The sequence below is a fragment of the Schistocerca nitens genome, chromosome 9 (assembly GCF_023898315.1).
Source record: "Schistocerca nitens isolate TAMUIC-IGC-003100 chromosome 9, iqSchNite1.1, whole genome shotgun sequence".
Taxonomy (NCBI): domain Eukaryota; kingdom Metazoa; phylum Arthropoda; class Insecta; order Orthoptera; family Acrididae; genus Schistocerca; species Schistocerca nitens.
In genome coordinates, this window is record NC_064622.1 from 374,730,637 (window position 1) to 375,018,994 (window position 288,358).

At 43.2% G+C, this 288,358-nt stretch overlaps 1 protein-coding gene across 1 annotated transcript; it reads right to left on the reverse strand.

Annotated features, from left to right (window-relative positions):
- Window positions 1-326: 326 nt before the first annotated feature.
- Window positions 327-131,792, reverse strand: LOC126204247 (putative ammonium transporter sll0108). Its single transcript, XM_049938640.1, has 8 exons — window positions 131,697-131,792; window positions 82,663-82,795; window positions 74,643-74,878; window positions 63,650-63,850; window positions 57,460-57,559; window positions 32,248-32,432; window positions 17,618-17,818; window positions 327-539 (listed from the first exon to the last, which is right to left on the reverse strand). The coding sequence occupies exons 1-8, from the start codon at window positions 131,790-131,792 to the stop codon at window positions 327-329; spliced, it is 1,365 nt and encodes a 454-aa protein (XP_049794597.1).
- Window positions 131,793-288,358: the final 156,566 nt, after the last annotated feature.

Sequence of the window (288,358 nt, forward strand, 5' to 3'; positions counted from 1 at the left end):
TCTTGTACTTCGTACATTTATTTAGTCACGAGTTGGAAAAGATATAACAAATATGGCAACAAAAATTGGTTCTGACACATGTGCATTCCCACTACTTGCAGCTGGCGTATCTAATGACATTTTAGCATTTAACTGCTCTTGTCATAACAGAGTGCACATTTTAGTTAATTATCTACATAAATGGCGTTCAATGTGTATCACTTTTACAGTGACCAAGAATAACGCTGCAGTCCTATCTGTAGGAATTCCACATTCTGACAGCATACTGCTCAAGGAACAACTGCTGAATGCTTAGGAAAAGAGACATCTACACAGAGGAGACATTGCTACTGAGCTGCGGTGTTCGGCTCTTGGACAGGTTCGCCTCGGTCCCTGGGCGGTGGGAGACCGGGCCTCAGCTCGGTGCCCTCCTCCATCGGCAGCAGCCGCGAGCAGAACGGCGAAATCGACCGCCGGCTTATCTCCTCCAGCCGCATCAGCAGTGTTTTCGCTCGTCTGTGGTCCGCCTCCTCCCACGACGTCCTCAGCAGCCCCAGCACCTGTGCGCATTGCAATTACTAAGACTCTGGTTTCCCTCGTGACACTTTCTGCGACGGATAAGCATTCATTTTTGTTATTCAAGGCTGGGTCAATAAGGACAGGGTTACTATGTACATTCATTCTTTTTCAAAGGTCTATATTTTCCAAAGCATAACAGGCAGTCAAATGAAAACCGAACACCGGTTGCAACTGGACCGTGGAATGGTTACATTCAAAAGTAGTCACCATACGCGTTAAGACATCTGTCCCACTGGGAGACGAGGCAATCGATCCCGGTTTCGTACAACGCTGACAGATCCACTTCTGCACCGACTCTTGCACTTTCTCGTCAGACTGAAACCGACGTCCACACACGTTATTATTCATGTCACCAAAGATACACTACTGGTTATTAAAATTGCTACACCAACAAGAAATGCAGATGATAAACGGGTATTCATTGGACAAATATATTATACTAGAACTGACATGTGATTACACTTTCACGCAATTTGGGTGCATAGATCCTGAGAAATCAGTACCCAGAAAAACAACCTCTGGCCGTAATAACGACCTAGATACGCCTGGGCATTGAGTCAAACAGAGCTTGGATAGCGTATACAGGTATAGCTGCCCATGCAGCTTCAACACGATACCACAGTTCATCAAGAGTAGTGACTGGCGTATTGCGACGAGCCAGTTGCTCGGTCACCATTGACCAGACGTTTTGAATTGGTGAGAGATCTGGAGAATGTGCTGGCCAGGGCAGCAGTCGAACATTTTCTGTATTCAGAAAGCCCCGTAGAGGACCTGCAACATGTGGTCGTGCATTATCCCGCTGGAATGTAGGGTTTCGCAGGGATCGAATGAAGGGTAGAGCCACGAGTCGTAACACATCTGAAATGTAACGTCCACTTTCAAAGTGCCTTCAATGGGAACAAGAGGTGAGCGAGACGTGTAACCAATGGCACCCCCATACCATCACGCCGGGTGATACGCCAGTATGGCGATGCTGATTACACGCTTCCAATGTGCGTTCACCACGATGTCGCCAAACATGGATGCGACCATCATGATGCTGTAAACAGAACCTGGATTCATCCAAAAAAATGACGTTTTGCCATTCGTGCACCCAGGTTCGTCGTTGAGTACACCATCGCAGGCGCTCCTGTCTGTGATGCAGCGTCGAGGGTAACCGCAGCCATGGTCTCCGAGCTGATAGTCTATGCTGCTGCAAACGTCGTCGAAGTGTTCGATGGCTCAGGGATCGAGACGTGGCTGCACGATCCGTTACAGCCATGCGGATAAGATGCCTGTCATCTCTACTGCTAGTGATAACGAGGCCGTTCGGATCCAGCACGGCGCTCCGTATTACCTTCCTGAACCCACCGATTCCATATTCTGCTAACAGTCATTGGATCTCGACCAACGCGAGCAGCAACGTCGCGATACGATAAACCGCAATCGCGATAGGCTACAATCCGACCTTTATCAAAGTCGGAAACGTGGTGGTACGCATTTCTCCTCCTTACACGAGGCATCACAACGACGCTTCACCAGGCAACGCCGGTCAACTGCTGTTTGTGTATGAGAAATCGGTTGAAAGCTTTCCTCATGTCAGCACGTTGTAGGTGTCACCACCGGCGCCAGCCTTGTGTAAACGCTCTGAAAAGCTAATCATTTGCATATCACAGCATCTTCTTCCTGTCGGTTAAATTTCGCGTCTGTAGCACATCATCTTCGTGGTGTAGCAATTTTAATGGCCAGTAGTGTATGAAAAACACATCGTGAAAGGCAGGCCTCTATATGAAGGATGTTGCTGTGGTTCCCAACCAAATCTGTGAAACCGATTGGCACTAGGTAAATAATAATCTGGTACCTCCGTTCCGCCTCAGTTACACGTTAGAAAACGTTCGCATACTTTCACTTACGGATAACAACACACAGGGACAGCTGCGTGCACATATACCGTCCCATGAGGAGAGAGAGTGAAGGGCGAGGGGGGGGGGGGCATGGGGTAATAAAATGTCATCAGGAAGGGCATCTGGCCACCTCCTAACACTAACGCTGCCAAATGCTGTAATAACCCTGCCGACGCCATACGAGTAGGGACACAGACAAATCAAGAGAGAAGAATTTAATCTTTTGTGAGCTGAAAATAGACACACCCTATTCTAATCGACCACCGTCCCATTCAACTTGTGTTTTCCTCTACAAATATATGTGCTATCGATAGAAATCACCAATTCTTCGATTTGTCGGAAACAGTTACGTTGCTGACCTGATACGTGTCAGTAAAATTTCCTTACTTTCGAGTGTTCTTACGATTACACCAAATTAGAAAGGGGGTTTCATAATTGTCCGCCCCGATAGCTGAGTGGTCAGCGTGACGGATTTCCGTCCTACGGGACCGGGCTCGATTCCCGGCAGGGTCGGAGATTTTCTCCGCTCAGGGACTGGGTGTTCTGTTGTTTTCATCATCATCTCATCCCCATCCGGCGCGAAGGTCTCCCAATGTGGTGTCGAACGTACTAACACCTGCACCAAGGCGGCCTTACCTGCCACGCATGGGTCCTCTCGGCCAATGACGCCAAACGCTCATTTCCATAATTATTTTTGTTACATGATAATTTAACGTTAATTGAATAACAGATTATCCCGTTTTTTTGTAATTTAAAAAAGTCAAAGAATTGTTTGACGTAAAACTTTAATATTTGCAAATGATAGCCTAAATGTCGAATGCAGAACCGATTGACATGCACAGAATGAAAAGTTGTTGGCAAGTATGGCGGCCGACCATTTTTTTTTTACTTTGGGGAGCACTTGTTCAGTGAAATGTTCAGCAAACGCACCGTCAATGAGAACAGAAAGCTAAGTGACGTGCGTTTCGTTCATGTGGCAGAGCATAACAGCTATATTTAAATTTTGTGTTTCGACTACAACTACGTCTCGTGTTGCTGCTCATAGTGCACGCTTCTCCACGATCCTACGTTCAGAAACCATCAAAGGAGGAAAGCTTGTGATATGGCAACATTGTACGGACCACAGGTATGGGTTTATTACCTCACGGCACCTACTGCACCAGTATGTGTGTGGGCCAGTGTGTACGTGGTAGTGATCGAACAGTACTGCAGCTTCACCGCGTGATAATGCGAGAGAAGCTGATAAAAAAAAAGTTTCAGCCTTTCTATACACACAGATAATGTCAAAATCGTTCGTAGATATCAATGAATACACAGAGGGTGATCAGAAACAGTGTGAAAAACTTGTTGCAGTGTTGATTGTGCTGAGAAATAATTGTTAAGAAAAAATTCTATATGTTGCGCCGTTTCCGAGTTAATTAGCTTTCAAGTTAGCCAATCAGGCCATTACACAGGAAAAAAATTCAAGCCGTGCGCCAGACAAAATTAGCGTCAGTTCTTTTCATAGCGCAGATGACGGGACTCGATACTGCTCAGTCTTTAACTGAAGTTCGATTCTTACTACCATCATCCGTCCAATTTTTGTATCACTATTGTATTCAGTTTCAGAATACCAAACGAAGAACACGTTTGGCGACGCCGCTGCGGCGGGCCGCTGGAGTTTGTGCGCGTTGGCCTGAATGGCTAACTTCAATGACAGTTAACGCGTAAACGGCGCAACCCATCGAATTTTTTTCTTAACAATTATTTCCCAGCACTACCTACCCTGCAACATCCTTAAGGGGAGTTGGAATGCCGGAAAATGGAAAAAATTCACATTTTCAGTTTTTAACCTTATAACTTAATTTGAAATTTTCTGCTTAAAATGGTGCAAAATTTGTTAAGAAATTCCAATTGGAAGTATTTTTATTTAATTTTTCAAAATTACATGTGCGCCCAGCAAAGTTACCCATCTTGTGATTTGTACACATTTAAATCTTCGCATTTCCGAAAACATTACATATAGAAGGCTGTGGATTTCACTCTTCAGTTGTAGAATCTTTGATCCTTCCATAGGTACCATTGTTTTTACGACTAGCTGTGTTTATTGTTCAGTTTTTGATCTGTGAGTGTTTGTTTTGAGCCTCGAGTTTAGTTTGTCGCTCATTTGGAGTTTGTTATCTGTCTTGTTTTGACTTTCAGTGGTGAGTGCGTAGTTTCTACGATGCCTAGGAGTGCATCATTATTTAAAAAGCGAAAGTTTCGCGGTAATAGATTTACAAATAACGTTTGTTCAAGTGATTCTGCTTCAGCACCTGTTGATGCTGGTGAAAGTTCTGACGTTTGTACAGCTGAGATGTGTGAAGGAGACACGCCCACCAGTGCATCAAAAAAGAAGTTATCAAACTGTGCAAGTGAAATTACAGATGAAGCTTCTAATGAACAATATGTTTTAGTCGACTTTCCTGTTTTTACTGAGTTTATGAAGAAATGTTTGTGTTGTAATCTTTGTGGAGGTTCTTTTGATATGAACATAACAAAATCTATAGGACTTTCCTGCAAAATTGCTATAGTTTGTGCCAGTTGTGAAAATGAGACCTGTTTTTGGAGCTCTAAAACATGCAGTAGCAATTTGTTTGAGAGTAATATCAGGCTAATGTATGCAATGAGAGCAATTGGTAAAGGACATACTGCTGCTCAAACATTTTGTGCCATAATGAATCTTCCACCTCCACCTGCTAAAATTGACAATTACACTGAAGTGATAGGAGATGCTGTTCAGTCTGTAGCAGATTTATCAATGAAAGCTGCTGCCAGTGAAGCAAAATATATAAATGAAGGAAACCCAGATATCCCTGTTGCTTTTGATGGAACCTGGCAGAAAAGGGGTCACACATCCAAAAATGCTGTTGCTACTGTTACTAGTGTGGACAGCGGTAAAGTTTTGGACTATGAAGTGCTCACTAAACATTGTTACCATTGTGCATCTGGTAAGATAGAAGCAGCTCACATATGTAGCAAGAATTATGAAGGTACGAGTGGAGGCATGGAGGCTGCCGCTGCTGTGAAAATGTTTAGCAGATCAGAAAAAGAACGGGGAGTATTTTACACAAAATTCCTTGGAGATGGGGACTCCAAGGCATACAAAAGTGTTACAGAATCCATGCCATATGTCAATAAGACAATAACTAAACTAGAATGTGTCGGTCATGTTCAGAAACGAATGGGCACTCGTCTAAGGAAACTGAAACAGAATCTGAAGGACAAAATTTTGTCAGATGGTAAAACCATTAGAGGTCGCCTGTCAGATAAAATTATAAATGAATTACAACAATACTATGGTATGGCAATAAGAAATAATGCAAATAATTTGCAGGAAATGAGACAAGCTGTATGGGCCACATATTTACATCGATCATCAACTGATGATAATCCTCAACATTTTGCTTGTCCAGATGGTCCTCAGTCATGGTGCAATTATAGAAAATCTCAAGCTACTGGGGATCCTTATCACCATAAAAATTATATTCCATTGGCTGTTATGGAAGTAATTAAACCAATATATAGAGACTTGGGGCATCCTGATCTTCTGCGAAAATGTCTTCATGGTTGTACCCAGAATCAAAACGAGTCGTTCAACAACCTCATTTGGACTCGTGTACCTAAGAATGTATTTGTTGGGATAAAAACATTGAAATGGGGAGTCAGTGATGCTGTTATTTCATTCAATGATGGTCATATGGGTAGGCTAAAGGTCATGGCAAGGCTCGGCATTGCTCCTGGTATCAACACCATCAGAGGTCTTCAGCTTCTGGACAGCGTGCGAGTAAGGAAGGCTCAGTATGCAGCTGAATTTAATACAAAAAAAGCAAGGGCAGCAAGGAGAAGAAAGCTTCTAGGTGAAGAAGAAGAACTAGAAGATGACCCTGATTACTCTGCTGGACACTTTTGATAATAGAATAAAAGGTATTTGTGAATTTTCATAATAAATTACTTTAATCGCATTTTCTGGCATTTGACATTTTTAGTGTTACATGTACCTTTATCTCATAAACCACTCAACCAACAACATTCAAATTTTCAGAAATGCTGCAAAACAGTTCAAAGAGGCCACTGAACTAGAATCATGACAAGAACTGGCTTATTCTCTGAACTAGGGAAGTTTATGTTATACTTTTTCCAATAAAAAATGGCTTAATGGTAAAAAATTCATAAATACTATACCAACAAAAAGAAAACATTGGTTCTAGTTCAGTGGGCTCACAATATATGCTGAAAACCTCTGCCAGAATTTCAAAGTTCTGAAGATAATAGTTCCAAAGAAAAAGGTACACAAAGTTAGCAAATTTAACATTGGCGAGATAGGGCATTCCAACTCCCCTTAAACGTTCTGCAGAGTGGTTCTGACCACCCTGTATAATTAGCAAGCTCAACAAATAATGTACCATGAACTTATTAAAACCAGATTTTAATCCTTTTCTCCTTCACCCTTCCAGTTCTTGCGTTTAATAGTTAAGGCTTTAAATAAACTTCTTTTTTAATTATATTGGGTTCAAAAATTTCTTCAGTCTTTGGAAACCAACAAGTCATTGTTTTGTGATTTCTAAATCAGTCTTAGTTGGCTCTAGTAGTGAAAAAATTATCTTCTCAGTACCTTTCATACCCCCGTTGCTGACACGTAAACAAAAATAAAGTGATTGTATCTGAATAGCTATAAAAGTACACTACTGGCCATTAAAATTGTTACACCACGAAGATGACGTGCTACAGACGCGAAATTTAACAGACAGGAAGAAGATGCTGTGATATGCAAATGATTAGCTTCTCAGAGCATTCACAAAAGGTTGGCACCGGTGGCGACACCTACAACGTGCTGACATGAGGAAAGTTTCCAACCGATTTCTCATACACACACAGCAGTTGACCGGCGTTGCCTGGTGAAACGTTGTGATGCCTCGTGTAAGGAGGAGAAATGCGTACCGTCACGTTTCCGACTTTGATAAAGGTCAGATTGCAGCCTATCGCGACTGCGGTTTTTCGTATCGCGACATTGCTGCTCGCGTTGATCGAGATCCAATGACTGTTAACAGAATATGGAATCGGTGGGTTGAGGAGGGTAATACGGAACCCCGTGCTGGGTCCCAACGGTCTCGTATCACTAGCAGTCGAGATGACAGGCATCTTATCTGCATGGCTGTAACGGATCGTGCAGCCACGTCTCGATCCCTGTGTCAACAGATGGGGACGTTTGCAAGACAACAACCATCTGCACGAACAGTTCGACGACGTTTGCAGCAGCATAGACTATCAGCTCGGAGACCATGGCTGTGGTTACCCTTGACGCTGCATCACAGACAGGAGCGCCTGAGATGGTGTACTCAACGACGAACCTGGGTGCATGAATGGCAAAACGTCATTTTTTGGGATGAATCGAGGTTCTCTTTACAGCATCATGATGGTCGCATCCATGTTTGGCGACATCGCGGTGAACGCACATTGGAAGCGTGTATTCGTCATCGCCATACTGGCGTTATCACCCGACGTGATGGCATGGGGTGCCATTGGTTACACGTCTTGGTCACCTCTTGTTTGCACTGACGGCACTTTGAACAGTGGACGTTACATGTCAGATGTGTTACAACCCGTGGCTCTACCCTTGAATTGGTACCTGCGAAACCCTACATTTCATAAGGGTTAATGCACTACCGCATGTTGCAGGTCTTCTACGGGCCTTTCTGGACACGGAAAATGTTCGACTGCTGCCCTGGCCAGCACATTCTTCAGATCTCTTACCAATTGAAAACTCCAGGTCAATGGTGGTCGAGCAACTGGCTCGTCACAATACGGCAGTCACTACTCTTAATGAACTGTGGTATCGTGTTGAAGCAGCATGGGCAGCTGTACCTGTACACGCCATCCAAGCTCTGTTTGACTCAATGCTCAGGCGTATCAATGCCGTTATTACGGCCGGAGGTGGTTGTTCTGGGTACTGATTTCTCAGGATCTATGGACCCAAACTGCGTGAAAATGTAATCACATGTCAGTTCTAATATAATATATTTGTCCAATGAATACCCGTTTATCATCTGCATTTCTTCTTGGTGTAGCAATTTTAATGGCCAGTAGTGTATATTATTATTAGGACTGAAACAGAGATTGAGTGTTCTTTTCCAAGTTTACCGCTTCCTGCAGCTGTATACTTTTGGTTATTTTCCTAGCGATGCTCATCTATATTTGTATATATACAGGGTGTCCCAGCTATCTTGTCCACCCAAAATATCTCTGGAACAATAACAGCTATTCGAAAACGACTTTCACCGGTGTCAATGTAGGGCTGGGGCCCATGAGTGTACATATTTGGAAACATTTTTAACGAAAGTATATGTGTTTTTTAACACAAACTTATGTTTTTTTAAAATGGACCTCCTATATTTTTTCTGCAGCAATCCATAGCATGACAAAGCACATACACAATGGCGTTTATTGCATCGCAATATTCCCATTATATCCCGAGATATTGAGACGCGAAGTTGACGCTTGAAACACCCGACATGCGCTGCTAGCGCACGACCTGAGGCTCAGGCGTGAACCCCATGCTGCCTGTAATCGCGATGTGATTGACATGTGTAATCACACCTCCATACTTGTCAAGAGGTCCGAAACAACGGTAAAACTTTTAGTCCACTTGCTCGTTTCACTAAAACCATCAACATGAATTTTACTATTACGAGTAAATGATTAACTGTCACTTGCGCTAGATCTACAGTAAAGTAAAGTTTTAACGTTGAACGGCATTACGTTTTTAGTAACGGATTAACGATAAGCGAAGTTAACTTTGTGACTAACGTTGCGGTACACAGATATGTTACAGAACCGCATCACCCCTAGCCTATGGGATAAATACCTGCTGGAATGTACGACGTTAATTCAGGATGGCAGCAGATCGTATTATTCGTTTCGGACCTCTAGATAAGTATGGAAGTACGGAAGTGTGAATACGCATGTCAATCACATCGCGATTACGGGCAGCATGGGGTTCACGCCTGAGCCTCAGGACGTGCGCTAGCAGCGCATGTCGGATGTTTCAAGCGTCAACTTCGCGTCTTAATATCTCGGGATGTAATGGGAATATTGCGATGCAATCAACGCCAATGTGTATGTGCTTTGTCATGCTATGGATTGCTGCAGAAAAAATATAGGAGGTCCATCTAAAAAACATAAGTTTGTGTTAAAAAACACATATGCTTTCGTTAAAAATGTTTCCAAATATGTACACTCATGGGCCCCAGCCCTACATTGATACCGGTGAAAGTCGTTTTCCAATAGCTGTTATTGTTCCAGAGATATTTTGGGTGGACAAGATAGCTGGGACACCCTGTATATTTGCATTTGCAGCTGTATTTAGTGGTACAAACAGGAATAATAATTGTTTCCATACTAAATGCGCGGGAGCTCCGAGTTGGCCAATCAGATGAGCTGTTTACAGGTTATTATTGGCTCTATCTCTAAGTCATCACCATTTCACGGTAACGAGGCTGTTGCTCGGGGACGCTCGCCTTTGTTTTCTTTATTGTGATTTCAGTTCCCCACAGAGTGCAGCCTTTCGTTCGCTGCAGCACTAGAAGTTGCGAGCTGATCGCCTCGGAGGCCTTTTACTGCCGAGAAAAATCCCCATACTCAATTTGATAGCAGGCTGAGGGAGCTGGGCCGCCCTGTAGGGTCTGGAACGAGGAAAATTTCCAGTCTTGGACTGAACACAGGTCCTGCTGTGCCTGAGTCTAGCACTCATGTTGGCGTAGAATTCTAATGTTTTTTTAAAACTTCTTACAAGACATTATAGTGCGATTAAATATAGTCAGAGCTAAAACTATGGCACTATTATGGTTTGATGATGATGCTGGCGGTGCTTGAAAATGTTCATAATAATGATGAAAGTGGAATGATGAGAGTGACTATGAGATCTTGGGCATCTACAAGTATCGACGAAAAATCGTTGGGATGGAGAAAAAGGGAGACAACAAGGATGATTTGAGGTGGAGTGTTGTGACGACTGGTAAGAAGTAATGTCTTGGGACGGATTTCATGGTTAGTCAGTGGGACTTCGTTGAAGTCTCAGTATGAGAGTATGGATGATGTATGAAAGTGAATGGAAGATAGGATATAGATTAATGGCGCAGCATAGTACCTGGATTGGTAGTAGTATTTGCATGTCGCTTAGTGGCCAAGGGCAAGTTTTTCCAGTTAGGTTCCACTTCAGTAGTTACCTGGATTGCTCATCATTGTGCGGGATACCAATCCTATTTTTCAACATAATCTCTGTTCGATGCGGCAGCCTTATTCCACCTTACTGGTGGGGGGTCCTGTATGCCTGCATGGTTTTACTATACCGGTCAGCGTCGCAGCCGTCTTGCAGCTTCAATAACCTCCCCAACATCCCCGGAGTTCATCTTTCACTGCAGCGTGTGACATCTATTTTCGACTTATTTTGTACCTGTATCGATATTTCTATGTCAATTTCTGGTGTTGCTTATGCACAGTGTTGTATATATCGTGGAAATACTTTGACTATGTATACATATTTCAGTTATGTGAAGTTTTGAATGATGTTGTTCAGCGGTGCTTGTGAATTTAAATAATTACTGGAATGATTGTTATATAATGTACTGTAAATGACTTAGTCGGTAGTCAGGGAACGTAGGGTTGAATGTAAAAGATGTGGGGAAGCCCCGCAGCTACGGAAGTAGCCTGACGGAGTGGTAAAGGTGTGCCGGCCGAAGTGGCCGTGCGGTTAAAGGCGCTGCAGTCTGGAACCGCAAGACCGCTACGGTCGCAGGTTCGAATCCTGCCTCGGGCATGGATGTTTGTGATGTCCTTAGGTTAGTTAGGTTTAACTAGTTCTAAGTTCTAGGGGACTAATGACCTCAGAAGTTGAGTCCCATAGTGCTCAGAGCCATTTGAACCATTTTTTTGGTAAAGGTGTGGTTGGCGCGCAAGTGGTAACTGGTCCTTTGTAACGGGTAAGGAGTTTGTGTTGAGCAGTGCTGTGGTTAACACTTCGCTAGCAGCAGCGTATCATTATGGCTCATATTCTTGGAGTTTTTAGGCCAGAAGAGCTTAAGAGTAGTATATATGGGCCTCGGATGCTGTATTTGGTGATAAAATTGTCACAGCATGATTTTTAGCCCTGTAAAAATACAATTCCGACGCCAAGATGATCAGTAATAGGGCGAGGACAATAGTACTGCCATGACTGCATCGGGGCCAAGTTAACAGCCACTGAAGATTGTCACCAGTACCACCAGTCTTCCAGTCAATTGTTTGTATTTGGTACTCTGTAAATGGATCAGGAATTTGTGGAATTTAGTTGGTTTTAATAATAATCGTGGTGTTACTAAAAACTCTATCTTACACCAGTGATTATCCCAAATCGCAAACCTGGACAGGAATACTGTCCTAGTGAATTTAATTGCGATTGTCCTAGTTTATTATGGAAAGACCTATCTGGCAGCAGTAAAAATAATTGTGATTGCTTTTTAATGTGTGGAGTTATAGTGTTTAAAGTTCAGTTTTATAGTTTGAGAAATACTCCACTTCGAGTGCAATTTTAAATCAATCTGCAGCTATTTTCTCAAACAGTTTGCCTTACTTCAAAAGCTGCCTGAAAATAGTAAAGTTCATCTGAAATGAAAAAGATTATTAATTGTTGCACTTATGCACTTTGATCAGAATTACGAAGTTTTATCAGAGTCCATTTCGTGAGAAAGTGTTTGAACTTGAATTTAATGTTGTCCGCAGCTCGTGGTCGTGCGGTAGCGTTCTCGCTTCTCACGCCCGGGTTCCCGGGTTCGATTCCCGGCGTGGTTAGGGATTTTCTCTGTCTCGTGATGACTGGGTGTTGTGTGGTGTCCTTAGGTTAGTTAGGTTTAAGTAGTTCTAAGTTCTAGGGGACTGATGACCATAGATGTTAAGTCCCATAGTGCTCAGAGCCATTTGAACCATTTTTGAATTTAATGTTGTGTTGGCATTTGCAGAGCCAACTATACTCTGACAAGGGAACCTCCCCATCGCACCCCCCTCAGATTTAGTTATAAGTTGGCACAGAGATAGGCCTTGAAAAACTGAACACAGATAAATCGAGAAAACAGGAAGAAGTTGTGTGGAACTATGAAAAAAATAAGCAAAATATACAAACTGAGTAGTCCATGCACAAGCTAGGCAACATCAAGGAGTGTCAGCTTACGAGCGCCGTGGTCCCGTGGTTAGCGTGAGCAGCTGCGGAACGAGAGGTCCTTGGTTCAAATCTTCCCTCGGGTGAAAACTTTAATTTTTTATTTTCAGATAATTATCAAAGTTCAGGCACTCACACATAATCAACTTCGCTCTCCAAAATTCCAGGACATGTTCAGATTTGCTTGGACATATGCAGGATTTGACGGTCTACGCACGGAAACATTTGAAAACATAAAAAACATATGTTTTGACAGAGCACAGGGAAGACTGTGCGACTGTGAAACTGTTGCATTCATTTGTTGCAGTTTATGTGACAAACTCTTATGTTTTCATCACTTTTTTGGGAGTGATTATCACACCCACAAGAAAACCTAAATCGGGCAAAGTACAAGAATCTTTTTACCCATTCGCCAAGTGTGCAAGTTAGGTGGGTCGACAACATATTCCTGTCATGTGACGCACATGCCTTCACCAGTGTCGTAAAGAATATATCAGACGTGTTTTCCTGTGGAGGAATCGGTTGACCTATGACCTTGCGATCAAATGTTTTCGGTTCCTATTGGAGAGGCACGTCCTTTCGTCTACTAATCGCACGGTTTTGGGGTGCGGTCGCAAAACAAAGACACTAAACTTATTACAGTGAACAGAGACGTCAATGAATGAACGGACCGATCGTAACTTTGCGAAAATAAAGAAAGTAAAATTTTCACTCGAGGGAGGACTCGAACCAAGGACCTCTCGTTCCGCAGTTGCTCACTCTAACCACGGGACCACGGCGCTCTTCAGCTTACCTTGTCCTTGATGTTGCCTATCTTGGACATGGACTACTCAGTTTGTATATTTTGCTTATTTTTTCATAGTTCCACACAACTTCTTCCGGTTTTCTCGATTGATCTGTCTTTAGTTTTTCAAGGCCTATCCACTGTGTCAATTTATAACTAAATCTGAGGGGGGGTGCGATGGGGAGGTTCCCTTATGAGTAGGCTAAAAGACTGCTTCTCAAACCACATTTGTTATTTAAATAGTTGTAGTTGTTATGCTTTGCTTAATTCATAGTTAATGATAAAGAATACTTATCATTTCTCATATATACTGGTGTAGTTTTGTTAATGAGCATGGTTCTCCAAACCATGAAAGTTTAAGGGTCCTCATGTACTAGGCTAGCCAGTTAATGAAGCAATGCAAAGGCTCCTCCAGAGCCAGTGTAGTTAGATTTGCATTCTGTTTAATTGCTTAAAACCGAGTTTAGGAAAGTAATATTTACTGTGTTACCTACTCTAATGCAAGTTGGTTAATGCACAGGCACAGAGACCCTGTACTGGGGAATGATGTTACAGATTATGATCATTAACAGACTCCCTCTGATTTAAATCCGAATCATTTCAGCTTTTGGCTGTTCAGTATTGCTACTAGCTTCGTGTGCGTTGGTGATTGGTTCCATAAACTGTTGAATCTAGTTCATTTAAGGTACGTGATGTTGAGACATCTGTTACTGTTTGCTATCTCATTGGCCATTTGTTTGTCTGATTTTCAAGTTAGTAGTACATTTATCTGCATGGTTAGGTTACTGTGTTGTAGCGTGAATGGGTATAAAGAAAGAGTTTAGTGTGTGTGACAAGGAAGGCTAGGCTAGCCTCAGCACTTCCTTCTGCTTTATTACGTTTCTCGACGCAAGAATGCCTAATTAGGCTGGCGACCGATATTAATATGTAATGTTACAACTTGGTTTTGTGCTGAGAGAATGTCTATTCCTGACCAACGTGTTTACTGTTGTTATACTCTGCTGGAGTGTTTCAGAAACGAATCCCAGTTTGATTGTTCTGTTTCCAGTAGGTAATCTCACGGTCAACTTTCTCAAAAAGTCCTCACAGAGGTATAACGTTAGCATCGATTGTCGTTTAAGATAAGCGGTGTTACCGTTACAAGCGAACAGATAGAAGTGGGTAGGTGCGAGTTCTGGGCTCTAGGGCAGATGAGGATGATCAGTCCAATGAAGTTTCGTCAGGGCCACTCGGATGTGCAGATTTGTGAGAGGTCATGTGTTGTCTTGGAGAAAGAGAAGTTCGTCTGCATTTTTATGCCGACGAACACGCTGAAGTTCTTTCTTTAATTTACTGAGGGTATCACTTCAGAGTTGCACCATGAGGCAGGACATCAAACAACCCCTCAGAGTCCCAGAAGACTGTCGCCACGATTTTAGCTGCTGAGAGTGTGTCTTTGAACTTCGTCTTCTGAGGAATGATCTATGTATTGCCATTTTGTTGAAGTGATGAACCCATAGTTCATCGCCTGTGACTATGTTGGATACAACGTTATCACGATGGGCCTTGTAACACACACGCAATTCCATACAGATGGTCCATCGTTGCTCTTTATGGTCTTCTGTTAAGCGGCGAGGAACCAAGCGGGCACACACTTTTGAGCACCCCGACTGATGGACGAATGTGTCAGCAGTGTCAATAGAGATGTCCACTTCAGTAGCGAGGTCTTTGATTGTGATCCGTTGATCACCTCGAATGAGAGTGTCCACACGTTTCAACATTGCGGGAACCACAGCTGTGTGCGGCCGCCCGACACACGGGAGTTCGGACAGGCTTGAGCGACTTTGTTGGCGATGATGAGAGACGCCTCGCCCGACGACTCACCACGCTTTTGTTCACTGCTACTTTCCCGTAGACATTGTGCAAGTTACTCTGAATGCTTGTGATGCTGTAGTTTGCCGCCAAAATGCCCTCAGTGATATCTCTGCTTGGAGTGTGAGCCGTGCCGGCTCGTATCGATTGATCGATCGGGTCGGAATGGTGTGATCTTTGGGGCTCGGCCGTTTGACGTGGCTTTTGGCCTAGACGGGCGTGTGGCGCTAGAGAGGGACAGCCGGAGAGCCGCGCGGCGCGTGAGATTCGGAGGTGAGCGTGGTTGAGCAGGCCGGGGCACGACGCAGAGGTTGTGGTGTGTTGGACACGTTTGCAAGACCGAACCTGGCTTGTAGTGTGGGAACTGGACTCGGCCACATTACCGGAATCGAGTCGTGCGGCCGTGATTTGTATCTGTAAAGGATATCACAAAAGATTTGGTGAGAATTGCTTGTCATGGTTTTGGTGCGCATATTGTACTGATCCTTGCTTCCCAAGTATCAGCACCATGACCGGAAACTGTTGTCTTGCCAATCAAAAGGTCCCATCTATTTAGTGCTGTTTAAGTAAACACGTGTTATTGTGTTTGGTTAAAGGTCTATCTGGATTTTGTGATGTGATACAGTCCGAGCAAGCGAGGTGTATTAATTGGTACTGTTGCTGTTCGGAGTGACGGACGGCATAAGCCAGTATGGTGAAGCTGTAATATTTTTCCTGGTACAGTGAGCTGTGTGGACGTTGTTATAGTTGGTTCAAAGCACAGGCTTAACATTGAATCTGTACGTTCTGTGTTATCTAATTGCATTACGTTGTTCACGCGTAAACAATGAAATGGTATCCTTAGTGGACTGCTTAAGTTTATCAGTATCCTGTTAAGGGGTAATTCAAATGAGCTCCCTAGTTTCAGTGAGCATATCTTAACCTACCAGTGTAGTTTAAATTTCTAAGCTGACTTGGTATTACGCTATTCGCCCTCGTCCTTTAAGGTTACGTCAAGGGCATTAGTTATTGATTCACCCTTGACCATTTTATTTCAATGTTCGTGAAACAGGCTATCATTTTATACATCGTAGTTATTTTACGTTTGAGGAATTAATGATGTTTGCCGTTTTCTGCCCCCCCCCCCCCCCCCCGCTTTCTATGAAATTGTATAGTAGCACGGGCTCTAACACATTTTTTCTGTGTGTTATAGTGTACTGTGTGCGGCAGCCTGTCCAGCTCGCCCGCTTGCTGTGGGTTCCGGGTCTAGCCGCCTCCAGTGGGCCCCCCTTCTGCTACTTGAATTAGCCCGTGCCTATGTAACGTCACCTGTTTTGAAAATGTGTCACGAAGGGGCGTATCTGTTTCTATTTTATTTTGTGTTAAAAAAAATTGTGATATCCATAACTGGTTAAGTTTTATCTCATTACTGTAATCTCCTTTTGATAGCTTTACTGCGAGTCACTTAATGCATGTTTAAAGATTAATGTTGTTTGAATAGGGTAGTTGCCCGTGCTTGTAAGAATTTTTACTAACTTACCTTATCACAAAAATTTTAAAGATAAAATTTTATTTTGCCAAAGAAAGTTTAATAAAAGTGTTGTTGTTATAAACTATGAATGTTGCTTATGTGGCCCGGCCCTCCCGCTCAACAGCAATTGGCTGATTAGGGTGAACTGACGACCACAGAGTGCACCTCCGTTGCAGGCGCCATTTTGAAGACCACAAATAGGGCCGCCGCCCACCTGAACTTTATGAAACTGTACCGGCCGAAGTGGCAATATTGCGCCATATTCCACAACAGTTTCGCATTTTTTTCAACCGAAATTGGCCGAGAAAAAAGTGTTGTGTTACTTACTGAACACCACCCCACTCCCCCGTACATTACTGTGTTAGTGAGAGGGATAGGTTGCCTGTAGATCAGAGGTGTCCAACCTTTTAGCTTACCTGTGACAGAATGGAAGAAGACAAGCATTTGAAGGCCGCACATAATGTACTTAACACTAACAATAACCGCTGAGGAAAACATACATTTCTTGGGCCATATTGATACTTGCTTTAGGCCTAATGCAGCCCACAGGCCGCAGGTTGGACACCCCCGCGCCGGCCGAAGTGGCCGAGCGGTTCTAGGCGCTACAGTCTGGAACCGCGCCACCGCTACGGTCGCAGGTTCGAATCCTGCCTCGGGCATGGATGTGTGTGATGTCCTTAGGTTAGTTAGGTTTAAGTAGTTCTAAGTTCCAGGGGACTGATGACCTGAGAAGTTAACTCCCATAGTGCTCAGAGCCATTTGAAGCATTTGACACCTCTGCTGTAGACGGAGAGGTGGAAACGCCGCCCGCTTGCTGGCGCTACCTTTATGAGGACGCAGATGACGAGCGCCCCGAAGAAGGCGGCGGCGGTGAGGACGAGCACTCCACCGATCTGGGCGCCCATCCCGCGCAGCACTGGCAAGGCGCCATTCAGCTGGCGGCGGACGGCAGCGTCTGGCACCAGCAGCGGCACCAACACCGGGCCCAGCACGCCGCCCACCAGGTGCGCCGGCAGGCTGCACGTCTGCACAGCACACGGCGAGGCGGCTCACCCGCAGTGGTCGGACAAGATAACGGCATCTAGTACAGAATGCAAGGAGTGGTGCTGAACTATTCAAGCAATGGAGTAAATCACGATAAGAGACCCTCAGGTGTCCACTCCTGTTCCACAAACTACATCTGATCCAGAGTATGTCTCATACCCTTACGTACTGTGGTTTGGCTTGGTTGTTTTGGGGAGGAGACCAGACAGAGAGGTCATAGGTCTCATCGGGCCGCGCGGGATTAGCCGAGCGGTCTGATGCGCTGCAGTCATGCACTGTGCGGCTGGTCCCGGCGGAGGTACGAGTCCTCCCTCGGGCATGGGTGTGTGTGTGTGTGTTTGTCATTAGGATAATTTAGGTTAAGTGGTGTGTAAGCTTAGGGACTGATGACCTTAGCAGTTAAGTCGCATTAGATTTCACACACATTTGAACATTTTTTGGTCTCATCGGATTAGGGACGGACAGGGAAGGATGTCGACCGCGCCCTTTCAAAGGAACCAGCGTACTGTGGAATTGTTCACTAGATGTCATGAGAGGTAGACCCACCAGCATAAAGGAAGACGGGGAGTATTGTGTTATCGGTACAGAAGCAGTAACCAGAAAATGAGCCGCGCAGGAGAGCTCAGTAACTTTGAACGTGGGCTTGTCATCCATCAGGGACATTTTAATCCTTCTAAAGCAGCCCAATTTGCCTGTTTGTGATGAGTCTGTTAAGTGGAAAAGCAAAGTTACACCCACAGCTAAAGCAATGCCAGACAGAATTCATGTACTGAGGGACAAAGATCGTCGAGTAGTGCGGATGGTGGTTGTAAAAATTCGAGCGAAATCAGTGGAAGGAAAACCTCGTCAGTTCCAAAGTACTACGACAAGTCCAGCTAGCACAATGACTCTGCATAGGGAGTTAAGAAGAATGGGATTCAATGGAAGAGTAATTTCTAATAAGCCAGACACACTATGTGATCAAAAGTATCCGGACAACCCCGTTTTTCATATTAAGTGCATTGTGCTGACACCTACTGCCACGTACTCCATATCAGTGACCTCAGTAGTCTTTAGACATCGTGGGAGAGCAGAATGGGGCGCTCTGCGGAGCTCACGGACTTGGAACGTGATCAGGTGATTGGGTGTCACTCGTGTCATACGTCTGTACGCGAGATTTCCACACTCCTAATCATCCCTAGGTCCCCTGTTTCCGATGTGATACTGAAGTGGAAACGTGAAGGGACACGTACAGCACAAAAGCGTACAGGCTGACCTCGTCTGTTGACTGACAGTTGATGAGGGTCGCAATGTGTATTAGACAGACATCTATCCAGACCATCACACAGGAATTCCAAACTGCATCAGGATCCACTGCAAGTACTATGACACTTAGGCGGGAGGTGAGAAAACTTGGATATCTTGGTCGAGTGGCTGCTCATAAGCCACACATCAAGCCGGTAAATGTCAAAAGAGGCCTCGCTTGGTGTAAGGAGAGTAAACATTGAACGATTGGACAGTGGAGAAACGTTGTGTGGCGTGACGAATCACGGTACACAATGTTGCGATCCGATGGCAGTGTGTGAATATGGCGAATCCTCGGTGAGCATCATCGGCCAACGTGTGCAGTGCCAATAGTAAAATTCAGAGGAAGTGGTGTTATGATGTGGTCGTCTTTTTAATGGAGGGAGCTTGCACCCCCTTGATTTTTTGTGTGGCAGTAACACAGCACTGGCCTACATTGATATTTGAAGTACTTGCTTGTTTCCCACTGGTGAAGAGCAATTCAGGGATGGCGATTGCATCTTTCAACACGACCGAGCACCTGTTCATAATGCACGGCCTATGGCGGAGTGGTTACTCGACAATAACATCCCTGTAATGGACTGGCCTGCACAGAGACCTGACCAGAATCCTATAGAACACCTTTGGGTTATTTTGGAACGCCGACTTCACCGACCGACATCGATACCTCTCCTCAGTGCAGCACACCGTGAAGAATGGGCTGCCATTCCCCAAGCAACCTTCCAGCACCTGACTGAACGTACGCCTACGAGAGTGGAAGGTGTCATCAGAGCTAAAGGTGGTCCAACACCATATTGAATTCCAGTATTACCGATGGAGGGCGCCAAGAACTTGTAAGTGATTTTCAGCCAGGTGTCCGGATACTTTTGATTGCATAGTGTATCTCTGTAGTCTTTGTTAAGCGACAGTTGAGGTGGTCGAAAGGGTGACGTCACTGGGCAGTGGATGACTGGAGACGAGTGATTTGGAATGTTGAACCAATCTATATCTTGTGGCCATCCAATGGAAGGATTTAGGTTTGGCGCATGTCTAGAGAATGTCGCCTATCATCATGTGGAGTGTCAGCTTTGAAGTATGGAGAGTCTGATGTAATGATATGGGGATGTTTTTCTTGGTTGGGGTATTGACCCGTTATTGCACTTCAGGAAACATTAAATGATTAAATGCGCAAGGATATGATAAAATTCTGCAGCATTGTGTACTCTGTGCAGCAGAGTAACAGTTTCAGGACGATTATTGTTTGTATCAGTATGGCAATGCACACCGTCATATAGCAGCATGAGTGACCAATGGTTTGTGGACAGTAACATTCTTGAAACGGACTGGCCTGCACAGAGTCTTGACCTGGACCCAGTGGATTACTTTGGGACGAGTTAGAAAGTCGACTTAACTCCAGACCCTAGCGTCTAACATAACTACCTTCTCTGGTTTCGACTTTTGAGGAAGGATGAGTTGCCTTTCCTCCACGGACATTCAGACGCCTCACTGAAAGTATCTAAGGCAGAGTTCAAGCCGCCATAAAAGTGAAGAGTAGACACATGTCATACTAATGTCCACTAACAGGTGTCTGCATAATTTCGATCAGATGGTGTGTATGGGATGACTCAGCTCAGCTGTTCACGTTCGGTATTTCCCAAACAGATTAAGATATCGTAATTCTGCTTTCATACAAATCAACCATTATATGTCTTCACAAACCAGTTATGTCTCTCTTTGCAGCTGTACTAGCGACATGACCCAAATTTGCATGTGTACCATATAGTATATACTTTATTTGCGGGCCATTGTGTAGAGTTATGAATGAAATCCAGAGAACAACGTCAAGTAACTGAACATAACCACTGTCATATATCTTAAGCTATGCAAGCAGCAGTCGCCAGGAATGTTTTAGGTGTGAATCTTATGAGTCTCATATTGAATTGGAGTGACATCTCATGGCAATGATAGGAGCATATTATGATGTAGGTAATATCTTTACAACCGCAGTATGTTTATAACGTATTGTATGAGAATCGTGGGGCATGTATGTGTGCGTGATTCAGTATGTACCGAAGGCTGGCTAATACGTCACAAAGGGAAAAAAAGAGTAAAAACATACATGATCTACATGTTCAGCTCATGTTACAGGACTCCTCATGTGAAATTTAACACACACTGATGCATTGTTGAGACTCTTTGTCACAATTCTTTGTTGTGGACTCTTGATGACACACCCTTTTGCTGTGCCATGTAAAGAACTGTAAAGAACTTTCGAAGTAAAATAGAAAGCTGAAAGTTGAGTCACCTGTTGAGCTGCTGAAAGAATTTACTGTATGAAAACAAAGCAAAGTTGGTTAAGATGCTGAAGCAGTTTTTCGGAAAATGTCTAACTTGGAAATAAATAAATAAATAAATAAATAAATATATATATATATATATATATATATATATATATATATATATATAAATATAATAAAACACCAGATATTTTGGATTCGCTTTTTTATCGCTGTGCAACTGTTCTCCAACGATCGCAGGGAAGAAATTAGTTAAAATATATGATTTTTTTTTTCAAATTGTATGTCTCACATCACAGCCTGATGATAAGATGGTTATCTTTTCATTATTGGCCATCAAAGTTGGGTAATTCACAGCCTATTGTTTGAAAAATCTACAGTGAATTACGAATGCGAATTGCAACTTCCAATCCGAGGGAAGAAGAAATTAGCAATCTAAAACTGCCATCCTATTGCTAAATTAGTTCCTCAACCACCTATAGAAGCTTTGCGAAATCTTCTGTATTCATCCGCAAAAGATTTCTGAACAGTCCAAATAACATGGACAAATTGTTATTTCTGAATCCCATTCGAGAACATTGTACCCAAATCTTTATGAGCTTTAAAGGCCCTAAATCTCTTTCTTGCCACTGAAGATTCGTTTACCAGACTCGAATTTGAATGTGTCCAAACACAAAATATCTGAATACGCAGATGCACAGGTACACTGAGCGCGCTGCGCCGAACACGTTCTGCCTATTGTCGGTATATGAAATGAAGTCATGCTGGACAGAACTATGGATCCAAGAAGTTCCGCTATTCACCGCTAGATGGCAATGGTATCGTTTTCACAGCATCGGTGGACTACTACTTCCCCCAATTTGCTATGAAGTATTGATTTAGTGAAGTGTTCCAGTAAAAACTTTCGCTCTCTGGGATTAGTTTCATTGAGTGTTCCAGTGGACTCTTGAATTTTTTGGCTTAGACAAGTAACTGTGTGAAGTTTTTGTGATATCGGTACTAGATGTTGTTTTAGTAGTCTGAATAGAATTAATATTCGCACAAACTAAGTTAACACTCAGCTGTGGCACCGATTGTCAATTTTGTTTGTGCGAAATTCGAGATCACTATTGTTAGTTCTTTAAATCGTTCTACAGTAGGAACTGAAATGTGATGTAGATGTTTAGTTTTTTCAGTAATTGTCAACATTTTATCTTGAGTGAGAAGTGTGGGCTTTATTGCAGGTTTGTGAGTAGGGCGTTACGGTGTGAGATTTGTTCAAAGTATCTTCATTGGTGGGAAAGCAGTGGGGAAGACAGTGGGCATCCTAGCGAGTTCCTCTCCTGGAAATGCAGAATTTTTAACAGAAATAAGTTAATACGGGAGCAGGAACATAAGATCTGTGCACTTCAGGTGCAGTTACCAAACGTAGAGATGGAATTAGATGGGAGAGGAGGGCGCTGGGGAATGGGAACTGGCCACTGGTAAGAAGGCTGCTAGGAGGAGAAGATTTTCAGACAGTTATACTTTGCTTATCACCAATAGATTTGACCAGTTGTCGCAGTTTAGTGAGAGGAGCCGCTTGTAGCTGCATGTGTAGGAAACATGTAGCAGACCTTAGTAGTTTAGAGGCCTAAGACAGTTGCAGTTTCAAATTGAAGAAGGTTCTGCTATTGGGTAGTTTACATGGCAGAGGTATAGACCAGCAGTTGCAGAAAGTGTTGGGGAGCGAGTACCAGGTCACCAGCATTGTGAAGCCTAGTGCAGGGTTGGCTCAAGTGACTATCATCTTAGGGGAGTTATGCAGGAATTTTACGAAAGAGGTAATTTTGGGTGGAGCTGAGAATAGTCTTGATAGGGATGGTGAGTATGGTGTAGGTGGTAATCTGGAAAAGATAGCTACTCTGGTGTTAGAGCTGCACCTTTTTTAGACTGAAGTCAGCTGATAGGTATACCTGTTTAAAAGAGGTCTCTCTAACATTGGAACAACCTTCAAAGAAGGTCTCCTATCCAAGGAGTGAAAGAATTAGCACATTTCATCAAAACATAAGAGGTATTAGAGATGAAATTAGTGAACTGCTTATAGATGTTGACTCTGTATTATAGGTATATCAGATTGATTGGCACCCTGGTTGTTCAATGTGCTTTAGAACACATAATGACGGAGTGATACAAGACTAACCCAAAGAACATCCAAATTGGAAGACTCAAAGACAACATAAGTTTAAATTGTCTAGGATTTGCTGGTGACGTTGCTCTCTTGTCCAACAGTATTTAGGAAACCAAGTAACAAGTTATCTCAATACAGGAAATAGCACAGAAAATTGGTCTTGGAATATACTTTGAAACAACAGTCATCATGTTAACTGACCCACCACTCATAAACAAAATTGCCATAGGAAACCAAGAAATGAAAACTGAAGAAAAATTTAAATATCTGGGAGAAATCATAACATTTAACCTCAATGAAAAGCCAACATGGTATACCAGAATAAACAAATTGACTAGAGCACAATATATCACCAAGAACACCTACAACAAAAAGAGCCTGTCAATAGCATCAAAATTAAAGCACTGCAAAACAGTCACTCAACCAGAATTGACATACGCATGTGAAACCATCTTCAAAACAACTAACACTGCACAAATAGACAAAATACTCTTAATAGAGAAAAGAATCATCAGAACATGCATCAACTAATCATACCAGAAAGATGGACACTGGAGAGTAGCTACAAATGAAACATCTACAAGGAAATAGAACCGGTAATGAGTACAATCAGGAAGAAACGCATTTCATTTTTCGGACATCTAATCAGAACTCAAGAGAACAGGATCATCAAGAGAATAATAGAAAAATTGTGGAATACTAAGTGCAACATTAAGTCGATTACAGAAATCAAGGGCGATATGGATGAGCTACAGATTACAGTGGAAGACCTAAGAAACAAAACTGACAAAATCAGGAAACTCACAGACAAACAAACCAGACTGCAAACAAGAATCAACAAACAGACAATAGGAAGGATGATTTCCGGTGAAGAAAGAAGGATAAGGTCTGAGAGAATGAAGAACTACTGGGCTGACAGGAAACTGAAAAATTCTTTGTATAAAGTTGTCTAGAGTGGTCCAATGAAGGCCATAAAATGTAAATAATAATAATAATAATAATAGTCATATCAGAGCACCACTTAAATAATACGACAGTTCCGAGTACACCTTTACGCTCCATGAGCGCGGCAAATTCCGCCCTCGGAATCTGAAGAGCCAACTGTCTGGTAAGTTCCTCAGTAAATAATTTTTATTGCAATAAAAGTATGGAACAAAATACATCAATAGCGATAACAAGGCTAACAAAAACAGAAAATGTCATACAAAAGCTAATTCACAAAGTATTCGTCCACTCACGTTTTTTGACTTTTAAGGCAGGAAGACATTGTTTAAATTTAAAAAAATAATATTTAATGGTATTTTCCCTCTGCACTTATTACTGCTTGGTCCTTTTAAGTTCGCTGCCATAGAGGTTGGAAATTTGTCTCATTCATCTTAAAGACTTTGTTTTAAGACCTTCTTGTTAGATAATTTGTCTTTTTATGACGTTCCCTTCCATCACTTTCCATGGATGTTAATGGGATTAATATATAAGGTGGGGTGTTGAGTAGTTTCGGTGTATTGTACAGGAGGCAGATTGTCGTATTTCCAGCCGGTCAGATGCAATTTCACCAGAGACCTAATTTTTCGGCGTTATCTTTTAGATTTTTCTTTGAGATGTTGATATACAGGGCGTAAATTTTAAGTTGACAAACCAGAATAACTCGAAATATAAGCTTCACACGAAAAAATGTGTAGAATCTAAAGTTGATTATTTTCGAGGGGGACATCTGCTGGTACTAAAATTAGCCCGCCACCCGAGCCCCCTGGGGGTGGGGCGGGAGACAATTTTAAAATTTCAAATGGGAACCCCCATTTCTTTTTTGCAGAATCAGATTCCACATAAAAAAACTATTTACATTTTGTCTTAAACATTTGTTTTGATTCCTGGTAGTTGGCGCTGTAATTCAAGAAAATCCATGTTCTCAGTTTTGCATGGGAAATGGTTACGGATAAAAAAAAATACTTATTTACTTCATAAATTCTGATTCGCTAAAACTAAAACTCTCCCTGTATCCCCAGAGGGTGGGGTTTGAGAGAGAGGAATTAGAGTTTTACAAATGTTGACCACGAAACAAACCAAACTTATTCGAATCGGCGGACAAAATTAATATTTGGGTCAACATTTGTAAAACTCTAATTCCTCTCTCAAATCTCACCCTATTATGGGAGTGGGAGAGTTTTAGTTTCAGCGAATAAAAATTTATGAAGTTAGTATTTTTTATTTATCAGTATTCATTTTCCATGCAAAAATGAGAACATGGATTTTCTTGAATTACAGCGCCAACTATCAAGAATCAAAACAAATGTTTAAGACAAAATTTACGTAATTTATGTAGAATCTGATTCTGCAATAAAAAATTGGGGTTCCCATTTGAAATTTTAAAGTTGCCTCCCTCCCTACCCCCAGGAGGCTTGGGTCGAGGGGCTAATTTTAGCACTATCAGATGTCCCCCTCGAAAATAATAAATTTTGGATTCTACACATTTTTCCTGTGAAGATTATTTTTCGAGTTACTCAGGTTTGTCAACTTAAAATTTACACCCTCTATATTTCATGATCCATTTTACACTCTCTAAAATGAAGTTTTCCAACACCTGCAGCACTCGTATAGCACACATCGGAGAACCCTCACTGTGTTTTCCAATGGGCAAAGGTTTTGCCGCGTCATGTCCATTTTGTTTATGCCACACCATTCACCTGCCATCCGACCTGAATATTTACTTTAATCAGGAAATTTAAAGCTATTCCTGTAGTCTCCTCTCTTGAAAGCGTGCTCCTGGACTAAGTGAAAACGTTTCTTCCAATTCTGTGCACTAACCCAATAACCCAAAATTTCTTGCCAGCTACCCGACCAATATATCCGAACTTCTAGCAGGTATTGCTGACTGTTTTGGCACATAACTATTTGTTCCTCGACTCTAGCTCCCCACCCAACTGAGGAGAACTGATTTTAGCATTTTTCTTTATTTCCCTCACGATGAACCACAAGTCTGCATAGGTCAATGAGCGAGGGCGGTTCGTGGCTGGTTTCTCAATGTTTTGATTACGCAGAAACAGTCTGTGATCGACTAATGCGTTGATCTATGTTTCCCGACTACTTTAGCACTCTCGAAAGAGGATCTGCACTGATTATGCAAGCGTAGAATAAGTTTCGTTTCAGTTAGGATCGTCTCGCTACCCTTACGTCCCATGTTGCAAACTGCATTGCCAAGGAGCCGCTCAAAACGACAACAAATGGCAGACTGTGGTGCGGACGGTTGAAGCTAGAGTGTGCCCTGGGTCAGAATTGAAGTTTAGTCCCTGGTTGCCAATTTTAGGTATATTCATGTGATGGACGAATAGTTTATGAAACAGCTTTTTTACATGTTCTATTTTGTTAATCTTTTTATCGTTCGAATGCTTATTGTTCTCTTTTTTCAATAAAAATAATTTACTGAGGTACTTTCCACGTGACTAGCTTTTCAGATTTTTTATTGGCTTCTTTCTACGTGCCCCTGACTTGCTTTTTCTTTTTAATATAAAGCTCGACGAATACTTTTTGGACTCACTCTAGGTACACTGGTGGGGTGATGAGCCGAAAGAGGCCTGAGAGCGTATCTGCTGCAGCAATCCTAGATACCAGGGACCATCCGAGCCGGGATCATCCGAGATTTACGTGCAAAACGAGTTCTCTTTCTGTACCAATTAATTAATACAAGCCACTTTTAACACAATATCTGCTAGGGGATGTCTGAGCTTCATTAGAGCTTCTTTATTATTGTTGCACTGCGCAGTAAAAACTAATTGCAATGAGAAACAAATGATGGTGAATACGCTACAGACCAAGTACAAATACTTCCGATATCTAACGAACGAAGTTTGTTAGTGATTCTTGCTGGTATCCAGCAAGTCAGTCAGTGTAAATCGTTTGTCAGTTGTGCTTTTGGTTGTGATTATTCCATGAAATTAAATGTATCAGCTTCAGTAATTGTGTAATAGTTCAGGGTGTTTATAAATAAACGCACTGTAATGGCGTCTCGGACTATTATTTAATGTACATTTTCTACCCGAACGTCTAATAATAGCCACATAATCAGAGTTTTCACAGCTCCAAACTTTACCAATGCTTTATAACATCTGCTATGAGCAGCGATACTGACGAGAACGCTGCGCAGAACAGGAGGTAATCCAAGTGCGGTTTACTTTTTCTTTTGTAATCTCGGGTGAAAAGGAAAAATGAGTTTGGCTGTACATCTCTTGTGTGGCCTTCTACAGACTCCTGGCTACTTTGAGAAAGGTGTACGGAGATATGGTGTATGAAGGAGTCTTGCAATGCGTTCAAAAAGCTTGCCGACCCGAGGTATCAGTGGAAACAACGGAACTGTGTAAGGTCATTTCAGACGATTTATTAGCTGCCAATATGGACAAATGCTGAATGTGCCACTGTAATCCGAGATAAAGCAGGAAAGCAGTTAGTGGAAACATGTGGATTCGCGACCGTCGAAAAAGGCTAAAATGCTTTCATAACTGGGGAAGACTATGCTGAGTGTTTTTGGACTGTGGTTCTAACATGTTATACACGGTCCAGTTCCACTAATGTGACCACCTGTCAGAAGCCTGAACAACCACCGTTTGCAGCATGGACGTGCAGGAAGAGAGTCAGTGACGTTCTCGAAGTTACCGACAGTGATGTGGAGAATTTCTGACTCTATGGCTGTGGCCAGCTGCGCTAAGTTTCTCGACTGAGGATTCATTGCGCGAACAGCCCGATCGAAGTGATCGCACAGATTCTCAACTGGGTTTAAATCTAGGGAGTCTGGTGGCCAGGTGGGTATGTTAAACTCATGCAGCTGCTCTTCCCACTCTGCATGCACGCCGGAGCTGTGTGACACATTGTATTGTCCTGGTGGTAGATGCCATTGTGCCGAGGAAGAAACAAACTGCACGTAGGGTTGGACATGGTCCCAGAGGATAAGCAAATACTTCTGTTGATACACTGTGCCTTGCAGAATGACAAGATCATCCAGGGAATGCCACGAAAACATTCTCTAGACCACAATGCTACGTTCTCCAGCTTGGACCCTTCCGACGACTGTCGCAGGACTGTTCACGCCAAAGGCCATGCGTCTGATGGAGCTTCATACGTGATCGTCTGAAAACACCAACTGTTGCCGCTCAGTGAATGCCCAGTTGCTGTATTGGTGTGTAAATTACAGCCTCCTTCGAAGAATGACAGTCATCATGGGTGCATGAACCTGGTGCCTGCTGCAGAGGTCCATATGCAGAAATGTTCGCTGACCGGTCGTTAAAGAGACACTGTTGGTAGCCTCTTGGTTCATCTGGGCAGTCGGCTGCTCAACAGTTGCACGTTTTTTCGCCTATGCACGTCTCCACAGCCGTAGTTCAGCCCTCCTATCTATGGCTGCAGGTGCACCATAGTTGCCTCGGTGCCAGTTTCAGATACTCCCATTTCGCCATGCATGATATACTTTAACCACGGTGGCACATGAAGAGTTTACAAAGTTAGCCCTTTCAGAAATGCTTCCAGCCTTGACCCGGAAGCCTATGATCATGCCTCTTTGGGCCTCAGATAAAGCTCTCTGTTTTCACATTATGATAGTTACTGCATTGTATTCTGCATCCCCCAACAAGATTTATAGCGGCTGATCAAAAAGTCAGTATAAATTTGAAAACTGAATAAATCACGGAATAATGTAGATAGGGAGGTACAGCCGGCCGCTGGTGGCCGAGCGGTTCTGGCGCTACAGTCTGGAACCGCGCGACCGCTACGGTCGCAGGTTCGAATCCTGCCTTGGGCATGGATGTGTGTGTTGTCCTTAGGTTAGTTAGGTTTAAGTAGTTCTACGTTCTAGGGGACTTATGACCTCAGCAGTTGAGTCCCATAGTGCTCAGAGCCATTTGAACCATAGGGAGGTACAAATTGACACACATGCTTGGAATGACATTGGGTTTTATTAAAACCAAAAAATACAAAAGTTCAAAAAATGTCCGACAGATGGCGCTTCATCTGATCAGAATAGCAATAATTAGCATAACAAAGTAAGACAAAGCAAAGATGATGTTCTTTACAGGAAATGCTCAATATGTCCACCAGCATTCCTCAACAATAGCTGTAGTCGAGGAATAATGCTGTGACAGCACTGTAAAGAATGTTCGGAGTTATGGTGAGGCATTGGCGTCGGATGTTGTCTTTCAGCATCCCTAGAGATGTCGGTCGATCACGACGAACTTGCGACTTCAGGTAACCCCAAAGCCAATAATCGCACGGACTGAGGTCTGGGGACCTGGGAGGCCAAGCATGACGAAAGTGGCGGCTGAGCACACGATCATCACCAAACGACGCGCGCAAGAGATCTTTCACGCCTCTAGCAATATGGGGTGTTTATTTTTTTGGTTCTAATAAAACCCCATGTCATTCCAAGCATGTGTGTCAATTTTTACATCTACATTATTCCGTGGTTTATTAAGTTTTCAAGTTTATACTGACTTTTAGATCACACGGCGGCACATGAAAAGTTAAAAAAGTAAGCCTTTTCAGAAATGCTTCAAGCCTTAACCTGAAAGCCTATGATCATGCCTCTTTGGACCTCAGATAAATCTCTCTGTTTTCACTTTATGATAGCTACTGCATTGTATTCTGCATCCCCCAACAATATTTATATATCCTCCACCGCTGGTACTGCCGCCTGTCGTCTGTGAGTGGTTATTGCACGTTGACATCGAACATAGGCGGTGGTCGCATTAATGTGATTAATGTGACTGGACTCTGTTTTTCTGAGGTACTGGACTGTGTTTTTCTAAGGCACAAACTGTCACAGGAGCATACTACCGAAATCTCCTTAGTGAGAGGAGAGGCTGTCAGCAAGGAGCATCACGAGAAGCTGTTCAAGACGGTGTTTTCACTCTATAACAGTGGTTCCCAACAGGTGGTCCGCGGACCCCCAGGGGTCCGCGAGCTATGCCAGAGGGGTCCGCAAGATGCTATTAGAATAAAAAATGTATTAAATATATTTCGTACGATACAGATTTTTTGTTTTGGTCGCTTCCTGCATGAGCAGAGCTTAAGGAGACACTAATTAACTTTTCTACTTTAAAACAATTCTTTGAGTCATCAGAGGAGAGTTTGCCTGACCAGATCAAGATCAATGTAGCCGAGCATCTACGCAGGCTAGCCACCACTTTTATAGAGTATTTCCCTGAACCTGACCCTGACGACAGATGGATTCGAAATTCCTTCAGCTGTGAAGAAATGGACAAAATCCAACGCCTCACTGAAGAAGAGCAAGATCAACTTGTGGATCTGTTCAGCTGTGGTTCAAATGGCTCTAAGCACTATGGGACTTAACATCTATGGTCATCAGTCCCCTAGAACTTAGAACTACTTAAACCAAACTAACCTAAGGACATCACACAACACCCAGTCATCACGAGGCAGAGAAAATCACTGACCCCGCCGGGAATCGAACCCGGGAACCCGGGTGTGGGAAGCGAGAACGCTACCGCACGACCACGAGCTGCGGACAGCTGTGGTACGATGACAAAAATTTTCATCGGTGATAAAATTACAGACTTCTGGGCATCAGCACGCAAGGACTACAAGAAACTTGGAGATAAGGCAATGACAAAGTTCCTTCCATTCGCAACCACATATCGGTGTCAGCAAGCATTGTCTTCCATGTGTTTCATGAAAAATAATTATAGGAATCGGTTCGACATGCGGTCGGATTTCAGAGTGAAAGTTTCAAGTTTGGAACCTAATATTTCAGAAATAATGGACTCAAAGGTCAGACTGAACTCATGTCATTAAGAACTGAAAATTAAAACTAACTGTATACTTATGGAGTACTCTGTTGTAACTGTATTTTTTCAAATAAATAATACCTTGTATGAAATTAGTGTTTTCTTATTTTTCACAAATGTCTACTCAATGCAATGTCAAGTGTAGTACACTTGAAATACCAATACACTCAGTTTTAATTTTTCCTGTCATTTTCAGTTCATACTCAATTTTTAATTTTTGAAGGAGTTTGTTATACTAAACACCCAGATTTGAAGACAAAGATTTTGAGCAATAATCAAAAACTTAACAATAACAATGATGGCTAAATTGAGAAAGTTTTAAGCTCAGTATTTTTTCAATAATAAATATGTCAATGTTTTTCCTAAGTACCAAAAATAGAAAACGTATAAAAAGACTCTTAATTCGGCTTTTTTATGTACTTGATACTGTGATATGACAAGGTACCAATCATGCTCGATGAGGGGGTCCTCGAGAAAATTTTGTTGGGAACCCCTGCTCTATAACAATGTCCCAGCTCAGTCTGCTCAGTGTACAACCACATATGCCGCTTCACTGTCCTGTCAAATTTTGTCTCATTTGCCGTATACTACTGACATGGTATCCGGTGAGATCTTCCTCTATCTTTGGACGAAGAAACCAGTGTGTGGCAGGTACCTGCATAATGATGACAAGGCTATTTTGGACGTGTGACAATTATCTGAAAAGTAAAATCGTACACTTCTACAATCGAGGTGGCCTACAAGTCGCCCGCTGTTGGGTGAACTGCGTTGCTTTGAAGATTAATAAGTGGAGGACTAACAGTATTATCAGGATTCATTATCGCAGCTTGTAATTTCATTGTACTTTATGAGTACCGGTACTCTTGGTACACTTGCAGGAGTGCGCCACCTCTGTCAGAGTACTCTGAGAGACTGACCGTGTCCTCGATCGCAGTGCGGTCCCAGGGGCGACAGACGAACCCGAGCAGCGCACCTGCTGAGGCGCCGGCGGCCACCGCCAGGGGTGGTGAGTAGTCGTGAGGGGCGGCCGCCATGGACACCACTCCGGCCACGCCGCCCTGGCCCGCGTGCAGCATCAGCACGTCCCTGCTGCGGTTGTGGCCTGCGGAAGCACAACAGTCAGGCTCTCTAGAGTGCGCCTAAAACACTGAACGGTCAGCTTGTGGTAGTTAAGGTGCAGTCTGACAGCTTAAGCCGTATCTTAACAACCGTGTTAACAGTTAATGTCAGTACGACCACTACATTAAGAGGACTAAAGTAGTGGTATATCTCCTACTGCTGTATCAGACCTCGTTTTGTACCGAACGAGGTGGAGCAGTGGTTAGCACACTGGACTCCCATACGGGAGGACGACTGATCAAACCTGCGTCTGGCCATCCTGATTAGGGTTTTCCGTGATTTCCCTAAATCGTGTCAGGGAAATGCTGGGATTGTTCGTCTGAAAGAGCACGGCCGGCTTTCTTTCTCATCCTTCCCTAATCTGTGGAACCGATAACTTCAATGTTTGGACCCCTCCCCTGAATCAACCAACCAGGCAACCAATCTCCTTTTGCATTGCATTGTGCAGGAACTCGACGTGGCATGGACTCAACATGTCGTTGAAAGTCTCCTGCTGAAATACTGAGCTATGCTGCCACTGTAGCTGTCCATAATTTCGAAAGTGTTGCTGGTGCAGAAATTTTTCCACGAACTGATCTCTCGATTATGTCACATAATTGTTCGATGGGATTCATGTCGGGCAAAATCGGTCGGGCAATATGGGTGGCCAATGCATTTGCTCGAATTCTGCAGAATGATCTTCAACCTAATTGTGAACAACTGTCTCCCAGTGACATGGAGCGTAGTCATTTACAAAAATTTCAGCGTTGTTTGAGAAAATAAATTCCATGAATGGCTGCAAATTGTCTCCATATAGCCGAACATAACCATTTCCAATCAATGATCGGTTCACTTTGATCAGAGGACCCAGTCTATTCCACTTAAACACAAACTACACCATAATGGAGCCACCACCACCCTGCACATTGCCTTGTTGACAACTATGGTTCCGTGGGACCTGCACCATACAGGTACCAGTGTACCATCAGCTCTTACCAACCGAAATCGGGACTCATCTGATCAGTTATCTAGGGTCCAATCAGTATGGTGACAAAGCCAAGGAGAAGGGCTGCAGGCGAATCATGCTGTTAGGAAAGCCACTTGCGTCGGTCTTCTGCTGCCATAGCTCATTAACGCCAAATTTCGCCCCACTGTCCTAATCGATAAGCTCGTCGCACGTCTCACATTGATTTCTGCAGTTATTTCATGCAGCGTTGCTTGTCTGTTAGCACTGACAACTCACGCCAATGCTCTCGGTCGTTAAGTGTACATGCACATCACTGTCCTAAGACTTTTGTCACTGGCAGACAGCTGTGTAGTTTTACAAAAAAGGTTTAGTTGCTTGAAATTAATCAAGATTTATAAGAAAAATTTAATTACAGATTTAAAGGAAAATTTTTTGTACGAATTTTCGTAGGTAAATGAAGAGTGTGAAATGGTCAAACACAGTGTCAAACTGACTACTGTGAGGTCTAACAACATGAGCAGCTGCTACAGTGTCAATGTTTTTCACATTGAAAAAAAGTAAAATTTCAGCATTAGTTGGAACTCATTTGCTTTCTTGTGACATGTATATTCTTAGTAAATACTGAATAGTGATCAATATTTCAAAATATTATATTTGCTGGTTTATGAATAAAAAGTGAAAATAAAAATGAATTTGTAAAATCATTTATCTCAACCATCATTCTAACATGCATCAAATGTTTCTCTAATCTGTTTCCTTTCTTACTTTTAAGGAAATTATTTCACAATACATGTAAACGATATTTCAAGTTTTTATTTTCATTTATTTGAATCTGGTATTTATTAATAGATGTAAATGTAGATCAACAAACACTAAATCTTCATTTTTTATAATGAAGATACAATTTTTTATTTTTATTGCTTATCACAATGAAAATGTTGGTATTCATAATGAATTAAGTGTGGTATAAGAATGCAAAATGCAAAGTGAAAAATGAAATACTCTTTGATATGTGAGACTGAGTGGTATTACTGGTATTGTGCAGTCTGATAAATTGTATCCCTTTTACCATTTTTCGTATTTTACTGAACTCTAATATACATTATTTAAGTGTAATATAAATAATCTATAGTCTGTTCTCTCAGAAACATATACTGAAAGTCTCAAAAATAAATTTTCTACAATCTAAAAGATGTATTGTGATAGGTGGAGAGATGCAAAGTGGTACAGCTTACAAGTAGGTCTTCTGAATTGTACCACTTGTACTATTAAGTGCACCACAAAGGTCTTTCTCATCTTCAACAAGAAATATAGAATTCTCGTATGACCATTATTTATTTTAATTTTAAGATATCAGTAAACGAATTTGAGCCATTAATATATATTCTTTATCTAAACTGTTGCTTTTAGACTCACACTGGACAATTGCAACATCAGCTACTCACTCACCTTTGCAGCTGTTTTAATAAAATACTTTTTTCTTTGCCCTTACTTTCGCCCACCAGGTATGGAATGATACACAAAATTTGAAGAACTGAATCATTTACTCCTTCTGGTCAACAATGGCTTCAAGGCGCATTGCCAATTTTTGTTAGACCTAGTCCTCCTGTGAGGACTACTGTTCTCAGCAGCAGATAATGATGTTCTGCTTCTTATTATTATTTTTTTTGAAGTTGGTATAGAGCAGATATTTTGTGGACCTACTAACATTCCCTTGCTACAGGTCTGTTTTGTGGGAGTTGAAGAATTGAAGAGTGCATAATTTCGTTTGGTCTGTCTTGCTTTTCTTGGGAGTTCTTGTCTCTTCACTCATTTATTTTTCCTCATTTCTAAACTCTGAGTATGGACTGGATTTAGTAACCACAAAGTCCGAATCAGGAATAATGTGTGATCCAATTGCCAGATTTCAGCGTTGGAGAACCCACTGATAGTGTTTTGTATGGTTGCTGCCCTGTTGTATGACTCTCATAAGAGCTGAACAGTCCTTGTCTGAGTAATATTGCTGTTAGGGTTTCTGAGAAGCTATTCGTCTGCTGCTTGGTTGTAACAAGCTTTGAGTGGTTTTAAAAATGCGACGTCTAATGGCTGTAGCCTATGTGGTGTGTGGAGGTAGGCAAATCATTATAATACCATTATCTCTAGCTATAGTAACAGCAGGTAACATATATACATCACGTATTAGATCACATCAGTATTGTTAAATCATGTGTAGTGAACATTATTCTAAAATGTACCAGTACAATATATAAGAAAAGTGGTGGTGCAATTTATAGGATGACACCATACAATTTAAGCTTAATTTTTGCTGCACAGAGGCTAGGGTGACTTTAAATATTCCTGTCCTAAATTATCACTGAAGATGTACAATTTATATGTTATGTAAATTATAAATAGAATTCACATATCATCAAGTGTATAAATGCGTATCTTGACGAATTAATATTTACTTCCTCAGAGCATTTAATAAATTTGAACTAATGCACAGCAAAATTATCAATAGTCACTTGAACTGGTCACATACAACCACTAGTTACAATGTGAAACAATTGAAAAGGCAGTACAATAATATGACTTCCCCCTAATATAATTTTTTCATTTTACAACAAGATCTACATTCTTTTAATAATAATAAATAATCCACAGCAAAATTATACAGATAATTTTCAGAAGAGGTGGTAAACTCACACAAAAAGACACTCTAGACCTTCAAAATAAACCACTAGATGTGGTACCAAAATACAAATATCTCCGAGTTACTTTACAAACAACACTGACCTCATCAATACTTATGTGAAAGGAAGATCAAAAGCATCAATAAAAGCAATTTACAAAATTCAGCAGCATAAGATAACTCTCAACAAAAACTGCAGTGTCACTGTTTAAGATGGCCACAGCACCAACAGCAACTTACAGTATCCACATAAAGTGGGACAAAGTAAAAGCCACTGATCATGTGACATTAGAGAAAGGTAAACACCACCATATTGAACGAATCCTGGGCATTGGGAAGCCAGTGCCTCCAAGACTGGTTTACATGTTAATGTAAGAAACCTCCTTCATAGAAGATATCAGACTGCAGATTCTGTTGCTAAACACCAAGGCCTCCAAAAGTACATGAAAAATATTTATAGAAAAACACAACTCTATCTGGAATGATTCTTACTCAACTAGCACCATAATGGCAGAGGAATGGAAACAGATAAACTACAAACTCTGAAATGTAGTAACATGATATGCAACACATGATTTTCACAAGATCTGTCAAAATAAGAAAGCTGACCAGTCAAATGAAGACTGCATGTGTGAACTGTTTAATGATCTCTGTAAAAGATATGATGCAAAAAATTGCATAAAAAGAACAATGTGAATAATAAAACTAGGACTAGAGTAGTACTGTAAATCAGCTTGTATTTGCATTTATGTTTGTTATGTACCTGCACACTGTGATTATTTTCATTAGTAATAATAATAGAATGGTCACTGATATTTCCGTTTCTTATAGTTCATACTTTCTAAACAAAATATGAAAATAAAGAACAATTTGGCAAAAACCTGTTAACTATTATGTGAATAAGAAATAAAATAGAGTGGATTGACATGTGACATGTGTCATTATCTCTACATGATTTTGAGTGTCATTCTAAATTGCATCAAATGTTTCTCTAATCTGTTTTATTTACTACTTTTAGGCAAATCTTTTCACAAACGTTTGATCAATTTTTTTTTAAATTTTAAATTTTTCTCTTACTTAAATTCAATACCTAATAACAACCAAAATGGTAACTAACAAACACTGAATCTTTATTTTTTAATAAAAAACAATTACTTGTTTTGATTGCTTCTCATATGAAAATGCAAGAATTCACAGTGCATCAAAATCTGGTACAAAATGAAAAACCACCAGGTGGAAAATGAAGTACTTTGTGGAAAATGAAATAGAGACTGATTAGTATTACTGACATGTACAATTTTTTCATCTAATAATAAGGAATATTGCGTAGCTGCATCACATTTTAATATGTTTCCATACAACCAATAATTACAGCTAAATAGAATGTTGCTTTTATTATTGAAGTAAGTTTTAATGTTTGATAAGTAATGTTACCAGTTGGTAATATATTTAGAATTTGAACAGTAGTAACAAGAAAATTCTAAACAGTATATTTGTGATCACAAGACCCATATGCTAGGTACTTTTCTTTATAACTATCCATCACTCATTTTGCTGTTATACAATGAATCACAATGCTGTACGAATGTTGATGCAAGTAATTGATTAATAAAGAAAAGGATAATACCAGAATACATTTTATATCCGCTAGAATATTTTTAAACAACTTTAATTGATTCAAATTCTTACAGAACATTTTGTCTATGCTATGCTGAAACACTGTTTGATCTGCTTTCATATGTAAATAACAGAAATTAAACAGCAGCGCTGCAACACTTGTCACTTAATACATGTTTCTTTCTTAGTATAAAAACTTCATGCAGTACTGGCTATTTAGATAATTAGCTACAAATGCTGTAACATCACTCAGAAATCTCCTGGTCTTCAAAATCGATTTTTGTTTTTAGATTGCGCCTTACAATTATACAAAGAGTGCCAGTCTGTAATTTCCCATTATATGCCTACAACATAGGTCTTTTTGTGTATGCCAATAACAACACTTAAAATAGTTTACTGAAAAACAGAAAAAAGTGCCTGAGGATACAAAATAATGCAGCCACTTCCTTTGAATTTATGCAAGACACACATCAACTATTTGTTCCCATTCAACAGTCATTTAAGGCAGCTGACAGTCAATACTTTCTACATGTATAACGTGAAGTACTACACAGCTAAAACATATCTTTACCATGAGGGGAAATCATTAGAGGCCCAATGGTCTGAGACCTTTCCTTTTTTATCACATACATAATGACAGTCCATTGCAAGTAAATGAACTGCATCTGGTGTAGGAGACTGTGGGAGTTGGACAAAAATTATGACTTTAGAATACTTCGTACCCTGACTGACAGTCCACATTTAGAAGTCAGGAGATTACTTTCCAATCAGTGGTTATATTTCCTTCGTTGTGACAGAGACATCTGCCTTTTAAAACACTCATAAACCATCTGCCTCTAGTATTCCCCTAACTAATTTGTCAACTCATCATCCTCACAGCACCTTCTTTTCTGCTCACTCCACACTTTAATTGAATCGGTTCACACTGAAAGGGGCTCGCTCCAGTAGAATGATATTCTAGTAATAGTGCAGTTGAGACTGTTGAGTAAAAGGGGGAAAAAACAGAGTTTAATTCTCTTAAAATGTTTCTTAAGTCTTAAAAAACTGTCCCACATGCTTAATATTGTAATATCATAAATCAGTCAGCTGTCACAATTTAATTAATTTGCATATCAATTTGATACCATAGTGCACCAGTACGGCCATTGCCCTACTACCGTCGTGTGCTATATCACTGAAGAGCTGTCTTTCTCTTTTAAATCATAAGATCTGCTAAAACTCTGTTGCCTGCATTGTGTGATTTCTCGGTTTTCTGTGGTTTGTGTTTACGTAATACTGTCCTAGAAGAATTCGACCAGGCACAAAAGTGCAATCTGAGACAGGAAAAAGCGACACAAGGCGAAGGAACTGTCTGAATGGGACGAAAATCTGTAAATGTCATGTACATGTACAGACAAACAAATGATTACAGTTTCAGGAGAAACGGATGATTTATTCAAGAGAAAGTGCTTCACAAACTGAGGAAGTCAATAACACATTGGTCCATCTCTGGCCCTTATGCAAGCAATTATTAGGCTTTGGCCTTGATTGATAGACTTCGAATCACATTGCTGTCTGTGGCGTCACGAGAGACATCCACAGTCTGGAGTCTCACTGAATGGCGTAGACAGCAGTGGGATATCAGCATGACTGTCGCCCACCATATGACCCGAGAACTAGGAGTGCTGGTCCGGGGAACCATTTCTTTTCATAGCAGGACCCTTTGGTTCTGATCTGAGGCACACTTACAGCACAGTGGTATGTCGACTATATTCTACACCACGTTTTGTTGCCCTCCATGGCGAGCCATCCTGGGCTTACATTTCAGGAAGATAATGACCCCGTGTACACAGTGACAGTTCTGGTACTTGTATTAGTCTTCGCACCTGCCAACCATACGTTGGCCAGCAAGATCGTCTGATCTCTCCCCATTTGGGTATGTTTGGGGGATTATGGGCCTGGCCCTTCAACCAGCTCGGGATTTTGACGATCTTGTGAGACAGGGGCCAGTTCCAGGCATTCCTCCTCACATTTTATTCTATTTACGTACTGAATTTGCATACGAGACGCTCTTGCATCGTTTACTTCAAATGGATCAAATGGCTCTGAGCACTGTGGGACTCAACATCTGTGGTCATAAGTCCCCTAGAACTTAGAACTACTTAAACCTAACTAACCTAAGGACATCACACACATCCATGCCCGAGGCAGGATTCGAACCTGCGGCCGTAGCAGTCGCGCGGTTCATGACTGAGCGCCTAGAACCGCTAGACCACCGCGGCCGGCGCATCGTTTACTGTCGGATTCGATTGTATTTGCCGACTTTCTACCTGTATTCCCTGTTGATTTCAGGAATGGCTACGTGGTGGCGTGTAGCAATATACGTAACCCACCCCTTTAATATTTCATTCTTGTTGTAGTTTTTCCATTAAATGCAACTGATCTTTATTGGGGAACTACTTTTCGCTTGGGCGAAGACAGGAGGAACTTTCATACGTTCTGTAAGAAATACCAGACACTTAGTGCAGGTCTCACTCTTGTGGATCGCATGAACAGTCGGTGGCGCTTTTGCAGGGATTATCCACCTGGCTCAGCTTCCGCCGACAATGAATGGCAGAACGGAAGATTGGTGTCCTCAGTAGCATAATGGGGTGAGAACTCTGCTTTGTTAGTAAACTTGAGGTGGAGTCCTGAGCTGTCCACTTTCTGTTATACTGCTGAGTGTGGACATTTCCTCAAGCAAAGTACACTACTGACCATTAAAACTGCTACACCACGAAGATGACGTGCTACAGACGCGAAATTTAACCGACAGGAAGAAGATGCTATGATGTGCAAATGATGGGCTTTTCAGAGCATTCACACAAGGTTCGCGCCGGTGGCGACCCCTACAACGTGCTCACGTGAGGACAGTTTCCAGCCGATTTCTCATACACAAACAGCAGTTGACCAGCGTTGCCTGGTGAAACGTTACTGTGATGCCTCGTGTAAGGAGGAGAAATGCGTACCATCACGTTTCCGACTTTGATAAAGGTCGGATTGTAGCCTATCGCGATTGTGGTTTATCGTATCGCGACATCGCTGCTCGCGATGGTCGGGATCCAATGACTGTTAGCAGAATATGGAATCGGTGGGTTCACGAGGGTAATACGGAACGCCGTGCTGGATACCAACGGCATCGTATCACTAGCAGTCGAGATGACAGGCATCTTATCTGCATGGCTGTAACGGATCGTGCAGCCACTTCTCGATCCCTGAGTCAACAGATGGGGACGGTTGCAAGACAACAACCATTTGCACGAACAGTTGGACGACGTTTGCAGCAGCATGGACTATCAGCTCAGAGACCATGACTGTGGTTACCCTTGACGCTGCATCACAGGCAGGAGCGCCTGCGATGGTGTACTCAACGACGAACCTGGGTGCACGAATGGTAAAACGTCATTTTTTCGGATAAATCCAGGTTCTGTTTACAGCATCATGATGGTCGCATCAGTGTTTGGCGAAATCGCGGTGAACGCACATTGGAAGCGTGTATTCGTCATCGCCATAATGGCGTATCACCCGGCGTGATGGTACGGGTTGCCATTGGTTACACGTCTCGGTCACATCTTGTTCGCATTGACGGCACTTTGAACAGTGGACGTTACATTTCAGATGTGTTACGACTCGTGGCTCTACCCTTAATTCCATCCCTGCGTAACCCTACATTTCAGCAGGATAATGCACGACCGCATGTTGAAGGTCCTGTACGGGTTTTTCTGGATACAGAAAATGTTCGACTTCTGCCCTGGTCAGTACGTTCTCGAGATCTCTCACCAATTGGAAACGTCTGGTCAATGGTGGCCGAGCAACTGGCTCGTCACAATACACCTGTCACTACTCTTGATGAACTGTGGTATCGTGTTGAAGCTGCATGGGCAGCCATCCAAGCTCTGTTTGACTCAATGCCGTTATTACGGCCAGAGGTGGTTGTTCTGGGTACTGATTTCTCAGGATTTATGCACCCAAATTGCGTGAAAATGCAATCACATGTCCGTTCTAGTATAATATATTTGTCCAATGAATATCCGTTTATCATCTGCATTTCTTCTTGGTGTAGCAATTTTAATGGCCAGTAGTGTATGTAGCCACTTGTGTGTCTGCAGATTTCCAAAATTCACCATTCCCCTTGGGAATGGAGTGCGAAGCCAAATTCACAGAATTTCCAACAAACAACGTGGGAACGGGGCGACACTCGTCTCCTTTTTACATATAAACGTATCTCATTGGCGGATACATTTTAACTTTATGGAGGGAGCTGGGAAACAGACTCCCAGATCCCTGATTGGAGGAGCACTTGGGCCCTTTCTGAGATTAGCTAGAAAAGATTGTGCTGTGTGCCTCTCCGATGTCTGAAGGAAGGTTACCAAAATTCGGTCAGGCATTCGTTTCTATACGCATATTGTAATTCGAATTTCCACTTGGTGATACTAGTATGGACTCCACATTCATACATGTTTTTCTTGTCTCCTGTTCCCTGCCAAGTGTCTGAAGTTTGATTAATAGCGAAGTTAATGAGATTTGAGTTTCGCAACCACATCGTAGCGGCTCAGCCCAGCTACAGCAGCGGTCGCAGTTCGGCGTACCCCGATTTGTTGCAACCACCTCAGCGGCTTTAACAGTAAGAATGCTTTTGCAATGCGACTTTGCAAATCACGATATATCAAGGAATGAGGAGTTCATTCCAGGTTTCTTATTTCTTAGTTTTCGTGTTCCACGCGCTGCACGCATAGATATACGGGCTTTTTAACAATGTAATTCTCGCTTCAAAGAAGATTTCCTTTTCGAAACTACTCAAGTTTTGTTTTTTAATCGAGTTAAGTCATTGGAGCTCACCCGTATGGTGATGTTTCTTTGTGTTTCATCGTTTATTCGCGGATATGTTGTGTTCTGTGTTCGAATTCGCACCTTTTTGTATAATTTCTGGTTTAACAATCACAGTTTAAAGCGTACTTCGTGTCCTTGCGCGGTAGGGGAATTTTCAAGTAACCTATTAGCTTCAGGAGGTAATATTTCATTTCATATGATATGGGCTGATACCCAAGGAGCACCTGATGAGCAAGAGATGTTCACAGCACACCCGGCTTCTGGTAATCTGACGCGCCAATTGGACAGAACTCGGCACGACATCCATCAGGAGGACATTCAACAACTGTATCAATCAATGACAAGCCAAATAACCGCGTGCATGAGGGCCAGATGTGGACCAATGCGTTATTGACTTCCTCAGTTTGTGAAGCACTTTCTCTTGAATAAATCATTCATTTTTTGATACTGTAATCATTTATTCTTCTGTAGATGTGCGTCACATCTACTAGTTTCCGTCCCATTCTGATTAATTCTTCGTTGTGCGTCGGTTTTTTTTTCATTAGGGGGTATTTACAGATTCTTGGAGTCAGCTTTGGAATGTGTTTTACTAAGATAAGAAATCTAAAGCTCTTTTTGAAAGAGAAGTCAAATAATCTTACTGTTGAAGTACTTCCATTTTCGGAGGATATATGTGACCAGATGGATATTCCTGCGGAAAAAATAAAACTACGAGGAAGAAGAGAAGGCTGGAGAGAAGGCTGCAGACGAGACGCTGACTTTGCAGCAGGAAGTGAAAAGGTCAATGGTAAAGCGCATCGACATTTACAAGACAAGCTATATACATTACAAAACCATGGAACGTACATCAGATCGTTTTGTTACATCGGAGACCAGCAATCTGATTAAAACCTCAGAAACGGAGCTTCCGCCAGCTGATGTTCAGTTGACAAGTATGACGAGATTTCTAATGATGATATACTTGCAGAAATTTCATGCCTAAGAAGATTTCTGCAAGATGCGAAAATTCCAAATGAAGAGTCTCTTGGTTGGAAATCTTTAAGCTACTTACAGTTCGTGGCTGAATATAAATTTCCGGAATCTGTTTACAGCCTCAACTTGAAGGCAAGTTTTTGTAACTGAAATGAATTAAAAATTATCACAGGTCCACTATGAGTCAAGTACTGCTCTCCAGTTTGGCAGTTTTTTCATTCGAAGACGGTGTAGATGCAGCTAAGGATCCTGTTGAGGCCGTTTCGGAATTTGCAGCAGAAAAAGCTGGAAAGGAAAGATTCTATCTTAAATGTTAAAGTCACCTACCATTATCTTTCATTATTTGTGCTGCTTCATTAATAATCAATAAAACTATGTTGTTTACAGAAATGCGTGTTGAATATTTGCTTCCAGTCATAAAAGCTGTTTACAAAATAGTTACGTTATACTTTGTTTACTTAACCACTTGTATAAAAAAATGCCTCCTCAAATGAAATTTCTTGGTGTGTGTGTGTGTGTGTGTGTGTGTGTGTGTGTGTATGAGTGTAGGGGGCGGGGGCACAAGTTCAAACTCCACACCGGGAGTCAAACAGCTATGCCACAGACTCCTCGTCGCTGCAAATCGTGGAGCTCCGCCGACCCGACATTTGATGGCCTCATCCTCTGTGCCCAGCAAATAGTGTTACATACATCAAGCGTAGGTGCTCCGTACATTTCACTCAAAACGTTTGTCAATATTCCCTGCAGCTCCTTTCCCTGTAGTGGAAAATTCAACGACGCTGCGTCCCTTGTAACGTACATCGCTTACAGGCGCCAGTTTAGAGCACAGTTGCGAGTAGACTATCTGTGGGAGGAACCGAATTATTTAAAATGATGTCATACTGTTTTTAGGTATTACTGTTTTTATTTTACTGCTGCAATTTCGGCAATTGTGCCGTTTTCAAGCATAAGTGTCAAAAATCTTCTACTTGAAAATCTCGCAAATTCCGAAATTGCAGTTGTACAATTCAAACAGTAACAGATAAAAGCAATATGACACAATTTAATATATATATATATATATATATATATATATATATATATATATATACTTCCTGAGTGTGTGAAGTTAAGCATTGTCGGGCTTGAATAGGTCTTGCATGATGTCCGTCATGCCAGTTGAGGAGGTACTTGACTGAGAATTTTGCTCGCACGCTCAGAAACTCTAAACTGCGGCGGAACAAGTAACGGAAGAGCCAACGGTACTGACAGACCTCAGCCGATAAGGGGCATGGAGGGGAATGTAGTCAGCACACCGGTCTCCCTACCGTTGTCAGTTTTCGTGACCGGAGCCGCTACTTCTCAGTCAAGTACCTCCTCAACTGGCATGACGGACATCATGCAAGACCTATTCAAGCCCGACAAAGCTTAACTTCACACACTCAGGAAACTTCAAAGATTCATACCTCACGTTTTTCATTCGCAACATTGTTGTCAGAAGAAAAAAAATGTGGGTCTTTGCTTTGTGGACGATTTTAGTATTAACGTCCATGGTGAGCTTTTGGAACTGTCGAGTGTTACAATTTTTGGTTTCCAGGAGCATGTTCTAGCACGCGACTGCTTACACTTGTTCAAAAACCTCGCCCAACTGAAGCAGCGGACGAAATGTTCAGCTGTGTCAGGCAATTACAGATGACCTCTTTAGCCACATGATCGCCATGGGCGACTTCTGGGTTTACCAATAGACAAATGAGCAATGTAAGTAGCAAAACGATGTGGATTCTCGAGAGCCGAAGGAACAAAGACCCAACCCGACATGGGGCTAGGTGATGCTGAGTTGCGAGTGTGTTTTGGGACTGCCATGGTGTGGAGTTATGCTCTTATGGGGAATACTACCAAAATCTCGTGATAAAGTCTGTCGTGAAGCAGCATTGCGGGAAGCTGTCATGGGAAATGCTGCTTTCACATAACAGCGCTCCACATACAGGACACAGTCGCACGTGACACTTCATTGTGCTATAAATTTTTCTATCATTTCCCCATATTCTACAGAGACAGTGCCAAGCTAGTTCGTCCTCTGTTCTCCGACGAAGAACCCATTGCATGTTCGGCATTTCCGGAACGACGACGAGGTGATATTCGAGATGAAACATTTTCTGAACAGCATAAATTGCAGACGTCTGCACTCAAGACTCTGACAACTCATCCAGCCTTCGAGAAAATGTTCCACAACGAAAAGGGTCGTGCAGAGTGGAGCACTGTAAGCACATACTGTCGAGAGGGAAAGCGAATAAACTTAGCACGCGGCCGTGTCTGTGATAGCCGCTTGCGTAGCCATGCGGTAGAATGATCATGCGTATAGGCCACAGAATTACGTTGAGCGCAGGCTCCCCTGTTCCGTAGACATCGTGCTGTGTTGTCATGTATCTAATCATCACGTATCCTTAAGCAGCTGTTATACGGGCCGTTAGAGCCGCTTGCGTAGGCGCATAATAGAATGAACATGCGCATAGGCTGCAGAATTGCGGTGAGTGCAGGCTCCCCTGTTCCGTAGACATCGCACTGTGTTGTCATGCAGCTAATCATCACGTATCCTTAAGCAGCCATTACATGGGCCGTTACAGCCGCTTGCGTAGGCACACAACAGAATGAACATGCGCATAGGCCGCACAATTGCGGTGAGGGCAGGCTCCCCTGTTCCGTAGACATCGCGCTGTGTTGTCATGTATCTAATCATCACGTATCCTTAAGCAGCTGTTATACGGGCCGTTACAGCCGCTTGCGTAGGCGTACAATAGAATGAACATGTGCATAGGCTGCAGAATTGCGGTGAGTGCAGGTTGGTTGGTTGGTTGGTTTTTGGGGAAGGAGACCAGACAGCGTGGTCATCAGTCTCATCGGATTAGGGAAGGATGGGGAAGGAAGTCGGCCGTGCCCTTTCAGAGGAACCATCCCGGTATTTGCATGGAGTGCGGTGAGTGCAGGCTCCCCTGTTCTATAGACATCGTGTTGTGTTGTCATGCAGCTAATCATCACGTATCCTTAAGCAGCCATTACATGGGCCGTTACAGCCGCTTGCATGGGAGCACAACAGAATGAACATGCGCATAGGCCGCACAATTGCGGTGAGCGCAGGCTCCCCTTTTCCGTAGAGATCGCACTGTGTTGTCATGTATCTAATCATGACGTATCCTTAAGAAGCTGTTACACGGGCCGTTACAGCCACTTGCGTAGGCGCACAATAGAATGAACATGCGCATAGGCTGCAGAATTACGGTGAGCGCAGGCTCCCCTGTTCCGTAGACATCGCACTGTGTTGTCATGTATCTAATCATCACGTATCCTTAAGCAGCTGTTACACGGGCCGTTACAGCTGATTGCGTAGGCGCAGAATAGAATGAACATGCGCATAGGCTGCAGAATTGTGGTGAGTGCAGGCTCCACTGTTCTGTAGACATCGTGCTGTGTTGTCATGCAGCTAATCATCACGTATCCTTAAGCAGCTGTTACACGTGCCGTTACAGCTGATTGCGTAGGCGCAGAATAGAATGAACATGCGCATAGGCTGCAGAATTGTGGTGAGTGCAGGCTCCACTGTTCTGTAGACATCGTGCTGTGTTGTCATGCAGCTAATCATCACGTATCCTTAAGCAGCCATTACATGGGCCATTACAGCCGCTTGCGTAGGCGCACAACAGAATGAACATGCGCATAGGCCGCACAATTGCGGTGAGCGCAGGCTCCCCTGTTCCGTAGAGATCACACTGTGTTGTCATGTATCTAATCATCACGTATCCTTAAGCAGCTGTTACACGTGCCGTTACAGCTGATTGCGTAGGCACAGAATAGAATGAACATGCGCATAGGCTGCAGAATTGTGGTGAGTGCAGGCTCCACTGTTCTGTAGACATCGTGCTGTGTTGTCATGCAGCTAATCATCACGTATCCTTAAGCAGCCATTACATGGGCCATTACAGCCGCTTGCGTAGGCGCACAACAGAATGAACATGCGCATAGGCCGCACAATTGCGGTGAGCGCAGGCTCCCCTGTTCCGTAGAGATCGCACTGTGTTGTCATGTATCTAATCATCACGTATCCTTAAGCAGCTGTTACACGGGCCGTTACAGCCGCTTGCGTAGGCGCACAATAGAATGAACATGCGCATAGGCCACAGAATTGCGGTGAGTGCAGGCTCCACTGTTCTGTAGACATCGTGCTGTGTTGTCATGCAGCTAATCATCACGTATCCTTAAGCAGCTATTACATGGGCCGTTACAGCCTCTTGCGTAGGCGTACAACAGAATGAACATGCGCATAGGCTGCACAATTGCGGTGAGCGCAGGCTCCCCTGTTCCGTAGACATCGCACTGTGTTGTCATGTATCTAATCATCACGTATCCTTAAGCAGCTGTTACACGGGCCGTTACAGCCGCTTGTGTAGGCGCACAATAGAATGAACATGCGCATAGGCTGCAGAATTGTGGTGAGTGCAGGCTCCACTGTTCTGTAGACATCGTGCTGTGTTGTCATGCAGCTAATCATCACGTATCCTTAAGTAGCCATTACATGGGCCATTACAGCCGCTTGCGTAGGCGCACAACAGAATGAACATGCGCATAGGCCGCACAATTGCGGTGAGCGCAGGCTCCCCTGTTCCGTAGAGATCGCACTGTGTTGTCATGTATCTAATCATCACGTATCCTTAAGCAGCTGTTACACGGGCCGTTACAGCCGCTTGCGTAGGCGCACAATAGAATGAACATGCGCATAGGCCACAGAATTGCGGTGAGTGCAGGCTCCACTGTTCTGTAGACATCGTGCTGTGTTGTCATGCAGCTAATCATCACGTATCCTTAAGCAGCTATTACATGGGCCGTTACAGCCTCTTGCGTAGGCGTACAACAGAATGAACATGCGCATAGGCTGCACAATTGCGGTGAGCGCAGGCTCCCCTGTTCCGTAGACATCGCACTGTGTTGTCATGTATCTAATCATCACGTATCCTTAAGCAGCTGTTACACGGGCCGTTACAGCCGCTTGTGTAGGCGCACAATAGAATGAACATGCGCATAGGCTGCAGAATTAGGGTGAGCGCAGGCTCCCCTGTTCCGTAGACATCACACTGTGTTGACATGTATCTAATCATCACATATCCTTAAGCAGCTGTTATACGGGCCGTTACAGCCGCTTGCGTAGGCGCACAATAGAATGAACATGTGCATAGGCTGCAGAATTGCGGTGAGTGCAGGCTCCCCTGTTCTGTAGACATCGTGTTGTGTTGTCATGCAGCTAATCGTCACGTATCCTTAAGCAGCCATTACATGGGCCGTTACAGCCGCTTGCATAGGCGCACAACAGAATGAACATGCGCATAGGCCGCACAATTGCGGTGAGCGCTGGCTCCCCTGTTCCGAAGAGATCACACTGTGTTGTCATGTATCTAATCATCACGTATCCTTAAGCAGCTGTTACACGGGCCGTTTCAGCCGCTTGCCTATGTGCGCAATAGAATGAACATGCGCATAGGCTGCAGAATTAGGGTGAGCGCAGGCTCCCCTGTTCCGTAGACATCGCACTGTGTTGTCATGTATCTAATCATCACGTATCCTTAAGCAGCTGTTACACGGGCCGTTACAGCCGCTTGTGTAGGCGCACAATAGAATGAACATGCGCATAGGCTGCAGAATTGTGGTGAGTGCAGGCTCCACTGTTCCGTAGACATCGTGCTGTGTTGTCATGCAGCTAATCATCACGTATCCTTAAGCAGCCATTACATGGGCCATTACAGCCGCTTGCGTAGGCGCACAACAGAATGAACATGCGCATAGGCCGCACAATTGCGATGAGCGCAGGCTTCCCTGTTCCGTAGAGATCGCACTGTGTTGTCATGTATCTAATCATCACGTATCCTTAAGCAGCTGTTACACGGGCCGTTACAGCCGCTTGCGTAGGCGCACAATAGAATGAACATGCGCATAGGCCACAGAATTGCGGTGAGCGCAGGCTCCCCTTTTCCGTAGAGATCACACTGTGTTGTCATGTATCTAATCATGACGTATCCTTAAGCAGCTGTTACACGGGCCGTTACAGCCACTTAAGTAGGCGCATAATAGAATGAACATGCGCATAGGCTGCAGAATTACGGTGAGCGCAGGCTCCCCTGTTCCGTAGACATCGCACTGTGTTGTCATGTATCTAATCATCACGTATCCTTAAGCAGCTGTTACACGTGCCGTTACAGCTGATTGCGTAGGCGCAGAATAGAATGAACATGCGCATAGGCTGCAGAATTGTGGTGAGTGCAGGCTCCACTGTTCTGTAGACATCGTGCTGTGTTGTCATGCAGCTAATCATCACGTATCCTTAAGCAGCCATTACATGGGCCATTACAGCCGCTTGCGTAGGCGCACAACAGAATGAACATGCGCATAGGCCGCACAATTGCGGTGAGCGCAGGCTCCCCTGTTCCGTAGAGATCACACTGTGTTGTCATGTATCTAATCATCACGTATCCTTAAGCAGCTGTTACACGTGCCGTTACAGCTGATTGCGTAGGCACAGAATAGAATGAACATGCGCATAGGCTGCAGAATTGTGGTGAGTGCAGGCTCCACTGTTCTGTAGACATCGTGCTGTGTTGTCATGCAGCTAATCATCACGTATCCTTAAGCAGCCATTACATGGGCCATTACAGCCGCTTGCGTAGGCGCACAACAGAATGAACATGCGCATAGGCCGCACAATTGCGGTGAGCGCAGGCTCCCCTGTTCCGTAGAGATCGCACTGTGTTGTCATGTATCTAATCATCACGTATCCTTAAGCAGCTGTTACACGGGCCGTTACAGCCGCTTGCGTAGGCGCACAATAGAATGAACATGCGCATAGGCCACAGAATTGCGGTGAGTGCAGGCTCCACTGTTCTGTAGACATCGTGCTGTGTTGTCATGCAGCTAATCATCACGTATCCTTAAGCAGCTATTACATGGGCCGTTACAGCCTCTTGCGTAGGCGTACAACAGAATGAACATGCGCATAGGCTGCACAATTGCGGTGAGCGCAGGCTCCCCTGTTCCGTAGACATCGCACTGTGTTGTCATGTATCTAATCATCACGTATCCTTAAGCAGCTGTTACACGGGCCGTTACAGCCGCTTGTGTAGGCGCACAATAGAATGAACATGCGCATAGGCTGCAGAATTGTGGTGAGTGCAGGCTCCACTGTTCTGTAGACATCGTGCTGTGTTGTCATGCAGCTAATCATCACGTATCCTTAAGCAGCCATTACATGGGCCGTTACAGCCTCTTGCGTAGGCGTACAACAGAATGAACATGCGCATAGGCTGCACAATTGCGGTGAGCGCAGGCTCCCCTGTTCCGTAGACATCGCACTGTGTTGACATGTATCTAATCATCACATATCCTTAAGCAGCTGTTATACGGGCCGTTATAGCCGCTTGCGTAGGCGCACAATAGAATGAACATGTGCATAGGCTGCAGAATTGCGGTGAGTGCAGGCTCCCCTGTTCTGTAGACATCGTGTTGTGTTGTCATGCAGCTAATCGTCACGTATCCTTAAGCAGCCATTACATGGGCCGTTACAGCCGCTTGCATAGGCGCACAACAGAATGAACATGCGCATAGGCCGCACAATTGCGGTGAGCGCTGGCTCCCCTATTCCGTAGAGATCGCACTGTGTTGACATGTATCTAATCATCACGTATCCTTAAGCAGCTGTTACACGGGCCGTTACAGCCGCTTGCGTATGCGCGCAATAGAATGAACATGCGCATAGGCTGCAGAATTAGGGTGAGCGCAGGCTCCCCTGTTCCGTAGACATCGCACTGTGTTGTCATGTATCTAATCATCACGTATCCTTAAGCAGCTGTTATACGGGCCGTTACAGCCGCTTGTGTAGGCGCACAATAGAATGAACATGCGCATAGGCTGCAGAATTGCGGTGAGCGCAGGCTCCCCTGTTCCGTAGAGATCGCACTGTGTTGTCATGTATCTAATCATCATGTATCCTTAAGCAGCCATTACATGTGCCGTTAGAGCCGCTTGAGGAGGCGCACAACAGAATGAACACGCGCATAGGCCGCACAACTGCGGTGAGCACAGGCTCCGCTGTTCCGTAGAGATTGCACTGTGTTGTCATGTATCTAATCATCACGTATCCTTAAGCAGTTGTTACACGGGCCGTTACAGCCGCTTGCGTAGGCGCAGAATAGAATGAACATGCGCATAGGCTGCAGAATTAGGGTGAGCGCAGGCTCCCCTGTTCCGTAGACATCGCACTGTGTTGTCATGTATCTAATCATCACGTATCCTTAAGCAGCTGTTATACGGGCCGTTACAGCCGCTTGTGTAGGCGCACAATAGAATGAACATGCGCATAGGCTGCAGAATTGCGGTGAGCGCAGGCTCCCCTGTTCCGTAGAGATCGCACTGTGTTGTCATGTATCTAATCATCATGTATCCTTAAGCAGCCATTACATGTGCCGTTAGAGCCGCTTGAGGAGGCGCACAACAGAATGAACACGCGCATAGGCCGCACAACTGCGGTGAGCACAGGCTCCGCTGTTCCGTAGAGATTGCACTGTGTTGTCATGTATCTAATCATCACGTATCTTTAAGCAGCCATTACATGGGACGTTACAGCCGCTTGCATAGGCGCACAATAGAATGAACATGCGCATAGGCCGCACAATTGCAGTGAGCGCTGGCTCCACTGTTCCGGAGAGATCGCACTGTGTTGTCATGTATCTAATCATCACGTATCCTTAAGCAGCTGTTACACGGGCCGTTACAGCCGCTTGTGTAGGCGCACAATAGAATGAACATGCGCATAGGCCACAGAATTGCAGTGAGTGCAGGCTTCCCTGTTCCGTAGAGATCGCACTGTGTTGTCATGTATCTAATCATTACGTATCCTTAAGCAGCTGTTATACGGGCCGTAACAGCCGCTTGCGTAGGCGCACAATAGAATGAACATGCACATAGGCCGCAGAATTGCGGTGAGCGCAGGCCCCCCTGTCCCGTAGGTATCGTGCTGCGTTGTCAGGCAGCTAATCATCACGTATCCTTAAGCAGCTGTTACACGGGCCGTTACAGCCGCTTGTGTAGGCGCACAATAGAATGAACATGCGCATAGGCCGCAGAATTGTGGTGAGCGCAGGCTCCCCTGTTGCGTAGACATCGCACTGTGTTGTCATGTAGCGAATCTCACGTATCCTTAAGCAGTTGTTACACAGGTTGTTACAGCCGCTTGCGTAGGCGTACAATAGAATGAAAATGCGCATAGGCCGCAGAATTGTGGTGAGCACAGGCTGCCCTGTTCTGTAGACATCGCGCTGTGTTGTCATGTAGCTAATCATCACGCATCCTTAAGTTGCCGTTACACGGGCCGTGGTATTCAACATGAAACGCGCTGACTGGACCTCCATCGTACTGCTGAACGCTCAGAAACGACTGGCCTTGTCCGTACGGTACGAGTGCTTCAAAGGGTTACACACTATTGAAGAGCGTGTCTGTAAGCTTTATGTGGCTCGCAAATCACACAGTTTGTTTAGAAAATGGGCAGGTGTAAAAGCAGAACATTAGCCCTATTAAAGTGCACATTTGCTCGCTTGTCCATATGCTAGTCATGTTTCCCTGTCTGTAGTATACACAAATAAAAGCTGCAATCACTGTGAACATGTTATAAGGTTAGCAGGAATGCTCCACGTCTGGTCCGTAAGGACTTTTAACACTTCTTATTAATTATTATCTATTCGTCGATAATGTAATCCTCAAAACTTCGAAGACAGATGAACTGGCTTATCAAAAGTGCATGTCGTCTGATGTTATCTAAGTACAACTTTAAAACGAAAGTTTTCTCCACATAACTGAAATATTCGTAGATTGCCTGGATCTTCATGAAGTGTGTGGTTTACAGTGAAATGATCGGTTCTAGGTTTTAAACATTTATTCTTCCGTTCGTAACAGCTGATCAAATCCATCATGACACGTGGCAAAGAGGCCGAGTTGTACAGTATGTCTTCGTAAAACAACTGACTGGTTCACAAATCAACAAACATACTTTTTTCACAACTTTAAATCTTAGCGAAATAATATTCAAGTAACTAACACAGGTTACACTTCGAGATATCAGCTCAAACTGCCCGTCCCAGCAGCCTCGATGCTTCCCTATTTATATATTATAAATAATGGATGGTCATTTGGACCATTATTACTAAATAATGACAACATATTTTTAATCGTATTTCCAATTAAAAGTTCCAAAGGTAAGATGTTATGATTATACAGAGTAATACGTCTAAAATTACAGAATTGAATAATATGTGAAATTTATAATGTAAAAATGTTTTTAAATGTGAAAATTCCATCTAAATATGAGTACAATAATGAACTTCAAAAAATTAATTAATACACGCTAATTACACAACGACTCACATTCCTAACAATAATTGAAACTAAGAGGGTAAAACGAAACAGGTTTTGATTGACAGAATTTATAACAGATGCCTAGACTTTTATAATTAGGCGTATATTTGGTTACAACAATACGAGTTTAATTAATAAAGTCATTAAGACGGGATGTTCTTTACTGCTTTCATTTTAAATTTACGTTTTGCAATATGTACCTTCATTTGCAAGCGAAAGAATAACTTCTTGAATGAGTAAACTACATTGGTAAAAGTCCAATTATTTGAATAATTACAGTTGGTGATTAATAACGTATATTTTATTCCTACCATTTTCACTAATTCAAGTCTTTCCCATTACTGCAATGAATGCCACAGTTTGTTAAAATACATGGTCGTTTGTTTTATTTTGTAATAGTGTCTGCTAATTAGTCTCCAATTTAGTGTCATTTTTATGAAGTTCATGAATCACCACAACACCAATCATTTTAAAGTGAGGTATTGTACTACACGATGTCAGGGAATCGAAGTTTTCATTAAGTCTTTGTATATTAGGTATATTACAACTTCAGCTTGTAAAAGTTCCATTACGAATAACGCGACAAAAATTTACAATAGTCTTCCACATAAGATAAAATTTATTTAATCATTTTTACTTTTTATCCCAAGGACATTCTTACTTCATCACTGCTTCTGTTCATTAGCAGAATCTTTGCAATATGTGAAATACAAAACTTGAAACTATGTGCTAAATATCTTACTGCAAATAGTGCAATCTTTCTTATAGATGAAGCCAATAGAACAAACTGACTCCTCAGAGAGAGCGCACTTATATTTACATAACATCTGGTATTACAGCATATACCTCTACTGAATTAATAAGGAAGTCTCAGAACGTATTAGAAAACATGAAGGTGAGTACAAAAATATTTGTATTCGGCGAGATGCTTACCCGCCATATAGCACACAGCACACTGCTGCTTTGTGTCTCTACGCATTACGCTACACTGCACTTTCGTCAGATACTTCCCTGTTTTATATACTACCCATCTTCTGAAGGCTGTAATCGCACATATAACTGACAGTTAATTATACCAAATAGTACCAAGAACAGAGGCTTTTCGATGGATCTTCAGCGTGCTGTTGCCTTGAAATGGCATACTTTCATAACATGCAAGCTACGATCCGAAATTCTTAGCCAACAATATGATGTTTCCCGTCATTCTGTTACAACAACTTGTACCTAGAACGACGAGTTTTCGAGAGATCCTCAATGTGATGGTGCTTTGCATACGACTTACAGTCATAGGACGTAAGTTACAATATAAAATTTACTAAGTAAGGGTTTCAACTAAAACCCAATGTAAAGTATTTCGACTGTCCGCCGCTCGTGGGCTTGCGGTAGCGTTCTCGCTTCCCGGGCACGGGGTACCGGTTCCGATTCCCGGGAATTTATTCTTTCATCATCATTTCATCCGCATTCACTCGCAAGTCGCCGTAGTGGCGTTAAAGAACTTGTGGAGCGGCGGCCGAAACGCCCCGCGAGGGGTCTCCCGGCCACCACTGAAAAGATACGTAGGCACATGTGAGCTAGGTGGCGCTCTTCCATCTCATTGGCCTGCGTTCAGCTGCGCATTTAGAATATCTGACAAGCTTGATATTACTCTGCACGTTCGGAAAAGCACATCAACGTGCATTTTACACGTTATGCCCTCTGAAACTTGACACGCTCAACGTTGACGTTCGAATTCGCGATTCGTATGTTGACGGATTTAGCACCGTGGAAAGGGCCACATGGCTGTTACGCCACACTTGACGGGTGCTCGTCCCTTGAAAGCGAATGAGAGAGAATCGCGTGATTAGCGAGTGATACGGAAGGACTGCCGCTCACTCACGAGGAGAACCCGGCAAGTGCCATAACCCCATGTCCCCGAAAGCTGTCTCAGTGAAAGAGGAGCAAAAATAAGCGAACACGTGTCTCGGCTTCTCCGTATGTACTTGACCGTTTCTGAGGAAATGACCGCCAAGCTTTCAACAAAGATGCCTTGAATGTGCGACCGCGACACGCTCAACCCAGCTGGTAATTAGCGTCTTCTCACTTTTGTGTCCCATGTTCGAAAGCCGAGTATTGCTTTTATTTATTTTATTTTAATCTTTTCATTTATTTACCCATGTCCAGAAAAAGTTACTAAGCGAATGTTCCTTATCAAGTTAGAGGCTACAAGGGCGTTGTATTAACTGTAAAATTACAACTGGGTTTGACAATAACTATCATACATTTACTAAATAACATATGTGTGTACGGTAATTTCAAGTGTAACAATATTTTTAAATTCTCATTTTCTTACATTTCATTCTTATATCAATTCTTAGTTCTTATATTATATTCTTGTTTACTCTTGAGTAAAATTTGGTGCATTCTCTTAGAAAATACCAATCGTAGAGTCATTCGAAACATAGAAATTCCGAACAACACGAGCATTGTGCGAAGGAGGGTTTGTCACAGCGACATTTCTTTGTGTGAATCTCGCTCGGGAAAGAAAAGTCGTCAACACTGCTGAAGATTTCACGCGTTGGCAATAATTTCACGGAAAACCACGCACAAGGCATCATTTTTCCGAAATCTGTCCCTCACAGTTGATTATGAATCAAAACACACTACATGGATTTCACTGAAAGTAATTTCAAATGGTTCAAATGGCTCTGAGCTCTATGGGACTTAACTGCTGAGGTCATCAGTCCCCTAGAACTTAGAACTACTTCAGCCTAACTAACCTAAGGACATCACACACATCCATGCCCGAGGCAGGATCCGAACCTGCGACCGTTGCGATCGCGCAGTTCCAGACTGTAGCGCCTAGAACCGCTCGGCCACTCCGGCCGGCAAAGTAATTTCAAATAATCTTTCCATTCATTTATGTTTCTTTTTGTTTGTTTTTTCAAATTCTTCCACCAGGCACACAATTAGTAGACGAATAAGGACAACTTTATTTCAATACATGTAGGAAAATATTAGGGTAGTAGTCTTCTGCGGATATCGATAAATAAGTGAATAACGAAAGTAAAAATAATAATCGGATTTAGAACACGGGGCACAAAAGCGTGAAGCCATGATGGTTGCCACTATGGCGGTGCTTCAGTTGGACTGCTGTCGATAAAAGACTCATAAATTACCTGGAAAACTTTGACCGCCGTTTTATCAGAAATAGTCGAATATCTACTGCTCAACTGAGACATTTGCTCAGTTGTTTTGACCCCTCTGCTACTTAGCGAAGTTTCTAGGAAATGGGATTATGGCTCTTTCTACGTTTCCCTCGTCAGTTTTTTTAGGTGTATGCAGTACTCTTATGTAGCGGAGAACACACACCATCAGCAAGTTTCATAGTGGAGTTTGATTTTTTTTTAGGTTGATTATTAAAACTTTATGATAGTCCCACATATTTGGGCAAGAAACGAAATACAAGAATCTTTGGTCGTCGTCTAGTTTAGGACGCCATCAGTAGGACTGTGTGTGTGTGTTGTGGTGGTGATAGCGGTGTGAGGGTTGTCGCACCTGAGAAGAGTCTGGAGACCAGGCAGCAGGTGAGCACTCCTCCGGCGTACGCAGCCAAGCAGTTGACCGCCGCCTGTGACTTCCGGGTGCTGACGTCCTCCTGGGAACAGCGTCGGCACCATCAGCGAGGGAAACCGCCTCAGCCAGCACAGCAAATCCCTGTCAGCAGCGTAACGACTAGACTCGCCAGCGTAAGCACACACCGCTGGCCATTAAATCTGCAAAAGCAGAAAGGATGTAAATAACGAAAATTTACTTCTTCGTCTACATCTAAATATATATTGCGAAAGCATATACATACAGTGCATGGTAGAATGTACCTTTCTCACAGCTAGCTATTACTTATACTTCCACTCTCAAATGGAGCGAAGGAAAAATGACTATCTAGAGGGTGAGTCTGCAAAATGGGGACAAACTACAGGGAATGACTTCTGAGAGAAAAAGGAAGAAACATGATCATACGGACATATGACCAGAAATGAGTTCCAAGGGAGGCTTGACCACTTGAAGGTGGAGATAAAAAGATAGTGTAGGTTTCAGTGACTGAAAGCACGCATGAGAACACACCAGGCAACAGGGAATGTCCTGTCTGTATAGGATTTTAGCTCCCTACTCAAAAGGGCAGTAATGTTGTCCATTACAACTGCCACCATTCAAACCACTAACCACGTGCAGAGGCCTTATTACCTACGGACTTGCCTCTGCGGCAACCCTATATCATAAACACCATGCATGCCCTCCTCATGCGGAGCCAAAGGGCCGTCAGAGCTCTACGCCACCAAGGAAAGAGGGACGCCAATGACATCAGGCCTTCCGTCAGCATCGTAGGACGACTATGCAGCATGCAGTGTGGGATCGAATCTCTCTAATTTTACATTCATGGCCTTTTCAGGAGATGTATCGGGTGATCAAAAAGTCACTATATATTTGAAAACTTAATAAAGCACGGAATAATGTAAGTGGAGAGGTAAAAATTAACACACACGCTTGGAATGACATGGGGTTTTATTGGAAAAAAAAAGCACGCCATATTGCTAGACGCATGAAAGATCTCTTGTGCGCGTCGTTTGGTGATGATCGTGTGCTCAGCCGCCACTTTCGTCATGCTTGGCTTCCCAGGTCCCCAGACCTCAGTCCGTGCGATTATTGGCTTTGGGGTTACCTGAACTCGCAAGTGTATCGTGGTCGACCGACATCCCTAGGGATGCTGAAAGACAACATCTGACGCCAATGCCTCACCATAACTCCGGACATGCTTTACAGTGCTGTTTACAACATTATTCCTCGACTACAGCTATTGTTGAGGAATGCTGGTGGGCATATTGAGCATTTCCTGTAAAGAACATCATCTTTGCTTTGTCTTACTTTGTTACGCTAATTATTGCTATTCTGCTCAGATGAAGCGCCATCTGTCGGACATTTTTTGAACGTTTGTATTTTTTTGGTTCTAATAAAACCCCATGTCACTCCAAGCATGTGTGTCAATTTGTACCTCTCTATCTACATTATTCCGTGATTTATTCAGTTTTCAAATTTATACTGACTTTTTGATCACCCAGTACTACGTAAGAGGAAGTAATACATACATCAAAAATAGTTTTGCAACGCCTCAGTTCCGACAGTTCCGGAACCTGTACAGAAAACTGGAATAGAGATCAACATAAACATCATTTCCGCCCTTTTCATTGCTCATGAAAACCACATATTGCATGTTGTACCGTACCACCATACAGCGAAACCTTCAGAGGTGGTGCGGATGCACACATATTGCCCGAACTCTTACGGGACTTGGTAAGAATGTCTTCCACGAGTAAGTAGTGTGTTGGGTAGGGACACTAAGAACGTAGTGTGTGGACATATAAGGTGAGAATGTGGGCCGGCCGCGGTGGTCTCGCGGTTCTAGGCGCGCAGTCCGGAACCGCGCGACTGCTACGGTCGCAGGTTCGAATCCTGACTCGGGCATGGATGTGTGTGATGTCCTTAGGTTAGTTAGGTTTAACTAGTTCTAAGTTCTAGGGAACTGATGACCTAAGATGTTAAGTCCCATAGTACTCAGAGTCATTTGAACCATTTGAGAATGTGGGTCTGGCGGGAGGCGTGCGCGAGATAGTCCCCGCAGTTGGTTGGTTGGTTTGGGGAAGGAGACCAGACAGCGAGGTCATCGGTCTCATCGGATTAGGGAAGGACGGGGAAGGAAGTCGGCCGTGCCCTTTGAAAGGAACCATCCCGGCATTTGCCTGGAGCGATTTAGGGAAATCACGGAAAACCTAAATCAGGATGGCCGGACGCGGGATAGTCCCCGCAGTCCCACTATCCTATGTGCCCTCAAAGGCTCGGACGGATAAAGCGTCTGCCCTGTAAGCAGGAGATCCTGGGTTCGGGTCCCGGTCGGATCCCCCGTTTTCACCTGTCTCCGTTGATATATATCAACGCTCGTCAGCAGCTGAAGGTATTAATATAGAATTCTAATTTCGTTCTAGAGAGCTATATTTATGAAATAAAACATATATGGAAATCAGAATTTCAGAAAGGCATCTACCTAGACAGGAACATTCTTTTAAATAATTTACTATATGCTGATTATGCAGTGATCCTAGCAGATAAGGAAGACGACCTTCAGAAAGGAAACTACTTGCTATTTCTAGCATTATTTTTTCGTGGTGTCGGTATCGCTATGTGTTGAGCTTTAGTAAAGACATCTTTGACTAACGGTGGAAAATTTCGTGAGCTATATTCTTATCGATATGCTACTGTATTTTTTTGATAGTTATAAATTACAATTAACATCTACTTGTAAGTTAAATATTTTTCCATAATACATACAGTTAAAAGTAATTTGCTATCCTGTGATCAAATATACACTTTTAACAATATACTGACCAGTTTTAGATGTGGTGGGTATGTAGGTTATGAATCTTAACTAATTTTTTATTTGGTGATGTATTTAGTACACATGAAACACTTGTACACAGTACACAGTGAAACAGTGTGGACTTATGGATGCTGTGAAATTAATGCCTAAAACAATGTATCAAGTTGCAGAATGTGTTGGTGAAATTTTTCTTTAAACTTTCTTAAGGCAATGACACCAACAAATGTAGCCTCTGTGTTTAGAAAAGTAGAAGTTATCAATTCAGTGTCAACATCTTTGAGGAGCCGAATTTCCTTGTGGCTGCAGTTCCGAACAACTAGATGACGCTGTAAATTCTGATGGTGTGCCCAATGCAGCAGAATCCCTCCAAATGCTTTAGAAAATAATATGTAACATGATGACAGAGCCAGTTGCAGTTTGTACACCGATAACAGTAGCACCATCGAATCATATATATCACTGAAGGAGTTTCACGGTTTATCAGCAGCTCCTCCTAAATAAACAACTGGACACTCAAAGGGAGGAGCATCATATTGACTGCAACACCAATGAATGTGGCTACTGGAAAAAATCTATAAGGAAAAGGATAAAACTAGAAGAAAAGAAAAAGAAATGTGATGAGAGCCAACAACCAGAAAACTAAGGAGCTTAAAAGTAAAAGAGCTTCAAGTGAAAGTGATGAAGAAAGCCATAAAAGTTAGGTATCATCTGACGAATCAGAGGAGAGTTCATCACTAGATATTTTTAAATTTTCCGGTATCTTGTGACTGGTAGCTATATTTTAACAAAATTTTCAGGCGATTTATTTTTAGTAGCTGAAGTGTTTAAGTCAGTACATGGTGAGCTTCAAGTGAAAGTGACGAATCAGAGGAGAGTTCATCAATAGATATTTTAAAATTTTACAGGATCTTGTAACTAGTAGTTATATTTTAACAAAATTTCCAGGTTCAAATGGTTCAAATGGCTCTGAGCACTATGGGACTTAACATCTGTGGTCATCAGTCCCCTAGAACTTAGAACTACGTAAACCTAACTAACCTAAGGACATCACACACATCCATGCCCGAGGCAGGATTAGAACCTGCGACCGTAGCGGTCACGCGGTTTCAGACTGAAGCGCCTAGAGCCGCACGGCCACACCGGCCGGCAAATTTCCAGGTGATTTATTTTTAGTAGCTGAAGTGTTTAAGTCAGTAGATGATGATGACGAATATGAGCTCACATTCCTTTGGAAAAAAAAGGTTTGTATTTCGAGAAGTAGAAGATATAGCTTGTGTATCACGTAATGATGCTGCGATGATTCTGCCTCTAGCAGTCTATGACTGTGAGGAGAGTGTAAAAATATGTTGTGTGTGCAATCTACCGGGTGATCAAAAAGTAAGTATAAATTTGAAAACTTAATAAACCACGGAATAATGTAGATAGAGAGGTAAAAATTGACACACATGCTTGGAATGACATGGGGTTTTAGTAGAACAAAATGTCCGACAGATGGCGCTGGACAGCAAAACGTCAGTGACTGCGCATGACAATCGTGTATAAAAGGAGGTGTAATGAGAGAGAAAATCAGATGCGCCAGCAGTCGCAGCATGTTGAGGTTACCTGAAAAGGCGCTTTTAGTGAAGCTGTATTATCAGAATGGGATATGTGCTAGTTCAGCGTTACGATCCTATCGCCACAGGAAGGGGATTCCAACGGGTAAAGGTCCGTTGACAAATGCAGCAGTGTCGAGAATGATTTCCAAGTTCGAAGCCACGGGTTGTTTAGATGATAGATCCCGTAGTGGCCGTCCGAGCACAAGGCGTAATGCTGCTGAGAAAGTTGGGGAAGAAATGGAGATAGTAGCGGGTTCGTCTATGCACGGGGAAGTCAGCATTCGTGCAGTCGCACGTCGCACCGGCATTCCATACACTATTGTTTGGTTGGCACTGAAGCATACCCTCCGATGCTATCCGTACAAAATCCATCGGCATCATGAACTGTTACCAGGCGGTTTAGTGAAGCGGAGGACATTTGCGGTGTGGGTGCTTCAAAAGATGCCGGAAGATGACGATTGGTTGAGCAACGTGTTGTGGACCGACGGAGCTCATTTCACGCTCCGAGGGTCTGTCAACGCCCACAACTGCAGAATTTGGGCTACCGAAAATCCTAGAACTGTCGTGGAAACTCCATTGCACGACGAGAAAGTCACGGTATGGGTTGGATTTACTACATCTACCGTTATCGGGCCTTTTTTCTTCGAGGAAATGCGTGATTCTGGTTTAGTAACTGCTACCGTGACGGGTGAGGGGTACGCCGATATGTTACAGAATCGCATCATCTCCAGCCTGGCTGATAAACACCTGCTGGAACGTACGATGTTTATGCAGGATGGCGCTCCACCCCATATAGCTAAACGCGTGAAAGATCTCTTGCGCGCGTCGTTTGGTGATGATCGTGTGCTCAGCCGCCACTTTCATCATGCTTGGCCTCCCAGGTCCCCAGACCTCAATCCGTGCGATTATTGGCTTTGGGGTTACCTGAAGTCGCAAGTGTATCGTGATCGACCGACATCTGTAGGGATGCTGAAAGACAACATCCGACGCCAATGCCTCACCATAACTCCGGACATGCTTTATAGTTCTGTTCGCAACATTATTCCTCGACTGCAGCTATTGTTGAGGAATGATGGTGGACATATTGAGCACTTCCTGTAAAAAACATCATCTTTGCTTTGTCTTACTTTGTTATGCTAACTATTGCTATTCTGATCAGATGAAGCGCCATCTGTCGGACATTTCTTGAACTTTTGTATTTTTTTGGTTCTAATAAAACCTCATGTCATTCCAAGCATGTGTGTCAATTTGTACCTCTTTATCTACATTATTCCGTGATTTATTGTTTTCAAATTTATACTGACTTTTTGATCATCCGGTATTTTGGTGTAGGCTTGATGGTCAGTGAGCAAAACTTGTTGACTCTTAATGTCTACAATTGTATTTATCGAATGTATTAATATTTAATGTGTCATTCAAGCTATTCAAGTATAACGATATAAAAAAGTCATATCTATTTCACTGTGCATTATACAAGTTACACAGTGAAACATTTGCAGCATCTTTCTTTTCAAATTGTATGTTAATGTATTAATTAGTGGCCATATTGTTTTTGTTTTCTTCCATAACGTGGGCAACGAACTGTCCTTTTAAATAAACTTCAGACAGCTGTAAGAACTAATTTCTTCAAAGTTATCAAAAACATAATTTTTGTTTCACTGTATATTCCCCTACTACGTGTGCTATGTGAATGAGACGCCCCTGGCTTGCTGGGCTGCCTTACGTATCGGTGCGGGCGCGCGTGGCAGCAGAGGGCGGCCGCCCCTATGGCGATCAGCACGAGCCCGGCGGCGGCGGCGGCGGGGTCTCCCGCGACCACGGACCTGGGGTCCAGCTCCTTCAGCTTCATCACCCGCCGCCCCAGCACCAGCAGGATCGCGAAGGCGGCCACGGCGCCCACCGCGTGCACCACGCAGCTGCCGCCCTGCAAACGCCGTGTCACCACCCTCACCGACACACCTACTCGAACAACACCTCACCTTTAACGCATAAAATCGCGATTCTCACTGCTATGAAAACTCGGTGTCTGGCTGGACAGGAAACTACTCTGGGGGGACCACATTCAACACGTGACCAACAAAGCAAACGCGGGGCTAAAACAACTCTACCCTATGCTTAACAGGCGTAGCACACTGAAACGAGGGTGTCTAGGTCCATGTACATGAATAAATGATGACTAATTGAAGCCCTCTGCTGCCGACAGGTGTTGTTGATATACCTCGATGTGGACAGCTGAAAATGTGTGCCCCGACCGGGACTCGAACCCGGGATCTCCTGCTTACATGGCAGACGTACAGGTTGCCCAAACTCTTACGGGAATCGCCAAAGCGTGCGCGAGTAATGAGTGAATGGGCAAATGTCTATAAGGTACATTACATATGTAGAATTGTGGACAGTTGGGAATGTGAGTCTCACGGGAGGCGTGCAAGGGATAAGTCCCTGCATTTGCGCTATTCATCTGTGTCCTCGGTGGCTCAGATGGATAGAGCGTCTGCCATGTAAGCAGGAGATCCCGGGTTCGAGTCCCAGTCGGGGCACACATTTTCAGCTGTCCACATCGAGGTATATCAACAACACCTGTCGGCAGCTGAGGGCTTCAGTTGGTCATCATTTATTCCAGGGAAAAGCTGCACGGTCATCAACAGTTGGTGTGGGCGTGGAGGGGCCCCATCCTTTGCGTGCTATGAAAACTGCTAGACGTGTCGCAAAAAACTTGAGCCGTGAACAGAAACGCATTTTCGACCATAGTGCAGGGAAAGTTCATTCTTTTGGTCAGAAAGGAGGGCTGCCTAAAGCCGTCGGCACACGGACCGTGCATTCGAACGATGAGCGTTGAGTGTGTCGAGTTTCTGACGTCATAGTGTGGATAAAGCACGTTGCGTACTCTATCTCTTGGACGTGAATTTTTGGCAGCATTAGCGGAAGCGGAAAAAAACCTACAGTTATTTCCAACAGGGTCGAGCAGCTGCCCATACAGCCGACCGAACCTTGGAGCACATTTACACAATGTTCACTCCTGACAGTTCTCAGCAGAGGTCAGTCTGGTCGCGGCATTAGCCGGCCACCCTGGTTACCTGATCTGTCAGTGTGCGATTACTTTGTGTGGGGAGCCCTCAAGTCTAATGTGTATCGTAACAACCCTCATAGTCTTCAAAAACTACGGCAAAACATTGCGGATAAGACTGCACCGTTTCCAGCAGTCCAGCTTCGATCCGCCTTCAGTAACTGGCTGACCAGGGCAAATAGTTCCAAGAGATGAATTGGGGTCATTTTGAACATGTGCTATAATCAGGGTAGTACTGTAGTTTCTTTCCTCTGCTGTGTTTCTTTGTACCCTGGAACTCTGTCCTCCGGCTACTTTTATTTGCCCCACCCTGTGTAAATGCCGTTTCTAAGCACCAGCAAATTGAGAATATCTCGGAAACACGGCCATATTAAAATGATTTGTTGTAATAAAATGAGAGAAAACGTGACATTGGTGGCTAAAGTATTACAGTAACTTCAGTATTATAAAAAGTATGCTGTTTCAAGGCATCATAAACGCTTTGTTATTGGTAAAACTCATTATAATTAAGCGAAAGTCGATAACATATCTACCCCTTATAGCTTTCAGTAAATTCTAAGGTACAAAGCGTGGTTGTAACTTAATCACGATCGATGTAGTGTAATGACTAAAGATGCGGAACTGCAAGGTAACAGGTGATGCATTACTGGGGCCAAACATTTTTTTATTAACCATCGCGTCTTCTAAATGATTGTGACGCTTTCTAATTAGTTTAATAGAAGTGTCTCCTATAATATTCGACGTTGTGTAAGTATAAGTGCGCTCTTTCTGAGGAGTGTTTGCTCGATTGTCTTAATCTACAAGACAGTTTGCAACACTTGCAGTAAAATGTTTTGTAATTTCTTGTTCAAAGTTTAGTACTTTGCATGTTGTAAGGATTTTGCTGCTGAATAGGAACAGTGATGAAGCAAGAATGATCTTAGGATTTTACTAAAAATTGAGAATGATTAAATAATTTTTATGTTACTTTGGAGAACTACTGTAAATTTGTATCCCACTGTCTATAACGGGACATTTATAAGCCGATGTCCTTATTGAACGTATATGGCACTTCCTTTTTGGCTTATAATACATCCATGAATGTTGAAGTAACTATTTATGTGTAGTACAGACACAACAACATGACTAGCACATGGACAAGAGAGGAAATGTTCGTTTTAATAGGGCTATCGTAGGAATTTTACGCCCGTTCATTTTGTAAACAGTGTGATATGCGAGCCAGAAACAAACGACAACTGCCACTGGTGCGCGCTGCGATCGCGCGTAGGAGGTTCACGTTCACAACCGTATGCACAGGTCGCATCGCTTCTAAGCATTCAGCAGCGCGTTAAACTCTGCACGCTCTACGTTAGCGTCAGAAAACAAGGTCCGTGTACGGATGCCTTAAGTTCACTGCTGTTTGGCGACCTGCGCGCTTCGACCGTCCTCGTTGCTATCTCTTTCCTCTGTAGCACGGCACTGCAATCTTCATGTACCGTACTTGCAACGGAAGTTGTTCACAACAGGCACATTTCGTTATATGCGGTGCCATTAGGTTTATGTCGGAAAAGTAAAACGAGGAAGCAAATATCTTATTGAAAAATATCCTTGAGAGGATAGGAGAAACCGCTAGCTATGTTTTTGTGGTCTTCAGTCCTGAGACTGGTTTGATGCAACTCTCCATGCTACTCTATCCTGTGCAAGTTTCTTCATCTCCCAGTACCTACTGCAACCTACATACTTCTGAATCTGCTTAGTGTATTCATCTCTTGGTCTCCCTCTACGATTTTTACCCTCCACGCTGCCCTCCAATGCTGAATTTGTGATCCCTTGATGCCTCAGAACATGTCCTACCAACCGCTAGCTATAACAATCGGTAAATAAAGAGAATAAAGGAGTAAGGAATCATACGAGATCGTGTTGGAGAATAATGCCTCCGAATTTTTCCTCTGAGAACTCTTAAGGCTCTTTAAATAAAAGAAACGTTGTTAACATTCTACATCTTTGTTCTTCATTTTTGTATACTTGCAGTGCTCTGCCGCTAGAGGGCTCCGAGCTGTAGTGTGTAACGTGACGGTGTAATACGAGTGCTGTAATTGAGTTTCGAATTCAAAGAGTTCGTCCACATTTGGAACACGGTCTCGTTCATCATGACGTTGCCAGACCACACATGAACGCCGCGGTGTCTGGAACAATTCGATGTCTGGGGTTCACCGTCATAAATCACCGTCCATGCAGTTGTAACTTGGTCCCATCCGATTTTGGTCTGTTTCCAAAATTTAAAGAACAGCTTTGAGGACTTCATTATGATATTGATGAAACGGTGCAAGCAAAGCTGAGATTGTGGTTCTGTCAAGAAAGTCAAGCACTGACTGTTTCAACAAACTGATCTTTCGATGGGAGAAATGTGTTCGTCGTCAGGGTGACTATATGTTGAAGAACAAATATGTGGATATGAAGAACAAATATGTGGTTTGAAGAACAAATTTTTATAACATTTGTTTTGTTTAAAAAGTATTAAGATTTTTGACATAAAATGTTCGGTGTTGCTTTTCACCACGCCCTGATAGTTCCCATGAGTTTCACTACCTTAAGAAACTGAAAGAGGAGGAGAAGAAAATTTCATATTTAACTAATATTGACAAACAGGTTGTCAGGGGACTGATACTATTTCCACATAATACACCTCCCCAATTTTACGTTGCCAGTATCGCACTGAGTGAAGTCATTCACAACACTACGCTTTTTGCCCTTTTCTTTGTTTTGTTTTGTGAGATTTCTTTCTGGCAGCACGTGATTGGGCGTGTTCTGCTTTGGTGGATTCTGTGTTTATACGACTATTCTTTTCGATACTTTGAGAAACTACTCACTTTCCACGAGTATTTTTAGCAAATTATTGGCCATACAGCCATAAATTATTAATGCGATCGTTTCCAGACTAACTATGCAAGGTGTGTGTATCTCTGTAGGCTTCAGCCGTCGAGCTGCACCTCCTCTACCCCACAGTGGCCGTTGACAACGAAAGCCCAGGCCACTACCGCACTCCCTTCCCCTAACACCCTGTCTGTACAGCACGGGTGAAGTTATTCTGTGCGAGCTCTACAATTTGATAGCTGAAGCAACACTAGAACTCCAAGCAGTGAGAAAGCAGACCACATATTAAAATCTCATACGAACCAGAAAATATTTTTTTTCATAATTTTTTATGCTATTTACAAAATAGTCGTCATATTTTCGGCTACTTAGTGTTGGTCTAGTATTGAAAGACATGAATGATAACAAATTAACCATAGGTGAAGCTAAAAGTCATGGATCAAATGACGTAAGCCACATTCTCATTAAGAAAGAAATACTTGTGAAGCTGAATCTAATAGTAACCTACTCCGACACGGATTGTGAAAAATACAACTTTATTATCGTTCCATGATATATGAGGTAGTTCCAGTTAATAGCAGAAATGTGTTGAAAGGTTCATTATAATAGGGTGATTACATTGCAGTAGATGTAAATGCAATGATCTCAAGAATTACTTTGTTACTGTAAAAGCAAGATGTCATAAGATAAAATTGTTGAACCAAATCACGTTCAGCAAGTCTAATACAATAACTAAGTTCCTTCGTAAAATTATTCTAACGGTTACGATAAAGAGATATGTAAAAATGAAATTACAATGACAAAGAAAGTATGTGTGTAGAAAGACAAACGTCATTATAAAAGTTGTGAGCGGTAAAGTGAGAATGACATAAAACAGTACTCTTGCCAAACTAATGGAATTCAGGTACACACATCAAAAGACGTTTTGCGTCACCTCGGTTCCAAGAGTTTCGGACCCTGTACAGAGAACTGGAATAGATATCAAAATAAACATGTCGGTCATTTTTATTGCTCATGAAAACCACATATTGCGCGTTGTACCACCATACAGCGAGACCCTCAGAGGTGGTCCAGATTTCTGTACACACCGGTACCTCTAATACCCAGTAGCACGTCCCCCTGCACTGATGCATGCCTGTATTTGTCGTGACATACTATCCACAAGTTCATCAAGGCACTGTTGCTCCAGACTGTCCCAATCCTCACAAGCGATTCGGCATAGATCCCTTAGAGTTGTTGGTAGGTCACGTCGTCCATAAACGTCGTCCTTTAAAATCTATCCCAGCATGTTCGATAGGGTTCATGTCTGGAGAACATGCTGGCCACTCTAGTCGAACGATGTCGTTATCCTGAAGGAAGTCATTCATAAGATGTGCACGGTGGGGGTGAGGAATGCCTGGCCAATACGCTGCCGCTATGGTTGCCTTATCGGTCAGAGGATGGCATTCACGTATAGTACAGCCATTACAGCGCTTCCATGACCACCAGTAGCGTTCGTCGTCCCCACATAATGCCACCCTAAAACACCAGGGAACCTCCACCTTGCTGCACTCGTTGGACAGTGTGTCTAAGGCGTTCAGCCTGATCGGGTTGCTGCCAAACACGTCTCCGACGATTGTCTGGTTGAAGGCATATGCGACACTCATCGGTGAAGAGAACGTGATGCCAATGCTGAGCGGTCCATTCGGCATATTGTTGGACCCATCTGTACCGTGCTGCATGGTGTCGTGGTTGCCAAGTTGGACCTCGCCATCGACGTCGGGAATGAATCTGCGCATCATGCAGCCAAAGTTTGAGTCGTAACACGACGTCCTGTGGCTGTGCGAAAAGCATTATTCAACATGGTGGCGATGCTGTCAGGGTTCCTCCGAGCCATAATCCGTAGGTAGCGTCATCCACTGCAGTTGTAGCCCTTGGGCGGCCTGAGCCAGACACGTCATCGACAGTTCCTGTCTCTCTGTATCTCCTCCATGTCCAAACAACATCGCTTTGGTTCACTCCGTAACGCTGGACACTTCCCTTGTTAAGAGCCCTTCCTGGCATAAAGTAACAATGCGGAAGCGATCGAACCGCGCTATTGACCGTCTAGGCATGGTTGAACTACAGACATCACGAGCCATGTACCTCCTTCCTGGTGGAATGACTGGAACTGATCGGCTGTCGGATCCCATCCGTCTAATAGGTGCTGCTCATGCATGGTTATTTACATCTTTGGGCGGGTTTAGTGACATCTCTGAACAGTCAAAGGGACTGTGTCTGTGATACAATACCACAGTCAACATCTATCTCCATGAGTTCTGGGAACCAGGGTGATGCAAACCTTTTTTTAATGTGTGTAGAAAAATACAGAACCCATTTCATTCTGTGATTGTCAGTGGCTCGAAGTGCGTGTCAAGACAATAATGAGATGATACCTTTAATGGCATAAAATCATATGTTTAAACGAAGGAAGTAACACCAGAGTGTCACAATAAGAGCGACGTAACTATTGTGATGAATGCTTATGTTGTTATATGTTAAAAAGCAGGAGAAACGTGTCGACAATGTCATAAGTAACATATGTCATATTGAACACAAATGATATAGACAAAAATGCACCTCCGAATTGTCTGTTTCTGAGGTAGTGGATGAACGGGAAGTTTGGTTTCGTGGCTAATCGAACAGCTAAAATTTTGGTCACCAACTAAGGTCGCATCGGAAGAGATCTGACGATATGGTGGATGAGTAGTTGAAGTGTTCTTGGCATAACGTGGAGCTCTGAAGAAACATTCGTGACCGTTGATTTGCTTTGAACGAAGAGATGGATACCTGGGTAGAAACATGGTTCCATAGGCAACCGCAAACATTTTTCCATGAAGGTATTGACTGTTGTGTATACCTGTGGATAAATGCATCAACATTTAAGGGGTATAATTTTCAAATGATAAACAGTTTACTTACTTTTTTCTATCTGTCCTGTTTTCACTTGATTGCCTTTTATATTAGACTGCGACGACACTTCTAGGTCGGAGATTATATTTCTAGTTGATCTTCGTTTCCACCACTTAACTTATATCTATAAAAAGGACGTGTTTATGTACATTGTACATATATTTGGAGCATTTGGAAGACTAAACTGGTCGAGCGTGACGTACCGTGACGATACCCAACTATAACAGCAAGTGCACGTGCTGCCTGAAGGCTTTCCATACGCAGTGGGCTAAGTGGCACGATCGGTCGCTAGCAGTCATTGAATCTACTACTGTACTGGCTGTGGAAGGGTGTAGGGCCCACCTTGTTTAACTGTGGCCGATGTAAGGAACTAGTGAACTCGATGAACATCTTTCTGAACATATGACCACAACATTTATGTGTTCTCGGAAACACGCCTGTGGCTGCGTGAGTTGCTTGGCTCCTTGTTTCAGCAAGCTTAGCCGAGGTTCATTGCAGATATTGTGTGCCGTCCTTGTGTGACAGCAAATCCGAGAACTGGAATATTCTGCAGTCTTGTTTACCGCTTAAGGTTTCACGAGTGACATTACTTATTTTAATGTTTAAAAACCATTTAATTTTTCTGACTTATGTCATGAATTCTATTGACTAACGTTGTCACATCCCTACCCAAGATTTTAAGATTGTGTTGTTGATGTTCTGAGATCTGAGGGTCTTTGCTAGCCAATCACTTTAATTTAACCTTCTTTATGGCTTTCACAAAGTTCTTGGATCATTATATGCAACAACTTGTCCAATTTAAACTGGAGATAACATCTAGATCTACATCATACTCCGCAAGCCACATAATGGTGTGCGGAGGAGGGTACTGTCGGTACCACTATCTGATCCCTCCAACCCTGTACCAATTCTTTTTCTTAACCTGATTTAAGCTCAATTTCTTCTTTTTATTGGTTTAATTGTTACATTGTAAAATCTTCTAGTGTTTCTGGCGATTTGTATTTTGTTAAAATAGCTCTGGTTCTCATGAAGAATCTAATCTAACAGGGCTTTTGTAGACGTTCTGTCATGGTTAGTGGCTGCGTGAATTTAGACGGAAGTTATGTAGAGCGTCACCTCCAGTACTGAAACTGGCGCTGACTTCTTGGTTATTGTAAATGAGCTGGCTGGTTCTTTCGCCAGCTTTGTTCTTTTGTATATTTTTGAGTTATTTGTGTTATTTTGTTGTTCAACAAATTAGTGCAGTCCTGGCCTAAGTGAGTGCTAATTTCAGTCTTTATGTGAATGATGTTTATTTACTCGCCTTGTGCTTCCGGTCCCACTCTTCGCTCCCTATTATTCAGTAGGAACACTATAACAAAAATTTGGAGGAAGCGCTTACTTTGATTCAAAAAGGAGTTCATTATATATAATATCAATAATTGGGAGCAACCTTTAAACAGTTTAGCTATTAAGAAACTACAGTTTAAGAGAAGCCTGTGGGTTTTAGTAAACGTCAATTACGACTACCACATCGACGAAATGGTTGGCCGTATTATACGCAGAACATACACTATGTGATCAAAAGTATCCGGACACCTGGATGAAAATGACTTACAAGTTCGTGACGCCCTCCATCGGTAATGCTGGAATTCAATATTGTGTTGGCCCACCCTTAGTCTTGATGACAGCTTCCACTTTCGCAGGCATACGTTCAATCAGGTGCTGGAAGGTTTCTTGGGGAACGACAGTCCACTCTTCACGGAGTGCTGCGCTGAGGAGAGGTATAGATGTCGGCCGGTGAGGCCTGGCGCGAAGTCGGCGTTCGAAAACATCCCAAAGGTGTTCTGTAGGATTCAGGTCAGGACACCGTGCAGGCCAGCCCATTACAGGGATGTTATTGTCGTGTAACCACTCCGTCATATGCCGTGCATTCTGAACAGGTGGTCGATCGTATTGAAAGATGCAATCGCTATCCGCGAATTGCTCTTCAACAGTGGGAAGCAAGAAGGTGCTTAAAATATCAATGTAGGCCTGTACTGTGGTAGTGCCACGCAAAACAATAGGGAATGGAAGCCCCCTCCAAGAAAACATGACCACACCATAGCACCACAGCCTCCGAATTTTGCTGTTGGTACTACGTATGCTGCCAGATGACTTTCATCGAGCATTCACCATACCCACACTCTGCCATCGGATCGCGACATTGTGTTTCCGTGATTCGTCACTCCACACAACGTTTTTTCACTGTTCAATCGTCCAATTTTTGCGCTCCTTACACCAAGCGAGGCGTTCTTTCACATTTACCTGCGTGACGTGCGGCTTATGAGCAGCTGCTCGACCATGAAATCCAAGTTTTCTCACCTCTCGCCTAACTGTCATAGCACTTGCAGAGGATCCTGATGCAGTTTGGAATTCATGTGTGATGGTCTGGATAGATGTCTGCCTATTACACATCACGACGCTGTTCAACTGTCGGCGGTCTCTGTTAGTCAACAGAGGTCGGCCTATACGCTTATGTGATTACCATAGCATCGGTCCATTAAAAACGGCCTTTCGGACGAGGATGTGCAGCAGGCAGTTACGGAATTCTGCACACAACAGGACACCGAGTTTTACCAGACAGGTACCGCCAACCCAGTGCGTTGGTGGGATAATTGCCTCAATGCTCACGGCAGTTTTGCCTGATCGGTTGGTTCAAATGTCTCTGAGCACTATGGGACTCAACTGCTGTGGTTATCAGTCCCCTAGAACTTAGAACTACTTAAACCTAACTAACCTAAGGACATCACACACATCCATGCCCGAGGCAGGATTCGAACCTGCGACCGTAGCAGTCGCACGGTTCCGGACTGCGCGCCTAGAACCGCGAGACCACCGCGGCCGGCTGCCTGATCGGCATAGCGACTCTATACTATGTGGCTTTCGGACGGAAACTTTTTGATTGTCCCTTATACACATGATATAGATATCCTTTAGTTCCCTGTATTCTAATCTGTAGCCTTCAGAATTTCAAAGGGTCTATTCCGGTCAACATCGTCAAACGCTTTCTCTAAATCTAGAAATGCTATAAACGTAAATTTGTCCTTATTTAACCGATTTTCTAAGATCAGTTACAGGCTCAGTATCCCTTGGCGTGTCCCTTCTCTCCTCCACAATCTAAACTAATCTTCTACAGTCTGGAACCACGCGACCGCTACGGTCGCAGTTTCGAATCCTGCCTCGGGCATGGATGTGTGTGATGTCCTTAGGTCAGTTAGGTTTAAATAGTTCTGAGTTCTAGGGGACTGATGACCTCAGAAGTTAAGTCCCATAGTGCTCAGAGCCATTTGAACCATAAACTAATCTTCCACGAAATCGACTCCTATTAGTTTTGCGTGCCCCTGTAAATAATTTGCGACAATATTCTGTAACCAAGATATGTTAAACTGATAGTTCGGCGATATTCACACCTATCAGCACGTGCCTTCTTTGGTATTGGGATTATTATGTTCTTCTTGTAGTCTGAGGGTATTTCTGTTATGCCAGATGAGAGCATATTCGAAAGCTGATAACTGCCAGGAGAGTGATGTGCTGACCCCTCCATATTCATATCCAGTTACCGGTGGTCAGTCGGTACCGTCGGGCCTTTCGAGACAGATTCGGATGGAGTTGTAGTTTTAGATGTGACACTATTAATGGGTAACTGCAATCAGATGGTGGACCCGTACCTTGCAGAGGTGATAGTCGGATTTTCTGTGATGGTTTCCTCCAAGTGCGTGTGTGGAGGGCTCCTTTTATTTGTTAAAGAAAAGGTTCTCGAGAACTCGTCGGACTCTAGAATTTTTTCGTTCTCCGTTCTTGGACTGCCCAGTATTGAAGCAACGAGTGGCAGGCTGGGGAGGCGTACCTGGTCCACGAAGTGGAAGGTGTGCGTGGCGAGCCAGCCCTGCGGCGCCCAGACCCAGTGGAGCAGCATCGGCGTCAGCACGCCCGCCAGCAACATCGCCCCCAGAGCCGCCCCCGCCAGCGGCAGCCGGCCCGCCGCCCCCGCCGTGAAGATGGCGCTCACCATCAACACCGCCCCCAGGCCGCGCAGCGCCGTACCCACTTCTTGCGTCTCCAGCACCACTGCGGGATCCCAGCCTGGAACAGTGTGTCTGATTTCACGTCTCACCACGTTAGGGACGATGACAGATCTACGGAAAACAGACGTTTTTAGATTGACTAGTATATCACTGCAAGTGGTGGCAGACAAACGGCACATACGTCATTCTCCTTGGGACTGTGTGCCATGTCAGTTCGGGCGCCATGTCTTTATCCTAAATGCTGAGTCTGTCCTTGCTGCACGGCGAATATTTCGTTACTTTAATCGTACAGCTCCAAGTTCCCTTATGACCCTACAGTGGGTTACAGACTTCACAGCAGGAAATGATTACGAAAAAGCCACCAATCCTGATAAATATGCGAGAGCACCTGAAAACATCGACTTTGTAAGAAAAATAACCATCAGGATCCGAAATGGCCCGCGCGTCAATATGAGCGCTGTCTCGCATGAACGGTGGGTCTGTGACAAATGGTTCAAATGGCTCTGAGCACTATGGGACTCAACTGCTGAGGTTATTAGTCCCCTAGAACTTAGAACTAGTTAAACCTAACTAACCTAAGGTCATCACACACATCCATGCCCGAGGCAGGATTCGAACCTGCGACCGTTGCGGTCTCGCGGTTCCAGACTGCAGCGCCAGAACCGCGCGGCCACTTCGGCCGGCAGGTCTGTGACGATACTGTAACGTTAGGATTTAAAATTCCATCCATATGAAATATTGGTGGTTCAACAGATCAAAGAGGGTCTTCCAACAACGAGGAGACTTGATTGTTCGCACGCAAGTCATCTCTGAAGATGTTCAAAATGTAATAGTTTTTATGAGCAATGAAGCACTTTTTCACATAAATAGGTCAGTTAACAAACAGAAACATCGTTTTTGCCCTTGAAGACTTTGCATAGTTTATGAAAGACCTCTTCCCTAGCCACACGTGATTGTCAATGTAACCGATGTTTTCTTTTATTTTGTTTTTGAGGTAAACGGCTTAATAGTGATAATGAACTCCGAACATCATTGGTGGTTATACATGGACGTCTGAAGGACATTGTAATACGAAGATACAGCCTGCCGGTGTGGCCGTGCGGTTCTAGGCGCTTCAGTTTGGAACCGCGTGACCGCTACGGTCGCAGGTTCGAATCCTGCCTCGGGCATGGATGTGTGTGATGTTCTTAGGTTAGTTAGGTTTAAGTAGTTCTAAGTTCTAGGGGACTGATGACCTCAGATGTTGAGTCCCATAGTGCTCAGAGCCATTTGAACGAAGATACAGACACTCTATAAACACGGACATTGCACCAAAAATGGCTCTGAGCACTATGGGACTCAACTGCTGAGGTCATTAGTCCCCTAGAACTTAGAACTAGTTAAACCTAACTAACCTAAGGACATCACAAACATCCAAGCCCGAGGCAGGATTCGAACCTGCGACCGTAGCGGTCCTGCGGTTCCAGACTGCAGCGCCTTTAACCGCACGGCCACTTCGGCCGGCGGACATTGCACCCATCAGAAATGTGACCTTACCTCGACGAGCTAAAATTGAAAGTTCTTCATTTATATTTTCTGATTATATAGCCGAGTGAAACAGAATGCACTGTCTCTTTGCTATTCTCTATCATTTCAACAGTGACTCACAATATTCTAGCGCAACACAATCTGACTGCTCAAAAAAAATGATAACCTGACTTCAAATAATTAATACAAAAGAATGGCCCTGAAATAGAAGAAATCCTAACAATAACCCATAAATAACATAAGTCACTTATCTCACAAAAATCTTCATTACACGAACTACAGCAATGCCACAGCCACCAATACTGCCAGCTAAATAAAAGATTCTAACTACTGAAGGCTGTAACTACTGATAGTCATGTGGTTAGCAAAGGAAAGATTTTGTTGCAGAGCAAACAATGTATTTACCTAAATAATGTGGTAACCAGATCAAAAATTATACACTCGTCCATGAAATCCAGTTCCAAAAATTATATGATCATCGACAAATTACATTTCCATGAATGACGCACGTCCAGATCGTCTGCTCCCACTAACACATCAAACCTCTAACCTCCATCACCGCTGGCTACTCACTCCCAGCCTCCATCACTACTGGCTGTTCACCTCCAACTTCCGTCACTGCTGACTGTTAACTTCAAACTGCTAGTCCGACTAGCCACAGAGTCTCTTACAGAGTGTGCACAGTGCTGTCAGAGTTATTAATGCAGGGCGCTACATGGTGCTGCCAACATACAAACACATAAACAGGCTACTTACAAGCTGACGATGGAATATTTATATCTCCCTGCGCGGTAATCACGAAATGTGTTAGCGTAAGTGTTGTGAATTCCGTGACATATGGAAGTTAAGGTCGGTCCTGAAGGAGTGCTCGGGTAGCCGAAGTTTTTAAGCCGACCGCCCGCGATAAGCCAGAAATCCGGGTTCAAGTCGTGGTCCGTCAAAAACTTTCATTTTTCACAAAACAGCTGACATCAATTAAGATTAGGAACATGTGGATCCCGAATCCATTTCACAATGAATTTCGAACGTTCCGCACACATGCTAAAAACGTTCTTTCATACAAGGTATACTTAATTTCAGAAGGAAGGTACAACTATGCACACTCTAAAATCAGTCATGGAAGGTGTGATGAAAATTTTTCGTGGACGCTTCATTTCACATTTAGATGACGTACCACGACCACTAAAATCACCAGACATGTCCGCTTTTGACTTTCTTTGTGAGGGTATTCGAAAGAATGTGTCTGTGTTAACAAACCCCAAACTTTAATGAAGCTGAAGCTGTTATTAAAGAAGAGTGTCCCGAGTTACGAGTAACCTCTGGCAGTGTGTTGAAACTGTATTCGAGAGAATAGCCACCACTTGGATGACATAATCTTTCGTAGGTAGCCATCGCAACCGAATAGAAGATGTTAACCTTTGATTATGTGTAGATAAAAGAGTTCTGCTTAAAGATTAATATACTACTATTCATTTGAAAACTGTCTGTTTTTCATAAATCACCCTGCAAAAATTCGGGGAAGTATACAATTCGCTATTCGAATTAAAATGAGCTTAATTTCGTTAATTATTGTTATTTATCAATAACTTTATTTTTTACACTTATTGAGAAAAAAAGTTATTTGTACTATTGACCATTAAAGTTAGAGCACTATGAAGGCAGCATGCAACAGATAGCATACACTACGGCGAAAAACACAAAGAAAAGAAGAGATCTACTGCCATCTAACAGTCATGGAAAGGTTCTAGGTCAGCAGTGAGAGGCAAAGTTAGGTTCGGAGCGTCAGGTTACTATTTTTGTGAAACCAAGGCAACATAAAACTTAGGACAAATATGTAAAGATCAACAATAAAAATATGAAATGCATTTTCATAAATTCTTTTACCAAGGAAGATCCGGGATTTATGGAATCAATGGTTTTAAGAAGCAGCTGAAGTCAATAAATTTGATCAAAGCCCTTTGGACCGATGGAATCCCTGTCTGCAGATAAGTTAGGCCCTTCTCATTACTATTATGCACCATAGTATCCTCGAACAAAACAGGTGTACCCTTGTTGGTTGAAGAAAACCACATGTCACGTCGGTCTACAAGAAAGGTAGGATAAGTGATCCACTAAACTACCGTCCAGCATAATTGATAGTAATGTGTCCTAGAATCTCAGAACATATTCTGAGCTGAAACTTAATAATAACTCGAACAGAATGACTTTCTCTATGTCAAGCAACGTGGCTTCCAGAGTCCTTACAGCTTACTCTTTCTTCCCATGACTTTCGGAAAGCCAAGAATGCAAACACTATGCCTTGACTTCCGAAAAAGTGCTACACCAACTCTTAAAATAAAAAAAAAACTGTACAAATATCCAGCAGGGTCTTTATAAAACTTGAAGTGAAAAGATTAGCACTTTGCTTCAAATATTCAGAAACATAAATCTGGGAACTTTACAAAGCACGGAAAATTTTGATACATTGAGTACAATATCAGTAAGTCAGAAATGGAGTTAGTTAACTCGGTCTGATATTTGAATACAACAGTCTGTGGGGATATGAAACGGAATGATCATGTGGGTCAAAATCAACATCAATTGGCAAATTTCGGTTAGTTAGTAGGCTGCAGGAAAGTGTAATCAGTCTACAGAGAAGATTGCTTGTCAAAAAATCTGTGATCCATACTAGAATATTACATAGGTGTGTGAAAAATATATCAAACAGTACTAACAAGGGATACTAAACGTATTTAAAGAATAAAAAAACGGCAGTACAAAAGGTTGTTGGCTTTTTTGGTGTCACGGAACGACTATAAACGTGGGGCAGACGCTTGAAACTTGACGTCACCTTTCCATCGATAGCCTACAGCCATAGTTTCAGGAACAGAACTAAGTAAGGAAATTTTTAATATATCTCACAGCACTCCAGTGGGGAACAAGGAAACAAGAGTAAAACGTCATCCTGCCCGCTTTCGATGCGCGAATGTACCGGGAAGTAACCGTCATATGTGGTCGGATAGGAAGAACCCTCCACCACTATATTGATAGCGGTTTGCACTGTGTGGATATAGATGTTGCTCACCAGCACTGCAAATCATTTTATTTGCTGTTTTTGAGCTGACTGTTATTACATTATGCGTTATGGGATGGAGAATTGTAGGACTCCCCTTGATAGGGCAGGGGTGCACCACACAAAGGAAGCAGCTACCCAGGCAGCAGAGTACTTGCGGAGCGTACGTGTTTTTTTTATGCTGGGTTGTACTTTGAGGCCTTCTGACGTACGCTCATACATCCCGAACAAAGTAAAGTGTAAAAAAAATTAATCTTAAGTTGTCGAAGCATTCGTAACAAAGTTCCTGAATTTACTACACACCAGGATAGTTGTCGTGGTCAAATTATTCTCGGAACCGGGAGAATTCGAAAGCTATTAAATATTTAACAAGGAATGGAACCGTTATCAGTAAGACGGATTAGTCGCAACAGGAGAGGCAGTGTTTTCTGCATTCGACAAAAATATTGTGACTATCGAGGTCGAAATTGAGTCTGACTGTGAAGTTATCTGGACGCATGCAACATGTCTAGGTGAACTCTAGCTAATTACCTGGTGTTTTTTACCGACCATCCGATTACACTTTGACAATTCTACAACCATTTAGAGAAAGTCTACGCTCAGTAGCACGGATATACTCAGATCATTCAGTACTACCTGGAGGCCACCTACCGAATATAGACTGGGACGTCTATGAATTCATTTCAGGTGGTACTGACAGACAGTCTTGCGAAGTACCTTCGAAAACTGTCCTCAGTAGTTACTTCGACAGCCCACATGCAGTGGAAATATTTTAGATCTTGTAGCTACAAACTGGCCTGATCTTTCGACGGTGTCGATACAGAGAGAGCCATTAATGATTATGATGTCCTCATTGCGACTATAGTTACTGAAGTTAATATACCTTTAAGAGGGCCAGCAGCGTATTTTTGCTAGAAAGAGTAGACCAGGAGTTGTTAACATGCCACTTAGAAAATGAATGGGCATCATTTAGTTCCAGTATGATGGACGTAGAGTAATTTCGGTCAAAAATATGTGCCGAATTAAGGTGGTTTAAGGGCCCACCGTAGTTTTATAACAAAATTCGGAAATAGCTGAGGAAGCAGAGAGTGTTGCACTCCCGGTTAAAAAAAATAATGCGCAAAAGGCGATAGACAAAAGTTAGTAGAAATTCGTGCGTATGTAAAAAGATCGATGCTTGAAGCATACAAAAACTATCACCATCATGCCTTAGCAAAAAGAACCGAGATCCTGAGAAAATTCTGGTCCTACGTAAAATCGCTGACCGGGCAAAATGCTTCTATCCAATCACTCGTTGACCAATCTGGTGTGGCAATAGAAGACACGAAAAGGCAAGAAAACGTTCACACATGGGTATCGTAGAAACATACCATCGTTTCACTATCGCACAGACTTCCGCATGCACCATTTACAACAGGCGTCCCTGGCACAGAGAATCTAATGAAAGGATCGCCAAGTCCGAGTAGAATCCCCGTGCGGTCTTACAAAGAGTACTCTACGGCAATTAACTTGTATATATCGCGAATCTCTCGACCAGTGCAAAGTTGCAAGCTACTGGAAAAAAGCGCACGTGAGATCGGTAAAAGAAAACGGACCAGCAAACGTACTGCATAATATCCTAAACATTGGTTTGTTGCAGAATTCTGGAACATAACTCAGTCTTTCCTTGAGACGGAAAAGCTTCTCTCCACAAATCAGCACGGATTTAGAGAGAATCGCTCATACGAAACTCAGCTTGTCCTTTCCTTTCATGATATCCTACGAACCATGGACAAAGGCCAGCAGGCAGATCCGATACTCCTAGACTTCCGAAAAGCGTTTGTCACGGCGACCCACTGCAAACTGTTGACGAAGGTACGAGTAAACGCAACTGGTTCCTAGATATGAGATCGGCTCGAAGATTTCTTAAATAACAGAACGCAGTACGTTGTCCGCGATGGCGAGTGTTCACCTGGGACAAGGGTACAGTCAGGAGTGACCTAGGGAAGTACGATAGGACCGTTTTTTTCTATATACATAAATGATCTGGCGGACAGGATGCGGAGCAAAATGCGATTGTTTACATATAATGCTGTGATGTAGGGTGGGAGGTTTATTGGCCAGACTATAAAGCGAAAGTGGCATGTTTGTGGGGCATTCAAATGTGACAGTCTTACGACGTTGGACTGAATGGAAACCAGAGAGCAGGCATTCCCGTCTGACCGCCGTAAGGATGGTCGCCATACTGGTGCAGCTGAGCGCGTTGTAACCCGTTCACAGCTACATCTGCATTCAGAAAACAAGTGATGGACCTCACGCAAAAATCTCTGTCATCCTTCACCATTCATCAGAGACTAGCGGCAGCTGCACTAGGAAACTACTGTCGCATGCTTAGGATGCCGTTAACGCCACAACATAAACGGCTGTGTCTGGAGTTTTTCGTGGTCAGGAAGCACGGAGTGCTGGTGAATGAAGTCGCATTCTGTTCAACGATTAATCGCGGTTCTCCATTACCCTGGATGACCATCGTCGGTGAATATGGCGGCAACCTGGGGATTGTCTCATTCCTTCAGTGGTTTGGTGAGGCACAGCAGTGATACTCCTTGGAGTCATAGTGCCATTATATTTAGCTTCAACTCGAGGCCGGTTGTGGTTGAGGGAACTGTGACGGCACAATGGTATGCCATGCACATCCTGCCTTACCTCTCGTGTGGCAGTGTCATGGATGCCATTTTTCAACAGAACAATGCTTGTTGACACATACCACGTGCCTCTATAAACTGCCTGCATGATGCTGAGGTATGCTCGTGGCCAGCAAGATCCACAGACCAGTTCCCAATACAATGTATGTGGGACATGTTCGGTCGTCAAATCCATCTTAGTGCCGATATGCAGCATATCAAGAACCGTTACAACTACTGTGTGCCATCTTGGCCCAGGAGAGTAAACAATGGCTTTATGACACCCTACGGAACTGCACGCATACAGGCCAGAGATGATGCAACGTCATAATGGTTAGTGTGATTATACTGCCAAGTTCTTTGCAAATTTGACAACTGAAATGATAATACATACCCTCGCAACTGTGAAATTTCAGTTCTTTTTCTAGTTCCGTCCTGGGTGGTTCACTTTTTCTTTGTTGGGGTGTATAAATGGCTGCATATCTAAGTTCAAACAGTCTTCAAGTTGCTGACAGGTTTATCTTTTACCTTAGATTACGACTAGCTGAATAGCATCTATCTGCATCTCCTGAGAATTAGTTGTAGTGAACAACACGCTCATACCTATTACATGGTGCACGTCCTTCCCGAAAGCAATGGTGTAGCCCAGCACGCAGAAGGTGGCGATGGCAGCCGACATGTCCACCGCGTTCTGCAGCATCAGGTGCTGCACGTCGTGCGCTGGTACCCAGCTTGCCTGTGAACAGAAGCACCGCTCCATCAGCGGTTACTGTGTTTAGACTTTTGCCAGAGCACCACACACACAAGAAGAAGTGACACAACCTTGCAAGGCAGGCACGTTAGCTGGCGCCGACGATCCGACCTGAACTGCCCACACTGCCTCACGCAAAGCGCTGATAATGAGGCGGCTGTTGTTCACCACTAGCACCTCACTACGTGTTTCGCACGTACACTGCGCACGTTACTCTTATCACGCCTGTCACCCCTCTGACAGCAGACATCTCGTGGAGCTACCGTGTCTCATCGGCATCACCTGCGTCAGGAATTAGGCCTACCAAAGTATTTCAAACTCCAGAATTCATTCACTGCTGGCCTTCAAATCTGGACTCCATAGTACGCATTCTACAGGAGCTTCTAGCCCACTACTTAACCCTTTATGCATGGGATCTTTAGGGTGATATGTAAGCAGGAGATCCCGGGTTCGAGTCCCGGTCGGGGCACACATTTTCAACATGTCCACAGTGAAGTATATCAACGCCTGTTTGCAGCTAGGGTGTCTATTTAAATATCATTTCATTTCTAGCAAAGCTGCATGGTCATCCACTGTATGTGTTCTTTCGGGAACAGATACTGCCGTCATATATAATGATATTTCATGATTTTATCATTCAAGCTAAGTACATTGATGAGCCAATTATTATGACCACCATCCACTGCGAGGTTGTATGCCCCATTGTGGCGCTGAGGGCACGTGACGCGGTAAGAGAAGTTTATGAACGGAGCAGAGACAAAAGGCGAATCATTCTAGCGACGATAAGCGGTGCAAATGCGGAAATCCGTCGACTTAAGCGACTTTGACGAATGCTAGATTGTTATGGCCCAGTGCCGGTGAGGGAGCATCTCGGAAACGGCACAGCTGGTCGGCTGTTCGCGTGCTACTGTCGCGAGGATCTGTGGGTAGTGCTTGAAGAATATTGAAACCACGAGTAGACGACAAGAAGTGGGACGTCCATACCTCATCACAGGGCATAGGTGTCGGAGGCGTGCCCACTCTCTGAAGTAGGATAGGCGGCGGCGATCAGTGGCAGATCTGACAACAGGAAACAGTGCTGGCGCAGGCACAAGTGTTTTGGAGGACACCGTTCAGCGTATAGTGTTGAACATCGTGTACCGCAGCAGAGGACCCCTGCTTACCACCACGTTGACCCAACAACATTTTCAGTCGGTGTTACAGTGGACACGGCATCGTTGAGATTGGACGGCGGATCAATGGAGTCGCGTCACCTGGCCGCATGAATCTCTTTTATTGTTAAACCAAGTCGATGACGATGGTGTCCAGATACGCCGTCATCCAGGCAAACCGCTGCTTGAAACACGCAGCGCGCCATGACGCAGACAGATGGGAATGGAATTATTTTATGGAGGATATGCAATTGGGCTTACATGAGACCTGCGGTAGTAATCGAAGGCATCATGACAGCTGTGGACTACGTGAACATTATCAGGGATCACCTGTAACCCCTTTTGCTTGATGTCTTCCCCAACAGCGATGGCATCTTCCAGCAGGATAACTGTCCGTGTCACAAGGCCAGAATCGTGCTGGAATGGTTTGAGGAGCATGATAGGGAACTCACGTTGACGTCTTGGCTATCAAATTAGGCTTATCTGAAACCGACGAAACACGACTGAGACGCTATCGGACGCTAGCTCCACAACCACAAACCAACCGCCCGTAAATTACGGGAATTTTGTGATCTGTGCGTAGGAATCTGGTGCCACAAACCCTTGAAAACCTGTCAAGTACTTGTCGAATCCATGGCACTCAGAAGCACTGCTGAATTGCGTTTCAGAGGTGGTCATAATATTTTGAGTCATCACTGTATGTTAAGCGGGTATATCTTCATTATATATCCAGTCTTTCCTCGTTGTAACTATAATCGATGGTGAACACCACATTTCTGAGGTCAGATGATACTCTTTACTTTTTAACAGTTTTTATTAGGTCGCTATCTTGTCTGTGTGTTTGGCACAAATTTTGCAATTGACTTAACTCAGAAATGGACAGCAGTGCAATACTAAGTCACTTACTGGTCTGTCTGATCCACCTAGCTCCCATAGTGGTGGAATGGGAAGGGTTGGCAACGACGACAAATATCATAGAACGTATCACGTCGTTGTATAACTAGGAGCTGCATTACATGCTAAAAGACAAGCCCTTGCCGCATTAAGTCCCGTCAGTTCACTGTATGGATTAGGAATAGAGCAGCTCGATTACCTAAAACTCACTGGTGGGGCACAGTGAAATGAAGATGCAATGAAAAAAATGGAACGAATGCGACAACTGAAACTTCTAACATCATAAGTAACTAATAGATTTCAAATTGATAATCAAGAAGGACCTGGAATTAATTTACTTTAATATTGAAATAAAAAACTTATTATGAATCGTATAAAATTAATTTGGCTTGCTATTTTATTTCATTTCTATAGGAAAATAACAATTAAACTGATTGATATATTATTGGTAGGTAAGTACAACACTATTCTATTGCATATACGATCAGCTGAAAATCCACTGAAAAATTTCACACACACATACACACACACACACACACACACAGGACTAAAAAACAGAAAATAATTATTTAAATGAAGTATATTTTTAATACAATATATTCTTAAATCAGCTGAAACGTATAAAAATTTCTCCTTGTCCCGATTGCTAGCCCCCATACAGATAGTTCTAAAAATTGGCGTTTATGAGATTTAAATAGTTACGAAAAACTTTTAATGTCTATAATGAAAACCGTGTGGCGCATGGACGCATAACTGATGCACGGATAGTTCATTTTCTAACTATTATCTATTGCAAATTGTTGAGGCTTTCGTCGCCACTTGTTGACAAACTGCTTGTTGGCTTCTGTCTCGGGTTCTACGGACGTCGATAGTTGTACTGTGTCTCTACAGGGGCCGGCCGAAGTGGCCGTGCGGTTAAAGGCGCTGCAGTCTGGAACCGCAAGACCGCTACGGTCGCAGGTTCGAATCCTGCCTCGGGCATGGATGTTTGTGATGTCCTTAGGTTAGTTAGGTTTAACTAGTTCTAAGTTCTAGGGGACTAATGACCTCAGCAGTTGAGTCCCATAGTGCTCAGAGCCATTTCTCTACAGGGAAGAGATTTGCAGATTGTACCGATGCCTTGACCAACGACGGAAGAAGAAAGCGCGACTGATGTCCTCTCTTGCTTTTCTGTCGCGGTGCCTATACCGCCTATGTTCCGCCGCCCAAGCACATCGTATCTACAACAGAATGGAACGAGCTCTTCTTCGTGAGTGAATACATGCAACTCGGAGATATTTGGAAAGATCGGATGAGGAACTTTTGGACATTTTCTATCAAGTAAGTAGCAGAATGCATCGAGACGACTGGACAAGATCAACATCATCATTCACAGGAGCACGCAGAACGAACACGAACGCTGCATTGAGCGACAAAAGAAAAAGTTTGCAAGATGCCGGAAGCAGATTAACAAGGCGATTTACGACCTGTCACGCGCAGTGGTCAACCTCATTGAAAGGCAATTGACCAACGAGGAACAATCTGTTCTTCAGAAAGCAGGGAATTTCGCTATCATCCCGAGAACAATGCCTATGAAGGACATCATTGCTGACACCTAAGCGGACATTCGGACCCTTCCTTGTGAAAAAGCTGAGGAAATAAGCACTGAAACAGCCAAGATACTGCGCTGAGAAAAACCATCAGATTTCAACCTGAAGAAAGAAGAGGTACAAGCTATGAAGAGTCTTAACGACGGCAAGAGTGTATTGGTACTGCCTGCCGAAAGGGAAATGCGACCTTCGAAAGGAAGACCGAAGATTATGAGCTGAAGATCTGGGACCATTAGATCCGAAAACGCACCAAAAACTAACTGCAGATCCGGCGCAGCGGAATACGAATCGGTCAATTAAGGCCTCTTCTCTCTCGGCGGACATACAGAAGAACCTGTGCAACACAGAAGCCCTACCACTTCGGTTGTATGGATTTCCAAAGATCCATAAGAATAATGTTCCATTAAGACCGATTATTAGCGCTCCTGGTTCACTGACGTTTAAAATGGCGAAATACTCGGCCTCTCTGCTCCAACCGTACATGGGGAAGACTGAAACATACATAAAAAAACTCAGGACATTTCATTGAGAAGCTGAAGAAACTAAAACTTGGATCGAACGACATCCTGGCCAGCTTTGACGTTGTTTCTTTGTTTACGTAAGTGCAAAAATGGTTCAAATGGCTTTCAGCACTATTGGACTTAACATCTGAGGTCATCAGTCCCCTAGACTTAGAACTAATTAAACCGAACTTACCTAAGGACATCACACAAATCCATACTCGAAGCAGGAATCGAACCTGCGACCATGGCAGCAGCGCGGTTCCGGATTGAAGCGCCTAGAACCGCTCGGCCACAGCGGCCGGCACGTAAGTGCAACTCAGCGACTTTCTGGAGCATATCGGTTCCATTTTCCCGCAAGACATCACCAAGCTCTTTCATGCATGTCACACCACGAGCTATTACACCTTGAATGGTCACTTCTGCAAGCAGCTGGAAGGCGTCACCATGAGTAGTCCTCTTAGTCCAGTGCCGACCAACGTCTTCATGGAACATATCGAAACACAGGCACTGGACTTGGCGCCTTGTAAACCCAAGGTATGGTACAGATACGTCGTTGATAACTTCGTTGTGTGGAGCCATGGTGAGGAATAGCTGGGTGACTTCCTACGACACTTGAACAGCCTCCATGCCGACATAAAATTTACCATGAAAGTAGAAAAGAACAAGCAGCTACTCTTTCTAGATGTGCTGATCACAAGGGATGGTGAAAACCTGATACGCAGCACGTATCGAAAACCAGTACACACAAACCGACACCTGCACTAACTGTCAAATCACCACCCGCGCCAGAAAAGAGGCATGATTAACACGCTCGCAACTGGAGCAAGGCCAATATGTGAGCCGCAGCACCTCAGACGCAATGTGCAACAGCTGGAAAGCATTCTGCTGAGCGATGGGTCCTCCACCAGTTACATAAGAACGGACTCAAACACTCGGCGTCGTAACATATCGGAAAAAGAAATGTCGAGTACGGCCTTTCTGCTGTACATTCCCAGAGTGACGGACAGAATTGGCCGTATATTGCGCAAATACGACTTAAAGACATTATTAGCCGACAAAGAAAATCAAAGAGTATCTCAAATCGGGAAAGGGGAAAAGGGACCCACTTGCCATGTCGGGAATATACCGGATGCCATGCGCACGCGGAAGAGCTTATGCTGGAATGACTGAACGGTCAATCAACACCAGGATCACAGAGAATAAGCGGCATTGCAGGTTGGAGCAGGTGGAGAAATCGGCGGTGGCAGAGCACTCGCTATGTGAGGCCGGCCACATAGTGAATTTCACCGACACGGAAGATCTGGCTTTAGAGAAGAGCTATCACACCCGCTTGTACAAGGAAGCTGTAAAATACGTAAACATGACGATAGCTTCAACAAGAAAGAAGAAAGCCTCAAGGCGAATGGAGCCTGGATTCCCGTGCTGCAGCGAACGATCGCTGCAGGTTGCAAGAGGAGAACCGTACGGGAACAGGAAACGACCACGGAAGAGCCCTTGGATGAAGGCGCGCCAGGTATATAAGAGGGTTGGAACTTAAATAGTGGCAACTATAAGGTGTAAAAACAGGTACTTTGATTTTAGGCAAGGCCGTTATAAGCCATTGTGGTACAATTATTAGAAACTCAATAAAATAACCTCACATGTCATACCTCAGGAGAACCGTACGGGAACAGGAAACGACCACGGAAGAGCCCTTGGATGAAGACGTGCCAGGTATATAAGAGGTTTGGAACTTAAATAAAGGCAACTATTTATTCACAACCGATACAAAAGAGTTACATGTTTGCATCTTCGAAGTAGTCACCAGCGTTGTGTAGAAGCCGTTGCCAGCGATGTGGAAGGCGTAGTATACCGTTGGCAGAGCCTGTTCTGTTGATGGTGCGAACGGAGCGGTCTACTGCTTGTCCGAATCTCTGGAACAGATGTGAAGCGAATGCCACGAAGTGGTTCCTTCATCTTCGGAATCAAATCAAAGTCACAAGAACTTAAGTCCCGGGAGTATGGTGGACGGTAAAGTACTTCCCACTCCCATCGACAGAACAGAGGAGCCACAGCTTGCGCTGTATGCGAACGCGCATTGTCGTGCAAAATGATGGATGGGTTGCGCAGAAAGTGTCACCGCATCTTTCGCAAAGCTGGTCGCAGGGGATGCTCCAAAAAGGAACAGTAATACTGTGCACTGACGGTCTGCTGTGGAAGAACGTAAAGTGTTAGGATAACACCATTACAGTCGTACACGAGAATCACCGTAACTTTCGACTGTTCCATTCGCACCATGAACAGAACAGGCTCTGCTAACGGTATACTACGCCTTGCACATCGCTGGCAACGGGTTCTACACAACGCTGGTGATTACTTTGAAGGACAGTAACAGGTGCAAACATGTAACTCTTTTGTATTGGTTGTGAATAGCCACTACTGAAATTCCAAGCCTCGTTTAATCTGTGGCCGCGGGATCGGCTGCAGTTTCGACAATGCCAGACACTCATGCTGGCGAAACGTCAGAAAAATTATTATCTGTTGTTTATATAGATAGTGTCTGTTCTTTAGAACATGTCGCGGTCGCTTTAATCACTTCGACTATCCGGAGCACGCTCCCTGTCCATCCCAAATCCGCACTTGTCACACGCTACAGACGTAGTGTCCCATCTCTATTATCCTCACTGCACGCATCCTCACCAGATTCCCGGAAAAGGTGGAACTAAGAGACCATCCGCACTGAAGGTATCATTGCTTGCCGTCAAGATGCATCTATTTATATATGTATTGTCTGTTCTTTATCATACAGCGCCATACGTTTATATATACACGGTGAGCACAAAGGGTTGACCTGATTATAACAATTTTTATAGAATAACCATTTGACATAATAATTTACATTTGATGCCGTTACATAGGTTAGTGTTAATAGGTTTTTTTTAAGCCCCCTTACGTTAGTAAACCTCAACGTGTGCTCCCTTGGTAGCTAGGAGAATGTCGAGGTGGTATTCCAGTTCCCGCCAGGTGTTTCGTAACATGTGTTCTGTCACAGTACCCACAGCAGCCTGTAACCTAGCCTTCAGTTCGTCGTCATCAGCAACTGGTGTGACGAAGACTCTGTCCTTGATATAGCCCCAGAAAAAAAATTCAAGGGGCGTAATGTCCGGATCGATGGATTGGAAGGAACGGTCTAACACCCTGGGCATCCTGCTCTCCAGACGGTACGCTCCTTGACTTTTTTCCTGGGGCTATATCAAGGACAGAGTCTTCGTCACACCAGTTGCTGACGTCGACAAACTGAAGGCTAGGTTACAGGCTGCTGTGGGTACTGTGACAGAACACGTGTCACGGAACACTTGAAGGGAACTGGAATACTACCTCGACATTCTCCGAGCTACCAAGGGAGCACATATTGAGGTTTACTAACGTAAGTGGTCTTAAAAAACTGGTAACACTAACCGATGTAACTGTATCAAATGTAACTTATTATGTCAAACGGTTATTCTGTTATAAATTTTTATAATCACGCCAAGTCTTTGTGCTCACCCTGTATTTGGTATCCAAAGTCCTGCACTCCCTACCACCAATTTTGTTGTCACTCATTGTCATACAGAAAACGTATTGCAAATGTGACAATGTAATTCTCTGACTAAGAAATTATTTACGGAGTTGTGAACTGTTTAGAGATACACATGTAAGGCGACAGACAACAGGTGTCGGAAATAATGTTGCAAACGCCTGTCAGTTTTGTGCAGGATAAACACAATAAATATACAAACCACACAATATATTTTTGGACATGAATTTTCTGTTACTATTTGCAGGAATAAAGTTACTAGTGATTGTGCCTACATCTACGTACATACTTCTCAAGCTACCATATGGTGCGTGGCGGACGGTACCCGGTAGCACTACTATCCATTTCTTTTTCTATTCCGCTCGGAAATATAGCGAGGGAAAAACGGTAGTCTCTATGCCTCTCTCATACTTGTGATCCTTGACCGAAATATATGTTGGCGGGAGAAGAATCGTTTCGCAGTCAGATTCAAATGCTGATTCTCATAATGTTTGCAAAGTGTTCCTCGATAAGAACGTCGCATTCCCTCTAGGGTTTCCCGTCTGAGTTTCCAAAGGATCTCCATAATACTTGGATGTTGACGAACAAATCCAGCACCCCGTCCCTGAACTGCCTCGATGTCTTCCTTTAATCCGACGACCTGGTACGGGTCCCAAGCACTGACGCAGTACTCAAGAATAGCTGGCACTAGTATTCTGTACGCGTTCTCCCTTAGAGTTGAACCACACTGTCCTAAAATTCTCGCAATAAACCGAAGTTGACCATTCACCATCGCTACAACTGGCGTTACGAGCTCGTTACATGCATATCGCTTTGCAACGTTAAGCCTGGACATTTCATCAACGTGACTCTGGAAAGCAATACTAACGCTGTATTCGAGTATTAGGGGTTCGTTTTTCGTACTCATTAGCGTTACCTTTAATTATACGAGATTTAGAGATAGCTGCCATTCATGACATCAACTAGAAATTGTGTCTTGTATCCCCATACAGTCTCTCAACGACGGCATCTCATCGTGTTCCGCAGCATCATCCAAAACACGGCAGATTGCTGCTCAGTTTGTCCGCCACGTCAGTTATGTACATGGAGAATGAGAGAGGTTCTATCACACTTCCCTGGAGCACTTATGACTGTACTATTGTGTCTGATGAACCATCGCCGTAGAAGACAATTTACTGGGTTCTATTACTTAAGAACTCTTCGAGTAACTCACATATCTGGTAGAACCTATTCCGTATGCTCGTACCTTCGTTAACAGTCTGCATTGGGGTACCGTATCAAATACTTTCGGAAATCTAGGAATGCGGAAGCAGCCTGTTATCCTTCATCCATGATTCGCAGAATATCATATGAGAAAAGGGCAAGGTGAGTTTCGCAGGAGCGATGGTTTCTAAAAACGTGCTGATTTGTGGACATAAGCTCTTCTGTTTCAAGGAAAATCGTTATATTGGAACTGAGAATATGTTCAAGAATTCTGAAGCAAAGTGATTTTAAGGATATTGGTCTGGAAGTGGTGGGTCCGTTCTTTTATCCTTCTTGCATACAGGAGTCAGCTGCACTTTTCTCCAGTTGGGAATTTGTGCTGGGTGACAGATTCGCGGTAAATGCAAGCTAAGAAAAGGGCCAATGCAACAGACTACTCGCTGTAAAACTGAATTGAGATATCATCGTGATGTGGTGACTTATTTGTTTTCAACTCTTTCGGCTACTTCTCTACGCTAAGGACGATTATTACCTTACGCTCCAAACGGGAGTCTGTGCGACGGTCAAACGTCGGTATGTATGTACGATCGTCTTGTATGAAAGATTTCTTAAGTCCGAATTTTAAAACTTTAGCTTTCTTTTTGGGGTAGAGTTGGATTTTATTAAATAAAGATGTTCTGACTTTTATTGATGACTACAATAGTATTACCTCTCGTCTTCGTGGAACTCGACAGCAGAGTTGTTCTACGTCGCAAAAAAAGATGTGGTTTCAGTGCTACTGGTTCATTTCTGCGCTTCAGATCTTCACCAGCAGGAAACGCCATGGGTTCACACATTGGTCGCAGCGGTACGCAAGACGACAGAAATAACTTGACTCGTACTTACACGAACGGCCCGTGTTCGTCAAATACTAACAAACAGTTAAGCGCCCGCTGCTTCGCTCATGTGGACAGTACGACCTGCAGAGATTTTTTTCTTTTCATTTAATCGTATTGTTATGTTGTTCACAAACTGGAACAGTTACTAAGCTTTTCACTCTAATCAAGGTCATACAAACATGATCTTTTCCAAAATATACTTCAGACCAAAAAGAGTTTCTGATAGATGGAGTCCGAAGATACCCTAACAAATATTTCTTTATATCTAACCGAGAAGTGAAATAAGAATTTTCATAAATTTAGCTTTAAAATTCTTTTATGTAGCAAAATATTTTCTTAAAAATTTTCATCACCTATTGCAGTCTCTTAGGGTTTGAATTTCCAGAAACACGTATTTCTTTTATTCCTAACCGAGAAGTCAAATACTGGTTGTCATAGATGTAGCCTTAAAAATCCTTTAGTAGTTCTTTAGTTATTATTTACTTTCAAACAGACTTTCACCCACTATTTTACTCCGTTCATGGGTGAATTTGCAAAAATGGTGAAACATGTATTTTTTTATTTTCTAACTGAAAAACCAAATACCATTTTTCGTAGCTACAGCTTCAAAAATTCCTTAATAACGACATACTTTCAGCAAGCCTTTCATCCCCCATTCACTCTCTTAGGAGAGGAATTTCGGACTGTCCTTTCCTAAACGATGCCTCAGTATAAGATCCACATCCTCTCCAAACTTCCAGTTTCTATACTTAGTGGTTTGGCCTGGGCGATGATGCGTTAATGAATCCCTGTGACCATATTTCGCCCCCTTAGGAGTTGAATTTCAGAAGCAATGAGACACATATTTTTTCATCCCTAACCGAGAAGCCGAACATCGGTTTTCAAAGATTTAGCTTTAAAAATGCTTTCGCAATGAAATCTTTTCATAAAATGTTTCACCCCTATTTCACTCGCTTAAAGACTGAATTCCCAAAAGCAGTGACATGCGTATGCATTATTTGTAACAGACAAGCTAAATACAAATTTTAATGCTTGCACAATGAAATAGTTCCATAAAAACTTCCATCCCCCGTTTCACTTCCATACATGGCTACACTCCATACAAATACTTTTAGAAACGACTTCCTGACATTTAAATCTATACTTGATGTTAACAAATTTCTCTTCTTCAGAAACGCTTTCCTTACCATTGCCAGTCTACATTTTATATCCTCTCTACTTCGACCATCATCAGTTATTTTGCTCACCAAATAGAAAAACTCATTTACTACTTTAAGTGTCTCATTTCCTAATCTAATTCCCTCAGCATCACCCGACTTAATTCGACTACATTCCATTATCCTCGTTTTGCTTTTGTTGATGTTAATCTTATATCCTCCTTTCAGGACACTGTCCATTCCGTTCAACTGCTCTTCCAAGTCCTTTGCTGTCTCTGACAGAATTACAATGTCATCGGCAAACCTCAAAGCTTTTATTTCTTCTCCATGGATTTTAATACCTACTCCACATTTTTCTTTTGTTTCCTTTATTGCTTGCTCAGTATACAGATTGAATAACATCGGGGAGAGGCTACAACCCTGTCTCACTCCCTTCCCAATCACTGCTTCCCTTTCATGTCCCTCGACTCTTATAACTGCCATCTGGTTTCTGTACAAATTGTAAATAGCCTTTCGCTCCCTGTATTTTACCCCTGCCACCTTTAGAATTTGAAAGAGAGTATTCCAGTCAACATTGTCAAAAGCTTTCTCTAAGTCTACAAATGCTAGAAACGTAGGTTTGCCTTTCCTTAATCTTTCTTCTAAGATAAGTCGTAAGGTTAGTATTGCCTCACGTGTTCCAACATTTCTACGGAATCCAAACTGATCTTCCCCGAGGTCGACTTCTACCAGTTTTTCCATTCGTCTGTAAATAATTCGTGTTAGTATTTTGCAGCTGTGACTTATTAAACTGATAGTTCGGTAATTTTCACATCTGTCAACACCTGCTTTCTTTGGGATTGGAATTATTATATTCTTCTTGAAGTCTGTGGGTATTTCGCCTGTCTCGTACATCTTGCTCACCATATGGTAGAGCTTTGTCAGGACTGGCTCTCCCAAAGCCGTCAGTTGTTGTAATGGAATGTTGTCTACTCCCGGGGACTTGTTTCGACTCAGGTCTTTCAGTGCTCTGTCAAACTCTTCACGCAGTATCGTATCTTCCATTTCATCTTCATCTACATCCTCTTCCATTTCCATAATATTGTCCTCAAGTACATCGCCCTTGTATAGAGCCTCTATATACCCCTTCCACCTTTCTGCTTTCCCCTCTTTGCTTAGAACTGGGTTTCCATCTGAGCTCTTGATATTCATACAAGTGACTCTCTTTTCTCCATAGGTCTCTTTAATTTTCCTGTAGGCTGTATCTATCTTACCCCTAATGAGATAAGCCTCTACATCCTTACATTTGTCCTCTAGCCATACCTGCTTAGCCATTTTGCACTTCCTATCGATCTCATTTTTGAGACGTTTGTATTCCTTTTTGCCTGCTTCATTTACTGCATTTTTATATTTTCTCCTTTCATCAATTAAATTCAATATTTCTTCTGTTACCCAAGGATTTCTATTAGCCCTGGTCTTTTTACCTACTTGATCGTCTGCTGCCTTCACTACTTCATCCCTCAGAGCTACCCATTCTTCATCTACTGTATTTCTTTCCCCCATTCCTGTCAATTGTTCCCTTAAGCTCTCCCTGAAACTCTCTACAACCTCTGGTTCTTTCAGTTTATCCAGGTCCCATCTCCTTAAATTCCCACCTTTGTGCAGTTTCTTCAGTTTCAATCTGCAGTTCATAACCAATAGATTGTGGTCAGAATCCACATCTGCCCCTGGAAATGCCTTACAATTTAAAACCTGGTTCCTAAATCTCTGTCTTACCATTATATAATCTATCTGATACCTTTTAGTATCTCCAGGATTCTTCCAGGTATACAACCTTCTTTTATGATTCTTGAACCAAGTCTTAGCTATGATTAAGTTATGCTCTGTGCAAAATTCTACAAGGCGGCTTCCTCTTTCATTTCTTCCCCCCAATCCATATTCACCTACTATGTTTCCTTCTCTCCCTTTTCCTACTGAGGAACTCCAGTCACCCATGACTACTAAATTTTCTTCTCCCTTCACTACCTGAATAATTTCTTTTATGTCGTCATACATTTCATCAATTTCTTCATCATCTGCAGAGCTAGTTGGCATATAAACGTGTACTACTGTAGTAGGCATGGGCTTTGTGTCTATCTTGGCCACAATAATGCGTTCACTATGCTGTTTGTAGTAGCTTACCCGCACTCCTATTTGTTTATTCATTATTAAACCTACTCCTGCATTACCCCTATTTGATTTTGTATTTATAACCCTGTAATCACCTGACCAAAAGTCTTGTTCCTCCTGCCACCGAACTTCACTAATTCCCATTATATATAACTTTAACCTATACATTTCCCTTTTTAAATTTTCTAACCTACCTGCCCGATTAAGGGATCTGACATTCCACGCTCCGATCCGTAGAATGCCAGTTTTATTTCTCCTGATAACGACGTCCTCTTGAGTAGTCCCCGCCCGGAGATCCGAATAGGGGACTATTTTACCTCCGGAATATTTTACCCAAGAGGACGCCATCATCATTTAACCATACAGTAAAGCTGCATGCCCTCGGGAAAAATTACGGCTGTAGTTTCCCCTTACTTTCAGCTGTTCGCAGTACCACAACAGCAAGGCCGTTTTGGTTACAAGGCCAGATCAGTCAATCATCCAGACTGTTGCCCCTGGAACTACTGAGAACGCTGCTGCCCCTCTTCAGGAACGACACGTTTTCTGGCCTCTCAACAGATACCCCTCCGTTGTGGTTGCACCTACAGTACGGCTATCTGTATCGTTGAGGCACGCAAGCCTCCCCACCAACGGGAAGGTCCATGGTTCTTGGGGAGGGGGGGGGGGGGAATTTCTATCTGAGAAGACAAATTTAAATTTTCATAGATTTAGCTTAAAAAATGCTTTCATAATAAAATATTTTCATAAAAAATCTCAACCCCTATTTCAACCCCTTGGGCGTTCAATTTCCACAAACAATGAAACACGTATTTTTTATCTGTAACCAAAAAGTGAAACACCGATGTTGATAGCTGTAGCTTTAAAAATAATTTAGTAGTTCTTTAATGATGATATATTTTCAAATAGAGGTTTCACCTACTAATTCACCCCCATTGGGTTAAAGTTCCAAAAATGCTGAAGCACTCGCTTCTTTATTTCTGCACTAGAACCACTTTTCGTAGGTCTAGATTGAAAATTGTCTTAATAGCGATAACTTTGCAAAAGAACCCTTCGTCCGCTATTTCACTCTCTTAGGGTTGGAATTTCGAAAGATACCTCCTTAAACGACGCGTACAGCATAAGATGTACATCTTTTCCAGATTTCAAGTTTCTATCTTTAGCGGTTTGGGCTGGGCGATGATGGGTCAGTCAGACGGACATCGCCTTTTATATGTAGAGATTACTGTGCTTACAATGCATGTTCCTTGCCACTCGCTTATATTATTTGTAGCTAGTTTACATTGAATATGGATTGTTTTAGTTTGGTTTCGCAGTGCAAAACTAATTAAACACGTAGAGAAATCAGTTTAAAATTAATTTCAAGATCACGAATTTATTGCTGTCAGAATTTAGCTCCGTCGTGGAGTTAAGACGAGGTACTGACAGGGGACAGGGAACAGGATCTTTACCACCCTCTGCACCAAACGGTGTTAGATTTTTACAAACACCTTTGAGCATGAGACCTAATGAGATGTAAAAAAAAAAAAGAGAAAGGGAGAGAGAGAGAGAGAGAGAGAGAGAGACACCGCTCGCTCCCGAGATCAGTAAAACTGTTACATGGTGTCTAACAGTGGCAGCAGTCTATAAATGATGCGGTTAATAAAGCTCTTCAGATGATTCAAAATTCGACTCCGTAATATGCAGTTACGCCCATGATTAATACAGCGGGTGCATTCGATAATCTCCCAGCGTCTCTGCAAGATTATTGTAGTGGACGTAGCGTCCAGTGGCTTGCGGTGCGGAACAAGATAAGCAGTAAAAATTACTACAACGTGTCATAAGTTTTACTGTTTGGGTTGTGCTCAAGACTCCATAAGTGGTCCACTGTTCTGGGATCTTATTACTGAGAACCAATTGCATCTGTTAGATACGGCAGATACTGTTGAAGATGTTGTTGCATTGGCTAATTACACTGAAGTAGTAGTGGCTATGCACCCAAGGACAAGACTTGTGGAAAAGACGAATTACTTGTTTGTTAAATGCAGTTGTGGTGCACAATCAACAAACTTGCTATAGCTGTTCCTAAAACCACCTATACACTTCTGAAGGAACAACTTTCTCTCTCCACAAATGTGTCTGTGAATCTTGAAGAATCCATATAAAACGCAGCACTGTTGGCCGGTATCTAAGCACTCTTATAGGCGAGAAAAGAAACTCTCTAGAGCATGTCAAACTGTTTTTCAGAAGGCTGCCGTTGATGATACTGCTGACTGTAAATTACCGTTGCATGTGGTGCAGTCATATCAAGAAGCTAAGGTAAACGCTGGTCTGGGCTTCGTTGCCAGCTGCCAGCAACTGGGCACATCGCCTTCAACTGGAGAGCTACAAAACAGTACTGCTCGAATTCAGCAGAGCTTACTGCTGAGGCTGAATGGCATCTTTCGCAGTGCATCTGAGGAGAGTTTACTGGTGATTATCACGAAATGTCCGCTTGACAGTTTGGTACGTCACAAGGTAGTGTTGTATAGGTTGGTGTGTGAGCAGTATTATTATCTGTGCGAGATCACGGGGGCTCATTTTACTGATAAAAGACACTTAGGCGCATGGAAGTTAGATGAATGGCAGTCTGAAAAATGTTCTAATGTGTGTGAAATCTTATGGGACTTAACTGCTAAGGTCATCAGTCCCTAAGCTTACACACTACTTAACCTAAATTATCCTAAGGACAAACACACACACCCATGCCCGAGGGAGGTCTCGAACCTTCGCCAGGACCAGCCGCACAGTCCATGACTGCAACGCCCTAGACCGCTCGGCTAATCCCGAGCGGCTGGCAGTCTGATTGAGGTTCTAGAAGCACTACAAGGCGGATATACAGCGTGTCGCCCAACATTAGGAATAGGCTCAAATAACGCGACTGTGCTCGTACTCGAGATATGGTATACCTAATAACACCTCATGGTCCATATCGCAATAATTTGTGTCGAATGGGATGCAGTAACGCAGCAGTGAATGTGGGGAAGAAGATTCCTCTGATTACGTCGTGTTCTGTTGCTCCCTTTTCGAAGTAGAGAGAGAATGCAGACGATTAGATTGCGATCTGAAAGCGAGCAAAACTTATGGACTGCGCCACCGCAATTGCTCAACTCTCAGTCTATAAGATATCAAAACAACGTCAAAATACCACCAGAAGCACAAGAAGTGTTTCCACCATTATAGAGTATGATGGGTACAAAGAAATATAATGAAGAGAAACTTTATAATGCAATGCACGTACCAATGTGAGCAATGTAGAACAGTGTTGCAGCAATAGTTCTAGGAGTACGTATAGTTGTAGTTAGCTGGTAAACCTCGAGTTCTTTTGAGGCTGCAGGTTACAGATCTAGTAATAAGAACGGGGAATTATTCACATGGAACTTTAGTTAACTCCTTTAATTTCATTTTGTTACCCTTTTACTGCACGGTATTTGCAATACTCATTATTATTTCTGTATTAGCATCAACAATGATTTCTATTAAAATAATTTATAGATATATCCATATTATAAACATGTATGTACGTATGTTCTACACCTTCTCCTAAACTAATGGGCCGATTTCAACCAAACTTTGTACACGTATCACTTATTGCCTGGAAAGAATCACTGTGAGTCTAATATCCACCTGCCTATAAAAAAGGGGAAAGGGGGCGGGGGGTGGGTGAGAAAGGAGTATAGCCCATGCCTCGCAAATACCGAGACTTTTATTCATCCAGTATTTGAGAATGGAAGGACTTAGTGAATTGAAACAAACTTTTCATATAATTTCAAACCTTCACGAAGCTTTTCTTACTGACAACTCCGTAAAAAAATGAAAGGAAGTATATCGCTTATTATATTTCGCTGTTCATGCAGCAATAAAACTGCTAAATCAGGCGTGACGTTTTAATTTATTACTTCTTGACGACTAATTGTATTCGCGAGACATTTTCAGACAGTATTCACATATACCAATAGACGTACCTGCAAAATTATATCATTGTACGACACACATATCAGGAAGTATGACTCACAAACACTGATATGCGTGAAAAACTGTCGCATCATGCACGACGTTTAAATTTATTAGTTCTTTTCCACTAACTCCATTCGCAACACATTTCGCAGACAGTTTCCATATATTCCGCTGAATGTACCTACAAAATTGATATTCCGTACGACGCAAAGTTTGGGAGTTATGGCATTATAAACATTGAGCTGCGTGAAAACGAAACTATGAGACGAAATTACCTAGCAATGAAGATGAACTACAAATACGTTTTAAGTATGTTAATTATGTGAGAAATAAATGTGAGACTTGCATGTACCTAAACCCCTTGGTCGCTTTCAACTGAACTTGGTACGCATGTTAATTACAGTCTGGAAAGAAATACTGTGGGGGTAGGAACCAGCAATCTCCTGTTCGGATAGGGATGATATCGTAGAGGGAGAAGGGGGTAAGAGGACGGGAACAGACATAGAGGGGGAAGGTGCAGATTGACACATACAAGTGGGAGGAGGAGATGGACGGTGACAGGGAAGAGGTGGAGATGGACAAGGAGAGGAGGGTGTTGGAGATGGACAAGGAAGGAAAAGAGGAACAGATGGCTATAGAGAAGGGGAAGGAGGAAGTGGACAGAGAGAGGCGGAATGAAGATATAGGCTAATAGAAGATTGAAATCAATATATACTGGGCAACGCTGGGTACTCAGCTAGTTGTAATGTAAAACACTGGATGCAGACGATGAGTGTTGAATGTATAGGATCTGTTTAGAGGTTCCAGATAGCAAGTGTAAAATTCATTGCAATAAATTGAACTGAAATGAAAGGTGGAACCTCACTCTGCTGTGGGATTCAAGGTCAGAGGACGAGACACAAGGGTACGGCTGGGCAACATTCAGCTCGCAAATACTGGAAGGGATCTCCACAGCGAGCTATTGTCGACTTCATAAAAGACCTGCGTTGCAGGACGTATCAGATATTAAACTGAAAACAGACTTTTTGATGCTGAGTTAATATTTATGGAGTGGGAAGGGTAATGCCAGCCGGACATTGCTTATGTCCCTTAAATTATTGTTAACTTACATGAAAGTGATGCTTGCTCAAAATGTTTGTAGCTGTATTTGAGAAAAAGTTGAGGGATATTTCCCTATCTGTATTCTGAAAGTTGCTGTATGGTTACATATAGACTGGGGAACGAAAAACAGAATGCGTAATAGGTAGAAAATTAAATGGGAACACGAAAAATTTCGAACATAAAAATTTGGTGCCTTATTATTATAAAAATTTCGTAATCATACTGATCATTCTTATTACTGCAGTTGCGTATATTTATATAAAAGCTTATGTGTATAAATGTATTTCCACTTAATTTATTATTAATAAATTGTAATGTAGGGAGCGTCGTGGAACACAGGACGAAATGTCAGTTTCAATTATTGTTAATTTTCATGTATGAGGTAGAGCTATCAACACACGACAGACCTTTTACTATTACGAAAGTTCGTGTCAAGTGACACTTTACAGTCTAGTTGAAATTCAAATAATGAGTAGTCTGAAGACAAGTGCACATAATGGTATGATAACATATTTAAATATTTTCACTTGTTGTTTAATAAATTCGCGTACAGACGTCGTTCTTCAACAACCGGAGCTCGAAACAAATGTAATTGTCGAACGGTATTCATATACTTAGTACACGTTAAATTTGAGTTCAATGTATTCTGAGAATTAAATTCGAATGAATTTGTAGGACATACAAAAATACTCACAAACTTGCTCGAAATGGGACTGGACCACACGACCCTCAAATTCCGCGACAGCAACGCTAGCCAGAGACACGAAGATCGCTTACCTTAAATACGGCCACTTCCCTTTAGCACTATGCTTTGGCTAGAGACATTTTAAAGTCTGAGGAGAGTCCAGACACCGTATTTCTTTTGTTAATTAGTGAATTATACGCGTATTTCGTTGATCACATTAGTGAAAATTCGCTAAGATGTGGAACACAGCGTATTTACAAATATACATTTTTTCAGTGAAAATATGGGTACAGGCCAATGATTTACGTAACTAGATTTTTACTTTTATTTTAATCTACAACAAAATTTAATAAACGCGATTCAATCACAAATACTACAAATTTAGAAAATCATCTGTGTGGATGGAGGACTTGTCATATCAACTACAGTAGTCAGCAAAATATAATGCCATAAAAATTTTCTTCTCACTTGCGAAATAGTGGCATCATCATTCACTACCTTGTTAGGTCACTACTATTGTTAACAGATATGAAAATTGTTTAAGAAATAATTTCCACATTTCGTCTAAATCGAACAATGACGACTGCTGCGATAATAAATCGAGAATTGACACAACTTTTTTCTTGTCCCACTCATGTCCTGTTCGAGTTAGCATAACGTCCCTAATGTTCTCGACGTCGACGGGTCGACAAGACTTTTTTCTTCTTTGTCTTGAGAGTGATGTAGCTGTGACTGTGAGCGTGCTAATACTGCTGTGTTTACTACATTACGTTGCTGTTAATGTTCCGCTGATGTCAAGGTTATCAGAGACCAAACAAGCTCAAATTTTGATGTGACTGATCATTTGTTGCTGCTGCGGAAGTTTTAACGGTATGGTGCAAGAGGCGTGCCAAATCAGTGGATTAAATCATATTTGGACCACCTCAGATAATTGACGTAAAGTACACGGAAGGAAATCAACTCCATTAACACCTTTCAGAACCGTGTGGACCAAGCCACGGTGGTCCACAGGTCTCAATTTCTTTGTTTGGTATACATTTTCACGTTGGGGATTCAGAAACAGTACTGTTTGCAGATGAAACCTGTCTACTGACTGAAGGAAATAAAGAAGAAGATCTTACTGCATCTTCAAAAGGTATTACGAAAAAAGTACCCGCACGGTATACCAAAAACAAGCTAATAGTTAAAGTCAAGAAACCAGTTCTAATGAACTTCCAAATAGATCAAAACAAAAATGCACCGCAACCAATAATATGCAGGGATAACCAAAACATTAGTGCTCTTATTGAAACTAAATTTCTTAGGATTCATGTTCAAAAACATCTTGAATGAAACTCTCACATCACTTTCTTAAATTCACAGCTAGCAAAACTGAGATTTATGGAAGGACCAATTTGAAATAACACTAGTGCAGAAACAATTATTACTATACTTCGTTCGTGTACATTCATCACTAAAATACGGTATAATTTTCTAGGGAAATATGCACCAGACCAAAAACGTTCTCGGCAAACAATTACAAGAATAATGAAACAAGCAAGCAGCTGTGCGAATCTTTTTTTTAAAGAACTAAAAATTTCACCCCTTCCCCGAATTTATATTTTGGAAATAGTTGTGCTGTGTCAAAAAAAGTATACTGAAAAGAGGACGACATTTTCCTGAAAACAAATCTGTCTACGATTACAGCGCCAAGTCAGATTGTGACATACATGTTAGTCGTTGTAACACTTCATTACGCCAAGAAGTACATCAAAATGGATCTGAGCACTATGCGACTTAACTTCTGAGGTCATCAGTCGCCTAGAACTTAGAACTAATTAAACCTAACCAACCTAAGAACATCACACACATCCATGCCCGAGGCAGGATTCGAACCTGCGACCGTAGCGGTCATTCGGCTCCAGACTGTAGCGCCCAGAACCGCCGGCCACTCCTGCCGGCGAAGTATATCATGCAGGAAAAAAAACTATCCAAGACATTATCAAGGCGTATAACATCACTTCCTGAACCGTAAAACTTCAAAAAATCTGTCTACCTTCTGCAAAACTATTTTTATTTGCTTTCGCAGTATCTCACATATGAAAATATTTAACTCACACTTTTAATTGTTGAAATAAGTTCTAAGATTAAGGTATATAGTGGCATTAGTAATTATTCACTGTATGTATCTTATTTGTTATAGAAATTTAAATGACATGTTTGATGATTGTAAAACCAACAGCTAAAATGAATTTTCTGCCCAATAACTTGTGTACAATATTTGTTCTATACAGGAGATTTATACGGAACATAAATGAACAAATTACATTGCACAAAGACGTCGGAGGAAATCGGTGGAAGCCTAATCAAAGCCGGCCGGAGTGGCCGAGCGGTTCTAGGAGCTACAGTCTGGAACCGCGCGACCGCTACGGTCGCGGGTTCGAATCCTGCCTCGGGCATGGATGTGTGTGATGTCCTTAGGTTAGTTCGGTTTAAGTTGTTCTAAGTTCCAGGGGACTGATGACCTCAGAAGTTAAGTCCCATAGTGCTCAGAGCCATTTGAACCATTTTGAACCTGATCAAAGAAACCACTCTAATATTAATTCAAATGAATTAAGGGGACTGGGAAAATTAGATCGAGAGCCCAAATGCTAACTTGAATTTCATTCCTCCTGCATACATGTCTAGTACATTAGCTCATGACGAGTCGTGGCTCGATCAATGCCTTTATTATCATTACTATTATTAGTGACCATGTACGAATAGCTTGAACTTTTATTTGAATTATAATACTGTTTTTAGTGTTAGCCTAATGAAGGATCCCAAGTTAGACGTCAGAGAGGGCGTAAAATAAATGGTTAAATGAAATGCTTAACCATACAAACTGAAACATCTATTTTAAACAAAATGAAAGATGCTACAGAAATTCATTTGTGTGGGAACAAAAAATAATCAAGAAAATACAAGGAAGGAACACAGGGACTAGGAGCTAATTAGGGCCTTTAAAAGTATATCAGCATTTATGCGGACCTTAAAAGACTCAGGTTAAAATTCTATGTGCATATTGAAAAAATGAAACCAATCATATCAACAAGACATGTTGTGGATTTTTATGAGAACTTAAAATACAGACAATAAAACGGATCTGAGCAGTTAAAGAAGTGCTGAAGGTAGTAGGGCTAACATAATTTTTTTAGCCACACGTAAAACCCAAGAGGACTGCAATATATTGGGCTGATGATAGGACAAACGGTCCATTGGGAGTAAATGAAATATGAAAACAAGCAGGGCTTAAAGAAAACTTTGAAATGCCTTTTTATTAAGGCTCAAAAAGGGTCATTATATATGGAATAATAATAACAATGTTCGTCGATTTCAAAAAGGTCCTTGATTCTGTTGACAGACAAACTATAGACAAAGTAATCCGAGAATTTGGTCGAAAGTCTAAATTAGCAAATATAGTGAATGAAACTCTTACCGATGTAGTATCTAAAGTGAAAATTATGCGAGGAATAGCTCATCCCTTCGAAATAGACACTGATGTGTGGTAAGGTAATGGAATTTCTGCAGAAACAACAAAATTTCCTTCACACATTAAAAATGCACCGAAATTTCTGTAAACGGATACTGGTCAAATTGAAAAGTTAAAAAAATTTAAATATTTTTGGCAGATAAGCCAAGAAATTTTTTTGGATAAAACTGCTAAAGGGGGAACGATACATAAAACAGAAAGTGCTTAGGGTATAACTGAAGACCTTCACAACAAAAAAAAGTCAATCTAAAAATGTGAATGCCAGAATGTTTATATTCAAGCAAATGTCTAGTATTAAACTATATGTTAGAAAAATTAGAAATATCAGGAAAGTGAAACATTGGGAAAATATTAGACTCAAGGAAAACTATGGAAGGCTGGTAATTATATAGTAATGATGAAATTTTTCGAAAAATGAAAAAAAGAAAATACATCAGACTGAAGACTGGTACTTTCTTGCACTTTTATATCGAATGAGAGACAACATATTAACCAAAAACATCTTAAAATATTTGTGTGATAAGAAGTCAACAACAAATAGGATCCATGAAGTAAAAAAAACGATTTACAAACAAATAAAATAAAAGCTGAGAAAACAACCGACAGAGAAGGGTTTATGCAGAAATTATTGAATGTAAAATGATACCAAGGTAGGTGAGTGGAGAAAACTCAAGTGGTCAGAAGGCAAAAGAAAAAAACATAGTGTCCAGATGAAAGAGACCTGAAAGAAAAGAAGAGAACAGTGAATAAGGAATTTAAATTAGTTGTGGTATTTAGTTGGCCCACCCGAGAAGAAAAAATAACAACAATAATAATAGTAATAATAACAATAACCTTTAACAAGAGTGAAATATGTAAATCTACCTTTTACGCAAGCAGTTTAGTCTGCATTTCAGTTTCTCGATACATTCTCTGGATCACACACACACACACACACACACACACACACACACACAAACACCAAAGACGCACAAATATATAGTGAATAATCGTATGTACAAACCAACATATATGAAGGCATGAACAGTGCATGTAAAAATTAGTGATCCTTGACATATAATTTTCACGCAATCAACAAACTGAAAAATGTCGTTGTGCTCATAACATACAGTGATGAGTTTTAAAGGATAAAATAACATTTGTACAAATGAGCATATACTAACTAAATCTAAAACCGTTATGATTACACTGCACAGTATGCAGGGCTATCTCTTCGATAAACCTTTGTCCAAGCATCATTACTTACCTCAACCAGGTAAAACCCAATTCTCATTACCAAAATGCATATCGCCAGCAATAAAGTAGAACTTTGGTCAGAATCTCTCACGACCTGTGTTTCGCTCTGACTGTAGGTATCGTGGTACAAGTCCCCCGGATCGTCGAACACACCCGCCATTGAAGATATCAACGATTCAGTGGTGTGAGCAAAACAGTTGAGAAACGCAGAGCGATAAACTGGCGGCAATATCAGCTGTAATTTTCTCTAAGAGTCTATAAGAGCTGGTTAAAAACAGTCAGCAGGCAGTATCAAGCTCGAGACGTATGTGATCCTCATGAGTTACAGAATGAAAGGTATTATTTTGAAAGATATCGCGCCTTGTTTTCATCACTCACATACGTATCATATTCTTTCAACAGATGTTGCTTTTCAGATAAAATTGTTCGCTGCAACAAATTAATATTTTCGTACTATGACCAATTTTTATAGCTTACTCTGTTCAACATAAATAGGACAAATTATTTTCCTCGTCCTATGGTTTTCAGTTTTAACTACAGCTGCACCCAATTTGGCGTTAGGTGATTTATGCGCTATTCGGAGTGAATCCTTCATAGCCAAAGAAAACAAATGTCGCCATCAAACGTGATGCACAGCTGGTAGCGTGGAAAATTCAAATAATTAAGCAGTACGATTTATGGATATAGATGATTACTTATTTGTTTGGCGTTTGACGTTGCGCACCATACAGCCATCAATTGCGCAGTGAAAAAATAGATTGCAAGAGATATTGATAACAGTTTTTTCCGAGCTTACACACGTGACTGTCACAATTAATTTACAAGGAATATCAGCAATTTAAGACGTGTGATGCAAATTACACAAGAGATCGATAATAACCAGAAATCACATATTTAGAGTAGTTTAATAAATGTAGGAGTATATCTAAGATATGTATCTAAAGCTAATTGTTACGGCTAAAACTATGAAAATAAAATACAACAAACGAATTTCTATAGAGATTTCAGTCCATTATATAAGCGCGTCAATGGAGAATGCTTTTGCAAAAATTACCTTGTCTTAGGTGCAAGATGATGGACACAAAGTTGCAGTTCATTATTCGGGGTACAGTCTGTTCTTGCTCATCACAAAGACGATCTGTCTTTCGAGAGCTTGTCCCTAGTCGTATTTACTCTTGTTCGACGGTGGTTCAGGGATTTCCATGTGGTACGCTCTTTTTCTATCCGACAGGTAACGTCTAACTTTCTCTTTAAAGAAGTGCAGCTGTCTCACTGTCCACTTCCTCATTCTGGCTGTTGGACGATAATTTATTTGTCAAGAGGCTTCTTCTCTATCTCTTTTACTGTGGCTAGGGACCATGTAGTGGATACGATACATTGCAGCTGAGTTCGATTACTTCCTCTTATTCAACATTCATTCGTGCTATGGTGGTAATATTTCAGATAATGTTTACTGGTTGTCTTCTGGCTTTAAGTAGGCCACTTGGTATTGATTAGGATTCATCTACTGTGATGTGCAGCTGTGTTGCCTGCGGTGAACGATGCCTGAAGAAATGGACATTTCCTGTTGCTGGAAAGGAAAGGACAAGATACATAGACATTAAGCATTGCCTCATGCTCTCCACTTTTCGGGAAGAAAAATTGAGGCTTAACATTCCGTCGGCGACGAGGCCATTTTGAAATGAAGCACTACCTCAGACTGATGAGGTACGAGTAAGGAAATCGCTCATGTCTTTTTCAAAGAAACCAGCCCAGCATTTTTCTAAATTTTCAAGAAACTTTGGACTTACCTTAAAGTTGTTCGTGCACTAACCTCACAGGAGACCTGCGGAGATAACAAGGAGGGAAGCAATAAAGCAAACAATCAGGAAGTGTAAAATTCAGCTTCAGGAATGGAATGGCGACTGCCATCTCAAAATATTTTAAGCCTTTTCGTCTTTTTGAACGATACGCATCAAATGTTCAAATATGTGTGAATTCCTAGAGGACAAAACTGCTGAGGTTATCGGTCCCTAGACTTACACACTACTTAAACTACCTTATGCTAGGAACAACGCACACACCCGTGCCCGAGGGAGGACTCCAACCTCTAGCGTGAGTCGCCGCGCAATCCCTGACATGGCGCCCTAAACCGCGCGGCCACTCCGCACGGCCGATATGCATACAATCGTATTTGGGGAGAAAACAAATATAAGAAATAACAAGGCTACATACAAAAATGTTTATTACGCTACATGTTAAATACATACAGCTACACACACAAAGAATTTACTTTAGTTCAGAACATTCTCAATATGCCGGTCTATACAGGCCGTGCAAAGAACAGAGTCGGATATCGTCGATTCACAACAGGCGATTCGTTTCTGCAAATTCACTGTGGTGGCTTAAGTCAAGGGATAGCTACTTAAGCACATATACAGATGGCGGTAGTATCGCGTATACAAGGTATAAAAGGGCAGTGCATTGACGGAGCTGTCATTGGCGGAGCTGTCGTTGGCGCTCAGATGATTCATGTGGAAAGGTTTACGATGTGATTGCGGCCGCATGAGGGGAATTAAAACACTTTTAACGCGGGATGATAGTTGGAACTAGGCGCATTGGACATTCCGTACCGGAAATCGTTAGGGGAGTACAATATTCCGAGGTCCACAGCGTCAAGAGTGTGCCGAGGAAACCAAACTTCAGGCATAACCTCTCACCATGGATAACGCAGTGGCCGACGTCCTTCACCTAACGACCGAGAGCATTGGCGTTTGCGTAGAGTTGTCAGTGCTAACAGACAAGCAACACTGCGTGACGTAACAGCAGAAATTGATGTGGGATGTATGAAGAACGTGTCCGTTAGTATAGTGCGGCGAAATTTGGCGTTCATGGGCTGTGACAGCAGACGACCGACGCAAATATCTTTACTGACAGCACGACATTGCCTCTTCTGGTGTAGTGACGATATCGGTTGGATTCTAGACGACTGGGAAACCGTGGCTTGGTCAGATGAGTCCCCATTTCAGCTGATAAGGGCTGATGGTAAGTCTCGACTGTGGCGCAGACCCCAAGAAGCCATGGACCCAAGATGTCAACAAGGCACTGTGCAAGCTGGTAGTGGCAACTTGGAGTTGACTGGGTCTTCTGGTCCAACTGAACCGATCATTGACTGGAAATACTTATGCTCGGCTACTTGGAGACCATTTTCAACCATTCGTGGGCGTCATGTTTCCAAAGTTCATGCACAAAACCTCGTCTTAGTCGACTTCAGCTACAGTATTTACTAGAATAAGGAATATCAGGACTAACTGCAGAGGAGGAGCGATGATACTTGCTGATATAATTGTTTCATAGCACGTATTATCACACAAAAGTACAAGTTACAGCACTTGCTATTCATACACATATTTACAGATTCACATAGTGCCTCGAAATGCTGGATGGAACTTGGAGGAATATCCTTATCCAGACGCATCTACCATATATTACGTGATGTGGCATTAAATCTCATAACATTATATAGCGGTATGAAATAACAGGTGACTGTGAAAACAATTGCCAGGACCTTCAAGAATTGTGGAACTCAACGACGTAAAGTCGTCGATAATAAGTTATCTTCTACTTATATTAGCCTTACGGCAGTGGACATGACGATGAGTTCCTCGGATTTGCCTGCTTAACCCAGTAAGCAATTTTAAATCACACAGACGGACAAAATCATCACCCAGTTGAGATCAAACTGGAAATGACAGCTACTTCGGGCAACAAGCGAGAGAGTAATGGGAAATGCAGAAGGAAAGAGGCAAAAAGGGACGAGTATTAAGTTACTATTATAGTGACAGTTCAAGTAGCTTGTCATGGTGCAGCACATTCAGAAGAGAAAGAAGAAATACATCATCACTTGGCACATCGTAGTAACTTAACTATTGCCACTAAAGTTAGATAGCAGAGACGATTCGGGGTGAGATAAGGATCTTGGGAAATGGTGAGGGGGTGGGGTTTCCCCTGGGTGATCTTGATCAGGTCCCAGTGGTTCACAGTAGAAGGAGGACAGGGAGTCTGGGGGGGTGGGGGGGGGGTGATCTGAAATATAAGATGATCAAGTGTGTAAACTGACACATGATGTGTAGTCGGACGCCAGACGTGATAGGATAATTATGTCAGCCTGAACCAGGTCTGATATTGTACTCACTAAAATTTCTAGTAGGTGGAGGAGATTTGAGACCCTGGGACATAGGGACCAAGAAATTAATAATATTAAAAAGATGGAAGAGTCACCCACTGTGAGACAAAATAATTGACCATAATAGCTAATAATAACTTTACATACAAGAGCAAGGCCATTATAAGGTAAATGTAACGCATAGAATAGCACTAAACAGTACCAATAATAATTCCGTGTGGATCAACGGTGTGGTGCAAGTCTTTAACTGGATGCAACTTCAGCGACTTGCGTGTTCCTAACGTACTCCAGTTATTTTATTGGCCAAGGACCAGGTACAGTTCAACGCGGAATTCGAGTCACATGTCGTTCCTGGTGAATCTTCATATTGTTGAGATGTGAAGGCTAGACTAAAGGCAGACTGAAGTGTTCATTCGATACCGTGACCTTTCAGTTGCCAATCACGTGCCGTACCATTAGACCACAATTCCACGTACCTGCAGTTCACCTAAAGGGATCGGCAAACCCCCAGACACTGAAGCATCATAGGGTTGCATATGTACAAAGCGTTGTTTCCTCGGACTGCATCGATCACAAGACAGATGACAGATGGCAGGACAAGCGCCACCAGAGTCTCTGTGCCAGCGACCTATTTCCTCCGCCGTGTCATTTGTGTGGAAATGGATTGGCACGAATTCATCCACGCTCTGCCTATATAGGGTGGCTCAAGCCAACGCGTCGACCATCTACAACCAACCCATCCCTCTGACTAAGACAATGAATTATTTGGGACAAACTCTTGACAGAAAATTAACAGGGGACGCACATCTCCTTGCCATCCAACACTAAGTCCGAAACCGACTAAAACTACTAACAGGTCGCATCTGGGGTCTACATCTTTCTACAATTATCCTCACGTACAAATCCCTCATCCACCCCTTCCTATCCTACGATAATGTTGTTTGGATGCCTGCCTCGCCTAAATGCTATGAGGCCATTGAAATCCTGAAAATACATGCACTCTGCCTCGTCTTCTGCATTCGCCTGCCTTCCCTAACTCGCATCCTGTACCAGCTCATCCGCTTCCCACATTCTCTTCTCTTCCTAAAGCACTTTCGGATCTGATCCACAAATCGCAAAATCCGATCCCAGCACCCAGTGGCCCACCCAGCAGTCACCAATCCAGGCGCCCTGCTGCGCCACTACATCCACATTCCACCTTCCATGCACTTCCATGCTTCATTCATCCTTTCCCACCAGAATTTAAAAAACTCCCACTCCCAAATGATGAAATGCGTCCCGGGAAATACCCCTCTTTCCAGTCTGAAATGTTCAAATTGTGTGAGTTATTAAGGGATCAAACTGCAGAGGTCATCGGTCCCTGGACTTAAACACTACTTGAACTAACTTAAACTAACCTATGCTAAGAACAACACACACACCCCTGCCCGAGGGAGGACTCGAACCTCCGGCGGGAGGGGCTGCGCAGTCAGTGACATGGCGCCTCTAGCCGCACGGCCACTCCGCGCGGCTTCCAATCCGAATCACGACACTCCAGTCGCTACCTTCGGTTCTGCAGGACCCCATAATCATACTCATCATCGCACCTTCATCAGGACAACTTTTTCGTGTGTCACCTCACCATTACACCATGAGATAATACCGGTTCAAAAGTTATTGTATTTTGTAATATAAAATCGTCAAAAAAGTTTTAAAAACCATCGGTATTTTCATCTATGTGTATTTTACAAATCCTCGTTTGTTGCCATTTATTTTTATGTAAAGGTCGTCACTATCATCCACCAATGTATTTTACAAAGTCATCTGTTATTATCACCTTTTATATGTTTTATCCAGTCTTAAATACAGTTTTTCTAACCTTTGGCAGTTTTTCTGCACTGCAAGCCGTCCCCGTTGTGAGCGACTGAAATAACATTAAAGGAAAGAAAGAAAAGCATGTCGTCGCTTCGCTCCAATGTAGCTCTAGCCCAATTCATGCGTCGGCTCTTAGCAGCGGGACCTACGACTTTCCAGCGACATCCCGAGGCATACCTGTCGGCCAATATGTCGAAAGCTCAACCTCCGCAGGGGTTATCAGTGGCATAATCTTCAGGCTCCTTTGCATTTATTTACTTTGTATTCCAGACGAATGCCTTTTAGTGTCTGAGAAGTTGTATTATTTTTTATCTACGAGAGTTTTTCTTTGTTATTAAATCTCTCTACTGTGGTCGTGATAAACGCACGTTCTTGTTAACACATGTCTTATTAATTCTTATCAAGCATCTCCTCGTGGGACATATAGTAACCTTCGTCTACTTCACCGACTAGAGGATATGAAGGATCCCCGTCTCTTCTTGTTTGCAGTCTAGGTTGTTGCCTATCTCACCCACTGTCCAATATCCTGCTGTGCCTCGTATATTCCACTCGTCTTTCTAGGCAGTCTTCTTCCTTCCATATCTGAACCCTTGCCTTCACTACTGTGGGCCCTCTGGACATACCCAAACATCTTCAACTGTTACTCTTTGCTAGTCTCTTCCCGCGGCTTCGCATATAAAAATTTTCCGAATGACTGTTTTTGAGGATCTCTCCCTCCTACACTTACGGTCTATTTCAAGCAGGTATCTGGTCTCCTCCTGCTTGAATCTGGACTTTTAATTCACAGGTTCACTGTCTAAGATACGCAGTCATAGATCAATATCAACTTGTTATCTATACACAGCAAACTTGATCCTTTCGAAACGTTTCTCTCTTCTTGAAGAATTGATGTCTGACTCCATTAAACAGACGGCGTGTTGTCGCTCCTGTTAATATAATTTCTTCTTCGCCTTTCCATCAGCGCATGTGATAAAGCACAAGTACAGTGTGTCCACAAGGTCTCGCTACCATTTCATAAATCACAGTTAAAAAACTATTAGAGACAGAGCATCGCGATTTGCTGTAAAGCATTTAGCATCACTCAAAGTTTTTTTTTCTGTTACGTCAGAATTAAAATTTTTCCCTCGCACGTCGCACATAGATGGTTCAAATGGCTCTGAGCACTATGGGACTTAATTTCTCAGGTCATCAGTCCCCTAGAACTTAGAACTACTTACATCCAATTAAGCTAAGGACATCACACACATTCATACCCGAGGTAGGATTCGAACCTTCGACCGTAGCGGTTTCGCGGTTCCAGACTGTAACGCCTAGAACCGCACGGCCATTCCGGCCGGCTCGCACATAGAACATCAAGGTAGTATTCGACGTCTGCCCAAGTACTGGTTCTGATTGTTTCATTGATTCGTGCCGAAGGGTAGCAACGTCATTTACTGGTGTTGTATACACGAGATTCATGAGTAAGTCCGTAAAAGAAGTCTAATGGTGTGATATCGGGGGAGCGCGGAGGCCATGCTAATCATCAACATCTCAGGAAATGTATGAAGATGGTATCTGTTCTTTCGGACATCTCCGAAAGGACACATACCATGTTCATATAGTTAAGGCTATCCGGCCATTGACCTTCTTCTTCTGTGCAGGATGCACACGCATTGCCCTAACTCTTACGGGACTCGGTAAGATTGTCTGCCGCGAATAATGAGTGTAATGGGCAGGGGCACTACGACTGTAGTGCGTGGACATTAAGTTGGGAATGTGGGTCTCACGGGGAGCGTGCAAGGGACAAATCCCTGCAGTCGCATTATCCTCTGTCCCCTCGCTGACTCAGATGGATAGAGCGTCTGCCATGTAAGCAGGAGAGCCCGGTTTCGAGTCCCGGTAGGGGCACGCATTTTGAACTGTCCCAGTTGATGTATATCAACGCCTGTCGACAGCTTGAGGTGTCGATTTAATTATCATTTCATTCTCAGGAAATGTGTCGTTCAGCACATTCCGCACGTTAAAACTACAGTGTCGAGAGTGGGTGTGCACCATCATGCTGGAAGATGATGGACGGCTGCATTCTTCGATTTGTGGTAGCAGTTACTGTTTTGACATGCCGGTAGCAGGCACAGTTCGAGCATGCCAAAGTAAGCATTTCCCGATATGACTTTCTTTGGGCAGAACTAAGGGACCATCCTTCTATCATGCATTAGGCCACACAAAACTTTAAGCTTCGGGCTATCACGGATGTTTTTACGTGTGTTGCGTGGGTTTCCGGAGTAACAAATCCCAATCTTGTGGCGGCTAACACGCCCAGAAAGATGGAACGTTACTTCATCTGAAAACAAGCACGTTTCAGGTAGTCACTGTCACTATCCATGGAGGCCAGCATGGAGCATGTATGCTGCAGAGGGCGATCGTTAGGCTACAAAGCCTGGAACATTTGCCCTTCGCACGAAAAGAGGCATAACCGTTTATGTAACACTTTATGGACACTACAAACAATCCTGTCGGAGGAACATCCGTAACTGAGCGTTATACCAGAGGTTGAAAATACCGCTACAGCTGTAAGGTTCTTTTTATTTAGCGCATGACAGGCTTCGGTCTCTTATACGCCCAACTTCAGTGTCGTATCATGGTGCTGTGATCCCGAGCGCCGCGGCGGACGTGTCCAAGACGCGGTGTGCTGCCAACGAGCGCAGAGCATGGACAGTTTATGGACACGTGATCTTGCTTCTTCCAGTTCGCGTGATTCATGACGAATTGACCTCTGGGGGTAGCGTTGAAATGCTTCTAGCACTCTATGAATACTTTCTTGAGTCACAGGAGGACGTCCACTTCGAGGAAGAACTTTGACACTATCTTTCCTTTATAAAGAGTTGGAACCACCACATTATTCTTGTTTTTGTAGGCGTTGCCCGCGCATTCTGGCGTTGACACATCCGCATTACCGTTGTCAGATATTTCGATTTTGCATATCGAATGACACATTGCGCCTTATCCTGCTTTGTCGCCATTTTGATACACTGCAAGTCAAATTTGCAACAAAAGATAAAGGAGAAAGAGCCCTGAGAGCTGTTAAATGCCTTACAACAAACCACAAATCTATGTCTCTAATAATTTCCGAGTCATGATTTTTGAAATGATAGGGGGAGTTTATGGACGGCCTGTACTTACGTTTGAAAACGTATTCTAGCGGCTTATCGTCAACTGTGACGTTATATTGTTCTTCCCCTGCATTTATAGACAGACTAAGAGGAAAACTGCTTCGAAGTCACGGTTTTCCACAGCTTAAGTGGATGAAAAGCTGTTAGTCTAAATTGTAATAATTTCCCTATGTATCGTTTTCCTCATTTTCATGGAAGACACAAACGGAGCAATCCTTACTTTAAACGTGACGGCGAAGAAAATGGGAGAAACAAGTCGTGCTTTGTTCGCAGGTAGGTTGTATGGAAACCTTCAACCGGTTCTTACATCAGTCAGTGAGATATAATCGATCTATGTAACATTACCGTCCTCTGTGAAAGTGAGAAAGAATTACAGGATCTACTGAATAAAATGAACACTGTACTGAGAGTAAACCAAAGAAAGACATAAGTATGAAGGAGCAGCAGATATGAATTAGCGGCAAACTTAACGTCGACAAAAAGCAGCCGAGGAGAAGAAATTCTGTTACTTTGGGCATGAAATAACGCATGGTGGACGGATGAAGGAAGATATAAGAAGCAAACTCGTCGAAAGACGTCTGACTACTATCAGATATAGTGAACGTTGCTTTCGTCTGTCCTCGAAGATTCCGTAGCGCGGGGGAGGTCACAGTCGCGCTCGTGGCCGAAATCCAAGCACTCTTGTGCGAAATGCGGTGTACGAGACCGATGACGCGAAGTGCTCCTCTCCGGTTTAGTCGGAAACGTTTGTTAGCGGACCCGGATTAACGGAGTGCATTGTTACATTACCAAATCAATATAAATAAGGATCGCCAGTCCCGTTTTAAACTACGAGATACGGATGAATTTCGTAACTCAGAAGTCAATAATGAAAAGCACTGTAGGTACCTAATTGTTTTTAAGAGAGTTTCAGAGATCCGAGAACTGAAGTGGAAAGATTCACCACTGACAGTCCAAGAAATCACCTTCAACTCGTTACTGGCCGTCGCTGTTGATAATTACCCTACCAACAAACAGGTATACGGTTCAAAGTCAATAGGGAAAAGGTCGCTCAGAAATATCATTTTCAGGGTCGCAAACACGTAAATGAAAGTTATTGCGGTATTGAATAACCCTAGCCAGTTCCGCCACTTTTAATCTAACCACTACTTCCTGCTAGCTAATATCTCCATGTTTCCTCGAAGTTCTTGTCTTAACAAAAGAGTCCGCAATCATTAACCCTCAACACTCTCATAGAACAACAGGAAAAAGCCTAAACAAAAGTCGACGCTCGCGTACGGGAACACACTTCGGATTCTCCCAGTTTTCCGTGTTTCACTAAGCCATTTCGTTGGTCACTAAGGATCGCAGTCTTCTGATAAACATAATGAAGACACCATCTCCACCCCAGAGGACCCACAACTTTTCCACTCCGTGAGCACTACCTGCAGACTTCTCGATTTCCCAGCGGCTCCAGTTAATTGCTTAAAATATACACTTTTCACTCAATCAGCAATCACGAGCAGAAGGCAGGCATTGCCATAGGCCATTCCCCTGTTCCTGCTTTCAGCGCTCCTGTAATGTGCTGCACTCTGGCAGGACATTAAGTAGCCTTCCTGAAACAGCCATCGTGGGGGAAAGTAGTCTCCCTATAAACCAGTCGGCTCCAAACGGCACCAGTTAAAAAAAAAAATTAGCGAAACTCTAGCCTCTCTCCTTCAGGCCGAACAAAATTCCTCTTCGCACTGCCACCTGAAATTTAATGAGGCGCTTAGAATACCGAACCGGGGCTGGAACACCAGGGCAGCTGAGAAATGTGTGTTAAAATAAGCATTAACAAGAGAAAGAAATTTCTGAATACAGCATTGTACGGAACTGAATCGTGGGCTCTAGTAAATGTGGAGCAAAGAAGAAGAGAAGAATTCCAAATGTGATTTTACGGATGGATGCTGAAAATTAAGTGTACTTGCAACATAAGAAATGAGCAGGTTTTGCTGTAGAATTGACGAGAAAAGGAATTTATGGAAGACACAAAATACAAGATGGACAGGACGTCAGAACATATATTGAGATATCAGGGAATAACCTACATGGTATTAAAGGGTACCGCAGAGGGCAAAAACTGTAGTATAAGAGTGAGAATGGAATACATCCAACAAGACATTGAAGACACTGGGTGTAAATGATACTCTAGGATGAAGAGTGAAAGGGAAATGGTGGTCTGTGGCATAAAATCACCCAGAAGAGTAAGGGAAAAATAACCAAATGATATAAAAATCATATACCAGTACCAATGACAAAAATATAAAATTTTTCAGGTAAATTTTGTGCTGTCTTGTAACGTCGTAGCAAACTTTTCAAACACTGAGAGACGGATAAACCAGTACTCTGGCCCTAACAATGTGTTCCCAAAAGGGAACTTCTAAGTTACCATTCCATTTTTAGCGTGTCTTGGGTGCCTCTTCTGCGTTCTTGTTTGGTGGTCCCGGTGGTGGATGTCAAGACGTTCTAAGACAAAGAGCAAAACATGAGATGCACACGTAGGGTCTAATAACATTTTTTACTTAACTTGAATAACAGCTAGTCCAGTGCGCAAATCAGTGCGAGTCCATGAGATAGGCCAGTTCGATATCTACAATAATAACAGAGGCTGAATGACAACAACACTTCGACCAGAGAGGTAGAACTGAACAAATGGACTAGATTTTGGTGTGGCGTCTTCTCGTCGGCTCCGTGATGGCGCGCCGCGTGGACTGAGGAGGGTGTGCCTCACCAGGATCCGGCCACAGATCTGCGGTGCAGACACGTGGCTACTGTCAGCTTCCAGACGTGGACTGGCGCAGCGTGGTAACGATAGTGCAAGATACCATATTCTTCCCCCCCTCCCCCGCCATTCCCACAAAACTCGTCGCGGTCGTTGTGTACTGCTGTTGCCGGAGACGACGGCAGGGGAAAGTCTGGTCGCAGGTACCACTGAGGAGACCGTAGCAGGAACTTCAGCAGATGAAAAGCTGTCACCTGCACACCGATGTTCGTCTTGTAGCTGGAAATATTCCCCGATAAACCAGCCATAGGGTGCGCAGCCATGCCCAGGGAAGAAGTGCAATGGCTACTGGAGGATCCATACCGGTCCACTGGAAGGGGATAGGGCGAAGGTGGCCTACATCGAGCGGCTAGGTCTGCTGGCGCTGCTGAAACCGAGACAGCACTTTGTCGATGTCAACTCGATCTCCGTCTGGCGCAGGCAGCGCGGGATCCAAGGGAGGTGAAGGCTGCCGAGGCTTGCTAGTGCTCCTGGACACCGAAGCTGCAAATGAAAATCCTGCAGTAGGATCATAAACGAAGGTGATTCTGATGGTGCTTCTGTTGCTTGGTGGTACCCTGTACAGCACACAAAGAGTGGCCCAAGACTTTGGTGATAACGTGTCATTCCCAGCACTTGCCTGCACTAACTCTGAAAAAGGCCAAATCATTCGCATTAAACTTAGAGCGCTGTGGAGGATGCAGCAGCTGAAGCAGTGCCGTATGTCAACGTCCAAGCAGGAGTTCGGTTGTGATTTGCCATTGCGTGGCCGGGAACAGTAGCACAAGAGGAAGAGCACTAATGCTTGATTTCGTGTATGGAAGGCTTGTAACCTGTTGCTTGAAAGTTGTGATGAAGTGCTCCACTTCACCATTAGACTGGGAGTGTAACATTGCAGTCGTGACATGTTTGATGCCACCGGCATCACGAAACTGCTGAGATTCTGTCAATGTGAACTGGGGTCCCTTGTCTGAAACCAACACTTCAGGTAAGTCTTCGATGCAAAAGGTTGATGTCAGAGTCTTGAAGTGTGTTGTGGTGAAATGCAGGGTTGCTATGAATGGGAACTTGCTAAAGGTGGTTACCACAATAAGCCAACAGGAATTCCAATAGGGACCCACAAAGTCGATATGCAAACGGTGCCTGGGGGCGCTAGGCTTGGGTCAATCAAAATATTTTTCTGTAGTGCAGCCTGATGCTCCACACGTGCCAGACGTTGTGAAGTTAATACACTCATGCTCAAAAATTAAGGATGATGCTGATACATGGTAAAACAACGCTCTGGTGGGCGGTTTGTGGGTTCAAATCACCTCGGGGTATGGCCATGCGGTGCATTTGACCTGCGGTCGTCGCACGGTGGCGCTGGCAGATACGCAGAGGTGTGTTGGTGCATGTCAGAGTACGGTGCAGCGAGTAAGTGTGCAGACGTTTTTAGACGTGCTAATGGTGACTGTGTGTTGAAAATGGCTCAAAGAACACATATTCGTGACTTTATGAGGGGTAGAATACTAGGGCGACTGGAGGCCGGTCCAACACACCAGGTCGTAGCACGGGCCCTCCGTGTGCCATAAAGTGTGGTATCAACATTATGGCAACGATTTCAGCAGACGGAAAACGTGTCCAGGGGCTACAGTACGGGACGTCCACAGTGTACAACATCACAAGAAGACCGATATCTCACCATCAGTGCCGCAGACGGCCACGAAGTACTGCAGGTAGCCTTGCTCGGGACCTTACCGCAGCCACTGGAACAGTTGTCTCCAGACACACAGGGTACAGACGACTGAAAAGACATATTCGCCCGGAGACCTGCAAGGTGCATTCCACTGACCCCTGGTCACAGGAGAGCCCGTAAAGCCTGGTATCAAGAACACAGTACATGGTCATTGGAACAGTGGTCCCAGGTTATGTTCACGGACGGGTCCAGGTATAGTCTGAACAGTGATTCTCACCGGGTTTTCATCTGGCGTGAACCAGGAACCAGATAACAACCCATTAATGTCCTTGAAAGGGACCTGTATGGAGGTCGTGGTTTGATGGTGTGAGGTGGGATTCTGATTAGTTCACGTACTCCCCTGCATGTCTTTGACAGAGGAACTGTATCAGGTCAGGTGCATCGGGACGTCAGTTTGCACCAGTACATCCGCCTTTTCAGGGGTGCAGTGGGTCCCACCTTCCTCCTGATGGATGATAACGCACGGCCGCAACGAGCTGCCACTGTGGAGGAGTACCTTGAAACAGAAGATAGCAGGTGAATGGAGTGGCCTGCCTGTTCTCCAGACCTAAACCCCATCGAGCACGTCTGGGATGCTCTCGGTTGACGTATCGCTGCACGTCTTCAAACCACTAGGACACTTCGGGATCTCTGACAGGCACTGGTGTAAAAATGGGAGTCTATACCCCAGCAGCTGCTCGACCACATGATCCAGAGTATACCAACCCGTTGTGCGGCCTTGTACGTGCGCATGGTGATCATATCCCATATTGATGTCGGGGTACATGCGCAGGAAACAGTATAGTTTTGTAGCACATGTGTTTCGGGATGGTTTTCTCAACTTATCACCAATACCGTGGACTTGGGGATCTGTGTCGTGTGTGTTACTTATGTGCTTATGCTATTAGCGCCAGTTTTGTGTAGTATCACGTTGTGTGGCACCAAATTCTGCAATTATCCTTAACTTATGAGCATGAGTGTAGTTCCATTTGAGCGGCCATGCTGAACCATATGAAATGGCGTCAAACTAGCTGCTGAGTGGATACAATGCCCCCACGACCGTGATGAAGAAGGCAAAGAATTTCAATATGAAACAAACGTGTGCTCAAGATGTCATATGTAAGTGGATGAAACTCTGCTGCGTTGTGCCAAACTGCAAAATAATGGCGTTCAACTGAATCGCTAATCTGTTTAATTGAACGTCGCCAACCAGTGCGGAGGTACTGCAATAGAATCTTGAGATTGGGGTCTACAGCCGTTACCTGAGCAGCCTGTCAGTGAGCGATGGGAAAACCATCAAATGTTTCATTGTTCTGACATCAATATGAAATCGGGTGTCTTCTGAGGTGCCCAGTGCCGAATAAGTGCCAATTGGATGGCAAGAGAAAGTAGCCACATAAGAATGCTTAGCCTTCATCTTGTACACAGTTTCGTACCGATAATTAGAGAGGAGCAGAGACCAAGGCTGCAAGTTTTACGCCGTGAGTGGAGAGATTGGCTTCAAGGGCTCAAAAAATGTGAGAGGTAGTGGTCTGTCACCAAGCAGTAAGTATTGATGGATTTGGGTTCTCCGTATACTATAGCATGAGCTTCCTTCTCAATCTGTGACTAGTTGCACAGTGGTTTATTTAAGAGTTTGGATGTGAAGGCAACAGGCCTGTCCAATGATCTAACTCTGTGTGAGAGAACAGCGCCAATCCCTTAAAAATACGTACAACTGCAGACACGACTGTTTTAGTGGGAAAAAAATGTACCAAACAGCGATCTGCCAATAAAACATATTTCAGTTCCGGAATTGCGACTTGATACTTCGTAGTCCATTCAAATGGAACGTTCTTTCGTTGAAGACAATGCAACGGAGCTGCAATCTGCATAGCATTTGTAATGAATTGAATGTAATAAGTTACTTTACCCAACAGAGCTTGGAGTTCGCTTATGTTCCTAGGAGCTGGGGGACCCAGATGCAGTTAAGTATGACTGCAAGGGGTGGATACAGTGACTGTTGATAATGTGTCCAAAGTATTCAATCTCAGCCTGGTAGAAGGAGCACTTGGCTTTATTACATTTTAACCCAGTGTCTGAGAACACCTGAAACAATTTCCTGATATTGGCAAGGTATTTAGCGATTGGCAAAATATTAATATTGTAGAATAATGGGTATGTAAAATGCAAATGGCATCAGTAAAGTTATAAAATGAAGTGAGGGCTATAGAGAGCGGGGAAAGAAGACAACGAAGGGGAGAGGGAGGGGTAGTGGCAAGATTTACTAAGGGTTTAAGAAGAGATTGTCATACACTAAAAGTACAAAAAGTCGATTCTAACAACTATTTTTCTGTGTACTACCTTTTGAAATTTTAGTATAAGATCATTTCTTGTTAAACCAACAGCATCCCTGTCAGTACTTCTCCCTTCCCCTCCCTTACCTTCTTTCCTCGCCTTCAATCTTTCCCATTCCATTTTTATCATTTTACTATTTTATGCCGTTTACATTTTACATACCCACTGTTTTACACTAGTAATATTTTAATGAAAATTTTTACGTAATTAAACTTTCTATAATGGGAGATCATTCTTGTTAAACTCATGGCATCTCCACCACTCTCCCTCCCTGCTCCGTTTCCCCTCCCCCAACCACCTTTACTCCATTTCCCCTTCCTTCTCCCTCTCTTTTTCCCCTTTCGCTCTCCCATATCCGCTACCTCCACCAGATACCTCTTGAAAACACTCATCGTCGATACAAAACACAGTACTCCGATACTAAGTTTCCAATAGACAATACGGATTACTGATACTGTTACTTAGGTTAATTATACATTTTTGTATAATTCTTTCTTATACTTATTGTAAAATGCTAGATGGTACATATTTAGTAAGATTTTAGATCTGGAGACGATTCAGAGTAATCGAAACACGCCATGTAATTAAAAGTGTGCAACTGAGACTGAACAATAATTCAGAATTACTTTAAATATCAATAGAGTTGCCGCTTGTCTTGAGACGAATATGTCTGCTAAGGTGATGACATATTAATTACCTGGTGTAAATAAATGGAAGTGAGGGGCCTGTAACAGGTAGTCTTCTAGTCGTGTACGTAAAGTCCAAAACACGAGACAGTTGAAGGAAAGGGGAACGACAGTTTGTGTCAAATAGCGAGCAGTTACGGTGCACTGTGATAGTGTTCTTCATTACAACATGGCTCGGAAACAACATCTGCGCCGGCCGGTGTGGCCGTGCGGTTAAAGGCGCTTCAGTCTGGAACCGCGTGACCGCTACGGTCGCAGGTTCGAATCCTGCCTCGGGCATGGATGTGTGTGATGTCCTTAGGTTAGTTAGGTTTAATTAGTTCTAAGTTCTAGGCGACTGATGACCTCAGAAGTTAAGTCGCATAGTGCTCAGAGCCATTTTTTTGAACAACATCTGCATAATTTCACACTAGGAAGCATCATTGTGAAGATGGAAAAAGGACAAATGTGACGAGTATAATCAAGGAGTTTGGTACTGATAACAGTATTATATAACGAACATGGGGAAAGTTCCGAAGCACAGGCACTGCTGCTCAAGACGAAGGAGATGGTCAGCCACGGTCAGCTACAGAATCAAGTGACCGCTACATTGTGCAAGAGGCAAGATGAAGGGTGCAACCACATTTAACAGGACTCAAGGCACACAATCTCACACTCCACAGCGGCACGGTGGCTGCGTGGGGTTGGTCTCTTGGCCCGATGACTAGTATGTTGGCGTTCTGTTGACACCAGAACGTTAGTGGCTGCATCTTTGATGGCGCGAAGAGCGTAGGTTCTGGACCAAAGAGGAGTCTTCTCAAATGAGAGCAGATTCATTCTGAGTAGTGGTTATGGACGTATCCTCATAGGGCGAGAGGTGGGAATACGTAATGCACCCAGAAACAGTGTCGAACATGAGCGTTTCTGTGATCCAAATCTTACCGTGTGGGGCGTGATGCTTGGGCGTACTGATCCGCAAATCTTTGAATACGGTACACTTAACAGTGTTATTGTGACGCTGATCTCCTTATCCAGGTGCGTCTTTTCATGGATGCATTCTGCCCTAATTTCATTTTTATGGATGACAATGCGCTACCGCATCGAACAGTGCAGCTTGAGGAGCTCTTGGAAAGGGAGGATAGTGGGCGAATGGACTGGCCTGCCCATTCACCCGACTTAAATCCCATAGAAACTATGAGTGATGCGTTGGTGGACTTAAATTATATATACACTCCTGGAAATGGAAAACAGAACACATTGACATCGGTGTGTCAGACCCACCATACTTGCTCCGGACACTGCGAGAGGGCTGTACAAGCAATGATCACACGCACGGCACAGCGGACACACCAGGAACCGCGGTGTTGGCCGTCGAATGGCGCTAGCTGCGCAGCATTTGTGCACCGCCGCCGTCAGTGTCAGCCAGTTTGCCGTGGCATACGGAGCTCCATCGCAGTCTTTAACACTGGTAGCATGCCGCGACAGCGTGGACGTGAACCGTATGTGCAGTTGACGGACTTTGAGCGAGGGCGTATAGTGGGCATGCGGGAGGCCGGGTGGACGTACCGCCGAATTGCTCAACACGTGGGGCGTGAGGTCTCCACAGTACATCGATGTTGTCGCCAGTGGTCGGCGGAAGGTGCACGTGCCCGTCGACCTGGGACCGGACCGCAGCGACGCACGGATGCACGCCAAGACCGTAGGATCCTACGCAGTGCCGTAGGGGACAGCACCGCCACTTCCCAGCAAATTAGGGACACTGTTGCTCCTGGGGTATCGACGAGGACCATTCGCAACCGTCTCCATGAAGCTGGGCTACGGTCCCGCACACCGTTAGGCCGTCTTCCGCTCACGCCCCAACATCGTGCAGCCCGCCTCCAGTGGTGTCGCGACAGGCGTGAATGGAGGGACGAATGGAGACGTGTCGTCTTCAGCGATGAGAGTCGCTTCTGCCTTGGTGCCAATGATGGTCGTATGCGTGTTTGGCGCCGTGCAGGTGAGCGCCACAATCAGGACTGCATACGACCGAGGCACACAGGGCCAACACCCGGCATCATGGTGTGGGGAGCGATCTCCTACACTGGCCGTACACCACTGGTGATCGTCGAGGGGACACTGAATAGTGCACGGTACATCCAAACCGTCATCGAACCCATCGTTCTACCATTCCTAGACCGGCAAGGGAACTTGCTGTTCCAACAGGACAATGCACGTCCGCATGTATCCCGTGCCACCCAACGTGCTCTAGAAGGTGTAAGTCAACTACCCTGGCCAGCAAGATCTCCGGATCTGTCCCCCATTGAGCATGTTTGGGACTGGATGAAGCGTCGTCTCACGCGGTCTGCACGTCCAGCACGAACGCTGGTCCAACTGAGGCGCCAGGTGGAAATGGCATGGCAAGCCGTTCCACAGGACTACATCCAGCATCTCTACGATCGTCTCCATGGGAGAATAGCAGCCTGCATTGCTGCGAAAGGTGGATATACACTGTACTAGTGCCGACATTGTGCATGCTCTGTTGCCTGTGTCTATGTGCCTGTGGTTGTGTCAGTGTGATCATGTGATGTATCTGACCCCAGGAATGTGTCAATAAAGTTTCCCCTTCCTGGGACAATGAATTCACGGTGTTCTTATTTCAATTTCCAGGAGTGTAGTATGGGCGAGATGCGTTGCGGAGACGTATCGAAGCACTTCCTCATGAACCAACGATCAACCAGCTGTTGTGAACCACGGTAATGGTGGAATGAAGCGCAGAACCACGTCAACTCCTTAGAATCCTTGTGGCCAGCGTAGGAGCACGTTGAGGAGAAGGCATTGCCGTCCGTGATGATTATACACCGTATTAAGAAACACGTCCCACATTTTGTAATGTGAAGAAGATTACCATGAATCACGATGACCTAAGTGTAATTATTACCTTCGAACAAAAGTATCATTTGTGCACTTCTCATTCGGTATTTCTTTCAGTTAGCTTCTCTACTGCACACTTAGTTGACAAAAATCTTGGGATGCCTCCTAATATCTTGTCGAACCTACTTTTGCCAGGCGTAGTGCAACAAGTCACTGTGGCATGGACTAAACAAGTTGTTGGAAGTACCCTGCATAAATATGGAGCCAAGCTGCTTCTATAGCCGTCCATAATTGCGAAAGTGTTGCCAGTGCAGGATTTTACGCACGAACTGACCTCTCAGTTATGTCCCATAAATGTTCGATGGGATTGTTGTTGGGCGATCTGGATGGCCAAGTCATTCGTTCGACAAACCAAACGCGAACAATTGTGGCCCGGTGACATGGCGTATAGTCAACCATAAAAATTCCATCATTGTTTTGGAATATGAAGTCTATGAATGCCTGCAGATGGACTCCCGGCAGCCGAACATAACCCATTCCAGTAGATAATCAGTTGAGTTGGACCAGAGGACCCAGTCAAGTCCATGTAAACACAACGCACCACCAGCTTGCACAGTTCCTTGACGAGAAATTGGGTCCAGGGCTTCGTGGAGTCTTCCCCACACTCGAACTCTACCATCAACTCTCATCAACTGAAATTGGAACTCATCTGACCAGGCCATGATTTTCAGGTCGTATATGGTCACGAGCCCAGGAGAGCCGCCGCAGGCGATGTCGTGCTGTTAGCAAAGGCAATAGCGTCGGTCGTTTGCTGCCCTAGCTCATTAACGAAAAAATTCGCCTCTCTGTTCTAGCGGGTACATTCGTCGTATATCCCATATTGATTTCTGAGGTTATTTCATGCAATGTCGCTTGTTTGCTAGCATTGACAATTCTACGTAAACGCCTCCGATCTCGGTCCCTAAGTGACGGCCGTTCGTGGTGAGGGGTAATGTCTGAAATTTGATATTCTCGGCACACTCTTGATACTGAGTTTCTCGGAATATTGAATCCCCTAACGATTACCGAAATGGAATGTCCCCTGCATCTATCTGCCACTACTCTACCGCGTTCACAGACTGTTAATTCCTGTCGTGCAGCCATAACCGCGTCGTAAACCTTTTCACATGAACCAACAGAGTACAAATGACATTCCTCTGCATTATCAGTCTTGGTAAAAGTCAGTCGTTTGTCTAGCCGAAGGCCTAGGTGGACTACTGACTCGCTCCGCTCGTTGTTTTTGTAGGCTAAGAAAAACGCCTTCTTGAGGGGATTAGTTTTCTAGTGAACATGATAGCTATTGTTTTGTCTGGATTTATTTTAATTTTCCAGATTTTGCACTAATGGACGATTTCATCTAGGCGATATTGTTGCTTTCTGGTGATGAAGTGTAGGCAGCTACTACTTTTTATAAACAGCAGTGTCGTCAACATACAAAGGTAGTTCGTTTCCTTGCCGGTTCTGGCACATAATTTCTATTGGCCGAAATACTAAATGTCTTTTTCCAAAGCTGTTTCACAGAGGAAGACTGCACTGTAGTTCCTTCTCTAGATTTTCGCACAGATGACAAAATGGTAGATATCGAAATAGACGACAGAGGGATAGAGAAACAATTAAAATCGCTCAAAAGAGGAAAGGCTGCTGGCCCTGATGGGATACCAGTTCGATTTTACACAGAGTACGCGAAGGAACTTGCCCCCCTTCTTGCAGCGGTGTACCGTAGGTCTCTAGAAGAGCGTAACGTTCCAAAGGATTGGAAAATGGCACAGGTCATCCCCGTTTTCAATAAGGGACGTCGAACAGAACTGTAGACCTATATCTCTAACGTCGATCAGTTGTAGAATTTTGGAACACGTATTATGTTCGAGTATAATGACTTTTCTGGAGACTAGAAATCTACTTTGTAGGAATCAGCATGGGTTTCGAAAAAGACGGCCGTGTGAAACCCAGCTCGCGCTATTCGTCCACGAGACTCAGAGGACCATAGACACCGGTTCACAGGTAGATGCCGTGTAGGACCATAGACACCGGTTCACAGGTAGATGCCGTGTTTCTTCACTTCCACAAGGCGTTCGATACAATTCCCCACAGTCGTTTAATGAACGAAGTAAGAGCATATGGACTGTCAGACCAATTGTGTGATTGGATTGAGGAGTTTCTAGATAACAGAACGCAGCATGTCATTCTCAATGGAGAGAAGTCTTCCGAAGTAAGAGTGATTTCAGGTGTGCCGCAGGGGAGTGTCGTAGGACCGTTGCTATTCACAATATACATAAATGACCTTGTGGATAACATCGGAAGTTCACTAAGGCTTTTTACGGATGATGCTGTGGTATATCGAGAGGCTGTAACAATGGAAAATTGTATTGAAATGCAGGAGGATCTGCAGCGAATTGACGCATGGTGCAGGGAGTGGCCATTGAATCTTAGTGTAGACAAGTGTCATGTGCTGCGAATACATAGAAAGATAGATCCCTTATCATTTAGCTACAAAATAGCAGGTCAGCAACTGGAAGCAGTTAATTCCATAAATTATCTGGGAGTACGCATTAGGAGTGATTTAAAATGGAATGATCATATAAAGTTGATCGTCGGTAAAGCAGATGCCAGACAGATTCATCGGAAGAATCCTAAGGAAGTGCAATCCGAAAACAAAGGAAGTAGGTTACAGTACGCTTGTTCGCCCACTGCTTGAATACTGCTCAGCAGTGTGGGATCCGTACCAGATAGGGTTGATAGAAGAGATAGTGAAGATTCAACGGAGAGCAGCGCGCTTCGTTACAGGATCATTTAGTAATCGCGAAAGCGTACGGAGATGATAGATAAACTCCAGTGGAAGACTCTGCAGGAGAGACGCTCAGTAGCTCGGTACGGGCTTTTGTTAAAGTTTCGAGAACATACCTTCACTGAAGAGTCAAGCAGTATATTGCTCCCTCCTACGTATATCTCGCGAAGAGACCATGAGGATAAAATCAGAGAGATTAGAGCCCGCACAGATGCATACCGACAATCCTTCTTTCCACGAACAATACGAGACTGGAATAGAAGGGAGAACCGATAGAGGTACTCAGGGTACCCTCCGCCACATACCGTCAGGTGGCTTGCGGAGTATGGATGTAGATGTAGATATAGTATTGGGCTCAGAGCTGAGCCCTGCTGGATCCCGACCACAGCATCCCTGATCATACTAACATCTTTGTCGCTCCTAGCGGAGTATTTTCTCCCCGCCAGGAACTAGTCAGTCATGTGTATCATGTTTTCTGGAATAGCTAACTGGGATAATTTGTAAGTTAAACCATCGTGCCAGTCTTTATCGATCGCTTACTCGGTGTCGAGAAGTGCTGCTCCTGTGCTGGTTTCCTTTTCCTTGCCCTGCATTTTTGTCCCGCCAGGTGCAGGGATTGATGAATGGTGCTATGTTCAGGACCGAAGCCAAACTGCTCAGGGGTGATAATGTTGTCACTTCGGAATTTGGTAAGGCCTCTGTGGATAAGATGCTTCAGTGCTTTCTGTAGGTAGGACAGGAGTGAAATAGATCTGCAGCTTCGGGGAGGGATGGGAGTTTTATTGGGTTTGTTTGGCGTTACAATCTGAGCACTTTTCAGGTAGTTGGGAAGTAGTTTAGGGAGAGGCGCTGGTCATATACAGGGTGGTCCATTGATAGTGATCGGGCCAAATATCTCACGAAATAAGCATCAAACGAAAAACTACAAAAAACGAAACTCGTCTAGCTGGAAGGGAGAAACCAGATGGCGCTATGGTTGGCCCGCTAGATGGCGCTGCCATACGTCAAACGGATATGAACTGCGTTTTTTTAAGTAGGAACCCCCATTTTTTATTACACATTCGTGTAGTACTAAAGAAATATGAATGTTTTAGTTGGACCACTTTTTTCACTTTGTGATAGATGACGCTGTAATAGTCACAAACGTATAAGTACGTGGTATCATGTAACATTCCGCCAGTGCGGACGGTATTTGCTTCGTGATACATTACCCGTGTTAAAATGGACCGTTTATCAATTGCGCAAAAGGTCGATATCGTGTTGATGTATGGCTACTGTGATCAAAATGCCCAACGAGTGTGTGCTATGTATGCGGCTCGGTATCCTGGACGACATCATCCAAGTGTCCGGACCGTTCGCCGGATAGTTACGTTATTTATAAACAGGAAGTGTTCAGCCACATGTAAAACGTCAACCACGATGTGCAACAAATGATGATGCCCAAGTAGATGTTTAGCTGCTGTCGCGGCTAATCCGCACATCAGCAGCAGACAAATTGACCGAATCGATTGCACCCGTACTATATTTCTATGCACCAGGAATTGCATGGCGACAACTTTGAACGTCGTGTACAGTTCTGCCACTGGTCACAAGAGAAATTACGGGACGACAGATTTTTTCCATGCGTTCTATCTAGCGACGAAGCGTCATTCACCAACAGCGGTAACGTAAACCGGCATAAATGCACTACGGGGCAACGGAAAATCCACGATGGCTGCGACAAGTGGAACATCAGTGACTTTGGCGGGTTAATGTATGGTGTAGCATTATGGGGGGACGAATAATTGGCCCTCATTTTATCGATGGCAATCTAAATGGTGCAATGTATGCTGATTTCGTACGTAATGTTCTACGATGTTACTACAAGATGTTTCACTGCATGACAGAATGGCGATGTACTTCCAACATGATGGATATCCGGCACATAGCTCGCATGCGGTGGAAGCGGTACTGTATAGCATATTTCATGACAGGTGGATTGGTCGGCGAAGCACCATACCATGGCCCGCACGTTCACCGGATGTGACGTCCCCGGATTTATTTCTGTGGGGAAAGTTGAAGGATATTTGCTATCGTCATCCACCGACAACACCTGACAACATGCGTCAGCGCACTGTCAATGCATGTCCGAACATTACGGAAGGCGAACTACTCGCTGTTGAGAAGAATGTCGTTACACGTATTGCCAAATGCATTGAAGTTGACAGACATCATTTTGAGAATTTATTGCATTAATATAGTATTTACAGGTAATCACGCTGTAACTTCGTGTGTTCTCAGAAATGATAAGTTCACAAAGGTACATGTATCACATTGGAACAACCGGAATAAAATGTTCAAACGTACCTACGTTCTGTATTTTAATACCTACCTGTCACCAACTGTTCGCCTAAAATTGTGAGCCATATGTTTGTGACTATTACAGCGCCATCTATCACAAAGCGAAAAAAGTGGTTCAACTAAAACATTCATATTTCTTTACGTACTACACGATATCCGTTTGACCTATGGCAGCACAATCTAGCGGGCCAACCATAGCGCCATCTGGTTTCCCCGTTCAAGCTAGACAAGTTTCGTTGTTTGGAGTTTTTTTCGTTTGACGCTTATTTCGTGAGATATTTGGCCCGATCACGATCAATGGACCACCTTGTATAGAGGTGAGGTACGTTATTAGGGAAGAGGGAAGGTGTTTTAAGTAAGGGACACGGACATTGTCAAGGTCAGGGGATTTGTTGTTCCCTAGTCGTCTGATGAAGGCACACAAAACGCGATCCGAGACTGGTGTAAATTCTGTCTCTGGCCTCTCTTGCCTCTACTGAGCCACTGGTCTGACTATTATTTCTTCCTGCCTATCACTCTCATCATCCTCGATTATGTGAATACGGACTCGATGTCACCAGTACTTCTGCCTTCACCACATCTTTATATAGTAATCCATTTCTCCTTAGCGTGGCCTGTCTACCCTGAGAGAAGCCTTCATAATCTTCTCTACTTGGTTCATGCCCTTCTCGGCATCCCTGAGTTTTTCTTCCCAGCTGAGACCTCTGTGTGCCCACATCTCGTGGTCGTGCGGTAGCGTTCTCGCTTCCCACGCCCGGGTTCCCGGGTTCGATTCCCGGCGGGGTCAGGGATTTTCTCTGCCTCGTGATGGCTGGGTGTTGTGTGATGTCCTTAGGTTAGTTAGGTTTAAGTAGTTGTAAGTTCTAGGGGACTGATGACCATGGATGTTAAGTCCCATAGTGCTCAGAGCCATTTGAACCATTCTTTTGAGACCTCTGTGCTCTTGTAACTTCCTCTCTACCTGGGCTTCTTGCTGCCTAAACAGACGACTACCGGCGGGATCGTGAAATGTCTGCCAATCCCTTCTCACGCTCCACTTTGTGACTTCGTCAATGCATCGGCCTTTTATACTTTGAGTACGCGATGCTGCCGCCATCTGTATATGTGCTTAGCGCTGTACCATGACTTTTTGTCATCTCAGAGAACTGTAGCAATTCTTCCTATGAATGGGTCAAGTTTCATCGAGCAGTGTTACCTGCCGGCAACACGTCATGCGAAAGGTACTTTTGTTTTCAAGTTCTGCACACCGGTTTATGTAACAGCGCGGGGTCGTGGCGATCAGAGCAGCAACAGAGGACGGAGTTGAGGCCGCTGTTTCCCGGGAGACGACGTTGGCAGTTGGCAGTGGCAGCATGGCCGCCTGCGCCAGTCTGCGCTGGCCGCTGGCTGTGTTCGGCGTGCTGGGAGCTGTGAGTACCAAATCCTATGTACCACCTCTCTCCCTCCCTCTCTCCCTGCTCTCTCTCTCTCTGCTCTCGTCCTGCGCATGCGCTCAGCTCCGGCTTGATTATACTTCCTCGAGACATTAGAAGAGCGGAAATGCCAAACGTTTGATGTGCCATTTTTTCGCAAAACGCTTTTTCAGTGCTACTGTGTTCTCGGTACTGTTTCTCACGTCCATAGGCTTGTTTGAAGTGCTAACCCATGGGGAAATTGAATCGAACGTTCATTTCTAAATGGCGCATGGTCTATGTTCTACGCAGTGCTTCCCAGTGGGGTTACAAGTCATGTCAGGATCTCCTCCATTTAGCCAGGGATGGTTCGAAGAGAGGCGACAGGGCACTGGGTTTTGAGCTGCGATAGAGATTTTATGAAGAAAGGTAAGCAAGTCATTTTTCCGGAATATTTACGCAAGTTTGTGGAGTCCAATAAAACTATAAACCCATTTCATGCAATTCCAATGCATACAACTGACTTCTTTGATTTTAAAGATGATGTTGAAACATTGTTCACATTGCAAGTGTATAAGATATCCGAATGTAGTATGATCAAAGTGTCTCATACTCATCCACCTCAAATACCCACTAAAAATTCTCAACCTGATATTAAAGAACGGATTAATATCACTGTGTTCAAAATAGGGAAGACCATGACTGATGTATGGCCGTACCATACTTCATATCGAAGATCTGCCAAGTTTAGCAGTTGCGAAACAGAAAGCCCTAGGCGATGTTGGCATTTCTTCCTCAGCAGCACATGGAGTTTTACAGTAAACATTGCAACATCTGACACAAGGAATAGAGTTGTGTAAGAAACAGATATCAATACGCACAGACTTCTTTCTTGTATTTGCTTCTGTTATGTCTTGTAAAATGGTAGAAAGATATGGGAAATGGTTCTTGTTGGCTGCAGTTCTATTAGTTAAAACGCTCTTATTATATTTCTGTACCTCTATTATAATAGATAAGACTTAGTGCTTCAATATAAATGACACTTATTAATTGGTACTTACAACCAGCCAGTTCTCTGGTATGAAACTTAGAAAGTTCTTAATAAGCTATCTATTTTCTAATTTGTCTCACTACTTTTCGCAATGATGGAGTGAGCAGCATAATTTTATGATATCAGAATTCACTCTCAATTTCGTAGATGCAAGTAAGTCATGTACAGAAAGAGATACCGTGTTTCTTTGTTTCTTCTGATAAATGTAAGATTTGGCACTTAGAACGTTCGACATTTCCACTCTTCATTTGGTCTTGCGTATCTACTTCAAAATATCTGATGTGTAAGTTTGTTTGCAAGCTCTTCATCGATTCTCATTTTACCTTTAATGTAGTTGGTCTATTTCAGTTGCTACTGCAGCAGCGCTAGGATGAGCATAATCTTTCTCTGATGACGAAAATTTATTTCTAAGGAATTATGCTAGATACAACTAAATGGTTTGCTTCAAACGATAGCTTAACTCCTGAAGTTTTTCATGGATACACTTACACGTACTTATACGCTTTCTTGTGAATGGTAACCCATACACTTCTGAATGTGCACGCTGCACCTTAATTGCAGAAACTGGTACACCGCCACACTGAAGGTTATTTGTTCACCGGTTCTTGGATGAAACCTTTGCGCACAGATGGGTCTATAGAGACGGTCTGATATCATGGTCACCACGTCCACCAGATATAATCCCTCTCGAATTTTTTCTCGTGGGGTTATATTAAGGATAGAGTGTCCAGGCCACCAGTTTCTGTGTGCAAGCTCTGACGGCACGAATATAAGATGATGTAGAGGCGGTAATAGAAGAGGTGTTGGCAAAGACACAGAGAGAATGGAACCCAGTACCTTGTCTTCGACAACGAGTGTTTTCCCGAGGCTAGGATATGGTCAGGAGTGCCCCATGGCAGTGTGATAGGACCGCTACTATTTTCTATAAACATAAATGACCTGGAGGACAGGGTTAGCAGAAATCTGCAGTAGTTTGCTAATGAATCCTGTGGTGTACTGGAAGTGTCGAAGTTGAGAGACTGTAGGAGGATAATAGATGATTTAGACAAAATTTCTAGTTGGTGTGATGAATGGCAGCTAGCTCTAAATGTAGAAAAATGTTATTAATGTAGGAAAAATAAACGCAGGTTCTTCGGATACAGTATTAGTAGCGTCCAGCTTGACACAGTCAAATCGTTTAAATATCTGGGAGTATTGTCACGTTGCAAAGCGATATGAAACGGAACGAGCGTCTCAGGATTGTGACGGGGAAGTGAATGATCGTCTTTGGTTTATTGGGAGAATTTTGGGAAAGTGTAGTTCATCTGTAAAGGGGATCATATACAGGGTGAGTCACCTAACGTTACCGCTGGATATATTTCGTAAACCACATCAAATACTGATGAACCGATTCCACAGACCGAACGTGAGAAGAGGGGCTAGTGTAATTGTTTAATACAAACCATACAAAAATGCACGGAAGTATGTTTTTTAACACAAACCTACGTTTTTTTAATTGGAACCACGTTAGTTTTGTTAGCACATCTGAACATATAAACAAATACGTAATCAGTACCGTTTGTTGCATTGTAAAATGTTAATTACATCCGGAGATATTGTAACCTAAAGTTGACGCTCGAAACCTCCGACGTTCAGTTGCGTGTTGTAACAAACACGGGCCACATTCGGCGAGCAGCATCTGCAGGGACATGTTTACGGTGACGACCGTGTTTACGAGTGTGGCTGTAGTGCACTGTTGTGGTTTGGTCTAGCTGTCGCAGTGCCCGCATGTAGCGCTTGCTGCTATTGTTATTCTGCATTCGTCTCCGTACGCAGACTAACTGTAGTACACCGAGTTACCAGACGTCTGTGATAGTGTCGTGTTGTAGGAACTGTGACCATGGTGTATTCGAACTCTGAAAAGGCGGAGATGATACTCATCTATGGCGAGTGTCGACGAAATGCAGCTGAAGCCTGCAGGGTGTATGCAGAACGGTACCCGGACAGAGAGCATCCAACGTGCCGCACATTGCAAAACATCTACCGCCAACTGTATGCAACAGGCATGGTCGTAGCACGCAAACGGGTCCGTAACAGGCCCGTCACAGGAGAAGCGGGTGCAGTTGGTGTGTTAGCTGCTGTTGCCATGAACCCACACATGAGTACATGGGACATTGCGAGAGCCGGTGGACTGAGTCAAAGTAGTGTCATGCGCATACTACATTGTCACCGCTTTCACCCGTTTCATGTGTCGCTACATCAGCAATGACATGGTGATGACTTTAATCATCGATTGCAATTCTGTCAATGGGCATTAACAGAGAATGCGTTGCAGTTCTATCTGTTTACCGATGAAGCAGGTTTCACAAACCACGGGGCAGTGAATCTACGGCACATGCACTACTGGTCCGTGGACAATCCTCGCTGGCTCAGGCAGCTGCAACATACATCGCGTTTCTACAGAATGATCTGCCAACGTTGCTCGAAAATGTCCCACTGGAAACGACGCGTCGACGTATGTGGTATCAGCATGATGGTGCACCTGCACATTCCGCAATTAACACCAGGCAGACCCTTGACTGGATGTCCGACGGGCGTTTCATAGGACGTGGAGGACGCATAAATTGGCCAGCCCGTTCTCCTGATCTTACACCTCTGGACTTCTTTCTGTGGGATACGTTAAAGGAGAATGTGTACCGTGATGTGCCTACAACCCCAGAGGATATGAAACAACGTATTGTGGTAGCCTGCGGCGACATTACACCAGATGTACTGCGGCGTGTGCGACATTCATTACGCCAGAGATTGCAATTGTGTGCAGCAAATGATGGCCACCACATTGAACATCTATTGGCCTGACATATCGGGACACACTCTATTCCACTCCGTAATTGAAAACGGAAACCACGTGTGTACGTGTACCTCACCCCTCATGGTAATGTACATGTGCGTCAGTGAAAAAGACCAATAAAAAGGTGTTAACATGTGGACGTAATGTGCTGTTCCAGTCTCTTCTGTACCTAAGGTCCATCACCGTTCCCTTTAGATCCCTACGTAATTCGGTGCTCTCCGATACACACGATTGAACAGCGGAGGAGTGATACTCAAGCGTCAACTTTAGGTTACAATATCTCCGGATGTAATTAACATTTTACAATGCAACAAACGGCAATGATTACGTATTTGTTTATATGTTCAGATGTGCTAACAAAACTAACGGGGTTCCATTTAAAAAAACGTAGGTTTGTGTTAAAAAACATACTTCCGTGCATTTTTTTATGGTTTGTACTAACCAATTACACTAGCCCCTCTCCTCACGTTCGGTCTGCGGAATCGATTCGTCAGTATTTGATGTGGTTTACGAGATATATCCAGCGGTAATGTTAGGTGACTCACCCTGTATACGACGCTAGTGCGATCTGTTCCTGAGAACTGTTCGAGTTGCGATCCATACCAGGTCGGACAAAAGGAAGCCGTTATAGCAAATCAGAGGCAGGCTCCTAGATTTGTTACCCACAGTTTCGAACAACGTCGAAGTATTACGAAGGATGCTTCGAGAACTCAAATGGGAATCGCTTGACATAAGCGGTGTTCTTTTCGAGGAAGGCTATTGAGAAATATAGAAAACCGGCATTTGAAGCTGCCGCCTACACATATTTCACGTAAGAACCACGAAGGCAATGGAATTTAGGGCTCAAACGAAGGCACATAGACAGTAGTTTTTCTCTAGTTCTATTTGCGAGTGGAACAGAAAGGAAATGACTAGTAGTGGTACAGGATACCCTCCACCACGCACTGTACGTGGCTTGTCGGTTGTTTATGTAGGTGTAGACGTTTAGAGACAATAGCTTAGACGTTCCACGACAACAAAGGCATGGACACCCTCTTTCGTTTTGACTTTAGGGTACCTTTGGTAAAAATTCTAGATTTTAGACCTTCATTAACAACTATGACAATGTAAAGAAATGATGAGAGGTGAAACAACTATTAGTATCCATTATTTCTATTGGAAAACAAAGATTTAGAAAAAGCTTTTAAAATTGAACTTAAAAAGAGAGGGTGCAAATACGGGCATCCACAAAAAGGTGCAAAAAATCTTTTGAAATATTTTAATGAAATGGGTTAAAACAATACAAAATGGTAGACTAGTCTACAAAAAACAACTTTCGTACATTTATGCACGAAATTATTAACAGTAATCGCCAACGTAAGTACCTCCTTCAGCACCAGCACAATCTACATGTGCCCACATTTGGCACATAACACATTTAATGCACTGCTCTCCTCTCTTGTCTTGAGAGAACTTTTCATCACAAAAGATGCATCTTGTATCGCTCAAGTCTGGTGTATCCCCATCGTTCACATCAAGGTCATTATCCCTGTCCACAAAGTGAGGGCTGCAGAAACCTGAAGAGTCCGATGATGAATCAGAGAGTTTTGTAGAACAAATTTTCTCTTTTTGAAAGCCTTTGTATATTGCAACTCTGTCCGCAGGGCGGTCTCTAACCCCAGGGAATATCAACGACCTCTTCTGGACAGTACTTTTGCCAAGCGACTTTGTCAACTGATCTTTGTACGTCGTTCCAGTGATGTGGCAGGCGTATTCTGCATTTCGTCTCCAGGTTGTGGTTCTCTTCTTAATGTTGGGGACAGGACATACGTTTAATGGTGAAACTGCATTTGTTGAAGTCCCTGAAGAACTTTCCGGTGTTTCAGTGGCTTCATCAACTGGCATAGCTAGAGCTTGATGTGACTGTACATTAGGGTAACTCGAAGAAGAAGCAGATGATGTCAATGGTCCACAGATAGCAAGTAGAGGTGCATGTGATTCAGAAACATTGGGTCTATGTTCCACTGTGGAGCAAGTTTTTCCTGCAACCAAATCAGCAGCTACGAAATCGGCTTCGGTGAAGATGTAACTGTTAATAGGGTATAACCCAGTTACTTTGACTCCGCTTATTGCTATCTCAGCTGATTTGGTACGAAGGTAAGCTTGGCCAAAAAGTTCCATAACATCGTAAAGTGTGAGAGGACCCCCACTCTGGTGCAACCATACCCTCGCTGTCTCGTTGTAGTACGTTTTCAGAGGTCCCATGAATGTCTTATGTAGAGGCTGGAGTTTGTGGATGTAATGTGGAGGAAGTGAGCTGATAGTTACGTGGTGTTCTTTCGCCAAGTCAATCACACATGGATTTCGAACGGGGCTATAATGCCCATCTAAGATGAGGAGAACACGCCTTTGTTCAGTCGGAAATGTTTTCTCAATGAAGTGAACTAACGTTCAGTGAACAAATTGTTTTGAACCCGTCATGAAGGATGGACTCTACCAACTGCACCAGGGTGGCAGCTTCTCATTAGAGTTTGGGACATGTTGGTTCTAGGTAAATCTATCACTGGTGGGACATAATGTCCCGAAGTGCTCCTGCATGTGATAACTGTGATTGTAGCCCTTCTTTTTGGAGACGTTAGAGCTACAATTTGTTTCTTCCCTTTCATCCCTATCACTTTTGGAATTTCGCTTTGAACAATGGACAAGCCCGTCTCGTCCACTTTATAACTCGGTCAGCTGGATATGAGTGTTCGTTGAAAGTGACTTCCAATAAATCAAAGAAAACCATCGCATTTTATTTATTGAAGCCTAAGGCTCTGGCATATGAAGTTTCACAATGTTATACATTTGAAGGAGATCAAATTTTTACCAGATAAGCATGTCATGATGACTGAGGTACTAGACCTATTTAATTCCACCTATTATGAATATTACAAGGATAAAAATATCAAATCTTACATTTTTATTTTTATAGTTTTTTCCTAACAAAAATGTTATTTTTTCTATAACTTAGTTGATTCTGCAATAAAACTTAGGTCTACTGCGTACGTATGGACTGTCGAAAGTTACAGAAAAAAATTAGAGCAATGTTTTATAAACTTTAGGAAATATTTGTACCTGAATTCTGAAAAGTACAACTTATGGGAAACTGCGAATGAAGATATGAGTCCAATTAAACTGTGCCTCAGAACATTCCTGTAGCACAGTCTTCATCCTGCAGCATTTCTTCATCTTCACGCTTCCTCTTGGCATTTCTTTTAACACTCCTTGCTTTTTTGGTAACTTGAAGAGCAAATCTTTCAGCTTCATGCACCCATTATCTGTCACATGCAAGCAATTGATCTTCCATATTAGAGCCACATTTTATGCCTAAATTTCTCAGGACTTCCAACCTTCCTATCACTCCATCACTGAAACATATCACTGCATCTAGTACAACAACTTTTAATGTATCTAGTCCTACAAAAACATTGTTGGGTAATATTTCCCATATGCAATGGTTGAAACTTTCATTTTTATTCTGAGTGCCCCATGAAGAGATTTACTAAGCAAAACAGCGTCACTCAGGTCTCTAAAAATTGGTTTTGTATCATTCATAACAGGCTTAGGAAGAGAATGTTTATGGTGGCATATTTGACCACTTAATTTTCTTTCTGGTAACCGCACCAAGAATCTGTTCCTCTACACCAAAGTCCGTGAGCAGGGTAGTCATCTGTGGATAACTTATGACAGTTGGAGACCCATACAGCTTTTCTCGTTGGTGTAACATCATTCAGAGGTTCAGTTCGTCTAATGTCCAGTCCATAATAACTCAGTTTCTGTCAATCTGCCTCGGTCAGACAAAGATTTTCCATCGGATAGCAACTTTCATTTCTCTAGGTAGCTTCCTCAATCTATCACCCATCCTCTTTTACACATGTCCAAAACACTCCAGTTTTGTTACCAAGGTATCACCATAAACATTGAACTCATTAATTTTATTGAAAGCTCTAGAATCCCCATCGCCTAAGTACTTCTTATACCTAACGTTATAAACGGGCACCGACCTCTGAAATATTTTTAGAGCTACTTAGCACCCCACATCACCACTGTAACCATCATAATTGTTAGAACACTAATGTTCAATATGTCCTTGAGTGTTACCATTGGAGGTGTGACAGTACTTATATAAGCACTCAACATCAACAACTTTTCCATTCTCCAGAGAAGTAGCACTTACAACACCATTTCGAGTAACGATGTCCTCGACGTTGCCATGTCCCATCAATTGCAACAGCAATGTCGCTGGTTCCACTACTATTTACTTCTGCTGCAAGTTTCATAGAAGCTTTAGACACAACCGTCAAGGCACCTAAAAGTATTTTTACGTACTTGCTGAACCTATTGGGAGGAGTAGGAAGGTCCACCAACCCAGAAAACGTTTGAGCAGCCTTTCTTCCTTTTCCTTTTGCACTCATTGCATAAAGTAACTTCAAATACACATCATACGAATTATGCACAAGGTTCTAAGTCATTTTCAAGGTAGATTTATTGCAGGATCTAGACAGAACAACTAATTTTGACGCTAAACCCTTCCTGCTAGTTTTTTGTTTAGTTAATTCCAGACAGCAAACACCATCATATTATTTACATTTCGGCACTTCCTTTATCAAAGAAGATAAGATGCCCACATCATCAACAACAAATCCACTGCAAACAGCGTCATTGTCAAGACAAAAATTTGAATCACCAGGAGGTGTGCCATGTTGGAGTTTATTCCCCGATTAACTGATACATAGGTTACTTTCAACAGAGTGGCTTGCTTTGTTTGTGAACTGGTTACCACCGAATTTCCTTTAATTGAATTTCTTGATGCGTGGCATAGTTCGTATTAATTGCACACTAAAGGATATGTACTTCCACAAATATATGTAGCACTTGGGCAACAAACATTCAGTAACACGTGAAGAAATTGCTTCAGTGAAACAAAAGTAATTACTAGCAAAGACAATCATTTACAGACAATAGAAACATGCGCTGTTACCAATATATACAATATATCATACATATAATTGCTGGAAACAGAAATAGAGGGGAAGTGGCGACTTTAAAATTTGGTATATATAGGTCATTTTTCATTTGAAACCCTATAATGTGTCTAAATCTATATCTACATCTACATCCATACTCCGCAAGCCACCTGACGGTGTGTGGCGGAGGGTACCTTGAGTACCTCTATCGTTTCTCCCTTCTATTCCAGTCTCTTATTGTTCGTGGAAAGAAGGATTGTAGGTATGCATCTATGTGGGCTCTAATCTCTCTGATTTTATGCTCATGGTCTCTTCGCGATATATACGTAGGAGGGAGCAATATACTGCTTGACTCCTCGGTGAAGGTATGTTCTCGAAACTTCAACAAAAGCCCGTACCGAGCTACTGAGCGTCTCTCCTGCAGAGTTTTTCACTGGAGTTTATCTGTCATCTCTGTAACGCTTTCGCGTTTACTAAATGATCCTGCAACGAAGCGCGCTGCTCTCCGTTGGATCTTCTCTATCTCTTCTATCAACCCTATCTGGTACGGAGCCCACAATGGTGAGCAGTATTCAAGCAGTGGGCGAACAAGTGTACTGTAACCTACTTCCTTTGTTTTCGGATTGAATTTACTTAGGATTCTTCCAATGAATGCTTTACCGACGATCAACTTTATATGATCATTCCATTTTAAATCACTCCTAATGCGTACTCCCAGATAATTTATGGAATTAACTGCTTCCAGTTGCTGACCTGCTATTTTGTAGCTAAATGATAAGGGATCTATCTTTCTATGTATTCGCAGCACATGACACTTGTCTACATTGAGATTCAATGTAATCGGGAAAGACTATAGATTTTAATAAAGTCATAAAAAAATTTCGATTTTTCCACGATTTGTAGGTACCCTGTACCATTAATTTAAAAATTTCCCATCGAACAGGAGTTGTCCAGGAGAAATGATTTTAGGTTAGATTTAAAACTTAACTTTGCTACCTTTAAGACACTTTTTACGTTAATGGACATATCGTCAAAAATTTTTGTTGCTGCACATTAAATTCCTTTCTGAGCCACTGACAGCTTCAATAATGGTTGATGAAGTTCGTTTTTTCCTTTAGTGTTGTAGGCACGAGCATCAGTATTCTTCTCAAATGGTGATGGACTATTTATGACAAACTTTATGGCGAATATATGTGTTGTGATGATGCAGATGAAATGTGTAACTTCTTACAGAGGTACTTACATGATGATCTCGGATGAACATAATATATTCACTTTAATGCTCGCTTTTGTGGACTCAATAATTTTTTTGTAAGTTATGTGTTGACGGAGTGGATGATTCCATTAGACATTATTCTGTGGAAATAAGCAAAATATGTCAGGAGGTTAATGGGTTTGTTTCCAACACTGGCAATTATACGAACAGCAAAAGTAGGTGAACTTACTTGTTTGAGCACCTCAGTATTATGATTTTTCCAAATAGATTGTCATCAGTACTTACTCCTAAAAAGTCTAGAGCATTCTATCCTGTTTACTCACTAACGTTCATGTTGTACAACAATTGTTAGTAGGAGTCTATTTGTTGTACAGAACTGAATATACTGTGTTTTTGCAAAATTTTGGGACAGTCCATTTTCAGTGAAGCACTCAATAATTCTTTGAAAAACATCAATAAGTACCATTTTGTTGCTTTCTCTCTAATGGGATTTATCATAACACTAGTACCACCTACAAAATATACCAATTCTGGTTGGTGAATGGTAAGTGTAAGGTCATTCACATATACCAGAAATAAGAGTGAACCAAAATCGAACCTTGTGGGACTCTTACTTGTATTTTTATCCTTCTCATAAAATTTTTTAGTTACATCTAACATCGTTTGAACTATTCGTCACAACTTTCTGAATTCTGTTTGTTTAGTATAATTCAAACCAGTTATGTGGAAAGCCACAAATTCCACATAACTCAAGTTTCTGTATGAGAGTAACGTGAACCATGACCATGGACCTTGCGTCGGTGGGGTGGCTTGCATCCCTCAGCGATACAGATAGCTGTACCGTAGGCGCAAACACAATGGAAGGGTATCTGTTGAGAGGCCAGACAAACGTGTGGGTCATGAAGAAGGGCAGTAGGCTTTTAAGCATTTGCTTGGACAAGGGTATGGATCTTTGGCTGATCTGGCCTTGTGACACTAACCGAAACGGCCTTGCTGTGCTGGTAGTGCAAACGGCTGAAAGCAAGGGGAAACTATAGCTGTAATTTTTCCCGATGAATGCAGCTCTATTGTATGGTTAAATGATGCTGGCATCCTCTTGGGTAAAATATTCCGGAAATAGAACAGTCCCGCATTCTGATCTGTGGGTGGGGACTATTCAGGAGAATGTCATGTCGTCATCAGGAGAAACAAAAGTGACTATCTACGCATCAGAGCATGGAATGTTAGATCCATTCATCATGCAAGTAGGTTAGAAAATTTGAAATGGATAGGTTGAAGTTAGATATGGGAACAATAAGTGAAGTTCGATGACAGGAGAACAGGACTTCTGATCTGCTGAACACAGGCTTACAAATGCAAAATCAAACAGGGGTAATGCAGGAGTAGGTTTAATAATGAATACGGAAACAGGAATGCGGGTACGCTACTGTGAATAGGACAGAGGACGCGTTGTCATAGCCAAACAGACAAAAAGCTCACACCTTCAGCAGTAGTAGAGGCAAAGGTGGATAAATGGGCCCCTGCTGGTATTATGGGCCCCCTACATATTTGGCAGTACAGGCCACGAATTATAGCGGAGAGCACATGAACTACTAGAACTAGTTGCCAAACTTCACTGTACAGTGCGCAGACGTAGTAGCTGTCCTGGTTCGTGAGTAGTTGTGCTGTGAATTTTTTCGCTGTCATCAAAAGTTTGAAAGGTTAGTGTTTACTTGAATAAAACTAAAATTTCTAACATATTATTAGTAGAACTAAGGTAAGGTACGTATTTGGCTTGCTGTTAGGATACCGTTTTACGTTAATTAACGTCGGTTGCGAACCAAACTAACCGTAGGCAAGATCGTTTTTCCCAAGATGGCGAGAGTGGATATATGGGCCCCTTTTGCTGCTGGTATTATGGGCCCTGTAAAATCAATCAGATATTGCTACTCTTCATGTTTCAGATGCCTCGAACACATCTTGTACCCCCCAAAAACTCGAAACGGCAATCGTGGGACAAAGCAAATATGGCAAATGCTATTGTAGCTATTAAAGAGTACAAAATGGGGTTGAAAAAAGCGGTTAAAGTGTACTCTGTCCCTCGTTCTACGCTCCAAAGGCTTTCCACCGGTTTTACCACAGGGACTTGAGGACGAACTGGTTAAATATCTTCTCATTATGGAATCCAAATTCTATGGCCTTACCAGAAATGACGTCAGGCGCATGGCCTACCAGCTTTGCACAAGAAATAAAAATTTGCTGTTTCTGTCCCTGATGTTGACGACGCTGTAAGTCTGTTTTGTGAACGGATTTTTTCAAAAGACACAAAAGGTGAACTTTGGGTCCAGTGTATAGCCTGTGAGATGTGGGCTCAAAACGAATGCGCTGGATGCGAAAAAGATGCTTATGTGTATGACTATTGTAAATAGGCTAGGCGTAGGCTGTGAAAATCATCCCACCAGTAGACTAATTAACAATGTTCAGAGTGAATCTTTCTTTCATTATACAGAAAAATTAAATAAAATTATATTTTTCAAATTTTTGTTTCTTTTTATTTCAAACTACCTTGGGGCCCATATTACCAGCACAAATTCTTGACGCAACAAAATGCAGAGTATCAAGAAAAAAATAAAATTTTGTTTTAAATATTAAAAAGTTGGACCAAAACATGTCGTAACTATTGCAGGACATACTAGAGAAATGCTTTATGTTAATTTCAGGTGATTATACTAAAAATAAAAGGTGTTATATAAAAGAAACAGAGTGGGGGCCCATTTATCCACCTTTACCTCTACAAGTTTGCTGAATACTGGGCTGGTCCTCACGTTCCGCCTCAGTTACACGACTTGCAGACATTTGAAACACGTTTGCACTATTCCTTGGCTTACACTAGATGCAGACAGCTAGGGTACACTAATTCTGTCCTGGGGGGTTCGGGGTGGTGGCAAGGAGGACATCCAGCCACCCTCTGCCACTAACACTTCCAAATCAATAGTAACAAGCCAGACCCCGCATTACAGCAGGAATAAGGCGTCAATAAATGATGATGATGAGCTATACATTGAAACTAACGAAATTGTAAAAATATAGAAAATTAAGGAGATGGGACCGGAACAGCAGAAAGAACCAGAGGTTAATGTGAGTTACAAAGGGACCAAATGGCAATGGACGACTACAACAGGGGAAAGAAATACATCAGAAGATGAATGGGTAGCTTTAGGAGATGAAATAGTGAAGGCAGAAGAGGATCAAGCAGATAAAAAGACAAGGCTGAGTAAAAACCTTGGATAACACAGGCAGTATTGAATTTAACTGATGAATAGAAAAAACATAAAAATGCAGCAAAGGAAGCAGGCGTAAGGGAATACAAACGTATAAAAAAATTCGATTGACAGTAAGTACAAAGTGGTTTAACAGAAGTGGCTAGAGGGCAAATGTAAGGTTTTAAAAGACACTTTCACTAGAGAAAAGATAGATACCACCTACAGGAAAATCAACAGATCTTTGAAGAAAAGAGAAGCAGCTGTATGAATATTAAGAGGTCAGATAGAAAACTAGTCCTAAGCAAAGTGGGGAAAGCAGAAAGCTGGAAGGAGAATATAGAGAGTCTGTGGAAGGGAGATGAACTTCGTGGCAATATTATATAAATGGAAGAGGTCGTAGATGAAGATAAGGTGAGAGACATGATACAGCGAGAACAATTTGACAGATCACTGAAAGACATAAGTCGAAACAAGGTCCAGGGAGTAGACAACATTCCATCAGAACTGCTGATAGCCTTGGTAGAGCCAGCCATTACAAAACTCTTCCATCTGGTGTGCGAGATGTATGAGACAGGCAAAATACCTTTAGACTTCAAGAAGAAAGTAATAATTCCAGTTCCAAAGAAAGCAGTTGCTGACAGCTGCGAAAATTAACGAACTATCAGTTTAGTAAGCCATGGTTGCAAATACTAACACGAATTCTTTACTGGTAGAAGCGGACCTCGGGGAAGATCAGTTTGGGCTTTGGAGAAATGTAGGAATACGCGAGGCAATAGTGAATCTACGACTTATCTTAGAAGACACGTTAAGGAAAGGCAAACCAACGTTTACAGCATTTATAGACTTAGAGAAAGCTTTTGACAATGTTGGCTGAATTACTCTCTTTCAAATTCTGACGGTGGCAGGGGTTAAAATACAGGGAACGGACGGCTATTTACAACATGTACAGAAGCCAGACGGCAGTTATAAGAGTCGAGGAGAATGAAACGAAAGCAATGGTCGAGAAGTAATTGAGACAGGGTTGTAGCCTACCACCGATCTTATTCAGATCTTTACACTGAGGAAGCAAAAACCAAAGAAAAATCTGGAGTAAGGTTTAAAGTTCAGCGAGAAGAAATAAAAACTTCGAGGTTTGCCGATGACATTGTAATTCTGTCAGAGACAGCAAGGAACTTGGAATAGCAGCTGAACGGAATGGACCGTGTCTTGAAAGGTGGATATAAGTTGAAACTCAGCAAAAGCAAAACAAAGATAAAGGAATGTAGTCGAATTAAATCATCTGATGCTGACGAATTAGATTAGGAAACGAGACACTTAAAGTAGTTGATGAGTTTTGATATTTGGGCACCAAAATAACTGATGATGGCCAAAGTAGAGACTATGCTAATCCGTAGACTGGAAATGGCAAGAAAAGCATTTCTGTAGAACAGAAATTTGTTATCACTAAATATAGACTTAAATGTCAGGAAGTCTTTTCTGAAGATATGGAAGTGAAACACAGGCGATAAACAATTTAGAGTATGGGAGGTTTTGAAATGTGGTACTACAGAATAATTCTGAAAATTAGTTGTGTATACTCGTAACTAGCGAGGTGGTACCGAATGGAATTAGGGAGTCAAGAAATTTGTGGCACAACTTGACTAGGAGAAGAGATCTGTTGATACGACATATTCTGCGACATCAAGGGCTCACCAATTTGGTATTGGAGGAAAGCGTGTGTGTGGGTGGGGTGTAAGTAAAAATCGTAGAGGGAGACCAAGAAATGAATGCAGTGAACAAACTCAGGACGATGTAGGTTGCAGAAGTTATTCGGAGAGAAGAGGCTTGCGCAGGATGCAGTAGCACGAAGAGCTGCATCAAACTAGTCTTTGGACTGAAGAGCACAACATCAACAACAACAACTTGATCTGCACATTCAAACGCCTGGAAAGATCACAAAACATAACAACTGGTGACATTGTTTTGCTTAACGCTTGTAATATTCGCCAAGTGATTCTATAAATAGCATTTTTAGACGAACAGCTCTTGTGGAACACGAACTGGACTAACAAGGGAACCTCCCCATCGCACCCCCCTCAGATTTAGTTATAAGTTGGCACAGTGGATAGGCCTTGAAAAACTGAACACAGATCGATCGAGAAAATAGGAAGAAGTTGTGTGGAACTATGAAAAAAATTAGTAAAATGTACAAACTGTGTAGTCCATGTGCAAGATAGGCAACATCAAGGAACACGTGAGTTCAGGAGCGCCGTGGTCCCGTGCTTAGCGTGAGCAGCTGTGGAACGAAAGATCCTTGGTTCAAGTCTTCACTCGACTGAAAATTTTGCTTTCTTTATTTTCACAAAGTTGTGATCTGTCCGTTCGTTCATTGACGTCTCTGTTCACTGTAATAAGTTTAGTGTCTGTGTTTTGCGACCGCTCGGCAAAACAGTGCGATTAGTAGACGAAAGGACGTGCCTCTCCAATGGGAACCGAAAACATTTGATCGCAAGGTCATAGGTCAACCGATTCCTCCAAAAGAAAACACATCTGACATATTCTATACGACACTGGTGACGGCATGTGCGTCACATGACAGGAATATGTTGTCGACCCACCTAACTTGTACACTTAGCGAATGGGTAAAAAGATTCTTCTACCTTACCCGATTTAGGTTTTCTTGTGGATGTGATAATCACTCCCAAAAAAGCGATGAAAACATAAGACTTTGTCACATAAACTGAAAATAAAAAATTAAAATTTTCACTCAAGGGAAGACTTGCACCTAGGACCTCTCGTTCTGTAGCTGCTCTCGCTACCCGCGGGACCACGGCACTCCTTGACTCCCATTGTCCTTGATTTTGCTTATCTTCGCATGGACTACTCAGTTTGTGTATTTTACTAATTTTTTTCATAGTTCCACACAACTTCTTCCTGTTTTCTCGATTGATCTGTGTTCAGTTTTTCAAGGCCTATCCACTGTGCCAACTTATAAATAAATCTGAGGGGGGTGCGATGGGGAGGTTCCCTTGTAAGTAAATTGTTTCTACTTAAATGTGTGAGGTCTCGTGAGTACATTACGTTTTCGAATACTTTGGAAAAGGCCGACAATAAGGTAACTGGACGATAATTATTTAAGTATTCCCTGTCACCTTCCTTAATAAAGGGGGGTAACAAGTACACTATGTGATCAAAAGTATCCGGACACTTGGCTGTAAATGACTTACAAATTCGTGGCGCCCTCCATCGGTAATGCTGGAATTCAATATGGTGTTGGCCCACCCTTTGCCTTGCTGACAGCTTCCACTCTCGAAGGCATACGTTCAATCAAGTGCTGGAAGGTTTATCAGGGAATGGCAGCCCATTCTTCACGGAGTGCTGCACTGAGGAGAGGTATCGATGTTGGTCGGTGAGGCCTGGCACGAAATCGTCGTTCCAAAACGTCCCAAATGTATTCTATAAGATTCAGGTCAGGACTCTGTGCAGGCCAGTCCGCTACAGGGATGTTATTGTCGTGTAACCACTCCGCCACAAGTCGTGCACAATGAACAGGTGCTCGACCATGTTGAAAGATGCTATCGCCATCCCCGAATTGCTCTTCAACAGCGGGAAGCAAGAAGATGCTAAAAACATCAATGTAGGCCTGTGCTGTGATAGTGCCACGCAAAACAACAACGGGTGCAAGCTCCCTCCATGAAAAACCGAGCACACCATAACACCACCACCTCCGAATTTTACTCTTGGCACTACACAAGCCGGCAGATGCCGTTCACCGGGAATTTGCCATACTTACGCCTGCCGTCGGATCGCCACATTGTGTACCGTGATTCGGCACTCCACACAACGTTTTTCCACTATTCAGTCGTCCAACGTTTACGCTCCTTGCACCAAGCAAGGCGTCCTTAGGCATTTACCGGCGTGATGTGTGACTTACGAGCAAGCTTTCTCACCTCCACCTCACAACATGATCATTATGATTAATTGTCATGGTATGTTGTACACTGACTGATTGTCCTATCTCCTGTTCCACAATATTCCGTACAGTTTTAACATTCTTACCCACATGATTAATATTTGGCAGGGCGTGCATCTTTCTGGACATTTTGATGAATTCCTTAAAATATTAGAGTATTTTTTGTAGAATGCAAGTAATTTCCGATATTCATTTACTCTGGCCTCTCCATCACTTTCCCTGTTCGTCTTACACGAGATTTTAGTCCCTTTTGTTACCCGAGTTAGTTTCTTTTTCTTTTTTTCCTTTTTTAATAGACTTTTAGATAACTTTTTGGAAAAACTTCTTTCAAATATTGGCACAAATTTACTGTGGGATATACTGAATTTGAAGGTAGCATTGATTTGTGTATATACTTCATCCCTCACTCCATACAACCTCTTTTAATTTATTCTGAAAACATTGTACTCTGTTCTCATTAACAAGACTTACTGCTGTTTACAAACATGTCTCAGAATTGTAAAGTGATACATTGTTCACTTCTGTTAACTGTTCTCCAGAATCAGTTTGTCATGAAGACCCTCCCCCTCCCCCCCCAACCGGATCCTATAACAAGTATAAAAGCAGTATTTTGGGATACTCAAGGTGTGATGCTGGTTGATTTCCTCACACATAGAGAGACTAAGTGGTGCAGGTATTGTTCCACGCCAGAACGATTTCAGAAGGTGAATCGACGAAAAAGTTAGAAGGGTTTCATATTGTTGCACGATAACGCACGACCACATACGGCGTCAGTTTAGCGTGATCTCGTCCGTCGTTTGCTAATGACTGCGTTGGATCACCTGCCCCCTCCCCCCCCCACCCCATCCCCACGCACACACACAGCCTAGATCTCAGACGAAGCGATTTTCATCTCTTCGAACTGTTAAAGCAGCACCTAGTCGGTCGTCAAGTCAGAAACGATGCCGACGTTCAGGAGGCCGTTGTGAAATAGCTCCTCGAACTGGACAATGATTTTGTTTCAGTCAGTTGCTACAGATTGATTTACCGAGAGAGCAAATGCTTGGATCGTGATGACTATGTGGAAAAGTATTATTTGTCAGTACATTAGTAGCTCTGTGTACCTTTGAATGACTAAATAAATCTTTTCTGCAAGTTGATACATTACCTTATTTTTTCAGACACACTGGCATGTTCGGTTGCATAAGTGCAATTTTTCCGTTCAGTATCTTATTGCTGCTTTGCCTCTCAGTTCTTTCATGCGAGATTGATTAAATACTCTTTTACGATTAACACTCACCAATGAAAATAACTAACTCTCTAAATACCAGTTTTATAATTATTAACGAAATTTCCTCTTCTTCTTACAATTTTATCTTCTAATAAACCTAATCAGGGTGAAATTAATCTGATAGGCTCTCAGAGAATGAAACCTCCAAAACACAGCATTGAATGTTTCCGGTTGCAGAACAATAGACATCTTTCGTGATCAAACTAGAACACCAAATTCTTGATTATACCATTCATTCATTGCAGAAATTTTCATAACTTCCTCGAACAACCTAATATATCCTCAGAATTTCTAGAATAATTTATAAAATTCCTGAAATACTCAGAACTTTCTTGAACACTCAAAGCATTCTCGAAATTTACTGAACACTTATACACAGCGTTGGATCACTTTATTACGTTTTACTTTGAAGTACCGTTCCTATCGTTGGCTTCAAGCACTTTTGTCCTCCATATCGTTCAGAACTTCGAAACGTACTGCTGCGATAATACGTTATGCACATTGGCTGATTCAAGTATAGAAACACACACATACACACACACACACACACACACACATACACACACACACACACACACACACACACACACATATACACACAAACATATACACACAAACACACACACACTCTCTCTCTCACACACACACACACACACACACACACACACGTTCCCGCGCGCACACACATATACATCCATAGCTGTGTAGTAGAGGGTGTCTGTGGAAACAAGGGTGTGCGTCGGAAAATTACTTACTTATATTTATGTACAAGTAGATTTCATTATCTGTAGGGAGGATTATTTCTGGACCAGTATTGTGTAAATTATTTTGATCATAAGTACAAGTTTCTACGTTAATAAATTTTATCCATAGTTGATGCTGTTGAACTCTATGTCAGTATTTGTCCATGGTCCCAGCATGAAACAATCAAATCAGTTATATTAAACTGCAATAGTAGTGAAATAAATTGCTGAAGATAGGGGCAACGTATGCACTCCTAGTTTAATATTTGGGTTTAATTACAGGCTTAGGACATTTCGCTATCCGATGAATGTGCAGAACCATATGAAGTAGTGTCAGATCAGGCTGAGAACAACTTGTACGACAAAAACAATAGTGTGGGATACGACTGATCGGTGATGAGCTAAGGATTCCCATTTAAAAACTTGACGATCGTGTGTGGATCAGGCATATGCCAAAGGCTTAAATTTGGTCGGTCCAGTCACATTAATGCTATTATCGTCTATGTCTGACGTCACTTATAGGCGACAAGTGGCAGCAGTGGCAGTGGAACGTATATAAAGGATGTCGGAGGGACACGGGAAAACACTGCAGGCGTTGTAATGCGAAAACGGAATGATTTCTCTGATTCCAAAAGGGCACGACCATTCGCTATGAGATCAAGGATATAAGCAGCTCCGAAACGACTAAGTCTGTAGACTGTTCGTATACTGCCGTGCTTAATTTGTACCGTGCATGCAGAATAGCCCTATCCATAACCGTCGCCGAAGCAGCCGTGGTGCTCCACGGGCCATGGATGACAGGGATGAACGGCGGCTGCATCGATGTGTATGGGTGAATAAAAATTGTTCAAATGACTCTGAGTACTACGTGACGTTACATATGTGGTCATCAGTCCCCTATAACTCAGAACTACTTAAACCTAACTAACCTAAGGACATCTCACACATCCATGCCCGAGGCAGGATTCGAACCTGCGACCGTAGCGGTCGCGCGGTTCCACACTGTAGCGCCTAGAACCGCTCGTCCACTAAGGTGAAAAGACATGCAGCTGTTGAGCAGTTGGCTGCCCAGATGAACCAAGGGCCTACCAACAGTGTCTGGTTAAGGACTGTTCAAAGAACGTTACGGCATATGGGCCTCAGCAGTAGGCGCCCGGTTTATGCACCGATTCTGACTGCCGTTCATCGCCAACGAAGGCTGGAATTTGCACGCCAATACCGCAACTGGACATCCACTGAATGGCGACAGATGAGTCACGTTTTATGCTCCATCGGCGTGAGACGTCTGAAAGCAAACACCCTGCAACAATAGTCGGAATGGTCCATGCCGAAGGAGGAAGCATTGTGGTCAGAGAAATGTTTTCGTGGAATTCCCTGAGTGAGCTCCTCATCCTGCTAGGTACAATGTTCAACACAAGTATGCATCTATCCTTGGGGACCATGTCCACCCCTAAGTAGAGTTTGTTTTTCCTCGGCACGATGGCATCTACCAGCAGGACAATGCAATGGGTCACACATCTCGTAGTGTACGTGCGTGTTTCGAAGAGCCCAGCATGAGGTTATCGTACTCCCCCACCATGAATCTCTTCGAATTTAAACTCAATCGAGAATCTGTGGGACCACCCTGATCAAGCTGTTTGTGACATGGATCCTCAGCCGAGAAACCTAGTGCAGCTATCTACGGCACTGGAGTCGCTATGGCTCCACATCCTTGTCGATACCTTCCAGAACCTCACTGACTCTCTTCCTGCACGTCTCACGCCGACGTGCGCTGCAAAAGGTGGCTATTCACAATTTTGACAGGTGGTAACATTAATGTGACTGATACTTGAGTCTCGGACAATTGTTGAAGTCATTGCATCTATTGAGACATCTTCAGCACAAGCCAAATGTGACGTTCATTGAATTTGCGATACTATACGGGGTGTGGGAAAGCTTAGGACAATGTACACTCATTTGTGGGGACCACAGTTCAATTCCCCATCTGGCAATTCAAGTCTAGATTATTATTTCTCTCATCGTCACTGTGGTGTCACCGCCAGACACCACACTTGCTAGGTGGTAGCTTAAATCGGCCGCGGTCCATTAGTACATGTCGGACCCGCGTGTCGCCACTGTCAGTGATCAGACCGAGCGCCACCACACGGCAGGTCTCGAGAGAGACTGACTAGCACTCGCCCCATTTGTATGGACGACATTGCTAGCGACTACACGTACGAAGCCTTTTTCTCTCAATTGCCGAGAGACAGTTAGAATAGCCTTCAGCTAAGTCCATGGCTACGACCTAACAAGGGCATTAACCATATCTGGAGAGAGTCTCACTTGTATTATCAAGAGAAATGTACCACAATGAATTAAAGTTAAGTATACGAGAAGCTCCGTTCTTTTCTTTATAGCTTTCATCACGTATCCTGTTTCAGACTTAACGCCAGTCGGCGTGTGTGTACGCGTGCCTTTCGGTTACCCGTCACTGTGGACTGGCTGCCTTGTCAGTCCACTACAGTCACGGGACGTTGTAGCACAGTGGGTTTCTACCGTGACCAATGCAGTAGTCAGTGTTAGCTAAATAAAAATGTCTGTACCATTCTTGCATTGTCTGGTTGAAATCGGTCTAAAGTCAGTTTGCTCGCCTGCAACATTTCATTCGCTATCTATAGAACACCTTTCACTAAATTATCATCCAACACTCATTTTATGTCGTACCTCACATGTGAAAGCGAAAATATCAGCACTGGATGGTGTTGTGACTGACAATTCGCAATTTTTCACAAACACAACTTTTATTGATGTAAGTTCACAAGGTTGATGACCGAACAACAAACGAAAGGTAACAATAACGATGCCAGTAATAGTCTCCTAATTGAGGCAAACAAAAGTTCACTTCTAATTTTTCACAAAGGTTCGATTTAACACACACACACACTAATAACAATCCAATTCAGAGACGAAGATGTAATATTCAACGGTCGCAGTACACGACGTCGGCATCCGGCGTGAACTGAACTTCGAGCCTGGTTATAGCTCCTAAGTAGCTGTCTCCAGCCAATTAGGTTTTGGCGTAGTGATACTTCCTGCAACCCGTGGGTCGGGCTCCCCCTGCAGGAAGTAGTGCTCGGAATGTCTGTTTCCATTACCTTGTATGTAAATAACCAGTGTTTACCATTATGCTTTTGGTAAGCCTTGGGCATAGAAAACCTCATCCTCTGTGGTGTAATATGGGTTGCCGGCCCTCAGGGGCTACCTTGACTCAGGTATAACAGATGGAATTGAAAGGATATGTGTATATTCCGAAATAGCTTGTACGTTATGGAGGACCACACACTGTCATCCTACACTACATTCCTCGTGTAGTCTCTACACTAACCGATGGTATTCGCATCATGTGGCGACGTACCTAAAACTTGTATTCTGGACACACACACACACACACACACACACACACAGACACACACACACACACACACACACACACACACACACACACATGTACATGCACACACTACCAAACAATATGAATAAAAATCTCTCGGTGTACATGCCGCGTCAATTCTGGATAAAACTCCAAGCTTTCGACCACTACCTCCATGGTCGTCGTCAGGGCTAAAACTGACTGTCGTGAGCTAGCGAGGTTCCCACTTTTATATGCCAAGGACGGATTCTGATTGGCTGGAATACGTCATAGCAACAGCGATATGGCGCGTAGTGAAGTGGTGCCCTCTACTTCCATAGATGTAGTTTCTATCCTGCGTTGCTTGCAGCGCCATCCCTTGAATCAGGAGGTAAAGTGCGGGAAGTTTTTCTCTGCGATTTTTCTTTATGCAGTGCACTCTTCCAAGTGTTGCTAAGTGCATAGCCGTTGTCTCTGTTAAAGTTATTATCGCTGAGTCTAATTTCGACTGCTTCCCGGATCACAGAGTCCCAGTAATTCGATGCGTGGGCTATTACTCTGGTTTCTTCAAATAAAATCTTATGCTTGTTAAGCAGGCTATGTTCAGCCACCGCAAGGCAAGGAATAAAACCAGTTTTCCGACCACCTAGGAAAATTAAGGAAATGTTGAGATCAGTCAAGGATAGTCTCGGCTTAAGAGTGCCGGGAATTTATACTATTCCTTGCGAATGCGGCAAGAATTACGTGGGCCAGTCTGTAAGAACCGTTGCCGACCGCTGCATCGAGCACCAGCGCCACCTAAAATACAGGTATTTGGAAAAATCAGCGGTGGCAGAACATAGCCTGCTTAACAAGCATAAGATTTGAAGAAACCAGAGTAATAGCCCACGCATCGAATTACTGGGACTCTGTGATCCGGGAAGCAGTCGAAATTAGACTCAGCGATAATAACTTTAACAGAGACAACGGCTATGCACTTAGCAACACTTGGAAGAGTGCACTGCATAAAGAAAAATCGCAGAGAAAAACTTCCCGCACTTTACCTCCTGATTCAAGGGATGGCGCTGCAAGCAACGCAGGATAGAAACTACATCTATGGAAGTAGAGGGCACCACTTCACTACGCGCCATATCGCTGTTGCTATGACGTATTCCAGCCAATCAGAATCCGTCCTTGGCATATAAAAGTGGGAACCTCGCTAGCTCACGACAGTCAGTTTTAGCCCTGACGACGACCATGGAGGTAGTGGTCGAAAGCTTGGAGTTTTATCCAGAATTGACGCGGCATGTACACCGAGAGATTTTTATTCAAGAAATTCGTCGCGAAAGACTTCGTAGCCATACCAAACAATATAATGGCGTGTCTCTATGCACAGCTTTCCTGCCCTGTAATTAATGAAAAGATTTTCTTTTGAAATAAGTATATTCTGTAAACAACAAATCGGCTGATAGACCAGATGGACTGTGATGTCAACATAAGTGACCTCAGCTTAATAAGTATTGGCGTACATGAAGGTCTTCAGTTAACACCATGATTGGCTCAGATGACATTCGTCTGGACGAAAATTATCCTTCACTCCTGAACTGATTTGTCCCGAAATATTATCTCATATTTAATATGACAATGGAAGCACGCAAAGTAAACCAGCATGTATCACAGGTACTGACAGCTGACAATATTCTGATCCTAAAGCGACCTGGGTTAAACATCTGGTGGTGTTAATTAAAACCTACCTTAGCTAATATCTTCCTATCTACACTCAGTCCCAGATATCTGACATCCTCCACATCACTTAGCATTGTAACAGCGTACCGGAGTGGAATGTTTCTCTTAATATAATTCACACAGGGTCAATGTGCATTGCTGCAAGCGAGAAGGATGTATGGGCCACGTGCAGACCGAGACTCCACCTGTCTCGGCTTTGCTCGGTACTTTTCGGAAGTACTCGGTGCAGTGCGCCATTTTATTTAGCATTGAGGTGTGGGATTTTTCGTTTCGGCACGACGCTTTTCAGTTCGGCAGAACAGTCACATAATCGATGGGTACCAAAAATTTTTCTAAGGAACGAAATTGCAACAGCGTGCAGAAAGGATGTAAATATTTAATTGAGAATGATCACCAAAAAATTACAACGATCGACAGGTGGGATTCATTGTCCTCTTCATCAAGAAGAGCTTTATGCTGAATTTGTAGGCATGGTGCTCGTATGTGGTGAAATGCCAAGCTTTATTCCACTGTCAGTTTCAACACTGTTCGATGAAACTGAACGAAGAGTATGAAGGATTTATATATTACTACATAGTACGTTCGTTAAGCTAGGGTCATGCCTGGAACGATTTTTCGATTTAAAAGCCACTATTGTTGAATTAAAGAAGGATAAAGGAGAGCAGGAACGAAAATTAGGACATCCGGAATGGGTTCCAGACCTCGCATTTTAAGTAGACATGATGCACATTGTCCTACAATAAGACACTGCAGGGTAAGAAACATCTTATTTCTGATTTGTTGGGGATACATTTAAAAAGAATATCTCATTGTAGAAGGAGCAAATTCTGAGAATAAACACGGTCCATTTCCCAAAGCTCATTGACGATAAAGAAACGCGAGGTTTGAAGAATTCGTAGTGCCCTAAACGTTTTGAGGACACTGGCTATCTTACATCAGTTTTCAAGCTGTTTTCGATACAGTTTACCATTTCACTTGAAAGCGCCCCTGTCCATGTGCAGATGGAACTGACTGATCTGCAGAGTAATTCCCGTTTGAAAGACAAATTCTTTTACGAGTGTGTTAAAACTACCCAAGAAGTCTATATTGTTTTCCTCACGAAAAATTTTCACGTTTCCGTAATTAAGTTGCGAACGTGACAAAACATTTCAATCCAAATATGTGTGTGAAGGGCTTTTCTCTATTATAAAACTAAATAACTCACGATATTGCTGCAATATCATATTAATCCGCCGATACCAGGAAGCTACTTTCCATTAATATGTACTCTCCTGGTACGAGAATTACATAATGCATGTACAAGTACATGTTGTGACGCTGTAACGACGACGTGTGGAAATTTGGGTCTGGCAGTGAGCCATGCATGGAACCAAAACGATTAAGGCAACCGCTCTAGTACAACAAGAAATCCGGATTCGGTCCGGCACAAATTTTCATTGTCATCTTTCCCTTATAGAGCTGCTGATGGTTCACATTCGCAAATGTAAAAATATTTCACGTATTAAATAACTCAAGATTACATGGCAACCTGACTGCGAAAATCTGTGAAACTGATTTCATCTGTCCGTATGCGGACAGTTTATCACCATCATTATTTATTGCACATACATTATTATTGCTCATACACAAGCCATATAGCTCCATGACAGACAAAAATATACAGATGCAAGACACACATAGAACATAATGAAATGATTAGCACATCAAGTCCCCGAATCATGACAAAATAGTTGTAACATCACATAAATTTATTACAAATGTTTGCCCATATACACTCCTGGAAATGGAAAAAAGAACACATTGACACCGGTGTGTCAGACCCACCATACTTGCTCCGGACACTGCGAGAGGGCTGTACAAGCAATGATCACACGCACGGCACAGCGGACACACCAGGAACCGCGGTGTTGGCCGTCGAATGGCGCTAGCTGCGCAGCATTTGTGCACCGCCGCCGTCAGTGTCAGCCAGTTTGCCGTGGCATACGGAGCTCCATCGCAGTCTTTAACACTGGTAGCATGCCGCGACACCGTGGACGTGAACCGTATGTGCAGTTGACGGACTTTGAGCGAGGGCGTATAGTGGGCATGCGGGAGGCCGGGTGGACGTACCGCCGAATTGCTCAACACGTGGGGCGTGAGGTCTCCACAGTACATCGATGTTGTCGCCAGTGGTCGGCGGAAGGTGCATGTGCCCGTCGACCTGGGACCGGACCGCAGCGACACACGGATGCACGCCAAGACCATAGGATCCTACGCAGTGCCGTAGGGGACCGCACCGCCAATTCCCAGCACATTAGGGACACTGTTGCTCCTGGGATATCGGCGAGGACCATTCGCAACCGTCTCCATGAAGCTGGGCTACGGTCCCGCACACCGTTAGGCCGTCTTCCGCTCACGCCCCAACATCGTGCAGCCCGCCTCCAGTGGTGTCGCGACAGGCGTGAATGGAGGGACGAATGGAGACGTGTCGTCTTCAGCGATGAGAGTCGCTTCTGCCTTGGTGCCAATGATGGTCGTATGCGTGTTTGGCGCCGTGCAGGTGAGCGCCACAATCAGGACTGCATACGACCGAGGCACACAGGGCCAACACCCGGCATCATGGTGTGGGGAGCGATCTCCTACACTGGCCGTACACCACTGGTGATCGTCGAGGGGACACTGAATAGTGCACGGTACATCCAAACCGTCATCGAACCCATCGTTCTACCATTCCTAGACCGGCAAGGGAACTTGCTGTTCCAACAGGACAATGCACGTCCGTATGTATCCCGTGCCACCCAACGTGCTCTAGAAGGTGTAAGTCAACTACCCTGGCCAGCAAGATCTCCGGATCTGTCCCCCATTGAGCATGTTTGGGACTGGATGAAGCGTCGTCTCACGCGGTCTGCACGTCCAGCACGAACGCTGGTCCAAATGAGGCGCCAGGTGGAAATGGCATGGCAAGCCGTTCCACAGGACTACATCCAGTATCTCTACGATCGTCTCCATGGGAGAATAGCAGCCTGCATTGCTGCGAAAGGTGGATATACACTGTACTAGTGCCGACATTGTGCATGCTCTGTTGCCTGTGTCTGTATGCCTGTGGTTCTGTCAGTGTGATCATGTGATGTATCTGACCCCAGGAATGTGTCAATAAAGTTTCCCCTTCCTGGGACAATGAATTCACGGTGTTCTTATTTCAATTTCCAGGAGTGTACTTCTGTCTCGGGCATCTTAAGAGCTGGCTGGATCTGCTTCTTCGAGGGTCACTGAGGTACGCTCTCTCCACCTCGATCGCGGACAAGCTCTTGGACGTGTACCAATTGACTGGTGTAGAAATACTCTAGTAGGGAGAGTGTCTTCCGCTCGTAGAACATGTTCTGTCCAGTCTAACCTTCTTCTCGCAATCACTCTCCCAATATCAGCTTTCTTAAACCGCCACGCCGGCCGTTGTGGCCGAGCGGTTCTAGGCGCTTCAGTCCGGAACCGCACTGCTACTACTATCGCAGGTTCGAATCCTGCCTCTTGCATGGATGTGTGTGATGTGCTTTGGTTAGTTAGGTTTAAGTAGTTCTAAGTCTAGGGGACTGATGACCTCAGATGTTGAGTTCCATTGTGCTTCGAGCCATTTGAACCATAAACCGCCGATCTTCATTGTGCCTTATTACCCATCTTGCAGTTTCTGCGTAGTGTACCGGGCCATAAATTTTCCTTAAAATCTTCCTCTCAAATCATCCGAATGCGCTCTTCCATTGTCTGTGTACTTGCCCATGTCTCACATTCATACAACACGACAGGCATGACATGTATAGCAGTATTTTGCTTTCCTGGGATTCGATGCGTGACATGTATGAAGCCCAGTTTACAAGACGCCGCAAGCTTGCAGGCAACTGCGCTACCGGTCACTGCGCATGCGCGCCGCGCGTTTGCACAACTCTTTGGTGAACTAAACACTTTCGGCGTGTTCCAACTTGGGTGACAATAGTTGCATGAGGTTTGAGGTTATGTGTGTTCGTCGAGTGTAGACAAACTGAAATTTGAAGTGGGGAACGAAGAATATTTTTCGCCTTTCGGATATCTATGCTTTGCATAGGTGTTTGTGGTATTTCAGTGATGTTGATCTCAAAAATACGCAACATATTGCTGCCGCTGAGACCATCATGTACGATCATAACATAGATGGTTTGACGCTATCTTAGCTGCAGGGCAACATTTGTTGAGTAAGGAGCACATATACAACTGAATTAAGAAAAACACAAGCAAGTGTAATTCTAGCTGTGGCATTGCTCTCGTTTACAAAACTAAAATCCCATTGTTCGAGTTGGCCAACTTTTTGTTAAGGGAAATTGTTGACAGGAGGGAAGGCTATACAAATTGAAGAAGCTGCATTCTTTATTCAATATTATCTATTTAGAACGTCGCTGCAGTGCTCCCCATTCACACATGTTAGAATTTTTAAATATTGCCACTGTACAGATTTATCTTCAAGAGAGTAGTTTGCAAACCGTTCTCTTCTTAATGCCGCCTGCTTCGAATAATTATTGTTGCTAATGTTAATAATTATTGCTGTTAATGTTAATAATTATTGGTGTTAATGAGAAAGCGTCATCACCAACTAAAACCGTATCTTATAGCATGCCAAGTGTTCTCGATTGTAATGCACGCAATATGATACGTAATTTCAGTTTTGACGACAGTGCTTCATGCATTACAGTACCTCCATTCCTTATCGCATAATTAACTCTATTTAGAAGAAACGTGAACAGTTCTGGTGACATTCTAAGATAATTAAAAGAACTTCTTGGATCTTCCGTTATAAATTATTTCAGCAAGGATGCTGAACAACCGAGCTGACGTATTTTCTTCATCCAGTCACGAATCGAAACACGTTTCTTATTTTTTTCTTATGCAGCGATTCCACGCAACAAGCTTTAACTTCATCACAACTCGTGCGACGTGCAGCTGCCAAAACTTTCGTTTCAGACGCGACTCAGGGACTCACAAAACGACGAAACTGAAGTGTATACTGGTGTCGCCGTGTCTACAGTCGTATATGAAACCACTTGCGTGCAACTCATTCCACGCAACGAGTGGCGCAACCCAATGTCGTCGTGTAAACTAGGCTTAAGTTAGTAAACTGTAAAACACTCGGTTCGAACTTATTATTCTTTTTCGAATTTCCACTTTTATTCGACAATAGTAAGTCCAAATACTTGAATTTTTCAACTCTTTCAAAATTGTGACCGAATATACCAGGGTCGGCGAAACGCTGCACAGTGTGCAGACGTGCGGTAGTGCTGCACATGTGCGCACGTGTGCGACAGCGAGCGACAGCGACATCTGTTATTAGACATGTGTCCTAAATGAACGGCGGCGGCTCTACTTCCCTGTGGTACAAGCAAGAGCGCAACATATCCAGTCTCGTTGTAACCCTGGTGACCGTAACCTTAACAGAGAAGTACTGAGAAATGGCAGGGCGGGAGATCTATGTTCTCAGTCGTTTAAAAATGACTGGGAACTGCAATTCTTTTTTGTAGTCGTTGGTGAAAACTCACAGTGTTTGCTGTGCCGCCGAATAATAGCGACCAGCGTAAGTTTTCAATTGAAAGACACTACAACACATATCACATAGACGGGTGTAGTATACTCAACAGTGAAGAACGGCAAGCAAAATTAAATGTCCTTCAGAAAATGGATGAGACACATCAACTTGATTTTACTGTACATCAAAGTAACTGATACTTCTTGAACTCTTAGTTTCTTATGTTACATTTATGTCTGTTTTACTGTACGCTGTACAATGTACTGTTTTGAATTTTTCAGAATGACAACCACACTAAATCTTCACTGCGAGCAAGTTTTAAAATCGCATTAAGAATTGCACTATCTGGGAAACCCTTTTCCGAAGGGGAGTTTGTGAAAGGGTGTCTGATTGATATTGCTGAACTTGTGTGTCCCACGTACGTTTGCAGGTTTCAAGATATCAGTCTATCCAAACAAACAGTGACAAGACGTATGAGTGCTATGGCCGGCGGTGTGCACAGGCAGCTAATAAATAAGCCTTAAATACTTTGTTGCTTTCTCTGTTGCGCTCGATGAAGCAACAGATCTTACAGATACAGTCCAGGTTGTGATACACATACGAGGTGTCGATAACGCACTTTGTGTAACAGAGGAGCGACATCTGTGCGTAGAAACATGCACTACATCAGGGCTTAACAACTGGCCGGTTTTGAGCGCGAGTACTCGCGTCTGCTCAGGCACCTGCTCGCGAGCAGCTGCAAGGTCGTGGAGCTGTGAGGGAGGGGAGGGAGGGGAGGGAGGGGAAATGCGCGCGCACGTTTGAATAGGGCCGCAGCGTGCCTATTGAATTCGCGCCGACTGTGTAACGTTTAAAGTACTACGATCAGCTCGTAACAGTCACTTCGCTGGTTAAGAATCATGTGAAGTCGCCGTTGTGTAACCCCAACCATGCTTTCGCAGTTCAACCCCCATTGGGAGGAATTGTATCTGTTTACTGAAAAAGATGGTGTTGCAAAATGATTATTATGTCACAAAACGCTGAATTCTTTTACGAAATTTAATTTGCAGCGACATTATGTGTCGTACCACGCGAAAGACTACGGACGTGGAAAATGTGATTGACCAGATCGTGCACAGGAAGTTATTAAACTTAAAAGGAAGCTATCCGAAGAAGATCTGGACGACGAAGAAAAATCAACTGAGGCAGCTCTCAGAGTGGGTTACAAAATTGCTTTGCTTTTAGCAAAATCCCTGCGCCCATTAACTGATGGCGATTTAATGAAAGAATGTTTGGTAGCTGCAGCGGAACATTTGTGTCCATCTCAAGTTGAACAGTTTCGGATTGTGCCATTATCTAACATGACCATTATGCGTCGCATACAGGACATGGCAGACGACGTCCAGAGCCAGTTTGCAAATATCTGTAAAGATTTTATGGCGTATTCTCTAGCTCTGGACGAAAGTGTTGATATCACTGGAACAGCGCAGCTTGCCATATTTATTAGAGGTGTTAATAGAGATCTTCAGGTGAGGGAGGAGCTCCTTGATGTAGTAGCCATGAAGAACACTACAACCGGAGGTGATATTTTAAGTAGTGTTGAAGAAAGTGTTGAAAATATAGGATTGTCGTGGAATTCTTTAGTTTCAGTGTCTACAGATGGTAGAGGCATACAATAAGCAAATAAAATTATGAGGCCGTGTACATTCTCCTTAATTTGTTTCATTTGTCGCAGTAATAATTCGTGAGTGATATCCCTGCAGGTGGCCGCGGATTTACATCGACTGGCGGTAGCTGTTGTGTACCCCACGTGACTCTCCCCACTCTCCGCTCTGGTCTGGTAGTGGGGGTAGTGTGCTCGCGCCTTGCTGCTCACAGCTTGCTCCGCGAGCACGTATGTTGTGAAGCCCTGCACTACATGAACGCTGACGGCTGCGGCGTGCACGCTGTGACCCGGAAGTTGCACATGTGCAAGAGCACCGCACGCGTGCAGAATTTCTGGCCGGCCCTGGTCTATACTGATGGCGTCCGGCGTCCGTATAATTTTGGCATCGAGAGACTACCACATACTTTGTTTGTACCAGAGAAATATTATATGACGTTTTCTGTGTGCCATAAGTAATTAAATAACACTTACAATTTGTTTTGTTTGCGATCTGTTTTGCTGAGGAATGTGAAATACGAAATCAAGTCCTATGCAGTAGACTGCTCTGCTTCCCTTTCTTCCCTCTCCTCACGCTGAGACAGTGTAGTGATGTGGCGGCGGAAGTACACAGGCAGGTGCGGGGGCTAGGGCACAAGGGTAAAGCACAACTCACATGCCGAATCGTTGGCTATCCCTTAATTAACAGAATGTATTTAGTTTCTTTGTAATTGAGAATCAGACTAGAAACAAATAATCACACACTGATTCCTTCGAATACGGTTTTTAATTTATTTTTCCGTTCCTGAACTGGTTGCAGGTTGACGGAGCGATGACATTCTCTAAGTTACTGAAGGAGTTCAGCTCTTCTGTCCCAGAAGACGTCGCGCGCAAGAAGGCGGGTGAGTGTTGTAATTCTCTTCATGTCACATGTATCATCGCTTGCTCCTCTCCCAATAATTGACAGAAAAAAGTTGTATGACAATTATAATACTCTTATTAGTTGTACATGACGGACATGTAGCTATCACCAAACTATTCTACACAAGGGTATGCGTTAGTGGGGCTTCTGGTGCACAAAGACGATTTAGTATGACATTTTCCAGCAGTTCACGACTGTGTGCTGGACGGAGACTCGAATCCGGAACATTGGCTTTCGCGGGCAAAGCTCTTGCCAGCTACGCTATTACAGGCGCACGTCATGACCCATGTTCACAGCTTTAAATTATGCGAGTACCTCTCCTTTACATCTCAAACGTCACAGAAACTCTTCTGCATACACTGTGGGACTATCACTCCTGGTAAACGGATATCGCAGAAAAACGATTAAGTCACAGCTTACAGGTTATTTACAAAACGACTTTTTCGCTCTGTAGCGCAGTGTGGGAGAGAGTACTACTTCTGAGCGTAAGCCTGGGTAGCTCAAGAACATTGTCAGCGCGCCAGTCCCAGATAGGGTGTGCCCGAGTAACTCATGTGGTAGAAACACTGTCGACGAAATGTAAGATTCTGGGTTCTTGTCTCGGTCCAGAACACGGTTTTAGTCTTCCAGAAAGTGCCGAAGTTTCTCACACTCCGCAACAGTATGTAAAATTCCAATTTCGAACATTGATTCATAATTCGGTACTGATGTAATCCTTCACTCCACTATCCATACAGCCTAGACTGAGCAGCACATATCCCTAATAACACATTTCCCTTCTTTCAGGGACGCTAAGTAAGAGATGCATCTTAAATATTCAGAATAAAAGTTGGCTGTTGATGTTTTATTGTTACAGAACCTCAGCAGTGCGCCAGTAGCATATAAACTGGCTGGCGAAGAAAGTGGGGTGACGAGAAGGGCGGGGAGGAGAGGAAACGGAATGGAACTTCACAAGATTAAGAGGGTATGTAATGTTATTTCGGTGACTACAGAATCGAGTAAAATGTTCGAACAAATGGCAGGTTATACACACGTCAACGGCCTTGCCACAGTGGTAACATTGGTTCCCGTCAGATCACCGAGATTAAGCGCTGTTGGGCTTGGATGGGTAAGTGCCTGGGTCAGCCGAGTGTTGTTGGCAAGCGGGTTCCACTCAGCCATTCGGAGGCAAATTGAGGAGCTGCCAGACTGAGAAGCAACGGCTCTAGTCACAAAAGCAAACAATGGCCGGGAGAACGGTGGGCCGACCACATGCCAGCGATGCCTATCGTCTGAGGATGACACAGCGGTCAGTCGGTACTGCTGGTTCTTCAAAGGCCTGTTAAGAGGGAGATTAAGAGTTTTTGAGTGCATGTACCGAGTTCTTCATTAGTAACCACGGAATTTCAGAAAGTACACTACTGGCCATTAAAACTGCTACACCACGAAGATGACGTGCTACAGACGCGAAATTTAACCGACAGGAAGAAGATGCTGTGATATGCAAAAGATTAGCTTTTCAGAGCATTCACACAAGGTTGGCGTCGGTGGCGACACCTACAACGTTGTTGTGATGCCTCGTGTAAGGAGGAGAAATGCGTACCATCACGTTTCCGACTTTGATAAAGGTCGCATTATAGCCTATCGCGATTTCGGTTTGCCGTATAGCGACGTTGCTGCTCGCGTTGGTCGAGATCCAATGACTGTTAGCAGAATATGGAATCGGTGGGTTCAGGAGGGTAATACGGAACGCCGTGCTGGATCCCAACGGCCTCGTATCACTAGCAGTCGAGATGACAGGCATCTTATCATCGTAGCTATACCGGATCGTGCAGCCACGTCTCGATTCCTGAGCCAACAGATGGGGACGTTTGCAAGACAACAACCATCTGCACGAACAGTTCGACGACGTTTGCAGCGGCATGGACTGTCAGCTCGGAGACCATGCTTGCGGTTGCCCTTGACGTTGCATCACAGACAGGAGCGCCTGCGATGGTGTACTCAACGACGAACCTGGGTGCACGAATGGCAAAACGTCATTTTTTCGGATGAATCCAGGTTCTGCATCATGATGGTCGCATCCGTGTTTGGTGGCATCGCGGTGAACGCACATTGGAAGCGTGTATTCGTCATCGCGGTACTGGCGTATCACCCGGCGTGATGGTGTGGGGTGCCATTGGTTACACGTCTCGGTCACCTCTTGTTCGCATTGACGGAACTTTGAACAGTGGACGTTACATTTCAGATGTGTTACGATCCGTGGCTCTACTCTTCATTCGATCCCTGCGAAACCCTACATTTCAGCAGGATAATGCACGACCGCATGTTGCAGGTCCTGTACGGGCCTTTCTGGATACAGAAAACGTCCGACTGCTGCCCTGACCAGCACATTCTCCAGATCTCTCACCAACTGAAAACGTCTGGTCAGTGGTGGCCGAGCAACTGGCTCGTCACAATACGCCAGTCACTAATCTGGAAGAACTGTGATATCGTGTTGAAGCTGCATGGGCAGTTGTACCTGTACACGCCATCCAAGCTCTGTTTGACTCAATGCCCAGGTGTATCCAGACCGTTATTACGGCCAGAGGTGGTTGTTCAGGGTACTGATTTCTCAGGATCTATACACCCAAACTGGGTGAAAATGTAATCACATGTCAGTTCTAGTATAATATATTTGTCCAATGAATACCTGTTTATCATCTGCATTTCTTCTTGGTGTAGCAATTTTAAAGGCCAGTAGTGTAGGTGAGTTTTATTGTATAGGGTATCTGTACATTACTGGTGCTCATTACGGTCGACTGTTGTGACACCGCAAAAGACAGTACGATAGTCAAACTCTTGCCAGACACGTCGTAGCACGTCATGGACGGTATCAGCGACTGCATTATTGATTCTTCTTTGGAACTGATCCAGGTTACGTCTCAGTGGTGGGAGGAACAATCGCTATGAATATATGATATTCGAGATAATCACTTAAGAAGATATCAATTGAAGTTAAATTAGGTGGCCGTGAAGGCCACTGAAGAATTGGGAAGTCGTAATGGGAAGCACTGCCAGCGCTGAGGCAGTTCGGTGCTGAGGCAATCAGGAATGTCAGAAAGAAAGTGTGGTGGAGCACCGTCTCGTTGCAAAAACAACTATCTTGCTGTAATGTGGCATAAGCTATTGCTGCAGCATGTCCAGGTACACTAAACCAGCCGCAGTGTTCACCGCAATGAAAAATAGCCCCAAGTTTATGAAGATGACGTGGCACAAAAGACGTTAACTTTAGGTGAATCACAGATGTGTTTCACAATTCTTTTCTTTCTTTCTTTCTTAAGCTACCATCTTTATCCTGCATTGTGCCCAGCGTCGGCAGGATTAAGTACGGATTTGGCATGGTTAAGTTAAGGGGTGGCCGGATATCCTCCCTGCCGCCACCCCATATCCTCCAGGACGGAATTAGTGCACCCCAGCTGACTGCATCTAGTGTAAATCGTGAAATAGTGTGAATGTGTTTCAAATGTCTACGAGTCGTGTAACTGAGGCGAGACGTGGGGACCAGCCCGGTATCCACCTAGTACAGGGCTTCACAACATACGTGCTCGCGGAGCAAGCTGTGAGCAGCAAGGCGCGAGCACGGAGCAGCGCAAGCACGCTACCCCCACTACCGGACCAGAGCGGAGAGTGGGGAGAGTCACGTGGGGTACACAACAGCTGCCGCCAGTCGATGTAAATCCGCGGCCACCTGCAGGAATATCACTCACGAATTATTACTGCGACAAATGAAACAAATAAAGGAGAATGTACACGTGCCACATAATTTTATTAGCTTAGTGTATGCCTCTACCATCTGTAGACACTGAAACTAAAGAATTCCACGAAAATCCTATATTTTCAACACTTTCTTCAACACTACTTAAAATATCACCTCCGGTTGTAGTGTTCTTCATGGCTACTACATCGAGGAGCTCCTCCCTCACCTGAAGATCTCTGTTAACACCTCTAATAAATATGACAAGCTGCGCTGTTCCAGTGATATCAACACTTTCGTCCAGAGCTAGAGAATACTCCATAAAATCTTAACAGATATTTGCAAGCTGGCTCTGGACGTCGTCTGCCATGTCCTGTATGCGACGCATAATGGTCATGTTAGATAATGGCACAATCCGAAACTGTTCAACTTGAGATGGACACAAATGTTCCGCTGCAGCTACCAAACATTCTTTTATTAAATCGCCATCAGTTAAGGGGCGCAGGGATTTTGCTAAAAGCAAAGCAATTTTGTAACCCACTCTGAGAGCTGCCTCAGTTGATTTTTCTTCGTCGTCCAGATCTTCTTCGGATAGCTTCCTTTTAAGTTTAATAACTTCCTGTGCACGATCTGGTCAATCACATTTTCCACGTCCGTAGTCTTTCGCGTGGTACGACATATAATGTCGCTGCAAATTAAATTTCGTAAAAGAATTCAGCGTTTTGTGACATACTAAACATTTTGCAACACCATCTTTTTCAGTAAACAGATACAATTCCTCCCAATGGGGGTTGAACTGCGAAAGCATGGTTGGGGTTACACAACGGCGACTTCACATGATTCTTAACCAGCGAAGTGACTGTTACGAGCTGATCGTATTACTTTAAACGTTACACAGTCGGCGCGAATTCAATAGGCACGCTGCGGCCCTATTCAAACATGCGCGCGCATTTCCCCTCCCTCCCCTCTCACCGTACTCCACGACCTTGCAGCTGCTCGCGAGCACGTGCCTGAGCAGACGCGAGTACTCGCGCTCAAAACCGGCCAGTTGTTAAGCCCTGACCTAGTAGGATGTGGGCAACCGCCTAAAAACCACATCCAGGCTGGCCGGCATACCGGCCGTCGTCGTTAATCCGCCGGGCGGATTCGACCCGGGGCCGGCGCGCCTACCCGAGTCCAGAAAGCAGCGCGTTAGCGCTCTCGGCTATGCCTAGATGTGTTTCGCAATCTCGTGTTGATATTCTATACTCCAAACATGCACATTATGATGATTAACCATTTCAGACACATCCAATATGACATCATCACTGTAAACCATTTTCTGTGAAAAACTACCTTTGTCTAGTAGGCACTGCAAGTTACATCAAAAGTAGGAACTAAGCTCATGGTCCCAAATAGTCAGCGCATCCGGTGTGGTTTTACACTCAGACGCTTGTGAAAGTTGTGCCAGACAATTGATTGCAGTCTCTGCAACTGACTGCTCGCATGTGTCACCGATTTCTTCGGGATCTTGACACATGCTTTCCACAGATGCTCCACCTCTGCTGACGTTTCCGGCCTAAGTCGTTGCATCACATAAACAGTCACTCTCACGCAATGTATTGTACCACCAGTAGATCGTTTTGTCTGTTGAGGCTCTTACTTGACATCTGGTACGATACCGTCACCTAACCTTCACAACTGGCTCACCCATTTTAGTGAACAGTCACTCTCACGCAATGTATTGTACCACCAGTAGATCGTTTTGTCTGTTGAGGCTCTTACTTGACATCTGGTACGATACCGTCACCTAACCTTCACAACTGGCTCACCCATTTTAGTGAATTAAGAGACAAACGCATCGCTCAATTTATACACTACGTGATCAAAAGTACCCTGACACCGCCAAAAATATCCGTTTTTCATATTAGGTGCACTGTCCTGCCACCTGCTGTCAGGTACTTCATATCAGCGACTTGAGTAGTCATTAGTCATCGTGAGAGGGCAGAATGGGATCCTCCGAGGAACTCACGTGGTCAGGTGATTAGGTGTCACCTGTGTCACACGTCTGTACGCGAGATTTACACGCACCTAAACATCGCTATGTCCACTGTTTCCGATGTGATAGTGAAGTGGAAACGTGAAGGGGCACGTACAGCACAAAAGCGCACAGGCCGACCTTGTCTGTTGACTGACAGAAACCGCAGACAGTTGAAGAGGGTCGTAATGTGTAATAGGCTGACTCTATCCAGACCATCACACAGAAATTGCAAACTGCACCAGGATCCACTGCAAGTACTATAACAATTAGGCGAGAGGTGAGAAATCTTGGATTTCATGGTCGAGCGGCTTCTAGGCGCGCAGTCCGGAACCGTGGGACTGCTACGGTCGCAGGTTCGAATCCTGCCTCGGGCATGGATGTGTGTGATGTCCTTAGGTTAGTTAGGTTTACGTAGTTCTAAGTTCTAGGGGACTGATAACCACAGCAGTTGAGTCCCATAGTGCTCAGAGCCATTTGAACCATTTTTGTCGAGCGGCTGCTCGTAAGTCACACATCACGCTGCGAAATGGCGAAGGACGCCTTTCTTGGTATAAGGAGCGTAAAAATTGGACGATTGAACAGTGGAAGAACGTTGTGTGGAGTGCCGAATCACGGTACACAATCTGGCTATCCGGCGGCAGCCGTGAGTGTGGCGAATGCCCGGTGAACGTCATGTGCCAGCTTGTGTAGTGCCAACAGTGAAGCCGGCTGCGGTGGTCTCGCGGTTCTAGGCGCGCAGTCAGGAACCGTGCGACTGCTACGGTCGCAGGTTCGAATCCTGCCTCGGGCATGGATGTGTGTGATGTCCTTAGGTTAGTTAGGTTTAAGTAGTTCTAAGTTCTAGGGGACTGATAACCACAGCAGTTGAGTCCCATAGTGCTCAGAGCCATTTGAACCATTTGAACCAACAGTAAAATTTGGAAGCGGTGGTGTTATGGTGTGCTCGGTTTCTCTTATATATATATATATATATATATATATATATATATATATATATATATATATATATATATATTAGTGTGATTCTTCAGAACTAAAGTCTCTGCCGTCTTCTTCAGTTTCTTCTTGTTCATCATGAGGGCAGCCATCAGACTTGTCTGGAAGAAGAAGTTGTAAAGTCTCGCTACAATAGGGCTTGATTCTTTTTACTGATCGTTTTCTAGAACAGCTGATGTAAGGATCGCTGCTAAGAAGTAGCCTGTTTAAAACATCTGTCTTGCAATGTTATCTACTGCACTTTCTAGACTAATTTGTGCGGTATAGTCGAAACTGTTTATTTCTAGGTACTGCAGCTTCTTCTGAGAGCTGACCAAATGGTACTGTCGCCTCTTTTACTACAGTGGCCCCATGAATCAAAAGTATATGCATTGCTGGAGTCATGGGGTGATAACTGTGAAGTTCGACATACAGTTTTGCTGCTTCATATGCATATGCTATGAATTTCGTTGCCTCAATATGAAACACACTGGTCACTACTTCCAATATTACTTTCAACTTTTTAATTAGTTATAAATCTACTCCAGTAATTTTTGAGGCAGTTTCTGGATCTGAAAAGAAGCGTCTAGCTGTGTTTCTGTCATTCGTATTCCCAAAAGTCTACTTTGGAACATGAAGATGCAGTCCTAATTCTTCTTTGAATTTTCTTTGAATGCTTTTCATTTGTCGTTAATACAATTCTTTTGTCCTCTTCACTTCTTGCTTGCCACTTTCGAATTGGAAGTCTGTATGATAAGTGAAATATTGTCTCAAATAATCGTATGCGTGTGTTCAAATTCGACAAACCAAACTACAAAGTATCACGTTCTTCCGATAAGCTTTCATCTAGGTTATTGAAATCTTTTGAAGTGAGCCCACAGATACAGCACCTCATTGTTGATGTAGTGCCTGTTGCAGCATTGCAGATTTTTTCGTCAACCATTGTCAGTAACAAAGTGTTTTTAGTCTTTAGCAGTCCTCCATTAATTGCTACTTCTGTTTTGTTCAACATGTTTATTTGTGCCTGTATGTATTTTATTTCTTCGTTTGTAACGTCTGATGTTTCATGCACAAAGCTGATGCGGATTGGTCTACAGCATCTTGTGGAGGAATGGTTTGGATTTTGCCGCAATGTTCTCTTTTTTTCATTAACATTGGTAAATAATTTAATGTGTACAAAGGAACTCTGAAATATATTAGCATCACTGTCACTTAAATTTTGAAATTTTTGTTTGAATTGTGATTGCTGAGAGCCATCATAACCCCATTTTGCTGTTAACTCTAAGCTGTGCTTTTCTTCTAAATCTATGAGCTGCAACACTTCTTATAAATACTTTCACAATATTAATGTGGTGGAATGAGTGGAACTGATTGGCTGTCGGACCCCCTGCTCATTCATGACTGTTTACATCTTTGAGCGGGTTTAGTGACATCTCTGAACAGTCAAATGGGCTGTGTCTGTGATACAATATCCACGATCAACGTCTATCTTCAGGAGTTCTGGGAACTGGGGTGGTGCAAAACTTTTTTTATATGTGCAGTTTCTGGCGGAGCACTTATTGACTTACCGCAGAATACCAGTGTTCTGCGGGATATGTTTTGGGATACCCTGCTCTAGACAGAACAGTATGCGTTGTTCGAAAAACTTTTTCATGAATGTAACCACGTGAGAATTGGAACTTTGACTGACTTGAAGAGGTTTGAGCGGTATAAGTATGTTAAATCGTCTGACGCCTTCAGTGCCCTGATTTTCCGTCAAATTTTTCATTCCTGTCCATGGTGTCTGTAACCGTAGTATCATTAGTTTATTAATGCTGATACTATACCTGCAACTACTGAAGTGTGCTTTTCTATTACGATACATTTTTCGTTTTATTTAGTTAAAGCATAGTCAACAGAAGGATTTTCTTGTGTGTTTTTGCTTTTAATGTAGATGCGATGTCTATACTAGTCTATCACTACTGTTTTCCCCATCGCTACTGCAGCTCTAAATAAAATATGGAAAAAGGTTTGAGAGCATAGTCACTAACAACGACATACAACAATGCTGACAGTCAAGTCTGCCGCTAAGGCAATATTTTTCAGACCGCCAGTAGCGCAGGCAATTGCAGGGAGGAAGAGAGAGATGGTGCACGAGTGTTTTCCCGCAGGCATTCTTTTGAGCTGCCCATTGTGTAAGTTTATGTGCCTAGTAGCACGTTTTATGAGGAGATTGAGAGAACATATGGTGAGATAAAAGACATCATTCAGATTGTTGAGGGAGATGACATTTAATTGCTATGAAGGACTAGAATTAGGTAGAAGGAACACGAAGAGAAGAAAAATGGACTAGGGGAAGGAATGTAAGAAAACTAGTATGCTAAAATTTTGTACAGAGCGCAACTTAATGACTGCAAACACTTAGTTTGAGTATCATGAAAGGCGCAAGAGACCTGGGGACACCGGAAGTTTCATAAATTACATTGTATAAGACAGAAATGCAGTAAAAGAAGCAGGCAAAAAGGAATACAAACGTCTCAAAAATGAGATCGACAGGAAGTGCAAAATGGCTAAGCAGGGATAGCTAGAGGACAAATGTAAGGATGTAGAGGCTTATCTCACAAGGGGTAAGATAGATACTGCCTACAGGAAATTTAAAGAGACCTTTGGAGAAAAGAGAACTACTTGTATGAATATCAAGAGCTTAGATGGAAACCCAGTTCTAAGCAAAGAAGGGAAAGCAGAAAGGTGGAAGGAGTATATAGAGGGTCTATACAAGGGCGATGTACTTGAGGACAATATTATGGAAATGGAAGAGGATGTAGATGAAGATGAAATGGGAGATATGATACTGCGTGAAGAGTTAGAGCACTGAAAGACCTGAGTCGAAACAAGGCCCCGGGAGTAGACAACATTTCATTAGAACTACTGACGGCCTTGGGAGAGCCAGTCCTGACAAAACTCTACCATCTGCTGAGCAAGATGTATGAGACAGGCGAAATACCCTCGGACTTCAAGAAGAATATAATTCCAATCCCAAAGAAAGCAGGTGTAGACAGATGTGAAAATTACCAAACTATCAGTTTAATAAGTCACAGCTGCAAAATACTAACGCGAATTATTTACAGACGAATGGAAAAACTGGTAGAAGTCGACCTCGGGGAAGATCAGTTTGGATTCCGTAGAAATGTTGGAACACGTGAGGCAATACTAACCTTACGACTTACCTTAGAAGAAAGATTAGGGAAAGGAAAACCCACGTTTCTAGCATTTGTAGACTTAGAGAAAGCTTTTGACAATGTTAACTGGAATATTCTCTTTCAAATTCTAAAGGTGGCAGGGGTAAAATACAGGGAGCGAAAGGCTATTTACAATTTGTACAGAAACCAGATGGCAGTTATGAGTCGAGGGGCATGAAAGGGAAGCAGTGGTTGAGAAGGGAGTGAGACAGGGTTGTAGCCTTTCCCCGATGTTATTCAATCTGTATATTGAGCAAGCAGTGAAGGAAACAAAAGAAAAATTGGGAGTAGGCATTAAAATCTATGGAGAAGAAATAAAAACTTTGAGGTTTGCAGACATTGTAATTCTGTCAGAGACAGCAAAGGACTTGGAAGAGCAGTTGAACGGAATGGATAGTGTCTTGAAAGGTGGATACAAGATGAACATCAACAAAAGCAAAACGAGGATAATGGAATGTAGTCGAATTATGTCCGGTGATGCTGAGGGAATTAGATTAGGAAATGAGACACATAAAGTAGTAAAGAAGTTTTGCTATTTGGGGAGCAAAATAACTGATGATGGTCGAAGTAGAGAGGATATAAAATGTAGACTGGCAATGGCAAGGAAAGCGTTTCTGAAGAAGAGAAATTTGTTAACATCGAGTACAGATTTAAGTGTCAGGAAGTCGTTTCTGAAAGTATTTGTATGGAGTGTAGCCATGTATGGAAGTGAAACATGGACGATATATAGTTTGGATAAGAAGAGAATAGTTGGTAGGACATGTTCTGAGGCATCAAGGGATCACCAATTTAGTATTGGAGGACAGCGTGGAGGGCAAAAATCGTAGAGGGAGACCAAGAGATGAATACACTAAGCAGATTTAGAAGGATATGGGTTGCAGTAGGTACTGGGAGATGAAGATGCCTGGAGAGCTGCATCAAACCAGTCTCAGGACTGAAGACCACAACAACAACAACAGAAATTTCGAAACTAAATTTTAAAATCCAAAACATTTCCAAGGGAAGATGTAGATTGTGACGATAATTCACAGGTTCGAACTGCGGATTAAATCTAAGGAAACTGCAGAAAAGGAGGAAATGAAGGAGATATTACGTGGATTGATTGAGAGTCCAGAGGTTGTTGAGGATTTCAAAGGACGTATTAGGCAACAATGTACTGAAGCAGGGAGATCGACCACTAGAGGCAGCATATACTTAAATATACATAAAATAAGGTTCGATTAAAAGTCTTCGGATAACACTAGAGACACTGAATCTGATTGACGAGCACATACGGAACATTATCGGACGGCATCTGCAGCGTCATCCACAACAAGCATTAAACGTCCCTGTATTGACCAACTAAGCAAAGCAGGCATGGAACTCCATCCCATAAACTGTCATCCGGCACCAATTACAACACAACGCATGCAAGTGTGCGTGCTTACATTCAACATTCAGTTATTAATGCTCACATTTGCAGTGGCTTACCTCGAGCTTACATTTACCTGTGATTTTGCAATGTTAATCATTTAAATATGTTACCGAGACATATGTATTCCCGAAATTTCATTTCGTTACATTAATTAGTTTTTGGTGGTGCGGTGTTTTTTCCGTCGGTATAGTTAATGAAACAGCTTACAGTAATGGGTACAATCCACCTTAATTGTTAACGGACTTAGCAAAAAGAAGAGACTGGAGATGACGACACTCAGTGTCCTCCGCAGAAGCCACTGAATCACATTGATAACAAGTGGGCCTCCATTCTATAAGTAGGTAAAACACCGTAGGTACTTGCCTGTGCACTAAAATCCAGGTAAATAAACAATTGCTTTTTATACTTGCAATACTGTTGCCCACATTCTTTTCAACAGTAAATAACAGATTCCAGTTTTACAAAAGAAGGAATTTATAGCATTTTCTGCAATTTGTGTGGCAAGTTACGCGACGGTCAATTATATAGGGTTGTAACTACTAGCCTGACTGATCATGAGAAGAGTTGGAAACTGAAAAAGAAAGGTTCCAGCTTTGCTGAACATCTTTGGAATGAAAGTCATTCTTGTGGCTTTTAATGTGACATTCTCCACAGACGAACTAAAAGCAGGAAACTAACATTACTCGAAACTCTGGCTGTCAGTGAACACTGATCTGACTTAATCCTAAATGATTACACACAGGTCCATTTTCACCCTTCACCCTTACTAAAGTAGCAGCACTCTCTAGGATAATATGCTTGGTGTAAATAATAGAATTTTCCCCACCCACATTCCATTGACTCCTTCCTCCCCCCTGCCCCCACCCCCTCTCCTTTTTTGGCCTGTACCTCATATTCACCAGATGTTTTGCACATACGTCGCCGTAGTCTGTGCTACTACTCACATGTATATCATTTTGGGCCATTACGCTCTTTTTTAATCATTGAGTATAAATAATGTAAGATTTACTTGATCACACAAGGGGCCGCAAATGTTGGGAAATTACACAGAATCAGACGAAAAATTCTGAACATGTGACGTCACCAGATGATGTACCTCACCGAACCTGCAGTGACTGGTTTTGTCGCCGGAAGGGGCACTGCTACGTATCGAACATTGAATGTGATACTTGCATTCAAACAAACGGTGAAAATTTCGAACACCTTTTGTACTTATGACGTGTTGTAAATGTAGAAGTTACAAAATTATTGTCCTCTCTGTAACCAAGCAAAAGCTGTTCTTAATTTTTTTGTTTCTTTCCTTGTGTTCCTTCTTTTGTGTTTGTAGAGTCTATTTAGGAAAGGAAACGCAGGTAATTTACTGGTAACGATGCAGTTCAGAAGCTTGTACTCATCTGCTTGTGACGCAATCCGGTAGGTTTTTGTCGTAATGTACTTTGCGACAAACCCACGGAGGCCGCGAGATCGGTGAATAAAATATTAAATATTCCCTCCATGTAAACACATATTTGTATAATGCAATGCAAAAACTACTGCCTGCCAGGTGTAAGACTCGAACTCTGGGCCCCACGCGTTGAAGTGGAGCATGTGGGCCTGGAGCCACAGCAACGTGAATACTTATCTTGGTTTGGGATGATCAGGTGCTCAAGCGCTGCACGTGCAGCGAGGTACGTCATCTGCTGACGTCACTTGTCAATATTTTTGCCATCCGCTTTTGGGGTATTTCCTGACATTTGCGGCTACATGTGTCTTGTATCAAATTGGTTGTCTCATCTACGTCGCATCAAGGATCTCTACAAATTCTGTTTGGTTCTTTGTGAATTATCTGTTTAATCTTAAGAGAATGGTCCAGAAAGCCGAAACTGGTTCACAACGAACTATTATACAAGTATTATCCTTTGAGAAACCAACGGTGTATTCCATAAACGTTAATAACGAGTTTATCCTGCAAAGTAGAGTTGTTACTTTAACATTCAACGATCAGTCTAGGGACCGCTAAAACGAATTTAGTGTATTTTGGTCTCCTTTGTTGCAGTGAACATAACGCTGAACGCGATTCCGGTCCTGGTGAACTTTTTGCTTGTTGTGGCAGCTGTCGGGGTAAGCAGTCTTGATACGTACATTTTCTACAGGCCATTATGAAGTGTATGGCAGATGGTGTTTAGCATGCTATTATGTGTTAAGATTTCTTTATGTTCCAATCAGATAGACGCTTGGGAAGAGTTACTGCTTAAGTTTCTCTATGGCTAGGCTAATTTTGGCTTCACAACCCGTACGCGGGCGATGAAGAAGGACACCTACAGACTCTTCACTGAATAGTCGTTCTTGAAACTTTTATGTCGAGGGATGTTGGCGTCTATCACCACACGCCTGCCAATTTCGGTTTGCCTACACAAACGTAACACTCTCCGTAAGACAAACGAACCTGTGGCCATTCGTGTTGCCCTTCTTTGTATACGCACAATATCCACTGCTAGTCCTGTCTGGTATGAGTGCCTTACACTTGAGCAACATTCTGAAGGGGATGTGCAAACGATTTGTAAGTAGTCCCCTTTGTAGACTGACTGTATTTTCCCAGGATCCAACCAATAACCCAAAGTGTACCACCTGCCTTACGTAGGACTGAGCCCGTGTGACCATTCCATTTCTGGCGCAGGGGTTAGCACACTAGACTCGCATTCTGGAGAACGACGGTTCAATCCCGCGTCGGCCATCCTGATTTAGGTTTTCCGTGATTTTCCCATATCGCTTCAGGCAAATGCCGGGATGGTTCCTCTGAAAGGGCACGGCAGACTTCCTTCCCCATTCTTACATAATCCGATGAAACCAATGACCTCGCAGTTTGGTCTCCTCCCCCCAAATCAACCTCATTCAATTTCATATCCCCTACAAAATGTCACAATTATGTATCTATATAACTTTTGTAGCTCGAATTACACAGCTGAAGTTCTTTGCGGCACACAAAATTCTCGTAATCAGTAGGCGAGAGTGTTGTACCCGGAGGATAACGTTCCAACGAACGTATGATGTTTTGTGGCTGGCGTTTCATCTAGTGAACGATTCAAAGATCACATAAAGATATGCAAACTAGAGACACCCACTAGCAGTTTCCGGCTGTTTATATTGTTCTTATTTTTGACAGATATGAGGTTGTTTCTTTTACAGTATCTGTAAATATAATTAGTCCTTTTATTTACTTATTTTTATATTTATTTTATGCGGCCCGTCACGAATTCCTCTCCTGTGCCAAGCTTTTCATCTCAGAGTTGCACTTGCAATCTACGTTCTCAGTTATTTGCTGGATGTATTTCAATGTCTGTCAATATAAAATATATCAGATAATCAAAAATCCATGATGGAATGTAACAATATTATGAGAAGGAAAGTTGCTACTAACCACGGAGATGCTGAGTCGCAGCTAGCCACAAGAAAAAGATTTTTACACTTAAACCACACTGTGTGGTTTCAGTTGCCTGAGACTGCAGTCGTGTGTGTGAGTTGCGTTTGCGTGAGTGTTTGTGTGCGTATGTGTGTCTATTGTTGACAAAGGCCACTGGCCGAAAGCTTTAAGTGTGAAAATCTTTTTGTTGTACCTGACCACAGGGTGTGATTTCAGTTGCCTGAGACTGCAGTCGTGTGTGTGAGTTGAGTTTGCGTGAGAGTGTGCGTGCGTATGTGTGTCTATTGTTGACAAAGGCCATTGGCCGAAAGCTTTAAGTGTGAAAATCTTTTTGTTGTACCTAACCACAGAGTGTGGTTTCAGTTGCCTGAGACTGCAGTCGTGTGTGTGAGTTGAGTTTGCGTGAGTGTGTGTGTGTGTGAAAATCTTTTTGTTGTGCCTATCTGCGACTCAGCATCTCCGCTATATGGTGAGTAGCAACTTTCCTTCTCATAATACTAGGCCTACGACTTTGCTTCCGCCGTTTTTTCTCGAAGTTCGGGGCTTTATTGTGAAAAACTTACAAAATAATGCATGGGGGCTTAGTTAAAAAGAAAAGACTAATATTAATGAATAAATTTTATAATTTTACTAGCTGTGAGACCGTTTACGATGTCTCGTAACCGGTTGGCCCTGACTATTATTAGCACGCAATCTGACTGCATAAAATAAAAATAAAGAATGACAAGGAATTTCCATTAACACAATTGATTAATTAAGTCCCCTACAACTATAAAAGCTACGAAACAACAAGACACAAATGTAACTGTTCTGTGTGTGGTAGTGTGACTCAACGTACATGTATCTGGTTCGGTTCTTTCTCAATACGACAAAATATTTTAAACACCATTTACAATGAACTAATTGAAAAACCAGAAATACTATAACTGCACATAGAAACCAGAATTACAAGTCTAATAAATGAACACGAGCCAGATGCTTTGTTGACTGTACTTGTGAGCAAGAGGGATTGTTATTAAAGAAAACTGTAATACCTTTTTACCTCATTATATATTGACGAAAATATTCCATTACACCAGCATCATAAATCAAAAGCCCATCTCCTTTCTCAAATATATTCTGACAATTGCATCTTCTTCCATCTATACATTACACCAACCGAACAGTACAACATTTCAGTCAACACTCAGATCGTCCACTCTCTCGCCCAACAGAACAACGACTGCTCTCGACATCCTCTGAACTACTACTGCGCCCAGTGGAGGCGGCGGAATGATAATCTTTAGCGCAATCTCTGGCGCTGTGACTCAGTGCAGCCACCTTTCAACAGTTATGATTCATGATATTGCCCATCGCTGGCCAGTACATTCTCCTATCTTTCGGATAGCATACGAATCCCGTGGCGGAAGAACTGGGCGTCTTTTGTGGGGATCCATGAATCGACTCAATTTTGCACTTGTTCATATGATCGGAAGTGCTGGTTGGCCAGATTGTATGGCACTGATCAAAAAATGTGGTAGTCAGAGAGAGCAACGTATGGAGAATACGACTTCTCATTTCAACGTTTCCATGTATATTTTGATGGGTTTTGCGACACTGGGTCGAGTACTGTCCTGCTGAAAAATTACCTTTATGTGTCTATCGCTGTATTGTGGCCGTTTGTGATTCAGTGCTGGGCTCGAACGCATCGATTGCTTTCGATAATGATTTCCTGTGAGTGTTTTCGTCTGTTTCAGTAGCTACGAAAACGTTCTGTCTTCCACCGCCATGCCGCTCTTCGACATCAAAATCACCGTTCATAAGGCACTGAAAACATTCTCTGCACGTTCTTCCACTAATAGTTCCCTCACCATTGGCCTTACCCAGAATTTTAAGAGCCACAGCTGCAGATGTCTTCATGTTAAAGCAGAAAATTAAAATTTCCCGCAAATGGCGAGAAATGGGTACGTAAGTTGACGTACTTAATCGAGAGTAGCCTTATGATGCAATCACAAATCGACTAATATTTTTATGGCATTATGTTTACAGATGCCTAAGCTTATTGTATTACACCTATGACCAACCACCTGAACCCCACTTGCTGCTACTGCCGTCAATTGCAAAACGGCGGAAGCAAAGTTGAAGACCTAATATATATAAAATATATAAAATAAATAATAGATGTCCTATCATCGTATCCCTAATTATTGCTAACGTTGTTCATCTATACCTTTCTTCGTCGATTCTGTGGAGTACCTTTTCGTTTCTTACCGTCTTAGTCCACTTAAACTTCAGCATTCTTCTTTAGCAACCCAACGCAAATATTTCGACTGTCTTCTGTTCTAGTTTTCCCAGAGTCCATGTTTCAGTACCATGCAATGCAGTGCTGAAAACTTACACTCTCAGCAATTTCTTCCTCAAATTAAGTGTCATACTGGGGTGACAAAAGTCATGAGATACCTCCTAATATCGTGTCGGACCTCCTTCTGCCAGGTGTAGTCCAGCAGCAACGTGCCATGGACTCAACAAGTCGTTGGAAGTCCCTTCCAGAAATGCTGAGCCATGTTGCCTCTACAGCCGTCCATAATTGCGAAAGTGTTGCCGTTGCAGGATTCCGTGCATGAACTGACCTCTCGACTATGCCCCATAATTGTCGATGGGCTTTATGTCGGGCGATCTAGGTGGCCAAATCATTCTCTCGAATTGTCCAGAATGTTCTTAGATCAACTGCGAACGATCATGGTCCGGTGACATGACACGTTCTCGTCCATACAAATTCTGTTATGGTATGGGAACATGAAGTCCACGAATGGCTGCACATAACAGTTTCCAGTCCACGACTCACAGTCCATTCCATGCAAACACAGCCCACACCATTATGCATCCACCAGCAGCTTGCATAGTACCTTCTGGAAAACTTGGGTCCATGGCTTCGTGTGGTCTGAGCCACAGTCGAATCCGATCATCAGATATTATCAACTGAAATCTGGCTCACCTGTCAGGCCATTGTTTTCAGTAGCCCATGGTCCAACCGATATGGTCACGTGCCTAGGAGAGGCCCTACAGGCGATATCTTCTGGTAAACCTTCCGGGATGTAAGGTCGTGGTCCATGAAACTCTTCGGCTCCTAACGTTTCGTCCAGAGCTGCGCTGGACATCTTCAGAGGGGTGTTTCTCCTCCGGTGAGTCTTGCCGACTGACGGGTCGGACGTCTGAGAGCGACTTATATATCGTAGAAAGTGGGCGTGACCAGAGTTACATGTGATATGCAGAGATAATCTTTGTCAGAGATAAAACTTAACTATCGATCGTAATCTCGTCACGGATAAAACTGTCTAGCAATTCTGTAGTGCTACTGTCCAAATATCGTTGAGTTTCATGGTCTCTTCTTTCCGATTAAAATTATCCCTATGTTTATATATTTCAATTGCTTCTCTACAAAGCCGTGGGTAATAGTTCGTCGTCGTAGATAAAATTTTTGTTTCGGAAAACCTCACTTGATGATTTCCTGACCGAAAAGCGTGTTCTGCTACAGCCGATTTATCTGTTTTTCCTAATCGGCAAAGACTTCTGTGTTCTTTTAACCGTGTATTTACCTACAGGCGATGTCGTGCTGTTAGCAAAGAAAATCGCATCTGCCGTCTTCTGCCATAACACATTAACGTCAAATTTCATCGCACTATCCTAAGGGATACGTCCGTTTTACCATACTACATTGATTTCTGCGTTTATTTCACGCAGTGTAGCTTGCCTGTTAGCGCTGGCAATTCTTCGCAAACGCCGCTGCTCTCGGTCGTTAAGTTAAGGCCGTGGGCCACTGCGTTGGCCGTGGTGAGAGGTAGGGCCTGACGTTTTCTATCCGCGACAAACAATTTGACACTGTGGACCTCGGAATATTAGACTCCCTAGCGATATCCGAAATGGATTGCCCCATGCATCTAGCTCAACTCAACTACCACTGCTCGTTCAAAGTTCGTTAATTCCCATAATGCGGCCATAATCATGTCGCAATCCTTTGCACATGAACCGTCATGAGTACAAATGACAGCTCCGCCATACACTGCTCTTTTATACCTTGTGAAACTTATTTATTTAATTTTTTTTTTACTTTCACTGAAATAACTTAGACGGTGATACTTCTAAATATGATTTTACTTAAATTGCTCAATGCTTACTCCATGTTCTTAAGTTACTGAGTGAAACTGACTATACTGTCACTTTGCTTGTCTTTATCATCTCAGCACTGACCTACAATATCCTAGCGCAACGCAATCTGACTGCTCAAAAAAATGATAATCTGACTTCAAATAATTACCTGGAGTCGCAAGTGTATCATCTCTAGGGATGCTGAAAGACAACATCCGACGACAATGCCTCACCATAACTCCGGACATGCTTTACAGTGCTGTTCACAACATTATTCCTCGACTACAGCTATTGTTGAGGAATGATGGTGGACATATTGAGCATTTCCTGTAAAGAGCATCATCTTTGCTTTGTTTTACTTTGTTATTCTAATGGCCCTGAATTAGTAGAAATCCTAACAATAACCCATACATATCATAAGTCACTTACCTCACAAAAATCTTCGTTACACGAACTACAGCAATGCCGCAAGCACCAATACTCCCAGCTAAATAAAAGATTCTAACTACTGAATGCTCTAGCTGCTGATAGGAATGTGGTTAGCAAAGGAAAGATTTTATTGCAGAGCAAACAGTGTATTTGCCTTAAGAATGTGACAACCAGTTCAAAAATTATACAGTCATCAGTAATAAATCTCAACGACGGATATACCGGGTGATCAAAAAGTGAGTATAAATTTGAAAACTTAATAAACCACGGAATAATGTAGATAGAGAGGTAAAAATTGACACCCATGCTTGGAATGACATGGGGTTTTATTAGAACAAAAAAAAAAAACCTCCCATATTGCTAGACGCGTGAAAGATCTCTTCCGCGCGTCGTTTGGTGATGATCGTGTGCTCAGCCACCACTTTCGTCATGCTTGGCCTCCTAGGTCCCCAGACCTCAGTCCGTGCGATTATTGGCTTTGGGGCTACCTGAAGTCGCAAGTGTATCATGATCGACCGACATCTCTAGGGATGCTGAAAGACAACATCCGACGCCAATGCCTCACCATAACTCCGGACATGCTTTACAGTGCTGTTCACAACATTATTCCTCGACTACACCTATTGTTGAGGAATGATGCACATATTGAGCATTTCCTGTAAAGAACATCATCTTTGCTTTGTCTTGCTTTGTTATGCTAATTATTGCTATTCTGATCATATGAAGCGCCATCTGTCGGAAATTTTTTGAACGTTTGTATTTTTTTGGTTCTAATAAAACCCCATGTCATTCCAAGCATGTGTGTCAATTTGTACCTCTCTATCTACATTATTCCGTGATTTATTCAGTTTTCAAATTGATTCTGACTTTTTGGTCACCTGGTACATTCAGACCGTCCGCTCGCGCTAATACTGCAAACCACCAACTCTGCTAATTATTAACCTCTAACCTCCATATCTGCTGACTACTCACTCCCAACTTCCATCACTGCTGGCTGTTCACCTCCAACTGCCATCACCGCTGACTGTTAACTTCGAACTGCTAGTGCGACCAGCCACAGAGCCTCTTACAGAGTGCGCACAGCGCTTCAGAGATATTAATGCGGAGCTCTACATAGCGCTGCCAACAGACAAACACATAAACAGCCTACTTACACTTGTGTACGCGATACTACCGCCATCCGTGTATGTGCATATCGTTATCCCATAACTTTAGTCACCACAGCGTACGTTTGATGCTAGTAGACTTCTCTCGGCCAGGAATGGCATTTTTATCGTGCTAGCCTTCTTTTTATGTCCTCCTTACTCCGTCTATCATGGATTATTTTTTTCATACGTTGCAGTGCTCCTTGACTTCATTTACTTCGTGATCACCAATTATAATGTTAAGTTTTTTGCTGCACTTATTTCTGCTACTTCTCATTACTTTCGTCTTTCCTCGATTTTCTCCCAGTCTACTGATCATTACATTCAACAGATCCTGTAACTGTTCTTTACATTCAGTGAGGACAGCAGTGTCATCAGCGAATCTAATCACTGATATCCTTCCACCTTGAATTTTAATACCGCTATTGAGCATTCCTTCTCCTTTCTTTTCTTTAGGAAAGTTTGCATTTATTTTTTTAAAAAACATTTAAGTGCTAGTTATAAACTTTTAAGTGCTGCATAATAAAGATATTGTTTGGAAGATATTGTTAGTTCTTCATTTACAGATTTTCGGGAAAAGACAAATTCTGTATGTTCTTAGAACTAGTTACATAATGCGTGGACAGTTAAGCTATATGTACTTCGTGTTTCATGCACCATTTTACAGTTTGAAATGGTAGAAGGTCTTTCTCCATGAAAGATGTGATATTTGCAATGAAATGAGATTTTTAATGTTTTAACAAGTTTACCTGTACTGAATATGGAAAACTGTTGTATTATTTAATACGCTCTACTTAAAAATTTATTTAGTTTGTAACTGGTTTTTGATAATACTTCCACGTAATTTAATTTCACTTACTGGTTATTGGAATGTCGTAGAGCAATGTTATTACAGATTATGAAACGGAGTACTAACACGTTATCCTCGATTACAACATTTTCAAATTGCAATAGATCAGTTGTTCCTAGGCACATCACCATATTGTACCTAGGAACACTCTTTCATATTTGGAAAAATCTTACTTTTCTGGAGTAATTTTTGTAATTTCAGAAAAAGACTGCAGCGTATTAAAAGTGAATACTGCGTTTAAAAATGGAAATAGCAAATGTATTAATGACAGAAGCTGCTTACTAGGCAGATGTGCTAACCATGACACCACCATAGCACTGTGGCTAGCAGTGTGGCCAATGCGTCTACATGACTACCATGGTCCAGTGCTTTCCCCAACATAAAGTTCAGCTCACGCCTTCAGTGTTGGGGACGGCATTGGACTAAGGTAATTCGTGCAGGCATGACAGCTACACTGCTATGGACGAGTAATGGTTAACGTATCTGCCTAATAATCAGGAGACCTGGGTTCAATTGCTGGCCATGCCACAAACTCTGATTCATTTCCTCAGCTTCTATCATTATCGAAGATAAAGATGAGACTCATATGTCTAAGGAAAACGTCATCCCACCTCTCTCCATTATAAAACTAGCTAGAAGCGAAAGTCTGAAAAGTGTTTCAAGTTACAACACTCTCCCATACTGTCTCTTTTAGTTACAGTAGTTTGCATTTATTTGCAACTGACACCAAACTCGCGAATCTCCGGAGCTGTGCGGACAAATATCTTATATGGTGTTTATTAATGTATGTACATATACATTCTATCACTTTCCTTAGTCGCCATGTTGGTTACGCGGTCGGACACATAGTCTCATTTTTGTCACATCATGATCATACCAGATATGCAGAGCATCGCAATATCCACTTTATTCGTGGACTGATGTAGATGTTCTCCGTAATAACAAAATTTCGCCCTTTTAAACGTACACTGACGGAAAAAACACAACACCTAGAACGAATTGTGCGACATAAAAGAAAGTTGGTAGCTGTGTTTCTACGTCTGAAAGATGATGTCCATTCGAATTTCGTGCCCGTTGTATGAGAGAGACGCTGGTAGCGTTACTAAGAGGATGCGAATGACGTTTGTTTTAAATACACTACTGGCCTTTAAAATTGCTACACCAAGAAGAAATGCAGATGATAAACAGGTATTCATTGGACAAATATATTATACTAGAACTGACATGTGATTACATTTTCACCCAGTTTGGGTGTATGGATCCTGAGGAATCAGTACCCTGAACAACCACCTCTGGCCGTAATAACGGTCTGGATACGCCTGGGCATTGAGTCAAACGGAGCTTGGATGGCGTGTACATGTACAGCTGCCCATGCTGCTTCAACACGATACCACAGTTCATCAACAGTAGTGACTGGCGTATTGTGACGAGGAAGTTGCTCGGCCACCATTGACCAGACGTTTTCAATTGGTGAGAGATCTGGAGAATGTGCTGGCCAGGGCAGCAGTCGAACATTTTCTGTATCCAGAAAGGCCCGTACAGGACCTGCAACAAGCGGTCGTGCATTATCCTGCTGAAATGTAGGGTTTCGCAGGGATCGAATGAAGGGTAGAGCCACGGGTCGTAACGCATCTGAAATGTAACGTCCACTGTTCAAACTGCCGTCAATGCGAACAAGAGGTGACTGAGACGTGTAACCAATGGTACTCCATACCATCACGCAGTGTGATCCGCCAGTGTAGCGATGAAGAATGCACGCTTCCAATGTGCGTTCACCGCGATGTCGCCAAACACGGATGCGACCATCATGATCCTGTAAACAGAACCTGGATTCATCCTAAAAAATGACCCCAGGTTCGTGGTTGAGTACACCATCACAGGCGCTCCTGTCTGTGATGCAGCGTCAAAGGTAACCGCAACCATGGTCTCTGAGCTGATAGTCCATGCTGCAGCAAACGTCGTCGAACTGTTCGTGCAGATGGTTGTTGTCTTGCAAACGTCCCCATCTGTTGACTCAGGGACCGAGACGTGGCTGCAGGATCCGTTACAGTTTTGCGGATAAGATGCCTGTCATCTCGAGTGCTATTGATACGACGCCAATGGGATCCAGCACGGCGTTCCGTACTACGCTCCTGAACCCACCGATTCCATATTCTGCTAACAGTCATTGGATCTCGACCAACGCGAGTAGCAATGTCGCGATACGATAAACCGCAATCGCGATAGGCTACAATCCGACCTTTATCAAAGACGGAAACGTGATGGTACGCATTTCTGCTCCTTACACGAGGCATCACAACAACCTTTCACCAGGCAACGCCGAACGTGATGGTACGCATTTCTGCTCCTTACACGAGGCATCACAACAACGTTTCACCAGGCAACGCCGGTCGACTGCTGTCTGTGTATGAGAAATCGGTTGGAAACTTTCCTCATGTCAGCACGTTGTAGGTGTCACCACTGGCGCCAACCTTGTGTGAATGCTCTGAAAAGCTAATCATTTGAATATTACGGCGTCTTCTTCCTGTCGGTTAAATTTCGCTTCTGTAGCAAGTAGTTTTCGCGTAATAGGGCTACAAGAAGTTGGATCGTTCTTCTGTACTATTACAGAAAGACTGGGCAGTATTGTAGCCACTGTACAAGATTGCTGGTAGCCGTGGTCATGAGAGTAAGCGGCCGCAAGACGACCGAACTCCAGACGGTCACGTAGCACTACCGAGAAGGAAGACCATCGAGTTCGGCGTATGGCTCTGGCATATCGTGCTGCACCTGCAGCAGCAATTTAAGCAGTAGTTGGCAATGCAGTAACACAGAGAGCCATTACAAGTCGGTTACTTCAAGGACTGCTTCCAGGGAGACGTGTATTCCACTGACCACATAACACAGCCATTTGCGACCTCATTGATGTCAAGTGAGAGCTCATCGGAGGGCAGGGTGGAGATCTGCTGTGTTTTCTGATGACAGATGGTTCTGCCTCTGTGCCAGTTGTGTCCGGATGCTGGTTAGAAGGAGGCCATATAAGAGCCTAAAACCAACGTGTCTTCATGATAGACACAGTGGACCTACACTTGAAGTTAAGGTCTGGGGTGCCATTACATATGACAGCAGGAGCACTCTCGTAGCTATCCCACGTACCTTAATTGCAAAATTTTACTTCAGTTTGGTGATTCAACCTGTCGTGCTTGCATTTAGGAACGGCATTCCAGGGGGTGTTTTCAACAGGATAACGCTCGCCAGCATACCGCTGGTTTAATCCAACATGCTCTACAGAGTGTCGACATGTACCATTGGCTTGCTCGTTCACCACACACGTCCCCAATCGAGCACATATAGGACATCATCGGACTACAACTCCAGCGTCATCAGCAACCAGCATTTACCGTCCCTGTGCTGACCGACCAAGTGCAACAGGCATGGAACTCCATCCCACAAACCGACATCCGTCAGCTGCACAACCCAATGCATGCCCATTTGCACGATTGAATTCAATATTCCGGCGGTTGCACCGGTTATTAATTCGTCAGTCTTTCACATTTGCAGTGGATTATCTCGCGCTTGCATTAACCTCTGACACGGTATTAGTAGTAGTAGCTTTATTCATCTGTAGATCTCTTTTTACAAGGATATAGGACATGTCAAAGTATTTACAAATTTAGATCAATTTAAAATAACCTAATTCGTACACATCTATATTTACAGACTTCTAGTTAGAGACAATCATTAGATTTACTCCTGATATACAATACTATTTTTTACACATAACTTATTAAATAATGTAATGCACACATTGTTCACTCATATCTGACTATCATTCATTGCACACATTATACACACATTGTTTCATAACACATCACTCACTACGCACACACAGACACACGCACACACACACATACACTGATGATCGCTTGGCCATTTTCTGTACCGCAACTTCCCATTTGCTATCCTGAAAAACTGAGTCAGCATCCCTCCATAAAGAATGAGGTGTTAAGCTCAGAAAGAGGAAGGGGTGTTAGTATTGTGCTACGCATAGCTTGGGGGTAAGTATTTCTAGAAAGGAAAAAAAGAAGGAAAAACACGTAAAGTGAAGGTGTTATGTGGAATGTTGGATATTTTATAATCATTATTATTATAATTTATTAGTATAACATTTTTTTATCAAATCCCTACTCTGTTTAGCTAAGTAGTCCTTCAATGTATAAAATGTATTGCATAACATGTACTTTTTAACTGCCTTTTTAAGTAAGTGTATTTTTGCCATTTCTTTAATCTCTTTAGGTAATTTATTGTACAGTTTTATTTCTTGTTAAAAAATGCTGTTTTGAGTTTTATGTTTATTTTTTCTTGGTAAATGTAAGTTGAGTCTATCTCTTGTTGCATGGTCATGGACAGAGCTGTTTGTGCAGTAATTACCAATGTTATTTTTGATGTGTACAACTGACTGGTAAATGTATTCACACTGAAAATTTAATCACTTGCATATGTTACCCAGACGAAAGTACTCCAGAAGTTTCATTCCTCTACATTAGTTATGTTTTGATGTTGCGGTTTTTTCTGTCATTGTATTTTCTTCCTCGGTAGGAGAGAGTATTATAGTACTGAAGTCGGAAGTTTCAAGAACTGAGGAACCACAGGGAAGCTTTTACTCGCCAATCAAATAAACACAGAAAATAAAACCCTTCTGTCGGTGGAAAATATTGATGGTGACTTCGATTTGCAATTATCATTGTGACTGGTTATTTGGTAAAGGCTAGATTAGCATCTGTCTCAGACAGAATAAATTTTTCACTCTGCAGCGAAGTGTGCATTAATTTGTAGCTTTGTGTTAGATAAAAACTGCATACTGGAATGGTACTCGAACTAGGGACGTTAGCCTATAGCCAGAATGTGCTCAGTGATTCAGCTGTTCCATCCCGACTCAAGAGCAGTCCTCACGGCTTTACTTCCGCCGTTAACTCTTATATCCTACAAACTACACAGAAGTTCTGCAAGACTTATGGAACTACCACTCCCAGAAGAGAGAATGCTCACAGGAAGTGGCCTAGCCACAGCCTAACGAATTGTTTTCGGAATGAATTTTCAATCTTTTGTGGAATGTGCGCTGTTATGATATTTCCAGGACGATAAAAACTGGGTGCCTGACTGGAACACGGACTCAGGATATTTGCTTATCCGAGGAAGAGGTCACTGACTGAGATCTCTGACCACAATTGACAACTCACTGTCACAGAAGGTACTTTGCTTCAATAGCTCAATCAGTGAGCACTTATCCACGGTAAGCAAAGGTCCGAAGGTTGAGTCCTAGTCCAGCAAAAAGCTTTAATCTGCCTTATTACCGGACCTTTTGCATATTGACGTGAAATATAATGAACTCCGGTTAGTACGCAAAATACATCCTTTAGTGGTGTACCCTTTAGAAGACGGGTTGGGGGCAGTGATAAAAAAGCAGTGTACCATGTTACATTGTAGCCAACAGCGTTATTCTGCCGCATCCATCCATAGCGCGTATAGAGCATTTGGCGTTGATTTTTCTTGTTAGTTGGGTATGGTGAGATTAGCTAGCCGCTGCAGTCTTCATTACAGGTGGTGCGAAGCAGACACGACAATAATTACATTAAGGAGCAATAGTGATAGTTTAACCCCCCAGGTTAGCTGAGAGCGCTAACGCGCTGCTTCCTGGACTCGGGTAGGCGCGCCGGCCCCGGATCGAATCCGTCCAGCGGATTAAGGGGCTCCGGAACGCCCTATACTTGCAATGTTAAAATAACGCTTATAAATTACATCTTTCCTCACAAAGTATTTGAGGTAGGAAGTTGAACTTTTTACAGATTATTTATTGGAATATGGGCTACAACTTAACACAGGGATTTTACAAAATTTTAGTTCAGTTATTAAAGATGATTTTTTTTCAATTGTAATGAAAATTCACAACATTTTTTTGCAATTTTTTATTTATATATTCAAAAATATACAGTTTTTTGGAAAAAGGCTGTGTTAAATTATGCAGAAGGTACTGTGTAACATTTACTGAAAGTTTGAAACAAATATGTTTGGAAGATCCTTAGAAAACATGTAATTAGTATGAGAAAATAAAAGTTTTGGGAATCGAGCGACAAAGATTGGATTAACTTTTTAGTGCATTCCAGGTCCATAGGATGGATTATCTTCATCCTCTGCAAACTCCTCCTCCAGCTTCCTCTTGTTCCTCCTCCTGTTTACTCTTTCTTGTATTTCTAGACTCTTTACAGCCCTGTCTGCAGCCCGAAGGCGTTCCTTGTCTAAAGCAAGCATCGCTCGTACCATGTTAGAACCTATCTTCATTCCCATATTTCTAAATACCTTGCACCTTACAATGTTGCCATCATTGAAAGTCGCAACAGCATCATACACACCAAAGTGAAGTGTTTCTATTCCAACAAATACAGTCTTGGGGATTCTCGACCATATAACACTATTTACACTTTCATTGGGGTTTTGAGTTTTTCCGTGAATACACTTTTTCAACAGTTCAGGTGCTGCTAAGTCTCTGAAAATAGGTTTGATCACCTCCATTATTGCATGAGGCAGACTATGCTTATGAGTGTACACTTCACCAGTTAGCAATCCTTTGTTATATTTACACCAACTGTCTTCTTCTTTGGGACACAAGCTATGTTGGGGATTTTCATCGTCTTTATTGTTTACAGTAATAACACATACCTTTGGCTTTCCAACATTTCTCCTTTTCTTAAAAGCCTTCAGAGGATTTCTAATACCTTTACTTTTACTCATTATTATACTTCAACAAAACAGAGACTCAAGAAACAGAATTAATTACGAATATTTTCGAGATAACGACAGAGTAAATAAACATGAAACAATCGACAATCACACCAGCGATATATATTGAACCATCACAGGTTAGCCACAACACATACTTTATCTCACATCACTAAAATGTACCTGATGAACACGGACGTTAATAATAACACCATTTGACAGCAGTTTAACAGCGCCACAGTGGGTCACGCCCATGTAGAACACATTTCAAAAAAAATTTAAAAATAGTTGTAGTCTTCGGAATTGAATAAATTATATATCTATTAAAAGGTAATAGTCTGCAGATTCAGAAAATGCAAAAAAGTAAAAATTGAACTTTTAATGATTTTGAGCCTTTACGGAGCCCCTTAACGACGACAGCCAGTGTGCTGGGCAGCCTGGATGTGGTCTGAACACGTTCGCACTATTCCATGAATTACACTAGACGCTGACAGCTGGGGTACACTCATTCCATCTTGGGAGGTACGGGGTGGCGGCAGGATGGGCATCCGGCCACCCCTTCATACTGACCGTGCCAAATCCATCCCTAACAATGCCGACCCTGCGTCAGTGCGGGACATGGCACCGGTGAAAGAAAGAGCAATAGTGATAGTTTACCAGGCGTGTAAATTCTGCTAGGTAGAATCAGAAGCAAAAACTATGGCTGGACGTAACACTCACCAGTGCATTGCCAGGTACCAGGGTAGGTGACGGCTGGACCGTGAGGTGTGAAAAAGAGTGAGAGAGAGAGAGACAGAGAGAGAGAGAAACAGGGAAAGCACACTGGTGCTGTACAAATTCATACGCAGTTGATGCAATTTATATCCCTGAGACATATTAAATCACATCTTCATCTACGATATATAATGTAGGCTCCAGCAATGAATTGAAATTTGTACCAGCGCCAGTGTTCGAACCCAGGTGTCCTAATTTCTAGGCAGATGCGCTATATGCTGCATCACACGGCCACTACTTCTGCTGCAGCTATACGGATCAACTTAGAGCATTTCTCACACACATATGAATTAAAGTGGATACCTCAGCCCATAGCTATAACGTTATTCCCCTTCTACAGTATTGGAATAGAACCTTAGTACTGAACAAAACGGGATTAATCATCCATGTACCTCAGGTGTAAGTGATACATTAATCATACACAGTTGATGTTCCTGAGACATATTGAGTCTCACCTTTGTCTACGATAATAAAAAAAAGATGGCCCACAATCCATGAACTTGTTAATAAAGTCACTGCTCTAAACGAAAAACTCCCTGCTCCATGGCTGACAACAGAAGTACGTCAAATAATGAATAATAAGGATGCTGCTCACAGAAATTTCAGGGCAAACCTTAAATCCGAACGTTAGAAAGAACACAAAAATCTTCGAAACAGGGTAAGCAATGCGTTCAAAAGGCCAAATCCCGCGGCTCTGTGAAAAATCTCGATAGCTTGGAAACGCAAAATCAGAAACTCCTTTTCAGGTCTCAGCCAATGAAATGAACGAATTTTTCACTGCAGCGTTGAACTCCAATGCGGCAAGGATCTATTGCCCACAAGAATCTCCTAACTACAAAATAACCACGATACTTTCTGTCTAAAACACGCAACAATAAATACAACAAGAAAAGCAATAATGAGAATTTCTTCTGAAGCGATAGGCAACTTCGGTGTTAGCATAGCCACGATCAAGAACGTAGCCGATAGCTACGTCTTAACAGACGTGATATTTAATTTTTCTCTTGCGAATAGAGGATATCCCACATAATGGAAATGTAGCACAGTCCGAGCTAGTCCTAAGAGCGAAAACCCGCAATCATCTTGCGATAACCCTCTAATCAGCATATTACATCATGTTTGCAAAACCCTGGAATATATTCTTCATGACTAAATCATTGAACACATCTGCGCATTCAACTTATTTGACAAATATCTATCCGATTTTCGTAAACACCATAGCACAAACTCTGCACTAATCAGGGTCACTAATGAACTGAAATATGCCACTGACAATTGTGAGGCCACAATAATGACTCTGCTAGATTTAAGCAAATCTTAAGGTACTGTCAACTTTGACATACTGCTCAGAAGCATGTGACAGCTTAATTTCTCAGATAGTGCTCTGAAGTGGTTCACGGCAAAATGTTGTTTGAGGGAATAAAAAATCGTCCTGGAAACATACTCCTTCAGGAGTGCTGCAAGGATCAGTCTTAGTCCCACTTTAAGTTTTCTTGTATATCAATGATGTTTCGTCGGTTCTGTCTTCCTGTGAATATCGTCTCTACGCAGACGACCCCCTACTCTACTAAGTCCCACACCTGATTATAACCGAGCGAGGTGGTTCGTATTCGGGAGGACGACGGTACAATCCCTCATTCGGCCATCCTGATTTAGCTTTTCCGTGATTTCCATAAATCGCTCCAGGCAAATGCCGGTATGCTTCCTTTCAAAGGGCACGGCTGACTTCCTTCCCTGTTCTTTCCTAATCCGATAATGAGACCGATGACCTCGCCATTTGGTCTCTTCCCCCAAAACAACAACAAAAACCTGAAGATATAAATACTGCGACTGCCTAGATGAATGACGATCTGTCTTCAGTGATATTGTGGGAAAATAAGTGGGATTTAAACTAAATACAAAGAAACTAGCAAGTAATCTTAGCCATCTTAGTCTCCCATCAGAAATCAATAAGTTCAGAACTCCGCGATCAACTGCCTCTCATTCAACTTGGCATCACCCCAATACCATATCAGAAAGAAGTAAAGATATTGGATGTAATTTTGTATGAGCATTTTATCTTGCCGGAGAATTCTGTCGCCATATGCCGGAAGACTTCCGCCTGCCTCTATGCCTTCAAAAAGTTTTGGGATATATTTTCACAGGATATGAAGCGCAAACTCGTGCAATCACTCGTTTCGTCGAACCTCTGCCATTTTGCTGTAATTCACACGGTACAAGTAGTGAAAATACAAGACTGTTAGAGATAACAATGAATGCTTGTGTGAGTTACATTTGAAACATTTGCGATATAACCATGTCGGAGCCGTACACCCACTTAGAGTGGTTGCAGCCAAACAAGTTACCGTACTACCACAGGCAGTGTATGCTTCGCCAGCTTCTCAGTGCGTAAGCACCTCAGTGCCTCAACTCAGAGTTTAAATATTTTTCATACTATCATAATACACTGGCAGAAAAAAGTACACCCTTTTAGAGGTTTCCAGTTCACCCAAGACTTTTTAGCGCAGCGGCGCATTTGGAGTACATGAAACGATTACATTTACGGATCAGAAGTACAAGCAATTCTGATGTATCAGATATCGACACATGCTGTAACACCCATATTAATACGTGGAGTAGCCTGCACGCGTGGCACCCAGTCGATCGAACAGATGGCGAATGCTTTCCTGGAATATCTACATCTATATGGACAGTCTGCAAATCACATTTAAGTGCCTGGCAGAGGGTTCATCGAACCACCTTCACAATTATCTATTATTCCAATCTCGTATAGCGCTCGGGAAGAATGAACACCTATATATTTCCGTACGAGCTCTGGTTTCCCGTATTTTATCTTGGTGATCGTTCCTCCCTACGTAAGTCGGTGTCAGCAAAATATTTTCGCATTCGGAGGAGAAAATTGGTGATTGGAATTTCGTGAGAAGATTCAGTCGCAACGAAAAACGCTTCTTTTAATGATGTCCATCCCAAGTCCTGTATCATTCTTGTGACACTCTCTCCCATATTTCGAAATAATACAAAACGTGTTGCCTTTCTTTGAACTTTTTCGATGTACTCAGTGAGTCCTGTCTGGTAAGGATCCCACACTACGCAACAGTATTCTAAAAGAGGACGGACAAGCGTAGTGTAGGCAGTCTCCTTAGTAGGTCTGTAACATTTTCTAAGTGTCCTGCCAATAAAACGCAGTTTTTGGTTAGCCTTCCCCACGACATTTTCTGTGTGTTCCTTTTAATTCCAGCCCCCCTTCTAACAGCAGTGTATCGCAAGTCTATACAGGAACGGAAGGTTCCAAACAATGGGAAAAGAGCACAGGTAATCCCAGTCTTCAAGAAGGGTCGTCGAGCAGATGCGCAAAACTATAGACATATATCTCTGACATCGATCTGTTGTAGAATTTTAGAACATGTTTTTTGCTCGCGTATCATGTCATTTCTGGAAACCCATAATCTACTCTGTAGGAATCAACATGGATTTCGGAAACAGCGATCGTGTGAGACCCAACTCGCTTTATTTGTTCATGAGACCCAGAAAATATTAGATACAGGCTCCCAGGTAGATGCCATTTTCCTTGACTTCCGGAAGGCGTTGGATACAGTTCCGCACTGTCGCCTGAGCCTACGGAATATCAGACCAGCTGTGTGGGTGGATTGAAGAGTTTTTAGCAAACAGAACACAGCATGTTGTTATCAATGGAGAGACGTCTACAGACGTTAAAGTAACCTCTGACGTGCCACAGGGGAGTGTTATGGGACCATTGCTTTTCACAATATATACAAATGGCCTACTAGATAGTGTCGGAAGTTCCATGCGGCTTTTCGCGGATGATGCTGTAGTATACAGGAAGCTGCAGCATTAGAAAATTGTAGTGAAATGCAGGAAGATCTGCAGCGGATAGGCACTTGGTACAGGGAGTGGCAACTGACCCTTAACATAGACAAATGTAATGTATTGCGAATACATAGAAAGAAGGATCCTTTATTGTATGATTATATGATAGCGGAACAAACACTGGTAGCAGTTACTTCTGTAAAACATCTGGGAGTATGCGTGCGGAACGATTTGAAGTGGAATGATCATATAAAATTAATTGTTGGTAGGGCGGGTGTCAGGTTGAGAATCATTGGGAGAGTCCTTAGAAAATGTAATCCATCAACAAAAGCAAATGGTTCAAATGGCTCTGAGCACTATGTGACTTAACATCTGAGGTCATCAGTCCCCTAGAACGTAGAACTACTTAAACCTAACTAACCTAAGGACATCACACTCATCCATGCGTGAGGCAGGATTCGAACCTGCGAGCGTAGCGGTCACGCGGTTCCAAACTGAAGCGCTTAGAACCGCACGGCCATACCGGCCGGCCCATCAACAAAGGAGGTGGTTTACAAAACACTCGTTCGAGCTATACTTGATGATTGCTCATCAGTGTGGGATCCGTACCAGGTCCGGTTGACAGAGGAGATAGAGAAGATCCAAAGAAGAGCGGCGCGTTTCGTCACAGTGTTATTTGGTAAGCGTGATAGCGTTACGGAGATGTTTAGCAAACTCAAGTGGTAGTCTCTGCAAGAGAGGCACTATGCATCGCGGTGTAGCTTGCTGTCCAGGTTTCGAGAGGGTGCGTTTCTGGACGAGGTATCGAATATATTGCTTCCCCCTACTTATACCTCCCGAGGAGATCACGAATGTAAAATTAGAGAGATCCGAGCGCGCACGGAGGCTTTCCGGCAGTCGTTCTTTCCGCGAACCATACGCGACTGGAACAGGAAAGGGAGGTAATGACAGTGGCACGTCAACTGCCCTCCGCCACACACCGTTGGGTGGCTTACGGAGTGTAAATGTAGATGTAATTTAAGTTGTTCATAATTGTAATACCTAGGTATTTAGTTGAATTTACGGCTTTTAGATTAGACTGATTTATCGTGTAACCGAAGTTTAACGAGTTCCTTTTAGCACTCATGTGGATGACCTCACACTTTTCGTAATTTAGGGTCAACTTCCACTTTTCGCACCATTCAGATATCTTTTCTAAATCGTTTTGCAGTTTGTTTTGCTACGGCTGCTCGACACGTTCAGGTAGTTCTGTAAGAGTTGTTGGTTGATGTTTCGCATGGGTCACTTCTCGTCCCATGATATCACACACGTGCTCGATTGGAGACAATTCCGTGGGTCGTGCTGGGCAAGGGAGTTGCTGCACGCCTTGCAAAACACGTAGAGTTTCACGGGCAGTGTTTGGGTGAGCATCTTTGTGTTGTAACAACACATCAGCTTCCCGTTGCAGGAACGGAAAGAGAGCGGGTCTAACACCATTCTGCACGTACCGTGCGTTGGTTAGCGTCCGCTATGGAAATACCAAAGGTGAATAACAGTGGTAGGCCTCGGGTGGGACCAGGGTGTCTTGAACGAATGAACTCTACGAGACAGTGCTCACCAGGTCAATGTAGCACACACAGACGATCATCACTTGCGTGCAGGCAGAATCTGCTTTCATCGCTGAAGATCACGAAAGACCATTCCTCTTGCAAGTGACCCTCTGACAGCACCATTCGAGCCGCGCACTTTGATCCTGTGATGTTCTAGGACGACGGGCTACGGTTGTGTGTGCATATATTCCCACTGCTAGTAACCGGTTCGCAACAGTTCCTGTTGAAACGTCTGGACCCACAAGCCCTTTGATCTGCACTGTGGTAGCTGGACCATCTGCCACTGCCACCCTTACAATACGACTATCCTGTCAGCCGTCTGTGCTGCATGCACGTTCAGAACCTCATCTACGTGTGTGAGAACCTTCACGTGACCACTGGTACCAGCATCGTTGCACAGCTGACGCAGAACGTCCAAGCTGTCTGGCAGTTCTCCAAAAGGACCATTCCACCAATCGGAAGGCCACAATTTGACCCTTTTCAAACTCACTCAGTTAGCTGTAGGAAGCACGAGTGCGTCTGCACGGCATGACTGCCTGCTTGGTTCACACGTTTGCACGACACTGACAAGGAATCCCTTGACGGCGAGGTTACAAAAGAACAATGATATTTACGGCATTCGACGCCCCGTGTACCATGCAACCACAATATTGTCTGCTAATGACAATGGGCTGGAGGTATCAAACGGTAAGTACAGCATGAGACTACGGACTGTAGTTGAACTGCTTAGTCGACGAGTAACTCACAACAGTGCTAGAATGCTAGTAGTATTTTTACAAAGCTGAACAATGGCAACGATAGAAAAAGCAAATGTTGCTGAAGTTGACACTTCGTCAGAAAGGAACCAAAGGAAATTCGCAGAGTGAGAAAGAAGTGACAGATGAAATATTAGCGTTTCTGCAAGATGGCTCAGCGATATGTGCTGTGTCGTATACGCTCGGCTGTGCGGACTATTTGAATGATGGGTACAATGATGACGATACGTGCTTAACAAGTGATAGTGACACTGAAGTAGGTGTAGGGTCATGTAGTTCATTATCCTTGTCGGATAGGGAGCCACAAATGCTGTCTCCAGTGAAAAGTAGTAAAGGACAATCGTTGTCCAAGGGGCTTATACTAATCACTATTACGTCCATGTAATACCATAGGCAGAAGGTAGAACAAGGCGTACTTGTTACAAAAACTGCTGCTTGCGCGTTTTAAGGATGTTCTGTACAATTTACAGGATGTGCATAACAGTAATCTACTACGTTATGCATATAAAACTGAAAGTGTCATAGATTACAGTAATTTCAAGGAAAACAATGGATGGTGCGTAACTTCACACAGTGCTGCAAAACTGGAAGACGTAAGAGCGAAATTTCAAACAAAGCGTCATCTTGTCACTGCACAGCTAACTGCGGAGTAGGTCTCAAAATTCGTAGATGTGATAATCAAACTTATGCTATCGTTCCGAAGGAATCTGTTTTCAACTCCGACTACGTATCAAGACCGACTACCGTCAATGCCTTAATCCATTCGTATACAATTACGCCGACTGTTAATCTGGATCGTAAATTAGCTGGAATGTTATTTATTGCGCTGCTAGAAAGATGGAGGTGCTCTGCCCCCTACGATTCTTCCTCGTATGCGTGATCTTGAAAGAGCAGTAGGAAATATTTACCTCACAGCAAGCACTGGTGGAAAAAAGGACGTAAGAGAACTAAAGCTATGGTATGAATACCGCTTTTGTCCAATAGCTGGTCAAAATAACGTACTTTTGCTTCATTCCTGGTCTGCGTATGGAAATCCTTTACAACAAACTATCCCTCCCGAAGAATGGTAACCTTGGGATTCATACAACCTGGAACCATTGGACAAATTCAGCCTCTGGATGATTGTTTCTTCCCACAGTATAGAACGTATTATCGAACTGTGTGCTGCTACGCAGGATAGCCAGTTTCACGATAAGCTCCACGACAGACTGTTTCTCATTCAGATGCATGCCAACACATTCCATCAGTTCCCATCACCCAGTTAGACCAACATGATATACATCCTTTAAGAGCGGCTATCTAGCTGGACCTCTTGCACGATTTATAACTCCCAAGGAGTTCGCCTTTGGTCTTGATGGTGCCCAATTCTGTGATCACTGTGGCACGCAAGTTTTCATTCCGTGTTCATAGTGCAAGTTAACAGTTTGTTTACATTTCTTGAATGTTGACAATGTCCATTTTGAATACGTCGCACAGAAGGTGATCTCTGCCCCTACCAGACACTGATTTTCTGTCGCCCTCCTGTTGCCCATGGTGAGTCATTAGCAGCTAATATTTTTTCTACCATAGTTGTTAAAACAACTCTTTCAGATGAACCTTGCTAAAGATTAAACTTGCGACCTCGCACTAAGGCGGTTTCTTGTAAGCCTTCTGGCTGTGAGCATTCCCTGTTAAAGGTTAGTCGCAGATGGAGCTGTGTTAGCTATGCCACTACGCTATCTGTTGGCAGACGACGTTGAAACCATTATCACTACATCTAGTGTCCCTCAGGTGTCATATTCACCCATCGGATCAAAACCGACGTCGTCTTTCCATGCGTAATCTTTTCCGGTAGTGTATAAACACACGGTCTCACCTATCTAGTATCCTAGCTGTGCTGATTAATAAAGCAAAAAAATTAGCAAACACCTTCACTGTACCTGCTGTCCACCTCTTGTACAAGTTTCCCTACTTTCTTCGCCCGGTTCCACGTGCTGTCACTTTTAAGAAAAGATGAAGAAATCCTTCTTGTCATCTTCATAGCGCTTCCGCAGAATTAATGTACGAGTATATAGCCAACTTTCCCTCCCCAGTGAGTCACGTCATCTTCTCCTTCCTTATATTCTTTAACTGTATGTTGTCACATTCCTCTTTCCCTTCCTCATTCATGCCTTTCTCCATGCCCGTTGCTGCCCTCCGCTGCATGGAATCCCTGATGCGCTGATGCAGCCCTGGAGAGTGGCGTATTGTATCACAGCCGTCCACAATACGAGCACATTTGGTACCGCGGTTGCGTAGACAAGAGCTTTCAAATGCCCCCATAAATGAAAGTCAAGAGAGTTCAGATCAGGAGAGCGTGAAGGCCATGGAATTGGTCCGCCTCTACCAATCCATCGGTCACCGAATCTGTTGTTAAGAAGCGTACGAACACTTCGACTGAAATGCGCAGGGGCTCCATCGTGCATGAACCACATGTTGTGACGTACTTGTAAAGGCACATGTTCTAGCAGCACAGGTAGAGTATCCCGTATGAAATCATGATAACGTGCTCCATTGAGTGTAGGTGGAAGAACATGGGGCCCAATCAAGACATCACCAACAATGCCTGCCCACACGTTCACAGAAAATCTGTGTTGATGACGTGATTGCACAATTGCGTGCGGATTCTCGTCAGCCCGCACATGTTGATTGTGAAAATTTAAAATTTGATAACGTTGGAATGAAGCCTCATCCGTAAAGAGAACATTTGCACTGAAATGAGGATTGACACATTGTTGGATGAACCAGTCGCAGAAATGTACCCGTGGAGGCCAATCAGCTGCTGATAGTGGCTGCACACACTGTACATGGTACGGAAACAACTAGTTCTCCCGTAGCACTCTCCATACAGTGACGTGGTCAACGTTACCTTGTACAGCAGCATTAGGGTTATCGTCAACTGCACGAAGAATTGCCTCGTCCATTGCAGGTGTCCTTGTCGTTCTAGGTCTTCCCCAGTCGCGAGTCATAGGCTGGAATGTTCCGTGCTCATTAAGACGCCGATCAATTGCTTCGAACGTCTTCCTGTCGGGACACCTTCGTTCTGGAAATCTGTCTCGATACAAACGTAACGCGCCACGGCTATTGCCCCGTGCTAATCCATACATAAAATGGGCATCTGCCAACTCCGCATTTGTAAACATTGCACTGACTGCAAAACCACGTTCGTGATGAACACTAACCTGTTGATGCTACGTACTGATGTGCTTGATGCTAGTACTGTAGAGCAATGAGTCGCATGTCAACACAAGCACCGAAGTCAACATTAACTTCCTTCAATTGGGACAACTGGCGGTGAGTCGAGGAAGTACAGTACACACTGACGAAACTAAAATGAGCTCTAACATGGAAATTAAGCGTTTCCGTACACATGTCCACATAACATCTTTTCTTTATTTGTGTGTCAGTAATTTATTATGAGGAGTGATACTGAGTAAGCTGTTGTACATGCAATACCTTCAGTTGCCCTCATGTGTCTGCTTCTTTATGTAAGCACAGCTTGTGATGTGTGACCATTCTCCCTCCAACTTTCCCAAGGTAAGATGTGGCGGCAAGTATAGTGTCACTTCTGAACGATATGTGCAGAGTGGCATGGGCAGGAACGTGCATCTGTGTATCGTGTTATTCAGGTAGTTACACGGAACAGGCAGGATTCGAACCTGTGACCGTAGCGGTCGCGCAGTTCCAGACTGAAGCGCCTAGAACCGCTCGGCCACACCGGCCGGCGGAAGTCTTGACACCTTTAATAGAAGAGTATGTGGAAGAAGTTCTGTAATCATGTCGATTGGGTTTGCTTCGCACAAGGGGTTGGGTGAAAGGGGTTATCATCATTTGGTCTTGAATCACAATAGTCAGTTTAAAGGTTAGGCATGTACCAATACTATCGCGGGGTATTGGGGGGCTGTAAAATCTGTTGTCGGGCGGGGAAAGAGAAGGATTTCTGTGTTGCAAGGCCATTTACATTAATATTGTTGGAGGAACAGTATTCCTAAAGGTTATTGTTTATTTCTTGCGTTTATGAAAGTAGTCAGCAAAATGTACAAGCCTCGTTTTCTTAGTTAGGTGTTGGTGGGTCTAATACTTTTTTCTTGTTTTACGTTGCGTTTTTGTATGATACTGTATTGTACCAGTGCTACTTTTTTGGTTTCCCTGGAGGGAGGTTTTTCTGTCGTTTTAATATTTTCTGGTTACAAAGGTGGGCCGAGGCGTATTGCTGTGTCTGCCGGAGGGTTTATGTTATTGACTCGTGGTTTCATTTTTTTTACTGTTTTAAAATTTTGCGTCTGATTGAGGGCAGGTGGTAAGGAAGAGCTGATTTAGGTGGTACCTCATTCATGCCTGACAGTTTGTGTTTCTTTTTTTTTTTTTTTCCTTAGGTATTCTGGATTTTGCTTCTTTCGTTACAGTTTGACCTTCTCACATTATTATTTCTTGTTATGTCCTTATTTCGTTCTTGTCAGCCTCGATCTTCAACTCCTTTTGAAGGTCATATGAGGTAAGTTTATTTTTATGTATCCACTTTTATGTTTACTTTTTCGATGTTTCTGCTACACTTCTCTTATTTTTACTCTCACTCCTGGTGTATCGATTTTACTGAGTGTTATTTGGAGCTACTGTAGCTGGTGTGACTTTCGTGTAGTATAGTTATCGGTTGCGAGGTTTGGCCATTTTTGCGTTTTATTTCTTTGCGTGTGCAGTAATGTGTGTAAAGATTTTCATTTTTTGAAAGTCTAGTCGTATTCTGTAGTTCACTAACAAGATCATTTTTTAAGCACGTTTCTGATATGTTATAAGATTTTTGCGCAACAAACAGTAATATTTGAATCGGTAACTAGAAATGACCTCTTACATAGGTTGCTTCTAGTTACCGATTCCAACTATTCGGTGTGGAAAATATAATATAATATATGCACTCGTAATTGCTGTCGTGTTCTTGCTTATTTCAGTCATCTTTAACTCGCTTAAATGAAACTCGCGCGTAAATAAAAGTCACGTTAAATGTATTAGTTTATGGCTTGCTACATTAGTTTGTTTAAGAGTATGATCCGTTCCATTCATAGATTGTCCATTGCCTTACGTATGGCGTCATTGGTCAAAGCCGGCGGGTGCTATCGGACACTAGAATTTATCCTCCCTTTCTATGTAGATAAATAATATTTTTACCTTCTCTTTATTGACGTAAATTGTACTCACTACTGACCTTAATATGATGCAAATGACTTTTCGTGGTGATAAAATAAACTTTTTTTTGGGGTGTGCGGGACGAACACTACCACTGTATCCGGCAATTTTGTAGTATCTTGTGTTTTCATTGTTTTACAGTGGAATTCTCTGAACCTCTTAGACACACTTTCTATTGTATTCATGTGTGCATGTGATAGATGCGAGTGTGCTAACGTTCTGCCTCTATTCACTGACTTAACAGTGACAAATGCATGCGTTGCAGGAGCAGTGGACTTTGCTGTCGGTGGTCTTGACGTGGCTCGTGGGTGTCAGCACCTTGCAGATAGTGTCACGGGTGCGGAAGCGGGGATTGACGTTCAGCGTCGGCGCACGTGACTTCGCCCCCATCGTCATCTGTGAGTTCCACTCTGTCGTCGCGCAGCCGGCAGATGCGATTTCATTTGTGCAGTCAGCAGGTGTTGCTCTGAAGAGAGCTGGATCCGCTATGACATGTTCACTGAGGATCCGTACTATTTGTGTCTTCTCATTCGTTTAAAACCAAATGTTGCAACTGTGTAACATCTGCCTCTACATCGACATAATTTCTCAGCAATTCATGCTTAAACATTTGACAGAGCGTTCACAGAAGCACGTTTAGACTATTTCTCGAGTGTAATTCGAAGGAAACGGTCTATTGACACACAGTCAACATGGATTTAGAAAACATCGTTCCTGTGAAACACAACTAGCTCTTAATTCACATGAAGTGCTGAGTGCTATTGGCAAGGGATATCAGATCGATTCCGTATTCCTAGATTTCCAGAAGGCTTTTGACACTGTACCACAAAAGCGGCTCGTAGTGAAATTGCGTGCTTATGGAATATCGTCTCAGTTATGTGGATTTGCGATTTCCTGCCAGAGAGGTCACAGTTCGTAGTAATTGATGGAAAGTCATCACGTAAAACAGAAGTGATTTCAGGTGTTCCCAAGGTAGTGTTATAGGCCCTTTGCTGTTCCTTATCTATATAAACGACTTGGGAAAAAATCTGAGCAGCCGTCTTCGGTTGTTTGCAGATGACGCTGTCGTTTATAGACTAATAAAGTCATCAAAAGATCAAAACAAACTGCAAAAAGATTTAGAAAAAATATCTGAATGGTGCGAAAAGTGGCAGTTGACCCTAAATAAAGTAAAGTGTGAGGTCATCCACATGAGTGCTAAAAGGAACTCGTTAAACTTCGGTTGCACGATAAATCAGTCTAATCTAAAAGTCGTAAATTCAACTAACTACCCAGGTATTACAATTACTAACAACTTAAACACATAGAAAATGTTGTGGGGTAGGCTAACCAAAGATTGCGTTTTATTGGCAGGACACTTAGAGAATGTAGCAGACCTACTAAGGAGACTGCCTACACTACGCTTGTGCGTCCTCTATTAGAATACTGCTGCGCGGTGTGGATCCTTACCATATAGGACTGACGGAGTACATCGAAAAAGTTCAAAGAAAGGCAGCACGTTTTGTATCACCGCGAAATATGGGAGAGAGTGTCACAGAAATGATACAGGATTTGGGCTTGAAATCGTTAAAAGAAAGACGTTTTTCGTTGCGACGGAATGTTCTCACGAAATTCCAATCACCAACTTTCTCCTCCGAATGCGAAAATATTTAGTCGACACCGACCTACATAGGGCGGAACGATCACCAGGATAAAATAAGGGAAGTCAGAGCTCGTACGGAAAGATATAGGTGTTCATTCCTTTCCGCGCTATTCGAGATTGGAATAATAGAGAATTGTGAAGGTGGTTCGATGAACCCTCTGCCAGGCACTTAAATGTGATTTGCAGAGTATACATGTAGATGTATATGTAGATGTATAGTATATGGAAAAAATGAACACCTATATCAGGGGCAGCCAGTAATTTGGACTGTGAGCCATGCCCAGGCATGAGTGCCATAGCGCTCGACCAGGGCACACACTCTGAGCATGAGAAGCAGAAGCTGTGAACAAACCGCATTTAAATGGCGACGTAGTCGCACAGCATGCAAGTACAACTTGATTTTATTTTTAATATTTCTCAACAATATAGGTCACAAATAATACAAATTTTCAGTGTTACTTATTTTTGGCTGTGAACACACCGTATTTACATGGCGATGTAGTAGCACTGCATGCAGGTACAACTTGATTTTATGTTTAATATTTCTCAACAATATAGATCACAAATAATACAAATTTTCAGTGTTACTTATTTTTGGCGCGCCAAAGACATAATATACACCACTAGCCATTAAAATTGCTACACCAAGAGGAAATGCAGATGATAAACGGGTATTTATTGGCCAAAATTTATTATACTAGAACTGACATGTGATTACATTTTCATGCAGTTTGGGTGCATAGATCCTGAGAAATCAGTACCCAGAACAACAACCTCTGACCGTAATAACGACCTTGATACGCCTGGGTATTCAGTCAAACAGAGCTTGGATGCCGTGTACAGGTACAGCTGCTCATGCAGCTTCAATACGATACCACAGTTCATCAAGAGTAGGCTGGCCAGGGTAGCCGTGCGGTTCTAGGCGCTACAGTCTGGAACCGCGCGACCGCTACGGTCCTGCCTCGGGTATGGATGTGTGTGCTGTCCTTAGGTTAGTTAGGGTTAAGTAGTTCTAAGTTCTAGGGGACTGATTATCTTAGAAGTTAAGTCCCATAGTGCTCAGAGCCATTTGAACCATTTTTGGATCAAGAGTAGTGACTGGCGTATTGTGACGAGCCAGTTGCTCGGGCACCATTGGTGAGAGATGTGGAGAATGTGCTGGCTAGGGCAGCAGTCGAACATTTTCTGTATCGAGAAAGGCACGAACAGGACCTACAACATGCTGTCGTGCATTATCCTACTGAAACGTAGGGTTTCGCAGGGATCGAAGGAAGGGTAGAGCCACGTAGTCGTATCACATCTGAAATGTAACGTCCACCGTTCAAAGTGCCGTCAATTAGAACAAGAGGTGACCGAGACGTGTAACCAATGGCACCCCGTACCATCACGCCGGGTGATACGCCAGTACGGCGATGACGAATACACGCTTCCAATGTGCGTTCACCGCGATGTCGTCAAACACGGATGAGACCATCACGATGCTGTAAACAGAACCTAGATTCATCCGAAAAAAATGACGTTTTGCCATTCGTGCACCCAGGTTCGTCGGTGAGTACACCATCGCAGGCGATCCTGTCTGTGATGCAGCGTCAAGGGTAACCGCAGCCATGGTCTCCGAGCTGATAGTCCATGTTGCTGCTAAAGTCGTCGAACTGTTCGAGCAGATGGTTGTTGTCTTTTACACGTCCCCATCTGTTGACTCAGGGATCGAGACGTGTCTGCACGTTCCGTTGCAGCCATGCGGATAAGATTCGTGTCATCTCGACTGCTAGTGATACGAGGCCGTTGGGATCCAGCGCGGCGTTCCGTATTACCCTCCTGAACCCAACGACTCCATATTCTGTTAACAGTCATTGGATCTCGACCAACGCGAGCTGAAATGTTGCGATACGATAAACCGCAGTCGTGATAGGCTACAATCCAACCCTTATCAAAGTCGGAAACGTGATAGTACGCATTTCTCCTCCTTACACGAGGCATCACAACAACGTTTCACCAGGCAACGGTGGTCAACTGCTGTTTGTGTACGAGAAATCGGCTGGAAACTTTCGTCATATCAGCACGTTGTAGGTGTCGCCACCGGCGCCAACTTTGTGTGAATGCTCTGAAAAGCTAATCATTTGTATATCAGAGCATCTTCTTCCTGTCGGTTAAATTTCGCGTCTGTAGCACGTCATATTCGTGGTGTAGCAATTTTAATGGCCAGTAGTGTATATACTTAAAATTATTGTCGTTCTCTTCTGTCATTTCCATTCATTTTTAAATCTTGCGACGACAGATCTCTAGACTGCCTATTATTGTGCAAACAGCCACTGGCTCTGTGGAGGTTCTTCGTACCGTGAACAGACAGGGACGCATAAGCCATGCTGTCTCCACGATTCTGCCGAACTGTAAAGAGCTTTTACTTTTGTTCTTTGGGGCCCGCAGCGCTGACAGAAAAATGCCACTCCGCAACACTAAATGAAATGTCGCTCTGTACCAAGAACTTCCGAGAAGGGCTGCATGCGGAAGACACAAACGCCATTTGTGTTGTATGGTACTCCGTGGCCGCCCCTGACCTAAGTCTTTGCGTGCGAGCATTGGTTTCTCTTATTTACACTATGTGATCAAAAGTGTCCGGACACGTGGCTGTAAATGACTTACAAGTTCGTGGCGCCCTCCATCGGTAATTCTGGAATTCAATATGGTTTTGGCCCATCCTTAGCCTTGACGACAGCTTCCACTCTCGCAGGTACGTTGAATCAGGTGCTGGAAGGTTTGTTAGGGAATGACAGCACATTCTGCACTGAGGAGAGGTATCGATGTCGGTCAGTGAGGCTTGGCACGAAGTCGGCGTTCCAAAACATGCCAATGGTGTTCTATAAGATTCAGGTCAGGTTCAAATGGTTCAAATGGCTCTGAGCACTATGGGACTTAACATCTTAGGTCATCAGTCCCCTAGAACTTAGAACTAGTTAAACCTAACTAACCTAAGGACATCACACACATCCATGCCCGAGGCAGGATTCGAACCTGCGACCGTAGCAGTCGCGCGGTTCCGGACTGCGCGCCTAGAACCGCGAGACCACCGCGGCCGGCATTCAGGTCAGGACTCTGTGCAGGCCAGTCCATTACAGGGATGTTATTGTCGTCTAACCTCTCGGCCATAGGCCGTGCATTATGAACAGGTGCTCGAGAGTGTTGAAAGATGCAATCTCCATTCCCTAATTGCTCTTCAAGAGTGGGAAGCAATAAGGTGCTTAAAACATCAATGTAGACCTGTGCTGTGATTGTGTCACGCAGAACAACAAGGGGTGCAAGCTCCCTCCACGGAAAATATGACCACGCCATGACACCACCGCCTCCGCATTTTACTGTTGGCGCTACACATCCTGGCAGATAATGTTAACCGGGCATTCGCAATACCCACACCCTGTCATCAATCACCACATTGTTTCGCCACTCCACAAAACGTTTTTCCACTGTTCAATCGTCCAATGTTTACGCTCCTTACACCAAGCGAGGAGTCCTTTGGCATTTACCGGCGTGATGTGTGGCTTATAAGCAGTAGCTCGACTATGAAATACAAGTTTCCTCACCTCCCACCTAACTGTCATAGTACTATCAGTGGATCCTGATGCAGTCTGGAATCCCTGTATGATAGTCTGGATAGGTGTCTGCCTATTACACATTACGACTCTCTTCAACTGTCGGCGGTCTCTGTCAGTCAATAGACGAGGTTGGCCTGTACGCTTTTGTGTTGTGCGTGTCCCTTCACGTTTCCACTTCACTATCACATCGGAAAAGTGGACCTAGGGATGTTTAGGAGTGTGGAAGTCTCGCGTACAGACGTATGACACAAGTGACACCCAATCACCAGACCACGTTCGACTTCCGTGAGTTCTACGAAGCACCATATTCTGCTCTCTCACGATGTCTGATGTCTACTGAGGTCGCTGATATGGGGTACCTGGCAGTAGGTGACAAGACAGTGCACCTAATATTAAAAACGGATATTTTTGGGGGTGTCCGGACACTTTTGATCACATAGTGTATGTGGATGGGGATTCACAAAATATTTTCGCATTCATATTGGCATTAAAATTTGATGTTACCTCTCGCCGCAATGAAAAACATCTATGTTTTAATCATTGCCACCTAAATTCATTTGTCGTGTCCGTGACACTTACTACCCTGTTTCGTGATAATACAGAACGAGCTGTTCCTCTTCGAACATTTTCGCTATTTCATCAATCTATCTGGTTCTCCATACTGTATAGCTATACTCGAAAAGAGGACAGACAAGTGTAGTGTCTTTAAATATATTTGTTTCATCTCCTTAGTGTTCTGCCAGTAAGGCGCAGTCCTTGGTTCACCTTCCCCACAAAATTTTCTGTATGTTGGTTGTAATTTAAGTTGATAGTAATTGTAGTCTATAGATATTTAGCTGAATGGCCGACCGTCAAATTTGTGTGATTTATTGTGTAGCGGTAAAGGAAAAAAATTAGTACTCTTGAGAAGGACCTCATCCATTTTGTTTTATATTTCAAGGCCAATTTCTATTTTTCACTGAATGCAGATGTCCAGTCTAAATCATTTTGTCTTCCGTTTTGATATTCTGATGACTTTAGTAGAAGATAAACGACAGCATCATCTCGTCATTCACTGGCAATACTGAAGTACTTCCTCTTCCTCTTTTTCATTAGTGTATCAAATGTGTATTTGCGTTCGGTGGCTGGATGATAGGGTAAGTGCGGGGGGGGGGGGGGCGGATTGCATGGATTATTACAGAAACAATAGGGCAAGACATGACACAGTGAGATCATGTGACAGATAATTCCGTGCACTTCACAAACGGAATCTAGGATGACACCTAACTTAAGTTTAAAGGATGGTCCTTTTCAACAATATCAATTGGACTCACTCAACGAAATTTGTTATTTAACCCACTATGTACCAAATATTATTGGTTCACTGATAATCACTTTTATTTTCACTTTTAACAGCACTGCAAATACCAGTGGTCATGCCATTTCAGTCTGGTGGATGAAGATACTTTTACATCGTTGCATTTGCTTGTGACATATACGTGTGTTGTGTATTTGGTAGACAGCGCTGTGACAGGGAGGTTCATGCCGTATTGCGCTGCTGAAGAAACGTTAGCTTTATTTACAACACAAAAAGGAATTATACACTTTTCTATATGTATGTGGGAGCTATTCTTACTGCAGAGCTCGATGAATATGTTCGGTGTATGCTGCCATAGCGAACAGTACGTGCTTCTCAGTACACACTTTTCAATCTTACAATATTTTCAAGTCTTTCAGTTAAAAAATGTTAGCTGTCACAAAGATTCTGGACATAAGATTTGCTTCCAAGTTATATATTAATCTCATGACTTGCTAGTTCTATGTAATAGTACATAATACAGAATCAGTTCTTTTAATTTTAAAAATGGAACAATGATGAAAATCGGTAATTTGGGTTTGTAGACATTGGAACATTTTTATTCCTGCAATGCAAACATTATTTCCTGAAAATTACAACAAAAGTGGGCAATAAATCTATTGCTTACACTACATATTAGTCGCCGGTTCCAACAGTCGTCATGCGCATTTTCTCTGGCGATTCAGCAGATATTTGCAATTTCTTTTGCGATGTGTATCTGGACTGAGCCCAGATGTATACTGCCCATCACGTCTTTCATGTGACGTTCAGTCTCGGCGGAATGCGTCTGTTACCTCGCACTACAAACAAAATGACTTTTAAAATGGAATTTTACATGCCATTCAATAGATCTGTCCCAAATTAGGCTAGTGCGATTATCGATATGTATTAACAGGGACGGTAAAACACGAAGAATAATTACCAGTACTACAGCAGCTGGCGTGTGCTGACTGCTACCGCCATGCAGCAGCGCTGCTAAGTTCCTGCTGGCGTGCTGATTACTCTGTTTGTTAGTCGGTCACTGTTTATACACACATCAAAAAAAGTTCTGCGTCAGCCCGGTTCTCAGAACTCCTGAAGACAGATGTTGACTGTGGATATTGTATCACCGACACAGTCCTTTCGACTGTTCAGAGATGTCACTAAACCCGCCCAAAGATATAAACACTCATGCATGAGCAGCGCCTATTAGACGGAGGGGGTCCGACAGCCGATCAGTTCCAGTCATTCCACCAGGAAGGAGGTACACGGCTCTTGTCTGTAGTTCAACCACGCCTAGGCAGTCAATATCGCGGTTTGATTGCGTCCGCATTGTTACTTTGTGCCAGGAAGGGCTCTCAACAAGGGAAGAGTCCAGACATTTCGGGGTGAACCAAAGCGATGTTGTTCTGACATGGAGAAGATACAGAGAGTCAGGAACTGTCGATGACATGCCTCGCTCAGGCCGCCCAAGAGCTACTACGGCAGTGGGTGACCGCTACCTACGGATTAAGGCTCGGAGGAAGCCTGACAGCAGCGCACCATGTTGAATAATGCTTTTTGTGCAGCCACAGGACGTCGTGTTACGACTCAAACTGTGCGCAATAGGCTGCATGATGCGCAACTTCACTTCCGACGTCCATGGCGAGGTCCATCTTTGCAACCACGACACCATGCAGCGCGGTACAGATGGACCCAACAACATGCCGAATGGACCGCTCGGGACTGGCATCATGTTCTCTGTTGCATATGCCTTCAACCAGACAATCGTCGGAGACGTGTTTGGAGGTAACCTAGTCAGGCTGAACGCCTTAGACACACTGTCCAGCGAGTGCAGAAAAGTGGAGATTCCCTGCTGTTTTGGGGTGGCATTATGCGGGGCCGACGTATGCCGCTGGTGGTCTCTGTAAGATACTAGAATGCCACCCTCCGACCGATAGTGCAACCATATCGGCAGCATATTGGCGAGGCATTTGTCTTCATGGACGACAATTCGCGCCCTCATTGTGCACATCTTGAGAATGACTTCCTTCAGGATAACTACATCGCTCGACTGGAGTGGAGAGCATTTTCTCCATACATGAAGCTTATCGAACATGCCTGGGATGGATTGAAAAGGGCTGTTGATGGACGACGTGACCCACCAACCACTCTGAGGGATCTACGCCGAATAGCAGTTGAGGAGTGGGGCAATCTGGACCCACAGTGCCTTGATGAACTTGTGAGTAGGATGCTACGAACAAATACAGCATGCATCACTGGAAGAGGACGTGCTACTGGGTGTTAGATGTACTGGTGTGTACAGCAATCTGGACCACCATCTCGAAAGGTCTCGCTGTATGGTGGTACAACATGCAATGTGTGATTTTCATGAGCAATAAAAAGGGCGCACATGATGTTTATGTTGACCTCTATTCTAGTTTTCTGTACAGGTCCCGGAACTCTCGGAACCGAGGTGATGCAAAACGTTTTTTAATGTGTGTGCTTATTGATAACACGAATATCGCACTAGTCTAATTTAGGACTGCTTTGTTGAATGGGCACATAAAATTCCTGTTTAAAATGAAAAAACCTGACGCTTTCCATCGAAACTGAGCAACGTATGAAAGACGTTCTTAGATCTGATCCCAGATACACACTGTAAAAACGAAATTGCAAGTGTCTCTTGAAACCCTGAGGAGAGGCAACTATCGTATATGAGAAACTTTCAAATACGTTGATTGAGTTGGATTCCTTTTTTTTGTTTAATGTTGTAGTTGATGTCCGACTTGCTTGTTGTGTATGTAAATCTCAGTTTCTTCATACAAGTCGTTCTTATAACCATGATAATGATAGAAGCCGAAGAAATGAATTAAAATTTGTGCCATGGCTTGGACTTGAACTCTGCCTAGTAAGTAGGTACGATTCCAGCCATGGCACAAATATTAATTCATTTCTTCAGCTTCCATCATGACCATAAAGATGAAACTCAAATGTCTTGAGGAATATTTAATTATATCAGATCTATAGATCACCTAGGCCTCAGGTACAGGTAGGATTTCTCCATTGCGTCCAACACTGGGGTTTTATTCCATTAGTAGAGAACCTATGCAATAGTGATGATCTGAGAAGAGGAAAATAAACTGAAATTCTGAACTGAAATTTGTCTTAAGGAGGACATTGTACTAGGTTAGTCCATACAGGTATCGTAGCTATAGGGCTGCAGTGCTGTAATGGGTAGCATAGTTGCCCAGTAAGCAAGGGGATCTGGTTTCAAGTCCCTCCCACAGCACAAATTTTAATTCATTTCTTCAGCTTCCATTATAATCGTAGATAAAGATGAGGCTAAAATGTCTTGAGGAAAATTTAACAGTACCAGATCTTCTTTGTAGCCTTTCTAAAACTTATGCTGTATTTTTAAGTTATTTTTTTATGTTTCCGAATTTGTATCCTTATCTTTGTTGTGTGTTGCTATTGCTGATTCACCAGATGGATTCGGAAAGCATTGTTGTATCCTATAAATCGGTGTACAGGATCGGTATAGTATGTCCTGTATCTTGAACAAAATATTCGGAACAAACAGTTTTGCAAATACCAGCTTCCCGGTAAATGTCACGGCTATTTTCTATCATTTTACCCACGACTTGGGCTATTGGTACAATCATTAGCTACAGTATCACCTCTGCTCTCGCTGTTGGTCAAATGCTCGTAAAGAAAATATCTCGCAGTACACCGGGAATCGAACCGCAAGATCTATTTCCTTCCATCGACTAAGTGGAGTGCTTTGGTGACGTCTGCTATTAACACAGATTTGGTAGTCCATGTACACAGGTATTTTAAAGGCTAATGCCTTGTCAATGCAACTATTGTCTTCTCTCGCTGGCTGTTTCTCTATGTTCCATGTAACTGTCACGTCCCATCCTCTTCTCGGTGCCCTCCAAATACTTCATGGTAAGCCGTCTTCACCCTTTCTTTCCTAGCAGTTTTCCTTCGACAATATTAATGATGGTACTGCTCCGATGATACGATCAATAAATTTCATGTATCCTTTTTCCATTTCATTTAATAGACTTATCCCTTCGTTCCCCCCATGAACCATGGACCTTGCCGTTGGTGGGGAGGCTTGCGTGCCTCAGCGATACAGATGGCCGTACCGTAGGTGCAACCACAAGGGAGGGGTATCTGTTGAGAGGCCAGACAAACATGTGGTTCCTGAAGAGGGGCAGCAGCCTTTTCAGTAGTTGCAGGGGCAACAGTCTGGATGATTGACTGATCTGGCCTTGTAACATTAACCAAATCGGCCTTGCTGTACTGGTACTGCGAACGGCTGAAAGCAAGGGGAAACTACAGCCGTAATTTTTCCCGAAGACATGCAGCTTTACTGTATGATTAAATGATGATGGCGTCCTCTTGGGTAAAATATTCCGGAGGTAAAATAGTCCCCCATTCGGATCTCCGGGCGGGGACTACTCAAGAGGACGTCGTTATCAGGAGAAAGAAAACTGGCATTCTACGGATCGGAGCGTGGAATGTCAGATCTCTTAATCGGACAGGTAGGTTAGAAAATTTAAAAAGGGAAATGGATAGGTTAAAGTTAGATATAGTGGGAATTAGTGAAGTTCGGTGGCAGGAGGAACAAGACTTTTGGTCAGGTGATTACAGGGTTATAAATACAAAATCAAATAGAGGTAATGCAGGAGTAGGTTTAATAATGAATAAAAAAATAGGTTTGCGGGTTAGCTACTACAAACAGCATAGTGAACGCATTATTGTGGCCAAGATAGACACAAAGCCCATGCCTACTACAGTAGTACAAGTTTACATGCCAACTAGCTCTGCAGATGATGAAGAAATTGATGAAATGTATGACGAGATAAAAGAAATTATTCAGGTAGTGAAGGGAGACGAAAATTTAGTAGTCATGGGTGACTGGAATTTTGCACAGAGCATAACTTAATCTTAGCTAACACTTGGTTCAAGAATCATAAAAGAAGGTTGTATACCTGGAAGAATTCTGGAGATACTAAAAGGTATCAGATAGATTATTTAATGGTAAGACAGAGATTTAGGAACCAGGTTTTAAATTGTAAGACGTTTCCAGGGGCAGATATGGATTCTGACCACAATCTCTTGGTTATGAACTGCAGATTGAAACTGAAGAAACTGCAAAAAGGTGGGAATTTAAGGAGATGGGACCTGGATAAACTGAAAGAACGAGAGGTTGTAGAGAGTTTCAGGGAGAGCATAAGGGAACAATTGACAGGAATGGGGGAAAGAAATACAGTAGAAGAAGAATGGCTAGCTGTGAGGGATGAAGTAGTAAAAGCAGCAGACGATCAAGTAGGTAAAAAGACAAGGGCTAATAGAAATCCTTGGGTAACAGAAGAAATATTGAATTTAATTGATGAAAGGAGAAAATATAAAAATGCAGTAAATAAAGCAGGCAAAAAGGAATACAAACGTCTCAAAAATGAGATCGACAGGAAGTGCAAAATGGCTAAGCAGGGATGGCTAGAGGACAAATGTAAGGATGTAGAGGCTTGTCTCACTAGGGGTAAGATAGATACTGCCTACAGGAAAATTAAAGAGACCTTTGGAGAGAAGAGAACCACTTGTATGAATATCAAGAGCTCAGACGGCAACCCAGTTCTAAGTAAAGAAGGGAAGGCAGAAAGATGGAAGGAGTATATAGAGGGTTATACAAGGGCGATGTACTTGAGGACATTATTATGGAAATGGAAGAGGATGTAAGTGAAGATGAAATGGGAGATACGATACTGCGTGAAGAGTTTGACAGAGCACTGAAAGACCTGAGTCGAAACAAGGCCCCGGGAGTAGACAACATTCCATTAGAACTACTGACGGCCTTGGGAGAGCCAGTCCTGACAAAACTCTACCATCTGGTGAGCAAGATGTCTGAGACAGGTGAAATACCCTCAGACTTCAAGAAGAATATAATAATTCCAATACCAAAGAAAGCAGGTGTTGACAGATGTGAAAATTACCGAACTATCAGTTTAATAAGTCACAGCTGCAAAATACTAACGCGAATTCCTTACAGACGAATGGAAAAACTAGTAGAAGCGGACCTCGGGGAAGATCAGTTTGGATTCCGTAGAAATGTTGGAACACGTGAGGCAATACTAACCTTACGACTTATCTTAGAAGAAAGAACAAGAAAAGGCAAACCTACGATTCTAGCATTTGTAGACTTAGAGAAAGCTTTTGACAATGTTGACTGGAATACGCTCTTTCACATTCTAAAGGTGGCAGGGGTAAAATACAGGGACCGAAAGGCTATTTACAATTTGTACAGAAACCAGATGGCAGTTATAAGAGTCGAGGGGCATGAAAGGGAAGCAGTGGTTGGGAAAGGAGTGAGACAGGGTTGTAGCCTCTCCCCGATGTTATTCAATCTGTATATTGAGCAAGCAGTAAAGGAAACAAAAGGAAAATTCGGAGTAGGTATTAAAATTCATGGAGAAGAAGTAAAAACTTTGAGGTTCGCCGATGACATTGTAATTCTGTCAGAGACAGCAAAGGACTTGGAAGAGCAGTTGAACGGAATGGACAGTGTCTTGAAAGGAGGATATAAGATGAACATCAACAAAAGCAAAACGAGGATAATGGAATGTAGTCAAATTAAATCGGGTGATGCTGAGGGAATTAGATTAGGAAATGAGACACTTAAAGTAGTAAAGGAGTTTTGCTACTTAGGGAGTAAATTAACTGATGATGGTCGAAGTAGAGAGGATATAAAATGTAGACTGGCAATGGCAAGGAAATCGTTTCTGAAGAAGAGAAATTTGTTAACATCGAGTATAGATTTAAGTGTCAGGAAGTCGTTTCTGAAAGCATTTGTATGGAGTGTAGCCATGTATGGAAGTGAAACATGGACGATAACTAGTTTGGACAAGAAGAGAATAGAAGCTTTCGAAATGTGGTGCTACAGAAGAATGCTGAAGATAAGGTGGGTAGATCACTTAACTAATGAGGAGGTATTGAATAGGATTGGGGAGAAGAGAAGTTTGTGGCACAACTTGACTAGAAGAAGGGATCGGTTGGTAGGACTTGTTTTGAGGCATCAAGGGATCACAAATTTAGCATTGGAGGGCAGCGTGGAGGGTAAAAATCGTAGAGGGAGACCAAGAGATGAATACACTAAGCAGATTCAGAAGGATGTAGGTTGCAGTAGGTACTGTGAGATGAAGAAGCTTGCACAAGATAGAGTAGCATGGAGAGCTGCATCAAACCAGTCTCAGGACTGAAGACCACAATAACAACAACATCCCTTCGTTGACTTCCCTCAAGACTTACAGGTTGGTTCTTCTTTCCGTCCTGCTCGTTCTTGTCATTTTCTGCCATATCCACATTTCATCAGCTTCAAATCAACTCCTTTCCAAATTACCAGGAGTCCAATTTCCACTTCGATGGAGCACTGTATTCCACACAAATGATTTTACAATGAATTTTCTGCCATCTACGTTCAATATGTTTGCTGGTTAAAATCGTTTTCTTAGTCATAAATGCTGCTGTGATTACGCTACCGAGAGAACAAAATTATTTCACTTGCCTAATCCTGACGTCAGGAATTTTTTTGAGCGTTTTAATTTTTCCCACAGTTTTCTGTACTACCATTTCTTGTGTATTCCGTTTGTTCACTTTAATTTACAGGACTTACAACATTTTGCTCATTTCTTTTTTGGAGTCCACCACAATCACGATATCATCAGCAACTCTAATACAATGTATCCTTTCACCATTGGCTTTTATTAACTTTGTCTTCTCCTTCATGATCTGAACTGCTTCCTCAATAAACACATTAAATAAATGTGGGGCCATGGGACGCCCTTGTCTAACTGCTTCTTTAATCTGGACCGCTTCCTCTATGTTATTGATGTTTGTTTTTGTGCTTTGGCTCTAATACAGTTGATTAATCGTTCTTCCGTCGTCTCCAATCAAGTTTTAGCTTTTCGTTGTTCTAAAAAGAAGATCCCAGTTCACACTGTCAAAAGGTTTATCTAAGTCAATGAAGGTAAGGTGAGTTCTATTCATGTGTATCCTTCTCTCCAGTAGCAGGCACAAGGCCAGAATTTCTTCTTTCTGCCTCCTCCTTTTCCGATATACTTATCTACATTTACTTTTAGTCTGCTGTTAACTATGTTAGTTAGTATTTTGGAGGCATAAGAGAACATTGATAATGTTCTACAATTGATGCAGTCAACTGCCTTTCCTTTTATAGATTTGGTAATATTCTGTATTATGTGATGTTTTTTAGTATGATTTCTCTTTAGTAACAGTCATTTAATAACCTGAATAATTGGTCTTACATGTTGTTACCTAAATTTTCGGAAAGTCTTCTGGAATGCCTTTCACACCGGTTGCTTTTTCTTATTTGAAACTCCAAACAGCGGTGTTCGAATTCATGTCTTATGAGTGGGGAATCTTGCACTTCTCTTTCACACTCATTAATGTCTTAAATTACATTACATTCCTTCTTGAAGTCCTTATCATAGTGCAGTTCTATGCATTTTTTCTGACGAATGAATATCTCATCATTGTTCATGAGCAATTCATTTTTAACTACTACCGATTTCGTTCTTGGTATGTACCAAATGGCTGTAATTTTTTTTTATAAACTTGTTCTTGTTTTCCCTCTTTGTCATCTTCTTCAACGTCTCCAGTAACGCTTTATGTCAATTTATCTTTTAATTCGCTGCATTTAGTTGTGATGTGATTGTTAATTCATTTGTAATCATCTCCATTGTTTTACTTCCTTACCTTACTCCTTTCGTGAATGAAGTTTAGTATTTCTTCGCCATTCTATGTTTCTGGTTTCTAGTTTTCTTTTTCCTAAAACCTCATTTGTTGCTTCAACACGAATAAAAATTTATCATTGTTAAAAGTGATCACTGCTGTTTCTTGAAAACTGATTTCATACAAGTCAGAATTCCGCAAAATTTCCTGAAATTGTATTTAAGTTTCTGGATCTACGAGGGTGCAAGTAAAATTGGAAATTTAAGCTTCTTCTTTTTTTTAAAAAAATCTGTATTTGCTGATGACTCAGCAGTATGATCTAGCGAGGCATGCTCATTGGGTTTATTATTTAAAGTTGTTGCCAGAGAACACCTGCGAGGAATAATATAAAAAAGAGAGTGTCCATTAGATTTAACAGACGCTCCAAGAAGTCTTTACAAAGATACCACTATCATTCTAAATTTATGTGGTAAGTGTACGTATGTCGAGGAAAAAAGGAATCAGACAACTATGTGTATCACCTATATTTTTAACATATATGTGACGATGAAATACTAAAATAGAAAGCCCAGTCTGATGCAGGTATTCATACATACATTTTATTCTGACTCATATTTCCAGACAATCCAGTATTTTTGGCAGAGAAAGATTATCTACAAAACGGAATTTATTTGTTGAGCAGTATACACTCCTGGAAATGGAAAAAAGAACACATTGACACCGGTGTGTCAGACCCACCATACTTGCTACGGACACTGCGAGAGGGCTGTACAGGCAATGATCACACGCACGGCACAGCGGACACACCAGGACCCGCGGTGTTGGCCGTCGAATGGCGCTAGCTGCGCAGCATTTGTGCACCGCCGCCGTCAGTGTCAGCCAGTTTGCCGTGGCATACGGAGCTCCATCGCAGTCTTTAACACTGGTAGCATGCCGCGACAGCGTGGACGTGTACCGTATGTGCAGCTGACGGACTTTGAGCGAGGGCGTATAGTGGGCATGCGGGAGGCCGGGTGGACGTACCGCCGAATTGCTCAACACGTGGGGCGTGAGGTCTCCACAGTACATCGATGTTGTCGCCAGTGGTCGGCGGAAGGTGCACGTGCCCGTCGACCTGGGACCGGACCGCAGCGACGCACGGATGCACGCCAAGACCGTAGGATCCTACGCAGTGCCGTAGGGGACCGCACCGCCACTTCCCAGCAAATTAGGGACACTGTTGCTCCTGGGGTATCGGCGAGGACCATTCGCAACCGTCTCCATTCCCGCACACCGTTAGGCCGTCTTCCGCTCACGCCCCAACATCGTGCAGCCCGCCTCCAGTGGTGTCGCGACAGGCGTGAATGGAGGGACGAATGGAGACGTGTCGTCTTCAGCGATGAGAGTCGCTTCTGCCTTGGTGCCAATGATGGTCGTATGCGTGTTTGGCGCCGTGCAGGTGAGCGCCACAATCAGGACTGCATACGACCGAGGCACACAGGGCCAACACCCGGCATCATGGTGTGGGGAGCGATCTCCTACACTGGCCGTACACCACTGGTGATCGTCGAGGGGACACTGAATAGTGCACGGTACATCCAAACCGTCATCGAACCCATCGTTCTACCATTCCTAGACCGGCAAGGGAACTTGCTGTTCCAACAGGACAATGCACGTCCGCATGTATCCCGTGCCACCCAACGTGCTCTAGAAGGTGTAAGTCAACTACCCTGGCCAGCAAGATCTCCGGATCTGTCCCCCATTGAGCATGTTTGGGACTGGATGAAGCGTCGTCTCACGCGGTCTGCACGTCCAGCACGAACGCTGGTCCAACTGAGGCGCCAGGTGGAAATGGCATGGCAAGCCGTTCCACAGGACTACATCCAGCATCTCTACGATCGTCTCCATGGGAGAATAGCAGCCTGCATTGCTGCGAAAGGTGGATATACACTGTACTAGTGCCGACATTGTGCATGCTCTGTTGCCTGTGTCTATGTGCCTGTGGTTCTGTCAGTGTGATCATGTGATGTATCTGACCCCAGGAATGTGTCAATAAAGTTTCCCCTTCCTGGGACAATGAATTCACGGTGTTCTTATTTCAATTTCCAGGAGTGTATATATGTGACTTAGCTTATAAGTGAGAGAAAACCAAAAGATGAAAAGCTGGTAACTAATAGAACAGATTATTAGGAAAAGTTAAATATCTTAACTGTCTAGGGTGTGACAAAGCATATGAATGTGATAGGGATATAGTGAAGAAAAGAGCAAAAGTCTCAAATACATGTGGAGTGATAAGTTGTACCCTAAAAAACAAAACAAGAATAGACGCGATTGAAATATTATAAGAACATAATTATTTCTGTTTTATCGTTTGGAGATGAGTCATGTATTGCATAGAAGCAACGAGAGAGTGGAGTTCAGGCAGAAAAAATGAGGTTTTCTCAGAGCTGAAAAATGATTTAGTAGATTAGACAGAATTAAGAATGATGAGTTTAGGAATGAATTGAACAGCTATAAATTGTGGAATGAAATTCACAAATAGAACAAAAGGGAATGAACACATTAACAGGACGAGTAACCAAAGATAACCTTCCAAAATCATAAGATATAAATCTAAAGGGAGAAAGAGTCAAGGAACCTGAGGAAACAATGGGTGTCAGAACAGGTAGATGGTCAACGCTTCATCTGTTCATTAAGAAGAAAAATTTTACTTGTTGTTCATTTAGTTTTTATGCTTTTATTTGTAATTCTTTTAATTTTTTTAAAATCTGCTTTCGGGGATGTCCACAGCAGCCAGACGGCGAGATGTCCTTGTCGTCTTCTCTTTCAGCTAGAGTGAAACACCCTATAATTACCGTTGAGTCTCTCATCAGTCCATCATGTGCAATCTATCAGTCTCTTCTCACACCCAGTACACCCGAGGGTGCGTAAACAACGACCACAAGTAATTCGCAAAGTGTTCCAAACGACGCTTTGCGCCGTAAAACCGTGTAGTTGCTCGTTAAATAATGCTAAAAATCTAACAATCCTGCAACGCTCTCACTAAAAAGGTATGACAGTTGCATACACTTAACCCACACCGTGGCGTTATGACGAGTAGCAGGGTAGTAAGTGACGTCGGGATGGATGAGTTCGGTGGGCTCTTCGGACTGAGGCGTCCGTCGCAGCAACAATGCCGTGTGAGGAGCCAGCAGTCGGCAGCCGTACCACAAACGAAACGGTGCATATCGGTGTCGACAGCGGCGCATATGGGGCAGAGGGGATCATCGGAAAGATGTATCATGTGTAAACGTTGTCGGGTGGGAAATTTTTCAGTCGTTATCACATACCACAGCGCCCTGACCGTGGTGGGAAGGAATGGCGAGTTTATGTTACTCCACACGCGCCTCTAGCCAACCGCCGGATGTCGGCGTTCAACCACATTAGCAGGCAGCCTCCGTTGAAGGTAGCGGAAGAAGTCCTTGGTTCTAGGATCCCGCGTGGTTGGCAAGACATCCAACAGATAATTCGTGCAGACTAGATAGGTGCGAATGTGACACAGTGCTGGAGTGATATGTCCAACAGGAATCGGCCGCCGGAGGGATTGAGGCACGACCTCCTCAATTACTGTACCACGGAGGGTGTCATTGTCCGAAGTACGTTTGCGATGCATCGTCCGCAGGAAGAGAGCACGAGCCCTGTTGTGTACGTTTATCATTCTAATACCATCTGCATGTGTGGGCAACGTTAGCGTCTCGTAACGGTTCTTGAACACCCTACTCTTGCTGACGAGCCGGCCGCAGTGGCCGTGCGGTTAAAGGCGCTGCAGTCTGGAACCGCAAGACCGCTACGGTCGCAGGTTCGAATCCTGCCTCGGGCATGGATGTTTGTGATGTCCTTAGGTTAGTTAGGTTTAACTAGTTCTAAGTTCTAGGGGACTAATGACCTTAGCAGTTGAGTCCCATAGTGCTCAGAGCCATTTGAACTCGCTGACGAAATGACCTAAGGTGTGTGTAATGATTAAGTTTTGGAGCGAGGTAGACGTTGACAAAATGCACCCACATAGTCAAGTCAAGTGTTCGAAAGTTATGGAGACGAACTTGCGTGAGGATCACATTAAGTGGTTTGCAATACATGTCTGCTGCTGTACGCTGTACGTTCCCATCGAAGGTCACTCCCAAACACTTCAGCGCCGGGACTTTGGTAATGGGCACTGGCGTACTCATACGCAATCCTCTGATCGCATCCATGTGGTGTGACTTTCGCAGGTTGATACGGCTCCTGGTCACCTCTCCGTATCGCTGAAGCCGCGCGATCGCCGTACATATATCTTCTGCTGACCTCGCCAAGAAAGCTTCATCGTCCGCACAGGCAGAACATTTAAAATGCACATTGCGGAGGCGAATGCCCTCCAAACGCTCTCGTACAGCATGAAGTGCAGGCTCAAGGGCGACGGCGAAGAGAAAGGCTGACAGGGTACATCCTTGTCGTACTGAGCGCTCAATAGCGAACGGTCTGCGGACTGTGGACTGTGGAAGGGGCTCTGTGAATGAGACGGAGAACCACACCTGCCGGTATTGGGGACTGTCCCATCTCCTCTACGACAGCCTGCAAGAAACGGTGCTTAACTCGGTCAAATGCGTGGTCTAGGTCAACTACCGCAAGGGCGCCTTCTAAGCGGCAATCCGACATGAGCGCCACCACATCTCTATAAGAGCTTAAAGCCACGTGTATATTGCTGCCACCCCCCAGACATGTTGTTCGGCATGAATGGCATCGTTGACAATAGCGAGGAGGCGAACGCGAAGAATGCGGACGAATAGCTTGTAATCCGAATTCAATAACGTCAACGGCCGGAAGTCTTGCGGTATGCACCCCCCGCTTGGTTTTAGCACAGGGATGATCATACCCTCCAAAAATTCTGGGGGACGTGGAAGTCTGGATCCAGAAGTTCGCAGCACATCTTCCGCCAAACTTCCCCCATCAGGTCAGAAAAGGTGCTATAAAATTCAAGTGGAAGACCATCAGGTCCAGGGGATTTGGTTCTCGCGCCTGGCAACAGGGTCATGCGCATTTCTACCCACGTGACGGCATCGCCTTGCGCCCTACCCGAAGGGGGCAGGTCGTTCAGGACGTCATCAGAGTCACTGTCACGCCGCTGATCTGCTAGACAGAGAGTGCGGTAATAATCCGCGAGCCGCCCGGGACTAGCCGAGCGGTCTAGGGAGCTGCAGTCATGGACTGTGCGGCTGGTCCCGGCGGAGGTTCGAGTCCTCCTTCGGGCATGGGTGTGTATGTTTGTCCTTAGGATAATTTAGGTTAAGTAGTGTGTAAGCTTAGGGACTGATGGCCTTAGCAGTTAAGTCCCATAATAATAATAATAATAATAATCCTTGAGGACACGGGAGATGGCGTTGTGTGTCTGCGCGTTGCCCGTCGGCAGAAATAACTGCCGTGATGAGTCGTCTCTTACGATGTCTCCGTTCACTGACGATGTGATAAAGAGAAGTACGTTCCTCTGGGATGGAATCTTTCAGTCTCGCTCGAACCCCCGTGTCGTCCAATCCGTCAGCCGTGATCTGCAGAAGCCGTGCCTGTTTCCGGTGGACGGCCATTTCACGCTCTGACGAAGGTTGTTGCGAGGCTAATTCTAGCAAGATCGTCTAGTAAAACTCAGAGATGGATCGGAGCAAAAGTGTCCTGTCTCGTCTATAAGCCATGAGAGTGCGGCGAAGAGCTGGCTTGGCGCAGTATGTCCACCATCGTGTCGTGGAATCAGACGAGTAGGTATGACGCCGTCGCTCACATTTGTGCCAGGTAGCACTGACGGCTACACGGCAAGCATCTTCTCGGAGGACGTTGACGTTAAGAGTCAAACGTCCTCTACTACGGCTCGTCTGTTGCCGTTGCAGAGTCACGGCGCAGATGAAGGCCTGATGGCCGGTGAATGCAGTGGGCCGCAGCTCAGCACTGACAGTTGCTGCCCAAAGACCTCGAGAGACATAAATCCTGTCCAACCGGCTGGTGAAGTGTGTATATGCGCGTCGGTCACCATGGATCAGTGTCCATGTATCATGCGAAGCGAGATCCCTGACTATAGCATGAAGGGCTGGACATGGGACACGGTAGGGATTTGATCCAAAGGGTGTAAGACGCTGTTAAGGTCCCCGCGCACTACCATATGCTCTGTAGCGCCTTGAAACTATGGAGCTACTTCAGTGGAGTAATAAAATGTTCGCTATCGACGCTTCACAGTACCAGATGGGGCATACAGATTGGCAAGATGGACTGCGTCGATGGTGAGAGCAATGCCTCTCGCTGATGGCAAAAACTGAATATCCGTTGGTTCGGTGCCATCACGAAGTAGTATGGCCGTACCACCACCACCGTCAGAAGTTGGGTTGACGTAAGACGCGTATCCACAAACACACAGACGCAGATTAGACCATAACTCTTGAAGAAACACGATATCAATGTCCGCCACCCGAATCATTTCCTTTAACAACTGAGTTTTGATCGTGGAACTAACGCCCTTGACATTTACTGTACCTATCCGATACACCTGTATCATCATATACTCGTAGTACGACAACGTATCCTGCAGTCGTTTAAGCCAGTATGCGCAATGTCGTCCGCCCGACCGTCCCTGTCACCCTCACCGTATATATTATTGATCGGCTGAGACATGATGTCCGTCCGACGACCGGTCAGCCGCGAACATCTGGTTGTCGCTCGAGTCTGATATCATTCTTTCCATCTCCATCTCGGACGCCCAGTCACCTAGCTGGTACGTTAAGCGACGTATGACGTTCATCTGATGTCTTAGTCGCAAAATCGCCAGGGTGAGCTGAGCATCGTCAACTTGGCTTTGTCCTTGTGCGGACGTTGCCAGCAGCGAGTGGAGTGAGGTCCACAGCCCTGGCCGCAGATGGATTTTCCTCATCCTCCTGCAGCGTATCACCATCTCACGAAGCATTCCCTGCAGACAGCCTCCTCTTCTTTCGTCGCTTGGGCGGCTTCTACTTGCGGGAACGCGTGTCCGCATACTGTAGATCACGACAAACGTGTACGAGCTCGAATAGATTTGCTGATGCTCTCCATCCTCACACGGCTGGAGTGCAGACGTGGTCGCTGCTGTCGACCACGGCGACGGTTCCGATGGAGTCTGAGTCATCGTGGGTGCGGAAACCGGTCCCACGGGGATCGGTAACTGGAACGCAACAACGTCCGCGTCCGACATGTTCTTCGCTGCCTCAACGTATGTAATAGGCAGCGTTGTCGGTTGCGATGTAGGCGTCGTGTCTGCAGGTGGTATCTGGACGAGCGTCGCTGCAGGCATTCAGAGCGTACATGCCCTTCCTGCCCGCACCCTGAACAAGGCCGTGGTCGACCGTCATAAATGACGACCGCTCGACAGCCACCAACGGTCACGTACGATGGTATGTGTTTACGCATTTCGATTCGCACCTGACGCACTCCATTCAGTACAGGATATGTCTCAAACGTATGCCAATTTTCTTACACGTGACTTAGGACTTCCTCGTAAGGTCGCAGCGCGTTCACTACAAGCGTGGCCGGAACTTCAATCAGCAATTAGAAGATCCGCACGTTCCGAACGCCGAGTCCTGCATGGTCGACAGTCACTACACCACGTTGCCATCCGAGTGGCGGAAACGGTATCCATCGGTGGAATGGCGAATAAGCAGGCCGCGGTGGTCTCGCGGTTCTAGGCGCGCAGTCAGGAACCGTACGACTGCTACGGTCGCAGGTTCGAATCCTGCCTCGGGCATGGATGTGTGTGATGTCCTTAGGTTAGTTAGGTTTAAGTAGTTCTAAGTTCTAGGGGACTAATGACCACAGCAGTTGAGTCCCATAGTGCTCAGAGCCAGCCAGCCAGCCAGCGAATAAGCATTTCGCACCCTGCTTCATCGACAAGTTTCAGGTAAACTGTGCTGGAGACGATCAAAAGATGTATACCGATAAGTTTCTGTGGATCGACGTGCGTTACTTCAAGCAGGAAACGCTCTACTTCGTATGCCTCAGGTCGTGAGTACTGTGCATGGAACTTCAATTTAACCGTGGCCTTTCTATAAGAAAGCGCCATCGTCGTTCGAGGAGATCTGTTTACACTGCAATACCACTACACGCGCGAGTAAACAACGGCCCGCTTGCGGAGCGCCGCACAGAGCCCCGCGAACGTCCGCTTCGTAACACGGCTGAGAGCCGACTTGTTAGATCCGTATCAAAATTCCTTTTATTTACTAAACTCTTGGCCATCTCAAGTTTTCACTTGGGGCTCATTCATGTCTCACCACGTCATACGTGCACCATGAATTTGGACGAATTCGGCGATAACGAGTAGGCGTCCTCTCCTTGTCAGAGTCCTATTTCATCGAACATCGTAGCGTTTTACGAGTATTACAGCCAAGGAACGTTTTTATGCGATGAAATGCCAGCCGGAGTGGCCGTGCGGTTCTAGGCGCTACAGTCTGGAGCCGAGCGACCGCTACGGTCGCAGGTTCGAATCCTGCCTCGGGCATGGATGTGTGTGATGTCCTTAGGTTAGTTAGTTTTAATTAGTTCTAAGTACCGTCGTACGTTGTGGTGACTGACTTTAAATCTTACGGCGACGTAGTCAGTCGCGTTGCTAAAAAGATAAAAATTGAACTACGGAAACATGTGCCTTCACACTTTGTTATTGCCAGTTGCACGGCTGTCATCGTGTAAGATGGTCAGTCGAGCACCTTCTCAGGTTGTGTCCGTTCTGCATGTCTCCGACATAGACTGGTTCAGATGCCGATCGGAGACGTCGCTCTTCGTGCGGCGCACACTGTGTTACTACTATGTTACGCGTCTGCGGCAGTGCTGCTGTTGCGCTCCCTCTGAATCAGTCGTACCTGCGTCATCTCTTCTCGACGACGCGATGGATATTTTGCCTGTCTGTTCTACACTCCTGCTGGAGGAAAAACAATGAACGTTGACGGTCAAGAGACACAAGATGTCTGTCCCGACCCCATGGTTGTTGATCGAGGAGCTGACCAACCTCGGCTTTTCTGCCATTTGGCCACACGTCGAACTACAGCCGCCCGCTATCCGACACGGAATAGCATGTTAAAAAGCTATTGTCACCGAGGAAACGGAAGAGACATATCAGTACCACTTGTGATGATTGCCCCCGTCGGATGTGTGCACAGGATGACGACCATGCTACTGATGGTGCGCTGTCCTCTGACGCCCTGACACCTGGCGATGTGACGTCCTTCCCCGTCTCCATCTCCAGTCAGCGTCCACCTCCAGGCACCGACCTTTCCGCCGCCTGCATCTGTTGCGGTTGCCTCCCTTTCTGTGTCTGACGCTACCTGTGGGCCCACCTCTAATAGTGTTTGACTGAAGCGACCCGGTGAGAAGCCTGTCTCCTTGGCGGACGACGTCGATGGTGAGAATGGGCATTCTTGAGGTGTACAGAACAATGGAACTCCCTTGGTGTCGTCAGCTTCCTCCCTGTCAGAGTGAGGTGCCCTTCCACGGGGGCCTAACGCGGAATTCCCTGCGCTTCCCCCACCATATTGGCGATCGCAGCTTTCCATACTTCTCATATTGCCACAGTCAATGTCATTCGTGTTCACCACAAATTGGCTTTGCTCCGTGACGTGCCGTATGCCGCGAACGTTGACGTAGCTCTCCTTCAGGAGGTGCATGTTGCAACTTTCTGTGTTCTCTATGGTTTTACAGGACATGTCTCTCATGGTTCCCACTGGTAGTGGGATGGCGATCCTCTTACGTGACGGTATCCTCGCTGATGCAGATGCCTATCTCTCTGATATCTGAGGTAAGGCTTTCACGTTTAGTGGCATCACGATCGTCAGTATCTATGCGCCATCAAGCTCGGGTCGCCGACGTGAAACGTTCCACCCTCTTGTCAGAGACAATCACACTTCTTTTCCTGGGTCGGCAGGAGACGTTGATCATGGGAGGCGATTTCAAATGCAGCCAGGCAACCAAAGACCAACTACCACGTCACTCTCTGCACGCGGCCCTAGCGACAATTCTCCAGCACCTCAGCCTTGTGGATTCTTGGGAGCGTGTTCTTGGGTTTAAGCATTGTACTAGCCATTGTTCCAGACGCCTAGATTTTTTTTACATCTCCCGCGATATAGTCAGAGGGTTGCAGGCTGCTGAAGTCTGGCCGGTTGCGTACTGTGCCCATGACGCATATACAGGGTGGTCCATTGATCGTGACCGGGACAAATATCTCACCAAATAAGCGTCAAACGGAAAAACTACAAAGAACGAAACTTGTCTACCTTGAAGGGAGAAACCAGATGACGCTATGGTTGGCCCGCTAGATGGCGCTGCCACAGACCAAACGGATATCAACTGCGTTTTTTAAAAAAAGGAACCCCCATTTTTATTACATATTCGTGTAGTACGTAAAGAAATATTAATGTTTTAGTTGGACCACTTTTTTCGCTTTGTGATAGATGGCGCTGTAATAGTCACAAACATATGGCTCACAATTTTAGACCAACAGTTGGTAACAGCTAGGTTTTTTACATTAAAATACAGAACGTAGGTACGTTTGAACATTTTAGTGCGATTGTTCCAATGTGATACATGTGCCTTTGTGAACTTATCATTTCTGAGAACGCATGCTGCTACAGCGTGATTACCTGTACATACCACATTAATGCAATAAATGCTCGAAATGATGTCCGTCAACCTCAATGCATTTCCCGGTACGTGTAACGACATTCCTCTCAACAGCGAGTAGTTCGCCTTCCGTAATGTTCACACATGCATTGACAATGCGCAGACGCACTTTTGTCAGGTGGTGTCGGTGGATCACGATAGCAAATATCCTTCAACTTTCCCCACAGAAAGAAATCTGGGGACGTCAGATCCGGTGAACGTGCTTCGACGACCAATCCACCTGTCATGAAATATGCTATTCAATACCGCTTCAACCGCACGCGTGCTATGTGCCGGACATCCATCATGTTGGAAGTACATCGCCATTCTGTCATGCAGTGAAATATCTTGTAGTAACATCGGTACAACATTACGTAGGAAATCAGCATACATTGCACCATTTAGATTGCCATCGATAAAATGGGGGCCAATTATCCTTCGTCCCATAATGAAGCATCATACATTAACCCGCCAAGGTCGCTGATGTTCCACTTGTCGCAGCCATCGTGGATTTTCCGTTGCCCAATAGTGCATATTATACCGGTTTACGTTACCGCTGTTGCTGAATGGCGCTTCGTCGCTAAATAGAACGCCCAATAGTTCGCCGGATAGTTATGTTATTTAAGGAAACAGGGAGTGTTCAGCCACTTGTGAAACATCAACCACGACCTGCAACAAATGATGATGCAAAATAGGTGTTTTAGCTGCTGTCACGGCTAATCGGGAATCTCAAAAACGTCGGTGTTGAGAATGTTACATCAACATCGACTGCACCCGTACCGTATTTGTATGCACCAGCAATTGCATGGCGACGACTTTGAACGTCGTGTACAGGTCTGCCACTGGGCACAAGTGAAGTTACGGGACGATGACAGATTTTTTGCACGCGTTCTATTTAGCGACGAAGCGCCATTCAGCAACAGCGGTAACGTAAACCGGTATAATATGCACTATTGGGCAACGGAAAGTTCACGATGGCTGCGACAAGTGGAACATCAGCGACCTTGGCGGGTTAATGTATGGTGCTTCATTATGGGAGGAGGGATAAATGGCCCCCATTTTATCGATGGCAATCTAAATGGTGCAATATATGCTGATTTCCTACGTAATGTTGTACCGATGTTACTACAAGATATTTCGCTGCATGACAGAATGGCGATGTACTTCCAACATGATGGATGTCTGGTACATAGCTCGCGTGTGGTTGAAGCGGTATTGAATAGCATATTTCATGCCAGGTGGATTGGTCGTCGAAGCGCCATATCATGGCCCGCACGTTCATCTGATCTGACGTCCCGGATTTCTTTCTGTGGGGAAAGTTGAAGGATATTTGCTATCGTGATGCACCGACAACGCCTGACAACATGCGTCAGCGCGTTGTCAATGCATGTGTGAACATTACGGAAGGCGAACTACTCGCTGTTGAGAGGAATGTCGTAACACGTGTTGCCAAATGCATTGAGGTTGAGGGACAACATTTTGAGCATAATGTGGTATTTACAGGTAATCACGCTGTAACAGCATGCGTTCTCAGAAATGATAAGTTCACAAAGGTACATGTATCACATTGGAACAACCGAACTAAAATGTTCAAACGTATCTACGTTCTGTATGTTAATGTAAAAAACCTACCTGTTACCAACTGTTGGTCTAAAATTGTGAGCCATATGTTTGTGACTATTACTGCGCCATCTATCACAAAGCGAAAAAAATGGTCCAACTAAAACATTCGTATTTCTTTAGGTACTACACGAATATGTAATTAAAAATGGGGGTTCCTCTTTTAAAAAAACGCAGTAGATTTCCGTTTGACCTATGGCAGCGCCATCTAGCGGGCTAACCATAGCGCCATCTGGTTCTGGTTTCACCCTTCAAGCTAGACAAGTTTCGTTCTTTGTAGTTTTTTCGTTTGACGCTTATTTCGTGAGATATTTGGCCCGGTCACGATCAATGGACCACGCTGTGTATTGAAAATCCTGACCAGTCAGGTGTGAATTTTACGGTGGGGGAGCGTTTAAGGGTACCTTCTTTATGGTTTTCTTGACTATCTCAAAAACCGCGGTTTCTATCGAAAATACTTCCCAGTATTAAATTTGATTACGTTAAATATTTCTACAAGACGTTCCTGTTCGTTTTTTCTCTTTGCAGATTGTTATGTAACGTAGTGTAATGTTTACCTTGTCTGTCGATGAGAAAAGGGAGGGTGTGATACGAGCTGCTGCCACATAGCCTTCTCCACTCTGATAGCACCAAGGGGACCGCCGAACTTAACGTCACAATCTAACAGGACGGATCACTCTCAACAGTGTCGCAAGCCCACACTTCATGAGGCTGCGGTGATGTTTAGAATTTACACTTGGGTGACAAAAGTCATGGTATAGCGATATCTACATACACCGATGGCGTTAGTATCACGCATACGTAAGTTATAAAAGGCCAGTGCATTGGCGTTGCTGTCATTTGTACTCTGATGATTTATGTAAATGTTTTCCAGAGTGATTATGGCTACTACTACTACTACTACTACTACGTGATCAGACCCAGTGGACCGCACGCATCTACAAGTTTCCTCCTCCACTGTATTCTGTCCATTGCTGCTATCCGCCATTCGTCCGCATCTATTGACACTTGGTTTAAATCTTCATGGAGGCCATCCCTCCAACGCTTCTTAGGTCTCCCTGGCGGTCTCTTTCCTGTAGGTGTGAAATCCAGGAGCTTCCGAGGTCATCTGTGATCCTCCATCCGGGCCACATGGCCGGCCCACTGCATTCGTTTGGCTTTGACGGTTCCTGCTATGGTAGGCTGCTGGTATAGTTCCTCAAGCTCTTGGTTGTATCTGATCCTCCATTCACCTGTATCTGCATCCAGAACCGGACCGAAGATCTTCCGAAGCACTTTTCTCTCAAAAACAAGGAGCTTATGGAAGTCCTGTTTCCTGTTACTCCATGTCTCACAGCCATACAGAACAACAGGCTGGATAAGGGTTTTGTACAGTCGAATTTTGAACTGTCTGGAGAGGTATCTGGACCGTAGCAGTTGTTCTAGGCTGTAGTAAGATCGGTTTCCTGCTTGTATTCTGGCATTGATCTCTGCTTCACATGACGAGTTCAAATGGCTCTGAGCACTATGGGACTCAACTGCTGTGGTCATCAGTCCCCTAGAACTTAGAACTACTTAAACCTAACCAACCTAAGGACATCACACACATCCATGCCCGAGGCAGGATTCGAACCTGCGACCGTAGCAGTCGCACGGTTCCTGACTGCGCGCCTAGAACCGCGAGACCACCGCGGCCGGCCATGACGAGTTCTCAGTGAAAAGTGCCCCTGGGTATTTGAATTCTTGCACTCTCTTGTAGGACTGGTCCCCATCCTGCAATGATAGTAGATGATCAGCAGTCTGACAATGATCGCGCGTCATAACGAGGTACTCTGTCTTGGCTTCGTTTATGTTTAGCCCAAATTTGCTGGCAGCCTCCTTTAGTGCTTTGGTCATTTGCTCCAACTCCTCTTCCGACCTAGAGAGTAAACAGATGTCATCTGTATAGGCTAAGTATGCCAGTCTCTTTCCTTCGATTTCAATCCCTTCGTTCTCTTGGAACGTCTCGCGTTCGATGTTCTCGAGGCAAAGCTGAACAGGATAGGGGACAACCCATCTCCTTGCCTGAGTCCTGTCACAGTTTCAAACTCCTCAGCCTAGCACGACGGGAATGGTAGTTGGAGCTAGACGCATGCGACATTCCATTACCGATATTTCGGTAATCGTTATTCCTAGGTCCACAGCGTCAAGAGTGTGCTCGGATACCAGATTTCAGGCATGACCCGTCTCGACGGAGAACGCAGTGGCGAACGACCTTCACTTAATGACCCAGAGCAGCGACTTTTTCGTAGAGTTGTCAGCCCTAACAGACAACCAATACCACGTGAAATAACTGCAGAAATAAATGTGGGATGTATGACGAACGGATCCGTACGGCGAAATTTGGCGTTAATGGACTATGGCTGCAGACGACAGACACGAGTGCCTTTGGTAACAGCACCGATATCGGCTGTAGTGCCTCTCCTGGGATCATGACCATATTAGTCGGACTCCGTGATCTAGTCAGATGAATCTCGATTTCAGCTGGTAAGAGCTGGTGGTAGCTTTCGAGTGTGATGCAGACCGCATGAAGCCACGGACCCAAGTTGTCAACGAGCCACTGTGCAAGTTCCATAGTGCAATGGGCTGTGTTTACATGGATCATTGGCTGGAAATGGTTATGTTCGGCTACTCTGCGACCATTTGCAGCCATTCATGGACCTCATGTTCCCAAACAAGGATGGGTTTTTCATGGATGAAGCAGTGCTATGTCATCGGGCAAAAAGTGCTCACGACTGGTTTGAAGAATATTCTGGACGATTCAGGCGAATGATTTGGTCGCAAACATCGCCTTGCATGAATCCCATCGAACATTTATATTGCCGAGAGGTCAGTCCGTGCTCAAAATCCTCCACCGGCAACACCTTCGCAATTATGGACGGCTATAGAGACACCATGGCTCAATATTTCTGTAGGGGACTTCCAGCGAACGACTCGTTGAGCCCAAGCTACGTCGACTGGTGCTGTACGACGCCGGAGGTCCGAGGCGATATTAGGACGCATCCCAAGACTTTCATCACCTCAGTGTAATCCAGGAAATTGACGCGAAGTCTGGCGATCAGGAAGTTCACTCCGTCACCCCTTCTCCTCTTTGCCGGAAAGGCAAAGGAAAAATTGTCAATAGCGCGTAACGACTCGGGAAGTTACCTTTTCAAATACCGGCAGCGCCCGCCGTTGTTTGAATTCGGTGATCGGACTGCAACCGATGCATTTAATGAGGTAAGGCTGTTGGCTTTCTTTTCGGATAATATTTCACTGCAGGTGATTACCTCATGTGCAAAATATCTCAGGTTAATATTAATATTGTCTGACAGGTCGTTAAATTGGAATATGGACAACAAGAGTCCCAACAAACTTTTCTGGGGCGCCCCTAAAGTTTCTCCTACTTCTGTCGATGACTGTCCACCCAACATACCATACTGTGTTCTCCGTTCCAGTAAATCCTCAATTCCGTTACAAATTTTGTAATACTCCATATAATCGTACTTCTGATAATAACTGATGGTATGGTTTGAGTAGAATGCTTTTCAACAGTTTAGACATTTTAGATGCGTGGAAAACATGGTTGTGGAGTAACAGCGATTGATATAAAATTAACTTACTATTAAAACAGTCTTAATCGCTTTTTTATTTATGTATTGATGACCGCTTTTAGCCCATCGCAGCGGCCACCTTCAGGGCGAACATACTGTGAAATTACAATATATATCTTAGACAAAACTAATGACAACCATCTGATAAGAGTGGATTACGAAAATATATTGTTTTACCCGCTGGTCGACTGCTGGTGGCGTCACGCCTGCCAAGGTGTGGTAGGGGACTGTAAGGAATTTACTTTTTTTTTCCTTTATTGAGTTTCGATTCCCCCCGAAGGGGGCGGGCTGGCAGCAGCTTAGTACACCACTCTTCAGGCTACAGAATTTAATTTAAAAAAATGAAGAACATAAATAATAAAAGCAGGCGATGAAATCGGTGACTTAAATGGAAAAATGGCGGAAAATTGTGGAACTTAAAACATAAAACAAAGGGTTGGTGATACTAATAAAATACACAGGAAGCAGACAGGTAAAATAATAGCAGACAATTAAAACGCGGCGACAGCCTGGTTTCTGTTCGCAAGAGATATAAAAATCACACCAAGCGACAGCATGATTTCTGTTCGCAACACTATGGAAAGACGCACAACATTGAACACTCACTTGAACGCTGCAGTAAAAAGTTGGCACAAATATGACACACCACAGCAGAGGGCAGGCTGGGAGAACCTGGAGAGATGATGGGAAAGAAAAGGGTAGAAGGATAGGAGAAACGAAGAGGGGGGGGGGGGGGGGGGTTGGAGGGAGGGGGGAGAAATTTACCTAATGCCTGGGTTTATATAGCAAGCTATGAGCACGTGAGCGTAAGCAACGCCTCCAGCAGTGACCAGTGGTAGACGTCTATGCTTAAAAATTGAAGTATAAATACAATTTGTGTTAAGTTTACAATTTAAAGAAACCATGTTCATTAAAAAAAACACTGTTATATAAATAAACTTAATAAAGTATGTGAAAAAACTTTTCAACGTCAAACTTGTAAAAGAACGTTAGTTACCTTATCTTCATTCGTAATATACTATGGGGGAAGGAAACAATTTCCTGTCTGTATTCTATGTACTTTGTACTTATTTATATCCATTTTGTATTGTTTAATAACGTAACAAGTTTGTGTGCCTATCTGTAATCGTATATACAGAGCCCTCTAGTCCAGGTACTATGGCGGACGTTGCCACGGTAGTATCCCAACATGGCTGTCCTCTCTGTTACGATGTTATCTGTTGCCTAGTCCAGGCCCAATGGACGCTCTTGTCGTGTCAGCGGCGCAATATGGCTGCCCCCTTTGCCACGCTGCCGTCCGTCGCCTAGGCAACGATAGGAACGATACCACACTTCGGAGGGAAATCCATCGTCATAGTGCAGAAGATATTGGCAGCCTACACTGTGTACAGAGGTGTACTGCCACATTTGGCCTATTATATTTAATATGGGTGTATAAACGATATTTGGTGAGTGACGATGTATTGATTTTTATTTTAACGGATGTCGGTTGTCGTACTGCTGTTAGTTGCATAAAAGAAAATATTTTCTAAGTAGTTATGTAGGTGTCAAACTATACATTATGTTGAGAGAAGTATCAGCTAAGTCCATTACTGGTTTATGGAATGGATATCATCATTAGGGCAGCGTCGCGCTACATGCCACATAGGATTACCATAAAGCTATATAAAACATAAAGTAAATGTCTTAAGGTCATAGTTAATTGTCATGTAACTAGAAAACTTATGGACGTCACTTACAAAGGAATACATAGGAGGAGGAGGAGATTAGTGTTTAACGTCCCGTCGACAACGAGGTCATTAGAGACGGAGCGCAAGCTCGGGTGAGGGAAGGATGGGGAAGGAAATCGGCCGTGCCCTTTCAAAGGAACCATCCCGGCATTTGCCTGAAGCGATTTTAGGGAAATCACGGAAAACCTAAATCAGGATGGCTGGAGACGGGATTGAACCGTCGTCCTCCCGAATGCGAGTCCAGTGTGGTAACCACTGCGCCACCTCGCTCGGTAAAGGAATACATAATGGTAATTGTCGTATATATAGGCTGATATTATTATTATTATTTTAATAATTAAAATCAAAATTACAAGAAAGGAAAAGTATCATCCTTATATGCAAATAATACTTTCGAATGACTCGAAAAATGTTCTATAGTAAAACTTCACTTGCTCATTCAGTAGAGCTGTTGCTTCCTGTTTATGATGTACGAAGTTATCCAAATTTTCTAAAATATCCATCATCGGCAATTTTTGTGCTGCATGTAGTATCTTTAAATCTTCATCAATATTTATTTCAGTCTGTTTTTTCTGTATCTAGGTGCTAGAAATACTAACTGCCTTAGTCCATTGCATTAATGTATCAAAGTCACAAGTGGGGTTCCGAATGATCGCTGTTTTCGGAATCCATACTCATCTTTGTGGACGAGGCCACTCCTCTGGTACCTGTACTGTAGTCGCCTTTCGGAGAAATAGCAGCGGATGTCCGGAAAAGCGCGTTTTCAGTAGGCAGTATTAGGAAACAGGTTCGTCTGACTGCAGGTCTCCGCGTGGTGGGGATGGCGTTGGTGCTGTCCTGCTGGCGAGAGATGTTCAGCTGCCACTGCATCGAAGAGGAGGCGGAATGTCCGGAAGAACTACCATGTCATTCTGCTTCCTAAATAAATCATACAAATACATCTGTGCTTGAACTACAAGATTTTTTTTGTTCTGCAGTCCTATGTACCAGGTGGTTATAACAATTAACGTGCGACTGCTCGTAGTGGTCCAGCTTGGGCTGTAATTATTGTATGACAGCGAAACTTGGCACATACGACAATACGGTAATGCGCAACCGATTTACGCTGGATAAATTGCAATGCCAAAGAAAGCAGATGTTGACAGAATGGACGAATGGAAAAACTGGTAGGAGCCGACCTCAAGGAAGATCAGTTTGGAGTCCGTAGAAATGTTGGAACACGTGAGGCAATACTGACCCTACGCCTTATCTTAGAAGAATGATTAAGGAAAGGTAAACCTACGTTTATAGCATTTGTAGACTTAGAGAAAGCTTTTGACAATGTTGACTGGAAAACTCTCTTTCAAATTCTGAAGGTGGTAGGGGTAAAATACAAGGAGCGAAAGGCAGTCGAGGCACATGAAAGGGAAGCAGTGGTTGCTCAGGGAATTCGATTAGGAAATGAGACACTTAAAGTAGTAAAGGAGTTTTGCTATTTGGGCAGCAAAGTAACTGATGATGGTCGAAGTAGAGAGGGTATAAAATGTAGACTGGCAATGGCAAGGAAAGCGTTTCTGAAGAAGAGAAATTTCTTAACATCGAGTATTGACTTAAGGGTCAGGAAGTCGTTTCTGAAAGTATTTGTATGGAGTGGAGCCATGTATAGAACTGAAACAGGGACGAAAAATATTTTAGACAAGAAGAGAATAGAAGTTTTCGAAATGTGGTGCTACAGAAGAATGCTGAAGATTAGATGGGTAGATCACATAACTAATGAGGAGGTATTGAATAGAATTGGGGAGAAGAGAAGTTTGTGGCACAACTTGACTAGAAGAAGGGACCGGTTGGTAGGACATGTTCTGAGGCATCAGGGGATCACCAATTTATTACTGGAGGGCAGCGTGGAGGGTAAAAATCGTAGAGGGAGACCAAGAGATGAATACACTAAGCAGATTCAGAAGAATGTAGGCTGCAGTAGGTACTGGGAGATGATGAAGCTTGCACAGGATAGAGTAGCATGGAGAGCTGCATCAAACCAGTCTCAGGACTGAAGACCACAACAACAACAACAAATTTAGTTACAATTTTAGCTACCAGGTACAAATCTGGCGCTGTACAGCATCTCGTCGACGTCTCAGTTGCTCATAATGAACAAATTGTTAAGCATCCATTAGTAATTAAATCAACATAATGACTTTCTCACTTGTTTCTCCCTTCTGCCTACGTCCCGTTTGTAATCCATTTCATATGGAAACCCATCTACATATCGTTCTTACATTCACAAAGCCGGATATGCACCTCCTGTCCCATGGCTGCGGTTATCCTTGACGCTGCATCACAGACAGGAGCGCCTGCGATGGTCTACTCAACGACGAACCTGGGTGCACGAATGGCAAATCGTCATTTTTTCGGATGAATCCAGGTTCTGTTTACAGCATCATGATGGTCGCATCCGTGTTTGGCGATATCGCGGTGAACACGCATTGGAAGCGTGTATTCGTCATCGCCATACTGGCCTCGTCGTGATGGTATGTGGTTCCATTGGTTACACGTCTCGGTCACTTCTTGTTCGCACTGACGGCACTTTGAACAGTGGACGTTACATTTCAGATGTGTTACGACCTGTGGCTCCACCCTTCATTCGATCCCTGCGAAACCCTACGTTTCAGTAGGATAGTGCAAGACCACTTGTTGCAGGTCCTTTACGGGCCTTTCTGGATACAGAAATGTGCGACTGCTGCCCTGGCCGGCACATTCTCCCGATCTCACACCAATTGAAAACGTCTGGTCAATGGTGGCCGAGAAACTGGCTCGTCACAAAACGCCAGTCACTACTCTTGATGAGCTGTGGTATAGTGTTGAAACTGAATGGGCAGCTGTACCTGTACACGCCATCCAAGCTCTGTTTGACTCAATGCCCAGGCGTATCAAGGCCGTTATTACGGCCAGAGGTGGTTGTTCTGGGTACCGATTTCTCACGATCTATGCATCCAAATTGCGCGAAAATGTAAACACATGTCAGTTCTAGTATAATAAACTTGTACAATGAATACCCGTTTATCATCTGCATTTCTTCTTGGTGTAGTAATTTAAATGGCCAGTAGTGTATTAAAACAGCCTTATTCGCGTATTTTTATTTATGTAGTGCCGACTCGTTTCAGCCCATCGCAGGGGCCATCTTCAGGGCGAACATACTTAGACATTACAATATATATCTTAAAGAAAACTAATGACAAGCAACTGATAAGAGTGGATTACGAAAATATATTGTTTTATCCGCTGTTCGACTGCTGGTGGCGTCACGTCTACGAATGTGTGGCAGGAGACTGTAAGGAATTTACGTTCTTTTTCCTTTATTGAGTTTCGATTCCCCCCGAAGGGGGCAGGCTGGCAGCAGCTTAGTACACCACTCTTCAGGCTACAGAATTTGTTTAAAAAAAATGAAGAACATAAATACTAAAGGCAGGCGATGAAATCGGTGACTTAAATGGTAAAATGGCGGAAAATTGTGGAACTTAAAACATAAAACAAAGCGTTGGTGATGCTAATAAAATACACAGGAAGCAGACAGGTAAATTAATAGACAGACAATTAAAAAACACGGCGACAGTCTGGTTTCTGTGCGCAAGAGATATAAAAATCACACCCAGAACAGCAAGATTTCTGGTCGCAACACTTTGAAAGACACACAAAACTGAACACTCACTGTAAACACTGCAGTAAAAAGTTGGCACAAATGCGACACACTACAGCCGAGGGCAGGCTGGGGGAACCTGGAGAGATGATGGGAAAGAAAAGGGTAGAAGGAGAGGAAAAAGCCGGCCGCGGTGGTCTCGCGGTTCTAGGCGCGCAGTCCGGAACCGTGCGACTGCTACGGTCACAGGTTCGAATCCTGCCTCGGGCATGGATGTGTGTGATGTCCTTAGGTTAGTTAGGTTTAAGTAGTTCTAAGTTCTAGGGGACTAATGACCACAGCAGTTGAGTCCCATAGTGCTCAGAGCCATTTGAACCATTTGAGAGGAAAAACGAAGTGGGGGGGGGGGGGGTTGGAGGGAGGGGGGAGAAATTTACCTAATGCCTGGGTTTATATAGCAAGCTATGAGCACATGAGCGTAAGCAACGCCTCCAGCGGTGACCAGTACTAGACGTCTATGCTTAAAAATTGAAGTATAAATACAATTTGTGTTAAGTTTTCAAATTAAAGAAACCATGTTCATTAAAAACAAACACTGTTACGAAAATAAACATAAAAAAATATGTGAAAAAACTTTTCAACGTCAATCTTGTAAAAGAACATTAGTAAGTTACCTTATCTTCATTCATAATATACTATGGGGGAAGGAAACAATTTCCTGTATGTATTCTATGTACTTTGTGCTTCTTTATATCCATTTTCTGTTATTTAATAACGTAACAAGTTTGTGTGCCTATCTGTAATCGTATATACAGAGCCCTCTAGTCCAGGTACTATGGAGGCCGTTGCCACGGTAGCGGCCCAACATGGCTGTCCTCTCTGTTACGATGCTATCTGTTGCCTAGTCCAGGCCTAATGGACGTTGTTGTCATGTCATCTGCGGAATATGGCTGCCCCCTTTGCCACGCTGCCGTCCGTCGCCTAGGCAACGATAGGATCAATACCACATTTCGGAGGGAATCAATCGTCATAGTGCATCAGATATTGGTAGCCTACACTGTGTATAGAGGCGTAATCCCAAACAATACGAACATTTTGCCTATTATATTTAATATGATTGTATAAACGATATTTAGTGAGTGACGATGTATTGATTTTTGTTGTAACGGATGTTGGTTTTCGTACTGCTGTTAGTTGCATAAACGAAAATATTTTGTATGTAGTTTTGTAGTCATCAAACTATACATTATGTTGAGAGAAGTATCAGCTATGTCCATTACTGGTTTATGGAATGGATATCATCAATAGGGCACCGTCGCGCTCCATGCCACATAGGATTATCATAAAGCTATATAAAACATAAAGTAAATATCTTAAGGTCATAGTTAGATTCATGTAACTAGAAAACTTATGGACCTCAGTTACAAAGGAATACATAATGATAGTTGATGTATATATAGGATGATATTATTATTATTATAATTATTCTTTCCTGTTAAAAATGGAAAGTAATGCGGACCTTGATCAAGCGTGACTTCCTTTTAACTGTACAGTATATGTTACATTGCATTTAGGAACTTTCGAGTAATTGAACATGTATCAATAATTACAGATTTCTGTAGTTGTATTTATACGTTTGGATGTAGCTGTATTGCATTGATGTACTGATGGATATTGTGTGGTATGACTCCTGTAGTTGATAGTATAATTAGTATGATGTCTACTTTATCCTGATGCCACATGTCTTTGACTTCCTCAACCAGTTGAATAAATTTTTCAATTTTTTCACCTGTTTTCTTCTGTATATTTGTTGTATTGGGTATCGATATTTCGATTAGTTGTGTTAATTTCTTCTTTTTATTGGTGGTTATGATGCCAGGGTTGTTAAGTGATGTTGTTTTATCTGTTATAATGGTTCTGTTCCAGTATAATTTGTATTCATCATTCTCCAGTACATTTTGTGGTGTGTACTTGTATGTGGGAACGTGTTGTTCTATTAGTTTATATTGTATGGCAAGTTGTTGATGTATTATTTTTGCTACATTGTCATGTCTTCTGGGGTATTCTGTATTTGCTAGTATTGTACATCCGCTTGTGATGTGATCTACTGTTTCTATTTGTTGTTTGCAAAGCCTGCATTTATCTGTTGTGGTATTGGGATCTTTAATAATATGCTTGCTGTAATATGTGGTGTTTATTGTTTGATCCTGTATTGCAATCATGAATTCTTCCATCTCACTGTATATATTGCCTTTTCTTAGCCATGTGTTGGATGCGTCTTGATCGATGTGTGGCTGTGTTAGATGATACAGGTGCTTGCCATGTAGTGTTTTATTTTTCCAATTTACTTTCTTCGTATCTGTGTGATGATATGTGATCTAAAGGGTTGTAGAAGTGGTTATGAAATTGCAATGGTGTAGCCGATGTATTTATATGAGTGATTACTTTGTGTATTTTGCTAGTTCTGCTCGTTCTATAAAGAATTTTTTTAAATTGTCTACCTGTCCGTAATGTAGGTTTTTTATGTCGATAAATCCCCTTCCTCCTTCCTTTCTGCTTAATGTGAATCTTTCTGTTGCTGAATGTATGTGATTTATTCTATATTTGTAGCATTGTGGTCGTGTAAGTGTATTGAGTACTTCTAGGTCTGTGTTATTCCATTTCACTACTCCAAATGAGTAGGGCAATATTGGTACAGCATAGGTTATAGATTTTGTCTTGTTTCTTGCTGTCAATTCTGTTTTCAGTATTTTTGTTAGTCTTTGTCTATATTGTTATTTTAGTTCTTCTTTAATATTTGTATTATCTATTCCTATTTTTTATCTGTATCGTAGATATTTATAGGCATCTGTTTTTTCCATCGCTTCTATGCAGTCGCTGTGGTTATCCAATATGTAATCTTCTTGTTTAGTGTGTTTTCCCTTGACTATGCTATTTTTCTTACATTTGTCTGTTCCAAAAGCCATATTTATATCATTGCTGAATACTTCTGTTGTCTTTAGTAATTGGTCGAATTGTTGATTTGTTGCTGCCAGTAGTTTTAGATCATCCATGTATAGCAAATGTGTGATTTTGTGTTGGTATGTTCTAGTAATATTGTATCCATAATTTGTATTATTTAGGATGTTTGATAGTGGGTTCAGAGCAAGGCAGAACCAGAAAGGACTTAATGAGTCTCCTTGGTATATTCCACGCTTAATCTGTGTTGGCTGTGATGTGATATTATTTGAATTTGTTTGGATATTAAGTGTGGTTTTACAATTTTTCATTACTATGTTTAGGAACTGTATCAATTTAGGATCTACTTTGTATATTTCCAATAATTGTAGTAACCCCGAGTGGGGTACACTATCAAAAGCTTTTCGGTAATCAAGGTATGCGTAGTGTAGCGACCTTTGTTTAGTTTTAGTTTGATATGCCACCTCTGCATCTATTATCAGTTGCTCGTTACATCCTTGTGCTCCTTTGCAACAGCTTATTTGTTCTTCATTTATAATTTTGTTCTGTGTTGTATGTGTCATTAATTTCCGTGTAATGACTGAAGTTAATATTTTGTATATTGACAAACTGCGTATTGGCTTCTGTCTCGGGTTCTTCGGATTACGTTTATCTAATGATTGCCGGTGGCAATGGAGGGTGAAGCTTTGACAATGCCAGCCACTCGTGCTGGCGAAACGTCAGAAAAATCATTAGATGATCGTCGGCCGAATAACCCGAGACAGAAGCCAATAGGCAGTTTGTCAACAAGTGACCACGAAAGCCTTAACAATTTTGTATATTGTTGGTAGGCATGTTATGGGGCGATATTTTGCTGGGTTTGCTGTGTCTGCGTGATCTTTAGGTTTCAGATAAGTTATTACATGTGTACATGTATCAGGGAATGTGTATGGGTCTGCAATGTAACTGTTAAATAATTTAGTTAGATGTGAATGTGTTGAGGTGAACTTCTTTAGCCAGATATTTGCTATTTTATCTTTTCCAGGGGCTTTCCTATTGTGCGTAGAATTAATTGCTAGGTGACTTCATGTTGCAAAATTATCACTTCAGGCATTTGTGGTATCATCTTGTATGTATCTGTTTCTGGTTGTATCCACCGTGCATGCCTGTAATGTTGTACTGGGTTTGACCATATGTTGCTCCAGAAGTGTTCCATCTCTGTTATGTTTGGTGGGTTGTCTATTTTAATGTGTGTGTTATCTACTGTCTGATAAAATTTCTTTTGGTTTGTGTTGAATGTTTGGTTTTGTTTCCTTCTATTTTCACTTTTTTTTGTATCTTCTAAGTCGTTTGGTCAATCCTTGTAATTTCTGCTTCTTTTCATCTAATTGCTCTAACGCTTCTTGTTGTGAGATTTTACCTAACCTTTTTCGGTTTTTGTCTGACATTTCATTTCTTATAAATTGTGTTAGCTGTCCGATGTCTTTTCTCAGCTTTTCTGTTCTGATCTGTAGCCTGTGTTGCCATGCTGGTTTTGTGGGTTTCTTCTGTGTGTTGGTTGGTTCTGATCTCTGCCTAGTGTGTATATTTAGTGTAGTGAGTGCTCCTATATAAACCAGTAGTTGTAACTCTTCCATGGTTGCATTTTCATTTATTTTGTTGTGTATGACTGTGTTGATAGTTGTTTTTATTGTTTCGACTCGTGGGTTATTTGGTGGTCAATGCAAGAATGATCTAATGTCTGTATTTGTGTCTTTGTATTCTACATATGTTAGCTGAAATTTTTCTTCTATATCTAACAATTGTGTCACTTCATGTTCTATTTGTGCTTGTTCTGGCAGCTGCCTTAAGATTTCGTTTCCCTCTGATTGTTTAATTGATGCGTGGTGTTTTTTGTTTGTTTGCTCTGGGTTGTTTGAGTCCATTACTGTATTTTCTTCATCTTCTGATTGCACATTATTTTGTTCCAGTATTTGTTGTACTTGTTGTTTGATGTTTTCTAATTATGACTGGGGTATCCTGTTATTTTTTATTATTACACGGATCTGATCAGCTAGTCTTTGTTCTGTTAAAAATTTTAATTCTGGGTATCTGATAATAAATGTTGTGTATACTTGTGGTCTGTATCCAGTTGTGTTGGTTCCTAGGTTTGTTGCTTGGTAATAACTGTACATGAGGTGTCGGTTAACTTCATCTCACCATCTCATCCTCTGTCTTTGTTTTCCTTCTAGAGTGGTTGCAGGAAGCATACCCTGCAAAACACCTCTATTTGGATTTAAACCATTTTCCGTGTGGCTAGCAGCGTCGTTACCATTGTGGGCGGGCATAGGGTTCAAGCGTCGTCCCCGACCATGACGGCGCTTGTCCGAGGCTTCATTAGTTCTGTCCTGAACCAACTAATCACACTAAAAGGAGGGTTAGCCCTACTAGTGGTTTGTTCTTTTCGTCGCCTTTTACGACTGGCAGAACATACCGGAGGCCTATTCTTTTCCCGGGCCTTATTATTATAATTATTATTTTAATAATTAAAATCAAAATTACAAGAAAGGAAAAGTATCATCCCTATAAGCAAATAATATTTTCGAAAAGCTCGAAAAATGTTCTATAGTAAAACTTCACTTGCTGAAACTTCCTGGCAGATTAAAACTGTGTGCCGGACCGAGACTCGAACACGGGACCTTTGCCTTTCGCGGGCAAGTGCTCTACCAACTGAGCTACCCAAGCACGACTCACGCCCCGTCGTCACAGCTTTGCTTCTGCCAGTACCTCGTCTCCTACGTTCCAAACTTTACAGAAGCTCTCCTGCGAAACTTGGAGAACTAGGACTATTGAAAGAAAGGATATTGCGGAGACATGGCTTAGCCACAGCCTGGGGGATGTTTTCAGAATGAGATATCCACTCTGCAGCGGAGTGTGCGCTGATATGAAACTTCCTGGCAGATAAAAATTGTGTGCCGGACCGACACTCGAACTCGGGACCATTGCCTTTCGCGGGCAAGTGGTAGAGTTACGGGGCGTGAGTCGTGCTTGGGTAGCTCAGTTGGTAGAGCACTTGCCCGCGAAAGGCAAAGGTCCCGAGTTCGAGTGTCTGTGCGGCACACAGTTTTAATCTGCCAGGAAGTTAAATATCAGCACACACACCGCTGCAGAGTGAAAATCTTATTCTGAAAACTTCACTTGCTCATTCAGTAGAGCTGTTGGTTCCAGTTTATGATGTAAGAAGATCTCAGAATTTTCTAAAATATCCATCATCGGCCGTTTTTGGGCTGGATATAGTATCTTTAAATCTTCATCAATATTTATTTCTGCGTGTTTTTCTGTATCTAGGTGCTAGACATATTAACTGCCGAAATCCATTGCTTTAATGTATCAAAGTCGCCAGTGGGGTTCCGAACGATCGCTGCTTTCGGAATCCATACTCATCTTTGTGGACGAGGCCACTCCTCTGTTACCTGTACTGTAGTCGCCTTTCAGAGAAATATCAGCGGATGTCCGGAAAAGCGCGTTTTCAGTAGGCAGTATTAGGAAACAGGTTCGTCTGACTGCAGGTCTCCGCGTGGTGGGGATGTCGCTGGTGCTGGCGTGCTGGCGCGAGATGGCCTGCTACCACTGCATCGAAGAGGAGGCGGAATGTCCGAAAGAACTACCATGTCATTCTGCTTCCTAAATAAATCGTACAAATACATCTGTGCTTTAACTACAAGATGTTTTCTGTTCTGCAGTCCTATGTACCAGGTGGTTATAACAATTAACATGCGACTGCTCGTAGTGGTCCAGCGTGGGCTATAATTATAGTATGGCAGCGAAACTTGGCACATACGACAATACGGTAATACGCAACCGATTTACGCTGGGTAAACTGCAATGCCAAAGAAAGCAGGTGTTGACAGAATGGACGAATGGAAAAACTGGTAGAAGCAGACCTCGGGGAAGATCAGTTTGGATTCCGTAGAAATGTTGGAACACGTGAGGCAATACTGACCCTACGACTTATTTTAGAAGAAAGATTAAGGAAAGGCAAACCTACGTTTCTAGTAGCATTTGTAGACTTAGAGAAAGCTTTTGACAATGTTGACTGGAATACTCTCTTTCAAATTCTGAAGGTGGCAGGGGTAAAATACAGTGAGCGAACGGCAGTTATAAGAGTCGAGGGACATGAAAGGGAAGCAGTGGTTGGGAAGGGAGTGAGACAGGGTTGTAGCCTCTCCCCGATGTTATTCAATCTGTATATTGAGCAAGCAGTAAAGGAAACAAAAGAAAAATTCGGAATAGGTATTAAAATCCATGGAGAAGAAATAAAAACTTTGAGGTTCGCCGATGACATTGTAATTCTGTCAGAGACAGCAAAGGACTTGGAAGAGCAGTTGAACGGAATGGATGGTGTCTTGAAGGGAGGATATAAGATGAACATCAACAAAAGCAAAACGAGGATAATGGAATGTAGTCGAATTAAGTCGGTTGATGTTGAGGGTATTAGATTAGGAAAGGAGACACTTAAAGTAGTAAAGGAGTTTTGTTATTTGGGGAGCAAAGTAACTGATGATGGTCGAAGTAGAGAGGATATAAAATGTAGACTGGCAATGGCAAGGAAAGCGTTTCTGAAGAAGAGAAATTTGTTAACATCGAGTATAGATTTAAGTGTCAGGAAGTCATTTCTGAAAGTATTTGTATGGAGTGTAGCCATGTATGGAAGTGAAACAGGGTCGATAAATAGTTTAGACAAGAAGAGAATAGAAGCTTTCGAAATGTGGTGCTACAGAAGAATGCTGAAGATTAGATGGGTAGATCACATAACTAACGAGGAGAATTGAATAGAATTGGGGGGGAAGAGGAGTTTGTGGCACAACTTGACTAGAAGAAGGGATCGGGTGGTAGGACATGTTCTGAGGCATCAAGGGATCACCAGTTTATTACTGGAGGGCAGTGTGGAGGGTAAAATCATAGAGGGAGACCAAGAGATGAAGACACTAAGCAGATTCAGAAGGATGTAGGCTGCAGTATGTACTGGGAGATGAAGAAGCTTGCGCAGGATAGGGTAGCATGGAGAGCTGCATCAAACCATTCTCAGAACTGAAGACCACAACAACAACAAAATATTTAGTTACAATTTTGGCTACCAGGTGCAAATCTGGCGCTATACAGCATCTCGTCGACGTCTCAGTTGCTCATATTGAACAAATTTTAAGCATCCGTAAGTAATTAAATCAACATAATGCCTTTCTCACTTGTTTCGCCTTTCTTCTTACGTGCCGTTTGTAATCCATTTCATATGGAAACACATCTAGATGTCTTTCTTACATTCACAGAGCCAGATTTGCACCTCCTGACCCAAACTGGAACTAATTGTTTCCAGCCTAAATCGGCTCAGCATTAACTCATTAGCGGATCTACCACATTCTGCTGGCAGACGATAGTTACAGCTGACACTGGACCTCTGTGAGTAGGTACACCTTAATTACATCGATTCGCTATATACTCGTATTGCGTTGTACATAATTATACACGATTCATTTTGTTCCACTTCTTGTTGCCACGTTTCACGTTTTGTGTAATTTTGTTGCTCAGACTGCAACTTTTCGCAAATTATACTTCACAGACAGTAAATACTTCAGATGGATTTAGTAACAGAGAAAGCAGGGCGATGCATGGCTCTCTTGAGATTTGTGGCTCGCTGTAGTCATAGGGTTGAGCAGTACATGTCAGCTTTCATAACCAGCAGCTAAATGTTCTCCAAAATAGTCATAAACTGGGACTCTGCAGTCTAATTATCCTAACTATGCTATGTAACGCGAATTATTAAGTAAAACAAGATACAATAAAGTAGAACAATAATAATAAAATTAAAAATGATTACATTCTAGTGAATAATTGATGTAGACGACGCCAAAGTGTTGAATGAAATTCTTAAGAATGGTGCTGCTACAATAATTCACTCAAAAGCGAAATGATTTTTTTCAGTTAGAGGAACCGCACTAATCAACAATATTTTTATTGCTTGCAGGACCAGTTTCGGAATGCTAAAATTCCATCATTTGTTGTAAACTGTAATGATTAAAATAATATGTTACAAGACTAGAGCAAGCAATCCTCAAAAAATTGAAAATGTAACAAGCGATCACACATATTTAAAAACTTATAAAGGAACCAATAACAAAGAAGACAGGACGTTACTTACTTCTGAGAGACTTGTGAGTGGCTTGATGACTTCTTGTTCTAGAACCCAATATGTTGCCCGCGACGGCGAGTGTTCATCAGAGACAAGGGTATTGTCAGGAGTGCCCCAGGAAAGTGTGATAGGACCGCCATTATTCCCTATATACAGAAAAGATTTGTCGAACAGGGTGTAAAGCCTTCTGCTGTTGTTAGCCGATGATGCTGTGGTAAATGGTAAGGTGCTGAAGTTGAGTGACTGCAACAGAATACAAAATTATCTTGACAAAATGTCTGTCTGGTGTGATGAATGACAGCTAGCTCTAAATGTAGAAAAATGTAAGTTAATGTGGATGATTAGGAAAAAAATATATATAATGTTCAGGTACAGGATTAGTACTGTCCGGCTTGACACAGTCACGTGTTTTAAATATTTGGGCGTAATGTTGCAAAGCAATATGAAATGGAACACGCATATGAGGACTGTGGCAAGCTAAAAGTAGCTTACTACACTCCTGGAAATTGAAATAAGAACACCGTGAATTCATTGTCCCAGGAAGGGGAAACTTTATTGACACATTCCTGGGGTCAGATACATCACATGATAACACTGACAGAACCACAGGCACATAGACACAGGCAACAGAGCATGCACAATGTCGGCACTAGTACAGTGTATATCCACCTTTCGCAGCAATGCAGGCTGCTATTCTCCCATGGAGACGATCGTAGAGATGCTGGATGTAGTCCTGTGGAACGGCTTGTCATGCCATTTCCACCTGGCGCCTCAGTTGGCCCAGCGTTCGTGCTGGACGTGCAGACCGCGTGAGACGACGCTTCATCCAGTTCCGAACATGCTCAATGGGGGACAGATCCGGAGATCTTGCTGGCCAGGGTAGTTGACTTACACCTTCTAGAGCACGTTGGGTGGCACGGGATACATGCGGACGTGCATTGTCCTGTTGGAACAGCAAGTTCCCTTGCCGGTCTAGGAATGGTAGAACGATGGGTTCGATGACGGTTTGGATGTACCGTGCACTATTCAGTGTCCCCTCGACGATCACCAGTGGTGTACGGCCAGTGTAGGAGATCGCTCCCCACACCATGATGCCGGGTGTTGGCCCTGTGTGCCTCGGTCGTATGCAGTCCTGATTGTGGCGCTCACCTGCACGGCGCCAAACACGCATACGACCATCATTGGCACCAAGGCAGAAGCGACTCTCATCTCTGAAGACGACACGTCTCCATTCGTCCCTCCATTCACGCCTGTCGCGACACCACTGGAGGCGGGCTGCACGATGTTGGGGCGTGAGCGGAAGACGGCCTAACGGTGTGCGGGACCGTAGCCCAGCTTCATGGAGACGGTTGCGAATGGTCCTCGCCGATACCCCAGGAGCAACAGTGTCCCTAATTTGCTGGGAAGTGGCGGTGCGGTCCCCTACGGCACTGCGTAGGATCCTACGGTCTTGGCGTGCATCCGTGCGTCGCTGCGGTCCGGTCCCAGGTCGACGGGCACGTGCACCTTCCGCCGACCACTGGCGACAACATCGATGTACTGTGGAGACCTCACGCCCCACGTGTTGAGCAATTCGGCGGTACGTCCACCCGGCCTCCCGCATGCCCACTATACGCCCTCGCTCAAAGTCCGTCAACTGCACATACGGTTCACGTCCACGCTGTCGCGGCATGCTACCAGTGTTAAAGACTGCGATGGAGCTCCGTATGCCACGGCAAACTGGCTGACACTGACGGCGGCGGTGCACAAATGCTGCGCAGCTAGCGCCATTCGACGGCCAACACCGCGGTTCCTGGTGTGTCCGCTGTGCCGTGCGTGTGATCATTGCTTGTACAGCCCTCTCGCAGTGTCCGGAGCAAGTATGGTGGGTCTGACACACCGGTGTCAATGTGTTCTTTTTTCCATTTCCAGGAGTGTATTTATATTGCTTTTCCCGTCGCTTCTGACGCAGTGTCAGAGGGAGACAGAAACTATGGCAGGGGTAAATTCCCACACGTCAGCCACTCACACATCGCCACTCCCGGCTCTGGCCTACTGCCTCGCCTCATACATCGCAACAACTTAAAGCAACTCTGTAGTTCCCTGCCTCACTGTTGCTTCACTCCAAACACATCGTATGTGCAATACGCCACTACGGCTCCGCGCAGTGTTTACTCTGCCTGGCCTACTGCCTGCCGACTATTACCACACACTGTCAGCAGCCCCAGACTTAATCGCCCAACCGTGCCTTTACTGAATTTAAAAAAAAAATCCCCCTTTTCTACGACTAAGACTAATACTAGCGCTGCAAAGGGAAGAAGACGCTCTTTTCGAGGGACACTATGGAGAAAATTTATAGGACGGACATTTGAAACTGACTGCAGAACGATTCTACTGCTGCCAACATACATTGTACGTAATGACCACGAAGGTAAGGTTACAAAGATTAGGGCTCACTGTATTTGCTCATGGAACAGGAAAGGAATAGTAACGATACAAGCTACCCTGCGCCACGTGCAGTTCGGTAGCTTGCGGGGCATGTATGTAGATGTAAATGTAGATGTAGAGAACTTAAACGACTGACGTCATCGTCTGACCCGCTGCCGACATGGAACAACAGTTCCGTGTCTGAAGTACAAACTGGTGAACATATAAATTTACATGATTAAAACTACAATGAGAAAACAAGAATCAACTGACTCAAGAAAGATCTAAGTAGCGAAAAAAAGGAAGAGGAACACCTTATGTAGAAACACTTAAATTCCATGAACAGTTGCCATGCTCCCCGACCGGGCCCACGAACATTAAATCCGTGATAAGTGGATAGTTGCTGGTTGAGAGTAGTGGGGGGCGGAGAGTCACAACAGAGGTAGGGAAGAGAACCTGTACATCAATAAAACAAAGAACAAAAAATGGTTCAAATGGCTATGAGCACTATGGGACTCAACTTCCATGGTCATCAGTCCCCTAGAACTTAGAACTACTTAAACCTAACTAACCTAAGGACATCACACAACACCCAGCCATCACGAGGCAGAGAAAATCCCGGACCCCGCCGGGAATCGAACCCGGGAACCCGGGCGTGGGAAGCGAGAACACTACCGCACGACCACGAGATGCGGGCAAACAAAGAACAATTATTGTGACCTACGTACAACCAGATACAGGAAAAAAACTTGTATTGCCTCAATTATGTCATAATTAACTAAAATATTCTTATGACAGAGGTCGTGTTCATTAATAATATCCAGAAGATGGGAAAGGAAACTTAAACCTCAATTTCTTCTAGCACGTACGATATGCGACCTTTCTCTGCTGTGTGTAAGTCTAAATTATCGCTAACCGACTGCACATGATGATGATCATCAAATGAATGGTAGGTTTGGACTGGTATTGTCAATATCTTTGTATTCTTTGATTCTAACATGAAAATTTACCCAATTGATCAGTGTATCTGCTGTTATACATCTGACCTGTATCGCACTCAATACGAAATACGCCAGAATAAGAAAAATATTCTTTATTAACTCTTCACGATTCCTTGACCTATTGCCAAGATTTTTCGGTATAAAATATGCCCGAACTGTGGTGGCTGACACCAGTTTCTTTTCAGTCCTTTCAGATACATATCCACTATCTGAGAAAGGAAAAGATAATAATAGCCAAGTACAATGAAGCTTGCCTAAATACATAATTAAAGTGGTAGTAGAATCCCCAAATGCTATCTAAACATGACTGATATGCGAAAAACAGAGTCCAATTCATTTAAATTAAACACAACAAGTTCACCATCTCATAAATGCTTTGAGTCCACTATGGCCATCAACATATTAAAACAAACGGATTCACGAGTACTCTTTCCAGTATAAATTCCAAAATACAACCGAAATAAGTTAAAGTTCACATAATGCTCACGAAATGTTAAAAATTCCAGCCAGTTCTCAAGGTACGGACGAAGTATTTGCTCTGGCACTTCCGGACTAAATCCTGTCATCTGTACAAGTCTGAAACCGCACTATCAGCTCCCCAACACGTTATTTTAGGACTGATCTGTACAGGCTGACCACCAGACACAGAATGACCGGGAGCCACCGCTCGGTCACCCTTTTAAGAGCTCGCTTCCCTCCACCAAAACATACAACGTACTTACACTACTGGCCATTAAAATTGCTACACCACGAAGACGACGTGCTACAAACGAGAAATTTAACCGACAGGAAGAAGATGCTGTGATATGCAAATGATTAGCTTTTCAGAGCATTCACACAAGTTTGGCGCCAAGGCGACACCTACAACGTGCTGACACGAGGAAAGTTTCCAACCGATTTCTCATACACAAACAGCAGTTGACCGGCGTTGCCTGGTGAAACGTTGTTGTGATGCCTCCTGTAAGGTGGAGAAATGCTTACCATCACGTTTCCGACTTTGATAAGGGTCAGATTGTAGCCTATCGCGATTGCGGTTTATCGTATCGTGACATTGCTGCTCGCGTTGGTCGAGATCCAATGACTGATAGCAGAATATGGAATCAGTGGGTTCAGGAGCGTAAAACGGAACGCAGTGCTGGATCCCAAGAGCCTCGTATCACTAGCAGTCGAGATGACAGGCATTTTATCCATATGGCTGTAACGGATCGTGCAGCCACATCTCGATCCCTGAGTCAACAGATGGGGACGTTTGCAAGACAACAACCATCTGCACGAACAGTTCCACGACGTTTGCAGCAGCATGGACTATCAGCTCGGAGACCATGGCTGCGGTTACACTTGACGCTGCATCACACACAGGAGCGGCTGCGATGGTGTACTCAACGACGAACCTGGGTGCACGAATGGCAAGACATTTTTTCGGTTGAATCCAGGTTCTGTTTACAGCATCATGATGGTCGCATCCGTGTTTGGCGACATCGCGGTGAACGCACATTGGAAGCGTGTATTCGTCATCTCCATACTGGCGTATCACCTGGCGTGATTGTATTGTGTGCCATTGGTTACACGTCTCGGTCACCTCTTGTTCGCATTGACGGCACTTTGAACAGTGGACGTTACATTTCAGATGTGTCACGACCCGTGGCTCTACCCTTCATTCGATCCCTGCGAAACCATACATTTCAGCAGGATAATGCACGACCGTATGTTGCAGGTCCTGTACGGGCCTTTCTGGATACAGAAAATGTTCGACTGCTGCCCTGGCCAGCATATTCTCCAGATCTCTCACCAATTGAAAACGTCTGGTCAATGGTGGCCGAGCAACTGGCTCGTCGCAATACGCCAGTCACTACTCATGATGGACTGTGGTATCGTGTTGAAGCTGCATGGGCAGCTGTACCTGTACACGCCATCCAAGCTCTGTTTGACTCAATGCCCAGGCGTATCAAGGCCGTTATTACGGCCAGAGGTGGTTGTTCTGGGTAGTGATTTCTCAGGATCTATGCACCCATATTGCGTGAAAATATAATCACATGTCAGTTCTAGTATAATATATTTGTCCAATGAATACCCGTTTATCATCTGCATTTCTCCTTGGTGTAACAATTTTAATGGCCAGTAGTGTAAAATAAAGAAAATGGACCACCATTCCAAAAATAAAGGAGTTTCGAATATGACGTATAGCTTAAATAACAGCTCGTTTTCTTAGAGTTCCATTAACACCAATCCCATTAGATAGCTTAAGCGTAATTAATTAAATATAATTTACATACGTGGCTACGACTGATAACAAGGAAATAGTTGCTAAACATGCTGGTATCGTCTGTACCTGACATTACCGTTGGACTGGCTAAAACGTCTTTTTTCTTAAGTTATAATTCATGTGTACAACCTATGTAGTTGGAATTTTTTTTAGGTTTATTAGACTTACTACTTTAAATAATCATATTTTGACATTGCACTTGAAACTTCAGTTTAACAGTAATCATTACAGACAAAATTTAAATCAGTCATAGCACTCAAATAAGTAAATAAACACGCGCTCTTTCTGTTTTTGCTTCTTATACAGCCAATTTAAATTTAAAGAAACACACAAAGCACAATAGGAAAGCAAAATTATATATTCCTAGTGAAATGCAGCGTGATGGAAATTGGAACATGGAGAGATCACAGCCCGACATTACATTCACAGGGCTCTTATGCTCGCATTCATTTCCAGACGCACTTGAAGCTGAATCCTTCATAACAACACAATAATGCGCAAGCAGCAATTCATCATAAAAAAAACTCTAGAATTACTACTACTAATTCAGGTGGTGGAGGGTGAGGATCTTCATGTGGGTGGTGGCCGAGTGTTCCACATGCAGCATAGAAAGAAACATAGTGCAGAAGCTGTGTGTAACGACCACCTGGTGGAATTTGTTCTGTACCTAATAGTAGCATGACAAGCTGTTGTTGCTGTTGTGATCGTCTGTTCAAAGACTGGTTTGGTGCAGCTCTCAATGCTATTCTATCCTGTGCAAGCCTCTTCATCTCCGAGTAACTACTGCAACCTACATCCTTCCGAATCTTCTTCGCGTATTCATCTTTACCCTCCACGCTTCCCTCCAGCACTAAATTGAGCTTGTCCTACCAACCGATCTCTTCTTCGAGTCAAGTTGTGCCACAAATTCCCCTTCTCCCCAGTTCTATTAAGTACTTCCTCATTAGTTACATGATCTACCCATTTAATCTTCAGCATTCTTCTGTAGCAGCACATTTCAAAAGTATCTATTCTCCTCTTATACAAACTGTTTATCGTCCATGTTTCACATTAATACATGGCACTCTTCATACAAATACTTTCAGAAAAGAATTCCTGACACTTAAATCTGTGCTTGATCTTAACAAATTTCTTTTCTTCAGAAACGCTTTCCTCGCCACAGCCAGTCTACATTTTATATTCTCTCTACTTCGATCAGTCTCAGTTATTTTGCCGCTCAAATAGCAAAACTCATCTACTACTTTAAATGTATCATTTCCTAATCTAATTCCCTCAGCATGATCTGATTTAATTCGACTACGTTTCAATATACTCGTTTTGCTTTTGTGGATGTTCATCTTATGGCTTCCTCCCAAGACACTGGCTATTCCGTTCACCTGTTCTTCCAAGTCCTTTGCTGTCCCTGACGGATTTACAATGTCATCGGCAAAGGTCAAGGTTTTTATTTCTTCTCCCTGGAAATTTTTCTTTGGTTTCCTTTACTGCTTGTTCAATGTACAGATTGAATAACGTCGGGGATAGAATACACCCCTGTCTCACTTCCTTCTCAACCATTGCTCCTCTTTTGTGTCCCTCGACTCTTACAACTGCCATCTGGTTTCTGTACAAATTGTAAATAGCCTTTCGCTCCCTGTATTTTACTCCTGCCACCTTTAGAATTTGAAAAAGACTATTCTAGTCAACATTGTCAAAAACTTTCTCTATGTCTTCAAATACTATAAACGTAGGTTTGCCTTTCCTTTACTTAACTTCTAAGATAGCCTAAGTCGTAGGGTCAATATTGCTTCGCGTGATCCTACATTCCTATGGAATCCAAACTGATCTTCCCCAAGGTTGGCTTCTAGCAGTTTTTCCATTCGTCTGTAAAGAATTCTTGTTAGTATTTTGCAACCATGACGTACTGAACTGATCGTTCGGTAATTTTCACACCTGCCAGCACTTACTTTCTTTGGAATTGGAATTATTATATTCTTCATGAAATCTGAGGGTATTTCGCCTGTCTCATAAATTTTGCCCATCAGATGGAAGAGCTTGGTCATGGCCGACTCTCCCAAGGCTATCAGTAGTTCTAACGGAATGATGTCTACTCCCGGGGGCCTTGTTTCTACTTAGAACTTACAGTTCACTGTCAAATTTTCCACGCAGTATCATATGCCCCATCTCATCTTCACCTGTGCCCTCTTCCATTTCCATAATATTACCCTCAAGTACATCACCCTTGTATAGACCCTCTATATACTCCTTGCACATTTCGGTTTTCCCTTCACTGCTTAGGATTCGTTTACGATCTGAGTTCTTGATATTCATACAGGAGGTTCTCTTTTCTCCAGGCGGCATCTACACTCCTGGAAATTGAAATAAGAACACCGTGAATTCATTGTCCCAGGAAGGGGAAACTTTATTGACACATTCCTGGGGTCAGATACATCACATGATCACACTGACAGAACCACAGGCACATAGACACAGGCAACAGAGCATGCACAATGTCGGCACTAGTACAGTGTATATCCACCTTTCGCAGCAATGCAGGCTGCTATTCTTCCATGGAGACGATCGTAGAGATGCTGGATGTAGTCCTGTGGAACGGCTTGTCATGCCATTTCCACCTGGCGCCTCAGGTGGACCAGCGTTCGTGCTGGACGTGCAGACCGCGTGAGACGACGCTTCATCCAGTCCCAAACAGGCTCAATGGGGGACAGATCCGGAGATCTTGCTGGCCAGGGTAGTTGACTTACACCTTCTAGAGCACGTTGGGTGGCACGGGATACATGCGGACGTGCATTGTCCTGTTGGAACAGCAAGTTCCCTTGCCGGTCTAGGAATGGTAGAACGATGGGTTCGATGACGGTTTGGATGTACCGTGCACTATTCAGTGTCCCCTCGACGATCACCAGTGGTGTACGGCCAGTGTAGGAGATCGCTCCTCACACCATGATGGCGGGTGTTGGCCCTGTGTGCCTCGGTCGTATGCAGTCCTGATTGTGGCGCTCACCTGCACGGCGCCAAACACGCATACGACCATCATTGGCACCAAGGCAGAAGCGACTCTCATCGCTGAAGACGACACGTGTCCATTCGTCCCTCCATTCACGCCTGTCGCGACACCACTGGAGGCGGGCTGCACGATGTTGGGGCGTGAGCGGAAGACGGCCTAACGGTGCGCGGGACCGTAGCCCAGCTTCATGGAGACGGTTGCGAATGGTCCTCGCCGATACCCCAGGAGCAACAGTGTCCCTAATTTGCTGAGAAGTGGTGGTGCGGTCCCCTACGGCACTGCGTAGGATCCTACGGTCTTGGCGTGCATCCGTGCGTCGCTGCGGTCCGGTCCCAGGTCGACGGGCACGTGCACCTTCCGCCGACCACTGGCGACAACATCGATGTACTGTGGAGACCTCACGCCCCACGTGTTGAGCAATTCGGCGGTACGTCCACCCGGCCTCCCGCATGCCCACTATACGCCCTCGCTCAAAGTCCGTCAACTGCACATACGGTTCACGTCCACGCTGTCGCGGCATGCTACCAGTGTTAAAGACTGCGATGGAGCTCCGTATGCCACGGCAAACTGGCTGACACTGACGGCGGCGGTGCACAAATGCTGCGCAGCTAGCGCCATTCGACGGCCAACACCGCGGTTCCTGGTGTGTCCGCTGTGCCGTGCGTGTGATCATTGCTTGTACAGCCCTCTCGCAGTGTCCGGAGCAAGTATGGTGGGTCTGACACACCGGTGTCAATGTGTTCTTTTTTCCATTTCCAGGAGTGTATTTTACCCCTAGTGATACATGCTTCTACATCTTTACATTTGTCTTCGAGCCATTCCCGTTTAGCTGTTTTGCACTTCCTGTCGATCTCATTTTTGAGGCTGTTGTATTTCTTTTCTCCTGCAACATTTACTGTATTTTTATACTTTCTCTTTTATTTCATTAAATTCAGTATCGCTTTTGTTACCCAAGGGTTTCTGCTAGCCCTCGTCTTTTTACCTTCTGACCCTCAGCTGCCTTCACTATTTCATCTCTCAAAGCTACCCATTCTTCTTCTACTGTATTCCTTTCCTCTGTTCTTGTCAATCGTTCCCTTAATGCTCCCTCTGAAACTCTCTTCACCCTCTAGTTCTTTCAGTGTATCCATGTCTCATCTCCTTAAATTCTTACCTTTCTGTAGTTTCTTCAGTTTTCACCTGCAGTTCATAACCAGGGTCCAAATCTGCTCCTGGAAATGTCTTGCCATTTAAATCCTGGTTCCTCAATCTCTGCCTTACCATTATACGATGGTTGGAACTTAAATAGTGGCAACTATTAATTCACAATCGATACAAAAGAGTTACATGTTTGCAGCTGTTACTTTCCTTCAAAGTAGTCACCAGCGTTGTGTAAAGCCCGTTGCCAGCGAAGTGGAAGGTGTAGTATACCGTTAGCAGAGCCTGTTCTGTTGATGGTGCGAATGGAGCGGTCTACTGCCTGTCGAATCTCTGGAACAGTTCTGCACCGAATGCCACGAAGTAGTTCCTTAATCTTCAGAATCAAATCGGAGTCACAAGGACTTAAGTCCGGGGAGTATTGTGGATGGTACAGTACTTCCCTGTCCCATCGACCGAACAAAGCAGCCACAGCTTGCGCTGTACAAGCCCGCCCATTGTCGTGCAAAATGATGGGTGGGTTGTGCAGAAAGTGTCACCGCTTCCTTCGCAAAGCTGGTCGCAGGTGATCCTCCAAAAACGAACGGTAAGACTGTGTATTGACGGTCTGCCGTGGGCCGGCCGGAGTGGCCAAGCGGTTCTAGGCGCTACAGTCTGGTACCGCGCGACCGCTACGGTCGCAGGTTCGAATCCTGCCTCGGGCATGGATGTGTGTGATGTCCTTAGGTTATTTAGGTTTAAGTAGTTCTAAGTTCTAGGGGACTAATGACCACAGCAGTTAAGTCCCATAGTGCTCAGAGCCATTTGAACCATTTGGTCTGCCGTGGAGGAACGTAATGCGTTAGGATAACACCGTCACAGTCGTAGAGGAGTATCGCCATAACTTTCGACGGCTCCATTCGCACTATCAACAGCACAGTCTCTGCTAACGGTATTCTACGCCTTCCATATCGTTGACAACGGGTTTTACACAACGCTGGTGACTACTTTGAAGGACAGTAACAGATGCAAACACGTAACTCTATTGAATCGGTTGTGAATAAATAGTTGCCACAATTTTAAGTTCTAACCCTCGTATAATCAATCTAAAACCTTACGGTGTCTCCAGGTATCTTCCACGTGTACAACCTCCTTTCATGATTCTTAAGCCAAGTGTTAGCAATGATTAAGTAATGTTCTGTGCAAAATTCTACCAGGTGGCTTCGTCTTTTGTTCCTTACTCCCAGTCCGTATTCACCTTCTACTTTTACTTCTCTTCCTTTTGCTACTGTCGTATTCCAGTCCCCAATTACTACTAAATTTTCGTCTCCATTAACTATTTGAATAATTTCTTTTATCTCATCACACATTTCTTGAATTTCTCCATGATCTGCAGAGCTAGTTGGCACATAAACTTGTACTACTGTGGTAGGCGTGGGCTTCGTGTCTATCTTGGCTACGACAATGCGTTCACTATGCTGTTCGCTGTAGCTTACCCGCATTCCAATTTTTTTTACTCATTATTAAAACTACGCCTGCATTACCCCTATTTGAGTTTGTATTTATAACCCTGTATTCACCTGACCAGAAGTCCTGTACCCCCTGCCACCGAACTTTTCTATTTCCCACTATATCTTACTTTAACCTATTCATCTCCCTTTTTAAATTTTCTAACATACCTGCCCGATTAAGAGATCTGACATTCCATGCTACGATCCGTAGAACGCCAGTTTTGTTTCTTCTGATAACGACGTCCTCCTGAGTAGTTCCCGCCCAGAGATCCGAATGGGGGACTATTTTACATTCGGAGTATTTTACCCAAAGGGACACCGTCATCATTTAACCATGCAGTAAAGCTGCATGCCCTCTGGAAAATTCACGGCTGTAGTTTCGCCTTGCTTTCAGCTGTTCGCAATATCAGCACAGCAATGTTGTTTTGGTTGATTTTATTAGGCCAGTTCAGTCAATCATGCAGACTGTTACCCCTGCAACTACTGAAAAGGCCACTGCCCCTCTTCAGGATATATTCAGGAAAAATTGACTGTCGACTTCGCGTTGACCCGTTCTGTATTACTAGTTTGTTAATTACTTTGCATATATAAATATTCGTTTTGTAACTACTTGTGGATAGAACATTAAACACTCGTTCTCGTATTCATCAGCGCATTACGTATAGTTTCCCATGAAATTTATAGGTGCGATTGGTGAGACAGTCCATAGACTATCCTTTGCAGCCTGGAATGAAAACCTAGTGTACGTATTTTCGGCGACTTTTTCCTCAATTCCGATGCAGGTTAAATATTTTGGATCTGGAAAACCTGCAATATATATATATATAGTTCAAATGGCTCTGAGCACTATGAGACTTAACATCTGAGGTCTTCAGTCCCCTAGAACTTAGAACTACTTAAACCTAACTAACCTAAGGACATCACACACATCCATGCCCGAGGCAGGATTCGAATTTGTGGTCGTAGCGGTCGCGCGGTTCCGGACTGAAGTGTCTAGAACCGGTCGGCCACATCGGCCGTCAAACAAGCAAACGTAATTTTTCAGAAATAATCACGTCTTTTGGTTATTGTTGAGAACAAGTAAGACGGCTATATTGTGATTTAATTTTCATGACTGTTACAATACTGCACGGTAACTGGCTGTTTCATTTTAATGGCAACTAAAACACTAGGCTCTGACTGGAGGAGAGCGAATACCACAAGCCACAAAAACGAGCTTGTTACACCATCTTGGATTTTTTCTCACCAAATTTACTTCGAGTTACTACTGATGCATGAAAGTGCGGATATAACTGAATCAAACAACGACGACTGTAAATCTAATAAATACTTCTCAGTTTCAGTTCTTCAGTGTAGGAGATATGTTTTTCTGTATACTGTGCCCTCTTACAGACGGTGGGGAAGGGAAAGGCTGCAGGGGTACATCGGCAAGCAAGTCGTAAAACTAGCTGAAAGGCTGAAGCCTGAGGTAGCTACAATGGGTGGATGTGTGCTGTCAGAGACTGTGTCCCATGCTGTGATAGGAGACTCATAGGGGGCTGAAGAAGAGACTCGACGGATTGCAAGCTTCCACTGTGCATATCAGATTGAAGAATGCTTTGAAAACAAATACAGATCTGCAAGGGGATGAGAAACAGGACGCACTCAGAGTGAAAAGAATGTGTTGGACTCAGAGGTGGTCAGCAGTAGAAGATGTTTAAATTTTGTAAGTAAGTTTCAATTGGCTCACCTTAAGTATTTTCATTGCAGAGAGGTAGACTAGTGAGTACATACGCGCCGCCCCTATCATTAGCCAAACTGAAACAACTGTCATAGTGGGAGAGAACTTGTGCTTTCTGCCCCACTCTAAGAGTTTAAATGGTTCAAATGTCTCTGAGCACTATGGGACTTAACATCTGAGGTCATCAGTCCCCTAGAACTTAGAACTACTTAAACCTACTAACCTAAGGACATCACACACATCCATGCCCGAGGCAGGATTCGAACCTGCGACCGTAGCGGTCGCGCGGTTCCAGACTGAAGCGCCTAGAACCGCTCGGCCACACTGGCCGGCCCACTCTAAGAGATAAATGTGTATTACTGGTTAGTCACAGTAGTAGACTGATCAGAAGTGCGACAGTCTGCTGCAGTTAACTAATGAGAATCCAGTGCTGGCAGAACCAGCAAGATTTTGAGCAGGAGAGGATTTCTACACATCATTTCAGATCGCCGTAGGGGGACCACTTGGTCTTCGATGTCCAGAGGAAGATGTGCCTACAGCTTAGAGCTTCAGAGAGGGAAGACTTTATCCTAAAGTTGATCATAGATGCCGAGGCTGGGCTTATAACTCTCACCGACCACTACAGCCATCCTCTGCATCTGAGTTTTAGAATAATGGTAAGCTGAAGCAGCATTGGTGAGAGTCATGATGTTTCAAGTTAAATTTCTACGTTAATGCAAGCAGTCTGTTAGTTAAATCATGATGCACTTAGGTAAGGGAACTGGGACTTACACGTAATATCCTGTGCTGTTCTTTAATGTGCTGTCTAATTCAGCAATTATGGGCAGTTTATGTGAACATAGCTAACTGTATGATTTCTTCTTCAATTCCACCCACCTGTGTTAATGGATTATCACGTATCTCCTGTTATTCATTTGAACAGACGGTATCGGTCGCCATCCAGTGGGCCGAACTTTTAAAACACGCGCGCCGGCAGTCACGCCGCTGTGTTTCCTACAGCCGCCACCGCGGCTCGAGGGCGCCGCCACGAACGATTACACCGCTGGCAATGATATGCAACGATCCCCTCTCCGGAGCTCCAAGGGCGGCCTAATTAAGTTCAAACACCGACGCGCAGAGTCCCTTTTGTGTGTTTGCCATTTCATAACATTTGCAGACTTTCGCAGCGATCAGGGCTCGTCGCCTATGGAATAGTCATTGTATTGAAGACTGACTGAATTGTGAAACTAAACTGTACATTTCAGCAATCAAACTTACTGTTAGTAACTGACTTTGCAACTGCAGCAAACAAGATTATGTATTACTTTTACTATTTGACATTGTTGTTGTTGTTGTTGTGGTCTTCAGTCCTGAGACTGGTTTGATGCAGCTCTCCATGCTACTCTATCCTGTGCAAGCTTCTTCATCTCCCAGTACCTACTGCAACCTACATCCTTCTGAATCTGCTTAGTGTATTCATCTCTTGGTCTCCCTCTACGATTTTTACCCTCCACGCTGCCCGCCAAAGCTAAATTTGTGATCCCTTGATGCCTCAAAACATGTCCTACCAACCGATCCCTTCTTCTAGTCAAGTTGTGCCACAAACTTCTCTTCTCCCCAATCCTATTCAATACCTCCTCATTAGTTACGTGATCTACCCACCTTATCTTCAGCATTCTTCTGTAGCACCACATTTCGAAAGCTTCTATTCTCTTCTTGTCCAAACTGGTTATCGTCCATGTTTCACTTCCATACATGGCTACACTCCATACAAATACTTTCAGAAACGACTTCCTGACACTTAAATCTATACTAGATGTTAACAAATTTCTCTTCTTCAGTAACGATTTCCTTGCCATTGCCAGTCTACATTTTATATCCTCTCTACTTCGACCATCATCAGTTATTTTACTCCCTAAATAGCAAAACTCCTTTACTACTTTAAGTGTCTCATTTCCTAATCTAATCCCCTCAGCATCATCCGATTTAATTTGACTACATTCCATTATCCTCGTTTTGCTTTTGTTGATGTTCATCTTATATCCTCCTTTCAAGACACTGTCCATTCCGTTCAACTGCTCTTCCAAGTCCTTTGCTGTCTCTGACAGAATTACAATGTCATCGGCAAACTTCAAAGTTTTTACTTCTTCTCCATGAATTTTAATACCTACTCCGAATTTTTCTTTTGTTTCCTTTACTGCTTGCTCAATATAAAGATTGAATAACATCGGGGACAGGCTACAACCCTGTCTCACTCCTTTCCCAAACACTGCTTCCCTTTCATGCCCCTCGACTCTTATAACTGCCATCTGGTTTGTGTACAAATTGTAAATAGCCCTTCGTTCCCTGTATTTTACCCCTGCCACCTTCAGAATTTGAAAGAGAGTATTCCAGTTAACGTTGTCAAAAGTTTTCTCTAAGTCTACAAATGCTAGAAACGTAGGTTTGCCTTTTCTTAATCTTTCTTCTAAGATAAGTCGTAAGGTTAGTATTGTCTCACGTGTTCCAACATTTCTACGGAATCTAAACTGATCTTCCCCGAGGTCGGCTTCTACCAGTTTTTCCATTCGTCTGTAAAGAATTCGTGTTAGTATTTTGCAGCTGTGACTTACTAAACTGATAGTTCCGTAATTTTCACATCTGTCAACACCTGCTTTCTTTGGGATTGGAATTATTATATTCTTCTTGAAGTCTGAGGGTATTTCGCCTGTCTCATACATCTTGCTCACCAGATGGTAGAGTTTTGTCATGACTGGCTCTCCCAAGGCCATCAGTAGTTCTAATGGAATGTTGTCTACTCCCGGGGCCTTGTTTCGTCTCAGGTCTTTCAGTGCTCTGTCAAACTCTTCACGCAGTATCTTATCTCCCATTTCACCTTCACCTACATCCTCTTCAATTTCCATAATATTGTCCTCAAGTACATCGCCCTTGTATAAACCCTCTATATACTCCTTCCACCTTTCTGCCTTCCCTTCTTTGTTAAGAACTGGGTTTCCATCTGAGCTCTTGATATTCATACAAGTGGTTCTCTTCTCTCCAAAGGTCTCTAATTTTCCTGTAGGCAGTATCTATCTTACCCCTAGTGAGACAAGCCTCTACATCCTTACATTTGTCCTCTAGCCATCCCTGCTTAGCCATTTTGCACTTCATGTCGATCTCATTTTTGAGACGTTTGTATTCCTTTTTGCCTGCTTCATTTACAGCATTTTTATATTTTCTCCTTTTATCAATTAAATTCAATATTTCTTCTGTTACCCAAGGATTTCTATTAGCCCTCGTCTTTTTACCTACTTGATCCTCTGCTGTCTTCACTACTTCATCCCTCAGAGCTAACCATTCTTCTTCTACTGTATTTCTTTCCCCCATTCCTGTCAATTGTTCCCTTATGCTCTCCCTGAAACTCTCTACAACCTCTCGTTCTTTCAGTTTATCCAGGTCCCATCTCCTTAAATTCCCACCTTTTTGCAGTTTCTTCCATCTGCAGTTCATAACCAATAGATTGTGGTCAGAATCCACATCTGCCCCTGGAAATGTCTTACAATTTAAAACCTGGTTCCTAAATCTCTGTCTTACCATTATATAATCTATCTGATACCTTTTAGTATCTCCAGGATTCTTCCAGGTATACAACCTTCTTTTATGATTCTTGAACCAAGTGTTAGCTATGATTAAGTTATGCTCTGTGCAAAATTCTACAAGGTGGCTTCCTCTTTCATTTCTTCCCCCGAATCCATATTCACCTACTATGTTTCCTTCTCTCCCTTTTTCTACTGACGAATTCCAGTCACCCATGACTATTAAATTTTCGTCTCCCTTCACTACCTGAATAATTTCTTTTATCTCGTCATACATTTCATCAATTTCTTCATCATCTGGAGAGCTAGTTGGCATATAAACTTGTACTACTGTAGTAGGCATAGGCTTTGAGTCTATCTTGGCCACTATAATGGGTTCACTATGCTGTTTGTAGTAGCTAACCCGCACTCCTATTTTTTTATTCATTATTAAACCTACTCCTGCATTACCCCTATTTGATTTTGTATTTATAACCCTGTAATCACCTGACCAAAAGTCTTGTTCCTCCTGCCACCGAACTTCACTAATTCCCACTATATCTAACTTTAGCCTATCCATTTCCCTTTTTAAATTTTCTAACCTACCTGCCTGATCAAGGGATCTGACATTCCACGCTCCGATCCGTAGAATGCCAGATTTCTTTCTCCTGATAACGACGTCCTCCTGACATTAGATGTAGAATAAATTAATACCTGAAATCTTGTCAACGAATCGCATCTCTACATCGTTCCTGTATCTACTAAAGAACCACAAAGCGTGCAAGGAAAGTTATAACAGAACACTGTACATTTTCTAATTATTTGTTTTGACAGTTCAATGACTGGAGTCAATTTAATGTGTATTAGTAATAAGCAAGTTTTATTGTGATTTTAGTTCGATGAAACCCCTTTACCTTTATATCTATGGGAGCTATGTTACCCACATTTCACGTATAGCTGAGTCACTGCTGTTAAAATTCAGGTGTTCAGTAGTTTACATTATGTGGAACTGTATGTTCACTGTGAAGTCCACTGGGTTCAGATCTTGTTACCATCTCTGGGGTATGCTGAAAGCTCGGTCATAGTCTCACACCATTAGCCCAACAAGCCTTGGGTTTTGATTCATACTAAGAATAGGCTATGATTGGCTGGGGAAGGGAGGAGGTTGGGGAGGGGGAGAGAGTGCATGGGGTACAAGGCACTGTAACGTCTACGCTCGGGCGTACGTTAACTCTTTAAAGCCTGTACTATGGTAAGTTGACGGGCTTCACCTTATAAGAAAGGATTTTAGTAAATATGTTGACCGCGTGTACCTGAATGGAGGCACAATCAGACTTACACCCACTGAGTAACAACAATGATACGTCAAGCAAGTCTAAAGGGCAACTACACGTTAGGACGGACAAGAAACATACACAGCAGATGCTACCGATTGTCAATAATACGGTCGCCAGCCTAATTAGGCATTAAGTGAGTTTTTTCCTTGTACAAGTGGATGTACGTACAAGCGTAACAACACGTAGTAATACTGCATTATATGGTGAATTTTAGAACCAGAAAAATCTACTGACTAATATTTTCCTTTTCTGTACTAATTTGTACAAGCTATAAATACACAACATTACACTACAATGATTACTACAAACTGCGTTTCGTCTATTGATCCGACTGAAATCCGGCATAGGTTACCCTAGAAATAGCACTTTTGAAACACACATACAATGTCAATTTTAATAAGGGTAAAACACTGATAAATTTAGGTTTTATATTGACTGTAACTTTTCTGGTCAAATCAGTTCAGTACACTTCAGAATTTAAATGAATAGAAAAGAAAAGAGTGGAGGGGGGACCCTGAAACTGTTATGATCACTGTGTTGAAACTATTAACTATTGGAAGCATTAAGCACTCAAGATTTACAATATATGAGTTACTACTCTTTTTGTCTTATTAATTCCTCATTTAACTACCATTATTTTTGTCTCAAATTAATTAAGCTTCATTACTAAACCAAGTCCAAAATTATCTTCCAACTTTGTCAGACCTTTGTTCTTTGCTTATATTTTCATTAACAATAAAGCTCCTTAAACATCTTTCTAGCTTATATAGGTCTGCAGGTAATTCTTATTAACAAAAACTTTAAATCTTCATTTCGGGACTCTCGGATTGCACAACATGTGGAAAGGACCCTGTCTAGGTTAGTGATGAGGATAATTAATTGATAGGACAATTCTGGTAAAAGTTAAGTTGTTATTAAACAGTCAGGAACAAACACTGGTCCACACGAATACAGTTCTAAAGATTCAACCTGTTCGTGTCGATGCGGCGGTTGGCGGGCGGCGAGATGGCGAGGCGCACAGCACACATACTCGTACAATCACAGCTATGGCTCTTGGTGTATCGGCACTTTGCATCTTCTTAGCGTCGCAATCCTTTTCAATTTAGTGCCTATAGAATAAGCCATGCTGCATAGTCGTCGGAAACGGCACATCCGAGGCTCAATGAAATCACGTTTTCCAGGAGAGTCTCCTCGATCCAGAACGTGTTTCTCAGACCGATGCCCAACTCCGACTACTTTGCTGAGCCCGTTATGCCGTGCCGCGCCCGTGTGCATTTTCCCGCGCTCGCCTGCCATCCACCTTTTACCGCTCCCCTACAGACAGGGTATTCACCAAAGGTTTTGCATTCCACATATCCTAATACATTGCCTACGTATGGACCAGGCGCACAATTACAATTTTAAACATGTTACAATAGATTCAACATGGGTTACACTTCAATTCTGTTATTGCATTGCTTGAAATTTGACATAAATATTAATATTCACATCGAAAGTTGCTTGCATTTTCTTTAACATAATGACACGAAAAGAAAAATAAATGAAATCAAAACATTGCTTACACTAATTTATCGAAAATCAGAAGAAAAAATTATTATATGTACAGTTATTGTTGTTACACATGCCCCTGTATCCAGTAAATTTTACTAAGTATAAATTTAATGGGAACACTAAATTTTACATTTATACAGTGGTTCTGAATCTTTATGTGAATGTCCCAAAAAAATTTTCATACCACAAACTTCCTTTCACTTACATTATATAGGTCTATACTTTTTAACATATCAAGAACATTTACTTGTCATTTACTTAAGTGCCTTTTGCACAGTCCAACCTCCTATAACAACATTTTTAAAATAGCAAATAACTCAATTTTACTAAATTTCTCAAAGAAATAATTTCAAATTCTGGAACACAAACATTTAACTACAAAAGCAAATGCAAACATCTGTATACACTATAAGACAATTTATTGCTGCTTGCATTGAATGGCAGTCCATTTCCTTACTTATTAAAAAGAACACACAATAATATTCAGAAAATTTACTACACATATTTGCTGCCTATTATTCAGATTTTGGCAGTCCTTTTCACCTCATATTGTCACATCTCCTGTATCACACTTACAATTCTCCATTGACTATTTATCTGCCCTCATTGGTGTTTGGCAGTCCTTTATATTATGACTCATATACTGTCCACTTTGGTTTTCGGCATTTACCCTTTCTTTTCAGTCCTTTTCTCCATACATTCTTACATTTATAGTGCATTTGGTAATCTGAAACTCACATAACTACATTAGCACACTGTCAATGGTATACATACATTTACAAAGATTTGTTACATTTGGAATAAAATAGTTTCAGCATAAGGATACAGCACATTTACTGCAAATTGCTTTCTGATTGTACTTATGTCACTCACTCCTAGGAACATACAGTTTCAGGTCCACAACATTTCTTACACCTAAAGGTTTTTTGGATTTTGGGTAGATCAGGTAGTAAGCATTATCGTGTGGAATGTTCTGTATTATATACGGTCTATTATAAATATATTTAAATTTGGAAATTTCATGGTTCAGTTCACTAGACTTTTCGTGGGTTTTTTAAAAGAACATAATCTCCAATTTTAAATTTTGAATCTTTCAGATTTTTATCGTGTCTTTTAGATCTAGACTCAGCTTTTTGCTTTGTCCTATTTCTGACTAATTTTTTCTTTTGACTCAACCCCAAACTTGTACAAGGTGGAAACTCTAGCTTTTCTTCAATCAAACTTTTACCCCTGCTGCCTAACAAAATTTCTTCCGGTGGGAACCCAGTAGTTTCATGATGTAAGGTGTTCATGACATTCTCAAAATCCGATATAAATCTGCCCCAGACTCTAAATCATGCCCCTTCCTGCTTTTTCCGCAACGCACCTTGGTCGACTGTGACATAGTCCCAAGATACGTTCCTGACCTGTGAACCATTTATATCTGGCGGCTTTTTCGGTTTCTGGAGTTCAGAGTCTTTACTTATTTGAACTCGTTGCAAAATAAACACTGAGTCGTCCGGTGGCTCTTTTTTTTGTGTTCGGTCTCACCATCTGGATTTTGTTTTGAAACTTCGTCATCATTAGGTACAATATCGCAATTAACTGTATCCCCATTATTTTCGCTAGTACCGAAATATTCGTCATCTGAACTATCGTCAGAATCCGACCATTCTGGATCGCTTTCAGGTTCTAACATAAAAGCTTTTCTGAGACAGGCACTAAGTTCTTCCTTTGTATTTTGGTCAGGCTTCGATTTTAACTCAGTATCCTCTTTTGGCAAAACGGCCTCATCATCAGCGTTACTCACATCTACTGTTAATTCATATTTCGTGTAATCCTCGTGGACTTCAATTACTTTTAGGTAATTATCTGTCCCTTCCCCATGGTGCCTTTCGGTAGCAGCTTGTACTGTTGGCGGAACATTAACAGAAGTTACTTCCTCGTCAATGCTAAGGATTTCGTCCTCCAATTCCTTTCTATTTTTCACCTTCGTCCTAACGGCAGCACGCGTACTTTGCGCGGCGCTATTTACTCTCTCCTCTTTAAACTCGGGCCACGTCACCTTATCGACGTCCCTACTATCTCCTTTTCCACTAACTAATTTCTTTGCCTCATACTCCTTCTTAAAATCCTCCCAATCACATTGCTTTAGGTCCTTGTACAGATCGTCGATCTGCACACGCCAATTACTTACTTCCGCTAATTCATTCTCGCCATTTACTTCATTGCTAACACTGCTAACTGCACCTCTCTGTGTATTCACAGTTTCATCTATTATTTCCTTCTCCACGGAATTATCACGCGTAATATATTCATCAGCTCTTACGGCTATGTTCGTATCTAATGCTGCCGTATTGCTAGCGGCTTCTCTCTGAACAGCTGTTCTGCCAGGCTGGGCCGTTGCCCTCTGATGCTCCACTCGCCTGTTAACATGTAACGCTCTGCGCGGCAGAGATGACTCATTCTGGCTCGCACCTGACGCTTTTTTCGCAACAACACGTTGCGTCGTTCTACGCCTGTCTCTAACCTGTCTCATAACTTTACTGTCAGTTCGGTAACCTTTCTTAAATCGGGGCCGGTATATATTGTCCGCTTCCGTTTGGCCCGCAACGTTCGCGGAAATCAGTTTCCCTCGTCGTTATTATTTTGCGCGGTGTACCCTCTACCGCGACCTGGATAACTTCCTCTTCCTCTACCTCTACCTCTCTGTATCATGTTGACGCGAAACCCTTCGCCGTCATTTCTCTCGTCATTATTACGGTTATTTCGGTTACCAAAATTTTGATAATTGGCACGACTTTCGCGCCAGCGGTCTTCGTCTTCGACCCTTTCTAGAAATGCTTGGAAGCTGCGATGATTGCTTCCCTCGTATCTCTTTGAATCTTCTGGAAGCTTTTTATATAGCTCCCAGATAATTTCTGAATCTGATCTTCTACCCCTTAAATGTGTCAATTTTCGGTACCAATATTCGCAGAAATCTTTCAAAGAATTTCTACCCCTGTTATCCTGAAGTTTGTCCATGATAAACTCGCGCCACAAATGATCCTGTTTTTGTTCGGACCAATATTCTTTCGTAAATTTTTCCTTAAATTCTTCGAACGTCATTGTTCGGTCTTCAAATTAATTCCCCAGCGCTTAGCGTCACCTGCTAAGGCGCTATTTACTACGTTTATCTTTTCCTGATCAGACAAGTGTTCAGGAAACATTCTCTCGCAATTTTTGATGAAATCTAACGGATGCCATCCGTTATGTTTCTTGGCGGGATCGAAGCGTTCCTCACCTTCTAACAGCTTCGTAAGTGGTGTGCCATTACAGACAACACCAGGTCTATCTTTAATTTTACTCTCAAGATCGAAAATTTTACCTTGAATTTTCGAAGTATTTTGTTCACATTTTTGTACACATCCGGTAACTTTCTCACCTAAATCTCTTTCAGTGTCTGAAACTGCCTTTTTCAACTGTGAGATTCCGTGTTGACATTCGTTTACGATTTCAGTTTTAAGACCGAAAACTTTTTCGTCTACTTTTGTTTCAACCAGAGGCTCTACTTTCTCTTGGATGTTGAGAATTTCAACATCGAACCTACTGTTAATGTTACCAATTTCCCCCTGCATAGTATCCATATTTTTGTTAATGGTGTCAATTTCAAATTTAATAGTATTTACCACAGAACTTAAATTACCCACTTTTTGTTCTACCTGTTCTATTTGTTTACTAATTTTAATTCCTTGATCTTCGACCTGTGCTTTAATTTGACCAACTTGTGTATTAAGCAGCTCGTCAACGTGCGTTTTGAGCTGATTACTTTGTGTTTTGAGCTGCTCGTCAACGTGTTTTTTAAGCTGATCATTCTGTGTTTTGAGCTGATGGCTCTGTGTTTTAAGCTGCTCGTCAACGTGTGTTTTAAGCTGACTAACCTGACTACCAACTTGTTTTTGAAGCTGATCATTCTGTCCTGCAATTTGTTTGGTTAATTTTTCAAATAAATCGTTCATGCTTAAAATTTTCACACTGTTTTGTTCTACGGAGTCTGTATGTCCCGATCCTACTTCAGAAGTTTCTTTCGGTTCTTTCTTTATCTGTGGTGAATCAAACATGTCAGTGGATTCATTCACATACTCACTATCATCTACAAAATCACTCTCTACTTCCTGTTTTATCCCTTGCTGTGTTCGAGACGATCTCGACATTTCAATCTGTTCGTTAACGTGTTCATGATATTGTATGTACACCAAATGTCTTCCGCTAACGCCATCTGTTATCTGGCCGCGTAAACTCCTGCTACTGCCAGCCGCATTTTCCATTACGCTCGGCACATCTACTGTTTTTACGTTCCTGTCCATACTGAATGCCAGTTACACCTCTCCACTGTACTTGATGTTCACTGCTATTTATTTTACTGAATGTTATTACAATTCGTGCCACTGAACATCCACTGTTTGGTATTCACTTTAATTTGTGACCGACAAATGGTTCAAATGGCTCTGAGCACTATGGGACTCAACTGCAGTGGTCATAAGTCCCCTAGAACTTAGAACTACTTAAACCTAACTAACCTAAGGACAGCACACAACACCCAGCCATCACGAGGCAGAGAAAATCCCTGACCCCGCCGGGAATCGAACCCGGGAACCCGGGCGTGGGAAGCGAGAGCGCTACCGCACGACCACGAGATGCGGGCTTGACCGACAACAACTGGATGTCCTGTCACCGGGAAGCCACTTGTAACGTCTACGCTCGGGCGTACGTTAACTCTTTAAAGCCTGTACTATGGTAAGTTGACGGGCTTCACCTTATAAGAAAGGATTTTAGTAAATATGTTGACCGCGTGTACCTGAATGGAGGCACAATCAGACTTACACCCACTGAGTAACAACAATGATACGTCAAGCAAGTCTAAAGGGCAACTACACGTTAGGACGGGCAAGAAACATACACAGCAGATGCTACCGATTGTCAATAATACGGTCGCCAGCCTAATTAGGCATTAAGTGAGTTTTTTCCTTGTACAAGTGGATGTACGTACAAGCATAACAACACGTAGTAATACTGCATTATATGGTGAATTTTAGAACCAGAAAAATCTACTGACTAATATTTTCCTTTTCTGTACTAATTTGTACAAGCTATAAATACACAACATTACACTACAATGATTACTACAAACTGCGTTTCGTCTATTGATCCGACTGAAATCCGGCATAGGTTACCCTAGAAATAGCACTTTTGAAACACACATACAATGTCAATTTTAATAAGGGTAAAACACTGATAAATTTAGGTTTTATATTGACTGTAACTTTTCTGGTCAAATCAGTTCAGTACACTTCAGAATTTAAATGAATAGAAAAGAAAAGAGTGGAGGGGGGACCCTGAAACTGTTATGATCACTGTGTTGAAACTATTAACTATTGGAAGCATTAAGCACTCAAGATTTACAATATATGAGTTACTACTCTTTTTGTCTTATTAATTCCTCATTTAACTACCATTATTTTTGTCTCAAATTAATTAAGCTTCATTACTAAACCAAGTCCAAAATTATCTTCCAACTTTGTCAGACCTTTGTTCTTTGCTTATATTTTCATTAACAATAAAGCTCCTTAAACATCTTTCTAGCTTATATAGGTCTGCAGGTAATTCTTATTAACAAAAACTTTAAATCTTCATTTCGGGACACTCGGATTGCACAACATGTGGAAAGGACCCTGTCTAGGTTAGTGATGAGGATAATTAATTGATAGGACAATTCTGGTAAAAGTTAAGTTGTTATTAAACAGTCAGGAACAAACACTGGTCCACACGAATACAGTTCTAAAGATTCAACCTGTTCGTGTCGATGCGGCGGTTGGCGGGCGGCGAGATGGCGAGGCGCACAGCACACATACTCGTACAATCACAGCTATGGCTCTTGGTGTATCGGCACTTCGCATCTTCTTAGCGTCGCAATCCTTTTCAATTTAGTGCCTATAGAATATAGCCATGCTGCATAGTCGTCGGAAACGGCACATCCGAGGCTCAATGAAATCACGTTTTCCAGGAGAGCCTCCTCGATCCAGAACGTGTTTCTCAGACCGATGCCCAACTCCGACTACTTTGCTGAGCCCGTTATGCCGTGCCGCGCCCGTGTGCATTTTCCCGCGCTCGCCTGCCATCCACCTTTTACCGCTCCCCTACAGACAGGGTATTCACCAAAGGTTTTGCATTCCACATATCCTAATACATTGCCTACGTATGGACCAGGCGCACAATTACAATTTTAAACATGTTACAATAGATTCAACATGGGTTACACTTCAATTCTGTTATTGCATTGCTTGAAATTTGACATAAATATTAATATTCACATCGAAAGTTGCTTGCATTTTCTTTAACATAATGACACGAAAAGAAAAATAAATGAAATCAAAACATTGCTTACACTAATTTATCGAAAATCAGAAGAAAAAATTATTATATGTACAGTTGTTGTTGTTACAGCACTACTATGCTGGTTATGCCACCTTGGATTTTTTTTCTGGGGTAAGATCCTACATCTTGGATGTTGATTATTAGGAAATAGGGGACAGGGGTGGGAAGGGGACGGGGGATGCGGAGGGGTTGAGGTATGGATTGGTTTAAATGGGTCTGAGCGCTATGGGACTTGACATCTGAGGTCATCAGTCCCCTTTAACTCAGAACTACTTAAACTGACCTAAGGACATCACACACGTCCATGCCCGAGGCAGCATTCGAACCTGCGACTGTAGCAGTTTCGCGGTTCCGGACTGAAGCGCCTAGAACCGCTCGGCCACAGCGGCCGGCGAGGTATGGATTGTCATGTGATGGAAAAGGGAATGTGACTTGTCACATGACAAATTAGTGGCGTGGCTTATGAATCAAGTTTTTGCCCCCGCATGTGGGAAAGCATCTGACCTTGTGTGCTTGCAATCCGACGGGCAAAGGTACGCAGAATTAACGAATAAAATGGTTCAAATGGCACTGAGCACTATGGGACTTAACTTCTGATGCCATCAATCCCCTAGAACTTAGAACTACTTAAACCTAACTGACCTAAGGACATCACACACATCCATACTCGAGGCAGGATTCGAACCTACGACCGTGGCGGTCGCGCGGTTCCAGACTGTAGCGCCTAGAACCGCTCAGCCACCCCGGCCGGCGTGCAATTAACAAGTTCGCATTGTACCGCATCTCTGCCGTCGGTTTTGAGGATGCGTATATCTTTCATGGGAAATTTCACCTAAATTAAAAAAAAGAAAAAAAAAAACAAAGAAAACAGTATTGCATAAAATGTCGTCTTACATACTGTTTCAGACTTAATGGAAAAGGAAGTAAGGGAATTAAAATGGTTAGGATGCTTCGCTTTACTCTTACTGTTTACTGTATTGATATTTCTTCTCTCAGCTCCTTTTCCAAATCAGACGCATCCGAGGGGTGTTTGTACTCATACAGCTTATCAGAGGAGCCTTTCTGACTTATTTTACGTATATTCACACTTATCCTTTTTTTTATCACGTTTTAAATTGACGGTTTAAATTAACTGTTTTTTCTGAGTAATTTTCGTTTATTATTATTTTTATTGGGCATTGTTCCTGGTAGCAGCACCGTCGTTACCAACCAAATCACACAAAATCAAACCGACAACTGACACCGAGGGATGTGGTGCTGTTGTTAGCCCACTTAGCTAGCATTCGGTATGGTTGATGTTTAAATTCTCATTACGCCAATGAAATTCAAGTTTCCGATATTTTCCTAAATTTTTTAAGGCAAATGTCGGGATGGTACCTTGGAAAAGATATGCCGATTTCCTTCCCAATACAAAATGCAAGCTGGTGGTCTGTCTCTAATGACGTCACTATCGACGAGACGTTAAACCTTGGTCTCACTTCCCTCTTCCCAATAACTGCCCTTTTTCATGACATTATGCAAGATAGTTAAGTCGCAGTACTTCATCATGATCATTATTGTCAGTTTCAACAACAACTACTGATCATTCAATAGTAGATACGTGAGATACGTGAAATATCCGACAACGACTCAGATATGTAGAGCGAGGCCAGCTTGCTCAGCGTGCGCCCCGCTCAAGAAGTGTAGGCCGCTGCATGACATGGCCCGCTTCCCAGACACCAGCAACGTACTCGTCTCCCTGTATACTGTCTGTGAAACCTTGCTGGTCGGTCAATATCCGATCTCCTCCTTTAAATAACATCTCACCAGGCAAATTATTCCAGTTGCGAAGCGAGGAAAGGAACTTCGACGTCCGACTAACTATAGAACGATTGATATAGTCAGCACCATTAGGAAGATATTCTAACGAGTATACCGCAAGCACATCCAACGGCCCCTCCGGGCGGATGATACCATCGGACCTGACCAGTTTCGGTTTCAGAATTTGCCTGCAGAAATACAGCCAGATCACACCACCACAATCTTAATGTCTCCAAAACCATGCTCGCTACGTTCCTGGATTGGAACCAAGGCTAAGATAGAGAATGGCAACAACGATTGGTCCAAAAACTAGTGACATCAACATCTGTTGCTCACAGCTTGACCCACCTCATTAACAATTGCATGCAGGGACAACGGACCATGGTCAAGACCTAGGGGAAGCGATCGAGTACGAAAATCCTCGCTGCCGGCATTCCACAGCGGTCTGTCCTCTCACTCACATTCTTCAGTATCTTTATTAACGACGTATTTGGACCAACAACGTCCTAGCTGCACACTTTGCTGATGATACGGCACTCTTCACAAGTGGGATGCAACACTTTGCTAACTCGTCCCGCCCATTACGACAGACGGGTAAGGCTAGTCTCTTGATGCCACTTTAATAAAGTCATACTGAATGCAAACATGTCAGTGATGGAATACTTTTCGAAACGGTGGCGGAAGGTGGAACCTATGAAGTTGAAAGGTCGCCGAATACCATGGTCTCCAAATGTACTGTACCTAAGTGTTATCTTGGAGTCAAGTTTATTTTCCCACATCCATATTAAGGAAAAAAGGAAGAAGTGGCTACAAATCGCTAAAGCTTTGACTCCAGTCTTCATCAGACTACTAAACTACAGCCATATAGGGTCACCGTACTCCATTCCCTACCGTATCGCAGCACAGCTTGGTATATAATTTCCAATTCGCGATTGCAATTCCTCTAGCTACTCAAAACGGACTCCTTCGTTGGACTGTGTGCGGCCTCCAAGGAAACGGTATGCACATAGCCATCCAAGTGGGTACCATCAAAACGGCAGTTACAAATAAAATCACCAACCTCTACTACAAAATACATCTTAGACACGCCTTACCCTAAGTACAATAGGTATGTCCCGCAGTTGAACAGGAATTATTTCAGGGTCGCACTTTGCATTCTAAATGATTACTATTTGGCAATAATGTCAACTGGATGTTCATGCAGACGACGACACCACAGTATGGCTGCTAAGCGGCCCTGCGGCCGAAAACTGCCTTTAACGGCAAGTGCAATTTACTTGAATAAATAAAAAACACAACAATCCTTAAATTGCACCTATCCATGGCAAGCATCAAGAACGATGGGCCTACACCAGAACGCATAATCACGCAAGCACGCACGCACGCACGCACGCACACACACACACACACACACACACACACACACACACACACACACACACACTCGCTCACGCACTCAGTTAGAATTACGTGTCATCAAATGCTGTTCTCACCACACCCACAGGCATCTTATTTACGACTTTGGCAGCACTTGTGGACGCTTTGTTTTTGGACACCTTTTCGTCCTGTTGTGTTTTTTCTTTGTTCGATGACTTGGCAAGATATTTTACGAACTGCCTTGCGTAGTTGTGTTTGTGCGATCTGTAATAAAGTGATTTATTCCTGAAGACTTCATTGCCCGTAATAATGCTGGCTTCATTTAGACTCTCCCATGCGTTGTGATTTGCAGCATTCATGATGCCCCCGCATATTTCCTGTGTTACTAAGTCACTCCAAAAGATATTCTTATACTTTTACAATATGTTGATGCATTCATGACAGACAAGATCTCATTTTTCTCGCATAATCTCCTTGTCTTTCAACTGCCGAGCGCCAGCACGTCTGAGCCACTGTTTAGCAGCCTATTCATGGCAGTCATCATCTTCATATCTTGTTCCGCGAACGGATTCTTTCAATTTACCGAAGAGGTGGTAATTCGTAATCACTCGATGCCAGATGAGAGCTGTAGTGGGGTGGGGGGGGGGGGGGAGGGGGGCTTCAGTGTTGTCCACCCAAGATTTGTAATCTCTGTGATGGTTTTCTACGGACATATGGCCGGGCAATGAAACAGCAAAACATCGTGTTCTTGCCCGTATTGCAGAACGCGACACATTCGAGCACGAAGTTTTTTAAGGGCCGTTACATACGCATCAGAACCGATAGTGGTTACATGTAATATGATGTCAACAAGCAACATACCTTCTGAATAAAGAACAAAAAAAAAAAAACCAGTAGATGTCACTTTTCCTGCTAAAGGCGCAGTTTCGAATTCTCTCTTCTTCGGTGAGTTTGCATGGCACCAATGCATTGATTGCCTTTTTGTCCCCAGTTCAGAGTGACGCAAACAGGTTCCATTTCCTGTCACAATTCGTGGAAGGAATTCGTCTCCAAAATTATCGTGGTGTTACAAAAATTCACTGAAAACTATCTTTCACGCTTCTTTTTGGGCAACCGTCACCAATCTCTGAACTCACCTAGTACAAGCCTTGAAAGGTCTCTCTTGGATTCCTTTCATGTTCATTTCTTAAATATGTTGTCATTTGCGGCATAAATTTCTCATCTAAATTTACTGTGGTGTTTCTGACTATCTGGGAGGAGACTGAGCAGTGGAACGTGTTACTTTTACACATAAACAAGAACGATCTGTCACACTACTACACTTTAAAACACAGCTTATATGTAATTCATGTCACACAGTCTCATACGGAACCTACATCCTCTTTCTTTTATATACTGGATATGATAAGATACTGTCATCCCCCTTCCCTTCTGTGTGAGAGGATGAATGAGCAAATATATTTCTAGTTGCATGCTTGATGGTAGCAGACAAGCCTGTCTGCTAGAGAACAGTAGGACCAACGTCGGAACAGGTAGCTACGCTTTCTAAAAGCAGAGAGGTTTCTATTATTAGTATGGTCCTGTCCGTCCCTTGTCATGTTGGTATAGGAAGCTGCCTCTCTGGTCACTTCCGTTTGTATCTGTTAAGCACCCTTGGTAAGGGCCCCGGGCAGTCTGTCTGCGGCGAGTGTCTGAAGTGGTAAGATCTCCGGCTAAGCGCATGTCTGCTAAGTCCGTAGGACAATTGATCTCTTAAGTTCAGCCTAACTGAAAATTTAATCACCTTTATTTCAGGTTTAGCTCAAAAATGTCTAATCTTATCTTAAATTGCAACGCAATGTATTTCGAGTGTGAAGTTCAGAATATCTTCCAGTAGTTGCTTTGTCTCTACTTTGTGTGTAAAGTGGAACCACGTGTTGATCAGTAACTCTAACTAAGATCATCAATCTTAAATGCGAATGTGCGTGAGATTATAACGTCTCGTCTTGACAATATTTTTCAATATAGCAACTTTTCTTTATGTTCAACCCACGTGGGGTGTACTTTGTGAGACCAGTACCACGTGCTTATACAATTGTTTGACCCATCAGGTTAATAGTAAGACGATAGTAAGCAGTTCGAGGTTTTTCTTTTGTAAATTGCTTTTCGATCTAATTTATTTTAATTAGCAAAATTATTGTGGAGTTACACTCTTTGTGTAAATCAAGTTGACCGCGTGAAGCATGTGGTGTAATCATCAAAGTAGCCCTCAGCTATTCTTTTCGGGAAGATTTCACAGAGAGTTAGTATGAATTTAGTATACCAGTGTGTGGTAATTACATGACGGACAGGACTGCGCTACGAACGTAACTTCTTTGGGTGAAAATTGAATCGGTTGGTTGTGGTTAATTTCCTCTTGCATATGTTTCAACGTTCTTCGTGTGTTATTTTATGAATGCAGTGTTGTATGCAGTCTCCCCATCTTGGCTCCATATTTGATGTGTTCCGTACGATTACAAACTCACATTTTCACAATCCTAAATAAGGCACCAGTTGAGTTATTAATCAAGTTTAATATGCAACAGTTACGGCAACCAGAACCGGTACTATGGTGAACACGATTGGAATAGGACTGTAGGCGGAGCACCTCATGATGTTGAAATTCGGTTGGCTAACCCAAGACATAATCCAGCAAATGGAAATGAACAAAACCGGCAATGACAAATGATCAGTGCAGAAGGCGCCAGATCGGAACAAATGAGTGACATGGCAAATGAGTACATAGGGTGTATAGAGAGGAGAATGAATTGATTGATTTACATTTGTGACATATGCATTTTGAATAATATGTAGGTAAAAATAATGATAAAGATGTTTCTATGTGATTGATTGAAGTGATGTTTTTAGTTTCTTTTTTTCCTTCTGCAGTTAGGATTTAGGCTGGTTCAAATGTGAAGATAAAAGGTTTCTCTGTGTGACGAGTGAAATGCTGTTTACGGTTTTTTTGTGTAAATTGAAAAGAGTCGCTCCTGAGACAAGCAAGATCTGTGTTGAATTAATGCAAAACTCAGGTAAATATCCGATATGTGGGTATTATGGGTCTGGCAGATCCAGGTCCCCAGCTGTTAGTAGCCGTGTTTCCGATTTTCTGCTTTCAGTGCTACTATCTATCTATTACTATTCTATATCTGTCAGTATAAATGAGGATCTCTTACTATAGTATGCGTGCTGTATGAATATTTTAAGATAGGAGAACTCTGAGAAAGGAATGAGTAAGTTTGGAATCTTGAAAACAGGATGCAATAATACGATTGTTTAACGAATGGCTTCCTATATGCCATGGTATGTAAATATTGATGATATATGTCTTTTTTATTCTTTATAGCTGAGTACGTAAAGTGCTGTCTGTGGATTTCGTAAGTAGATTAATTCCCCTCAAGGTGAAAGAAGAGTTGTGGTTTGTGTAATTTACGTGGCCCTGAAATAGTATTATGGCAGTCAAATGACGAGCAGTTATCCAGCAAATGGAGAATGGAACAGAAATATGGATCCTTTCTGTAGTCTTGATTGATGTTGAGCCAGAGCCTAAAAAATTATTCTGTGTTAATACTTGTCCTAGAAAAGCGACGTTTATGTGTTTTGCTGATGCTGTGAGCATTACAGCTTACTATTTTCGCTGCTGCGGGATGCACTGCAGCCTATATGAGTTGAACTGAAAAAATTTCCCTCTTGAAGGTAAAGGAAGATTAAATAATTTTATGAGACCGAGGGAAAGCTTGGTTTAATGTAATAAGGATGAAGCAAAACATTTGTCATTTAAACTACAGGAGGATTCAGATCTTTTGTGTCAGTTGTAAGTTCAATAGGATGTTAAGATGAAACTGTTTTACAGAATAGAGGTGACCACAATTTTGCCATTCATGAGAAATGAATCCAGAATGTCCACCACAGGCGAAATAACTGATTTGGAAGCGAAAGGTAACTTAAAGAAGGAACGAAATGGGTAAGAAAATGGAGTATAACCTGTATGATGAAAATATTTTTACCCTTCTCAGAGTCATCTATGTTATTAATTCTTGTGATAACGTAATTTTAGATGAAATTGTCTTACTGTTTTATGTGTGAATATATGAGTATGATAAATGTATAATTGCGAGTCTCTTGTCAGGTGTGTCAATTGGTATAAATGTTTTTGCGTGTAAATAACCATTGTTCTTTTTACTACATATGTTTCAGGAAAGTTTCTCCACATTTATCATGTGACAAGACATATGCCGCAAGCGTCAAGAAGAGGACGAATTAGAACAATGTTGTAGTGGTATAAACACTGTGTTGACGTAGCATTGAAGTAGCTTGTTGGATTAACTAGTAGTGGATTGAAGTAGAATTTTGAGTAATACATGTTTATGGGTAGTTAGTTTGTAGTATAGACAACAGGTGTGCATGTGTGTGTGTGTAAATAACATGTGAACCCTATGCTGTCCTGACCTATACTTCCACAAGGCATAATCCTATTCATTTTAGTGAATTAATAAGTAGCATTTGATTTATTAAAACGCAAGTGAACCACATTAGTGATATGGATTTAGATATTATATTGTCAGTTCATTTAATTTTTATTTTTATACTGTCAAGTCATTTCGCTTTCATTTTTTTTATATTGTCAAGTCATTTAACTTTTATTTTTATGTTATCGATTCATGTATTTTTTTTATTAAAACAAATTTTAAGGCTCACTTATGTTCTTAAAAATTATGGCATTATGTATGACATTTTGTAATCACATAACTATGATGAACAATTTCTGTGAATACAGTTGAGAACGTGAAAACGAACCGGCTAAACTCTTACCAGACAGCGGAAGCAGCGAGGAGGAGACTACTTGTAAACAGGCGGGTTTCCCAGCAGGACACACTGTCAGCCGGGTCACTTCTGGAGCGCGCTCGCCAACAAAAGAAGGGCTGCGGGGCAAACACTTTCCCTTGCACCTGGAGCTAATGGCCGGCCGCACCAGTGCGACCCTTTGTGGAGGCGATGACCCGCGATGGCCGAGCGGCCCACCGCGCGAAAATCCATCTGCTGGCAATGCACCACACGCACGCGGCCGTGACGAGACGGCCGCGGTGAAACGACAAAAGACAGGGGATAAAGGGGTGTGGAGCTTTTTGACAGGTACTGCCCAGAGAAAGTTGCAGACGTCAACGACGACTATCAACATTCCTTGGCGGAAGCCCATTGCCAAGCGACAGTAAATCATGGTTCTGTGTTCTCTGGTTGCTAAAGGTGGCACAAAGAAGAACCACTAAATGTCATCCTTGCCCAGGAATATCAAACTGGCGAGCCAATTGAGGATAACTCAAGAATGTAACAACACAAGGGGCGTGGAGCCTTTTGATACGTACTGTCCAGAGAAATTGGCAGACTTCAACGACGCCTATCAACATTTCCTAGCAGATGCCCACTGTCAGGCGACAGTAAATCATAGTTCGATGTTCCCTGGTAGCTAAGAGTGGCACAAAGAAGAGCCATTAAGTGTCATCCGTGCCCAGGAATATCAACCTGGCGTGTCAAACGAGGATACCGCACGAATTTGACAACACAAACATGGAACCAAATCGAGATGTACGTTACACGGAGGGCAGAGACGGCGGGATTGCACGCAACAGATGGACAAAAATCCCTACTGACAGCTGCGGCGACGAACCCCCACCCCCCTCTTATATTTATTTATTTATTTATTTATGCATTTATTTTACCTGGCAAGATTAGGGCCTTCAGGTCCTCTCTTACACCTAACCAGGCATACTCAGATTCAACAAATTTCAGTTTCTACAGAACATTAAGGACATATTACATGTTATACAGTATTAATGTTAAGAAAAAAAATAGAGATTATAAACGTAGTACAATGATAATTATAACAATCAAAAATTAATTATAACAATCAAGAATAATAATAATAGTAATAATAATAATAATAATGACTATGTGTATGAAAGTAAACATATTTTTCTTTTATGAATGTCAGTCCTATTGCTAGTTGGGAATTTTCTCGTTATATTCTTGCAGCTTGTGAGTTATTCTCATCAAGCAGAGACATAAGACGATAGAATGGGGTGAAAGAGATATAGAAGAGGTAGATAGGTTAGAGGAAGAGAAATAGAATGGTAAAATTCGAAGCTATGATGGAGAGGAGAAAGAAAGAGATGAGAGGGGCCCAACAATGGTGGCTATACCGTCCCTAATATGTAAGTCTTGAGTTCACTCTTGAATGTTGAGTGGTTCTGGATAAGACGCAGATCACAGGGGAGCGCGTTCCATAGTCGTATGGCTGAGATGGAGAATGACATGGAGAAAGATTTTGTGTTATGTAAAGGTACAGCCAAGATGCTAGACGTATCCGATCTGGTATTGCGGTTGTGGAATGATGATAGGTGTTTAATGTGAGAAGATAAGTATTGGGGGCACCAGTGGCTAAGAAATCGATGAAGTAAGCACATCGTGTGGAGATCGCGTGCCTTATGTGGGCGTATCCAACCTAGCTGGGAGTATGAAGGACTGATATGATCATACAACCGTATATTGCATACGTATCTAACGCAAGCGTTCATCACTAGCTCGAGGCGTCTCGAATTTTCACTATTTGTGCCGTGTTGAACTACATCACAGTAGTAAAGATTAGGCAAGACTAGTGTTTGGACTAATTTTTGTTTAACATGGGTTGGAAATATTTTTCTAAATTTCTGAATTGCATGTAGGGAGGAGAGCGATTTCCGGCAAGCTGTAACTGTTTGTTCTTCCCAGTTTAGGTGTTCATCCAAGATTATTCCAAGGTCTTTTACTGTTTTTTGGTATGGTAGTTGGGTACCATTGAGGTGTATTTGAGGGACTGTTTCGTGAAAGTGCCGACTGATTAACTTTGGATGAGATATAAGTATGACCTGGGATTTCTTGGGGTTTAGTTTCAGACCTAGGTTCTGTGCCCATCGAGAAACAGAGCAAAGATCCGCGTTCATACTCGCTACTGCGTCAGCAATGTTCTTGGGGCTTGCACTTATGTACAGTTGGATGTCGTCGGCATATAGATGGTAGTTCAGGAGTGAATCACTGAAGAAATATCATTAATGTACAGTGAGAAGAGTAATGGACCAAGGACGGAGCCTTGGGGAACTCCAGAGCGCACGTTTTTCCATGATGACTTTTCCGACCCACAAATGACTTGTTGACTTCTGTTTTTGAGGTAGCTGTCGAACCAGTGTATTGCGCTGTTTGAGAAATTCAGCTGCTTCATTTTAATTAGTAATATATCAAAGTCAACTGTATCAAAAGCCTTGCTAAAGTCAAGCAGTGTTAGGATGGTAGCTTCATGTCTGTCCATAGCATGTTTAATGTCATCAGTTACTTTGATTAATGCAGTTGCAGTACTATGGTGCTTTCGAAAGCCTGACTGATATTTGTCATGGATGTTATGAGTTTTGAGGTAATCCGTCAGCTGTTCATGGACGATGTATTCTAGGGCTTTAGATATTGCAGGTAGTATGCTGATCGGCCTGTAGTCACCTGGCGACTTAGGGTTGTCAGTCTTGGGTATAGGTTGAATTAAACTTTGCTTCCACTCAGTAGGATATGTACTACTGACAAGAGACAGGTTGAAGATGTCTGTGATAACTGGAGTAATAGTGTCTACGACGTTCTTGATCATGCCAATGCTCACTCCATCATTTCCTACTGCCTCGGAAGAGATTCTCGTAATTGCCTTGTGTACTGTGCCGGTAGTGACATGTTTTAGGAAAAACTTGTCTCTCGAGAGATTGATATCTTGGGGCTGGTAATTTGTCGCTGCGTGGCAGTTTACAGCTGTTGAGAAGAAATCGTTTAATTCTTCTGCAGACGCTTGATAAACAGCGTCAGATCTTCGCTTCCCTATACCGAAACTGCGCAGCTTTTTCCACAGTGCAGCAGGTTTTGATATGCCGCATACGACAGAGCGGGCATGTCTGATTTTGGCATTCCTCACGCTCTGCTTGGTTCTATTTCGGAGTTTCCTATAAGCTTCGTACGCCTCGGGAGTTGGGTTACGCTTGAAGGCCCTATGTGCAGCATCACGTTTATTCATTAACTGGCGTAATGCAGTGGTGAGCCACGGAGCGGGAGCTCTCTTTACCTTGACAGTGCGTTGAGGAGCATGTTTATCATACAGTACAATGATTTTGCGACATAATTCCCGAATTGTGCCTCGGAAGAGTGGAACTACTGTGTGTGCGAGTGAACAGTGATTATACGGTTCTTAGTCCAATGCATATACGTGTGTTCTTTCAAAGAAACTTTGATCGTGTATTTTGCAGGTGTTCGATTTATTGGTGTTTTTTTTATTAGACTGACTTGTATTTTAAAGGTGTTTTATTTATTGTTTTTTTTTTTAGACGTTGACTACTGTACTTTCAGAGCTGTTTTATTTCTCAATGTTTGTTTTTGTGTGTTGTATTAGATTTACGATATTTTGTTTCGTAAATTCGTTCCTGTGGCATTGCTTCGTTTATCAGTCAGATAGCTATTCATGCTCATTGGACTGTGATCGATTGGCCTTTGCATGTGGCATATTTATAGTGAGGAACCCGATGGGTAACAATAACATAATTAATT

Excerpts from the sequence above, each read along its gene's own strand:
- LOC126204247 (XM_049938640.1), bottom strand. The coding sequence starts at position 131,792 with ATGTGGGCACACAGAGGTCTCAGCTGGGAAGAAAAACTCAGGGATGCC. Across the intron at positions 82,796-131,696 it reads TTATGAAGGCTTCTCTCAGG|GCAAGCTGGGTACCAGCGCA; the intron begins GTAGACAGGCCA and ends TTCTGTTCACAG. Across the intron at positions 57,560-63,649 it reads ACGCGCGCCCGCACCGATAC|GAGGACGTCAGCACCCGGAA; the intron begins GTAAGGCAGCCC and ends CGCTGTTCCCAG.